Genomic DNA, 288,358 nt, shown 5'->3' with positions numbered 1-288,358 from the left:
CAAGCTTTGTGCTTACTTTCCTTTGTGGATTGATCATGTCCTTAGGGCATGACACTTCCCTATACACTAGGTGCTAGCTATTTTTCACCGCATCACTCCCATGGGGGATTTGTTATCGTACATATGTGCTAGTGATGTGTATGAACACACTTAGGATTACTGAGATATTTTTCCCCTCACTAGGAGGTTTTCCCCCCTGTGCGTTGTATATATGTCCATCATTCTAGGGCTAACTAATCTTTCCATTGTGCACTAAGAAATATACTCTCTATAGTGTGCCTTGAGCTTCTTCATCTTCTACAAGCTGTGTGTGTTTCCTTGCAATCCTATTTCCAACAATATTAGGACCCATCAAAGAATACCTCTTTGCTTGGATGCCTTTAAGGAAACAAGCCTTGTTTAACTTATTGTGATAGCTAATTAAGACTTTGCATAAAGTGTAAGCCTTGCTTAAAATAAGACTTTGCATTAACTTAAGCCTTGCTTTAGATAATGACATTTCACTGATGAAAACCTTGTCCAGCTTTTGTGTGTGCAATTTTTAGATATATCTTAGATGTGTAATCTACACCCCGAGCTCTTTCCATCGATATGTTACATGATATGGTTTTGCTCTTTATATTTTAAATTTCATTTTGGGAGGGAAATTTGAACTCAAATTAACTAGCCGTTTTGCCTGTTTGAATTCAAAATTTGTCCTTTGATTGCTTTCTTAATACTAGAGGTTTGACTCCCTTAAACTGTCAAATAAAGAGGCCCTCCTAGACCTCATTCTCTTCCTAATGCTAGTGTTGGTTTTTACATTGGTTCCATGGGGGTCTCCAAGCCCATGCATTTGGTGCTAACATGATTAGCTTTTGAGCTTTTCCTATCAAGGGTGCAATTGGAGAGACCTTTACATGCTAGCTAGATGAGTTATAAGTTTTGAAATTTGGAGTCAACTGTCAAATAACCAAATCACAAGGGGAATTTAGTACACACACCCCCAGTACCAACCCAGATGGCAAAGCATAAGACATTGTATTGATGTCCATAAACTAAAATATGCACATATATAATGCATCTGTTCGCCAACAAAAGGGATACTGCACACACAACACTATCTTCCAATGTATGCTAGGTCCTACAATTCATTTGCTACAATGATGGTGGATGGCAATAGAAGCATCATCTCCCCTATCGTCACTTCCTCCACCAAGCCCTCACAAAATTTCAATTTCCCAGTACTTATACTTTCTTCCACTTCCTTTTCAACTAAATATTTCTATACGTTCAAAGCTCCATCAAGCTATACAATCGCCTTCACAACCATCCAAAAAGGAAACATTGACAAAAAGGAAATTTGAAGTGCATGCAGCTCCCCTATGCAAGGGAGCATCCAAGGTGTCTTTGAAAGGTAATCTTAAAGTCCCTGTAAATTTAGTTGCAGAGTGTACACAAAGGTACAACCATATGTATCAAACTATACATCTATATTCATATTTCATAAATAAAATTATTGCCAAGACATTTTGACGGACATGCGATTACCTATGCAAGGGAGCTTCTCCAAGGTGCCTCAAAAAACTACTTTGAGAGTACCTTTCATAAGTATTTTTTGAGTACCTATAGTAAGTAGTATTAGAGTACTTGTAAGAAGTACTTTGAGAGTACCTTTCATAGTTATTTTTAGAGTACCTATATCAAGTGTTCTTAGAGTACTTGTAATAAGTACTTTTAGAGTACCTTTCATATGTATTTTTAGATTACCTATGGCAAGTACCATTAGAGCACTTGTAACAAGTACTTTTAGAGTACCTATCATATATACTTTGGGAAGTACATGCCCAATATTCATTGAAAGCCACGTGGAGTTTTAGAGTACCTTAAAAGTATTTATATTTATAATAAGAACTTCGTTCATAATACTTGAGAAGGAGCTTTTAAAGTACTCCAGCTCTTTAAAAGTTCATGTCATAGGTAGTTTGGAAAGTACAAACCTAAGGTTCAATAAAAGCACCACATTAAGAAAGTACATGCAACTCCCCTTTGCAAGATGCTTCTACAATGTACCTTGAAAAGGTACTCTGATAGTACCTATAATGGCCAATGAACTTTGAGAATAGCGGAATTAAGAGAATTAGAGTGAGTATTTTTGTGAGATTACTTTGACAATATGGAGGGTGAACTTAATTGATGGTAGCAACATAAGCATAGTATGTAATTAACTTGGCATGAACAATACTTTTGCAAGAGAGAGAGTATTAGAGAACATGACCATAGATGAGGACCGGATTTACTTGGAGCCGGTCCCCCCTCCAAAAGGGATTTGTATTATAGATTCTTCCATCAAGAGAGACTTTGTTACAATACAGTCTTTGTGTTCCTTGTGACCTTGGTGATGCTATGAAGATGGAAAGCTTCATGCATCACGAGCTTAACATAAACTTTGCAAAAACCATTAACTATCCCAAGCCTCAGTCCCAAGGCCTCAAACACCTTCAAAGGTGGAGAGAGCTAGCGGGGAATGAGGGTAGGGAAGAGGAAGAAGAATCATTCCATAGGAGAAAGAAATAGTTCCTCCCTTCTCATCACTCTTCTTGCTTAGCATAGCATAATAGCATAGTAATGAATGTGAAGAAGATGACAAGCTTAAGCATTGGAGCATGGCTCATGGTTAGATTTGCATTCCATAGCCAAGAGTGTTGGTGTAGGCTCTCCACTTCTCAACAAACTTGGAGAAGGAGATGGAGCTCTTGCATTTTGCACTCCACACAATGAGAGAATGTGTGTGTGTGTGTGTGTGTGTGTGTGTGTGTGTGTGTGTGTGTGTGTGTGGGAGAGTATACCCTCCCTCTCATGCTTGGTCCACCTCTCTCTCTCTCTCTCTCTCTCTCTTATATTATTTTATTATTTCCTTTGGATATGTGTCCTCTTTTTCCTCTTTGAGAAAAAGAACTTAATTATTTATTTTTATGTATCTAAATTTTCATTGGACCCCTTTAAAACCTATCCAATAGTGTTCAAACACTTCATGAGGGCCACATGTGAAGGATCATTTGAACATGTGTCTTCTATGCTTATTAAGTCATTTGGTTGAATGGAAATACTCAAGGACTTATTCAATCAAGCATGGCACTTTCATGTCTCTTGAGAGTTATCTTTGAATTGAATACTTTAAGAATTTTAATCATTTAAGCATGTGTGAAACACCTCAAGCTTTTGGATAAAGTTCCCACTAAAACTTAGCAAGCCAACAAGCACCTCATGCTTGGGTAGGATTCCCACCTCAAGGTCAGTCCTAACTTGCCTAAACTTGCATAAGGTCAAAGGACTTTTGAACACTAACTTTTGGAGGTCCTTAATGAAGCTAACCCTACGGTCTTTAAGCTCCATTAGGTAGCATTGCTCTTTGACAGACCATCTCTCATTTAGATCGCTTTACCATTGACCCCGTGTTGAAATAGATCCGTAAGCACATGTCTATATTCTAACCCTTGTTCCTGTTTATTATCCCACATTAAATGATCAGTCTAATATGAAAAAATCATTTGGGTTGGCTAGATATTAGATTTTATGACATTACCTCTCTCTTGAAATCATAGTCATCCTTGACTATGAGGTAAAAGAGATAAAGCCATAGTCATTTGTCAATTTGTCGTAGCGGGTAGAGGATCCCTTTTTACCCTATGACATCATTCCAAGATGGATGACTAATCCATTTTGGTTCTTGGAAGAAATAGCTGCCGCAAGCATGTCTGATCTTTAGTCCATTTCAACCTCCCAAGTAGAGTGACAAATTCTGCATGGTATTTGAGAGACTTTGTCATCACAAAGATGATTCTTAGTATGCATACTACTTAAGTTTGTGCACAATAAAGAGAGAATTAGTCTTATAAGACAAAAACATTGATCATTTAAAAGAAACATGTAGATTTTCTTACTCTAATTTAGCATTGTAAGTATTGACAAGGTTCATAATATCCTTAAGCTCGATTCCTTGCATCCATCTAGCATCTTCAAAGGGATAATTTTTGAAATTAATAAGATACCGTTAGATAATCTTACCATGTCGTAGTACCTTGTCTTCATGCCGAAGGATAGCTTCGGGTTGTAGCACCTCTTCTTGGTCTTCAATTTCGGGAGGGTCTTCAATAATTGGTTCATTTAGAGGCTCTCCTTTGTAGGGCGAATAGGCTCACATGAAAAGCATTGTGTATGAGCCAATGGTTAGGCAACTTGAGTTGATAAGCCACCTCATTGATTGGCTTCAAAATTTGAAAAGGACCATAGTATCTTTTTGCTAGTTTAGCATCATACTTTTGATGACCCGTAGGATTTTTGTCCATCGTTTACCTCAATTGAGCCTTAAGAAACTTAAGTAAGACCCAATCATTTTCTTTGAACGTGAAGGACCTTCTGTGCTTATCAGCATTAGCTTTTTGCCTTAGTTGAGAGATGGATATAGCCTCCTTAATCTTTTGAAAAGATGCTTGCAAGTCATGGCTATACTCATTGGCAGCAAAGATCTTCCCATGTACTTTAAGTAGCAAGGGACTTTTAGGTCTTCCCTCTATGATGCTTTTCCCGTAGAAGTATGGATAGTATTATTATATGCATACTCTACAAGAGGTAAGTACTTTTTCCATTGTGAGCATTGATCTACTTTTGTAACATAGGTCATTAGTAGATCAAGAATCGTAAGATTGGCTATCTCACTTTGGCCATGTGTTTGTGGGTGATAGGCCGAAGAGAAATTCAATCTTATACCTAGATTTTTGAAGAGACCTTTCCAGAAATTACTGGTCATTCTAGGATCTCTATCTGACACGATGCATGATGGCAATCCATGGTGTTTGAAATCTGGGATATGAAGAGAGTTGCCATTTGGTGTGCCTTAATAGTCTTCTTGACAAGGATAAAGTGTGCTTGCTTGCTAAACCTGTTGACTATTGTCCATATTCCCGTATTCCCATGGATAGACTTGGGTGATCCAAAGATAAAATCCATGGATATACTCTCCCATGGTGAATTAGGGATTGGCAATGGCTGGAGTAATCCAAGTTGCTTCCCTCTATCATACTTGGTCTTTTGGCATACCACACATTTTGAAACATAATTTTGTATGTCCACTTTCATGGTAGGCCAATAAAAGTACGTCTCTACTCCTCGAAGAGTAGATTGAATGCCTCTATGCCCCGCATAGGGAGGAGCATGGGATTCATACACGACTTTCTCAAGAAAGGAACAGGTAACACATAGCCTATTTCCATGGAGAAGATAACCATCCTGCAAGGTGAATGGTTCCTCTTTCTTCCCCAAAGCAAGGGCTGAGATTATGTCTTTAAAGTCAAGGTCAGTAGCATACTCATCTATAATAGAAGATAGATCATTGTGAGTTGCTATAGACACAACATTAACTTTTGGTTGTCGTGAAAGTGCATCAGCCACTTGATTGTGCTTACCAGCAATGTGAGCAATGTGGAAATTAAATTGCGAAAGAAAATTTTCCCACCTCATTTGTTTGCCGAAAAGCTTGGTTTGCGTCATGAAGTACTTGAGACTTTGGTGGTCTATTTGTAAAATGAATAGAGTCCCCAATAAATAGTGCTTCCATGTGTCTAGGAGATGTAGAACAGCTAAAAGCTCTTTTTCATAAATGCCCAAGACCTATTCATCCGTATTGAACCTTTGGCTCCATGTGTCTAGGAGATGTAGAACAGCTAAAAGCTCTTTTTCATAAATGCCCAAGACCTGTTCATCCGTATTGACCCTTTGGCTCTCATATGCTATGGCATGCCCTTCTTGAAGTAAGACTGCTTCCATGTGTCTAGGAGATGTAGAATAGCTAAAAGCTCTTTTTCATAAATGCCCAAGACCTGTTCATCCGTATTGAACCTTTGGCTCTCATATGCTATGGCATGCCCTTCTTGAAGCAAGACTGCTCCAAGGTAATCACCACAAGCATCACATTGGACCTCAAATGGCTTTGAGAGATCCGGAAGCATGAGGACTGGTTGAGAGGTAAGCTTCTCTTTGAGCTTGTCAAAAGATTTTTGCTCCTTAGCAGTCCATGAATACTTAACGTTCTTCTTTGTTAAGTCATGTAATGGTCCTGCTATTTAAGAAAATTTTGCTATGAAGCGTCTTTAGTATGCACACATACCAATAAAGCTTCTTAGCTCATGTAGATTTCTTGGATCGGCGGGCCATGCTTTTATTTCCTCTAACTTCGATGGATCCATATGGATACCATCTTGAGAGATAATATGACCTAAGTATTGAATCTCTTGAAGGAAAAATTCACTTTTCTTTTGGTTGAAAAATAACTTGTTCACCCTCAATGCTTGAAAAATCACTTGGAGATGTTGCTTGTGTTCCTCTGAGGACTTGGAGTAGATGATGATATCATCAAAGAACACTCCAGTGAACTTGCGGTAGGGTCTAAATGTTTTCTCCATCAAACGATTGAATGTGTTAGATGCATTGGTCAAGCCAAAAGGCATGACTAGATATTCATAAAGACCAAACGTTGTACGAAACATGGTCTTCAGGACATATTCCTCCACTATCCTTATTTGATGATAGCCACTTTTAAGGTCAATCCTACTGAAATATGTAGAGCCTTGTAGCTGATCAAATAGATCTTCTACCCGAGGTACGAAAAATTTGTTTTTAATAGTGATATGGTTTAGTACGCAATGGTCCACACACATGCGGTATGTACCATCTTTCTTTTGCACTAAAAGGACTAAAGAACAAAAGGGAGAGGAGATATACCTCACCATCCCTTTGTCTACCAATTCTTGTACTTGCCTCATAATCTCCTCTTGTTGAGCTTGGGAAACTCGATAAGGAGGCTTGTTAGGCGGTGAGCTTCCTGATAAAACCTTAATTCGATGGTCATCATCCCCTCGTTTTGGTGGTAAGTCCATAGGGATATCATCGATGAACACATCTTGGAATACTTTTAGAAAGTTAGACAAGTCTAACTCTTCTTGATTCCTACCATTTTCACTTGATAAACCATTAGCGTCATTAGTGGATTCTTTGACAAAAATCATGTACGCAGAAATCAAGCTTTTCATTGACTTATCAAAAGCTGGTGGATTTACAAGTGGTATAGTACGACCAGACTCATTAGCATCTATATTTATGTTCTTTCACCTGTAGGTGAAGTAGATTCTCCTTTCAAGGAACTTCATGTTGGCAGCCATGCGATCAAACCATGACGCTCCAAGGATAGCATCCTCATGTTGGAGAGGAGAGATGAAAAAATCTTCTTTGTCGACATAGCTTTGGACATGAAGCCTCAAATTCCCAATCAAGGGAGTAACGGAGGCTTTTTGTCCCTTAAAAGTTGTGTCAGTTATAACAATATCTCCCATCTCAAAAGCTTGAATGCTTAACTTGGTGGCCAACTCCGTTGATATGAAGTTGTGAGTAGAGCCAGGGTCAAACAAGATGAAGGCATCATGCTCCCTTACCTTTCCCCAAGCATAGGAGAGATGTGATTCTTTGCAATGAGCATCCTCTTTTGGAGCTTCGATAGTGGAAGCTCTAGGAGTCTCATTGTGAGCATTTCTTTTGGGGCAAGAACGATGACCATGTCCTTGCTCACCACACTAAAACATTTGTGATCCTTGTGAAAAGTTTCCAGCTCTTCAGGAGAGAGTTTATTTTTACCTTTGTAAACTCCTTTCTCCTTGGACCGATTGTTGTTGGAATGGAGTTGGGAAGAATTTTGGGCATTAATTTTTTGCTTTGCATCACTTTTGTCTTTATTTTCCATGGGCTTGACATTCCGTCTAGCCCCTTGTTGGAAATTGATGTGCGACGCAACTATGGTATGGTGGATTACTTCGCTGATAGAACTAGGTCGTTGAGAGTTGACATATTCGGCCATCTCTTCAGGTAATCCCACACATAATTTTTGCTTTTGCTCGGCGAAGTCTATCTTTTGAAAGACAGTAGCCTTGAGATGTAAATCCCAAAACTTGTCCACAATTGTGAATAGACTCATGAGAGAGAAGCCTCAAACTCCGCCATTCGGTGAGCACTTTGTCCTTTGCATCACTTGCAAGGAATTGCTTCATGATGGAAACTCGTAGAGTTTTCCATGTCTTTGGGGCTTCGCCGTTTCCACGAAGGCTAGCCCACCATTGACGAGCCGATTTTTGGAAGAGCATAGCTACATGGCGTAGCTTGCAGGACTCTATGAATCCCTCGTCTCCAAAGGCCGCATCAAATTGTAGGATGAAGGCCAATACTTTGTCGGTAGCACCAAAGGTGCCATCATAGGTGAGAAAAGAGATACTCTTTCGTGCCTCTTTGAACTTCTTTAGCTTTTGTGACCTTTGCCATGCAGGGTAAGATTTGCGATGTCCTCCCCTCTTGTATTCTCTAGGAGAATAGCCATAGCTTTCATCGGTAGAGGAGGAAGGTGAAGAAGAAGGAGAAGAGGGTGACCTCTTTCTTTCCCTTTTCTTCCTTTGTTTCTTCTCTTCCCTTTTGGAGTGACGAGGAGAAGGACTATGGGTTAACTGTTTCCTCTTGGGAGGAGTTAGCAATCGTTTAGTCCGCCTTCTTCTTCGAGCCACATCTTTGGAGGAACTTAGGGATTTATTACTTTTTCGATCTTTGGATTCCTCCTCTTGTATGGGAGAGTGTCTTCTTTTGGGGGTCTCATCAAGAGGCCTCCTATCCTCTTGGAGAGGAAAGGAAATCCCATAAGCACAAAGTTGTTGAGTAACTTCGGCTTCCAAAGCGGGGTTGCACATAGCTTGTTGCAACCTAGTAACAAGATAATTAACAAACATGTGGACATCATCATTAGTACCTTCATGTGCAAAATCAAAGCTGTCAAATGTTCATTCTACTCTCTTGGTTATAGTAAGCCATGTTAATTAAACTTACGTGTTTACTCAGTGTATGCTTTGGAAATTCAAAACCTTAGTTGCTACTCCTCTTAGCCTTTCAAAATAGGCACTTAAGTATCTACACCCACGGCTCGAATTGGTTAATTATAGAGAGTAGTGGAGTGGGTCTAACATAGCAAAGTTATCGAGGGATAGCTCCTTTTGAACTTCTTATGGTTCAATAATGGTAAAGCCATAGGCAAGTCTAAGAAGACTCCATTATTAAGACCAAAGCTCCCGAGGTGTGCACCATATCCCACATAGTGGGCTCAACAAAACCGATAATAGGTCCCAATCCCACTTACCCTAATATAATTAACAAAATCAACCATTAATAGGCTACTTAAGGACCCCTCTTCTTAATCAAGAAAATAGAAACCAAATGCTCTGATACCAATGTACCTATGAACTTTGAGAATAGCGGAATTAAGAGAATTAGAGTGAACATTTTTGTGAGGTTACTTTGAGAATATGGAGGGTGAACTTAATTGATGGTAGAAACATAAACATAATACGTAATTAACTTGGCATGAACTATACTTTTGCAAGAGAGAGAGTATTAGAGAACATGACAATAGATGAGGACCGGGTTTACTTGGAGCTGGTCCCCCCTCAAAAAAGGCGTTTGTATTATAGATTCTCCCATCAAGAGAGACTTTGTTACAATACAATCTTTGTGTTCTCACCTTGGTGATGCTATGAAGATGGAAAGCTTCATTCATCACGAGCCTTAACATAAACTTTGCAAAAAGCATTAACTATCCCAAGCCTCAGTCCCGAGGCCTCAAACACCTTCGAAGGTAGAGAGAGCTAGCGGGGAATGAGGGTAGGGAAGAGGAAGAAGAAACATTCCATAGGAGAAAGAAATAGTTCCTTGCTTATCATCACTCTTCTTGCTTAGCATAGCATAATAGCATAGTAATGAAGATGAAGAAGATGGAAAGCTTAAGCATTGAAGCATGGCTCTTGGTTGGATTTGCATTCCATAGCCAAAAGTGTTGGTGTAGGCTCTCCACTTCTCAACAAACGTGCAGAAGGAGATGGAGCTCTTGCATTTTTCACTCCACACAATGAGAGAATGTGTGTGTGAGTCTGGGAGAGTATACCCTCCCTCTCATGCTTGGTCCACCTCTCTCTCTCTCTCTCTCTCTCTCTCTCCCCTTGTATTATTTTGTTATTTCCTTGGACATGTGTCCTCTTTTTTCTCTTTGAGAGAAAGAACTTAATTATTTATTTTTATGTATCTAATTTTCATTGGACCCCTTTAAAACCTATCCAATAGCATTCAAACACATTATGAGGGCCACATGTGGAGGATCATTTGAAAATGTGTCTTTTATGCTTATTAAGTCATTTGGTTGAATGGAATACTTTAAGGACCTATCACGCATGGCACGTTCATGTCTCTTGAGAGTTATCTTTGAATTGAATACTTTAAGAACTTTAATCATATAAGCATGTGAGAAACACCTCAAGCTTTTGGATAAAGTTCCCACTAAAACTTAGCAAGCCAACAAGCACCTCATGCTTGGGTAGGATTCCCACCTCAAGGTCGGTCCTAGCTTGCCTAAGGTCAAAGAACTTTTGAACACTAACTTTTGGAGGTCCTTAATGAAGCTAACCCTATGGTCTTTAAGCTCCATTATTTAGCATTGCTCTTTGACAGACCATCTCTCATTTGGACCCCTTTACCATTGGCCCGTGTTGAGATAAATCCGTAAGCACATGTCTATGTTCTAACCCTTGTTCCCGTTTATTATCCCACATTAAATGATCGTTTAATATGAGAAAATCATTTGGGTTGGTTAGATATTAGATTTTATGACAGTACCTATAATAGGTAATCTAAAGCTCCTACAAAGATACTTTTAAAAGTACCTAGGATCTATTAAAGTATGTCATAGGTACTTTGGAAAATAGATACCCATGGTACATCTAAACTACCTATGTCTGGGTGATTTTAAGGAACCTACATAGATACTTTCAAAGCACTTAGATTGAAACCACCTATATCTAGGTACTTTGAGTGTGCTTGTTGTAAACCTGCTGCAAAGCACTTGGATGGAAACTACCTATATCGAGGTACTTTGATGGTACCTACATTGAACTACATATATGTAGGTTCTTTGAAGGTACGTACATTGAACTACATATATGTAGGTTCTTTGAAAGTACCTACATTGAAATTACCTATATCTGGGTTCTTTGAAGGCACTTACATTACTACCTATATATAAGTACTTTGATGGTACCTATACTTAGCACTAGATTAGTAATAGGGACTTTTATGTCCTTCGACACTTTTGTGTCCTATTAACTCAGCAACTTCCTAGAATTATTGCTTGAGATGCCAAGGCGGTTGTAAAGTGCTCTATATGTGCAAAGCTAGCTTATGACCCAAAAAAACTTGTATTTTTTTAGGATACTGATTCCATCTTCCGAGTTGGGTTTGAATAACATTTTTAAACCTGACTCAAACCAACAAAATATGGGCTATTTTTGGCCAATTTTCATGAAATTGCTATTAGATCATCGTAAAAACATAGCTTAGTGACCTCTAAAGTGCTACATAGCTAGAATAGGTAGTTATAAATGTATTTTTATGCTTCTAAATAATGGAAATCCTATGTACAAAGTTATGGCCCATTTATGAAATATTATTTGTGTTGATTTGCTAGTGAAATTCACATTTTGATGAATATTTTGGAAGTACCTTTGTAGCAAAAGGCAATTTTGAGTGTGTTTATGGAGTTCTCACTATGTGTTGATGTAAAGGCACTCCGTCTTTTGCCCGCTCGGACGTCTAGTGTTCGGTCGCCCGTCCACATGTGTATATACCCTTATTCTTCATATACATGAGAATAAGGAGCTCCTCACTATCTTTTTTCAGAGGCTGCTCCACCTACATCCTGTGTTATCTCTCTCTCTCTCTCTCTCTCTCTCTCTCTCTCTCTCTCTCTCTCTCTCTCTCTCTCTCTCTCTCTCTCTCTCTCTCTCTCTCTCTTCCTCTCTTCTCGCACACGCACCGTATTCGCGCACTCACAATTGGTATCAGAGCGCATGGTGATCGTGGAGAGCACGACGGCTTCGAGAGCTTCGAGGCGATAGCTCGTTCGCTCTTGGTGGTGGAGAGATCAAGAAAGCTTGGAAGCTTTGTGCGAATGCAGTGGGAACTTGTGAGCTCAATTGAGAGTGATGTATGCTCTTGTGGAAGCTTATAAAGGAGTGTGAAAGATTGTGTATAAGTGAAGGTGCTGCCCTAAAAACTATGTGCGCAGCAGCACTATTTTCAAATTCGTTTTTCTCCTTGTAGAATCCCGGTCTGGGAATTCCATCGTTGTTGCCCATCCATTTCGATGTGGTCTACAACTTTGCAAAAGAAACTTTTTGCAATTCCTCACCGTTTTGCTGATATTCAGCTCAGACTATTTGTATACAAAAATTACAGGTTTTCTGTTTTCGCATAGTGTACGAGCTTGATGCACTTTTGGAAGCACGACAGATGCTCAAAGTGGGTGTATAAATCCTGAGCTGAAGATGCAGTTTAAGCTTGAGCAGAGCTTGTGGTTCGAGGATTTTTGGTAGATTTGGGCAAAGAGTCACGGAGGCATTTACACACCATCAAAGAAGTCTCTTGAGAGACACGATTTTTGGAGCACACAAGTGGAGCTTCTTTCACAGATTTTCACATGATACTTTGGTAGTGATTTGTGCTTGGATTCATGGTCTTTGCAGATGGTTTGCATATGGTGGTGGAACATGGTTGATGCCCATTGTACATGCATTTTATCGAGCACTTTCAAGTGCCGGTGAGCTCTCTTGAGAGCATTGTTTTCGCATTGATCAAGTTTCCGGGTTGCAACTCTTTTGGTTCTTGCTTATGCGCGGTCACTCCGTTGATGTACGTTGAGTGTGGATTGCCATTGTATGTGAAAATGTGGAGCCATTTTGGAATTTCTACTCATTGTTGGCATTGAGTAGTGGTATGGTTTATGGTAGAGACTGTACTTGAGTTTTTGCTCAGTTTTCAAGGGAAACAGTGACGGATTTTTCCCAGATTCTCACCATGGTTTATGCGTATTCGTAGTGTACTCTCTGATGGTTTAATGGCGGGTTGACTCCCACTCTAACAGTTATCTGCAATTTCTTGGCTAGTGGTTTGCGTTGAGTTTTGGCTCATTTTGCAAAAGAAACTCAGTCCGTTTTTTCCTGTCTTCTTGCCATAAAAGTTTGCAGTGCTATGCCATCTTGTATAGTGGTCGATATATTCCCACTTTGACATTGATCGAGTATTTACTCTCACTTTGATACTTGGACACAGGTTTAGTGTTCTTGTATCCACTCTTGCAAGAGTGCATTTATAATATGCTCATAGTGGTTACAGGTTTCGTTTGATTTTGCTTCATGTTCTCACATCGATGCATATTCCGAGCATGAGACTACAGCATGTATGTTATAGGTTTTTACTATTGAGCTACTGGTTGGTTTATGCTTGATTAGCGCAGTGGTCGAGTGATCTCCCACTTTTGACGCATATGCATTGACATGACGTGTGACACAATTAAATCTACAGTGACGGCTCATGAGAGAAGGAGGTCTTGATCTTGCTGATACTTGCGTTGTTGGCATTGTGGTCACACAGGGCACATTAGGGCGTCGTTGTTTCAGACGTATGAGACAACATCGAAGATGTATGGGAGATGCAGGTACGACTTTGACACACATTAGAGCGACAATTTTGATGGTAGTCTATGCCAGTGAGATGGTGATGTCACGCTGGCCTCAATGTACCTCTTGTGCCGATTTGTCTATGAATAGCACACTTTCTCCACATGGTTACTAGATAGTGATGTTTCTTTCCATGTCACACCGCATCGTGACTCCTTTAGCACTTTTTCTAGTGGGAGACTTGTTGTGTGCACTTGATCGATGGTTCGGTGTTTGATATAGAGGATTTGCAAGAGGCGTTTGTTTGTCTTTGCCCAATGATGCGTCATACACGCTACAGTATCTATGCTATGTTCCTCAGATGAGATAGAGCTTGATCTCATTGAGACAGTTGGAAGCTTTATGTTGTTAGATATTGCTTTGAGAGCAGTCTTTCCAGATGCATTGTGGTTCATTAGTAATTGCCAGAGGAGCCCGCAGCGGCCTGGTATATCCTATGCATGAGAGAGAGGTAGAGCCGTAGTGCTCTAGTGAGACACAACAGGTGTTGTCAGACTTTGTGCAGGCAGAGGTAGAGCAGGTCTTCTCTCTAGAGACATAGACAAAGCTGATAGATATGGAGTTTTTTGACATGCTCATATTAGAGGCTGATGAGTTAGTGCCAGGGCGCACAGTTTTGCCTATGGATGAGAGAGACGTAGCTTCCCTAGTGTCGGTGTTGACACAACCATACGTGATGGGTAGTCCTGATGATGCAGTGATTGCAAATAGCGCAGGGGAGGCAAGTACGGCCAGGTTTGTGTAGATTTTTTCAGTGTTTGGGCGTCTTATGTTTGACTTGTTAGTGTCGAGGCCCGATCTAGTAGCTATAGTGGGAGCATTTGCAGCAGGGGTAGTCAGTCGTATGGTGACTGACACTAGCATGATGCTTCGTGGAGCTTGTATCGACATAGTGAGCTAGTGGGCATAGGTTGAGAGAGTCTCTCACCTAGTTTCTTGTACATACTAGTAGTTTATCTAGGAGGCCTCACTTATCGACGCATCGCCTTTAAGTGGGAGATTATTGGGATAGGTGCTTTGCCTTTTGTCCGCTCAGACACCCAGTGTTCGATCGCCCACCCAAATGTGTACATACCCTTATTCTTCATATACATGAGAATAAGGAGCTCCTCACTTTTTGTTTTTCAGAGGATGCTCCATCCACATCCTGTGCTCTCTCTCTCTCTCTCTCTCTCTCTCTCTCTCTCTCTCTCTCTCTCTCTCTCTCTCTCTCTGCACACACATCGTATCCACGCACTCACACTATGTAACTCTTTTCCCTTTGAGTTTTGGGGCACCTAAATAGCAAACAACACAAAGACGGGAGTGATTTTCCATTTTATCAAAATTGAACTCCTTTGAGTTAATATTGTGTTGTCTTCAAATTGCTAAATTTCACTCAACAAACATGGTACATTTCAAGCTTCGGTCCAGATATAAGTGTACAATTCCATTTTGGCAACAACTTGATAGTTTCCTATGCAATACACATGCCACATTGTGGAAGCTAGTTTTTTCTTCCATGTAGTTTTTTGTACTTCATAGGCGTGTTCCAAATTGTCTTAGGGAGATGTGTTTGGATGCTTTCTAGGCTTGAAGATGAAATTAAAGAACTAAAATGTATAAAATGGAAGCATATTTAAAGGTAACGATAGGTGTAAGCATAGAAACATTGATGATAGGTGTATAGAATGCAAAAAAGCATTTTTCTAAACATAATTGTATGTTCAAAATAGTTTTTTGGGCCTACAAAAACCATAGACTTTGGCCAAGAACTCACTAGTGTTCATGGGAAAAATATGCTCGTTGTTTATAGATTCTTGTACCTTGTGTAAAATGGGTTGCACCTGGAAAATATAGAGTTTTTGGTCAAATTGAGCATTCCTTTGGCTTTGCGATCTCGTCATGAACATACAGTCAAGAGTTGTGAATGTTTCTTATTTTTTCAACGTAAAGCCTGGTGTTAGCTTGGAGCAAACACATACAAACACATACATATGATGGGCGTATTTGATTTTCTTCCACCAAAACCTTGAAAGGGCACTTTAATGTCTTGTTAGGTTAGTGAGAGTTACCAAACTAGTGAAAAATTACCTTAGCTTTCGAGGGAAAGGTTCTCTTGCCATGTGATATGTCCTATAGTAGGACACACATATAAGAGAGTTGGGGGTCAAGGCAACAAGAACCTCCTCTCTCTAAGTCAAGATGATTATTAAGTGAACCAAGTAGCATTAATCTAAGGAATTTCCTATGATAGCTGATGGCACTATGGCCATGAGAAGTGAGAGGTCGAAGGGTGTGAAGATCCATGCTCCACCGAGCCATTCTACTCTATCTTATAGGCAGTCCCCAGGCTGGTCCCCACCTAGCTCTTAGCCTCACATTAGTCCCCCCTTGGAGAATTTTTTTCGTCCTCAAAAACAAAAGTGGGATATTTTTTCATAAGAATACTAATGTTTTCCCAATTGGCACCTTCTTCAAGTTGATCTTTTCACTTAACTAATATTAACTAATGCTTAGTGGCACACATGATGATGAGTTTCTAAATCATGCTAGTTGAGAATATGATCAAGTTTATGCGGCTAGGTTGGAGGTTTAATAAAATTGACCAAAACTTGATGATTAATTAAATTGTCATCCCTATGCAATTGTTTTTGCAAAGGACTTACATGAAAAACCAAATGAATACGAGAGCGCTTTGGGAAAGAAAGTTTTTAGGCCATATCTCCAACTCGCTTGAGTATTTTTAATGGACAAAAAATACCTAGGAGATAAATTAGGTGTAGAACCAATTTTCAAAAATATTGAATGCTCTCAAATACGTAAGAATACCTCTTTACCTTCCACGGAGGTAATTTGCCAATGTTTCTCATCCACATACTTCTTTTATTTGTCTTGAACTTGTGAACATACCCATACGGTCTTGGATTAAGTCCCTAACTTGCTCAATTTTCTCAGTAGCCAACCCTACCATTAGTGGTGGTCTAGGTTGAAAACCACAAATAAGTATGAAGGGGCCAAACCTAGTCTTAACATGATTTTCACTATTATAAGCAAACTCCAAAATAGGGAGGTACTCCTCCCAATCGGATTTCTTCCTACTAGCGCATGGTTTAAGCATATCCTCTAGCACTTGATTGACCCATTCAATCTAACCATTCATCTCTTGGTGATCTGCAGTACTAATATTGAGTTGTGTTCCCAACCATTTAAATACATCCCTCTTGAAATGATTGTTAATCTTGGGGTCACAGTCACATGTTGTTGGGAAATCCATATATCTAGTACAGATTGTCAACAAATACCCTAGCTACCTCTGGACTTAGTCGAAACAAACTTACAAAGTTAAGTCAACCTATCTACGATCACCCATACCGAGTCATGACCTCGTATGGTGGTTGGTAGAAGACAATGAAATCCATAGAGATACCCTCCCATTTACCATTGGGAATATCCAAAGGATGCAAGAGATCTCCTGCCTTCAAGCACTCTGCTTTATTAAATTGACATCTTTGTCAATGCAAGACATAGTCTTTAGCATAACACATGTAAGTGTGGCCAATAAAATTGTCGGTGTACAAGTGTATAAGTTTCCTTTTGCATGGGTGCCTTGCATTTGGACTATCATGACATCCATTAAAAAATTGGAGCCCAATGTCTGCATCCATCGGTACACAAACTTTCCCCCTGTGGAGTATGTACCCCATCATCAGTGGAAAAATTCCTCCATCTAGTGAGCTTATCACTCGAAAGAGGAGAACTGAGTGTGGAGAAAGTAGACACACTGCTAGCATTGGAGTGAGAAGGGTCCCTCTTTTTGACATGGCTCCACACCTTGGAGTATGCATCAACATGCTCACATGTATCCTTCAAAAGATTCCAAAAACTCAATTTCAAGTTATGTGAACAAAAGAGAGTCAATCTCAAGCATTCTACTAAGAGCATCAACTACCACATTGGATTGTCCTTTATGATACTAGAGCTTTGCATCATACTCTTAAAGAATCTCAGCCCGCCTTGCCTTTCGGCCCTTCAAGTTAGATTTCTATGTAAACCACTTGATACTTTAATGGTCAAACAAATTGAGCACCATACAAATAATATCTCCATGATTTAGAGTAGGCACTATTGCATAGAGTTCTCTTTCATAAGCACTATGCAAAATCAAGTTTTTTGCTTTCAAACGCAAATGGCCTTTCTTCTTGGCCTTTTAGACAAATGGCTTTTCTTCTTGCAGAAATGCTTGAATAGCTTAATTACTGGCATCTGTCTTTAGCACAAATGTTTCACTGGATTCACAATAGCTAAGATTGGTGTAGTATCTAGAGCTACCTTAATTGCATGGCAAAACTATTTTGTTGAGATTCTCGCCAAGTGCTCATAGCTACGATGTAATGATGACCCTAACCCATCTATAACCACTCCCAACTTAACACCACATCTGCTATATCCATATTTATCACTTGAAAATCCAAGGCTATCTGATACCCTTGAAATCTCAACAGGTACCCCCTTAACTTGTGAATCCCACACTTCAACATTATGGCCATTTATCATAGCTACCTTGTAGTGGTGGGAATTAAGATTCTGGGGTATATTGAGACATGTAGTCCGGAAGCGACTAACCCACGTCTTCCACGGACGTAGCGTCCTCCTTATGTCCTTCATTGTAGCACCCATTCCACTTGTTCTTGGATTTCAATCTTAAAGCAGGCGCCTTTGTGGAACTGGCTCATAATTATGATACTGATTGGCACTTCCTTGCTGGTATAAACTTACACGTCCTTTGGCAATAAGTTGAATTCAAAACCATTCTTCGGGAAACTAGTGGCAATGCTTCGTGACATCCCTTTTGAAACACATTGTAAGGCCGAGTGGACACAAGCATAAGGATCTACTTTCCACAGCCTTGCTAAGGTAAAATTACATGGATGCATCTTCTATTTAAATATGTTAAACCTTATGGAATTTACTGACTTGTACCTAGGGTAATCCAGGTTTGGTGGGGTATTTGGCATAATTTATATCTTCAACAAAAGATTGTAGACCTGCTATATAGGATAAAGGGGCCAATATAAGGCCACTTAAAACATGGGGGCCAAAAGAGGGACATTTAGTTTGAATGATCTGAATCATTTGATAAAATTCATAGTTTTCAGTGAAATTGATACGAAAAGATATCTCAAGCTCTTGCCATTTTCAATGCCATCCCAATCATAATTCCCATATGTTTTTGGTAATATCTTCCATTTAATTTTAAGGTGTCCTTGTTTTAGACCCCGATCCGATATTGGCCTAGATAGAGACATCCTTGGCTGTGTATCTATCTTCTTGGTAGTTCCTAATAAGTATAGGGTATCTAAAGGAGATATTCTTAATTTTGTCCATGAAAATATTTTGCTCCATACTGGTTGTCAATATAGCGACTTTGGACATTACTATCTAAAGTGAGAAGATTCCATACTTTTGCTAGATTTTGATAAAATATTAATCTTTTTTGCATGAATATATAAGCATCCTCTCCAATGAAAACTTGTTATCAAGATACACCGGTCTCATCTGTTTCTCCGAAAACACTGGCGAGACAAGAAACACTTCAAACCTTGATGATTCATGTACACTGTAAAGTTTGTGCCAAGTAAGTAATGCTCCCACTGACTCAAAGCATGTATCATTGCTAAAAGTCTTTCTCATAAATCTATGCAACCTTGTAATTCTTCAAAAGTATCCGACTCTCTTAGGCAACTACATGACCCTCAAGGTCAGGGGTCAGGGGGCAGCAGATCCAGGCCCTCCATCCCGCCCTCATTACTGGACAGAATTAGCTTGCAGAGCTGTTCGATGCTTGACACCTTAGCATCCGTAATCTCAAAAGCACATTCGAAATTATTGGACCATTGTACTGCGTCCAGCCCAGCACCCGGAATAATCGTCTGCCTCGTCCAATCAATGGCAACCATCATTGCCAATGATTGCATGGCAGCTCAGCTCTTGGAATCATCGCTCGTCTGCTCCAATGATCACACAACGTGGTGATTGGCTAGCAGCTGAGCACGTGGTGGGGCCTGCAACAAACTCGCATAGAGGACAGTGCATGAGGTGGACCACGGAAGTGCAGGAAGAGCAGCCTATTGGCCCCCCTCCCCCCGACCCTTGACAGCCCCATAATCCTTCGACCCCTTGGCAACCGTCGGATGCCTGGAGCCATTCCCTACCCCATCATGCATCAGGCCCACTCTCAAACTACTCTCACAAGCACCACAGTAAACCTCAATTGGTTTCAGCGAATCTGGTAGTATCAACACAGGCCCCGTAATCAACTTCAATTGCTCAGATGTTGCAAATTGTGTACGTCCCCAAGTGAATGGTACACCTTTTTGAGTAATGGCGTGCAACGTTGAAGATATCTCGGCAAAGTTCTTGATGAGTTGCCAATAGTAAAAACATAAGACTAGAAAGCTCCTCACCTCATGCACATTTTGCAATGTAGGCCAATTTTGCAATGTAAGCCAATTGCACATAGTTGCAAGCTTGGCTGGATCCATGTTAACACCCTTGGATGATACAACGTGTCCCAAGAAGTGTAGCCCTTCCAAAAAGAACTCACTCTTTTACTCGTTGATGACCAACACGTGTTTCCTTAGCACTCTGAATACTCATCACAAATGCCCTTTATGCTTTGCTTCGAACTTGGAGAAAACAATGACATCGTCAAAGAATGTGTCCACAAACTGTTGATACTTTCTAAAAATCCCGTCCATTTTCATATTGAACATGGCAAGAGCATTAGTGAACCCAAATGGCATCACCAAACACTTGTACAATCTAAAGGATGTCCTGAATGCAGTCTTGTATACATTTCAAGAGCGATCATGATGTGATGATAGTGACTCTTAAGATCGATCCTATTGAAACACTCATAGAATCCAAAGGATGTCCTAAATGCGGTCTTGTATACATCTCAAGATGGATCCTGATGTGATAATAGCCACTCTTAAGATCGATCCTATTGAAAAAAGTAGAACCCTATAATTTGTCAAGAATATCATCGATCTTGGGTATTGGAAATGTGTTCTTGATGGTGATCTCATTAAGAGTCCTATAACCAATGTATATTCTCCAAGATCCGTCTTTCTTCTACGCAAGTAGCATTGGTGAACTAAATTGTAAAGAACATGGTTGGATCAAGCCCTTTTCTATTAGTTCCTTGACTTGACTCCTGGTCTCTTCTTGTTGAACTCTACTGACTCTATATGGTGGTCGATTTGGAGGGGTACTCCCTAGTATCAAATCGATGATGTGATCTTTTGCACTAGAGGTAACTCACCAAGTTGAACCTCTAAGAAACACCGCACGAGAGTGAACTAAACTGAGACGCTCTAACTATAACTCTCAAAAATTTGAATCCATATATTCACTCATAGAGATTTGACAAAGATCGAGTAAACAAAAAGACTTGATTTCATTAACGTTGGAATGGCCGAGGATAATAGGGACTGACTCGCCCCTTAAGTTTCACATCCAAAACAAGATCCTTGCCTTTGCTATTCATCAATTGAAATTTCCTAGCTTGGGAGTCCACTAATGAATTCTTCTTATGTGCCGAGGCATCCCCAAAAGGACATCACACCCCTCATAGCATGACATTGTAACAATGCAAGTGAAGCTTACCTATGAGAGGTGTCAATCATGTCAAATGCACCATAACATTGGGTGAATTGTTGAAGATCAGATAGCATATGTGAAAGGATCTGCAATGCACTTTAGAGAAAGTAGGGACCATACCTATTGAGCAAGCTTAATGTTAGCTCACTTAGTAGCAACAACTTGAAGAATTGCATGATTTTTCAAAGGTATTCCCACATGAAAATTCAAGCAAGAAAAATAGATTTATTGCATGAGTGATGGCTACAGGTGAGAGAAAGACCTCATATGAGGTTTATCTAAGCATCCCCCAACTCAAGCCTTTTTGAAGTGGCACACTATGCGCTCTAGACTCTAATATTTTGAGAGTATTACCTATGTTTTTTTGTATACTTCAAAGGTATGTTGTATGTATATGAAGACAAGTCATCTTTTGAAAAGGTTTAGAGTGCAAGATGTGGACCTTTTTTATGTGCCTTAAATATAGTATAGAGTAGAAGAAATGTATAGCCCTCGATTTTGGAAATAAATATGTACATTGTTCATGAAATACATTTGTCTCAGATTTTATCTTCTCATGTTCATTGGAGTCCCATGTTTTGTCTTCTAGTGTTTATTATACTCTCAAATTCATTGCATATTAGTAGGGTTAACAATCTTGTATTTTTTAATAGATTTGCAGTTTGGACATTTTTGTGGGGGATATTGTTCTTTCTTCCTTTTGGGGGGTGGCGTGGGGTTTTTTTGGGGGGGGGGGGGGGGGGGGGGAGAGAGAGAGAGAGATGTTACGTTATATATTAAAGCTAACATACACAAAAAAGTTTCATCAACGATGGAAAGCGAACCAAGAAATCAACTAGTTTGCAAGTTGCTAAAATTATAAAAAAATCAAAAGCATGCATTGCTACTCACGAGCTTGGCAACCTAGAGCTCTAATGGCATGCTATTGTACACATTTTTATGAACCTTAGCAATCAGCCTAAACTTGGATGTCTCTCCATTTACGGAATTTAGAGGGATCTTGACTGGTGTGATTCCAAGAGCACCATAGGCTAATCTATGAGAATGTAGTATATGTCCTCCTCACCATCCACCAACTCATAGAAATACCCTTACCTCCTAATAGTACCTTTCATCAAGTATGATTGTACAAAAATATAGGTGCCCCAAGTATCTTGGTAGAGCTTTAGTGGTTCTGTTCTTCTCCTTGGAGCACTTCAACATATGGAAGTCTGTTCCATCTTTATGATCCTTAGTGGCAAAGGTATTACCTATAGAGAGAGCATCATCGATTGCATTATCGTAGTGACCATCATACATCAGCATAATTGTTTCCTTGTGATTACTTGATTTTTCAAATTCTAAGCCATCACCCTCAAGTTTAAGGGTTTGATATTGCCAATTTTCCATGTGTGGTTGAGGCATCGTCTGCAACAACACCCTAGCATACAAAAGTCGCAAAAGCAAGCAAGTTCTCAATGATGGAGAGCTTGTCGGACTTGGAGTATTTATTGCCACAATACAACAACGAATGCAATCCCTCAACCCACTTGCAATTCCACAACCTTTGTCTAGAAACATCACCCACTTATACCTCTCAAAACAATCTGTCCACCCCATTTTGAGGTTGCCTATTCGGAAATTTATTCTTCAAAAAATCAACCACATCTTTGGAACACTTCATAGGCTAAGGATGAGGACTTAGCTACTCATGTGTCAAGGTCTTTTTAGCAGTTGCACCTACTTCATCATGATCCCCTTTCCAATGGCAAGATGCAAAGAAACTCCATAGCATTTCTATGCCAATCAATGAGTAGTACCTAGAGTTGTCATAAAATATAAAGGTTAGGCTCATCAAAAGAATTGTTAATCAGAATTAAGAAGAAGGTTTGAGATCTGGAGTTTACCTTGACAGAAAATACAAGGGTCTAACTCCTTTGCACTAAGCAACACAACCATCTGACTACACCCAGTGTCACATCAAGCCGCCAAATCTTTGCTCTTGTAGTCACATAATGTGCAATTTCCTACAATATTGGACAAAAAATGTGTCATGGTCTTTGTCATATGGAACTTTATTAGGTTATCTACCTTGGGTCTACTTCATCCCAAATATAGGTGATGTGCACAAGGATAGTAACCTGTGAAGAATACTTATGCATGGGTGGATTTTGTTATGTTCCTTGAAGGAGTGGTTTTTAGCAAAGTCAATTATTGAGACAACATCTCTAGGAAATCTCTAGATGCAGTCTTTGAAATGTGAGACTGGCAGTTGACAATGAAATGGAGTTTAATGTATGTGATTAGAAGGAAGGCAATGTGATACTTGCAACTCATCTTGTTCACTACAAGATTTTTGCACTCCTTTGAGCTACCTCTTTGCCATTTTGGATAAAATAATTATTTTTAGATACCTTCATTGGAATTTGAACTACATCCTTAAATGTTTCACGAGGTCAAAGCATTAACCTATTTGACCCACATTGTAACATGTCCCCACCAAGCAAGATAGCTTATGAAATGTAGACTAAGCTAATTCACACACAAGATTGATTCACATAAAGTGTTGATACTATCAAAAGAATATTTGGTATTTGCACACTATGTTGGACCCTATTTTGGCATGCACATGACACATGTACATCTACGTCCACTACTATGCACTCTTGATTTGCTTTGTCTCATAAGATTTAATGCTTACTTCTAGTATATCATCTACACATATGCAATGCAAAAACTAGTACACCTCTCCAACTTGCAAGCGAACCAAGGTTTCAAGCCCTCAAAGCATCAAAGAGATATTGTGAAGTCTTGATTTTTTGTACAGAATCTCAAGGAATTTTCATCTCTGCAATGTACCCATAGGTACACACGGTATTATGATTGTGCCTACGACACTACCTTACCACTCTCAAAGTACCTGTTGTAGTAGTTGTTCAATGTCAACGTACCTGTAAATTGTCAAAATACCTTTGAAATTACCCGTGATAGTGATGGCTCTCAATCAAAGTACCTATGAAAGTACCCATCATACTACCATGGACTTTTGTGATTTCAATGTTGAGTTCTCACTATCTACCTATGTCTAGAGCAGGTGGTTCCAATGTAACTAAAGACTTTACCGCACTATCATGGTATTTTGAAGTACCATGAAAGTACCTATAGAAATACATGTGAGAGTGCCTAAGATAGTATCATGGTACTTGAGAACTACCAATAAAAAAATGTAATGTTGAGTATTCTAACTCCCCAAAAGGTACCTATGTCTAGGTCAAGAGGTTCCAAAGCACTTATAGTAACTTACATATTATCATGGTGCCTGCGAGACTAGTATTCTAGCTTCCCCAATGTACCTATGTCTAGAGTGAGTGGTTCCAAGGCACCCAAAGTACCTTACATTCTATCATGGTGCTTTGAGATTGAAAAAGAAAAAAGTAATCTACCTATTCCAAACTTACCTATCTTTGGAGTGGTGGTTCCAAAGTACCTAGAGTACCTAACGTAGGGCTAACATACTACCCTAGTACTTCAATGACTTTAATGATGAACTTAGTTTTGTGTATTCTATCTGCCCCCAATGTAGCTATGGTATAGTGCGGTTCAAATGAACCTTTTGATGTAGAAAAGAGTACATTCATCGTACTTTTGTTAGTATGTATATGAACAGGGTACCTTTAAGTTTTTTGCCTACCTCTAGAACACCTATGGAAGCAAATTGGTGGTCTTGAAGTTCTTTTTGATGTTGATTGTAAGAACAACAAGAGAACAAACAATAAGTATCAATGCAGCTAACCAACGTACACGTGACTCATCAAGCAAGTGAAGTGGATGATTTATGTTAGCCTTTCTACCCAGCTAGCAAACATCTTTTTTTGTTTGACAACTCTCATGTCTCCTCCTACCAAAACCCAAGAGAGTTTCAAAAAAATTCCATCTATGAAGTAATGATAGCTCTCATTTGATCTTCTTTGTTGTACATCAACTGCATGCATGCCACCATTTTAGTCAGACATCCTCTTCACACAAGAATAATTGCTACAAGACACAACGCTCAGGTTTATTCAACCCATCTTAATTTCAAAGAACTAATCGTAGTGTTGCTTGAGAAGCAACTACAACTAAGGACTAGGTAAGGTAGGGGTGATGCTACATTCACAGCAAATGCAAAAGGTAAGGAGCTTGTATTCTTTGAAAGGTTCAAAGGAGACAATAAAGAAGATTTCTTTGGTGGTCGTTTCCATTGTGACAAGGAAGGTCCTACAATAAAAGACTACACAAAGAAGAAAGAAAATGAGAAGAACAACACCTTCAAAGCTTCTTTGCAAAAGAAAGCATCAGCCAATAATGTTGAAGTAGAACTCAAAGTATGGGTCTCAATATAAGAAATTTGTTCATAAATTTGAACTCCAATTGTTGATGGCTCTTGGATATTAAATAGTAGATCATTCAAAACATGACCATTAAGAAACAATGGTATAGTGCTTAGAAGCTTCTACACTTATCCTTCACATGTGTTGGGAATAATACAAAGTGTATAGCCAAAATCTCTCGAACCTTTTTTTTTTCACGTAGCTACACATGAAGAGAAATGCTATGTGATGTATTGTGCATGCATAATTCAAGAAGAACATGATCTTAGTTGCAGCAATCTTTGATCTTTCACATGAGAGTTTTGATCACTTTAGTTTTGCTATTTTTTTTAATGTAAAAATTTGGAAATTTTGCACATATTCATGAAGCTAGTGAGGCTTGTATGGTGGGCAAGTAGCAAAGAATGCCTGTATTTTTTAAAATGTAAAAGTTTGGAATAGTTGCACATATGCATGATGCTAGTGAGGCTTGTATGGTGGGCAAGCAACAAAGAAAGGCATGTGCACAAGAGAGTAACAATAGAGCTCATGCTCCTTTAGAGCTGGTACACGTAGATCTCTATGGTAAATTGTTTGCTTCCACTTTGGGTAGATCTATCTACTTTTTGTTGTGAGTCAACAGTTTCACTAGGAAGATGTGGATGTATTTCATTTGTGATAAGATGGAGATTTTTGGTAAATTCATAACATAAACTTGTAGAAACATAGATAAGATAGAATTTGAAGAAGCATTGTACATATCAAGGGGGAGAACTTATCAGAAATGAGTTCAGTCCCAAATATTACAAGAGGCATGGCGATGAGGATCAACTCACCAGTGCTCACACACTATAAAAAAATGGAGTTTTGGAATATCACAATTTCATTGTGATAGATATGGCACACTGAATGCGCTTGCATTCTATATTCTACAATGTTAACTGAGTCAACGTCAGTTAACAGAAGCTGCTAAAGACCGAAGACGTACGACTTCACATCGAGGATGAATACAAAGAAGCAGTAAAGATTGGAGTTACATATTTTTCACGTTGTCCCAAAATGGTCATGTTTTGTAAATTCCCAATTTATTTCAAGCCATTGTAATATTTTAATGTGTTACAGGCTCAATGGGAGTTCCAAGCTGTAAAGAACAGGTCATTTAGTATGCCTAGGTAGCAGATTTGATACGTGGTGGAGCCCTAAAGGCCTTGAGTGCCCGGACATTGTATATTTTTACCCTAGGTACATAAGGCAGTGTGTAAAAGAAATTAGGGTTCTCAAGCTCATTGGTTGAGAGCACTCTTTGGTGAGAGCTCTTAAGATGTTTGGCTATGGAGTCCTTGAGCTTCTCCTTGCTCATGTGACGTGGTTAACACTAATCAATGCTTAATTCTCTTTCACTATGCCTCTGTCATGCTTCTTATGATTGCCTATGATGTTTAGATTAGCTAGATTGTGACTACTTAGTGATTAATCCCTCTCTAATCTTGTGTGATTGCCCTCTCTTGCTTGTGTGTGCATGTAGGTTTGATTGGAGTGTGGTGCTCGATAGATCTATGTGTGTGTGCCGATTAGTGTGTTGCATGATAGGATTAGTGTTGTGTGTATCTTGCAATCGTAGTGTGTGTGATTGGGTTGATTGTAGGTGAAGAGAAGAGGATGTGGAGATTGCCCTTCATTGTGGCTTAGCTCCTCCATAGGCCAAGAATCTCACTCATAGAGTTTACCATTCGTGTTGCCATCATTAGCTCACTAATCGTGTGAGTGTTTCCATGCAATAGCCGGGTAGCTCATCCCTCTGGATTGATAATTTTTTTGGTCATTGGAGCTATGCAACGATGGGACCCCCAACATTTGGTGCCACTGTGGGGATGATGGCCTATGCTAGTGTAATTGTGGCATAATCGGATGTGTTTCCTCACTAATTTCACTTGTGTGTTTATGTTTTTCTGGATTTTGAATGTTTGTGCATGAAGCAATGTGTTCATTATTTCCTAATTTGTCACCGTATCTTGCCAATTGTGCATTTACACACTCTAATTTCACACTAACCTCTTGCTAATTTCACTAATTTTGCTAACTTACACACTAATTTGCTTCTACGAATTGGAGCTTTCAACCATTCAATCGATCTTCATTGGAAAGGTAATCAAAGTGGTATTCTCAACCTCTTTAGAATCTAAAGATGTGTAGAATTGTGTAGAGACTCCATCATGATGCAATGGAATGTTGATGCAATACAATGTTGATGCTATGATGCTATGAAATTGTTTCGATTGTTCATTTTCATGCCATAGTAATGCCGAAATTTTCAAGATTTGGTGGCGTATGAAATTGACGAGTTCAATTGTTTATTGGTGATTGTACATCGTTAATTGTGTGCCTAATTGAGTTAATTGCATGCTTGAATGGTCAATTTCAAGTGTGTGTGCACTAAAATCAAGTGTGTGTGCATTCTAATTGAGTGTGTGTTTGCTTAATTTTAGGTTTGTGTGTGCACTACTTTGCCCTTGTTTGTGCACCTAAAAATCAATGTGTGCTTAATGATTTCTCAATTGTGATGATTGATTTGTGTTGTGGTCATGCCCAACTAATGATTTGTGAAATCACATTGCAATTTCGACAAGATTAACCCTTTTGTGTGCGCACCTAAAGATTGGTAAAAACTACCAACTGTATTAGTGTATGTGCGTCTAAAAGTACTAAATATGCATGATTAATTCTCTGTTTTGATTGCATATTTGATGTGTGTAATGGTTAATTGTTAAATTTGTGAGCTCAAAACAGAGATTTACACACTTCAGTTGCGTCTAATTTTGACCTAATTTTTTCGCTAATTTTGCTGGTTGAATTACCTAGGTTGGAGTTTATTGATCAAATTAATTGGCAATTAAATTGATGTGCTTTTTGTGATTTTAATGGCTACACTAATATCCTATGTGTGTAGAGTTTTTTTTTTATTGATATTTTTTGGATAATTTTTGGATAATTTTTTGCTAATTTTTGTATTTATTTTTGCTTAATTCCATAAAATTTTATATCTTGCAATCTTTACGAGCTGTTTTGAATTTGTATTTATGGCTTGATTTCGAGCGCATTTGGACTTTCGTTTGTCAAAATATGAGCGTTTTACTATTTTTGAGGATCGGGTTGATGATTTTGTCAAATTTGATATTTTTGGTGAAAACTACTATTTTTGGTGTGCTTTTGTATGTCGAAAATACTTGGTTGTGAATGAAGATCATATTCTAAGGTTTCTAGAATTTTTGGAATTTTCGGGTGAATTTTAGCATTTTTGGCTAATCTTTGGTCGATTTTGGCATTTTTGGACGTTTGGAAATAAAAAATTAATGAAAAGCCGATTTCGAGTTCGATGTCCATGCCTTGCGGCGCATAAAAATTCCTCAGTGGATAGATCTTTACGGTCTGTTGGGATAATTTCCGCCGACATTAAAATTCTCTTCTTCTTCTTCCCTCTCCGTGTGAACCTACCCCACACCCACTCTCTCTCTCTCTCTCTCTCTCTCTCTCTCTCTCTCTCTCTCTCTCTCTCTCTCTCTCTCTCTCTTCTCTTCTCTTCTCTTACTCTCTCTCCTCCCCTGCCAAAACTCCGATTATCAACATTGTCTCACCTCCCCCTCTCTTTCCCTCTCTCTCTCCTCCCCTCTCAAAAATCACGATTATTTGCTCTATCTCACCTCCCCCTCACTCTCTCTCTAGCTCCCTCACACTACCTCTGTCTCTCTCTGCCTTTCGACGCAGGGCGTAAACCACCTCCCTCCCCCTCCTTGTCTTTTTCAACACACACACCCCCTCCCCTCCTCTGTCGTCTACCCCCAGAGCACGCTACCCCACCTCCCCGCCTGTCGCGTGCCTCTTAACTCTCTCTCTCCCGCTATCTCCCACACACGCTCGCACGCAAACACACACACGCCTGCGCCCTCCTGCTCCCCTCTGCTTCTCTGACAGCACCCAGCCCGGGCCGTGGAACCCATGTGCACTCTCTTCACTCTCTCTCCTCGTGTGTCACGCGCCAGCAGACAAAGACCCACGCGCGCTCTCTCTCTCTATACTCTCTCTCTCGCTGTCACTGCACGCGTCCTATTGGTCCACACCCTCCTTCGCGCTGCAGTCCCGAAATCCACGCAGCCCCGCCATGTCAGTGCTAGTCAACGCGGCTGCAGGTAAGTCCAGGCAATAAAAAAAGAAAGAAAGAAAAACTCAAAAAAACTCCAAAAAAAACTTTTAAAAATCACAGAAAAGAATAAAAACAATTAAAAAAATAAAAAATAACTCATAAAAAACCAAAAAAAGAGATTAAAAATTTACCTTAAAATAGAAAAACATTAAAAAATCGCAAAAAAAACTCATAGAAATTCATTAAAAAATCAAAATTGACACATGTAAGTCACAAAATTGACACAAGCAAGACATAATTGACACAAGTAAGTCACAAAAATGATAAAAAATTCATTAAGAATCCAAAATTGTCCCAAAAAATAAATAAATCAATAATAAAATTAGAAAATTACTAGAAAATTTCATTAAAAATCAAAACTTTCCTTTTAAAAATCATTAAAATACCAAAAAAATAGAAAATTCAAAATTTCACCCAAAAATCAATAAAAATAAAAAGGAAGTTATCAAAAGTGCCAAAAAAGCCAAAAAGGGCCAGAAAAGCAAAAAAAAGCAACGCAGGGGAAATCACACACGAACAAAAATCAAAAGCCAAAAAGCAAAGCCAGGAAGTGTACCGCACACCGAACAAACCGCGAAAAAGCTAGCAGAGCTGCAAACCGAGCAAACAACAAAACAATCAGAAATAGAAGAAGAACAATTAAAAAATTCCAACTCAAGGCCGTCTGCGAGAGACAAATTTCTAAATTTGTCAAAATCAAGCCGAAAATCGACAAATCAGAATTGTAAACTCATCGAAGCTCAGAATTTTGAGCTAGATTTTGGGATTTCCTTGGGAACTGGGATTGACTTGATTTGGCCAAGAATATTATTATTGTAGCTAAATTTTGGCACAGTTGCCGTGATTCGATCAAGGAGCTAGAAGTGAACGTGCACGCTATAAATTGGCAAGGGCAAGTAATTGCACTAACAAGTAGCTTCCAATTGAACGAACATGGGCCACTCACACGTGATTGCAGATTAGGCTAGTACGAGCAGCATAAATTTTGCTAATCAATACCAAAATCTGTTAGGAGACAGTTTTTACAGAACCAGTCAACATGGACTCAAATCTAGCCGAGAGTTCAAGTACAACAAAGCAAGCTAGTAGCAGTGGCAATGTATGCACAACTGCAACAGAGCAGATTTTACAGCTATATGGCTATAATGGAGATAAAGTCTTATATGCAGATTCAGAAAGCCATAGATACTTAATGAGCAGCAAAAGCAAAACAGGAGCCATGATCCTACTGATCAGAGTAAGGCCAGATTCAAAGAACTCCCAGATGTTCACAGATTTCAGTGGAGCCAAGTATTGCAAGCTCAAAGATGAAGTGCAGATAGAAGCGCAAAAAATTGACCCAAGTAGTTATCCAGAAATCTTCACAAGCTAGCAAAACTATAGTTGGTGCATATGCAATCAGGGTCATTGTATATGGATTACAATGGCCAGATCTATAATCAAGAGCTAGAATTGGAAGATCCAACAGATCATCCAATTGAAGCCAGTCTAATTGGAGAACCAAGCCAAAGACGGTACAAAGGTCAAGATGGAGCATCCTACAACTTGATGCTCAGTGTTCTAAAAGACGATGCCGACAACTTGGCAAGCATAGAAACAGAAGCTTCTCTTCAAGAGCTTGACATGACATAAACAAAAGACATATGACCAGTCATGTGGCGTATTGCTCAAATTGTGGACGAAAAGGTGGACATTTTTTCAAAGATTGTCCAAGGGATCCAGACAACACGGACATATCAACTGCCAAGCAAGGTACAGAAAAAATTGGAAATGTGAATCCCCATGTAAGTGCATTTAACTCGTCACTTTAAATGCAATCAAATGATTTTGCATTACCATTAGAAGCACCAGTAAAAGCACTCCAAGTTCAAAATCAGCATAAAGATGCACAGACACCTGAAAAGCTTAAAATTGATTCTTTGAACAACAAATTCCTGCATGAATTTGGGCAAGGTGTCCAGATATCACCGAAAGTTGAAAAGATTGTTAGGTTTGCAAATGATTTTGCACACTGCCACAAGTGTGCAGTCATTTACGAGTCCTAGGGACACATCAAACAGAATGTTGTTAGCATTGTTTGGTACGCATAATTCATATGCACACTATGTAGACCAAAAAGGAAAACTGTACAAAAAGGATCAACCAGTGTTTGAACGGCCCACATACCAGCTCATAGAAGTGCGTCCAATGATAGAACAAAAAGGATGGTTCATTTCAAAGGAAAGTATTTATTATAGCTCATCCGCTCTAGAGCTGAAGGACATTACCCGGGTGAACCCAGAAATCTGTTCAAAGCCAAACTCTCCTCCATAGGAAATCAAGCTTCAATGTTGTGACCAAATGAGCACATACTTTGACCAAAACAATCGTAGATATAGACGGGAGCCTAGCATCTATGATGCCTTGGATCCTGAAACCACAGAAGCTCATATCATAGGAGACCCATGGGATAGACAATATCAGGGCAAAGATAATGCTATTTATAGCTTGACTTGGGGAATAATTTGTCATATTTCAAGGAGATACATAGGAAACTATGCAGAAGGTTTACAAATGCCAAATGTCCACAATGCTACCCAAAGTTAGTGATCACCCTAGGAATGGGGGAGCCGTAAATCCATCAAGCTCAGCTTATGTACTAGGAAATGCTACACCAGTTAAAAGCCCTAGATCCTCTACTCAACAGACCCCTTCAAGGCAAAAACCATTGAAAGATCATATGGTTGGAAGTTTCTAGTTGACCCAGATTCCATCAGAGTCTACAAATAAATGCCTCTATGAAGATCATCCAGGACAGAAGTTTCAGTTGATCTCCACAAGTCAAAGTCAAAAGCCAACAAATCCAATAGTGTTCAAACAGTTACATGTGACCAAGCTCACATATGCATATCAAGATGCAGACGGCAATGAATATCAGCAAGATCACGACCTTGTACAAAATCCCTATGGATGGTAAGACTAAAGTCAAAGACTATCTGAAGATGATGCAAAGCCTCAAGCTACTAGAACAGGTAATAGAAAAGTCAAAATCAATGAAAGCTGAAGTTCAAAAAGCTACACAAAGGTCACCACCAAAATCTCCTCCGAAGAGACAGATTCTGCTAGAAAGTACAGTGGATATATTAAGATCAAGAGTTACCCAGATGCAAGACGACAATGCTCAATAATTGCAAAAAAATGTTGTTAACTGAGTCGATGTCAATTAACAGAAGCTGCTAAAGATCGGAGACATACGGATGCACATCGAAGATCAACAGAAAGAAGCAGTGAAGATTGGAGTTACACATTTTCCAAAAATGGTCACGCATTGTAAATTTCTGATTTATTTCAAGCCGTTGTAATATTTTAATGTGTTACGGCCCCAATAGGAGTTTCAAACCATAAAGGATAGGTCAGTTAGTGTACCTAGGTTGCAGATCAATAAGTGGTGGAGCCCTAAATGCCTTGGACGCCCAGACATTGCATATTTTTACCTTAGGTATATAAGACAGTGTGTAAAGGAAATTAGGGTTATCAAGCTCATTTATTGAGAACACTCTTTGGTGAGAGCTCTTGAGGTGTGTGGCTATGGAGTCCTTGAGCTTCTCCTTGCTCATGAGACTTGATTAACACTAATCAATTATTCATTCTCTTTTACTATGCCTCTCTCATGCTTCTTATGACTACCTATGATGCTTAGATTAGCTAGATCTTAATTAATTGGTGGTTAATCCCTCTCTAATCTTGTGTGATTGCCCTCTTTTTCTTGTGTGTGCATGTAGGTTTGATTGGAGTGTGGTGCTCGATAGATCTATGTGTGTGTGCTTGCGATTAGTGTGTTGCATGAGGATTAGTGTTGTGTGTGTCTTGCAATCGTAGTGTGTGTGATTGGGTTGATTAGAGGTGAAGAGAAGTGGATGTGGAGATTGCTCTTCATTGTGGCTTAGCTCCTCCATAGGCCGAGAAGCTCACCTCATAGAGTTAACCATTCGTGTTGCCATGATTAGCTCACTAACCGTGTGAGTGTTTCCATGCCTTAGCCGGGTAGCTCATCCCTCCGGATTGATAATTTTGTTGGTCATTGGAGCTATTGCAACGATGGGACCCCCAACATTTGGTGCCGTTGTCAAGGACGATGGCCTACGCTAGTGTAATTGTAGCATAATCAAATGCGTTCCCTCACTAATTTCAATTGTGTGTTTATTTTGTGGATTTTGGATATGTGTGCATAAAGCAATGTGCTCATAATTCCCTAATGTGTTAATTCCCTAATGTGTTATCGTATCTTGCCAATTGTGTGTTTACACACTCTAATTTCACACTAGCCCCTTGCAAATTTGAATAATTTTTGCTAACTTACTAATTTGCTATGAAGGATTGGAGCATTAGACCATTCAATTGATCTTCAATGGAAAGGTAATCAAGGTGGTACTCTCAACCTCCCTAGAATCTAAGGATGTGTAGAATTTTGTAGAGATCCCACCAAGATGCAATGTAATGTTGATGCAATGCTATGTTGATGCTATGTTGGATTGAAAAATTTTCGATTATTCGTTTTCAAGCCGTCGTAATGCCGAAATTTTTTAGATTTGGTGGCGCATGAATTTGACAAGTTTCAATTGTTAATTGGTGATTGTAGATTGCTAATTGGGTGCCTAATTGAGTTAATTGCATGCTTGGATGGTCAATTGCAAGTGTGTGCACTAAAATCAAGTGTGTGTGCATTCTAATTGAGTGTGTATATGCCTAATTTTAGGTGTGTGTGCACTATTTTGCCTATGTTTGTGCACTAAAAAATCAATGTGTGCGTTATGATGTTACAATTGTGATTATTGATTTGTGTTGTGCTCATGCCCAACTAATGATTTGTGAAGTCACCTTGCAATTTTGATAAAATTTGCCCTTTTGTGTGCGCACCTAAAGATTGGTAAAAACTGCCAATTATTAGTGTGCACACATAAAAAAGTTGTTTAATTTGCATGATTGCTGCATTTTTGTGCTGAAAAGAAGGATTGACACACTCGAATTGCATCAATTTTTTACCTAATTTTGTCGTTAATTTTGCCAGTTTAATTGACTAGTATTCATTTTATTGATAAAATTGTTGGGCCTTCCGTGGTCGAGTTTTGAGCGTTTCGCTATTTCGAGGGGTCGGGTTGACGATTTTGTCGAATTTGGCGTTTTCGATAAAAACTGCTATTGTTGGAGTGCTTTTGCGTATCAAAAATGCTTGGTTGTGAATGAGGATGATTTTTTAAGGTTTCTATAATTTTTCAAGATTTTTTTTTGGACAAATTTTGGGAATTTTTGGTGATTTTTTTGGAGTTTCGGCTAATTTTCGACATAATTTTGGCATTTTTGGAAATTTAAAAAAAAATAGTAATAAAAAAGCCGGTTTCGAACTCGATGCCCGTGCCTTGCGACGCATACAATTTGGTCGTTGGCTAGATCTTTACGGTCTTTTGCAATAGCTTTTTGTCGACAATAAGATTCTTTTCTTCTTCTTCTCTCCCCGGGGGAATCCACCCCAAAACTGTACTCACTCTCTCTCCAACTCTCTCTCTCTCTCTCTCTCTCTCTCTCTCTCTCTCTCTCTCTCTCTCTATCTATCTATCTATCTATCTATCTAACTTTCACTCTCTCACTAACCCCCTCACTCTCTCACTAACTCTCTCTCTCTCTCTCTCTCTCTCTCTCTCTCTCTCTCTCTCTCTCTCTCTCTCTCTCTCTCTTCGCACTCACCCGCTCACTCTCTCTTACCCTCTCTCTCCAGCGTGCATCCCCCCTTATTCTCTCCTTGTCTTTTTCCTACACACACACACACACACACACACAACCCCACTCAAACTTCCCCTCCTCTGTCGTTTAGCGGCTCTAAGCCCACGTGCTGACATTGGGCCTGTTGCTCCCGCCACACGCTGCCACCTTAGCACTTGCATGCGTTGCCCTCAAGCTTGCCTTTTAGCGCTATCAGACCTCCCATGCAGTTGCTGGTGACCGTCGCCACTCGACATTGTCTTCTCCGCGGCGCTTGAAGTCAACGTGGCTACCAACCCGTTAGGTAGGTACAGAAAGGAGTTTAAAAATTTACAGAAAGATAAATAAATAGAAAAAAACAACATAAAAATTTCAAAAAAAAAAAGAAAAACCTCATAAAAATTTCAAAAAATCATAAAAAGAGTAAAAAACTCAATAAAAATCCAAAAATGAATTTGAAAAATCACAATAAATTCCATTAAATTTTTGAAATTCATGAGAAAAATCAAAACTTGATCAAAAAAACCACAATAAATCAAAGAAATTCATAAAACCTTCAAAAAGTTTATAAAAATTAGTAAATTCACAAAAATGTTAGAAAATTACCAAAAATTTTATTAAAAAATCAAAACCTTCCCAAAAAAATAATTGAAAATCATAAAAAGTTTTAAAATTTTCAAAATTTTAAAATTTCGCAGAAAATTAAGAAAAATAAAAGGAAACTCATCGGAAGTACCAGAAAGAACCAGGTCAGCCGAAAAAAGCGAACAAAAAGGCCAACTCAAAGCCGATTGAGCGGCAGTCAAATTTCAAAAATTTTGCATGCTATAAATTGACTAGTGCAAGCAATTGCATTGCAAATTAGCTTCTAATTGGACGAACAGGGACAATTCACATGTGATTGCAGATTAGGCTAGTACAAGCAGCAGAAATTCTGCTAATTGATATCAAAATCTGCTACGAGATAGTTTTTACAGAACCCGCCAACATGGACTCAAAGCGAGCCGAGAGTTCAAGTATAACAAAGCAAGCTAATAGCAGTAGTGGTAACACAGGTACAACAATAAAAGAGTAGCTTTTACAGCTATATGGCTACAATGGAGATAAAGTCTTGTATACAGATTCAAAAGGCCATAGATACTTGATGAGCAACAAAAGCAACACAGGATCCAAGATCCTATTGATCAGAGTAAAGCTAGATTCAGAGAACTCCCAGATGTTCACAAACTTCAGTGGAGCCAGGTATTGCAAGCTCAAAGATGAAGTGCAGATAGAAGTTCAGAAAGTCAATCCAAGTGTTTATCCAAAAATATGTACAAGCCATCAAAGCATCCAATTAGTGCATATAAATCAGGATCATTGTACATGGATTACGGTGGTCATATCTATAATCGAGAGCCAGAGTTGCAAGATCCAACAGATCAACCAATAGAAGCAAGTCTAATTGGAGAACCAAGTCAAAGACGGTACAAAGGTCAATATGGAGCAGTGTACAACTTGATGCTCAGTGTTTTGAAAGAAAATGTTGACAACTTAACAAGCATAGAAGCAGAAGCTCCTCAGGCAGAGCTTGACATGACAGAGCCGGTTGAAATACCACCGTATTGCTCAGATTGTAGACACAAAGGTGGACATTTTTTTGAAGATTGTCTAAGAAATCCAAACAACGGGGATACATCAACTGCCAAAACAAGCAATGCACATAGCAAATTGGAAACGAGAATCTCAATGTAAGTGCATTTAACTCGCCACTTTTAATGCAATCAGATGATTTTGCATTACCATTAGAAGCACCAGTAAAAGCACTCCAAATTCAAAATCAGCATGTAGATGTGCCTTCACCTGAAAAGCTTAAATTTGATCTTTTGAACAACAAATTCTTGCATGAATTTAGTAAAGGTGTTGAGATATCACCAAAGGTTGAAAAGACTGTTAGGTTTGCAAATGATTTTGCATCCACTGCCACAAGTGTGTAATCATTCATGATTCTAAGAGACACATCAAACAGAATGGTGTTAGCATTGTATGGTACACATAATTCATATGCACACTATGTAGACCAAAAAGAAAAACGATACAAAAAAGGATCGACCAGTGTTTGGACGGCCCACATACCAGCTCATAGAAGTGCATCCAGTGATAGATCAGAAAGGATGGTTCATTTCAAAGGAAAGAAACTATTATAGCCCATCCTCTTTAGAGCTGAAGGATATTACCTGAGTAAACCCAGAACTCTGTTTAGAGCCAAACTCTCCTTCATTGGAAATCAGACTTCAACGTTATGACCAAACGAGCATATACTTTGACCAAAAAATTTATAGATATAGACGTGAGTCTAGCATCTATGATACTTTGGGTCTTGAAACCACAAAAGCTCATATCATGGGAGACCCATGGGATAGACAATATCAGGGCAAAGATAATGCTATCTATAGCTTGACTGGGAGAATAATTCGTCATGTTTCACGGGGATACATGGAAACTATGCAGAAAGTTCACAAATGCCAAACATCAATAGTGCTACCCAAAGTGTACCTTCACAGTCTCAAAAGGTGAGACTAAACTAGAGCCAAACAATTTTGAACTCTTACAAATAACAGGCTATAGTGATCACCCTAGGAAGGGGGAGTTATAAATCCATCAAGCTCAGCTTATGTGCCAAGAAATGCTACACCAGTTAGAAGCCCTAGAGCTTCTAGCCAACATACCCCTTCAAGGTAGAAACCATTGAAAGATCATATGGTTGTTGGAAGTTTCCAATTGACCCAGGTTCCCTCAAGCTCTGCAGACAAATGCTTATATGAAGATCATCAAGGACAAAAGCCGACAAGTCAAAATCAAAAGTCGACAAATCCAATAGTGTTCAAACAGTTACATGTGACCAAGTTCACATAAGCATATCAAGATGCACATGGTTACGAATATCAGCAAGATCATGATCTTGTACCAAACCCTATGGATGGCCCGACTGAAGTCAAAAACTATCTGAAGATGATGAAAAGCCTCAAGCTGCCAGAATAGGTAACAGAAAAGTCAAAATCAATGAAAGTTAAAGTTCAGAAGGCTACACAAAGGTCACCACCAAAATATCCTCCAAAGAGACAGATTCTGCCAGAAAGTACAATGGATCTTTTAAGATCAAAGGTTACTCAGATGTAGGTGGATAATGATCAACAATTGCAAAAAGGTGTAATATTACAACCAATGGAGTCAAAATCAACTGAAGCAAGTGGTCAAAGTAAAGTAACTGCAGATAAAGCTCAACAAAATGACACTGCCACAACAAAGGCAGTCAATACAGAAAGAAATCATAAGATAATCAAGTGCAATATCACCAGTGAAAACGAAGAAAAGCTATCAAGAGAAGGAAAGCTACATTTTCAGCTAGACAAGAACCTCATGTCTTTTCGCACTTGGAAAAGATGTGGCCAAGCACAACTAGAAGATGCTCCTGAATTTGTGAGCATATCTGGAGACAAACGAGCAGAATGCTGGGGAATCATCTCCACCACCACTGAAGTAAGTTCACAGATAATCATAGCTCAATTCCATGTGATCACAGCAAAAGATATGCCAGACAACATCAATGGTAATGCCAATGGCCCAGAAGATGTTAGAGATACAGAATTTTAATGAAGATGCAGTCTTCAAAGACAGCAAAGAATGAAGACCAAGACTGGTCACCCACGGATGAGAGCACAAAGTCCACGGAAGACCAAGACTGGTCACCCACGGATGAGAGCACAAAGTCCTCAGGCACAGTTAAAATGGAGACTGATATTAAAGTAGATCTTATTGAAGATGATTTATCTCCATCGAACAGAACTTCAGACGATGAGCTTAAAGCAAATCAGGCAATAGCAAGTGCATATCAAACAGAACAAAAAGCAACCATGATAGCTATTGAGCAAAGAATGCCACCAAAGCTAGAAGTAAAGAAGAACAAGGTTGCAGACAACCAGGAAGAAATAGAAAGTCCAAAGATCCAGACATTGCCAATTGAATCAGTTGATACAAATCAGAGTGGAACACAAAGTCTCAAGTCACCTCCATGGAGACAGAGTTAGATCAAGATGAGACCATGGCAAAAGCTAGACAAAGATCCTCAATAGAACCTCCAATGAGAATAGCTATAGTTCTCAGTAGTACAAAAGGAGCAAGTGTCAGATACAATGCTCTACTGGATAATGAAGCAAAGTGCAATATGATGGCACACAACATCTAGAGTGTTCTAGAGATTACTCAGAGCAAACCAATGCTAGGTATGCATACAAGTCAAGAATAAATGGTTGCTACCCTTAGCATCCAAAATCGTGAAGAGCATGAAGGTTTCAGGTGAAGTCTTAAAAAGACATGCATGCAGATGTCATCATTGGACATCAGTGGTTAGACCAACACAAGGACTACAAAGAAGATATAATGCTATTACTCTCTTTTCCAAGTGGTAGCAAGCAGCATTTACAGGTACCGTTAATGCTAGATTCAGAGTTGCAAAAGTCATAGGAATCAAAGACAAATATTGCAGACAAAGGTAAAGCCAAAGTGGACCCTCCATCGATTAGAAAAGAAGGTGTGACATCATATGCCTCTACATCAAAGAACCCTCATGGATCAGCTTTTTCAAACAAGTCAGTCTTTCAAAACTTCAAGCCAATTGCTAACCCAACTGAAACCTCTAAGGAGACACCTAGAAAAGCAAAGATATATAGCCAAAGTACTCAAGAAAGCAAAGGACAGTCAAGCAAGTGTTTGTTTTGAGTAATTTAGTCAAGGTCAATGATCCGGTTTGGATTAAAGACAGGAAATCAACACCAAAAGACAAACATCTGGGATGGATAGCATCACAATGGAGCTTAAACGAACAAGAGTACTATAGAGGTAACAAACAGATATGGGTACCAAAACCGCAGGTTAGAGCATATGAAGTAATGTCACGTCCCTCCCAAGAAAGAAGGCCCACAAGGTATCAACCTCGACAATATCCTAGGATACCTAAGAAGCAGGTATACAATAGAACAACATCAAAAGATGTTGAAGTCTACCACAACTCTCAAGAGGATACAAAACAGAGACGGATCTCAAAGAATCTTCCTCTTGTACAAAGATTTTATACAAGATATACAAAGATTTGGCTACCATTCAACCACAAGCCAACTGCAGCTACACCAGACATGCATAAAAATCTCAAGAACTCAACAAGATTTAAAGTGAAGCAAAGTCAACACAGGAGATACAAAGGTCATCAAGAGATTTGGATTCCTAAGTCTTCCAATGCTCCTAGTCAAAAGCCAAATGCCGACAGTGAACAGAGGCCTACAACAACATCAAAGACTTCTATCAACATGCCTACTTGGAGAATCAAATAGATAATGGAGTCTTCACAGTCAAAGAAGGAAAACCCAACCAATGTGAATTCATATAAAATAGGTATGGCAAAAGAAACCTTCAATGCCAACTTGGTCCTTCACTGATCCTCTTTTTGAGGATTCAAGATTACTTTTACCTAAAGGAATGTTTGTAGTAAGCACAAGAATGTAAAATGTCAAGTCGCCAGGGTGTAAAAAACACTCTTTGGCATAGTAGTCAGAGTCGGGCTGTTGAACCATAAAATGAGCAAAGCATTAGTCCCAAAGCTTCAAGTCATATTAAACTCTGTGCCAAGAGTCGTAGTTATTAGGCTTATCCTCAAGCTGGAAGAGTTGAGCATATCTAAGTTGTGTTGCTCATGCTGGATGAGATGAGCATAAGAGTCGAAGTTTATTAACTTACAATTGGTGGAGTGTCGTAGAGTTCAACACTCATGCACATTGCACAGTAAGATGAGAGCACATATCCTCATCAACGAAAACCATGCTTAAAGGGGTACCAGCTTGCAAAGCCATGTCTTATGCTTTTATAGCTACACCATCTTTCAGAAGAACCCCTCAAAATCTTTCTTGCACAGCATATTGTTCTCCATGCATTTTTGTGTATGCACAAATAGGATGTCTCATTATTGGACATATGCATTAGACACTCTTTTTTGCTTCCACCTATGCACCTTGAGTGGACTACAACAGGCAAACCAATGTTCCATCATGCTACCCTTTCATATTTGATGCCTTTTTAATTCCATATCTATCAGCAAGTTATCATTTGAGTACTTTATTAATATTTCCAATGCTCATAAGTAATCCAATAATGTGCGTATCCCAAAGGCACTTTTTTCCCACTGGGTTTTTTCCCTTTGGTCATCCAGGTATTAGACCCTAATTTAGAACCTCATCATTCTACTTCCCATATACATACTTTTCATAAATAAACAACAGCTTCATCATTATGCTATTACAACAGACAAATGCAGCATCATCTCTCACAATAGACATATTTGGACCAATCAAGATGCTGCAACAAATTGAACCTCATCAACAAATTCAACGACAAAATGAAGATGATCAGCCCATCAACAACCAATCAAAACCTTCCATAGCCTCCACGGACACTTTTCAACAGTGCCCAAGGACGAGCACTAAAATCGGAAGGGGAGAATGTTAACTAAGTCAACGTCAGTTAACAAAAGTTGCTAAAGACCGAAGATATATAAATTCACATCAAGGATGAATACAAAGAAGCAGTAAAGATTGAAGTTACATATTTTTCACGTTTTCCCAAAATGGTCATGTATTGTAAATTCCCAAGTTATTTCAAGCCATTGTAATATTTTAATGTGTTACAGGCTCAATGGGAGTTCCAAGCTGTAAAGAACACGTCAGTTAGTATGCCTAGGTAGCAGATTCAGTAAGTGGTGGAGCTCTAAAGGCCTTGGGCGCCCTGACATTGCATATTTTTACCCTAGGTATATAAGGCAGTGTGTAAAGGAAATTAGGGTTCTCAAGCTCATTTGTTGAGAGCGCTCTTTGGTGAGAGCTCTTGAGGTGTGTGGCTATGGAGTCCTTGAGCTTCTCCTTGCTCATAAGAATTGATTAATACTAATCAATAATTCATTCTCTTTCACTATGCCTCTCTCATGCTTCTTATGATTGCCTATGATGCTTAGATTAGCTAGATCTTAACTAATTAGTGGTTAATCCCTCTCTAATCTTGTGTGATTGCCCTATCTTGATTGGGTGTGCATGTAGGTTTGATTGGAGTGTTGTGCTCGATAGATCTATGTGTGTGTGCTTGCAATTAGTGTGTTGCATGATAAGATTAGTGTTGTGTGCATCTTGCAATCGTAGTGTGTGTGATTGGGTTGATTAGAGGTGAAGAGAAGTGGATGTGGAGATTGCTCTTCATTGTGGCTTAGCCGCTCCATAGGCCGAGAAGCTCACCTCATAGAGTTAACCATTCGTGTTGCCATGATTAGCTCACTAACTGTGTGAGTGTTTCCATGCCCTAGCCGGGTAGCTCATCCCTCCGGATTGATAATTTTTTTGGTCATAGGAGCTATTGCAACGATGGGACCCCCAACAAATGCAGTATCACAGTCCTACGAGTCAACATCAATTGAAGCAGGTGATCAAAGCAAAGAAAATGCAGATACCACGAATCTTGAGACGATCAAGTGCAACATTGTTAGTGAAAATGAAGAAAAACTCTCAAGAGAAGTAAAGCTAGATTTTCAACTACACAAGAACCTCATGTCCTTTCGCACTTGGAAAAGATGTGGCCAACCACAGCTGGAAGATGCTCCTAAATTTGTGAGCAATTCTGGAGACAAATGAGTAGAATGCTGGGGAATCATCTCCACCACCATTGAAGTAAGTTCACAGATCATCAAAGTTCAATTCCACATGATTACAACAAGGGATATGCCAAACAACATCATAATGGGAATGCCAATGGCCCAGAAGATGTTAGAGATACGAAATGTAAACAAGATGCAGTCATCAGAGACAATCAAGAATGAAGACCAACAATGGTCACCCGCGAACGACAACACAAAGTCCTCAAGCACAGTTAAAATGGAGACCGATGCCAAAGAAAATCTTATTGAATATGATTCATCTCCATTAGTCAGAACTTCAGAAGAACTTAAGGCAAATCAGGAATAGCAAGTGCAGATCAAACAGAACAAAAAGCAACCACAAAAGCTATTGAGCAAAGAATGCCACCAATGTCGAAAGTTAAGAAGAACGGGGTTGCAGACAACCAGGAAGCAATAGGAAGTCCAAAGATCAGAGAGACATTGCCAGTCAAATCAGCCGATGCAAGTCAGATTGGAAGACATAGTCTCAAACCACCCTTCATAGAGACACAGTTAGATCAAGATGAGACCATGGCAAATGCAGGACATAGATTTTTAATAGAACCAACAATGAGATTAGTTGTAGTTCCTGTGTAGTACAAAAGGAGCAAGTGTCAGATGCAATGCTCTACTAAAGAAGCAAATTTCAATGTGGTTGCAGACAACATTCAGAGCATTCTAGAGATTACTCCATGCAAACATGATAGCAAAACAATGCTAGGTTTGCATATATACGGGTCAAAAAGAAATGGTTGCTATGCTTAGCATTTAAAATCATGAAGAGCGGGTAAAATTTTAGGTGAAGCCTTCAAAGGAAATGCTTACAGATGTAATCCTTATACATTAGTGGCTAGATCAACACAAGGCCTACAAAGAAGATAAAATGCTATTTCCAAGTGGTAGCAAGCAGCATTTACAGGTACCGTTAATGCTAAATTCATAGTTGTAAAAGTCACAAGAATCGAAGAAAAATCTTGCAGACAAAGGTAAAGCCAAAGTGGACCTTCCACCAATTAACACAAAAGGTGTACAACATATACCTCTACATCAAAGAACCCTCATGGATCAGCTTCTTCAAGCAAGTCAGGATTTCAAAACTTCAAGTCAATTGCTGACCCAACTAAAACCTCTAAGGAGACACCCAAAAAAGCAAAGATATATCAGCCAAAGTACTTAAGAAAGCAAAGGAAATTCAAGCAACTGTTTGTTCTGAGCAGTTTAGTCAAAGTCAATGGTCTGGTTTGGATTAAAAACAAGAAATCAACACAAAAAGACAAACACATGGGATGGATATCATCACAATGGAGCTTAAAAGTACAGGAGTGATATAGAGGTAACAGACAGGTATGGATACCAAAACCTCAGGTTAAAGCATATGGATTGAAATCAAGTCCCTCCCAAGAAAGAAGGCCCACAGGGTATCAACCTCGACAATATCCTAGGATACCTAAGAAGCAGGTATACAACAGAACAACATCAAAAGAGGTTGAAGTCTACCACAACTCTCAAGAGGATACAAAACAGAGACGGATCTCAAAGAATCTTCCTCTTGTACAAGGATTTTATACAAGGTATACAAAGATTTGGTTACCATTCAACCACAAGCCAAATGCAACAACACCAAACCTGCATGAAGATCTCAAGAACTCAACAAGATTTAAAGTGAAGCAAAGTCAACACAGGAGATACAAAGGTCATCAAGAGATTTGGATTCCTAAGTCTTCCAACACTCTTAGTCAAAAGCCAAATGCCAAGAGTGAACAGAGGCCTACAACAACATCAAAGACTCCTATCAACATGCCTACTTGGAGAATTAAACAGATAATGGAGTCTTCACAGTCAAAGAAGGAAAACCCAACCAATGTGAATTCAGATTCAAAGATGATAAAACAAGTATGGAAAAAGAAACCTTCAATGCAACTTGGTCCTTCACTAATCCTCTTTTTGAGGATTCAAGATTAAATTTACCTGAAGGAATGTTTGTAGTAAGCACAAGAATGTAAAAAGTCAAGTTGCCAGGGTGCAAAAAACACTCTTTGGCATAGTAGTCAAAGTCGGGCTACTGAGCCATAAAATGAGCAAAGCATTAGTCCCAAAGCTTCAAGTCATATTAAACTATGTGCTAAGAGTCGTAGTTATTAGGATTATGCTCAAGTTGGAAGAGTTGAGCATATCTAAGTCGTGTTGTTCATGCTGGATGAGATGAGCATAAGAGTCGAAGTCTATTAACTTATATTTGGTGGAGTGTCACAGTCCAACACTCATGCACAATGCACAATAAGATGAGAGCACATATCCTTGACAAAACAAAAACCGTTCTTAAAGGGGTGCCAGCTTGCAAAGCCATGCCATATGCTTTTATAGCTACACCATTTTTCTGAATAACCCCTCAAAATCCTTCTTGCACAGCATATTGTTTTCCATGCATTTCTGTGTATGCATAAATAGGATGTCCCATCATTGGACATATGCATTAAACACTCTTTTTTGCTTCCACCTATGCACTTTCAATGGACTACAACAGACAAACCAATGTTCCATGAGGATACCCTCTCATATTTGCTGCCTTTTTAATTCCTTATCTATCAGAAAATAATCCCTTGAGTACTTTATTAATATTTTCCATGCTAATAAGTACTCCAGTAATGCGCGTATCCCAAAGGCACTTTTTTCCCACTGGGTTTTTTCCTTTGGTCATCTAGGTACCCTAATTTAGAACCCCATCATTCTACTTCCCTTGTACATACTTTTCATAAATAAACAGCAGCCTCATCATTATGCTATTACAACGGACAAATGCAACATCATATCTCACAACAAACATATTTGGACCAATGAAGATGTTGCAACAAATTGAACTTGATCAACAAATTCAACGATAAATATGGACGATCAATCCATCAACAACCAATCAAAACCTTCCACAACCTCCACGGACACTTTTCAATAGTGTCCGAGGACGGGCACTAAAGTCGGAAGGGGGGAATGTTAACTGAGTAAACATCAGTTAACAAAAGCTGCTAAAGACCGAAGACGTACGAATTCACATCGAGGATGAATACAAAGAAGCAGTAAATATTGGAGTTAAATATTATTCACGTTTTCCCAAAATGGTCATGTATTGTAAATTCTCAATTATTTCAAGCCATTGTAATATTTTAATGTGTTACGGGCTCAATGGGAGTTCCAAGCTATAAAAAACAGGTCAATTAGTGTGCCTAGGTAGCAGATTTGATAAGTGGTGGAGCCCTAAAGGCCTTGGGCACCCAGACATTGTATATTTTTACCCTAGGTAGATAAGGCAGTGTGTAAAAGAAATTAGGGTTCTCAAGCTCATTGGTTGAGAGCACTCTTTGGTGAGAGCTCTTGAGGTGTGTGGCGATGGAGTCCTTGAGCTTCTCCTTACTCATGTGACTTGGTTAACACTAATCAATGCTTAATTCTCTTTCACTATGCCTCTCTCATGCTTCTTATGATTGCCTATGATGCTTAGATTAGCTCATTGGTTGAGAGCACTCTTTGGTGAGAGCTCTTGAGGAGTGTGGCTATGGAGTCCTTGAGCTTCTCCTTACTCATGTGACTTGGTTAACACTAATCAATGCTTAATTCTCTTTCACTATGCCTCTCTCATGCTTCTTATGATTGCCTATGATGCTTAGATTAGTTAGATGGTAACTAATTAGTGGTTAATCCCTCTCTAATCTTGTGTGATTGCCCTCTCTTGCTTGTGTGTGCATGTAGGTTTGATTGGAGTGTGGTACTCAATAGATCTATGTGTGTGTGCTTGCGATTAGTGTGTTACATGATAGGATTAGTGTTGTGCGCATCTTGCAATCGTAGTGTGTGTGATTGGGTTGATTGGAGGTGAAGAAGAGTGGATGTGGAGATTGCCCTTCACTGTGGCTTAGCTCTTCCATAGGTCGAGAAGCTCACTTCATAGAGTTAACCATTCGTGTTGCCATGATTAGATCACTAATCGTGTGAGTGTTTCCATGCTCTAGCCGGGTAACTCATCCCTCCGGATTGATAATTTTGTTGGCCATTGGAGCTATGCAACGATGGGACCCCCAACATACAAGAAGCAAGCTAGAGGTCAAGAGCAAGATGTGTGTTGTAGGGTTTCTCTTTCCCTGGTTTAAGACTATAACTATATACACATGTTGGGTAAGCACAAGACATCAACGTATAAACATGTTTAATGAAGTCAATTTTTTGTCTCTTTAATTTAATTTTTTTCAAATTTGTACAATGCTATTGGTCTACATACAATGCTATGCTTGTGGTAAGTCTTTACTTCTCAGACACCAAATAGTGTTGCATGCTATTATGGAATGGTGTACGACTTTTAGTTTAAATAACACACTTACGGCAAATAGACTCTTTCAAGCACCAAGTAGTTTAGGGAACTATTTTGGAATGGTGTTTAGTGATCTAAGTGGACCAACGAAATATGTCAACTTTCTCCCTTTATATGTTCACGGTCAAGGAAGACTATGATTTAAGGCAGGGGTAACGTCACCAAATAGATTCTTTTAAGCACCAAGTAGTTTAGGGAAATGGTGTTTTGTGATCTAAGTGGACTAATGCAATATGTCACCATGACAATGATTTAAATGAGGGGAATGATTTTAAGAGGGGGGGGGGGGGGGGGGGGGGGGGGGGGGGGCATGTCACCAAATTAATTTTTTTGGCAAGTCAAACTTACTTTGAAAATAATTGATAACTTAAAGATATTTTAGGTTGCTCAAAATAAAAATCTAAAGCTAAATGAGTAATTTTCTCTTTCTAGAGAAAATATATATGTATTGACCTTCCTCCTTGCATGAAAACATAGTAGCCGGACTAGCTTCTGACTACTCTATTTTCACGCAAGGTGTACACTAATTGTTTTTTAAAATTTTAACTTATTAAAGCTTATATTTAAATGTAGTGTTGTGCTATATTTTCTCTTGTTTTGTAGGTGTGAGATCTATTTACGACAAGGACCAAACAAACTACAAGGAAAGTCCATAGAGAAGATGACAAACCAAGATATGTCAAAGGAACATCAGAAGATATCAAACCAAATTATATTAAACCAAGAGATGCCTCATATAAAGGTGAGAGCTCAAAGGAGGTGAAGGTGCTACATCCTCGAGCAACCAACCAAAAAGGGAGCCGATACGAAGCCCCCACATGCAAAGAAAAGGGGATCTTCTCATAAGGTGAGTTGTCCGAGGAAGATAAGGAGAGCATAGAAGGCCCTTACAATTGCAATTCCTAGGCTACCTTTTCAAAGGTTCTGCAAGCAAGTAGCAAAGTAAATTAAGATTGATATGAGGTGGACAAGAGGTGGCTTAGCATGTACGCAAAAGGCTGCTTATTAAGACTTTTTATTTGAGCTATTCCAAGATGCATATATATGTGCAACCCACTCTCACAAGGTCACCTTTATCGACAAAGATATGATTATCTTAAGGAGATTAAGGTATAGATTCAGCAAAATTCTTAAACCAATACCTCTTCATGATGAGAAAACCTTCAACATCCTCAACATGCCTCCATCAAAAAAGGCAAACGAGCCTGAAGTGGTGATTGAGGAGATCACAGAGGACGAGGATGTTGTGGAAGAAGGGGAGGAGATGAAAGTTGATAGGGAGGAGCTCAAAACAAAGAAGCTTAGGGAAATTAAAGATCAACTCCCTTTATTGTTGAGAAGTGTCAATCCCAATGTCTTCATGGTGGATGCCTTCTTAGAGGATGACCTTCTTCAAAGGAAAGATTGTATTCCCCTAGATGCTACATCTCTTAACATTCTTAAAGACTAGAAAAAAGAGCAATGATTTTATTGTCCCAACATCATTGAGGTTTGCCTTCCCATCAAGCCGTTCTTTGTACTTTTTTGTAGATTTTTGATAGTTAATAACTATTCTTTATATATTTTTGTAGATTATTGATGCATCATTATAAGTTAGATGTCCAACTTAAACTGGAGGGTTTCACTTTTTGAGAACTGATTCTTACATAAAGAATTGGCCAACCAAGATTAATTTGAGACTTGTTAGCTCCTTCTCTGACCCTATCATGAGAGCTACGTTTTTTTGCAACCCAATTTCAATATGAGGGTTTAATCTTCCAGGGTCTTGAAAATGTCCAATGCTCTTGCCATAGATCACACTAGAGTCTTTTAGAAATTGACATCACTGAGAAAAAATGTTTCATATTGAACTCCCTCGAGGGACACCGTGGAATGGCTAGGCTGTAAGTGTAATTGTCCAATACTTAAGCAAATGCTTCTACTTTGAATGATTTTGTCTTTGGTTAAGCAAATGCTTTGGATCTTTGTTAATAGGGCTACATCAAGGTTGATAGAGAAATGTCCTCCCATAACAAAGCTCATGGATGACATGCATATCTTAAATGTAAAGGTATGGTGTTGGTAGGTTGTAAGTAAATATTTTTTTTATCAAATAATTAATTAGACTACACCTATTGCAACCTAAAAAAGAATATTAGGGTAACCATGTGACAATATAAATATACGGTTACTTGAATCTTCTTGTTGAGAGCTAACACACTCATCATGCTTGGCTAGATCAATAGGAATTGCAACACGCACAACCATGTCTGGTGGGTAAGGGAAAAGTTGATTAGATATATGGTCAGTGTCTAGATGCCACTAACCGCAGTAGAGCCAAAGCCCCCAAAAGGCCAAAAAAGCCAAAGAAGAGGCCACGCACCATAGTTGATAGCAAGGAAAACCCAAAAGAGCAAAGGGGGAGGAAGAGAAGCCCAAGACAAAGGAGGTTCCAAAGGAAGATAAGAAGGCAAAGGAGCCTATTGCACCCAAAAAGTGTTGGGGTAAAGCCCCATGTGGCCGGTTAGGCCAGGTGCCCGCCCACTATACTTATTCATTATGTATATAATAGAATAAGGGGGCTCACATGTAGAGAGTGAGTTTTAGCCCCTGCAAACACAAGGTCTTCTCTTCTTCTCTCTTCTCCATTGTTGCACACACTCACACAGGCTCCTGCTCGCACACTTCAATTGGTATTAGAGCTCAGTGAGGAAGCAGGCGGAGGAGCAGCAAAAACTGCAACACGTTTTTTGCAGATCTATTTTGGACTACCAATACGTCTTCATTCAAGCCAATTCTAGGAATACATGACCAAATTTTCATCCTCTTCAACTTTGCAAAAGAAAGTTTTCTCAAAATCTTCACCAATTTTGAGATACGTCACTCAAACTGCCTGCACATCTAGGGTATACAACTGCAGATTTTTACAGATCTGTTTCGACCTATAAAAAAAACACATTTTAGGTCTATTCCCTCGGCTCCCAATTGTTTTCGCGTGGTCTACAACTCTGCAGAAGAAAATTTTTGCAAATTTTGAATGGTTTGGGAGATTTTGGGCTGATCGGTTGCAGGGTATTCAAAAAGTTGAAGATTATGTATGTCTATTGTGGTGATTTGCTACATTAGGAGAGCTCGGATTGAGCTTTGTCATTCTCTTGTTTTGCGCATTGATGTTTTGCTCTCAATGAAGTTGATATTTTCAACGCATACATTGAGAACGCTTTGTGGATGTATGCATTCTTGTGGACTCTCAGGATTCGAGAGTGGATTCATCACAAGTTATGTGCATTGGGCAGATTTTGGAAAGTATGGTGCAGGGATTTGCAGAGAGTTTTCCTAAGCATTTTTAACATGATTGTAAGCTGAATTTTCAGCTAATTTGGATGCTCATTTGCTACTCATTTGGTACATGCTTAATGCTCGTTTACATTGCCATGTGGATGCACATGATGTGCGCTTTTCGGTGGATGATATTCTTCGCCTTGCAATCGCATATAAGGGCTAATTTTCATATGTTTTGAGCATCAATTTGTGTCATATTTTGGTTGGTTTGTATCCAAGTTTATGCTAGTATATGCCTTGTTTATAGAGTGCGGTTGATGCACTTTGTGTTTCGGATTACAGGATTGTTTTCCAAGTTTAGGGAGTTGAGACTTTGGGGCAGCTCATGTATGCTTGATGTGCAAATTTTGTGCATGACTTGCTCATGGTTTTGAGCATGCTTATAGCATGTATGGTTATTATGGTTAGATAGCCAAATAGTGCCGAAACTCTGGCGGATTTTTCTTGCGAGTTTATTTGTTTTTGCGCATGGTTTGCAATCGTGTTTTGATTGCATTTGGCACTCAGTGGTTGCTTTGCCATAGTGTTTTGGCATCGCATTGTGAGAGTGTTTGCTCACCCGATTACGTCATTCGACATACATGTGGTAATCTCTTCAGGAGGGAGATTGTTGATGATAGTTTCATCGATTAGCACATAGTGCTCTTGGATTAGAGCGGGGTTTTTTTTTTAAATCATTTGAGCGATTTTGCTCACTTGTTCGTTACATTGATCGCCATATTTGCTGATACTTCTCTTAGACAACTTATGTTGTATTTTGATAGTACTCGGTGTATGAGTTAGCCAGACTTTGGCTATTGTCGGTTGATCGATTTGTGCTTGGTCTTGTCACAAGTTATCGCCATGAATTTGGCATGTACATCATTGTCAGGGTTTGTGCTTTTCCATACAAAGTTTGATGGTTCAAACTTTGCGCATTGGAAAGCAGGTATGCATGATGCATTGACTAAGTTGGGCCAAGTGTTGCCACTACAGGGCATGGATGCTAGGCCAGAGTCTATGACTGACAATGAGTGGGGGGACTTGGATGAACTTGCACGTTTGACAATCATATTACACCTTGGTGAGTCTATCTATCGCATTGGTTTAGATGCATGTACAGCTAGAGATTTATGGCAAAGATTGTGCAATGCTTTTGGCACAAATGAGTCTAGAGAGATGCCTACAATCAAAGGACGATCTTGCAGACATAGAGATGTTGTGTGTTGGCATTGTGGTCATACAGGGCATGTACATAGGTGTTGTTTTTTATGGATGAGATAGCACAGGAGACAACACAAGAGGGATGCTATGACTTTGGATGATGTGGGAGCAGATGTAGTGTATGTGGCTATGCATGACGGAGATGTCGCCTTTGCTTCCATGTTTACTCTTGACATTCTTATGTCGGTTTTTGATGACACATTACCTTCGCTTGGATACTAGATGTGAGTGCTAGGTTTCACTTTACGCCAAGTCATGAGTGGTTTAGCACATATGCTAGTGGTATGCTTGGACATATGTGTCTAGTTGATGGTTCAGTGCACGACATAGTTGGTGCAGGAGATGTCAGACTATTGTTGCCAAGTGGTGCATCATATATGTTGCGAGATATACGCCATGTCCTAGGTTTGACTCAAAGCTTGATCTCTGTGAATCAGTTACGAGACAGTGGATGCCAGGTAGTGCTGGATGAGCACAGTTTCAGATTGCATCATGGATAGCTAGTCATTGCGAGAGGTGCTAGTGTTGGCACGCTTAATGCGATGCGAGTATGTCACGTACGAGACATCACAGTCTTTGTGGGTACGCAACCATGCAGAGAGATGAGGCATGTCTCCTTTGCGGATAGCTTGCATGATGCTCCAGTTTGTGAGCATGTTGAGACAGTTTTGCAGACAGTTGTGCAGCAGAACATGTCATTCGTGGATACGATGACGGATATGGATGGCTTGAGTGTTGAGGATTCAGCCGTGATTCAGTCATTTAGGGATATGCTTAAGCCAGAGGCTGATGTGTGTGAGTTAGAGTTAGGCATTGCTCTTACCACACAGGGTTCAGGACAGACAGATGCTCTTGGTGCGCATGTGACATGCGATGGATGTGAGGATGGATTCCAGGGATTGGAGTTCGGGTGTCATGGTGATTGCCATGAGTTGAGTTCTGAGCCAGATTTAACTGAGATGGTCAAATTGGCAAAGATTGCTAGGGTTGCATCAGCATTCGGGAGTCTCATGTACGAGATGTTAGGAAATAAGACGTAGCTAAATAGATAATTGAGTAGATTACTTAATGGAGAGAGACAGATTTATATACACGAGATTATAGAGTAGAGAGAGAGAGAGAGAGAGAGAGAGAGTACACACGATATACGTGGTTCACTCAATGTGGGCTACGTCCACGGGAAAGCAGCCACTCAATGGCTTTAGTACTTCAAAACAAGAAGTAGTTTACAAAGGGATTATACCCTTAATGGAGCTCCCGCCTTGCTTCACTCTCACCACCTCACACTCACCTTGTTGCATCAACTTCACACTATGAAATGTGTGTAGAAATGGCCCCCTTTTATAGGCCAAAAGGGCTGCCCTCTCTTATGAGAGACAGCCATGTGTAGCCGCCCTTGTGCGAATAAGTTCAAATCGGACCCTCCAATCCGCCCATGTGTGGCCGCCCTTGAGAAGACAAGTCCGCTTTTGAATTCAGCCACCGGCCACCGGCCATTGACTTCCGACCACCAGCCATCGGCCATTGACTTCCGACCACCGGCCATCGGCCATTGACTACCGGCCACCAGCCAACCGACCGGTTGTTTTCCGACCACTTTCCGACCGCCGACCGGCCATAATATTCCGGCAAAAAAAATCTCGGGGGCCCCCGAGGCCTCTAAAGTTGCCCCTTATTCTTGTCCGTGAAAATTTTGGTTTACGGTGAGTGATTTTTCTTCACGCACGATGGCTTCTCCTCATAATGGGGGCCTTACAAATGTGCGCTTTTACCACAGAAAATTACAAGGGTAAATCAGGCTCCATACTTAACAATCTCCCACTTGGAGACTGATCTCCAAACCAAACCTGTGGCTGCTTTCCATTCTGGCTTCTTATCCTTGAATGCTGATTGAAGATGAGCAAAAGCTCAACTTCTCCTTGTTGATCACCTTTGTAAACATGTCTGCAGGATTTTCACTTGTATGCACCTTTCCTAGCTTTAGTTGTCCCTCTTCCAAAAGAGTGCGTATGAAGTGATATCTCACCTCAATGTGCTTTGTCCTTGAATGAAAGGCTGAGTTCTTCGCAAGATGGATAGCGCTTTGGCTATCGCTGTACAAGACACAATTGTCTTGTTTGAATCCAAGCTCTTCTAAGAATCTGTGAAGCCACAGAATTTCTTTGCTTGCCTCCGTCATTGCTACATACTCTGCTTCCGTGGTAGAAAGTGAAACCACTTTCTGCAGCTTTGAAGCCCAGCTTACTGCTGTGCCTCCAACCGTGAACACATAGCCAGTAGTGCTCCTTCGAGTATCTTTGTCACCTGCCATATCTGCATCAGCATACCCTTCTAGAAAAATATTAGTTCCTCCAAAATACAAAGCATTTGTTGTTGTCCCTTTTAGATACCTAAGTATCCACTTCACAGCTTGCCAATGCTCTTTACCTGGGTTGTCCATGAACCTACTCACAACTCCCACTGCATGTGCAATGTCTGGCCTTGTCCAGACCATAGCATACATTAGAGAACCTACCGCTGCAGCATATGGAACTTTAGACATATAGGCTATCTCCTCTTGTGTCTTTGGACACATATCCTTCGTTAGTTTAAAATGACCAGCCAATGGTGTAGAAACTGGTTTTGCATTTTGCATTGCAAACCTTTCTAGTACCTTCTTGATGTAATCTTCTTGATATAGCTTTATTATCTTCTTCGTCCTGTCCCTTGATATTTTCATACCAAGTATCCTCTTTGCAGCACCTAAATCTTTCATTGAAAAAGATTTGGACAGCTCCTCTTTTAGGTCTTTGATGTCCTGCATGTTAGCACTTGCAATCAACATGTCATCAACATACAACATTAGGATGATGAATTTCCCATCTCCCAAATTCTTCGTGTAGACGCAGTGATCCGAGTCGCATCTTGTGAATCCATGATCCAACATCCATCGATCAAACTTCAAGTACCATTGTCTTGATGCTTGCTTTAAACCATACAAGCTCTTCTTTAATCTGCAAACTATTTTCTCCTTACCTTTTACTTCATACCCCTTTGGTTGAAGCATGTAGATTTCCTCCTCTAAGTCACCGTGAGGGAATGGCGTATTTACATCCATTTGCTGGAGATTTAGATCATGAGCAGCCACAAGGCTTAAGACAAGCCTAATTGAGTTCATTTTTACAACAGGAGAAAATATTTCATTGAAGTCAATACCTTTCTTTTGAGAAAAACCTTTTACCACAAGCCTAGACTTGTACCTTTTCTTCCCACCTTCTTCTTCCTTTAGCTTGTACACCCATTTGTTTTGAAGTGCTCGCTTACCTTTAGGCAACTCAACCAACTCCCATGTTTGGTTGCGATGTAGTGAGTCCATCTCCACTTGCATGCACTTCGTCCATTCTTCTTTGGATTCATGTTGCATAGCTTCTTCATATGATTCCGGCTCTCCAGAATCTGAGATCAAGAGATGGTTGAAGGAAGGAACAAACCTTTCTGGAGGTCTACTTGCTCTTGTAGATCTTCGGGGAATAGGTTGAGGCTTCTCATTTGGTTGACGTTGTTGCACATTGTCACCGTTTGCAGTCCTTGAGTCTTCACCGTCCTCAAGCTCCATGTACTCATCACTTGTTTCTTTTGTTTGTTTTCTTTCCAAGTAATCTTTGTACATATTTTGTTCGTTAAAAATTACATCCCTACTCCTTAAGATTTTACCATCTTCAGGATTCCATAGGCGATACCCAAAGTCTCCTTCTCCATAGCCAATGAAGAAACACTTTTTGGACTTTGCATCTAACTTTGATCTTAGGCTTCTATCTATGTGCATGAAAGCCTCACACCCAAACACTTTGAGAAATGCATAATTCACCGGTTTACCTGTCCATGCCTCTTCTGGAAGTCCCCCATCCAATGCCGTTGAGGGTGACCGATTGATTAAGTACACAGACGTACTTACAGCTTCCGCCCAAAGCTCAAGCGGTAGGCCTGCATGTAGCCGCATGCTTCGTGCTCGTTCCATGATTGTCATGTTCATCCTTTCCGAAATCCCATTTTGTTGAGGTGTCCTTGGGGTTGTCCTTTGCCCCTGAATGCCATTGCTAACACAAAAGATTTCAAAAGCTTGGCTGCAATATTCGCCTCCATTGTCGGATCTGAGGCATTTAACCTTGGTACCTGTTTCATTCTCTACAAAGGCTTTCCACCTTTGAAATATGGAAAATACATCGGATTTATTCTTCATGACATAAACCCATGTTTTTCTAGTCGCATCGTCTATGAATGTTACATAGTACAATGAGCCACCAAGTGATGGTGTACTTGCAGGACCCCAAACATCAGAATGAACCAACTCAAGTTTTTTATTTTTTCTTTCATTTCCTGATTTTTGAAATTTTACCCTCTTTTGTTTACCATAAACACAATCTTCACAGAACTCTAAGTCCACTTCTTTCAAACCTGGTAGAAGCTTCTTTGTTTGAAGGATTTGCATTCCTTTGGCACTCATATGCCCAAGTCACTAGTGCCACACCGCACTGTCAACTTTTGTAGTTGCTGCACAAGCTGAAGGTTGCGTGCTAACAGTACACAAGTAAAGTGTATCGACTTTTTCTCCCTTGGCAACCACCAAAGATCCCTTTGAGATCTTCCACCGTTTGTTTCCAAATGCAATGTTGTGACCTTCATCGTCCAATTGTCCTGTAGAGATCAAATTTTTGCGAAGAGAAGGAACATGCCTAACATCTTTAAGCTTCCATTCATTTCCGTTAGCAGTTTTGACAAAAACTGTACCTTTGCCGACAATCTCACAAGCTTCATCATCTCCCAAGTATACATACCCAAAATTACCTTTGGTGTAGTCTTGGAAATGTTGCTTGTGTGGTGTCGCATGGAATGAGGCCCCGGAATCTACTATCCAGGAATTAGACACGTTGTCTAATGAGAGAATTAGAGCATCTTGCTCTACTTTACCTGGCACATTGGCCTCCGATGTTGGCTTGTTGTCTTGAGACTCTGTCTCCTTCTTCTTCTTGGACCAGCAATCCTTCTTGATGTGGCCCTTCTTGCCGCAGTTCCAACATTCAAGAACTGACTTTGTGCGTGACTTGCTCTGCCTTGAGCGATCACGACCCTTTTGGTTTTTGAACCTCTCCTTAGGCCTTCCTCTTGTTTCCACTGATAGTGCAGCACTTGATGATTCTCCTATGCTTCTCCTTCGCATTTCCTCGCTTAGGAGAACACCCACAACATCATCAAACTTAAGAGTATTTGTGCCAGAGATAGAATTACTTACAGCCATCACAAGGCTGTCCCAACTATCCGGTAGAGATGATAGTATAAGGAGAGCTCGCACTTCGTCATCGAAATTGATTTTCACTGATCGAAGTTGACTTATGTTTGTGTTAAAGTCATTTAGGTGTTCTGCAACTGAACCATTCTCTGCCATCTTTAGATTGAACAAGCGCTTCATAAGAAATACCGTATTGGATGCCGATGGTTTCTCGTAGAAGTCGTCAAGTGACTTCATCAAGTCCTCCGTGGTCTTCATCTCCGAAACATTGAAGGCCACCGTTGACGCCAAGCTTAACCGGATTGTTCCCAGTGCCTTTCGATCAAGGACAATCCATGCTTCATCTGCCATTGTTGCGGGCTTCTTCGCAAGACCGCCTAGTGGCAAATAGAGGTCCTTCTGGTAGAGATAGTCTTCAATCTGCATCTTCCAATGTTGGTAGTTTTTGCCGTTGAACTTCTCAATCTTGAGCTTCCCTTCCTCCGCCATAACTCCCACTCAATTCAAGGAATCCTTTCCTTGAGATAATTTAGCTACGAGCAAACCTTGCTCTGATACCAGTTGTTAGGAAATAAGACGTAGCTAAATAGATAATTGAGTAGATTACTTAATGGAGAGAGACAGATTTATATACACGAGATTATAGAGTAGAGAGAGAGAGAGAGAGAGAGAGAGTACACAAGATATACGTGGTTCACCCAATGTGGGCTACGTCCACGAGAAAGCAGCCACTCAATGGCTTTAGTACTTCAAAACAAGAAGTAGTTTACAAAGGGATTATACCCTTAATGGAGCTCCCGCGTTGCTTCACTCTCAGCACCTCACACTCACCTTGTTGCATCAACTTCACACTATGAAATGTGTGTAGAAATGGCCCCCTTTTATAGGCCAAAAGGGCTGCCCTCTCTTATGAGAGACAGCCATGTGTAGCCGCCCTTGTGCGAATAAGTCCAAATCGGACCCTCCAATCTGCCCATGTGTGGCCGCCCTTGAGAAGACAAGTCCGCTTTTGAATTCGGCCACCGGCCATTGAATTCGGCCACCGGCCACCAGCCATTGACTTCCGACCACCGGCCACCGGCCATTGACTTCCGACCACCGGCCATCGGCCATTGACTACCGGCCACCGGCCAACTGACCAGTTGTTTTTCGACCACTTTTCAGCCGCCGTCCGGCCATAATATTTCGGCGAAAAAAGAATATTCCGGCGGAAAAAAAGTCTCGGGGGTGGAGGCCCCCGAGGCCTCTAAAGTTGCCCCTGATTCTTGTCTGTGAAAATTTTGGTTTCCGGTGAGTGATTTTCCTTCACGCACGATGGCTTCTCCTCATAATGGGGGCCTTACAAATGTGCTCTTTTACCACAGAAAATTACAAGGGTAAATCAGGCTCCATACTTAACACGAGATACTCATCTCAAGACCCGAGATTGCATTTGCAGTAGGTGCATTTGTAGTGGGAGCAGTCAGTCGTGCAGACTGACTTTGGGCTTGAGCATAGGGACACTTTGCAGTGTATGGTGAGATACTTGCAGGATGTGTGCGGCTTTGGTGAGGAGTATGGTGTCGATCGCTCTATACTTCCTCTACAATTAGAGCTAGATGCACACAGATTTAGTGAGCCAATGGGCGTTGGATGAGGTCATACTTATGATGGCCTCGTACAGGTTTTGTACGGTTTTCTTTTCTCTCTCACGTCCACATTGGCCTTTACGTGGGAGGTTGTTGAGGTAAAGCCCCATGTGGCCGGTTAGGCTAGGTGCTTATCCACTATACTTATTCATTATATACATAATAGAATAAGGGGGCTCACATGTAGAGAGTGAGTTTTAGCCCCTGCAAACACAAGGTCTCCTCTTCTCCATTGTTGTACACACTCACACACGCTCTCGCTCGCGCACTTCAAAAAGAGCCCTAGAAAAACACAAACACATGCCAAAGATGATTAGAAGAAGGAGACAAAGAGAAGTAGAGAAAGACATCAAAAGAACCAAAGCCCAAGAGGAAGGATTTAGATAAGCACAAGAAAACACTAGAAGAGCTAGAGCCCAAGGAGGACAAAAAGAAGACACCAAAAGAGCCAGAGCCCATGGCAAAAGAGAAGCAGAAAAGACACCAAAAAAGCAAGAGCCCAAGGAGGACAAAAAGAAAGAAGAAGATCCAAACACACCAAGAAAGAGAGCCCAAGAATAGAAGAGGCCAGCACAAGAAACAATCCCAGAAGCCCAGAACTCCCAAAAGCATTTTTAGAATCAACATTTTGTAAATAGAAAGCATTTTTAAACAATACATATTCTCTCCTCGAAAGCTTTTTGTAAGCATTACATATTCTCTCCTTGAGAAAATTACAATTTTTTTTGTAAAGAGAAAATATTACGTCCCTTGTAAATTCTACAACTTTCTCCCAATATAGTCTTTCAGCTTCTGCTGTAATTGTGGCAACCCTTGCATTTGTCTCTGCAAGTCCAATTGTGTTGACAAAAGCATGTCAAGGATCAAAACGTAATCCATGCCATCTTTCAACCTTACACTTGAAGGGCCTAAATTATATGTCAACCATTGGGGGAATTTTTTTAAGTGGAGATAATGAAAACTGGCTCAAAGTCTATCTCTACCTTTTCTTCTATTTTCTCTTTTACCTCCACATGTTCATGGGATTTTCTCTCTTTTTTCTTCTCCTTTGTTCTTACAAGAAGTGAGGAAGAGGATCATGAATCCTTACCCATATCTCTTGGCTTCTCCTAAATCAAGCTGAGCTATTTATAGTCTTGTGAAGAAACTTACAAGACAAGATTGCACTTAGTGCTTTGAACATATATAAAGCATACGATATTGAGAGCATGACAATGGCATCAAATGAAAATGGAAACCGACAAGATGAGACGTTTGCACCAAACAAATGGAAAAGAAAACCAACAAGATGAGACAGTTGCAGCAAACAAGTTTTGTCATTGATATGAAAATATTTTGTGCAAAATGTGAGTCTGCTACAATTGATACAATGTGCCAACAGTACTGGTAGGTTATTAGGGAGCAGGCTTTAGCTTGGAAGAAGATGCACTATTTCTTCTGGCACTTCTTGGCATATATTTTTCTTCTCAATTTTCCTCGGGACCTGTAAGCCATAATAAAAGATAGGAAAAGTAAGATTATGTCACACAAAAGTAAAGAATGGTAGAAAGAAAGGAAGCAATATTTACACACCTTCTTTCTAGCTATCTAAAAATCGAAATCTATAGGAAAATCTATCTCCTCATTGTGTAAGTCCTACCTCACTTGGTGCAATGTGCACTTGGTTCTTATCTTCAAAGTTTCCAGGTGTTCACTGTTCATCCATACATCAATGTCCAAATGGGGTGCTCATTAAAATCATCCATGTTTTGATATAAAGGGGACATGCCACTCCCCACATGATGGCATTGACTATAAAAAAATGATATAATGAAGTTGTGGATATGGATCAGGTAATGGGGCTAGATTGCACTTTGCAAAGGACTCCATCTACTATTTTTTGAGCCTAATGTTCATCCACAAATCCTTATACATCTTCACTGTCTAAGTACTTAACCAACATCATTGTTCTAAACACTTTCACATCTACCTTTGCAAAAAAATCCACAAATATAATGAGGGGCATAAAAATTGAAACTCTGTTGTGCTTGCTTGCAATGTTAGCCTTTAAACATTTTTGGATCTCATAAAAGATCTTGCACCTATAGCTTTCCCTTGTTGTTGAGCTTGATAGTGGCCACTCTCCACTTCTAAAATCAAGCAAGGCAAGCTTGGAGACAGTGCCCAAATCCTTCGTGGATTTTGGTGGAACATAAAAATGATAATAAAAAAATATCCGTTTTTGTGCCAGAGACCCATGAGTTATCTCTTTGTAAAGCTCTTACCAATGGATCCATTCCAGACATCCAAAATATCTATGACACACTCCATCAACTGTCATTCCTCTATGCTTGTGGGATATAGTATTTGTAATGAGAATAGAACCAAAACATACACAAAAAATAAACAACCAACAAACCACAAACAATCCAAAGCAAAGTGGAAATAATCTAGTGTGTACATATGAACCACTTATAGTTAACTCTGTGCAGAGTAAGATTCGAGCTTCCAAGACGGAGGTGAATCTCCTTGTGCATGCAAACATACTGCACTAAAACCTCTTTCATTGTCTTCTTGGCTCCAACAATTCTTTCACTCTTCCTTTCCAAAACAAGAATGGATTTTTGGATGAGGCTTTTCTTCACCTGCTCTGTTGCATTATAATCCAACTACCTTTGGTTATGGATATTGGGATCCATTGGTTGTGCTCATCTAATGTGGCATAGGCGATGGTTTCAATGGATGTGCTAGGGAGTTAGTCCAAGTGGACTCCATTTCTTGAGGAGAATAGGATGCAAAGCAGATGAAGGTGAAGAGAGGGCAACAAAAAGAGGAGGGAGAAGGAGGTGGTGAGACAAAGAGAGAGGTGGGAATAGGAGGGAAAAGAAGGCCATGAGAAGATTTAAAAAATCTTTTGGGTTGGTGAAAGAGACCTTGAGGTAAAATATAATGGCTGCCCAAGTTGGGTTAATTTCCAACATTGTTCTTACTTTGGGTTGCATCAATAGCCTTCTTATGCGAAATCTCATGGGACATGCTTTTGCTTTTGTTGTAGCCCTTTCCAAGATTTCTTGGGGTGTCTCACAAAGTCCAAAGCCTCTTTAAACTCTTTGGCATGAATATAATGCCTCCTTTTCCTCTTCCTAAGCAGATGATATTGTTTTTTAGCCTCATGTCGTGATGTTCCACAAGATATTTGCTTAGTCTTTTTTTGTTATTGCTTGCACTCATCATCAAACCATTTTTTACATGGTAGACTTTTAGCATGTTTCCTCTTGGCCTCATCTTTTGTAAAGATTGTAGTGGCTGCTCCAAGAATGACATCCGATATACCACACTTGGGCGATACAAAGAAAAAGAGAGAGATAGAGAAAAGGATACAAAGAAAGAGACAACATTGACATGTCTTACTTATGAGGACATTTGAAGGGGTAATATTTGTTGAATTGCGATATGATGTTGCATCATCATTGGCCCCCTACCAAAGATCTCAAAGTCCAATCATTCTCTAATGGCTATCACACCCTCCTCGGTCCTCAAGTAGCCTTGCCTACATAGCCCTATTGTTGATATGGTCAATAGCCTTTAAAAATTGGCAAACGAGCACATAAAAACAAGGAAGAGCCATTGCACCCATCAAGCACTCTAAGCCTAATGCATGCAATAAAGGAATTTATTGATGGTAGATGGCGCAATTGATAAAGGTAGCCCTATGTTGTACATTGTACACACCATAAGTAGGTCTTTTGGATGTTGGTAGAGGAGTGGAGCTTGAGGCAGGTGCATTTGACAAGTGGGGTTTTGAGCTATGGCTCCTAGACCCAATAGGGGAAGAGACTATCCATGATAACTAACAAGGAGGGCAAGAAACAAAGGATGGTGGATATGAGGTCGATGCTAAATGAAGCTTGAGGCTGGGATGATAGATCTGGTCGCTATGGCCCTTGGCTCAAACCCTTGTTTTCACTTTTGGGCTATATAAGAAGCCTAGCTTCAAGCACGATGTAGATATTTATGTGGTTCACACAAGCTTGTGATTATTAATCTCTCAAATCCTCAAGAGAGAGAGAGAGAGAGAGAGAGAGAGAGAGAGAGAGAGAGAGAGAGAGAGAGAGAGAGAGAGAGAGAGAGAGAGAGATTTGCAAACTAGGATTTTCTTGTAGACTAGGCTTACAATCTTTGAAGATTAACTTTGCCGAGGCTCAAGCCCTATTTTACAACTCAATGATTGCTAGTTGTAAACTTGCTAGGCTAGGCCTTTCCCAACCCATTTATTTTTATCGAGGGTGCTCGAGGGTTTTGATCTTAGGACGTGTTACTGAAACAGTGTTGAAAATTAACTGAAAGGTCGATCAAAACCCTGAACCTCAGCTACGAGGGAGGAAGGAATGGGGGTCAAAATGGCGCAGCATCAGGACGCGGGAGCAGCAGCCATAGCTCAAGAGCTTGTGAAACCTCACATCGATTCTTTCGACTACTTCGTGGAGCATGGCCTTCAGCAATCGGCACTCCGCATCCGCCCTATCGAGCTCTTCCAGCCCGCCAACAACTGCAGGCTGCGCAATATCCCTCATTACCTGTGTAGAGAGAGAGAGAGAGAGAGAGAGAGAGAGAGAGAGAGAGAGAGAGAGAGAGAGAGAGAGTTCAATGGAGTTGCTTTGGGGTCTGGAGAGAAGATGGTGGTACTGTACGTTATCATCTGAGAGGCTTACAATCAAGAGAGTGTCATTATTGACCATTGTTTGCATTGGAATTCACCTCTGTTGTTATCAGCATTACTCTCAGTTTTTCAATTCGAAGGTCATGCCTTCAAAATGAGTTAATCAACAGGAGAGAGAGAGAGAGAGAGAGAGAGAGAGAGAGAGAGAGAGAGAGAGAGAGAGAGAGAGAGAGAGAGTATCATTGTCCACTAAGAGCGATGGACCAATTGTATAACACACAAGTGGAGCGGCAGAGAAGTAAAGAGAGATATGCATATGGGCAATGGAGACAGAGGAGCATGTAATCATGACATGCCCAGAATACCGAGCTCATTTTTGCATTCTTTTTAGAGACACTACACAATTGTCAGAAGTTTTTGTCCTCAACCACTCCATGAAATCTTGGGGCTTGTACCACTCATTTCTTCTAACATAGAGAGGAAGGACCTGCATACTGCCTTGCCCATTGCGGCAGTGTTCTATCCTGTTTTGTTCCAGCAATGCTGTTACAGAGGATGTTTGACAATATTCTGGAGCTGACTATGATGGGCCGTGGCATCTTTTTGGTTTGGCTTTTAGACGAGTGCTACTCCGAGTCTCTCTTGCCCCACATATCCTCTCTAGGACCCATCGGTTGGTGCTAGAACGTTGGACTCTTGGACTTTGATGTGGATGAGTTTGATTGCCAGCAGCGGATTTCCTGATTTCCGGTTACTTTGTCCTTCCCTCTCTCCTAGTGCAGATGTCACCTGTCATTCACAACGAGCCTCGTCATTCCGGGCTCTTCAGGTGATTGGTTGTCCGGATGAGTGCCTTTGATGCCATGTTTTTGGGCATATGGTTCGAGATTTCCCTATTCAGTTCCCCCCCCCCCCCCACCCCCCGGCCCTCCCACGGGGCCCTCAAGGCATTTCTGATGGTTGGCCAACGGGCTTTTCTTTGCCATACCTTTTGTTGAAAGTAGCGTGCTGCTACATCTCCACCATCCCTGCTTATGGTGTCTTGTTGTGTCACATGCATCGGCCACTCTAACGGCCCAGCCGGCCTTCCCCTTCTCATTGCCATTGCACCCTGGGCCCTTTGGCACACCTCTCTAGCTACTATACCCATAGTCACCAAGAAACGCTGTTTTGGGGCTTATTGGATTGGAAACTTCCAAAGTCCCCCATTTCTTGTTTTCGTTTTGTCATTTCTTCAAGGAGTTCTATACACATTATATCTTTAAAAAGACGTTACTAAAATGTTCAAGCTGTTCCCGTCTTTGACGGCCTTGCCGGTCTCAATTCTCGTTCCCTGCTCCATGTAAGTATGTGATGGAATTTGGTGACACTATGACTGTACCGTTTTTCGCTATGGACATAATTTTCCCCCTTGCAATCCCTTTTTGCATCTCCCTCACCCAACTTTGCCCCTTGTTGAGCGTGCACATCTACCTGTTGCTTCTCTCTACCAACTGTCACATCTCCATCTTCACCCCCTTTGCAAGAGTACAATGTCCGAGGGTCCTCTCTCTTTTTTTTCCCGACACACGAGAGGGCTCACAGGGGAAGGTGCTTATCCCTTCCAAATATTAGCCTTGTTACATGGTCGGGCAAGGGCCGCACACCATGGGGCAAGAGCCACGCGCAAACATCACCATGGCCACCTAATTGATGCACCACGTGTTGGGAACGACGGTGAGAACTCCTAGCAACCAGCTAGGAACCTCCTCCTTGGGTGACCCACCCAGGAGGAGGATGCACTCAAGTGTTCAAGGGCAAGAGCCCTAGCAACGTGGATACCAGGTGAGCACAAGGTGTCCCTCTAGAGTGTGACCCAACGGGAACCCACAACCCATAGGTTGAGAGGCCAAAGCCTTACCGTCAGACCAACTCTTTGGGGACCAGGGTCCTCTCTCTTGCATTGCTCCCAAGCTAATTTGTGAAGAGTAGACGCCTTGGCACTTATTTAAAGGCCCCTGGCCAAAAGCATACAAGTGAAAAGTCTGCTCTAAAAGCTCTTGTTCCCAAAAGCGTCAAACCCCAAAAACGTTGACGTTCATACCATGCCATGTCACCACCTCTGCGATTTTTGGGTTGTCCGTACGAAAGTGCCACGTCAGCCAGCTCTACGCAATTTGAGGTCCATGCTTTATTTTTAAAGGGTCTAGGCCCCTCCTTCGAGTTCTGTAAGTAGGTAGGGTTAGGTTTTAACCCTAACCCCATTTGGGCCCCTCGATTAGAATCCGCAAGTTAGGACATGCCACGTCACAATTTTGTGACAAGATTTGTAGTAGTTTCATTATTAATTGAATAGAGAAATACTGACAAAGGCACCTACTCAGGGGCCAATGTTGTGTAGAGAGGACCTCCACATCTCCATTTATCTGGATCCCTGTCTATCTCTCATTCTCTCTGATAATCTCTATTGCCTATTGTATGCTAAGTCTTTATGAACTCTTATCAATGATTTGTGAACTGAAAATTCATATTCTCTATTGTTTTTGAAGTCTGAAATTTCCCTTTTGTTGTCCATTACGACCTGGGCAGTAGTCTTCGGCCGGTTAAAGTGGTAGCAGAGCACAATTGAGTACTCTTCTGTGGGCTGTCCAATCCGGATTGGACAAGTCGAGTTTGAAGCTTTAGAAGAAGATGGCTATGATGAGAACCATGACACCAATGATGAGAGGCAGGCTGAGGTATCTCAAGATATGAAGAGGAGTGTTAAAGTGTGCAAGTCATGCGTATTGGAATCACTTCGGCGAGTGAACATTATGGGCACACAATCCTCCCTTGCGTCCACCATTTTGACAGCCATTTGGACAGAGCTACTGCATATTCTTCGTTGTAAGTGGGATTGTTTAGCCGGGTCCTCTAGGGCATCGGAGTAGCGTCGACGTGTCTTTCTTCACACATGGGCGAGGTCGTCAATTCTTTTCCATCGGGATCATGCCCACATCACATGGCCTTATGCACCCCCATAGTGGTTCATTTTACATTCATCGTACAGAAAACCTTGATGTTTACATAGCCTCTACACATTGTTACCCCACTTTTGTACTTCCTTTGGGTGATTGGCTATTGAGCATCTCAAAAGGTCTCCCCTTTTCTTGCCACACACAGAGAGAAATGAATGAAATGAAATATCAACGTCTTCGAAAAGGCCAAAATGACCTATGAGAGCAAACCTTTACAGACCGGTGAATTTGATCCATGTCTGGGTACAAAAAGAGAGGGATACTAAAGTGAAACTAGAGGTGCTAGTGATTGGAAATGTGTATGGTATGTGTGATCACTGATATTGTGTGTGTCCAATACTAGAGGGTGATATGATGGGTGATGAGTCCATGCTCATACGCATTCTGGATGTCGAGCTAGTATGACTCGAATCCTCTGCTGTAATCTTCGTCGATGCTGTGAAGCTCCTCTCGTCAGTCATGGGCGCCTCAATCTCCCTAGCTTCGATGCTCGATCAATGACGAACCGCGAGTGTGAGTATGAGCTGAGCTTTACACTGGTGGCTGCTCCTCTAATTGTCTAGTGTCTTGAGTGAAGAAATTAGTAATCCGTCTCAAGGATCGTCTCTCTCCAGATCTCCTCAGTGGACTCTCTGTATGTGTGTAACTCAAGTAGATATAGTCCAAGACATCTATGTACCCGACATCCCATGATTGTGGAGAAAGGTCCGATACCGTTCTGAATAGACAGTGGAAGCGACCCCGTATCTCGTAGTACATTGTACGCTGACATATATAATGCATCTCCGTCTCTGGCTTTGTATAGCGTAGGCGGCATATCTTGTTGGCTGCTACTAGTCTCAATCTCAAGCGGGTGTGAGGATGTTCGTACCTGACCAACGGCACATCGTAACCCATGAGATAGATGTGTATCCAAGGTCGAACCACAAACCCATCCTTTGTGAGTTGGAGAAGATGCTCTCTATAGAGAGCCATCTACGTGCCCAAATCTTGTGTCGGCTCTATATATGTCCTTCTGGTGTCCAAGACTCTCCAAGTGCGTCAAGTCCTGGCGAATGATCTAGCAATATCCACCAGTGTAAGAGACAGTGATGGTGCATCAAAGGAGTACTCGAAGGACGGCAAGCTGTCCATTCTGAAGCCATGTATCTGGAACCATGATGACATCTATGCATACCAACATGATGTGTCCCCTGTAAAGCTAACTGTCTGAAGGACTCAAGGGCCAATCTGGCATATCTGTCGCTGGTGATATCCCATAAGCTATGCATGAAGGAGACTGATCTGGTAAGCGCCTCTATCTCCATAGGGGGGGTTGCTAACTCCGCTCTAATGATCTTGTGTGACACGGAGACCTTGGCTCTAATCAGCCAAGAAATCATAGCTACCAAGGGCCTCTCCATACCTCTCCGCCCATCCTGACCCATAGAAGGTCCCCAAACTTGAACCCCTGAGAGAGAGAAATGAAATGAAATGAAATGTTATATTAACGTCTTCAAAAGGCCAAAGTGACCTATGAGACCAGAAAGTTACAATGTGGTGGATCTGATACAAAGTCAGAGTAACGAGATGACAAAATGACAAAATGATAAAATAAAATACTATGGAATCCTAGACTGCTGAGTGTGGACTAAGCCGGTAAAACAGCTAGCTGGGATATAACTAGATCACAGGAGATCGAGCATTGATTGTTGGCGGATCTCATCAATCTCCTCCATGGTCAGTAGTCTGACCGGGCGTCGTGCATGTCGAGCCAAAGTGACTCGGATCCTCTGCTGCAGCCTCTGTCGATGTTGTGTAGTCCTCCGTAGTCGTGGGTGTCTGGATCTCCCCAGCTCAATCGCTCGGTCGATCAGTATGCCTCTGGTGTAAAGTGACGAGCTCTGCTGTGGTAGTAACTCCTCCGGGTGTTCAGTGGCAGCTCTAAAGAAGTCTGTGATCTGTCTCTGAGACTGGCTAGTCTTTCCTCTCATCAAGCTCTCTCTGTGTCTGCGTAGCTCGAGCAAAAACAAACCCAGGCATCTCTGATCCTCATATCGCATGACTCTAGAGAATGGTCCAAAGCCCTCTCTGAACAAGAATGGAAGCGGCCTCGTATCTCGTAGTAGACGGGGCTGTGGCATGTGTAGTGCAACTCTGTCTCAGGCTCGATGTCACACAGGGGGCATGTCCTGGCCTCTGCTGGTATTCCGTTGTATCTCCCAGTCTCGATCCGCAGCTGGTGTGAAGATGTGCGTATCTGGCCAATAGCACATCGTATCCCATGAGACAGGTGAGTGTCCATGTATCTGGGCCTCGTCGCAAAACCATCCTCCGTAAGTTGGAGGAGATGCTCTCTGTAGAAAGCCATCTTCGTGCCTAGCTCCTGTACTGGCTGTATCCATGTCCTCTTGGTGTCTAGCTGAGTCAAGTCCTGGCGAATGAGCCTGGTGATCTCGGATTGTGTAAGAGTCACAGAGGGCGCATCCAGTGAGTACTGGAAAGGAGGCAATCTGTCTATGCTGAACCCATGCGCCAGAAACCATGACGTCATCTCCCCATACCAGCATGCTGTATCTCCTTGCACGGCTAACTGTCGAGAGGACTCAAGTGCAAGGCGTGCATATGTGTCTCTGGGAAGTTCCCACATGTGGTGTATGAAGGAGACAGATCTGGTGAGCGCCTCAACCACCAGTGGGGAGGCGGCTAGCTCTGCTCGTATAATAGCACGTGGTACTGAAGTCTTGGCCTTAATGAGCCGCGAGATCATAGAGACGAGAGGCTTCTCCATGTCCCCCCATCCATCACTGCGGCCACACCTCCCGTGATGGTCCAATGAAGGTCCCCAAATCTCAGCTCCATGGAGCAATACAGAGGCTACCAAAGTGTCAAAGAGCTAGAGCTTCGTTCGAGGCTCCAGAAACTGAACCTGTGAACACATCCTTTCCAATTTACCCAATGCTGCATGGGCTCTGGTCAATCTAGTCTCTGCTGCCCTCCTCAATGAAAATGCTGGTCCACTGAAAACCACTCCAAGGTAAGTGTAAGCATCTGTATACTCCACCTTCTCCTGTCCGTATGTGAAGGTATGTGAAGGCGGGCGCTGACCTCCTGATCCACTGTGGGGTGGTATTAAAAACCCTGACCTTGGTTTTACCAAGGTTGACGGACAAACCACTTTCTTGGGCAAACCTATGCAAAGCATCCAGTTGACGTTGCATCCCCTCCGGAGAGTCAGAAATCAAAACGAGAGAGAGAGAGAGAGAGAGAGAGAGAGAGAGAGAGAGAGAGAGAGAGAGAGAGAGAGAGAGAGAGAGAGAGAGAGAGAGAGAGAGAGAGAGAGAGAGAGAGAGAGAGAGAGAGAGAGAGAGAGAGAGAGAGAGAGATGAAATGAAATGAAATGTTATATTAACGTCTTCAAAAGGCCAAAGTGACCTATGAGACCAGAAAGTTACAAGGTGGTGGATTTGATACAAAGTCAGAGTAACAAAATAACAACAATACAAAACAAAGATATATACTATGGGATCCTAGATTGATTGATGTGAACTAAGAAAAAATGGGCGGCTTGCTGGGATAGCTGAATCACAGGAGATCTAGCATCGGTCGTTGGCGGATCGCATCAATGTCGTCCATGGTTTAGTAGTCTGACCGGGCGTCGTGCATGCCTGGCCAGAGTGCTCCGAATCTTCTGACGTAGCCTCCGTCGATGCTGTGTAGTCCTCCGCAGTCGTGGGCGCCTGAATTTCCCCAGTTCAGTCGCTCGGTCGATCAGTGTGCCTCTGGTGTGAGACGAGAGGGAGCTCTGCTGTGGGAGTGGCTCCTGCGGCTGTCCCGTGTCTGCTCTGAAGAAGTCTGTGATCCGTCTTTGAGACTGGCTAGCCGAGAGAGAGAGAGAGAGAGAGAGAGAGAGAGAGAGAGAGAGAGAGAGAGAGAGCGCTTTGCAATCGGTTCTTAAATTTGCAATGATTTTTCTATGCATGCTTGGCTTTGAAGGGTTTAATTGTGGATTTCCTTGACAAGTTGCCACTCTGGATTGAACGACCAGTCATTAGTCCTCCCTTGAAAGACGACAGAGACAAAACCCAATTTCTGGATCAACGCTTGCGGCCATTCGAGGTGAGAGACAGTCAAGCCCAAAGTCTACCACTCAACATTCGAAGCTGTTTTAATAAATCCAGCATTGAATTTCAGTGCCGCCAAGCTGGACTTACTTATAAGGGGCAATTTACTTCAGACATATGCTATCAATGGAATGATCAAGCGGTTATGCGCTTCAGTACATCATTTGGTCAAGTCCCCGTTCTGGTCAAGGTTCGTTGTTGCAACTGAAAAGCTCTATGTTTTGTGAATCTGCAATGCTTTTCATTATTTGTTGTTTGATTACAGTCTTCCATTTGCCACTTGCGAGGTGCAGACCAAAAGAAGCTTATTGCTTCAAAAGAAGAGGCTTCAGAAGCAGGAGGGTATGGTCTTCAAAGTAGTCTTATGATAACATCCTGTTTTGTTGATGTTTCAATGCATTTCAGTTTTGGTAGTTTACAAAGACTCTTTGAGTTTGTGAATTCAGTTGAGAAGGTTTTGCCTGTTAAATCTCTATTTATAGGATCATGCAAATGCAGAAACAGGCCTTACTACTATTGCCCCTTGCCCTAATGTTCACTGAAAATCTGCTAAATTTGCAGAAGATGTTTTGTGTAAAATGTGAGCTCTATTTTTACCGAGCATTATTGAGTCATGCTGTAACTTCTGCTAAATTGGCTCTTTTGTAGGTACTTTATTTGCAATGGGAATGAACGTATCATACGAATGCTTGTAGTTACAAAGCGCAATCATGTGAGTTGTGTTCATGAATTGGGAGAAAGAACTATGCTATTATTTAGACCACTGACATATATCTGAACCTCTCATGCATGCATATATGTAAAGATTTAAAATGGGTAACTGTGTTACATTTCTTTTTTATCCATCAATGTCACCTCATGGGTATATTATATGCAAGTGAATAGGTTGCGTGGAAATCAAATGTTTCTGTAAGGATGATATCTAGATGAGAGACAGCTATATCATGTTTGGACATAACATCGAATGTAATTTTTGTCAAAGTGGCTGTGGAAGATGCACTCAGATGGCAAAAAACAGCGACAACAGTTGCACCAGACTCTCTTCTTAGGATAGCCCAAGCAACTCTTACCGACAAGCTGCAGCCATCTGCAACTAGAGAAGTCCACTTCGTGGTCTTCCTTCTGAGCAGTAACCGTTGCTAGGTGTTGCTTTGATACAAGGAGAGAGGGGGATGAATCGCAATGCTGGAAAATATAATATTGGTGGACGATCGTTGATGATACTATTAGTTAAAATGCTGGATAAAAGAGAGAGAGAGAGAGAGAGAGAGAGAGAGAGAGAGAGAGAGAGAGAGAGAGAGAGAGAGAGAGAGAGAGAGAGAGGCCCTCTCCCCCCCCCCTCCCCCCCTCTCCGGTTTTCTTCCGTGGGGCCCTACTTCAAATTCCCACACACACCCTCACATGAAAGCTATAATTATGAGGGGTCAAAACTGGTCGATTCTGGTGTAAGCCCCTCATCACCAAGGTAGAATCGCCAGATAACACTTATCAAGCAGCTCTTGGAACTTCAGGGCACTTGCAATTATAATGCTAGCAAACATAGGCCTGGAAAACATGGCATAGACATAGCCATATATGGAAGACTACCTCATGTTTAGCCCCAGAAATAGTAAAACAATTCTCTCTCCCTAACCTCCGCTCCTTAGAATTAGCAGCACAATCCAAGAGGTGATAAAACTCCCTTCTTAGCTCTTGGATTGGAAAGAACATGTGGAGCTGCTAGGAGACGAATTAAGAAGATGCTTAGTGTATCTCCTATTGATCTCCTTCAACTCCACTACTCGTGTCTGTGAGTGGATCCATGGTCTTGCATGAGGAGTTTATTTAAGTGTCTTTACAAGTAATATCTTAACTGTACAGAAAATTGAAAGGTCTTGGATATTGAGCTGATACCGAAGTATATTCTAGAGGTTGTGTCGTGATGAAACTGGAAAGTCACTGGCAAGGCGGTGAATCAACAACAAACACACACTGAAACTTGGAAACTGATGACACTTGAACTTTAAAACAATTGTAGTCGAGACACAACAAAACGTAGTTCTCTACCTAGATGCACTAGCCCTGAGGTGATGCGTCCCATACAGGTACTTTTTATAATTAAAGAATCCATTGAGTTACAATTGCTGAGAGTTTCTCTGCAGATGTGCAACCATGCCCTGCCTGACAAGTTCTCAAAGTAAACTCTCAAAAATTGTTGCCAAAAAAGGTGCTCGGGCTGCGAGGGCGACTTGCAAAGCGAATCACGCTGTGATTTGTGGTGCCTTTTACAAGTTGCCACATCATCGGTTCGGCTGCTCCTTTCTGGCTGGTCAGGAACTGCCATGTGTCATCGCTTTGTGACAATCCCCCCCCCCCCCCCCCCCCCCAACAAGAGAAGAGTAATAGTCCTCGATTATGCTTGCAAAACGGATGGTAAATAGTAAGCAAGCTCAGTAGACATTGGTTCTATTCAAACATGCAATTTGACGACTAAAAGTTAGCCTCAAACCAAGGACTAATTGTGATTAAGTTTATTAAGTGGTTTTCAGTTTCTCTCATGTGTGTCGTGCCACATTCTCAACTTGGGGTGTCCAAGTCTCTTACAGTGGTATCGGAGCTCAATGGATTTTTCTTCTACAAAGAATCCGATTCCTTCTATCGTGACACACATGGATTCAATTGATGAATCTTGCAAGGAGCAAACTAATACACCTAACCACTCAAGTTTGGGTGAAAATACGGAAGACTCAATAAACGATGACCGCCTTCTGTCGATTTGGAAGGAGAGTACGTGCCACCTCGGCCCACGGGGTATGAACGAATGGAGATGCAACGTCAACAACAGGTTGATGCCCGTGCTCGACAAATGCTCCAGTATTCAAAAGATCCTCAATATGCGAAATTTTTGACCAAGCACCCGAACGACGGAATGCATTCTCGATGGTGTATGGCAATCAATTCACCTTTGAAGCCAGCTTTGAAGAAAACACCTATTTCGCGGGTGTATTGGGAGGATGAATTTGACGAAGCAATAGAAAGGCGAGTCAGCCGACTCCTAAAGAAGCAGTTGAGGAGACAAAGTCGAGCAACAGACTATCCTGGCTACTTGGGTCGGAAGTCTACTTTTGCAAATGCACGAAAGACAAAGAAGCTTGTACGCTTTGAGGGTGTTTCCAGTTCATCCTCACCCTCATCCTCTTCTGATAATTCTAACAGTTCTTCCTCAACTCCAGTGATGAGAACAAAAAGAGCAAGAAACGAATAAAGACTCAAAGACACGGTATGAGCAAGAAGAAGGCTAAGTAGTAAGAAGACTAGATCCCTCTGAAGATCTCAGAAGTATTTAGACAGTTCGGAGGACTCATCCTCTTCTGAGAGTTCGGACTCCGATGAGCAGACATTTTATTCTAAGAGGAAGTATTTCTACTGAGCCAACCAATATGACTTTCTTGAGGATAAGGGCATGAAGACCAAAGATTTCAAGGAGGGTGGACATGTCACAAAGCGATGAGACCACCTGGACACCTCCTAGCAGATGAAAATCACTTTTTTTTAATGAGTTGTTCCAACTTATGGGTCCCTTTCGACAGGGCCCATGGGACACTGGAATTATTGAGCAATTGGGTTGCTGATGTGGATAGCTGTACGAACGCCCAAAAAAAGCGTTGACATGCGGACGTGGTAGGCCGTATGGAATCCTCCAAAACGCGCTGATCGGTGCTGACATGGTAGTATACGTATTTCCGCGTTTTTTGCTGGTAGCTTTTGGGCCAGTAGCTTTTGAGTTTGAAGCTTTTCATGTACTACTTTTGTGAGAGGCCACGGGCCTTTAAATATGTATTGAGAGGAACTCATGAACCGAGATTGACTAACGAGGAGCTGAGCGGAGAGGACCCTCAGACTTTGTACTTTGCTCAAGCATTTATATAAAAATAAATGTCGAAAGGGGCGCTAGATTTTGGGGCCAATACCTCTAGGCACGGAACTACGCCAGACCGTGTCGACTCTATTTACCTGTAATAAAGTTTGTGTAAGGGATTTCACTAAAATTTATATTAAAGAATCTTTGTGTCCCGACCCTGGACTTATTAGCCATTCCCACCCTTACTCCATTGCGCATGGGGTGCACTTTTCGTATGCATTGCTCTGTCTTACAAGGCATAAGCCATCAGAGACTTTTAAAAATCTCTTCGACGGTTTAGAGTTTGGAAATGCGACAGAAGGCAAAGTCGATCCTCTTAACAATCTCTACGCATTGATGTGCACGGATTTTATATCCAACAACTATTGAAAATTAGGGTTTTTCTCGAAAATTTCAGATGTGTGAAATTAATGTTTTTGGAAGATCTTGTTTTTTGTGTACATATAACAGGTAATAGGAGTGAGGAACTCGCATTTGTAAGCATCGGGAAGCATGGAGCTGGACATCCACTCTTTTGCAACGAGGTTAGCCATCTCCTTGAGTTTTGGCCTATTTTGGAGACAAGATTACCAAACAAGTTCTCAAACAAATTTCGAACTTAAAAAGCAATCTTGACATCAGTCCAGCTCGAAAAGTCGATTGACTTTTCATCTTGAAACCTGCACCAAAAATTAGGGTTAGGTTCCTTCCATAAGGTCTTAGCTGACCGCAGCATGATTCACAAATTCTCGAGTAATCGAAACAAGCCTTGACAAGCAATGTTCCTGTGGTGATGATGGTAGTCCCAAGACCTGGCAATCACACTGGACCTCCAAGGTTTAGCTTGAAAAGACATCTACTTAGCAATTTGCGTATGAAAGCAATTGGGAGCAATGACGGCTCAAGAATGAACCCGATCACAATTCAAGATAAGAATCATGAATTTTGTTTGAAATTTGAATGAATGATGATGATGATGAATGATTCTAGTATATCAAGATTTCCATATGAATGAGATGACTGGATACTGTGGTGAGCGCATCAAGAGTTCCCAAGGGATGAGATGGCTACATAGTGATCTAGGTGCATCAATACTTCTGGACGGATGAGATGACTAGACTGAATGATTGAAACATTGTGTTCAGTATGAACTAAGTATGTGATTTGTGAATTTGCATGTTCAATGAATAAAGAACTTGGAACCGGAATTCATGGAAATGAATCTGATTTTTATGTACTCACTATCTGAGTGCAAATTTGAAAGACGAAATGACTGCATCATTTCGTCATTTTGGTCTTGAGATTCTATGGACATGATCGCAATAAGAATTAGTTAATCCGACATCGCTAAACATGTTGTCAGGAATCATGGTCCTAGATCTGGATGGATTTTATGTGATATGACAATGATTGTTGTCTTGGTGCAAGTGCTGGATTTGTGTTGTCTGGTGCGTCGGTACTTAAGAGTCAGTGTCTACTGAACTATTTTGTGGCTTGGACACAGCAGATTAGCTTAGCGTTTTGCATCTACAGAACAACCGGTGACAGCAGAAGACAATTTTAGCCCTAGCGTTTTTGGTTTGCATTAGAAACCTCAACGTTTTTTGCAGATCATCGTGACGGAACATCAAGAACCACCAGCGTTTTCAGTTTTCAGCCCTTAGACATTGCAGAACAAGTCCCGAACCTCGCAGATCTCACCTTCCCGCAGCAGTTCCTCGCCGCATGGTCAATTTCCGCAAGGTTTACAGTTTCAGTCAGAAAACGCAGATTTCAGCATCTGCGTTTTCAGCGCGTCGTCGTTGCATTGTTGTCATCGACATAGAGTTAGAATTCAGCAAGCGAAAGAAACCCTCAAGAACCTCAAGACCCGCAAGAACTTCAAGAACTCAAGACCCTCAAGAACCAAGACCCCCAAGAACCCAAGTTCCTTGTGAACTTAAGAACCCAAGACCACAAGAACCCACAAGAATCCACGACTTCAGTGGATGGTCATCACTTGAAGCGGAATGGATACTTTGCTTAGCGGTAATGAGCATGAGAGAGGCGAAGAAGAATTTTCCCCATCAGGAGGTTTTTTCGACCCTCCTCCTTCCCCATCTACGCCAAGGATTGCACTCACTCCTATGGAGGCTTTCGACAAGAGGATGATGGACAAACCTCTCTCACTCCCTTCTTCTCCCAAGCATGAGACACATGATTTGAATGATAATGATAAGCATGATGATTTGCATGATCAAGATGTGATTTCTCACAAGCATGATGATTTTCATGATGATCAAGATGTGATTTCTCACGAGCATGATGATTTGCATGAAGATGATGTGATTGTTTACAAGAAGGATGAGTTAGTGGACACTTTCTCTAGTGAAGCTAACCTCATTGCAGATGTGATCAATCACGAAGGATCGATCTTGGCTCTCGAGCCTAGGTCCAAAGAACCACCTCAGGAAGAACCGGCCTTGGCTCTCGAGCCTTGGTCCAAAGAACCCTCATAGGAAGTATTATGTGTTCGCATGATTCACACACACGCATTGTTCAAGTGTTTCATTCGTGATCGTTTCCTGTATTTTAGTCAGCGTCTTTATGTGATCCCTTTTCCTAGGCATGCCATATTGTACGTTGAGCATGTTTCACTCATGAATGAGCACGAATGTATGCAGATTGTTCATGAAAAGCTGAAAAGTATGCATTCAAGGAAGTCACATTTCATGTCCCTTCCTTCGCACGACACAGTTGTAGAAAGAGCACATGAAAGTATGAGCACCAAGCATGGGCATTTTCGTTGTGAATTGCCACAGTGATGCTTCAGATCATAAGAGAAAGATTCGATCTCATTGTTTGCGTGTGTGTGGTGAACGATTTTCCACTCCGTCTTTTTGTTCATCTACATTGCATGCACAGTCTTTTAGGAAGACAAAATTTTTTCCACTCACTTTACATGGAATAGGTATGTTCATGTTTTGGTGTTGGAAATGGTTTCAGGAATTTTCAGCCATGGAGATTCTTGAAGAAGAAAGAAGCACGACTCTCGACAAAGATGAAGCATTGAAGGAGCCACAGAAGACTGTCGCTTTCGGTGCGGCCCAAAGAAGCAAGAAGCAAGCGTTGCACATCTTTATGAAGTTCAAGTACCGCACGACCCACACATCAGAGTGGGCCGGCGAAGAGTCCCTTCCAGGATTCCGGATGCTATTGGCGATCTCCCTCGACGCCATACAGTTCGGTACCAGTATCTCACTTGAAAAGGAGGGGATGTCACGTGACACATCCAACCCTATGTGTCCATGGACAAGCTACAACACGACAAGGGTTCAGTTAGTCTAGTCAGTCTAGATTTAGAAGTGTTCTTGCACTTTTGTGAGTCTGTTCGCAGACCGTGCATGCCCAGACACTTAGTGTAGATGCATATCCTTTGGTTGCACACAGCATGATCATAAGCATTCCCATCAAAATCCATCAGAATCCGCCAGGCATTTCAGAGTTTTGCAGATCTACCGCGACGGAACCAACACAAGTACCAACGTTTTCAGTTTTCAGCACTTAGATACAACGGAACAAGTCCTGAACCTCGCAGACCTCACCTTTCCGCAGCAGATCCTCGCCGCACGGTCAGATCAACGAGCGTTTGCAGATTCAACCCGGAAAACGCAGATTTCAGCATTTGCGTTTTCAGCGCGTCGTCGTTACATCGTCGTCATCGACATAGAGTCAGAATTCAGCAAATAAAGATTTGCAGATTTCAGCCATTAGTGTTTTCATATTTCAGCCTGTCTCGTCGTTGTCCTCATCGTCGTCAACATCGTCGGCAAGTCCAAGCATTTAAGAGATTTGTGCAATCAATAGTAGACCGCTCTCGCCATACAGAGTGGGGCCTTCGGAGGAGGGTTTTACAACGTCTCTGGTGTCGTATTCTCTTCTCTCTCTATCTCTCAGTCTCATGCACCTTCACGCAGAATGTCCATTGACTTTGTTTGTGTCCACTGCACTCTCTCATTAAAGAACGGAAGGCTCTCCCTTCCATAAGAAAAAGGAACCTTGAGCACAGTTCGGAGCACTCATCTTGAGCAAAGATCAACATTCATTCCACTACACCTTACATTGGTATCAGAGCTTTGGCAGTGTTCTGTATCACTCAAGGAAAGAACCACAAGAACCACATAATTTTTTTTGCTTGTTGCGGTCGCACATAACCCAAGACCTCTTGGGCATGTCAATTCCTATTCGTGTTTTAAAGATTGACAGGAAACCCAAGAAAGAAGGGTTTGTCAAGCCTCCCCTTGTGCGTCTTTTCACTCATTGAGAGCGGACGGTGGGAAAGCGCGAAGCAGAAGGTACCGGTAGGTGCGCGTCGCGATGTAGTGCAGGATCGAGGCAAGAGCAGGAGGCGGAGTGCAGCAGAGAGGAAGCGCTAGGGATCGAAGCAAGGGGAGAGAGAGAGCTCACATTTTTGGGGAAAACTCAATAAGTGAGTTTTGGGTTTTCTCACTTTTATTATAAGTGACTGCAAAAAAAATGTGTCCAGGTTCACATTGAACCTGGACAAAGTATAAAAATGTACAAAACGGGGTTATTTAGGCTTTTAACCCAACAATCTCCCACTTAAAGGCATAAATGACGCCTTTAAGTTAACCAGTCCTACCAACTGTATGCAATGTTCATGTTGAGCCTTAGCAAGACTCTTGGTGAGAACATCTGCAGGGTTATTCTGTGTATGGATCTTAGTCAAGGTGACTAGACCATCCTCCAATACCTGACGTATGAAGTGGTACCGCACATCTATGTGTTTGGTACGCGCATGAAACATGGTATTTTTGGCTAAATAGACAGCACTCTGGCTATCACAACTCAACACGGGTGTATGAGCAGGCATGCCAAGTTCTCTTGCAAGTCTGCCCAACCAAATGGCCTCTTTTGAAGCTTCTGTGGCTGAAATATATTTAGCCTCAGTAGTACTCAATGCCACAATTTTCTGTAACCTAGAACACCAAGAGACTGCACCACCAGCAATGGCAAATACATATCCACTGGTAGATTTCCTGGTATCCATGTCACCTGCCATGTCTGCATCACAATATCCCTGCAACTTTAAGTCACTTTTGCCATAACAGATACACTTTGATTGTGTACCTTTCAAATATCTCAGAATGCATTTGACAGCTTCCCAATGCGCTTTGCCAGGATTCGACATGTATCGACTAACAACTCCCACTGCATAAGCAATGTCGGGACGAGTGGCAACCATAGCATACATAAGAGAACCACAAGCTGATGCATAAGGGATTCCCTTCATTGCTTTCAATGCCACCTCATCCGTTGGGCAATCTGCTTTGCTAAGCTTAGTGTATGGAGGTAAAGGTACCCCAAGAGACTTATCATCAGCAATATTAAATCTGTCAAGTACTTTTGCAATGTACCTTTCTTGAGATAAAAACAACAATTTCAGCTTTCTATCTCTTTTAATACGCATGCCCAAAATATGCTCTACATCACCCAAATCCTTCATAGCAAATGCTGAATTTAGCTTACGTTTCAGAGCATCAAGACTAGTCTTATGTTTCCAGGCAAGTAGCATGTCATCAACATAGAGAACAAGTATGATGGGACTACCATCTTTATCCCTTTTCGTATACGAACAATGATCTGCATGGCTGCGTTTAAAGCCTTGAGATAGCATAAAAGTGTCAAAGTTCTTATACCACTGTTGTGATGATTGTCTCAAACCATGCAAAGCCCTTTTCAGTATACAAGTTCCTCGCGTGTAGGAACTACGAAACCTTCAGGTTGTTTCATGTATATGTCCTCTTCAATGTCAACATGCAAAAACGCTGTCTTTACATCCATTTGATTCAATTCTAAATCAAACACCGCAACGAGAGCAAAAAGGACACGTAAAGTTGTAAGCTTTACAACGGGAGAAAAGATTTCTTGAAAATCAATTCCTTCTTTCTGTGCATATCCTTTTGCAACCAATCTTGCCTTGTATTGGGTTTTTCATCCACAATCTTAATCTTGTATACCCATTTGTTAGGAAGAGCCTTTCTCCCTTTAGGCAATGGCACAAGATCCCAAGTATCATTTGCATACAAGGATTTCATTTCCTCTTGCATCTCAAGCTCCCACTTACTGCTTGACTCACATGATTTGGCCTCTTTATATGTAAGAGGTTCACCCTCATCTGTCAACATTACATGATCCAAAGAGGGGTTAAATCTCTGCGGTTGCCTGCTCAAACGAGTTGATCTGCGTACCCAATGATCTACTTTCTCAGGCAACAGTTCTACATCATAAGGCAACTCATTTTCAGCTCCATCATGCTGCTGAAAATCATTTTCAGCCAATTCAGGTGGGTGTCCATCCTCATTAGGAGCATCGAAATCGTGTCCTACCTCTTCTGGCTCAAGGTTAACCGACTGATTATTAATTTCAGCTTGCGGTAATGCATCATGAGGCTCTTTTTCAACATCAATGGGTGGCACGGAAGGCTGAAATCTGATTTGTTTTCTTGTCAGCATCATATTTTGTAGCATTCTTAAGCAATTTTGCCTCATTGAACACTACATCTCGCCGGCTGCGTATTATCTTTCTAAATTGTGGTAATCACACTCTATAGCCCATTTGACCTTCTTCCCCATAACCTAAGAAGACTTCTTTAATGGACTTCATATCAAGCTTTGTGGTAATCACACTCTATAGCCCATTTGACCTTCTTCCCCATAACCTAAGAAGACTTCTTTAATGGACTTCATATCAAGCTTTGTTCTCAAGTCATTGCGCACATGAACAAAAGCTTCGCAGCCAAGTACTCTCAAATGATCATAAGAGGCAGGCTTGCTAGATCAAACCTCCTCTAGAATGTCATTTTTCAGCGTACTATTAGGAGAGCGATTGCAAATATGAATTGCAGTTTTCAATTCCTCCCCCCAAAACTCTTGGGAAAGATTAGCGGTGGACAACATGCAACGCACTCTCTCGCATAAAGTACGATTATACCTCTCAGCCACACCATTAGAAGACGGATTATAAGGGGCTGTCAACTCCCTTTTAATTTCATTTTCATCACAAAAACGCTGAAATTCAACAGATACATACTCTCCTCCATTATCAGATTTGAGACATTTAAGCTTAGTACTCTTTTGCATAGTGACAAAAGCATGAAACTTCTTAAAAGCATTAAAAGTCTCACTCTTACTTTTCAACAAATGCACCCATCCTTTCCTAGTACAGTCATCAATGAATGTAACAAATTACAATGCACCACCAAAAGACTTAACATGCATAGTGCATACATCGGAGTGAATAAGATAAAGAGGATTAGCTTTGCGAGAGACACCAGAGTAATAAGAAGATTTCTTTTGCTTTCCATAAAGACAATCATTACAAAAATCGAAGTTTTTGCCTTTTACATCAACCCTCTTCAGAGAGGAAAGCGCATCAATATCCTTTTGGCTCATATGGCCAAGTCTTTTATGCCACAATTCCGTGTGTGAAGCAACTCCAGCAACAACAAGAAACTTGCGAGGCAAAGCTTTGCATCGAAGATAGTACAAAGTACCTCTTTTAGACCCTTTTGCAACAAGTATAGAGCCCTTAAGCAACTTACATGAACCCCCGGCAAAGATGGTAGTATAACCATGTGCATCTAACTGGCCAACAGATAGCAAACTTTTCTTAATGCTTGGTATAAACCTGACATCATTCAACACAAGCTCTTGACCATTGTTCAAAGCCAAACGCATAGTACCTATTCCCTCAATATTGCAAGCAAAATTATTACCAAGGTACACCTTGCCACAATTGCCTGCAATATATGTAGCAAAACACTCCAAAGATGGAGTCACATGGAATGAAGCACCAGAATCCACTATCCATGACTGGGATAGGCCATCATTAGCACTGAGCAATGCATCAATGACATCTTTCTTCAAGATAAGCATGTCTTCTGCATTAGCTATCACCAAATCTGAGGGGCATGAAGCCGCAACCAAGATTTCCTCAACGTTTAACAACTCCTCAATGACCACACTAGAGGATACATTTGCATTCTCAGCATCCCTGGAGGAATCACCCGCTGATTTTTCCCCTTTCTTTTCATCTTTCTTTTTCTTATCTTGCGTTTCCTTCTTCCTTTCCTGCGCTTTCTTGAAATACCTGCAATCGGTTTCTTGTGACCCTTTCTGCCACATTGATAACAAGTGACATCCTTATCCTTTGTCTGGCTCTTACTTCTATTTTGAGTCCCGTTGCCCGCATCACGCTTTTGATTTCTATCTCTTGCATTGTAGGCAGAACGGCCATCTTCCCCACTAGACCTGCGTTTAATCTCTTCATTGAGAATAGACCCTCTCACAACGTCACACGTGAGGGTGGGATTGTTGCTCAAAGAGACAACGAAGGTTTCTCAAGTATCTGGCAATGTCATAAGCAAGAATTAGCTTTCAACTTATCATCGAATTGCTGAAGCCCACTGTCCTGCAACTGACTCAACACACCTGTAAAAGCACTCAAATGCTCAGAAGCTGACTTCGAGTTATCAAGCTGTATATTCCACCAACTTTCGCATCAAATGCACCTAGTTCACAGGCGTGGTGTTTTCATAATTGGACTTTAGCTTTTGCCATATTGCATAAGCAGAGTCCAAACGCTTGATGTCTGTCAAAATGTCATCATTGATAGCCATTTTGATGTAGGCCATAGCCTTCTTATTCAACCTGGCCCACTCTTCGTCAGACAAACCTGGCGGCTTATTCTCTTCCAATGCATCTTCATAATCCTTTAAGAAAAGGATACCTTGCATGCGTTCTTGCCAGAGGTCGAAACCTTGACCATCGAACCGTTTGATTTCCATAAAACTTTTAGTATCAGATATGGAAGAGGAAGAAGCCATTTTAATTCAACCACACGTGTGTATACAAGAGAGATGCAATAGGCTGAAATTTTCAACAAATAGGAGCAACCGCAAGACTTTGCATACGATAGACCACAATTTCTTTACATGAAACTGTCCAAATCTGAAATTTCAGATGAAATGTGCAATTTCAAGCACTTGTACTCAGCTTTTCACTTAATTTGTCGCGATAAACATCAATACATGTGATCCCACAACTTTGGTACACCTGCGTATTGCTGTTTTGACCGATTATAATCTGTAAATCACCTGTTTGACCTAAAAACAGCCTATTTTGGTAGTTTTGGTGACCTTTTCGACATCTGAAGCAAGGGGCTTCGCGATGGAAGCGAAATTGATCGCGGGAGAGCAATTTTAACTCGCTGTCCAGTAGACTGCGCAGGGCTGTTTTGAAACCCTAGGTCTCTGATACCAGTTGAAAGCGCGAAGCAGAAGGTACCAGTAGGTGCGCGTCGCGATGTAGTGTAGGATTGGGGCAAGAAGCTGGAGGTGGAGTGCAGCAGAGAGGAAGCGCTAGGGATCGAAGCAAGGAGAGAGAGAGAGAGAGCTCACGTTTTTGGGGAAAACTCAATAAGTGAGTTTTGGGTTTTCCCACTTTTATTATAAGCGACTTAAAAAAAAATGTGTCCAGGTTCAAGGTTCATGAACCTGAACTTGGACAAAGTATAAAAATGTACAAAACGGGTTATTTAGGCCTTTAACCCAACACCGTGCACTTAGCGGCCGGCCAATCGACGGGAGGTGGGAAAAAGCAACCTTGGTGTGAGCGCAAGGCCGCCAAGGGGTGCGCCCGCGGAAAAGAGCAGAACTCGGGTAAGAGAAGATCCTTCTCTTACATAGATTGCAAGCGAAAGAAGAACCTCAAGAACCTCAAGAACCTCAAGACTCCCAAGAACCCAAGACCCATAAGAACCGAAGTTCCTCGTGAACTTAAGAACCCAAGACTACAAGAACCCACAACTTCAGTGGATGGTCATCACTCGAAGCGGAATGGATACTTCGCTTGGAGGTGGTGAGCATGGGAGTGGCGAAGAAGAGTTTTCCTCACCGGGAGGTTTTTTCGACCCTTCTCCATCTACGCCAAAGATTGCACCAGATCCTATGGCAGCTTTCGACAAGATGATGATGGACAGTAAGCTAGAAAGCGACGCAGAAATGGCGGCCATAGAGGGTAAATACGAAGAACGAATGGCAGCCATAGCACGTGAACGTGAAGAAAGATTGGCAGCCATCGAGCGTAAGTATGAGCAAGCACGTTTGGCAGACAAAGCTATAGAAGCAGAATTTGATCCCCAGAACAAAGCAAGAAAAGAAAAGAGCGACCACCACATGAAAGAGTTCTTGCGACTCTTTTCTATTGTGCAGGCGCAGTTTGCACAGAATCAGGATTTGCATGATGAATTGAATGATAATGAAACGCATGATGATTTGAATGACAATGACAAGCATGATGATTTGCATGATGATCACGATGTGATTTCTCACAAGCGTGATGATTTGTATCATCAAGACGTGATTGTTCCCAAGGATGATGGTTTAGTTGATACTGTTTTTAGTGAAGCTAACCTCATTTCAGATTCGATCAATCACGAAGAACCGATCTTGGCTTTCGAGTCGAGGTCCACAGAACACCCGTAGGAAGATTCGATCAAACACGAAGAACCGATCTTGGCTCTCGAGCCTAGGTCCAAAGAACCTTCATAGGAAGTACTATGTGTTCGCATGATTCGTCAGCACGCATTGTACGAGTGTTCCATTCGTGATCGTTTCCTGTATTTTAGTCAACGTATTTATGTGATCCCTTTTTTCTAGGCATGACATCTTGTACGTTGAGCACGTTTCACTCATGAATGAGCACGGATGTATGCGGATTATTCATGAAAAGCTGAATCCATGTCTTTTCCTTGGCACGACACAGTTGTAGAAAGAGCACAAGAAAGTATGAGCACCAAGCATGGGCATTTCCGTTGTGAATTGCCACAGTTGATTGATTTAGATAAGCAAGACAAGATTCGATCTTATTGTTTGCGTGTGTTTGATGAACGAGTTTACACTCCGTCTATTTGTTCATCTACATTGCATGCAGAGTCTTTAGAGAAGACAAGAATTTTTCCAATCACTTTACACGGAATGGGTATGTTTATGTTTTTGTGTTGGAAGTGGTTTCAGGAATTTTCAGCCTCGGAGATTCTTGAAGAAGGTAGATGCATGACTATTGAAAGTTGAAGCATCCAAGGAGCCACAGAAGACTTTGTCGCTTTCGGTGCGGCCCAAAGAAGCAAGCGTTGTAGATCTTTATGAAGTTCAAGTACTGCACGACCCACACATCAGAGTGGGCCGGCGAAGAGTCCCTTCGAGGATTCCGGATGCTATTGGCGATCTCCCTCGACGCCATACAGTTCGGTACTAGTACCTCACTTTGAAAAGAAGGGGATGTCACGTCACACATTCAACGCTATGTGTCTGTGGACAAGCTACAGTGTAACAGACTTGGACACTCCAAGTCGAGAATCAATCGCGACAGCACCAAATAACCACTTCAAAACAATTCAGAGATCACAATTAGATTTGCACTGGCCCGGCGGAGTTCCGTGCCTAGAGATATTGGCCCCAAAGACTGGCGCCCCTTTCGGTATTTCTTTATATATTAATCAATCATCAAAGTACAAGAGAGCGGTTAGGGTTTCACTCTCAGACTCTGCGTCCAGATGCTCTGAGAAGTGAGCCCTAAACCAGTAATTTAAAGTTTACAAGGGACGCCCAAAAGCTTAAAAATTAAAAGCAAAGAGTTTCTCTCACAAACTCTCTCTCTCTCTCTCTCTCTCTGTGGCTTTAATAAAATAAAGCAAGTTTCATTCTCTCTCTCTCTCTCTCTCTCTCTCTCTCTCTCTCTCTCTCTCTCTCTCTCTCATCAAATCAGCGTGGAGCAAAAAGCAAGGACTTGCGTCGCTGGGTGCTTTTTTTCCACCTCCGCAATTTTTGGAAATTGTTGCCACGTGGCATGGCCGCATGATTTTAGGGTTTCCAGCCATTTTAGGGTTTCAGCCAGCAGTTAGGGTTAGGATTTCCAAAAATTAGGGTTGTGCGCTCCTTGCCGCACTGTCGAAGCAAGGGCCTTGGCTAACACTGTGTGCGAGCCATAGACGGCTCCAAGCACACAACTAGCTTAACTAGTAAGCTCAAAAGAGGGCAATGGTGTGTCACTCACTGCTCTATGCTCCTGCCGTGGAGGATTCCTCGCCGCGAAGAAGAATGAGACGCCGCTACGTCGCGCTCAACCGCTTCACCACCGTCGTGCTGCCGCAATGCTCGATCGCGCTCTCTTTCTCTCTCTCTCACACACACACACACACACACAAGGAGGTGAAGAAGAAGAAGATGGAGATGGAGCAAGAGCACTCTTCTATTGCACAAATGAGAGAATGAGTGAATTTTAGGTTTAGTTGGCTTTTATATGAGCTCACCCCATTCACACTTGGGCGCCCATGCTTAGCCAACTAATCCCTTGAATGTCCCAGTTAGAGTGCGCCTCTCATCGGGGATCACTCTTACCCTTTTCCTATTGGTCCGACAAGCCCGGTACCTGACTCTACCAAATACATAATACACGTCCGTCGTAGGTGATGAGGTGTCCGTGAGCCGTGAGGGTTAACATGTCCCCCTTCCTGATGTAGATTCCGTCCTCGGAAGCTATTGAGTTGAAGCTCGTTCGTCATGGTGGAAGAGCATTTGAGATGAATGTCCTTAGCCTTCTTCAGTCACTGCAAAATCAAACAACATTGGCTCAGTAATTGCATTCTCATAAGTGATTAAAAAGCATATGCAGTTTTAGGTAGAAAAATTGATTGGTAAAAGAATTTCAAACAATTTGTCAGCAATGAACATTAAATTGCAATGTAATCAAATGCATAAACAGATGTAAAGGTAAAAAATTAAACAAGTCTGGGGTCGCTAATTTGACGGTCGAAAGGCACTAGAGATCGAATATTAATACCATGGGTAAGCTTCTTAATTTTCTCTGGTCAATTAAGTTGTTTAATCGCGAGAGCCAAGTATTTCATGTTCGTGGGCTGACTAGAGGCTATACCTAGAGGACCTTGTAGTTAAGCTACGATAAAAGGAATTTCTCATGAAATCATCGCCTGACTGATTACCTTTTCTTTGACCCCCCAAAGTGTTTCAACAGTGATTCAATTTGATGTGTGTGCTTATTTTGTATGCCTTGGGTTTTTTGCTTTTCAAGGAAAAGCGCCTACACTGGGAACCTCTAGGGCTTTAGTACCATAGGCAATACATGTGAGTGAAGTACCAAATCAAGCTGAGATTTCTCTTCTAGCTTAAGATTTTACAGTGTGGCACTTTGATTTTTTGTTTGTTCATTTTCAGCATTTTAATTTTGTAACTTTGGGGGGTCATATAACACTGATACACCTCCCCAGGCTCATCACACTAGTAAACTCCTTTTATAATACTTAAGCGAAAGGTCAATAGGGTCAAGCCCACTAGAAAGCCCTAGTACATTTCACACAATGCTGCCTAAATCAGATTAAGAACCTAAGTAACCATTGATTATTAGGAAGGCATTCCCCATGGTATTAAGAGAAGATTTCTAACACCTAACTTGGTCAAACTAGCTTAGTCGGACTGCTTGATTTTTAAACCTAGATAAGTGATTATGACAAAAAATTACATTGAATTAAATGTTTGATACTAAGCAAATGCGGTGAATATTAGGCTACCAATCACAATTAAAGCAGACAATCATAGATGCAAAAAAGATAAGGGGCAATGCTAATGGACAAGAAACACCTGTTTGTGTCGATGGTCGCGCTTGATTTGAAGAGTGAGTCGAGAGAAAGATTCCATGAAGATCCAAATCCTATCAATAGCAACACGCTCCTGTACACACTAGGAAACAAAAGGAATACCTCCAGGAGGCACATTAGTGGGAAAAGGTACCAACACTTATTGAACACAACAAAAAACATAAGGAACCCTAACCTAATTATTTGCACTCCCCCTAGAGAGTCAAGGGAATAGGATATTGTAGAGGTTGGGGGGAAACCCTAAGGCTAAACCCCTATCCTCGTTGTCGAGATAAACAAAGTCATCATCCATGAGACCATATGTGCCATCCGTGTAGTCTTGTAAATTTTCTTCTTCATCATAGGTGCCCATGTTTACTAAGGTCACTAGACGCCTATAGTCATCTTGGTCAAAAGGGTAGGCTTGTGCAATGGGAGAAACGCTCTCTACTAAGTATGGATCAGACGTGGTCAAGAGACGTATCATCCATTCTAACTCCTCAAAATTTCTCTCACATGCTAGCGTACCTATCAAATCCCATTCACATGCAAGCACTGGAAAGTCCATGTGAAATATTTGTGAAAAGTAACGAGGGTACCTCTCACCCAAGGCAGGAGTGGATGACTCTAGCGTACTAGCCATAACTGTACACGCAAATAGATGATGGTTAGAGTGCAAATATTACAAGGGTCGTGTTCTTGTGCATAATTTGTTTTTATGATTTGTGTTATGGCTCTTGCTCTTTTACTTTTTTATCTTGTTTTTGTGAGTATAAGGCTTTATATATACATTCCCTAAGATTGGAGATTAAGAGGTCAGGGAGAAAGGTTGAGAGGGAAGCAAGTGAATAATAGATGTCCACAAACACTCGCCCCTTCCTTGGGTAGATCGTACCGTTTGAAATGATGTCGTCACCCTTTGAAACCAATTGTTCCAGTTGGTAATAGGTGAGGATTTTTGCCAGTAGTTTTCTATTACCCTAGGTGCCTCGTCAAGTTGCAAGGGTGGTAAGGTACTCTCCCAGGATCGAACTTGAAGTGGTTCATTAGGTGATTCTTGAACACTGGGAGGTGTGGATTCTTTTGTAGCTTCATGGAGATCCACTACTATAGATGGAGGCTGTGTAGAAGGTTTTACCTCTATGGATGTATTACATGAGTAGCTAGAAGCTTCATGGAACTCCCCCCTTCCTGAGCTAGGTGGAATAAATTGGTTTTGCGTTGGAGCCCAAACTAGCTCTGGACTAGGTGTGTAGCATTCTGTGATCTTTCCCTTCCCACGGTCTGCCATTGGCTTTAGCGTTACACTGTTTGACTCATATGGGTTTGTTGTCGATAGGGAAGGACACATTTTACGTTTAGGTACCCAAATTTGCTCATTCCCATCATAGTAGCCTTGGGCTTCTAATAGTTGTTTTGGAATCCATCGTGATTTGGTCTTGACTCTCCTAGGGCGCGCTCTTGCTTTTCCGGGGAAATTTTTTCTTGGAATGGATGGGAGGGTTGAGGTAGTTGGAAGTAAGGCTTTGGGGACCCATTGGTATGTACTCTTAGGTCGTGCAGGTTGAGTACTTGCAATATTACTGCTTGCTGCAACTACAAGTGTTGAAGTGCTAGGTTCATGGGTAGCCGGCAAAGACGAGTTAACCACCTTGGCTTGTGAATGTTGGCTATCCTTCAACTTTGCTAGAGTTTGCAACGTAGGTGACTTTGCTTGAATGATAGTGGTAAGAGTCGGTAGTCACGTCGTGACACTACCAGCATCCCAATCAATAGTGCATTTGGTTGCCAACATCCACGTGCGTCCCACGTTTACGTTGCCTTCCATAGCTCCCGCGGGCATGACTAGAAATCTCTGCACTATGCTTCCATTGTCATAGACAACAAGGGTCTGAAGGACTCCAAGAATAGCAGTTTTCTTTTTATTAATGCCCTTGACTTGCATCGTACTCGGGGATAGGGTCGGTTTCCCTAATTGACACCAAACTCCATAGGATAACAAATTGTGTTTAGCTCCCGTATCTAATAAGGCATTGTATAGTATTTTCCCATAGGGGCTATGTAGCTCAATTGGGTAGTAGGGGTGGCTCAGATTCTAATGAGTCGTCATCTGTGTCCTCGAAAAATGCTTGCGTGATTCCCAGATTAGCCTCTTGTTGGCGTCTAAGACGTTGTTGTCGTTCTCGAGCCTCAACTCTTGCTTGGATTTTTTAAAGCTCTGCTTGTTCCTTGGCAGTCTTCTTTTGATGGATTGCTTGCAACTCTTCCTGGCTTAGAGGATCATAATATCTTTTGAATTTACTCCCATTAAGGAATCCAATGGTTTCAACTCCATCTAGAGTCTCCACACGAATGGTTCCTTGCGGGGTAATTTCACACACTCGATATGGTCCCTTACCAGCGTATTTCAATTTCTTCTTTTCATTACGTACCCCGTACATAAGAACTTTATCACCAACCTTGATGTCTTTATCCTTTAAATGGCTATCAAACCACTTCTTTCTCCTATCCTTCTCCACTAGAGCATTTCGCACAGCTAATTGCTTCTCTTCATCTAGTCTTTCCAGGATATATAATCGCTCCACTAAGGGGTTACCATCTCAACCTTCTTGAGAAGCTACTCGAAGATTAGGAATGACAAACTCCCATGGCATAACTACTTCTTGGCCATACACCATTTTAAACGGTGTGCAATTAATAGCAACTTTATACGCAGTACGATAAGCCCATAAAGTTGATGTAAGCTTTAAGTCCCAATCAGTGCGATGAGCCTCGACTGTCTTTGTCAAAATGGAGATGAGAGTTTTGTTGGTACTCTCAGCTTGGCCATTTGCTTGGGGATAATAGGGTGTAGACTTGTGGTGAGATATCATGAAGTTTGATGTGAGTTCTTTTATTACTTCATTTATAAAATGAGTTCCATTGTGACTCACAAGTTCAAAGGGGCACCCAAAACGTGTGATAATGTTCTCAAAGAGGAACTTAGCTGTTGTTTTTGCATCCGTCTTTCGTGTTGCTTTTGCTTCAGCCCATTTGGTTACATAGTCGGAGCCACAATGATATATCGTGATTGCGTGTTACGTGCAGCCGGACTAATCGGTCCTACAAAGTCTAAGCCCCACTTTTCAAATGGTTGGGTTACCTTGATGGGATGTAGAGGCATCCTATCCCTTCTTTGTGGCTTGTTGAAGCGTTGGCATTCATCACATCCCTTTGCAAAAAGTGATGCATCCTTAAACAGAGTGGGCCACCAATAGCCTGATTGTAAGATCTTTCGGGCAGTCAACTTTCCTGAAAAGTGACCACCAGCTACGCCCATGTGTGCCTCTTGTAGAATATATAAATACTCATCCTCGCGGGCACAGCGTCTAAGAACATCATCTTTTCCTCTCTTATAGAGAGTTCCCGCCAGTAAGCAATAGGGTTCGCATTCCTTGATTAATTTTCGAGCTATATCTTTTCGCAACTCTTTGGGTGGAAAACCTTTAACTAAGAAGTTAACAATCTTTTCACTCCATTCAGGCATTGTCTCAACAATGAACAAAGGAGTATCAGGCAATTCATCATCAACTCCCGTAGGAGCTTCGCCATTAGGGATACGAGATAAATGATCGGCCATGACATGTTTCCTCCCAGGCCTCACAACAACGGTGAAGTCAAACTCAAGAAGAATTAACAACCATCGTGTAATTCGACCTGTGGAACACGGCTTGTTTACCAAATATAGCAATGCTTGATGATCAACATAAAACACAAACTTGGTAGCAAGAAGGTAATAGCGAAATTTCTTTACTGCGTAAATCATAGCTAGACCTTCGCGCTCTGTAGTAGTGTAGTTCATCTCGGCATTGTTTAATTGGCAACTTGCAAAGCTAATAGGGTAGTCCAATTTATGTTCTCCTGGTTGAGTTAGAACACACCCAATAGCAAAATTTGATGCATCAATATGCACATGAAAAGGTACATTCCAATCAGGTGTTCGCAGGAGTGGAGCACTTGTTAGGGCCTTCTTTAATAACTCATAAGATTGATGACATTCTTCCGTCCAGTGAAACTCGATAAGAAGCTTGTACAATGGACGCGCTATCTTGGCAAAGTTTAAAATAAACCTTCGATAATAACCAGTATGGCCCATAAATCTTTGAACTCCTTTATAGTTAGTAGGTGGTGGCAAATCGGCAATGGCTTTAATCTTACTCTCATCTGTGGATATCCCGTTCTTGGACACTAGATGCCCTAGAATGACTCCATGCTTAACCCAAAATTGGCATTTGAAAGGGTTCAATGAGATGCGATAAAATCTGCACCTTTCAAATATTTTTCGTAGATATAACAAATGCTTCTCCCAAGAAGAATAAACACAAAGGTCGTCTAGGAAAGCTTCACAAAACTCCCTTAGAAATTCTTTAAACGCAGTGTTTATTAATCGTTGGAATGTAGCAGGGGCATTCGTTAAGCCAAAAGCCATAACACGAAATGCAAACACTCCAAACTCTGTGATAAAAGCAGTTTTAGCTTGGTCCTATAATGCAATTGTGATTTGATTGTAACCAGAGTACCCATCTAAAAAGCTATAGGCTTCCTTGCCCGCAACTCTTTCAAGCACATGTTCTGAATATGGCAAGGGATAATGATCTCTCCTAGTAGCTACATTAACTTTCTTGAGGTCCACGCACACTCTTAGTTTCCCATTCTTTTTTGGCACAATGACTATTGGAGAAACCCATTCTGAGTGCTCAATAGGGATATGAATCCACATTGGATAAGTTTTTCAATCTCCTCTTGTACAATTTTGGCGTACTTAGGATTCATTGGATATGGTCGTTGCTGGACGGGTTTAGCAGTGTTGATCATGGAAATTGTATGTTGCACCACAGAAGGTGGAACACCCTTCATGTCATGATATGTCCAAGCAAAGATATCCTTGTATTCCTTGAGGAGCTCCTTAAGTACAGCCTCTTCAGTTTCAGTAAGGTCTTGAGCAATAAAGACTGGTTTAGACTCCTCACCTGGTTCTGCCAATTCTATCTCTTTAACTACCGCTGGACCATCATAGACTCCACTGCTTCCATTGGTAGGTATTCGTTGGGCTTTGACATACACAACCTTTCGCTCCCCCGTGGTATAAGATTTAAAATGTTCAGGAGCCGTATGTAAGTCAGCAGGCTCTTGTCCTGACGGAGACCTTTCTTTTAGTTCTGCCTCCTTTTGTTGTTGTGCTAACTCTCGGTTTTGACGTCTTCTTATAGTTCGACTCAATTTCGGCTCTGTAACCTCCAATTGAGCGAGGTCAATGGGTCGCGGGCTGCACCACATGACACTCTGGAGATGTTTACCCCAATTGTCTACTAGCTTTCGATGAGCATCACATGCCCCTAGATAGCTAAGCCATTCTGCAGTAGATCTTTCCTTGTTTATCCTAGCTCTCACATTTGCTCGATATCGTCGTCTCTTATATGACCTTTGTTTCTTGTTAAGGTTTTGATTTTGGTAAATGTTTGAACTCGACTCGCCTGATAGGTCTTCGCTTGTATCTTCTTCACTCTCATATAAATTACCATAGATGGTCGTACTAGGCCTTGAGTGTTCAGTTTCTATACTTGGCTCACTCGATGTTTCCTCAGGTTTTGAATCCATTTCTCCTTGAGATTCCGTTTCTGATGTGTATTGGCCTGAAGCCTTTGAGGAATCATCGGTTTCACTCTCAGGTAGGTGTGCCTTTTTCTTATCATCGGATGTTACATGCGCTACACCTAACATGTTTACTGGTGCAATGTGTGGTATCTCTTCCCCATCTGGTGTTACCCAGGTTGTTCCCCTAGCTCCCCATGTATCTATAGTTGCCGCTAGGTGCACCCAATCGACATTGTCTGACTCAACCATTCCGGGTAGGATATCCATATAAGGAGAGTTCTCCCCAATATCCGTGTCTTCGTTACACGTGTAACAATACTGTAATGGAGCTGAGTGAATTGTTGTGTCTGATCGATTATCAATGATGAATTTATTTCCTAGAGGATGCGTTCGACCACTTAAAAGATCAACTCGAATGACAGAGTCTTGGAACTGTAAGTAGACGTGGTTTTTGGACCAATCATGCACCATTTTTGCTTCCCTCATGAATGGACGCCCTAAGATCATCTCAAATGACATAGGATGCTTGGAAAAATCCATAACAATGAAAGTCTGCCTTACCTTGTGTCTCAAGACCTTGATTCTGAGATCCTTTAGCATTCCAATAGGCGTAACAATAGATCCATTAGCCATTTTTACCACTACGCTTGTGGCTTCAAGGTGAGGTCGCCCCATAGACTCCCAACAACTCTTTGTCACCATGCTGACTCCTGCACCACCGTCAAGGACTCCCTTTACAGTTAATCCTTTAGTAGTGATTGGTAGAGTAGCATTAGATTCATCACCTTCAAAGTATTGCCCCAACTTATTAACGGGTACTTCAATTACAGATTCATGTCCTGCTAGGTCAGATGGTGGTGCTAAATGTTCCTCATCATTCATTACCGAGTCAGGTTTGTTCATATGTGCAAACTGTGGTAATCCGGCTTGTAATTCTCCATTGAGGAAGGCTCGAAGAGTTGAGACTAGCTCGGGGTCTTTATATAGTTTGGACATGATGGTGGTTCTAACTTCTGAAGACATGAAATCCATCAATTTGGCAACATTTAATGGCATCTTGTGGGACGTAGGACCGTGACAAGAGAATGGTGAAGATGGAATCTCCACTTCCTCAAGGGGGTCGGGCATTCCCTCACCAAACATTCTCTCTAGTAGGAAAGATGTGTGTCCACTTTCAGATGTCCTACCCTCACTCTCTTCCCGAATGATACTGGGTATAGCTAACGGCCTGTAGTTCCTGTGAGGTTGAACTTGTGTGGGAAACACTGTGTCTGACATCTGTATATGTCTGGGTTCAGGTTCTAATGTTCGTTGAGTTTCTTCCACCAAACCCCTCAGTTGTTGGACTCGTTCAATTTCCACTGTTGGGTTTGGATAGGTTCCAATCTTTCTCTTGCAATCCTCATTTTTTGTCTCTCGTGGCTTATCTTGGGGGTTTGCAACTGGGTGGTTTAACTTTGAATACTCTTTTGGTGTTCGTCGTAATTCCCTCTCGTGATCCTCCTCATTGGCTTTTTCCTTTGTAGTAACAGTTTTGGTCTCCGTGGTCTCTATCGAATCTGAGTCATCCTCAGGGTCATTCATATACACGGGATCCTCTCCTGTCCCTATGTTAGTCTTTGAACTAGGTTTTGAGCTAGAAGCATTAAGGGATTTCTTTCTCCGTGTTTTCTTCTTTCTCGCTCGGCCAATGGATGCAGAATCTCTCTCTTCGAGGATGTAATTTTGCTTTTGGAGCATCGACCGTGTGAGTGCATTCACTGGTGCTATGTTTATAGTTGGTGGTGTCCTATCAACAATCTCTATTATGTTCAATGGTGTGATTTTCGGTGCGTTTGGATTGTTAGGACACTGTGCGATCAAATGATCTATGCCACAACGATTACAAGTGAGTATTGGCATTGCCAATGCACTCCCTTGACTTGTTTGCATTAGTGCGGCATTCTTTTGCATTCTAATGGGGCACTCAGCTACTCGATGTGGTCCACCACATTCGTAGCACTGAAGAGGTGGTCTCCTAGCAAAACTATTAATGTTTTGGCCTCTTGCTGCTAGCGCAGTAGCTTGATATACCGGTTTGATTTGTCCCCAATGGTCTTCCATATAGTACATGGGACACTCCTCAAGCATGTCGACTCCATAGGTGATACTAGGGTCTATGTCCTCTTCGCAATCTACATAAGTACTAGATGACTCGCAACCTATTTGGTTCATAGGTGTAACTCTTGGATGAGGGGGTTGCGGTCCTAGCACTGGAGGTGGCAACGACATGGTTTGGACCACATTTTGGGTTCTAGGGACCATGTGCTGTAATGGCAACTGTTGCTCCATGGGTGGGGTAGGCATCAATGCAGGAACTCGAGGTGAGTCTGCCCAAGCTATAGGCGGTCTATTTTCCATGATGCGTTTAAGCATTAGGCAATCCTTCGCTTGATGGCCATACCTACCACATGCGTTACAAGTCCCGTTAAACTTTACTCTGAAAGTAGGGCATTCACTCGTAGTATGTGGGCCCAAGCAAATTGAGCACCATTGTTGCTCCCTTCTTGGATACATATGAGTGTTTTGTGGAGCACGATTACCCCTAAGGCTTTCTTGGATGGCCTTGGTGAGATCTGCCAAAGTCATCTCAGATATCGTTTGCTCTTTCACGATTGGCTTTATCTTCATTGGCTCATGCCCTGATGCTTGCGAGCTACTAGACTTCGGCTCGGCAGACACTCTTTCTCCTGCAATCATTAAATTATCCTCCAATTGGATTGCATTCATGGTGACTGCTTTCCAAGTAGTGATACTTCTAATGACTAGGCCATTATAAATACTTTCATGTCGTAGTCCCCTAATGAATCTATCGAGCAATTGGTTGTTGTTGAATCGCTCGTTTGGATTGCATCGAGAATTCAAATTCTTTAGGCGACTAATGAAGTCTCTCACGGATTCACCTTCTTCTCGTTGGGCTTTCTCGAGCTGAGAGGCTACATCCCAAAGTACTCCCTCTCATATGTATTCTTTTAAGAACAGTCTCCTAAGAGTAGAGTAGATCGTTTTCTCTTCTTCTCTTAAGGTTCTATACCAATCTCCAGCCTTTCCGCTTAGGGTCAAACTCAAAGCCTTACACTTATGTAGCTCATTGTGCTCTTCCAAGGAATCGCACACATGTTCAAAGACTTCCATATGCTTTCTAGCATCTCCGTCTCCACTGAATTTCTGTGTGAGCTTAGCTACTTGAACTGAATTGCTCCCAGGCTTTCTATCAAGTGCACTACGCATGTTTTCCGCAATAGAGCGACCGATAGTTTGAGCAAATGCTGCCAAATCTCCTATTTGAGCAGGTATAATGGGTGTATGTGCTCTTGGAACCACATGTGAGATGGGAGTTGGCCTTGGCCTTGGCATACGCGCGGCTCTTGGGTCCCATATTTCGTATGGTGGTGTACCAGACGGTGGTCCAAGGTTTACAGGCGTGGCCCTAGGCATAGGGGGTGCCTGATATGGCATGTTATTATTAAATGGCATGTCTCCACTTGTATAAGAGCTTGGATAATTCCATTGTGGATTGTAAGCTCTTGGAATAATCGGAGGTGTAGGAGCTACATGAGGCTGAGGTATGACAGGTGCACATGATTGATACATACATGTAGGTATAGTTGGGTGCACTGTGCTACTAGGCATCGGCGCAGTGTTAACAAATGAACTCCATGGTGTACTTCTTGTCATGCTCACCACTGGGATATGCATGGTAGCCGTAGTGTCATTAAGAGAAAGATGAGCTAGATCTAGGAAGGTAAAGCTGCCACTTGTGGGCTCAGATTGTACTGAGGCTCCTGGCGAAACAACATATGGAGGATCAATGGGGCTCACTGAGGGAGTCTCCATTTGTGATAGGGATGGTTGGTTGGCCTTTCCCGTATCCAAGAATCTCATTAGGCCTGTTGAAGGCATGTTGATCCCTGTGTTCTGTCTTTCTAACTCGACAATCCTATGGAGGACATCACAGACTTTCTGTTGTTGCTCATCTATGCTAGTAGCACCCGATGTGGATTATAGAACCTCTAACCAACCCACATGATAGGTGTGTCCTGTGTATGGATCAGTTAAAGCTTCTGCTTGTAGGTCATACTTTCAATTTTCGTTTAGGAATATCCCATCTAGGCCTGGCGTGCTGGAGCTTTCCCTCGAAGTGGAAGCATTATTGCTCCCCATCGCTTGCCCCTCCGTGACTGCTACCTTGGGAGCACTCGGTTGCTCGGCTGGCATGATTGTTGTCATAGGAGCCTTTGCTTTCAGGGCTCGACTTTGTTCTAGCCTTCGTAGATTCTCAATTTCCCTCTCCCTTGTTGCTTGCATATAGCGTTCGATCTCTTGTACTTCGGCAAGACTCCTACCATCGGGTAGTAAAACCTCAGAGGGAGATAGTCCTAAAGGATCAGGAGGTGCAGTGGATGGAACATTCACATGCACACTCTCAAGAAGCATAGGGTCTATTTTAGGCATGAATGACGAATTTACTTCCCACTCCCTTCATTTATTTCATTAACCGCATGTTCGGAGCGAGTAGCTCTACTAAGGGTCTCTTTTAAGCGGCTAAACACGATGGACCCGGGCCGTGGGCCCATGGCATGCATGTCTTGACTTGAACTATCACGGTTTGGTGTAGGATACCCCTCCATGACTTCGTAGTCAGAGGAAGAATCACTAGACGCGATATGAGGATCTTGGGTCGCGTTACCTTGAGTCCCGGCCGAAGGTCCAGAATCTAGGGTGGAGGAATAATGGGTGCCCGCATAAATGGAGGCACTACCAATATGCTAGTGCTCTAACACTCGTCCAGAGCGTAGGTTCATATGACTTGGATCCCCTAGAAGTGTCAGTGAGTGCCCGTGAAGGCTGCTCACCTAGTATTTTTGGGTGTTTTGCAACCCAAGTCTTTTCTTATATTTTTTTTATTTTTTGATTTTTTGGTCCTTTTTTTCTGACCCAGCTATAGAATAGAACGTATGATAGCTCAAAACGAGCGTCTCGGTTAGAGGGACGTGTTGTGCTTTACAGCCCTCCGTTTGGTCACTTTATGTCCTCGGAATCCCTAAAACCGTCAATTTCTAGTAGGGAACTAGGTTCAAATTAGAAAGTCTAAGGGTGCAAGTGGGAAGAGAAGGGAAGAGAGTGGAGGACTTGCCCCACATGCTCTCATTCCCTCTTGAGGGGGTAGGGTATATATATAAGAGTGAGTCTAGTATATATCATAAGATTGAGGCCTGAGGCCTGGGCCTGGGCTTGGGCTTGGGCTTGGGGAAATGATCCCGATCCCGATCCAAATTTTACTGTAGCCCCCTAGTCACTCATGCTTAAATATTTTCGGTTTTTTTTTTTAATTTTTAATTTATTTTTTTTAAAGGCAACGACCGCGCGCGGTTTAGGTGACCCTTTCTTGGCCACACACACTGTCAACACCTACCTAACCTCTCTGTCAATAGCTCACAAACAACTCACTACCTTATCTACTTACTAACAGTGCTGCTAACAACTAACTAATCTACTAACTAATCTGTTAACCACTCTGCTAACTGCTTACTGACAGTGGGCTAACTATCCACCTACTTCCTCTCTCACTATCTTACTGTGCAAAGACTGTGTGCAGGCAAACCTTGACAGAAAACTGTGTACAGACTGTGTGCAAACAGAAATTGCTAACTCCCTTCCTACTTATTCATTCACTGCGAACAAGCTAACGACTACTAACTGTGCAAAGACTGTGTGCAAACAGAAAACACAACATTATGCAGAAATCACAGAACTTGCAGACAATACAGAAATTAACAACTTGCTGAAAAATAACTCATTCTTCCTCCTCTTCCTCTTCTTTCCTACTACAAACAACTCATAGGAGAAGCACAAAGTGCCTCTTGGGCTTAGTGCAGGGCGATTCCCCGGCAGCGGCGCCAAAAATGTGCGCTCCTTGTCGCACTGTCGAAGCAAGGGCCTTGCCTAACACTGTGTGCGAGCCATAGACGGCTCCAAGCACACAACTAGCTTAACTAGTAAGCTCAAAAGAGGGCAATGGTGTGTCACTCACCGCTCTATGCTCCTGCCGTGGAGGATTCCTCGCCGCGAAGAAGAAGGAGACGCCGCTATGTCGCGCTCAACCGCTTCACCGCCGTCGTGCCGCCGCAATGCTCGATCGTGCGCTCTCTCTCTCTCTCTCACACACACACACACACACACACACACACACACACACACACACACACACACACATACACACACACACAACGAGGTGAAGAAGAAGAAGATGGAGATGGAGATGGAGCACACTCTTCTATTGCACAAATGAGAGAATGAGTGAATTTTAGGTTTAGTTGGCTTTTATATGAGCTCACCCCATTCACACTTGGGCGCCCATGCTTAGCCAACTAATCCCTTGAATGTCCCAGTTAGAGTGCGCCTCTCATCAGGGATCACTCTTACCCTTTTCCTATTGGTCCGACAAGCCCGGTACCTGACTCTACCAAATACATAATACATGTCCGTTGTAGGTGATGGGGTGTCCGTGAGCCGTGAGGGTTAACAAGGGTTTTTGGTAGAAATTAGGGTTTGCAAGAAATTAGGGTTTCTGGCAGAAATTAGGGTTTTTGCTATCGATAACCACGTGATCACTTTGTGACATACCCCCCTCTTGAAAGCATTGTAATCGACCGCGATTACGCTTGCAAAACCGTTAGAAGCCATAAACAGTCTTAGCAGACACTGACTGTTAGTACCTACGTACTAGGAACACACGTCTAGCACATGTACCAAACCAACAGTCATATCACAGGACATTACATGACATTCAACATTCATTCGGATCTTAGATCATGATTTATCAGCAATGTAGCTAGCAATCACATCTAGATCCAATCAGGACCTCATCGATGTCCGATTGACTAACCCCTATTGCAACCATGTCTATTCGAGATCAATCAGACCAAAATGCTGCAGTCATTTCGTCTATCAGTTCCTGCACTTAAAAGAAGTCAAGAACAAATCAGTATTATAATTAGGAATTCCATTTCATTAAAGTCATCCAGCAGAATATTGTCAGCTCTCAGTATCCCTGAAGCTCAAAGAGACATCAGTGACTTTAGTATCAATATCGAGGCATCTGTTGACAAAGGAACGGAGTGACTCCCCTCTTGTGCATCCCACTGCACTAGATCTCCGTCCAAGCTGAATTCTGGGTTCCGTTTGGAGTAGACTATGCTAAACCAAAAGCATCGAGGTAAAGTTTCACAATCTGAGGAGTATCTGCTAGTTCTTGCTCCTCCATCCACTTCGCATCCAATGCAGGATAGTTCTTGAACTTAACCAAGAACGGCCTTCGGACTTTACCTTTAGTATTTATATCCTTATGTGCCAAATCTGTTCAGGAACAAGGATCTCCTTGTTTTCTTCCACTTCTGGTTGCTAATTAGGCTACCCATCATCAGGCACATCACCATTAAAAGGTTTCAAGAGACTCACATGCAATGCATTGTGAATTCTCCAAGTATCTGGCAGTTTCAATCGGAAGGAGACATCATTTATCTTTTTAGTGATCTGGAAAGGTCCGTAGTATCGCATACTAAGCTTTGGAAAAAGCCTCTCCTTTCTCTTTTTCTTTCTGAGGCGTGCCTTCTCAAAACGTAAGAGCACCCAATCATCCTCCTTCAATTCAAGTCGCGAGGATGGCGATCCGTTGCCTTTTTCTGTCGTTCTTGAGACTTCTGCAAAGTCTCGTGAACCTTGGCAGAAGCCGTATCCAAATCTCGCGTATATTCATCGGCTTCAAAAATCTAATCTTTCGTGCTCAGGAAGGATGGAAATTTCGCAGCACTTTCAACAATCTCAAATGGCGTCTTCCCTGTCGATGAGTGTATCGTGTTATTGTAGGCAAATTCCACCAAAGGTAACTTCTTTTCCCATTAAGTCTTCTGATCCGAGATACAAGACTTCAATAAATCTAAAACCACTGAATTGGCAATCTCAAATTGCCCGTCAGTCTGCAAGTGGAACAATGACGAGAACTGCAACTGCGTGCCAATGTGCTCTGAAATTGCCTTCCAAAACAAACTCATAAATTTGGGGTCTCTGTCGGAGACAATCGTCTCAGACATGCCATGTAATCAGGAAATCATCGTGATCATTCTGTGTTCTCGGGAGATCAAAAATGAAATCCATTGCAATACTTTCCCAGGGGTGGGTGGGTATGGGTAAAGGCTGTAACAATCCCTGTGCCTTATGCCTGTCAAACTTGACCTTCTTGCATACTGCGCACAAACTCTTCAATATCCTTTTTGAGTCTCGGCCCAAAAGAAGTATCTTCTACCCCTTTCATGGTGGTAGCAATGCCGCGGTGACCCGTAAAAGGTGGACAGTGGCATTCACTCATAACCTTTTCCCTCAACGGCTATGTAATGCACAACATGGTTTTTCTCATCAAGTAGCCTTTCCGAAGGGAGTATCAAGCTACTGTCTCCTCATCCCGTATCCGTGTGAAAATATCTGCAAAATTTGCATCTGTGGTATACTGGTCGACCATATCCTTGAAGCTGCTATGATGTATCGGTGAAAAAGCCAGAACCAACGGCTTCCGAGACAAAGCATTTGCCACCACATTCTTCTGTCCCTGCACATGGACAATCTGGAAGTGAAACTGTGACAAGATGTTGGCCCACCACATTTGCTTTCCCGAAAGCTGCTTCTGTGACAAGAAGTAGCGCAAACTTTGAAGGTCTGTAAAGACAGTAAAATCCGCTCCGAGTAGGTAATGTCGCCACTGAGTAAGAGCATGGATAATCGCCAAAAGCTCTTTCTCATAAATCTCTGCTGTCATCTCCGGCCTAGAGAACAATCGGCTCTCGTAAGCAATGACATGGCCTTCTTGCATCAAGACCGCACCCAGACTACGACCACAAGCATCACAATATACTTCAAATGACTTCTGCAAGTCCGGCAAAGTCAAATCTGGTCCTGTAATCAATTTCTTGTTCAATGTCTGAAAGGCTGTCACCTCTGTGGATCCCCACGAGAAAGGGACTCCTTTCTGTATCAAGATATGCAAAGGGGAAGCAACCTCTGCAAACTTTTGTATGAACCGCCTGTAGTACGAACACAGTCCCAAGAAGCTTCCAACTTCATGGACATTCTTCAAATCGGGCCAATCACGTATAGTCTCTATCTTGGTTGAATCCATTTGCACTCCTGCTGCTGAGACAAAGTGTCCCAAAAAGTGTATCTCTGAAGCAGATGATCTCTGTGTTCTGCCTCATTCTTGGAGAAAACAATGATATCATGAAAGAAAGTGCCAACAAATAGCCTGTACTCTCAAAAAATCCCGTCCATCATCCGGTTAAATGTCGCAGGAGCATTGGTTAAGCCAAAAGTCATCACCACAAACTCAAATAACCCAAAACTAGTCCGAAAGACTGTCTTGTAGACGTCTCCCGGCGTGATTCGGATCTGATGATATCCATTCTTCAGATCAATCTTGCTAAAGCACGAGGATCCCTATAACTTGTCGAGTATATCATCGATCCTAGGAATCGGAAATTTGTTCTTGATGGTGATTTTGTTGAGAGTTCTATAATCGACGCACATTCTCCAAGATCCGTCTTTCTTCAAATCCAACAACAGTGGAGAGCAATACGGTGAAGTACTATGCTGGATAAGACCCTTTTCCGAGAGGTCTTTCACTGGTTTCATAATCTTTTCATTTTGTACTCGGCTCACACGGTAAGGTGGCCGGTTCGGTGGCGTGCTTCTAGGTATCAGGTCAATGATCTGATCTTCAGGCCCTCTAAAAAGCAATCGGCATGAGTGTGGAGAAAAAAAAATCTTGGCGTTCTTTTGTTCAGGTCAAAACATATTCAACCTTTATCCATCGTTCAGTTCTCTCCCAAAAGAGTAAAGAAACTGAAGTTCATCGAGTACAATCTCTGAGCCCTCCATTTGTCAAAGTCGCTTTCTCGGCCCGGGAGTCAACCACGGCGTAATTCTTGTGGTACCAAGGGATTCCGAGTAGAACGTTACGCGCGTGCCCTGAACACCCCTGTCATTGCAAACGAAGTTTGCCAATGCTCGGAACATGCTGTCCAGGTGCCAGTCAAACTACCTCCGCCTGTGGCATCAGTCTGTCGGGCATAATTCCAAATCAAGCCGCCAATTCCGAGTGAAAAGAAGTTGGCCTTGGCTCCTTCAAAAGAGCTTCCTGAAAAAGCGGCAAAGTTTGTACTGCCACGTTCCTCAGTTGCTCTCGAACTCTGAGGCCTGTCGTCGTCCTTATCATTCTGTTCTTTCGGTGCCTTTTTAGGCCACTTCGCGGAGATATGTCCATGTTCCCTGCATCCAAAGCACTTCCCCTCTCTGATGAAGCGAGCTCTCTCCTCAGGAGTAAGCTTGGGTCGTGCATCCTTTTTCTCTGGGTTGCTCTTTTTCTTTCTACTTTCATTCCCAGAAGTCTGCTCAACTTGTTTAGTCATGGCCTCATCTATGGGGTAGGTCAGACTGCCAGAGTGAATGGCAAAGCCCCGCTTCGCATGACTCATCAACTCTTGAATAGAAGCTGACTTCTGTTCCAAGCAGTGATCTCGGATCTCTGTAGGTAGACCCAAGGTGAACCGGTCAATTTGTGAACGAGATCTTCTTGAATGAAGAGGCAGGTAGAAAAGAGCTCCAAAATCTTTCACAGTAAGCATTGATTGTATCTTTCTTGGTCATCCGAAGATGGTTCCAAGTAGCTCGCATATCTCAATCATATTCTTGCGTCAACCAAGAAAAAATAAAAATGTTCTTAAATTTCATTCATTTAACTGGCGCAGTCTTGTTTAAAAGAAGCGTGGACCACCAAGTACGAGCATTCCCCTTAAAGTAAGAGGCGGCTCTCCTAATCTTGGAGTGCTCTGAATAGCATCCTCTTGCAAAAGCGATGTCAAACTGCTGTATAAATTAATGGCAAAATTGAGCATCATCTTTGTTGCATCGCCGATCAATTGACAACGCTTCATCACTCTTTGCTCCACTTGAGTAGGCCGAGGTGGGCCATACTCTTTGCCGGAGTCTTCGTTGTGATCCCTGCCCGCATCTCCAGATGCAGAAGGAGTCGACTGATCCTTGCGTGAAGCCATATGTGCTGCGGAAAAAAAATTGGGGATCGGATTTCCCATAGAAAAGAAATCGGCCGTGCTCTGATACCACTGTAACAGACTTGGACACTCCAAGTCGAGAATCAATCGCGACAGCACCAATTAACCACTTCAAAACAATTCACAGATCACAATAGATTTGCACTGGCCTGGTGGAGTTCTGTGCCTAGAGATATTGGCCCCAAAGACTGGCGCCCCTTTCGGTATTTCTTTATGTATTAATCAATCATCAAAGTACAAGAGAGCGGTTAGGGTTTCACTCTCAGACTCTGCGTTCAGATGCTTTGAGAAGTGAGCCCTAAACCACTAATTTAAAGGTTACAAGGGATGCCCAAAAGGAGAGCCCCAAAAGCTTAAAAATAAAAGCAAAGAGTTTCTCTCACAAACTCTCTCTCTGTGTGGCTTTAATAAAATAAAGCAAGTTTCATTCTCTCTCTCTCTCTCTCTCTCTCTCTCATCAAATCAGCGTGGAGCAAAAAGCAAGGACTTGCGTCGCTGGGTGCTTTTTTCCCACCTCTGCAATTTCTTGAAGCTGCTGCCACGTGGCATTACCGCCTGATTTTAGGGTTTCCAGCCATTTTAGGGTTTCAGCCAGCAGTTAGGGTTAGGATTTCCAGAAATTAGGGTTTTTGTAAATTAGGGTTTCTGGCAGAAACTAGGGTTTTTGCTATCGATAGCCAGGTCATCACTTTGTGACATACAACATGACCAGGGTTCAGTTCAGTCAAGTCAATCTAGGATAGGAAGTGATCTGGCACTTTTGTGAGTCTGTTCGCAGACCATGCATGTCCAGACACTTAGATTAGATGCATATCCTCTGGTTGCACACAACATGATCATCAGATTTCCATCAGAACCCATCAGGAGCATTTTTACAGTGCATAGAATTAATTTCCCTATTTTTGACATTTTTCACTTATTATTTTTAAGTGACTTTTGTTGGGAACTAGGTAGGACAATTTTGCTAATGAAATATATAAGGAACCAGAGCTAGCACTTTCTGGCAGAAGAGGCAGCAGGAGCACATGCTCAATAGGCAACTTCTCAGCAGAACCCCCAAGAGGCCTAGCGTTTTTGCATCACAGCAAGAGGCTGGCGTTTTTGGACCAGATCAGGATTTCCACCGTAAGTCAGATTTTCAGCCGTAGCGATTTTGCATCTGCCAGGCAATTCAGAGTTTTGCAGATCTACCGCGACGGAACCAACACAAGCACCAACGTTTCAAGTTTTCAGCACTTAGATACAGCAGAACAAGTCCCGAACCTCACAGATCTCACCTTCCTGCAGTAGATCCTCGCCGCACGGTCAGATCAACGAGCGTTGGAAAACGCAGATTTTAACATCTGCGTTTTTAGTGCGTCGTTGTTGCATCGCCATCATCGACATAGAGTCAGAAATTCAGTAAATAAAGATTTGCAGATTTCAGCCATTAGTGTTTTCATATTTCAGCCCGTCTCGTCGTCGTCCTCATCGTTGGCAAGTCCAAGCATTGTAGAGATTTGTGCAATCAATAGTAGACCGCTCTCGCCATAGAGAGTGGGGCCTTTGGAGGAGGGTTTTAGGTCGTCTCTGGTGTCGTATTCTCTTCTCTCTCTCTCTCAGTCTCATGCACCTTCACGCATAGTGTCCATTCACTTTGTTTGTGTCCACTGCACTCTCTCATTAAAGAAGGGAAGGCTCTCCCTTTCATAAGAGAAAGGAACCTTGAGCACAGTTTGGAGCACTCATCTTGAGCAAAGTTCAACATTCATTCCACGGCACCTTACAAATATTGATGGGGCTGATAGTATTTTGCTGTATGACTTTATGAAAGAAGTACTTTGAAGTGGGAATCCCCGAAAAATGAATCTATTACATGTGCTTTCTCATGTGAGTAGTGTTTGAGTGTATGTTTGAAAGACGAAATGATTGCAGCATTGAGGTCTTGTTTTCCAGAGAGATGAGATGGACAATTGCTAAATACGTCGGCGTAGATTATGATTCTCATTCAAGATCTCGACGGAAGTAGTGATGTGAATGTGATTTGAATGTTCAGTGACTGTCGTCTTTGTGCAAGTGCTCGATATGTGTTGTCTAGTGCGTCAGTGCTTAGAGTTAGTGTCTACAGAACTGGTTTTTGGCTTTTGTCGGTTTTGCAGGTGTAATCGAGGGCGATTACAATTTTCAAGAGGGGGGTATGTCACAAAGTGATAACGTGGCATGTCCGTCGGAGAAACTGTAAAGAAGCGGACGAGACGCAAATTTATAAGTTGTTCCAACTTACAAGATTCCGTTCGATGGGGCCTAGGGAACACTAGAAAATTAAAAAATGGGCGGACCTGCTGATGTGGTAGCGCTATACGGATACCTAGAAAATCGCACGTAGGCTATTGACGTGGCACAACGTACGAAGTTTCATGTTTGGCGGAATTTTTTGGCAACAGCGTTGGCTGCTTTTGAGGCTAGTGCTTTTGGAACTCGAAGCTTTTCTTGTAGTGCTTTTGGGCCAGAGGCCTTTAAAAGGATTGCCACGGCATCTCTCCCTCAAATGGCTTGGGAGCACTAAGTATAGAGGGGACCCTTTGACATTGTACTTTGCTAAGAATTAATAGAAAAAGAAATATGGAAAGGGGCAACAAACTTTAGGGCCAATATCTCTGGGCATGGAAGTACGTCGGACCGTGTCATCTCTCTCAGTTGTGATTAAGTTTATTAAGTGGTTTTCAGTTTCTCTCATGTGTCGTGCTAGATTCTTGACTTGGGGTGTCCAAATAAGTTACAACTTCCCCTTTTGTTCTCGAGTTCTTGTTCAGAAAAAGATAGCACCTTCAGAATGTGCATTGACTATCGGGCACTCAACAAAATAACTGTGAAGAACAGGTTTCCCATTCCACGAATGGATGACATTTTGGATCGCCTTGATGGCGCGAAGATTTTCAACACGATTGATCCAAAGAGCGGCTATCATCAAATCAAGGTGATTCCACAAGACACCCACAAGACTGCTTTCCGTACTTCTTTTCGCTTACACGAATTCTTGGTGAATCCTTTCGGATTAACTAATGCACCGACATCTTTCAATCGGATGAATGGAGCGCATCTTTGGGGGTCACCACCAATATGTCGACACTTTCTTTGAGGATATTCTTGTGTTTAGCAAGAATGAAGAGGAGCATCGTCAACATCTGGAAACTGTTTTATAACTTCTTCATGAGAACCAGCTTCTCATTAATGGTAAGAATAGCAAGTTTTTCATGAAAATCTTGGGCGTGTAACCTCTTTAGAAGGTATTCAAATGGATCCAGAAAAGATCAAAATAATTCAAAAATGGCCAGATCTTTGTGATGTGCATCAGTTACGATCTTTTCTTGGGTTATGCTCTTACTATTGCCGCTTCATCAAGCATTTTGCCCATATTGCTTCTCCTCTACACGACCTAACCAAGAAGAATAACATTTTTAAAAAGCCTTGGACACGGGTAATAAGGATATCCATACGGGTTTCAACCTTTGTAGCTTGGTGGCGGTGGTTTGGAGGAAGGTGATGGCAATGCCGATGGCAGAGAGGTGGTTGCACTGGATCAGGGTTGGACGGCTGCACCATGTTCCTAAAGACTCCCCCAATCGGAATAGACGGTTGAGAAGGGTGGCACTTAAGAGGCTCTTGCACTTTTTGGTGCGAGAGCAGGGGGTACTACCTGGGGCATAAGAGGAGGTAACATGTAGCTCAAAAACTTTGTAGCATCGGAAGATTCTGCTGAGGATGCCGTGAAGCTCGTCGAGAACAAATCGCAGGTACTTTGTCGAATCCATAAATGCCATGATGCTCTGTTTGTTCTTGGTAGAACCGCTATGCTTTGAGAAAAGCACACGATTGGAGCTCTGATACCACTGCAATGGGAGGGCACCGTCTGCCAATTTAAAAGAACCAATTGGATTTTAGGCGCACTTCAATACAACTGAACTAAAGAGAGAGCGATTACATGGGATGCGGTGTGGCGGAGTTCCACCTCAAGACGCAGTGGCCCCAAACGATGGCGCCCCTTTCGGTATTTCTTTATATTGCTTCAACATGTACAACTCTGCGAGAACTCTTGGACTCTGCTTTGCTTCACCTCTTGGTTGAATGCCAAAGGAAGAGTCCAACCCACGTATATAAAAGCCCTAGGCAGAGTTAGCGGGAAACGGATTTTAGAGGCCTTGGAACGCCGGAACGGTGCTCCGGCCGGTTGGGAGTGAAAGGAACGTTCCGGAACGGACGGACGTTTCGGCAGGCGGTCTGTGACCGGAACGGCAACGCAGGTGAAACCGGCTTGTTTAATCCAAAAAGGGCGGTAGACCTTAGACTTAAACCTTATTTGCTTTCACCCATTTAATTTGTCGCCCACTTTACCTGTACTTTCAAGACACAGCAAAAGGGGAAAGGGATACAGGCTGCTAGAATGCACTTGTATGAGAAGACCGACACCAGATTGACCCCTAACTTAGGCGCCCCTTTCGGTATTTCTTTATTGTTTAAGAGAGGGAATAAACGCTGTGGTTCCCTACAAGCTGCCCCGCACAAGCTTGGCTGAATTTCAACTGTTCCGGCCCGATTTCGGTAGCATAACTGTACTAGGACCCTTCACAGTCAGTATTCCCACGCATTGAATGACTTTCCCGATGCATATGGGCACTTTGCAAAACCTGGCGAGAATCTGCAGCACGCTGAATTCTCTGTTTTCAGCCCCGAAAATGCGCCAGATCACCTGTACAACGGTCCCCTCGCGTCCGCGAACCTCCTGGGGGTATTAGGGTCCGTTTAGGGCCAAAACCCTAAACCTGCAAAAATACACAGCAGGCTGTAATTTACTGTTTCGGGCTCCGTTTCGCGTGCCGGTCGCATTCGTAGTAAGTCCTCGAGCTCCCGCACTTGTAGGGCTACTTGCCCTTTGAATCGGACGAGATTTTTGGCATGAAACCTCTCCGAATTCACATGTACCTGCGGGGGATTAGCTGCTAGCTAATCCAGTACCTGTGCAAGAGGCTCTTGCCTCGGCAATCGCGCATGAACCCACACAACTGTACATTGGTCAATTGAAAAGCCCACTAGAGGGGCATAACATACTGCCATAGGGGAGAGAGAGGGCAGTGCGTAGCGTGCAGGGCATCACTCCTGGCACCGCATTGTACATAAGAGGGAAAGGAAGCACTCCATAGCTCTTAACCTGTGTGAGAGGACTTGCAAAATGAGCCTCCCAACTATAAATTCAGCACCACTTCTTGTTGCATGAGGAAAGTGCACATAAATGTGCCACTTGGCGCATTTACAAGCTATTTCCCGTTTCGGGGTTACCGCCTAAAAATCTCCCGACCGGTTACCCGGTTGACTTCACTGCAGAGTAATAAATTGTTCCCCTTGTCATTCCGGACGTAATGACGCGGACACATTTTCAGGTCCCAAAAATTAAAATAGTAGTTCCCTAAATTTTAGGAGATGCTCCCATTGTATCTTTCTAGGTCATCTGACCCCCTTTGTACACTGCAGCCACACCCAGAATTGAAATGTAGCCTCTGTAGCAAAGGATTCCACTTTGGCTAGTCAATGACCCCACTTTGGCTAACCATAGTCCTTGTCCAACCTTAGTGCTCTCTTGCCCTCAGGCCTGGACTCCCTCTGGACAGTTCCACACTAGCTATGCAATGCAGGGCAATTAGATTTCCCGAGGGGTGTTTCCAAAAAGTGAAAGTAAATAAATAATCAGAAAGAAATCAACAAAAAGGATAGATAGTAGTCACACGCTGGTGACAGCAGGAACGGCCGGGAACGCATCGGAACCGTTGCCAACGGCTATAAACGGTTGTTTTTTTGAGTTTTAAAAAATTTGACTGTTTGGGGCAGCAACGTCCATTTACCGTGCCCACCTCCATAGCTTATATGATAGCCCCTTCTACCCCCATTCTTCACAAATGCATCAAGGTTGAAGGCCAAGCTCTCCGCCTCTCTCTCTCTCTCTCTTGGGCTAACCCTCAAGGCTCAAGGCTCTACTTTCAAGCTCTCCTTCTCTCGGTCTCAACTTTCAAGAGGTGAAGCCTCTCTCTCAAGCTCTCTATCTCAAGTTTCAACTTCTCATTGCTCAAGCCTCTCTCTCTCTCTCTCTCTCTCTCTCTCTCTCTCTCTCTCTCTCTCTCTCTCTCTCTCTCTCGGATAATCCATGGCCTCTTCTTCTCGTACAACCCCCTTCGTTCATGCGGGCAACACTCAAAAGGCGAAGGAATGGTCGTGGTGGGATGAAGTGACCTCGGAGGGCACCTTGTCGGCGGTGGGAGGTTCTCGTGCATGGGCATGCAAGTTATGCTCTTACACGCGGAAAGGGGGGCATGACAAAGTGAGGGCACACTTTCTTCGAGTGCCGGGACATGAGGTGAGATTTTGCACCAACGTAACCATCGAGAAGAGGAAGGAGCTCGACGAAAAGGATCGGCAATTCAACCATAAAGCAAAGCTCGCACGCAAAGGTATTGATCCAAAGACCCTCATTTTCCCTTCTTCCTCTCTACCCGGTGTAGGTGTTGGTGCATCTTCACAAGGTCCAATTCGTCGCCAAAGGACCCTTGCCACCTCTTGGGACCCAAAGAAGAAAAGAGGTGGAGGCGGCCGTGGCCCGATTCTTCTATCATGACCATATCCCATTGTCGCGGCGAGGTATGTTCATTGTTTTATGATTTATCAATCTTCTCTCTCATTTCTTCCGTTATCGTCGTTTCCACCTTTTTGATACTAACCTCTTCTATGTTTGATCGAAATAGGTCGGAGTATTGGAAAGTCATGGTGCAACGGATAGGAGAGTATGGCACCGGCTATGTGCCTCCATCTTTAGAGGCTCTCCGAACCACTTTGCTCGATCGAGAGAAGGCTAATGTGGAGCAAGCAACCCTCAATATTCAGCGTCCTTGGGCAAAACATAGCGTTTCCCTCATTGCCGATGGGTGGAGCGATACAAGGAAGAGATCTATCCACGGTCTTGTCGCATACTCGAGTGGAGAGATGTACTTTGTGCACTCTCATGATGCCATCGAGTAGCAAGTCCGTTGATGTGCTCTCTGTAGAGTGGACAGCGGCCATAGAAACAATCGGTGAGCAACACGTGGTGGCCTTTGTCACAGATGGGGAGGCATCAAACAAGGCAACAACAGCTATTAGAGGGCAACTATCCGCATGTGACAATGTGCTTTTGCATGGCACACTGCTTGAACAACCTTCTAAAAGACATCGGCAAGCTAGACTGGATCGCTCTAGTCATTGCTGATGCAGTGAAGATTGTTACTTTCATCAACAATCACAACTTGGTTCGGAGTGAGTATCTCAAGAAGTCGGGCGGCAAAGTGCTTCTAAAGTATTCAGACACCCGCTTCGCATTCAACTTTCTTCTTGTGCGCAGGCTGTCTGAATGTCAAAATGCGATCCGATAGGTCTTCATTAGTGATGAGTTCACCACCTCCCCTCTATGCAAAGACAGTTTTGCAGGGATTTTGTGCAAGGATAAGGCAGAGGATCTTGAGTTCTGAAAGGAGCTCAAGAGTCTAGACGCACAGGTAAAACCGGTGGTTCATTTGCTTCGAGTTCTGGATGGCATGGATTCTTACATTGGCAAGATTTATGAGGCAATGGACCGCATGATTGAGCAGCTTGCACAGCTTGAGCCGAACGCAGAGCGATATGAGGAGATCCATGCGCTTTGCAGCTCAAGGTGGAATTCATATGCCTCTCCTTTACACGGTGCAGCGTACATGGTGGATCCAGAGTTCCAAGGTGCAGGGCAAGAGACAGATAGGGAAGTCATGAACCAATTTACAGAGATCTGAAACAAGATGGTTCTAGACAGAGATGGGCGACACATTGTCAGAGATCAGTTGAGACAGTACAGAGAGATGCGGGGGTCATTTGGCAGTCCAGATGCTCAGATTGATCGTAGGAAGATAGGTTCAGTGCTATGGTGGGAGGACTATGGCTATGATGGCCCTAAGCTTCAGAGATTGGCGATTCGTATTCTCAGCCAGTCAGTTAGTACCTCATGCTTGGAGCAACTGTTGAGTACCTTTAGCCACATTGCTTCCAAGAAGAGGAATCGGCTTGGAGTGGAGAAGGCCAATGATCTTGTCTTCGTCAGCGCAAATTTGAAAATGCTTTGCAAGAGTACAGACAAACAGACAGATCCTTTTACAAGTGGGAAATGGAGCAAGAGGCTCCTCAGGCAGGTGGAGATGCACATCCACCAACACCAGGTACTTCATCCGTGGCTGAGATCAAGCTGGGCCTAGAGCTCGATGATGAGGAATGGGAGGATGTGCATGATTTACAGCCGGCTACTACAGATTGGGAGGCCTCCTAGGCTAGTGGCTCTTGAGTGTCGAGTCTTTGCCATTTATCCTTACCTTTTTGTATGGTTGCTTGAGCCTTGCCCTCTTTGCCATTTGTAGCTACTAGCATCTTTATGGTATTTGTCACCTTCAGTCTTTTGGTATTGTGGTCATTGGTTTGCCCCCCTTTGGTTTTTTAAATTTTTGTAGCACGTTGGTGGCCCTTGAGGTTTGTTTGCCATAATTAATTCCAAAGTGTTATCTCTGACTACTACTCTTGCAATTATTTGAGAGCATTGTGTATGGGCATTGTGTTTGCTCAATGTTGTATGTGTGCTATGTACTCTGGGCGCTGCACATCCCAATCAAGTCATAATAAGGTTGAATGGTCTTCGAATCGTGTTTTCTGTGGGTGTTAGAGTCAAAGGACTCTAGTACTACTTGTATTCAAACACATAACGCTAGAAAAAAGTGTGTTTTTAGCCTCCCGTTCCGCGCCGTTCCCGTTCCGGGCCCATTCCCGTTCCCCCGTTCCGCAGGGAGGCCCGTCGCCGTTCCCCTTCCGCGTTCGGGGTAACTCTGGCCCTAGGCCCTTATGCACTCTACATGAAAAGCATATAGTCTAAAAGCATGAAACTCCCAAAAGCTAGCTAATAGGGCTTCACATATCATCTGCCACATCATCACGTGCTAAGGCTAATCGCAGAAGTCCGTACAGTGCTAGGTGGCAGCCAATGCAAAACATGGGCGCTCGTACAGCTGCCACATCATTAGGTTTTACGCAAGAGATTTGTATGTGAGAGTGTAGGTCGCTCTTTATTTTCATTCTAGGCCCCATCGGCCCACTCGGAGAGGATGTGTAAGTTAGTGAGAACTTTTGCTTCTTCTACTTCTTCTAGGTGCAAGTCGGCCCGGGTCTTTAGTGGCTTGACATGTCAGCAGTTTGTGACACCCCCCCTTCTTTCCATATCGGACTCTTGATATTCTGGCGTAGCAAAATTAGCCATCACACCCAGACCGCGTTGATCTATAATGGGTGTCTCGATGCACTAAAATTGCATACCTAGGCAATCTCACCCATTTAGGAATATTCAATGGTTGACACATCACAATGCAACATAAATGCCCACATATGCATGTTACAAAACACCACGAACGTCGCGAGATAGTCCTCTGCGACAGACGGTCTGCAATATGAAGCTATGATTACTTCGTCACTTCCCCCGCAAATAACCTAAAGACGTATGGGTCATGAGCTCATTAGATTGATACAATCAAACACTCCCCAAACTGCACTTAAGTCGCTTGGAGGTTTCAAGCATACAACTAAACGCTCCCTAGATAGCATTTCTCACTACTCCATTTGGGAGTAAATCACCAAGCATTGAAACCAACTTTAAAACCAAAGTCAAACAATTCTCAAATTGGCATCCAGACAGGTTTAAAATAGATACCATCCATTTTAAACAAATTTCAAACAATATTTTCTCAAACAAAGTTCAAAAGTGTCTGAATACAAAGCAACTAGAAAACTCATTCGGGAGTTTGTTCAGACAACCAAACTTTGAGGACGACTGGCTTGTCCATCTGCATCGTATTGTCCCAGATATGGAGTGTCGCATCACTCTTGTCCTGCCAAGGCATGTCGAAGAGAACCTCGCAATTGCCGAACTTCATGATGTGGAAATTGGCTTTTCCAAGATATCCTGGGATAGTTAGGGGGTACCAAGAGTGGGTAGATTTCATCCTCATCATTATCATCATCAACTCCTCATGACATAATTCATTAGCGCAAAACATATGGGGAGGGGTATAATCACATGAGGGCTAATGAGGTGCCCAATGGAGAAAGTAGACATGGTGATCATCCCATGAATTCTTTCATGGGTCTCTACAGGATGGCCTCAATGTCCTCCATAGGTCAGCTCTTGAGGCATGGGGGGCGGGGTGCTTGATTTTGCTCAATGATACTGTGTAACCTCTGATGTAGACCTTGTCTACGGTGTGAAGATCTTCGCATTCTCGGGCATTGTGATGTCACGTGCACATGAATCTGTGTGCCACGTGGACATGCTTTATCAACTTCCGGAGTCAGTTTTCCACCTATCCCTAGATAGGAGTGTCTAGAATCCTAGAGGGATTAGTATCGGCAATTTTTTGAGCTTGTTCGCAAGACCTACATGTCTGGATGAATCCATGAGATTAGGTTTTCCAATTTTGGAACCCTCTTGTATAAATGGTCTGGACACACGTTTTGACAGATGTTGTTACACTATGGTGGGCATTTGGCATGACATGCATATCGTTTTAGGCTAGAGGAATTAAACGACCCATTCCCCACATCAATCGGATGCTCGGGTAGGCAAATGTGCGGACCAGGGTGTGATTGGATAACCTGTGGTGGACCAACACGAGTAGTCCCTCTGTCAAATGTAGTGATTTGCCTCTGTATGGATTCTCTAGGTGTAGGTCCTCTGCTCCGAAGGGTAGTCTCTTTGAGTCTTCGGATCTCCAGCAAGAAGAGACCTAGGAACCTCTGATCATATTAATCCATGATGCGGGATAAGGGGCTAAAGCCCTCTCTGAATAAGGAATGAAAACGCCCGTGGATCTCATAGTATGTTGTGCATTGGCAGATTTAGTGCTCCTCTGTCTCTGGCTCTCTCTTGGAAACCTGGCATAATGTTTCCTTTGGGGGTATACCTCTGCATCAGTTAGTCTCTATCTCCAACTGGTGAGATGAGGTGCGTAGCTGATCAACAACACATCTAATGCCATGAGATAGGTGGGTGTCCATATACTTGGGGTGTGAGACAAACCCATCATCTGTCTTGTGGAGAAAATGGTTTCGATAAATTTATAGAAAGCCATCTTCGTCCCCAACTCAAGTGATGGAGACAACCAAGTCCTCCTAGTACCCAGCTGAATGAGATCAGGTCTGATAGTCTTGCTAATCTCTGAATGATTGAGGGTGAGGGATAGTGCATCCAAGGAATACTGAAAAGGGGGCAGCCTGTTCATATTAAATCCATGTAGCTCAAACCAAGTTGATATTTGTAATTTTGTCGAAACCAACATGAAGATCACCCTCTCCGGCGAGCTGTCACGATGACTCAAACGCTTATTTTGCATATCTGTTGCATGGTAGCTCCCATGTGCTACTAATGAAAGACAGTGATCTAGCAAGAGCCTCCACGACAATCGGTGGTGCACTCATTACAGCTCTGAGAATCTCGTGTGGCATTCATTGACGCTTTCGCCCGGGTCAGCTTGGAGATCATCAATACGAGTGGTCTCTCCATGGATCTCCATTGATCATATGCGTGCCTGATCTACTATGATGATCCAGGCTAGGCCCCCATATCTACACTCCATAAAGCATGGTAGAAGTGACCAAAGTGTCAAACAGACACAGCTTAGTGCGTGGCTCCTGAAACTGCTCGTGTGAACATATCCTCTCTAGTCCTCCTAATGCTGCATATCAATCTCGCCTATGCGGCACCTCTCATAGAGAAAGTAGGTCCACTAAATACAACATCAAGATATGCATAAGAGAACATACTCCACTATCTGCTGTCCATATGTAAAAATAGGTGCTGATCTCCTGACCCACTGCACTGTAGTATTGAATCCATCACCTTGGTTTTGCCAAGGTTGATGGAGAGTCCACTGTCATGGGCATGAGCATTTAGCGCATCTAGATGTCTGTGCATAACCTTTCGCGAGTCTGAAATAAGCACAATATCATCCTCATAAAGCAATAGAGGTATCTGTGTAACTGAAATTGTGCCTTTCTATCCCCTGCAATCTCAATATAGTCAGAAATCTCATCATATACAATCCAAAGAAAATCGGAGAAAGTGGGCATCCCTGCTTCATCCCAATAGTAGAGTGAAACTGGGCGCCCTGTTTTTGGCTGCCTATTTTAATAAAGGGCGCTTGTAAGTTGGGCAGCCGGACAGTTCTTAAAATGATATGAACTTGCGAAAACTCAATAACAACTGGTTAGCTGAAAATTACATGCACAACCCAGGTGTCCCTAGTCTCATGCACTCAGTGATGCCAACGTAGACTCTGCTTTCCAGGAAAGCACATAAGAAGCAGATTGCTTTTCCAAAAAGGTTTCTAAGAATCCATCTTCATTCATGTGCCTGGTCCTTAGCACACGTTACTTAGTCCAGAATCCCCTTAGACCATGAAACCATGAAACATTCCTGTACTGTGCTTATTCCACCCACCTTGTGATGCACTAGAAATGCTCATACTTGGTCAAAAACTGTTGCCAAAAAAGCTGCATGGACTGCCAGTGTGATTCGCAGCACCTTTCACAGCTGCCACATCATCAGTTTGGCTGCTGCTCTGTTTGGGCCGGTCAGGTACTGCCACATGTCATCAGTTGTGACACGTGATTTGGGTTGAATTGTGAACAAAACTAGCAATTATCTTTTTGCTGTATCAGTTACTTCGGCTGAATAATTGCTCTTAATTCTGGCTGCAATGCTTGTTGATGTAGATAACAAACATAGGACACTCATATATGTTTGTGATAGTGGGCTGTTCATAGACATTATAAAGAGTCTGTTGTTTTCTTTATTCCTGTATGGAATCTGTTATTTTTCCCAGTGCTTTACATTTGAGGATTTCTTGTAGTTTTGTCCTTTTTGCAATGTAAAAGGTCACTGCTGTTTTCAAAATTTACACTCAGATTGTCAAAGCTTTCTTTAGTGTTAATGATATTGAGCTCCATCTTTATGTCCTCTATGGATAAGTTCCAAACAGGTAGTTGCTATTTGCAGAAGTTCGTATAGAAACAGGGGTCCTGGTTACACAGACATGGGTGTTCTGATCAGGTAAGCTTTATGTTATCCGAATGTAGGTGCTGAAAATTAAGTGGCCAATGCCTTTTATCGGTACGTTTGGCAGATGTGTGAGGTCAGATCAATCATCAGTCACTGTTCGCCTATATTATATGCAATATGGTAGCGCAACATTAGCATTTTCGTATGTATACACACTGCTACCTACTATTTGTTTGTTGCTGTCCGAATGACATGCATAATTTAGCTTGAGGCTAATGATTAACCAACCAGGTATCGGCGCCAGGAATTTCTCATACCGGTGGGCATTATCTTAAAGGTCTGCTAGTCATTCAGCCTTTGTCATATGCTAAGGTTTCTGTGGCATTCTGAAGCATAGATGATCCTGATTTTACAGGCTTTGGTTCAAACACAAGACAAGGAGATATTTGAGCTTTTGACATCCTCCTATGATGAGAGAAATACAGGAAAAAGGGGTGCTGTTGGAACGCAGTTGGTTATCCAAAGAGCACAGATTATCCTTGAAGAAGTCAGACAAGTGGGGCTGTTTACAATGCTTCAGTGCCTGGAATATCTTGGTAAAAAGATGCTGTTAAGACTTTACTTTCCTGAATAATTCTTCTGCACTAGGGTATCACTTCTGAAATTTGTGTTTTGGTAGGTGAGCGATTTCGTCCTATATTAGAGGGAGTGGAAGATCAACCAGCTGCAGCGGTATACGTTTGGAAAACAAAGTTAATCATTTGCTAGTATAAATCTTTTGTCCAAGCTGGCAATAATTTTGGCAGGTAGGGGAAAGGGTAATTGAAGATCACATATTCGTGCATTTGGACACAAGCCTGGACAAGTTTCACCTCTTAATGTTAGTATTTTTTTTGAAAATTGTATGTATCTTGTATTTCCATTAAAGGAGGTTTGTGCTACGTATATGCTGGAGTTATTCTCCATTCTCACAGTGGTGCCTGTTCCCCCCTGGTAGCTTTATGCTGCAAAAGCTTTTTGCACTAGCAGATCACACCGCTGCTCCAGACAATGTGGATGCCCTTCAGCACCAGGAAATACTATTGCCAGGACATGTTCTGACTATGTATGCCAAGGCATGTATATGTAAGCTCACTTCGTAAACAACTGCATAGATCTGTGCAAAGCTCTGGGTGTTTGTGGGAATGTGATTAGAATCTTGTTTAGAATTTTAAATGCACGTTTACACATGAGTGGCCATTTGTTTTGGTAATCGAGAAATGCTGTATTTTATCTCGATAAAATCTTGTAGTTTGTATTGTAGGATAGGATGCAGGATTGGCTAGGTAAAGTCAAGAGAATTATCGCAAAAGAGCTAGCAGAAAAACCCAATGAGTTTGATCTTCAGGATGGTAAGGCTCAATGACCAAAAAGAATGCTTCTGACCTACGTTTGTTTTTACAGGGGCATGGCCATGTTGTTAAAGGTTTAAATGTCTTTGCTTGCAAACGATATTATCGCCACACGTACACAATAACCTAGTAAAATCTTTACAAATTTATTATATTTCAAAACTTTGGGCGTTAGGGGCATTCTAGGCCAATGATAGACCTCTGAGTGTCAAGGACCATTTTTTATGCCAGTCCTTTAGACCCCAAAATGAAACCCCAAGCCAAGATACATCCAGGCAGGTGTAATTCTCACGTAGGCACTACCGTGTAAGAAAGGATGTGGAAGAGCATTGGTGAGTGTGGGTTTACTCGAGGAGCCTAAACAAGTTAATACTATCCTCATGACTGTGAAGTTTTGAGAGAGCCTCTTGCTCTCATTGACGTATGTCATCAACTTACATTGCAATCATACTTCTTCCTTTCTTCGTGATTCAGTTTGGGGCTGCCTAACTTGTTTTTGCTGCTGTCAGCTTAACTGGGAGACACCTTTAAAAGCGCGCCTATGAGCTTGTGTGCAACACTTGTAATGGTGATCTTTAGGTTTCCTGTAGTGTATGGGCCTTCTCATAATCTCGTGCCAGCAATGTTGTTACTTTTCTTGTCAGTTTCACGTAACTATTTGAACTCCCCTTGTTCTGCCACGACTTCATTCGCATTACAAGTTCAAGCTCGTTTCTATCTATGCTTAGTTGCTTAATTTTTTCAGTAGCAATCACATCAGCATAACTCTCTATCAAGAAATCTCGTGGAGTTTTCCATTTATTTAAAGCTAATCGCTCTCATAATGTTGATGATAACTATGTTTGTTGGTTTTGTTGCAGTCAAGAAAGTGCAGAAGCTGATAGACAAGGTTCCTGCCACATCCATTGGCAAACGGTTTGAGCTCTTTCTCAATACGGGAAACTTGGCCGCAAAGCACAATTTGGAACTTATGCAGGTGAGCTTTTACTGGGCTCAAAGAACTAGTGACTCTTTAATTCATTCCAGCAGTTGCATCATATGATCACAATCAAGGATTGTCTTGCATGTTCAGTCTGTGTGCCTTCGTTCTTGTTGAACGAGGAAAGCATTTAGTAGTGTGTTGGTAGTTCCAGTTTCATAGCTGCATCGCGTTTGAAACCCCTCTGCAGCCTGTTCATCTGACCCACATAATGTGATTGCGCTCAAAACATGTCACACACGCTGTTGGGAAACAAGCAAACCGAAACACCTCTATAGAGATGTCACCCAAGAGCGTTGAAAGAGCACTACAAGAACCACAACTTCAACATCAATTCCACAATTCATAGATACATGCCCTCCCAATCTGCCTGCATACAATTTGCCACAAGGCTGCCATAGCCATAACCTTGCAGAGAACTAGTCATAACCTGAAGAGCACAACTCCAATTGGGGCACTTTAAAGCTTGAGAGAAAGCTTGAAAAGTGACTGGCGAGAAAGCTGAAGATGACCAAATTTGATCTACACGCCGCTACATGCAAAATTGATGCGAACAGAGAGTTGTCCCAACACGTTTACACGTAGAGTAGGCAAGGCGGGGGCAAAAACTGCAAGAGAAACCATCAAGGAGGCACGACGAACTCAAACCTGCAATTTTTTGGAGTTTTGCTGAACTTTTTAAAGTTTGTACATGAGTTTAAGTTATATACAAGTCTCCCTTCAAAAAACTCACTCACGGGCACTTACAGCAGCCCGACAGCTGTCTCTAGACTAGCGACTTGCAGTGCATGTACATATGCTTGCTAAAGCAAGCTAAAAACCCCACAAAAAGAAAGTGCACACACCATTTTGACATCGGGCGTCATGTCCGTATGTATAAATTTACAAAAACGGGGTTCTCAAAATGCGCGCAACAACGCTTTGCATTTTGCCTGGTCCTCGAAGACTTGGATGCAACAGATATTTACATATAATGTATATGAGTAAGATGCCACTTGACTCTTCTTTCTAGAGACACTGTTACCTATGTTGTTGAAGGAAAAACTTTTTTGTGCTTGTGCTCTCTAGAGTGGGTTCTCTCTGTGCACTGCACATAGGAAACCTCTCTCAGAAAACAACTTTAGTGATCATAGCATTGTAAACTCAATGCTCAACTGAACTCCTGTGCTCACTATGTACCATGAACAATGAATGACTGGCAGCGCACTCAGCTCCAGAACAAGGATTATCAGGATACGAAGGGGGTGTACACTGTAAAGGCTCAACTGCAAATGACTCGAGAGCACGACTCAATGATAGACCAGATACTGAGAGCCCCAACCGATATCTCTAGGCCCATATATACATTGATAAAAGATCTCCCACCGGTGGTGAGTAGATGAGGTAGACCCCTGTAGGTTGTGGCTGATGGTGGATGAGGTAGGCGCTAGGCCAGGCCAATGGCCTTGCTATCACTCGTCCACTCCCCCAAAGTGCTTATTCAAAAGTTACAAGGGTCAGCATCTCAAGTAGGCCTCTACTTCGACGGGTCTCAACTAGGGACTCCAGCACACAACAATGCCCATATGCGGACAGTAGAGACTACCAGCACTGTAGCTGGGCTATAGGTTGCCCACCACAGGACCACTTATAGTCCCCGTGAGTCTGCAACATTAGCCATACTGAAAAGCCACTGAAAATCAAGGTGAAGATAAGCAAGGAAAACATAGTTTTCTAGAGCACGAACAACTGTTAGAACTGCTAAGGTACAATGAAGTATAAACAAGTGGTGCCCCATGCTGAGGGGCATGATTGCTGTTGTTCATCCTGATGGACGTGTGTCGGCTGGATTGTGGCTGTAGTGGTAGATGCACCCTAGAATTAAACTGGCCAATGCCACATGTAAACACAATTGGGAACCAGAACTGAAAAGAGTTTATACTTCAATGCTAAGTTGAGATGGAAGAAGCAGAGCTCCCCTTCAGAGAGTACTGGCCCCCAAGTAGGTGCCTTGGGGGTATTTTTTATTAAGGTACGACTGTCCCATGTGAGCCCACTCACTTGCTCTGACATTACAACTGTGCGACTTAGGAAACTTGAAGTGTCGCATATATTGTGTAGAGGAGGACCTGGGACATGTAAAACTACTGAGTGACAAACGTCATAACTGTTCATGGATGTATGTTCAACCATAAATGCGGGTCTTGTATAACTGGTGTATCAAGTCTGCAACCGTTACACCACCTCTAGTGCGTGGGTCTTGGGACTCTGTCCAACCGTACCAGTAACGGTTCAAGGTTGACATGTACATAATGTACATGGTGGAACCGTATGTACTGTATGTCGTTTCATAGAAGAAAGATTTTTAGGTAGGTAAAAGTACGTACCATCGGCGAAAACACGTGAAGTAATGAGATTTTTAGGAGGAAGCTTGTGGCTTGTGGCAAGCAGGCCCCAGGGTCCTTCATAAGCAGGGCCCTTGCTTAGTAAGGAGTAAGCAGGACAGTTGCTTTGTAAATGATTGAGCACAAGCACATGGGAAAGGAAAAAATACCTAATGTAACACACAAGTTGAATCTCCATAAGGAACAACACATTTGTAGAATGTGCCCCAGGACAGCTCCTACAACCACTACCACATGATGAGGATGCGCTTATGTGTGGGATGGTAGTGAGACCAAGTTCACTAATGTAGAGCAGGCATAGAATCAAGAAATGCAGTCCAAGTGCTTAATAGCATTGAAGGTTATAGCACACACTGAACCTCAAAAAGGCGCATATCCAATTACAAAATTGCATCATCTCTGACCTTTTGAAGAGTGAACAGCTATGAGACAAGTTGTGACCGAGCAGATATCTCCTTCTTAAGCACTTAACTGAGAGGCCCTAAAGCTCCCAATTTCACAAGTGAGATGGCTAGATGTGTGGCGCAGCCCGTTTTTAAAAGAAAAGATCCATACGTATGGAAGCAACCTTGTAACAGTTACAATGGGTCGAGGGACTCTTTCCAAATATTGTACTAGGTCTCAACCGCTTGAAGCAAGTCTCAATGATTCCAACAATTCAAAACAAGTTCCAACAAAGTCAAACAAGTTGGGACAGATTTCGACAAGTCCAAACAAGTTCAATTAGCATCAAAGAAGTTCAAACATTAAATCTGTTTTCTCAAGTAGGTATCGGATCAAATAGCAAACAGATACTCCTCCTCGTATCCGTAGAAGTAGGCGTCTATCTCCTCACGTTTCCAAATGCTAGTAACTCCATCTTTCTTGTTCAAGGCATGGTCACCATCAAACTTATTTCAGCGGGTTCAGATAGGTGAAAAATGCGAGCCTTGATGTAATCACTTATGGTGAGAAATCGGACGGAAGATAGCCGCAATCTTCACAGTTGGAAACATTTTAGCACTTCAAAACAACTCGAAAAATTGAGAGAGAGAGAGAGAAATGAAATGAAATGAAATGTTATATTAACGTCTTCAAAAGGCCATAATGACCTATGAGACCCGAAAGTTACAAAGTGGTGGATCTGATACAAAGTCAGAGTAACAAAATAACCCAACAACAGTACAAAACAAAGATATCTACTATGGGGTCCTAAGTTGGTCGATGTGAGCCAAGTAGAAAAACTAAGTGAAAAAATTGGGCGGCTTGTTGGGATGGCTGAATCACAAGAGATCTAGCATCGGTCGTTGGCGAATCTCATCAATTTCTTCCATGGTTAGTAGTCTGACCGGGCGTCGTGCATGCCTGTCTAGCGTGCTCCGAATTTTCTGTCGTAGAACCCATCGATGCTGTGTAGTTCTTCGCAGTCGCGGGCGCTTGGATTTCCCTAGTTCAATCGCTCGGTCAATCAGTGTGCCTCTGGTGTGAGACGAGGGGGAGCTCTGCCGTGGGAGTGGCTCTTGCGGCTGTCCCGTGTCTGCTCTGAAGAAGTCTGTGATCCGTCTTTGAGACTGGCTAGCCTCGCCATTCATCAGGCTATCTCTGTGTCTGTGCAGCTCGAGCAAGAACAAACCCAGACATTTCTGATCTTCGTATCCCATGACTCTTGAGAGTGGTCCAAAACCCTCTCTGAACAGGCAGTGGAAGCGACCTCGTATCTCGTAGTAGGCGGGGCAGCGGCATGTATAGTGTAGCTCTGTCTCAGGTTCCGTGTTACACAAGGGGCATGTCCTGTCCTCTGCTGGTACTCCGCTGTATCTCCCAGTCTCAATCCGCAACTTGTGAGAAGATGTGCGTAACTGGCCAATAGCACATCGTATCCCATGAGACAAGTTGGTATCCATGTAATTGGGTCTCGCCACAAAACCATCTTCCGTAAGCTGGAGAAGGTGGTCTCTGTAGAAAGCCATCTTCGTGCCCAACTCCTGTGCTGGTTGTATCCATGTCCTCCTGGTCTCTAGCTGGGTCAGGTCTTGGCGGATGAGCTGGGTGATCTCTGACTGTGTGAGAGTGAGAGATGGTGCATCCAATGAGTAATGGAATGGTGGCAGCCTGTCTATGCTGAACCCATGTGCCTGAAACCATGATGTCATCTCCCCATACCAGCATGTTGTATCTCCTTGTATGGCTAACTGTCGAGAGGATTCAAGTGCTATGCGAGCATATCTGTCTCTAGGAAGCTCCCATGTGCGGTTTATGAAGGAGACTGATCTGGTGAGCTCCTCCACCACAAGTGGGGGGGCCGCTAGCTCCGCTCGAATAATGGCCCGTGGTACTGATGCCTTGGCTCTAATGAGCCGCGAGATCATAGAGACGAGAGGTTTGTCCATGTTCCCCCAGCTTTCTGAGCGACCCGGCCTCCCGTGGTGATCTAGTGAAGGTCCCCATATCTCGGTTCCATAGAGCAGTGCTGAAGCCACCAAGGTGTCAAAGAGCCAGAGCTTCGTCCGGGGCTCCTGAAACTGAACCTGCGAACACATCCTCTCCAATCTACCCAATGCTGCGTGGGCTCTAGTAAGTCTGGTCTCTGCTGCTCTTCTGAGTGAGAATGTAGGTCCGCTAAACATCACTCCAAGGTAATTGTAAGCGTCTGTGTACTCCAGAGTCTCCTGGCCGTATGTAAATGTAGGTGCTGACCTACTGATCCACTGTGGGGTGGTGTTAAACACCATAACCTTGGTTTTACTGAGGTTGACAGACAAACCACTTTCGTGGGCAAACGTATGCAAAGCATCCAATTGACGTTGCATTCCCTCTGGGGATTTGGAGATCAACACTATGTCATCAGCATATAACAAAAGTGGAATCCATGTCCCTGCCAACTGAGCACCTTTATCCCTATCGCTGTCAATGTAGTTAGAAACCTCATCCACATACATACCGAAAAGAGTAGGAGAAAGCGGGCAGCCCTGCTTCACCCCAATAGTGGAGTGAACCGGTGTAGAAAGTCCCTCCGGGGTGCGTACATGCCCTACTACTAATCTGTACAATGCCATGATCCCCCAAATGAGTTCTGTGGGTATTCCCATTTCCTGTAATCTGCGCATCAGTCTAGCTCTGGGTACCGTGTCGAAAGTTTTGGGGAAGTCCAGAAAGCTACAATAGATCCGTCTCCTATGAGATCTACCTTCCTCGAAAATGGCCCCGAGTGTTAGGATATGGTCAAGAGTAGAGAAGCCTCTCGTGAATCCTGCTTGCCCAATTGCACGTATTCCTTCCCTCTCTGCCCATCTACTCAACTGTTGCTCAAGAATGGATGCATACAACCGTGCCTGTGTGTGCCCAATCATAATAGTGCGATAATTCCCAGACTCCATGGGGTCTCCTAATTTGAAGATAGGTACAATCGTAGATAGGCTCCAAGTGTCCGGTAGGCCCTCACACATGGTCCGGTTAAACATAACTGCTAGAAGCTCTGCTAGTAGGTCTTTGGCATGAATGAATTGCTCAGCGACTAGGCCATCATGATCATATGCTCTCCCAGTCTTCATCCTGTCAATAGCTTTCTTCACCATCTCAGCGGTGAAAAAGGCACATGCATGTGGCCATGGATCGAGGGGGTTGGGGAGGGGCGGCTGTGCAGAGAGAGAGAGAGAGAGAGAGAGAGAGAGAGAGAGAGAGAGTGTCACAAACGGGAGCGCATAACAATATAAAATACATTCGGATAAATAGGATTTATCACTTATTACTGAAGCCAGAGGATATAGATAAAAATAAATAGAGAGAGAGATAGAGAGGAGAAGATCGACACAGTACTGGGGACCAGAGGATGGGCTGGTCCCGCCCCGTAATAGTATCTTTATAAATGAGGAGAAGTCTATACAAGCACTTGAACCGAACGTATTACCACGTTCGTTCTAGAATAAGACTTGATGGTTCCCGGAAGCCTCAGCTTCCGATTCCTAGGGCAAAACCCTATTCCAAGGAACTTCCGTTCCTTATTCCAATTCCTCGAGAATCAAGGTTCTCACCTCTGGATCTCACCTTCCAGACTCAGGGCATGGCATCCCTGCAACTCTTTTCCAACTCTCTATCCAGAGTCCTCTTCCCGCAGAACAACTCTGCTTTCCCGGACACGAAGTCCTTACTTGGGAATCCCAACTTCCGGATCACAACTTGAGAGACTACCTCTCTCCGATCTGTGGATCTACTTCCCAAACTCGGATACGAAACCCCTGGGCTGATCTGGCTCTAGTTCCTCAGAGCGCTTTTCTCCTGCAGAGGCTCATACCTTCCTCTGCTCCTACTCCCTCACTAAGAGGAAGTACACCTGCAAACAAATACTCAGAGTTCATGACATGAAAATCCTTACCTTCAAAGTCTCGACGCTCGAAACGCAACTCCGTTCTCGAAAAGCAATTCCCTGGAAGAGATCTCTCCATAGAAAATCCTCTCTTCCAATCCTACACACAAAAGAGGTGTGTTCTCGGGTTCCTTCTCGTAAATCAGCCCCGTCTACGACGTTTATGGGCTGAAAACAGAGAAAAACAGCAACTTGTCGCGATGGAAACACGCTTCGTAGGCACTTCTTCGTGAGAGAACTCGCGCACTGGGTCTTGGCGACATCTGGTACACTTGGGGCAGCCATGGGCATCACCGGCAACGTCTTCTTTACGGCTGAAATCTGCAGCAGCATCTCCTCCTTGCAAAGATTGGTCCTCCCTTCTGAGTGAGGGCATGTGATGCTTTTATAGCTCCTAGTCACGGGCACGAAAAGCTGCTCGCGTAGAGATCGCGGCCATTTTTTTAATTTTTTTTTTTCCGTTGTTCTGCTAGAAAAAGAGAGAGAAAACGTTGGCTGATCTGTTGCGTGATTTATCAGATGGCTGCCCACTTATTAAGTGGGCGGCTGGCGTATTTTAAAAATAGTATGAACCTGCCCAAAAACTCAATAAAACCTTATAAGTTAAAAACAATGCTTTCACAGCACTTCCCAGGCGTCCCTGGATGCAATCACATGCACAATTGCAATGCAGACATAGACTTCCTCCCGGGAAAGCATCTGCTTTCCCGAAAAGCAATCCCGCTTTCTCAGAAAGCATCTGTTTTTCGTCAAAGTGTCCTCTGAACCCATCTTCATTCAAGTGCTTGCTTTTCCTTGTGCACAATTCCAACACAGTTCGGAATTTCCTCCCGACTATGGATATTCCCTTTCCGATGCACACGTCACCCACCGTGTGACGCATTAGGAATACCCATCACGTAGTCCTTTCCTACCCAACTTACGGTACAATCTCCTTCACGATGCTCTCTGTCACCCATCCTATGACGCATCAGAGATGTCCGTTCCCGGATGGTCGGATACTTCTATCCGATGCTCCCTATCACCCATCCGATGTGACGCATCAGAAGTACCCGTTCCTGGTGGCCTTACAGATATTCCCGTTCTCAGTGTTCCCGTCATTACTTTAAATGACGCACTAGGTAGTAGGAATACTCTGTACTCGGATGTCTCCAGTGAGAAAAGCCCTCTCACTTAAAATTCCAATAATTCATTTAGAATTATTTTTCTGTAAGATAAAGCCAATTTAGCAACATCTCTCACTTATAAATGGTTGTCCTCAACTCTTGAGGTCCAACTGAACTGTCGGGGAGAAACTGGAAAGATTCCAAATCTTGCTTAATGCTGAGTTGAGGTAGTCCTTTCTCAAAAGAGAACTCAAAAATTAAACTAAACAAAAATTCAAAAATTCAATAATTCAATACTTACCTTACCGGTTCATGTCCTTCCTCTAGTACCTCGAGGATATCCTTCACCATTCATTAAACTTACGAGCCATGTAAGAACTCGTCATTCGCGTCTTTTCGAGAATCTGTTAACTCAATTCCACCTTCTCAATCTCGAGAAGAATCATCCTCCTAAAAATCAATTTAGGTCTATGTCCTTGCGCATAACCTTGCGCTATTAGTGCTGAGGATATTAAACCTCTTCTATCCTCCCGCATAGGGCATGTCGAGAGCATTAAGCTCATGTGAATCTTCCTGTGGCAGACAAAGTGTGCCATCTTACCAAAGTAAGTTCTTATTCCGGAGCCTTTGCTTTGGGTAGGCCAACTGTTCTGTTCGAAAGTTTCCTTATCCGAGACTCTGTTAACTTGATTCCGTCTTCTCAAATTCGAGAAGAATAATCTTCCTAGAAGTCAATCTAGGTATCTGTCCTTGCGCATAATCTTGCGTTGTTAGTCCAGAGGATATGAAACCTCTTCTGTCCTCCGACATAGGGAATGCCCAAGTCATAGAGCATTAAGTTCGATGTCTTTCTTCCACAATTTGCGATCACCTTAAAGAAGGTTCTTGTTTCGGGCCGTCGCTCAACGTAGGCGGACAGTTCCAATCCGAAGATCCCTTGTACACGGCGCACTTCCTTCTAATCTTTTCCTCCTTGCAAGCATCAATGACGCCTTGCAAAATCTCAGGCAAATAGGATTCTAGCCATAGCATTTTCTGAACGTACGTTCAAACCTAGTTCACAATAGAGCGAACCCTCTTTGATTCTCAGGGATGTTCTCCCATATGTAATTCTTACCATTTTGAAACGGTTGGCGAATTATATTTTTACGAACAGAATAGTTCGAATTTATTCCAGCAACGTGTAAATGCTACTTGACCTGCTCATGGACAAACATATACCGCAACCAAAAGTTGCTAATGTAATGGTAAAAGCACATAGCGTACTCAATGATCACTCTCACAAACGGGAGCGCATAACAATATAAAATACATTCGGATAAATAGAATTTATCACTTATTACTGAAGCCAGAGGATATAGAGAGAAATAAATAGAGAGAGAGATAGAGAGTGAGAAGATCGACACAGTACTGTGGACCAGAAGATAGGCTGCCCCCCCCCCCGTAATAGTATTTTTATTACTGAGGAGAAGTCTATACAAGCACTTGAACCGAACGTATTACCACGTTCGTTCTAGAATAAGACTTGATGGTTCCCGGAAGCCTCAGCTTCCGATTCCTAGGGCAAAACCCTATTCCAAGGAACTTCCGTTCCCTTATTCTAATTCCTCGAGAATCAAGGTTCTCGCCTCTGGATCTCACCTTCCAAACTCAGGGCATGGCATCCTTGCAACTCTTTTCCAACTCTCTTGCCAGAGTCCTCTTCCCGCAGAACAACTCTGCTTTCCCGGACACGAAGTCCTTACTTGGGAATCCCAACTTCCGGATCACAACTTGAGAGACTACCTCTCTCCGATCTGTGGATCTACTTCCCAAACTCGGGTACGAAACCCCTGGGCTGATCTGGCTCTAGTTCCTCAGAGCGCTTTTCTCTTGCAGAGGCTCATACCTTCCTCTGCTCCTACTCCCTCACTAAGAGGAAGTACACCTGCAAACAAATACTCAGAGTTCATAACATGAAAATCCTTACCTTCAAAGTCTCGACGCTCGAAACGCAACTCTGTTCTCGAAAAGCAATTCCCCGGAAGAGATCTCTCCATAGAAAATCCTCTCTTCCAATCCTACACACAAAAGAGGTGTGTTCTCGGGTTCCTTCTCGTAAATCAGCCCCGTCTACGACGTTTATGGGCTGAAAACAGAGAAAAACAGCAACTTGTCGCGATGGAAACACGCTTCGTAGGCACTTCTTGGTGAGGGAACTCGCGCACTGGGTCTTGGCGACATCTGGTACACTTGGGGCAGCCATGGGCATCACTGGCAACGTCTTCTTTACGGCTGAAATCTGCAGCAGCATCTCCTCCTTGCAAAGATTGGTCCTCCCCTCTGAGTGAGGGCATGTGATGCTTCTATAGCTCCTAGTCACGGGCACGAAAAGCTGCTCGCGTAGAGATCGCGGCCATTTAAAATTTTTTTTTTTTTCCGTTGTTTTGCCACAAAAAGAGAGAGAGAAACGCTGGCCGTTCAGGTACCTTATTTATCAGATGGCTGCCCACTTGTTAAGTGGGCGGCTGGCGTAGTTTAAAAATAGTATGAACCTGCCCAAAAACTCAATAAAACCTTATAAGTTTAAAACAATGCTTTCACAGCACTTCCCAGGCGTCCCTGGATGCAATCACATGCACAGTTGCAATGCAGACATAGACTTCCTCGCAGGAAAGCATCTGCTTTTCCGAAAAGCAATCCTGCTTTCTCAGAAAGCATCCGTTTTTCCTCAAAGTTTCCTCTGAACCCATCTTCATTCAAGTGCTTGCTTTTCCTTGTGCACAATTCCAACACAGTTAGGAATTTCCTCCCGACTATGGATGTTCCCTTTCCGATGCAGCCGTCACCCACCTTGTGATGCATCAGGAATACCCATCACCTAGTCCTTTCCTACCGAGCTTATGGTACAATCTCCTTCACGATGCTCTTTGTCACCCATCCTATGACGCATCAGAGATGTCCGTTTCCGGATGGTCGGATACTTCTTTCCGATGCTCCCTGTCACCCATCCGATGTGACGCATCAGAAGTACCCGTTCCTGGTGGCCTTACAGATATTCCCGTTCTCAGTGTTCCCGTCATTACTTTAAATGACGCACTAGGTAGTAGGAATACTCTGTACTCGGATGTCTCCAGTGAGAAAAGCCCTCTCACTTAAAATTCCAATAATTCATTTAGAATTATTTTTCTGTAAGATAAAGCCAATTTAGCAACACACAGAGAGAGAGAGAGAGAGAGAGAGAGAGAGAGAGAGAGAGAGAGAGAGAGAGAGAGAGAGAGAGAGAGAGAGAGAGAGAGAGAGAGAGAGAGAGAGAGAGAGAGAGAGAGAGAGAGAGAGAGAGAGATGAGAGATGAGAGATGAGAGATGAAATGAAATGTTATATTAACGTCTTCAAAAGGCCAAAGTGATTTATGAGACCAGAAAGTTACAATGTGGTGGATCTGATATTAAGTGAGAGTGACAAAATGACAAAATAAAATATTATGGAATCCTAGACTGCTGGGTGTGGACTAAGCAGCTAAAACAGGTAGTTGGGATAGCTAGATCATAGGAGATCTAGCATCGGTCGCTGGCGGATCTCATCAATCTCCTCCATTGTCAGTAGTCGGACCGGGCGTTGTGCTTGTCGAGCCAAAGTGACTTGAATCCTCTGATGCAGCCTCTGTCTATGTTGTGTAGTCCTCCGCAGTCGTGGGCGTGTGGATCTCCCCAGCTCAGTCGCTCGTTCGATCAGTATGCCTCTGGTGTAAGCGACGAGCTCTGCTGTGGTAGTAACTCCTCCGCGTGTCCAGTGGCAACTCTAAAGAATTCTGTGATCTGTCTTTTAGGCTGGCTAATCTTTCCTCTCATCAAGCTCTCTCTGTGTCTGCGCAGCTCGAGCAAAAACAAACCTAGGCATCTGTGATCCTCGTACCGCATGACTCTAGAGAATGGTCCAAAGCCCTCTCTAAACAAGCAATGGAAGCAGCCTCGTATCTCGTAGGAGACGGGGCAGTGGCATGTGTAGTGCAACTCTTTCTCAGGCTCGATGTCACATAGGGGGCATGTCCTGGTCTTTGCTGGTACTCCGCTGTATCTCCTAGTCTCGATTCGCAGCTGGTGTGAAGATGTGCGTATCTGGCCAATAGCACATCGTACCCCATGAGACAGGTGAGTGTCCATGTATCTGGGCCTCGTCACAAAACCATCCTCCGTAAGCTGGAGGAGATGCTCTGTAGAAAGCCATCTTTGTGCCTAGCTCCTGTACTGGCTGTATCCATGTCTTCTTTGTGTCTAGCTGGGTCAAGTCCTGGCGAATGAGCTTGGTGATCTCTGACTGTGTAAGAGTTAGAGAGGACGCATCCAGTGAGTACTCGCATCTAGTGAGTACTGGAAAGGAGGCAATCTGTCTATGCTGAACCCATGTGCTTGAAACCATGATGTCATCTCCCCATACCAGCATGTTGCATCTCCCTTCACGGCTATCTATCGAGAGGACTCAAGTGCAAGGCGTGCATATCTGTCTCTGGGGAGTTCTCAAATGCGGTTTATGAAAGAGACCGATCTTGTGAGCGCCTCAACCACCAGTGGGAAGGCAGCTAGCTCTGCTTGTGTAATAGCACGTGGTACTGAAGTCTTGGCCCTAATGAGCCGCGAGATCATAGAGACAGAGGCTTCTCCATGTCCCCCCATCCATCACTGCGGCCTGTCCTCCCGTGATGGTCTAGTGAAGGTCCCCAAAGCTGAGCTCCATAGAGCAATACAGAAGCCACCAAAGTGTCAAAGAGCCAGAGCTTTGTCCAAGGCTCCTGAAACTGGACCTGTGAAGATATCCTTTCCAGTTTACCCAATGCTGCATGGGCTCTGGTCAATCGAGTCTCTGCTGCCCTCCTCAATGAAAATCCTGGCCCACTAAAAACCACTCCAAGGTAAGTGTAAGCGGGCGCTGACCTCTTGATCCATTGTGGGGTGGTATTAAATACCATGACCTTGGTTTTACCAATGTTGACGGACAAACCACTTTCTTGGGCAAACCTATGCAAAGCATCCAGGTGACATTGCATCCCCTCCGGAGAGTCAAAGATCAAAACAATATCGTCAGCATATAACAATAGTGGAATCCATGTCCCCGCCAGCTGTGCACGTGTATCACCATCTCTCTCAATGTAGTCAGAAACCTCATCTACATACATACCAAATAGAGTAGGAGAGGGCGGGCAGCCCTGCTTCACCCCAACAGTGGAGTAAACCGGTGTGGATAGACCCTCTAGGGTGCGTACATGCCCCACTACTGACCTGTATAATGCCATGACCCCCCAAATCAGCTCTGTGGGTACTCCCATCTGCTGTAATTGTCACAAAGTGATGACGTGGCGGATAGCAGAAACCCTAATTTCTGCCAGAAACCCTAAAATTCCTGCAAACCCTAATTTTTGCTAGAAACCCTAAATTCCGGAAATCGCGGAGGCGGATTATAAAAAAAAAGACGGATTATAATTTTTTTTTATAATCCGCCTCCGCGATTTCCGGAATTTAGGGTTTCTAGCAAAAATTAGGGTTTGCATGAATTTTAGGGTTTCTGGCATAAATTAGGGTTTCATCTGTCCGCCACGTCATCACTTTGTGACAGTAATCTGCGCATCAATCTCGCCTTGGGCACTGTGTCAAATGCTTTACGGAAATCCACAAAGCTGCAATAGATCCGTCTCTCACGCGATCTACCCTCCTCAATGATGGCTCTGAGTGTCAAGATATGGTCAAGAGTAGAAAAACCCCTCCTGAAACCTGCCTGCCGGGCTTCGCACATCCCCTCCCTCTCTGCCCATCTACTCAGCTGTTGCTCAAGAATAGATGCGTACAACCGTGCCAGTGTGTGTCCAATCATGATGGTCTGATAGTTCCCAGGCTCCATAGGGTCTCTCGACTTGAAGATAGGTACTATAGTAGATAGGCTCCAGGTATCAGGCAAGCCCTCACACATGGCACGGTTAAACATAATTGCTAGAAGCTCTGCTAGTAAATCTGTAGCATGCATGAAATGCTCAGCCACTAAGCCATCATGATCATATGCTCTCCCAGTCTTCATCGTGTCAATGGCCTTCCTCACCATCTCAGTGGGTGAAAAAAACACATGTGTGCGGGCATGGATCGAGGGGGTCGGAAAGGGGGGGGCTGCTCAGGAACTGTGTACAAAGATGATGCATACTGGCCCCAGGCCTCTATAGAAGTGATGGCAAGGAGGGGGGAGTGTTCATGGAAGAGCCTCCACGCCTCACGTGAGTCTTGACTCAAGAATAACTGGTATAGATCTTGCTCTAGGCGAGCTAGAAATGCCCTCTTCTTCCCCTGCACTAGGCGTCGGAAGTCAATATGTGTCTGCCTTTGACTGATGTTCCCCAAAAGCACCTCCCTCTGAAGTCTAGCTCTAGTGTCCCGGCATTCCTCATCATACCAAGTGTTCTGGGGCATGCTCCCTGAACGGCGTCTCTGCTCAGGCTGGGTATGTGGGTATGCCTCTGCTGTTGCATCATGTAGTGTGTGTGTCAGTATAGTAGTAAGCTCCTCGAGAGGTCGCCCTGGCTCCTCTGTGCACAGGCGTCTGAAGATCCCATCTATGTATGCAGAGTCCGTCTCCTGCGTGAAGGTGTAGCGAGTAGGGGGTGCTGCCCGTAGCCTGTGTGCTACACTAAACTGAAAAGAAATGGTCAGCGATACAAGAGCATGATCCACTGCCACACCAACAGGTCTGGGTCCAACCGTGAGGTCCTGAATACTAGAGATGAGGCTTGGTTTTGCCATGACATAGTCCACTGTGCTGGCTCCATGTCTGTGTGGGAAGCATGTGAAGCCTCCCGAAGCAGGAAACCTCAGTAGGCCATTCAAGATGGCCAGTCCATGTGCTGTGCCCATGTCTATCAGGTGTCGTCCATACTTAGTATATTCTGCATCGTGTGATAGTCTGAACAGGCCCGTCTCTACAACATCTAGCTCTCTCCGCATCTCCTCTGAAGTATCATAAAACACTGTCTGGTGATGGGCAGTCCTAGCATTGAAGTCCCCTAGAATGATAATGTCACCATCTCTAGAGAACTCCCATATGTCATCATCCAAAATAGAAAAGGGGGACTGTCCTCTGGAGACTGGGTGATGCATAGCCCAACGTACTCGAGGGAAAGTAGCAAATAGCAATGTAGAGATATCTGCCTGTCTCTGCTTTCAATCTCACCCACATGTACCTAGCCTGCTCATCCCAGGGGGCTATATGTATCAATGGCTGCAAATCCTCTCTAAATAACACTGCCACTCCCCCTGAGCCCCGTACTCTATGTTCTGAGCGTGTCTTCTGTCTGTAAGCTGTCTCCCATCCGTATCCACTGATGTGAGGCATGGATTGCCTAGGGGCCTGGTGTGTCTCAGAGTAGAAGATGATGTCTCTTCCAGTAAAGCTATCCTCAAAAGCACCCACATCAAGACGCATGGATCCATTACAGTTCCAGGCAGCCACTTTGAGTGTGGTCCCATAAGTATGCAGCGTCATGTGGAGCGTCGCTCCAGTATTACTACTCTTCCATCTCGGTAAAAGGCAATCTTGCCTTTTTCCCTTCCCGCTCTAATCTCCGGCATTACTTCCTGCATATGAGCGATCTGCGAGAGGGTAAGATCATCCCCGAGAAAAATGCCCGTCTCTTTAAGAGTTGGCCTTTTCTTCAAGGAGGACTTCTTCGCTTCCATGGAGGGAAAACAGAGGATGAGTGCCCTTTCTTTCGAGGTTTCCCCACTGCTTCCATTTTTCTTTATGTTGCCCACTCTCCAAGCTCTTGTGTGCGTCGGCTCATGAACCCCCATCAAGGCCATGAGTTCTTTTACCTCTTCGTCCACATTGCCTTTGTCTTTAAGACCGTAAATTCTCACATGTAAAGCGCGCACACGTCTTCTTTGCTCCTCCTCTAGTGTCTGATTAATGATAGTGGGTGTGGACATGGACGTTATCTCCTTGCCTTTTCCTTTCTTGGCCACCTCGATCCATTTCTCCGCTTCATCCGCCTTCGGCTGAGTTTTGGTAAGAACATCCACCCAAGAAGTTGTCATCTCTTTTTGTTGCTCTTCTCCCTCTTTAATGGCCCGTACGTGCTCCTTGATAGTGTTGATTTCTTCGATTACTGAGGGCTGCAATTCGCCCTCTTCCAGTGTGCTGCTTGATTGTGCTTCGGCGAGATCTTTCTTGAGTGACGCAATCTCTTCGTCCTGAGTCGTCACTCAGTCTTCGAGTGCGTTTATCTTGCTTTCTTGGATCAGGACGCGTCCTTTCAGCATTTTTATTGTGCCCAATAGATTGCGGTTCATCTTGGTAATAGTCTCCGTCATTTCCTCTTTGCACTTTTGAATGGCATCCTCTAGGGGGTCGGCTTTATCACCCAGCTTCCTCATGCTTAATCACTGTCTAGAAAAGAGCCACTAAGCGCACATATGCATCCACACTATGCATACATTGTCTCCCGCATCAAGCATACATCCGCATCAAGCATTCCATTGCGGGTAAAGGTAACCACAACCACAGCCCACTGCGGGCGTCAGCCTTAAAACCAAAATAATGGGAGGCCTTGCGCCCAATGTCCTGGTCTGCTCCTGTTCTAGCACCTGTAGCTTTTCGGTGGGCAGTGCTTTCCGCAGGGAAAATTAAAGCAAATTAAAGCAAAGCAGAGCAAAGCAATGCCATGCAATTTCAATTGATTTGTGCTTTAATGCCATGGGCGAGGGTGACCCTAAACCGAGCAAGGGCGAGAGGCGAGGGCGAGGGTAGGTTCAAGGGTGAGGGACGAGGAAAAAGGGCGAGGAGATAGCACGAGGGGCGAGGGGCGAGGGCTAGGGGGCGGGGGGTGAGAAGCGAGAGGGCTAGGGGCGAGGGATAGGGGGTGAGGAGCGAGAGGCGAGGGGGCTAGGGCGAGGGGGGAGAGAGAGAGATGAAATGAACTGAAATGTTATATTAACGTCTTCAAAAGGCCAAAATGACCTGTGAGACCAAAAAGTGACCATTGGTGAATCTGATACCATGTATGAGTACGGAAATTAGAAAGTTACAGAGAACTAACACTAAAACACTAAGGAGAAAGGAAATGGGGTGGGGGGGGGGGGGGGGGGGGGGGGGGGGGGGGGGGAGGGGGGGGGATGAGAAGGCTTTGAGATGTGCTGTAATGATTGCTGCGTTGGCTCTCCTCTGGCTAGTGTAAAGAAATCTGTGATTTCTCTCTGAGACTGTCTTTCCCCTGATGTCCTCAGCAAGCTCTCCCTAAGTCTGCGCAACTCTAGCATGAACAATCCGAGACACCTCTGATCCTTGTATCTCATGACTCTAGAAAAAGGTCCGAACTCTTCTATGAACAGGCAAGGAAGCGGCCGCGTATCTCATAGTATGCCGGGCAGTGACATGTGTAGTGCAACTCTTGTCTCTGGCTCTAGGTTACATAGGACATAACCTGGCTCCTGCCGGCACCCCTCGAAATCGGCCAATCTCGACCTCAAGCTGATGTGAGGATGTGCGCATCTGTCCAATAGTGAATCCTATTATCCTATGAGATAAGTGTGTATCCATGTATGCAAGCCTAGTCAGAAGGCCGTCCTCCGTGAGTTGGAGATGATGCTCTGTAGAAGGCCATCTTCGTTCCCAACTCCTGTGCCGGCTATATCCATGTGCTCCTGGGATTTAGCTGAATCAGATCGTGACGTACCAGTCTGGTGATCTCTGTCCGTGTGAGAGACAAGGAGGGTGCATCCAAGGAGTATTGAAGCAGAGGTAATCTATCCATGTTGAGACCATGCGACGGAAACCACGATGTCATCTGTCCATACCAACATGCTGTATCGCCTTGTAGAGCTAGTTGTCGAGATGACTCCAGGGCCAGCCGAGCGCATCTGTCCCTGGGGAGATCCCATAGACCGTGCATAAAGGAAACTGATCTGGTTAATGCCTCCACCACGAGGGGGAGGGCGGCTAGCTCGGCTTGGATAATCTCATGTGGTACTGAGGCCTTAGACCGAATCATCCGAGCGATCATAGAGACCAGAGGCCTCTCCATACATCTCCATCCATCTATGTTGCGAGATCTCCCATGGTGGTCTACTGAGGGTCCCCATACCTGAACTCCATAGAGCATACCTGAAAAAGCAGGGAAGAATTGCGGCAGTTTTGATTTTTGCTACGCAACCTGAGAGAGAGAGAGAGAGAGAGAGAGAGAGAGAGAGAGAGAGAGAGAGAGAGAGAGAGAGAGAGAGAGAGAGAGAGAGAGAGAGAGAGAGAGAGAGAGAGAGAGAAATGAAATGAATGAAATGTTATATTAACGTCTTCAAAAGGCCAAAATGACCTATGAGACCAATCAGTTACAAAATAGTGAATCTAATACCATGTCTGGGTACAAAAGAACTAGAAAAGAACTAGAAGTGGAACAAAATACTACTACTACTACTACTACAATCTAAAACTACGTGGGTGTAGCAGCTGATACAATAGGTACCCGGTAAACTGGATGTAACAGTGTGTGAAACAAAGATGGAAGAAATGGTGAGGATCCATCCTCATCTGCACTCTGAATGTCGAGAGAGTATGGCTCGAATCTTCTGTTGTAGTCTCCGTCGATGCTGTGTAGCTCCTCTCCTCAGTCGCGGTCGTCTGTATCTCTGTAGCTCCAATGCTCGGTCGATGAGAGTGCCAGTAGTGGTCGAATGAGTGTGGGACGAGCTCTGCAGTGGTGGCTGCTCCTCTGGCTGTCCCATATCTAGTGAAAAGAAATCTGTAATGTGTCTCTGGGACTGCCTCTCTCTAGCTCTCCCCAGTAAAGTGTCTCTATACCTGTGTAACTCAAGTAGATATAGTCCAAGACATCTCTGATCCTCATAACTCATGACCCTAGATAGAGTACCAAAACCCTCTCTGAATAAGCAGTGGAAACGCCCCCGTATCTCATAGAACACTGTGCAATGACATATGTAGTGCAACTCTGTCTCTGGCTCTCTCTGGCATAATCGGCATATCCTGTTGTCTGCTGGTATCCCTCTGAATCTACCAGTCTCAATCTCGAGCTGATGTGAGGATGTGCGTATCTGACCAATGGCACAACGCAAACCATGAGACATATGTGTGTCCATGTAGCTGGGTCGAATCACAAACCCATCTCCTGTGAGGTGGAGAAGATGCTCTCTATAGAAAGCCATCTTCGTGCTCAACTCCTGAGGCGGCTCTATCCATGTCCTCCTGGTGTCGAGCTGGATCAGGTCCTGACGAATGAGTCTAGTGATCTCCACCCGTGTAAGAGACAGCGAGGGTGCCTGAAGAGAATACTGGAAAGGGGGCAACCTGTCCATGGTGAAGCCATGCGTCTGAAACCATGAAGTCATCTGTGCATACCAGCATGAAGTGTCCCCCTGTAGAGCTAACTGTCTGGAAGACTCAAGGGCCAGTCTAGCATATCTGTCTCTAGTAGTATCCCATAGGCTGTGCACAAAGGACACTGATCTGGTAAGCGCCTCAATCTCCATGCGGGGGGCAGCTAGCTCTGCTCGAATGATAGCGTGAGGTACGGAGGCCTTGGCTCTAATCAATCGGGAGATCATAGATACCAAGGGCCTCTCCATACGTCTCCAACCATCCTGGCCTACAGGAGGTCCCCATACCTGTACCCCATACATCATAGCTGAGGCTACTAAAGTATCAAAGAGCCATAACTTTGTCCGAGGTTCCTGGAACTGAACCTGCGAACACATCCTCTCCAAGCCTCCCAAGGCCGCATAAGCTCTTGTCAGTCTAGTCTCTGCTGCTCTCCCCAAAGAAAACCTCGGCCCAGTGAAGACTATCCCAAGGTAAGTGTATGCATCTGTATACTCCACAATCTCTTGACCATACGTGAAGGTCGGTGCCGATCTCCTGATCCACTGCGGTGTGGTGTTAAACACCATGACCTTGGTTTTACCAAGGTTTACAGACAATCCACTATCCTCTGCAAAACTGTGTAATGCATCCAGCTGTCGCTGCATACCCTCTGGTGAGTCAGAGATCAAGACAATATCATCAGCATATAACAACAATGGGATCCACGTCCCTGCCAGCTGGGCACCTCTATCACCCTCTCTGTCAATGTAATCAGACACCTCATCAACATACATACCAAATAGAGTAGGAGACAATGGGCAACCCTGTTTCACCCCGATAGTGGAGTGAACTAAGTCAGATATCCCCTCTGGGGTGCGTACATGTCCCATCATTGATCTGTATAAAGCCATAATCCCCCAAATCAACACTGTGGGCACCCCCATCTCCTGCAGTCTGCGCATCAGTCGAGCTCTCGGTACCATGTCAAATGCTTTGCGGAAATCCACAAAGCTACAATAAATCCGTCTCCCATGTGACCTGCCCTCCTCAATGATAGCTCTGAGTGTCAGAATATGGTCAAGAGTGGAGAAACCCCTCCTGAAACCTGCCTGTCCCTTTGCCCGTACACCCTCACCCTCTGCCCAGTTACTCAACTGCTGCTCAATAATGGATGCATACAATCGTGCCAGTGTGTGTCCAACCATAATAGTGCGGTAATTTCCAGGCTCTGTAGGATCACCTGCCTTGAATATAGGCACAATAGTAGACAACCTCCAAGTCTCAGGTAATCCCTCACACATGGCACGATTGAACAACACTGCAAGAACTTCCATCAGCATATCCCTAGCATGTATAAAGTGCTCCGCTACTAGACCGTCATGATCGTAAGCCCTCCTGGTCCTCATCCTGTCAATGGCTCTCTTTACCATCTCAGTGGTAAAGAAGGTGCTCGTAGGTGGACATGGCTCTGTAGGATCTGGAAGGGGATCCTGCCCAGGAACCGTATATAACGATGTCGCATACTGGCCCCACACATCAGGAGAAGTAATCACTGGGGGAGGGGAGTGCTCATGGAAGAGTCGCCATGCCTCGCCTGAGTCTCTACTCAAGAACAACTGATACAAGTCTCGCTCCATCTGGGCCAGGTAAGCTCGTTTCTTCTTTCGCACAAGACGCCGGAAAGCAATCCGCGACTGTCTGTAGGTGATGACTCCTAAATGAAGATCCCTCTGAAGCTGGGCTCTCATCTCTCTGCACTCCTCATCATACCAACTATTCTGGGGCATGCTCCCAGAATGTCGCCTCCGATCCGGTTGAGTGTGTGGGTATGCCTCTGATGCTGCATCATGTAGTGTCTCAGTCAGTAAAGTAGTGCACTCCTCTACTGAGAGGCCTAGAGCAACTGTGCATAGACGATCCCAGATCGCCTCTGTATAAACCGAGTCAGTCTCTGGTGTAAATGTATAACGGGTGTGTGACCTGCCTCCTGATTTCTGGGCTGTACTAAACTGAAAAGATACGGACAGTGTCAAGAGAGCATGATCCACTGCTACGCCCACTGGTCTGGCTCCCACTGTGAAATCTTGAATACAAGGAATAAAGCTCGGCTGTGTCATAACATAGTCCACTGTACTGGCCCCATGTCTGTGTGGAAAGCATGTGAAGCCTGCTGCTCCAGGAAACCGCTGTAAGCCATTAAGTATGGCTAGCCCATGTTTAGTCGTCATCTCCGTGAGGTATCTCCCATACTCAGTCTGCTCTCTGTCATGTGAGCATCTGTCAAACCCCAGCTCACCCACATCCAACTCTCTAAGCTTCTCATCTGAAGTGTCGTAGAAGACTGTCTGACAGTTGCCCGTTCGAGCATTGAAGTCTCCTAGGAGGATGATATCACCATCCCTAGAAAACTCCCATATATCATCATCTAGAATTGAGAAAGGCGACTGCCCTCTGGATACAGCATATACTGACGTACTGGGGGGGAAGTAACATATAGCAATATATAGAAATCGACCTGTGTCAGCTCTCAGCCTCACCCACATGTATCTAGCCTGATCATCTCTCCGTACAATATGTAGTAGTGGCTGTAGCTCCTCCCTAAACAACACCGCTACTCCTCCTGAACCTCTACTCCCATGCTCAGATCTCGTGACTGTTCTGTGGGCTGTCTCCCATTTGTATCCCACCACATGTGGCAACAGTTGGCCAGGGGCCTGGTGAGTCTCTGAAAAGAAAACAATGTCCTTGTCTCTGAAACTGTCCTCAAAGGCACCAACATCCAACCTCATAGACCCATTACAATTCCAAGTCGCCATCCTCAATGTGGTCCCATAAGTCTCGCACCGTCATGTAGAGCGCCGCTCTACAATCACCACCCGACCATCTCTGTAAAAGGCCATCTTCCCCTTCTCCCTTGCCGCTTGAATCTCGGGCATTACTTCTCTCATATGCGCAAGTTGTGAGAGAGTGAGGTCATCGCCTAAGAAAATACCTGTCTTCTTGAGAGTAGGTCTCTTCCTCAAGAATTCCTTCTTCTCTTCCAATGAAGGGAAGCGTAGTATGAGAGCTCTTTCCTTTGAAGATTCTCCGGGGCCCTCACTCTTCTTGCCCACTCTCCATGCCTTTGTGTGTGAAGGCTTCTCCACCCCCATCATTGATGTGAGGCTTGTGACCTCTTTTTCCACATTGTTTATGTCCTTGAGGCCGGTTACCCTCACATGTAGAGCCCGCACCCTCCTTCTTTGTTCCTCTTCGAGGGTCATGTTGATAAGAGTGGGTGTACAAGGAGCTTCCTTACCTTTCCCTTTCTTGGCAACCTCAATCCATTTTTCGGCCTCCTCTACTTTCTTTTGCGTTTCGGATATGACCGCGGCCCATGACTTCTTCTCCTCATTGATGTTGTCAATTTCTTCCCTCAAAGAGGGCTGAAATTCCCCCTCTTCAAGCCCATTTTTTGACCGTGTTTCCAACACTTCTTTGTGGAGGTCCAAAATGCTATTCTCCAACGTGGCGATCTTGTTGAGAAGATGATCCTTCTCGTCCTTCCACCTCTTCTCCTTTTCTTCATTTTCTCGGAGGAAAACGGTCTTCGCGTTCCTCCAATCTTCCATCTGTTTTCTCCATGCTTTCATTTCCAATTCAATGATGGAAATTCGTTTGGAGTGAAGCATATATTTGAGTTTGCTTGTTGCCATAGGTGAGGTTGGGGATGACATGAGAGAGAGAGAGAGAGAGAGAGAGAGAGAGAGAGAGAGAGAGAGAGAGAGAGAAGAGAGGATTGATGTTTCTAAAGTGCAAAAAATGCAGCAAACCCTAAAACGCAGATCTGTCCAACAACCCCAAAAAAAAAAAAAAAAAAAAAGTTCGCGAACCCTAAAATACAGGTCGCGAGCCCTAAAAACAGGTCGCGAACCCTAAAATACAGCAGCGAACCCTAAAAGAAAGCATGGTAAAGAGAGAGAGAGAGAGATGGCGTGATGTGAGAGAATGAGAGAGAGAGAGAGAGAGAGAGAGAGAGAGAGAGAGAATCTCTTTTGCTTTATTTAGGCTCAAGAGAGAGAGCTTGAGAGAGACAAAAAAGAACCTGCTTTTGATTTTGAAGCTTTTGGGCTCTGCTTTTAGCATCCTTTGTAAACTCTTTAAATTGGTAGTTTGGGCTCTCACTTCTTAGAGCATGTGGACGCAGAGTCTGAGAATGAGTCCCGGCTACTCGCTTGTACTTTAATTTTGCAGATTAATACAAAAAGAATACCGAAAGGGGCGCCAATCTTTGGGGCCATTATCTCTAGGCACGGAACTCCGCAGGGCTAGTGTCGAATCAATTGTGAACTGTGAACTGTTTTGAAGTGATTATTTGTGGTGTCGCGGTAGATTCTCAACTTGGAGTGTCCAAGTCTGTTACAGTGGTATCAGAGCACGGCCGATTTCTCCTCTAAGGAAAATCCGATCCTTTTTACGTGGCACTTAAAGCTTCAGACAGAGATTAGTCGATTTCCTCTGCATCCGGAGATGCGGAAAGAGAAGATTCACGCAAGGAGTATGGCCCGCCTCGGCCTACTCAGGTGGAGCTTGAAGAGATGGAGTGTTGACGATTGATTGGCGATGCAACAAAGATGATGCTTAATTTTGCGAAGAACCCAAAATTTGCAAAATATATGAGCCAGACCTCTTTCGATGAGGTGCACTCACAGTGGCGCCAGACCACAGAACCACCCCTCAAACCGGCTCTCAAGAAACCTCCCTACTCCTAGGATGTACACAGAGCAAGAATTAGGAGAGGTGGTTGATGCATGAATTGCTCAGCTTTTTGACGCGCAAAACAAAGCTAAAAAGCACGACAAAAAGCAAAAGAATGGCGCTGACTTGAAACCAAAAGCTTCAAGACTGCTGCTGTTGCGTCCCCCCCCCCCTCGCGCGCCCTGCCACCCGCACCTGCTGCGCGCAGTCCTTTAGCGCGCTCCAAGCCCGCCCGCTACCCGTTGCCCAACTCTGCCCGTCATCGTTGCCCGCCCGCCCTTCCTGCTGCCCTACCCGCTTGCCGCCCCGTCGTTTGCCTTAGCCCGCCAACCCTGCATCCCAATCCCTCCAATCCCGCCAGCCACGCCTCGCATCCCCGGCCTCCTCTCGTCAACGACTCCTCTTTTTCTTCACAACAGCTGACATAGATGGAGGCTCAAGCTCCACCACAAAGGGACTCCTTCAAAGTCCCCTCGCGGGACCCCGCTGAGCCCACCATTCGACTTGCTCTATCACCGACAGAGCAAGCGAGCCTAGCCATAGAGGTAGAGCGCTTGCAGGCGACTTCTATCATCTGCAAGATTCTCTGCACCAGACCTAGCAAAAGAGAGCTGCGTGACCTTCTCTACGCCCGCCTTCTCGCAGAGGTGGGCAAGATCTTGGACGTTCATATCCTCGGACGAGGCTACTATCAGAGCAAGTTTGAGACCTCGGAGATGGCATCCAAGGTCATCGCCATGAGCTCCTTGACTATCCGAGAAACTCGAGCCCACTTTCGACACTGGAGACATGGTTTTGACTCTGCTTCAGATGTTTTGGTAGAGGAGGCAGATATTCCCATCTCCGTCTGCTTTCTTGGTTTGCGGAGGGAGTACCTACCACTTTTGTCCAGGATAGGCTCACCAATTGGGACTGTCCAGGAGACACCTCGCACGGTAGCCTCAGTAGCTGCCAAGGCGGGCGACGTTCTCTCAGTTCGCGTTCTGGTTAGGGACACTCACACTCGCACGAAGGTCATCCTCCTTCCTCGGGTGAGTGGGGGTTGGTTTAGACAGAGCGTGGAGTACTCGGGCCTCCTGAACCAGTGCTTCATTTGTCGACAGATGGGCAGGCCCCGACCTACACCACAGACTCAGCCCCAGCCTGCAAGGGCTGGCCAGCAACCATAGGCAGAGACACAGAGCACACAGGCAGAGCCACCCTCCGAGCCTGGGGCTCCAATGGAGGAGGGATGGCAGCAGGTTCATGGTCGACGACGGCAAGGGCCACAACGACAGCCTGGCACTCAGGGTGGTCCTCAGGCGCCTGCCCAACAGCAGTGGGTTCCCACGGGCAACCGATTCGGTCCTCTTGAGCAGGATGAGGTCCCTGCTCCAGCCCTCACCTCAGCTTCACCCTCGAGAGCCCCCCCCCCTCATCAGCGCTCCCCCCCCCCCCCCCCCCCCCCCCCCCCCCCCCCCCCCCCCCTTCTGTTCCCGCCGCCTCTCCTCCTTGCCCCTCTACCTTTGCCGATCCCCCTCGCCCCTCTTCTCCCCCACTCCCCCCTCCCCCACCTCCCCCTGCTCCTACTCCCTCCCCTCCCGCTCCACTTCCATAGTTGGCCCAGGGGGCAGGGCCATCCCTGACTGCTAGGAGATCTCTTGACAGCGCCTTTGCCACGAGTCGCTTGGCGAGAGAGGCACAACCTTTCTTGCGACCTCCGTTACAGGTACAGACGTCTCCCTTTGCAACAGTCCCTTGTGGTCTGACGAGCTTTGACATTCGGCGTCGATGGGACTTCTTTGACTACGACTTTACACGCTTCTCGGCGACTCCTCAGCAGACCATGAGGTAGCCTGCTTTAGGGTTCATGTTGTGTTCCTTGCAGCTAGGGGGATAGAGGCCTTGGACTTAGCAGTTGGCTTCTCTTTTCCCCTTTGCGGCATGGACCAGACTGAGTGGACTCTCGACTCAGTGTTGGAGTGGTTGCATACACAGGCCCTAGAGTTCTCTCACCACATGGGAGACCTAGGAGTTACAGACATGCTTCAGACTCTGTGGCGATTGGCGGAGTTTGTGGTGACCCCTCCGGATGCAGCAGGATGTAGACACATTGTGGTTCACTTCTTTGCTGATACGCAGTGCTTGTTATGCTATGTACACATTCATGAGGACTCCTGGACAGAGGAGGTTGCTTTACGTACGGCTCGGTCTACTTTTGCCTGTGGGCCAGGCACTCTTTGCAGTCACGCCTATCTAGAGGACGCTCGTATGCGGATTACTCCCCATCCAAGCCAGCCTCGAATATAGCACGTTTAGCTGCTGCGGCAGCATCTGTTCTCTCTCGCTCCCCATGACTTGGCTAATAATATCCACGTTTTTGCACGACTTGGGCTCAAGTCTTTGAACTTTGTAATCTGATAGGACAACGGTGTGAATGGATTATTAGATCCTCTTGGTAGGTTGAGCCATTCACAAGTGCAAGTAGAGATTTTCTCTGAAATTTACTGCCTTGATCATGCAAGGGAACACTCCTGCTGTCGGCTAAAGTACTGGTGCAATTAAAGGGGGACTAGTGGTGTTTGTCAAATGCCATCTTCATATTAGGATGGCTCAAGGGTGGTTATATAAAACTCTGCAAGATGTTTCAAGAAACCTATTGAAGCTGGAAGCTGTGGACTGCCACATTCACTGCCTTCCAGGTGCCCTGTAGATGGGGCCATCATCTGATAACTTGAAGAAAATCTGCACCTATTATTTTTGCATTGCAGTCTCCTAGTGCTTTGTAAGGACATCCTTCTACATGAATCCTCCCTTTTAGGAAAAATTCGGCACTGCAGTTCTCGCTTGAGATGGGACAACCTTGCCATCAGATGAATCCTCCTCACTCTATCCAAGCACACTGTTTGTGTGCCTTTAGAAAATTTTTCTTTTCTGCAGGTAGTACCATGGATATGGTCACTCAAAAATTTTCATATACTCCTGAAGATTTGAACCCTTTTTTATCCACATCTTTAGCTTTACATGTGCTAAACACCAAGTAAGCAAAAAGATTCTTTTTGAGTGTTATGGAAACAGCAAGAGCGGATGCAATGGGAATTGGTTGACCTTTAACTTTGATATCCTGGGTAACTGGCTTGTTCCTACGGGGTAGATTGATTATCCTTCTATTGAACTGAGGTGGGTATTATGCTTATAGAACCATGACATGCCTAGTAGAACATCATAATCGTTAAGGTCCCATCATGTGAAAATGACCTGGTCCCATCATATGGCTGAGCATGAGGATAAAGTGATCAAATAAGTGGTGTGACTGATTGTGTATGCCCTCGACAGTCATGTGCTTCTAGCCAGCTTGCCATTGCAGATCTGCTCTTCCTACCTTCTGTGTCAGTAGAGGAGATATGATGTCCTGCTGATCTTTTGGATCAACATTCAGTCATTGCTATGGTGTAAGGCTGTGGATTGGGTCGATTATGCTGCTTCTTAGAATGCCAGAATTCCTGTTTGAACGTCGTCGGAAAATTTTGATGCTTGATATGTGTGTATCTATCTTAAGCACGGAACTTGTAGAGAGTGTACGTTTAGACATCAATGGGAAAGGATAGAAATGGGTCACTATGTTGACTATTCCTCTTTGAGCAAAGATAAAACGAGTCAAATGAGTCCAGGTTCCTGAACTCTGTCCTCAAGGTGGCAATGATGATTTTCTTCAAGTTACTGTGGTGAATTTTGAACTCCTGTAGAACTGTGTATAACTTAGCACGCTAATGGGTGCAAAATGTATCTCCTTTTGTCAAGCAAAGCTCGGAAATGCGTGTGTTGATGGGAACGTTTGTAGTATCATCTGCATATGAAAGATCTGCCAGGCGTTGTTAAAAATCGTTGTCAGGTTATGCAACCTATTTGTAACATCACTTTTGATGGGAATGTTTGTAGTATCATCTGCATATGAAAGATCTGCCAGTGTTGTTAAAAATCAGTCAGGTTATGCAACCTATTTGGAACATCACTTCTCTTCTGGTCAATTTAGTTTTCCTGTAAATGAGTGTTAGTATGAAAGAACACTTTGTCAAGAGAAGGGTTTTCCTTGGAATTTTTGGTCTTAATGTCGGCTAAACATTCTCTCCTTTGTTTATTGAATAGTCAACAGGTTACACAGTTGTTGCAGAGAGGCTAAACTATCTCAGGTTTATATCTCATTTCCGCTCTGTGCATAGAGGAGCTTATTTTCAAGCGCTCCGAACCACCACTGTGAGGAAGCTGTTACCAGAGTGAGTGATGCTGCTCAGGAATAAAGCCTGGTTGGTTATCGTTCTTATTAATGCTGATTCGTGTGCCCATTTTTAGGTCATGGGGTTTCCTGTGTCCAGTGCATACCCCTGATGGAACTCCTTGTGGCCTGCTTAACCATTTGACAGTTTCATGCGGTAAGTTTGTTAATAGCTTTCAAGGGCAATAATTTGTGGAGTAGGCCCATCTGCATTGTAACAAGCATAGCTCTATTCATCTGGTCTCAAGACATTTTTCATTTGAGTTGTATGTCATTTTTTGATACTAGGAAGGCATATCTTTTGACAGCCCCTGAAAATTATCATAAAGCAATTTTGCAGAATTTTGAAACGCATAATAATGTTAGAAGAGCCACTGTACTGATTAATTTACTGCCTATCGTTTGCTGAGATGACCAGACTGATTACTTTACTGCCTATCTGTTGCAGAGATTACCCCTGACATGGAGGCAAATGGTAGTTTAAAGGACTATCTTCGGATTCGTAAGGAAATTGTTTCTCTTTTGTGTAGCCATGGTATGGTGGTTATTGCTCCTGGACTAGCACGTTGTGGTCCCCCTAGCCACCTTTCTGTCCTGCTAGATGGTCGCATGGTTGGCCATCTAGAAGCATCAAGGATTCCGGCAGTTGTTATACGTTTTCGTCAGTTGAAAGTGCTACAGAGCTCTGAAGTAAGTTTCTGACAGAAGTATTGAAAATCTATCATGCAGTTAGTAATTGTCCTCATAACTCTCTGATTTCTTTGTATAATGATCGTTTTCTGAACAGATACCTGCAGATCTGGAGGTGGCCTATGTACCATCCACATTTGCAGGTGCATATCCTGGTCTTTTTCTCTCTACAGGTCCTGCCCGAATGATCCGTCCAGTTAGACAGTTGTTTGATCAGCACTCAATTGAGAGGATTGGACCTTTGGAGCAGGTTTGTTTGCAGAATCTGTTTGTCTCTTGCGTTATAGAAGTCGTGCTTGTGTCATTATGGATACTCCACTTTGAACCTTATTGCTGTGTTCTGGTTTTTATCAAATTTCAATGCAACATGCAATGGGCTGTAGTGAATCACTGGACGCACTGCAATTGTGTGAATTTTGGCTCTGTGGAATCAGTGCCCCATTGCAAATATAGGGTAAAACAGTAAACTGAGAGGTGAAAAGTGATAGAGCAAGCCTCGATGTAGACAGATTGGGGTACAACTAAGCTAGAGACCTGTTTATCACTTGAGAGACTCTTTGGAAACCTCCAAAAACCCCTCAAAAAGTGCCATTCTTAAAAAAAAGAATCCAAAGCTTTAACATGTGTCTGGTTACTATGATACAGATTGGAAGCCAATGCTTACTGAGCCAGGTTACCTGTCTTGGTAGACTGTTGTAAAATGACGACGATTTTCTGCAGGTGATGAAGGATGGTAATTTGGTTTGCTAGGCCTGAAAAAACTGGTCATGGAGGTATCTCCGGCCTCTTTAAGAGGTTGAATTTACTGAGATGGAGAGCTTTATGTCTGTCACAAAAATATGCCGTGCCAATAGACAAAAATTGTTGCATTGTTGGCATTGGTGCCCACAATCTGCTTGAGGGTGGAAGGGTTGTTGCTAACACTCTGCTAGAGAGGGTGGCCATGCATTAAGAGTATCGAAACTGCAGAAATGATTAGATTGACAATTGATTCTCCAATATGTGATGTGGGTTGCTCCATGAGTCTACTGACTTCTTGGTTGGCTGAATTTCTTGTCGTTTGAAGGTTTTAGAAAAGCTTTTAAGGCTGAATTAAAATTTTATGGGGCTTTAAATGCTCTAGCTGGCTCCCCTGTACCCCAATTTGAGGCTTTAAACTTTGCTATGAATGCTCATCTAACATAGCTTCATGCGCCATATGACAACAGGAAAATTATTTAATATTCAATAAAAAGCGTCTTAACGTGCATGTCATTGATGATTATGTGCTGAGAGGCGTTCTGCATGATATTAATGTCGATTCATGGCATACAGTTGTAAGAAACAGAAAGATCTATGCAGCTTGCAATTTTTCACGAAAGATGGAAAATGTGAATTTTCCTGTCTGCCACTATGGGAGAAGTAGACTACTTGACATTGATCCATGTATTTATGACTGGAGGTTAATCAAGAATGGCATGTGCAATATTCTTTTGCCGTGATTAGAACTTAGTAGACTACATGGACACATACTTAAGGTTGCAGTTTATGTGAGAAAAGTTCTAGTGGCAATCTTTGTTTTCAGTTGTAAAAACAAGGATTAACTGCTAGCTAGAATTGTGCAGTCTGAAGTCACGTTCATGCCAATGTCTTGAAATATGTGATGACACAATTTACTGTACACCGCTACTGAATTCAAATTCTCTCTCTATTTTAGTGGCCACATCGATTGTGCACTTTCTACATCTGCTCAATCTGTGTGCAGCATATCAATACGTGTGACAGAACCATATAGACATCTTATGCCTGTGTACAAAGCGAGTCAGAGTAACAAGGAAGTTTTTGGGGCATCAAAGTATTGTATGCTGCTGATGTCTGAACCTGCATTTGATGTACTTCATATTTCTTACTTGGGATGCTGCTTTTACTTTTGGCAACCCGTGGATTGTTCAGGTTTAAAAGTTTAAGTTGTTGGAGGGACAACCCTTTGACTAGCTGCATGGACTTGTTCTTGGCTAAACTTCTGCGATTCCTTACAGATGGCACTCATTTTTCTGCCAGGTCTATATGGAGATTAGTTGTCCAGATGGCATCGATGGTGGACGATCAGAGGCCACTGCGACCCACATGGAGATTTCACCAATGGCAATGCTTAGTGTGGTTGCTGGCCTTACTCCATGGTCTGATCACAATCAAAGTCCACGTAATATGTATCAGTGCCAGGTGCTGACCAGTTGTCTTTCTCCGGTATTTTGACAAAAGATGCGCCAATTTTTGCGAAAAGGGCTTTACTTACTCATTTACAATGTGCTCAGATGGCAAAGCAAACGATGGGGTTTCCTTCTCAGACAATTCAGTTTCGTGCAGATAACAAACTGTATCGTCTTCAAGTATGGACAAATGCAGTCACTTTTTAGCACGGAATGGTAGTAGACTTAATTGAGTGCTAATTATTGCAAATACTTATTCAGACCCCGCAAGCGCCTTTAGCACGGACAATGCGCCATACAAAGTATCATATGGACGAGTTCCCAACTGGGACGAATGCAATAGTTGCCGTTTTATCGTACACAGGGTATGACATGGAGGATGCGATGATTATCAATAAGTCTTCAATGGAAAGAGGCTTGTGCCACGGACAAATCTACAAGGTATTTTATGGTCACTTTTTGTGTTTTCAGTGTAGGTATTGCTGGTTTAGCAACATTATTGGGTAGTCTATGGATATATGTCATTGTCCTCCATAACTTTATTCTTTGATATAAGTGATTTCTCTTTGAAATGATGGGTACTTGTTCTGCTCCTTTTTTGTAATCAGTCTTTCAGAAAAGGTCTGTGATGTTCTCTTTTCTGGGGCGATGTGTACTTGTTCTGCTCTTTTCTTTAATCAGTTTTTCAGAAAAAGTGTGTGGGTAGATCTTTAGAGGGAGGTGTCAGTTGAAATGGTTAGAAGGATTTATTCTTGTAGAGGCGAGCAGACCAGAATAGAGTCAACCTAATAGGAAAGAGAGTATTCTATGTTGAATCATTTTCTACTCTTTTGCCAGACTGAAACTGTTGAGCTTATGAAATTAAACAAAAAAGGAGATGGATTAATCAACAAGTTTGCAAGAGGAACGCAATCAATGCATCATTCTGATGCCAAGTTCTTGGACATTGATGGGCTTCCTTACATTGGACAGGTTTTTCTGAAGAACGCAAGCTTAATTAATTTGTAGAGAACCATACTGTGTCAAAGTTACTGTTGACATTTTACGATTGTTTGTAGAGGTTGAAAGGCGATGAGCCATACTGTAGTGTGTTGAATACTATAACTGGACGTGCTAAGGTTTTAAAAGTTAAACCTTCGGAAACAGCGGTTGTGGATTATGTTGCTGCAATTGGATCTGGTCCAAAGGAACCATTGCAGAAGGTAATTAACTTACTGTTTAGTATATGTACTTACGTTACTGATAGTGAATTATATAGAGTTGTCATACAGGAGAAAAATTGGGAATGCTTGAATGCAGTGAAAGCCGATGAGTAAGGGGACCATAAAGAAAGATTGTGTTGACCTTTGGGGGCATTTCTATGCCTTTTGTTGAGTGCCACACACAATACCACATACGCCCATGCTTTTTCCATGTTTGCATACAAAATCTGGCATTTATGTTTCATGGCAGCAGGTATTGGCCTTGGCCAAGTAAGGATTTTAAGCACTACTCCTCAAGAGCATAGTGTCACAACATTGTTTGTAATGTTAGAACGTCCAAAGTTCTCCGGCATTTTGTATCTGTGTTGTCCTTTTAGCCTTATATGGACGTTAATATAACATTTCATTTCATTTCATTTCTCTCCATTGGAGGGCCATTAAGAGGAGAGAGAAAATAATGCGCATTCATTGAGGACACTTCAAAGAGGACGTTCAAAAATTTAAAAAATGAGGTTTAAAATGGCTATTTTGCTGAAATTTGGGGCCGGAAGCCTTTTCACCATAGTCAAAATCCACCTTCCACCATTAATGTTCCTGGCGTTTTCGGAAACTGAAAAAGTTTGGGGATTCGGATGACAGTAGGGGTCTCTCCTTAGCGGGAAAAAGTGTCCCTACTTTTGAAGAAGCCGCTTCCTTCCCTACTAAATTTTCATCTTTATCTCTATCACCATCTCCAATCCGACTATCAGCAGAGTTACTCCTTCATCCTTCTCTATTATGGATGAACCTCGTAGGTGTAGTACTAGTCGATGGTTCACGACTCTCTTCTCCACCAATAGTACACGTCCAACTCCGAGGAGGTTAAAGTCTTCTGTTTTCTCAATCCTCATCTGCAACTCAATCAATGCTGCTAATAAATGGACAGAGATACAGATAAGCAAGGAATCTTGGGTGCTTATGTAGCCTCGTAGAAGGAAGAGACCTCGGCAGTCCAATATGTACAGGCCTTCCAAGTTCCTGGATTTTTCGAGTAATGGATTTCAAAATCGAGGTTGGGAGAAAGACTATCAAAGAGGTCCTTGTGCAACATGTCCTGGACTCATGGTGATATTATGCAGCATGGTGGTGATTGTTCCTTGATTAAAACTCCTAGAAGCAATTGTAAGCTACGCAGGTTCTTCCTCATTCAAAAGCCTCTTTATGCTACCAATTGTTTCTAAGTTTCGTTATAACATTTTTGCAGTCTTGTACCCCTCTTTCTATCAAGAGTGGGAGCCTGTGGAGTGCATCATTGGCCTCATTTATGTTGTACATGCTCACATTGGACAGATTCAATATGAGGGTAGAAGCCATAGGAGTCTAGCTGATGCTGGTATTTTCTTCTATGACCATTTCTATCAACTAGAAAGAAACCACAGAGCAGGTTCCTCTTGATTTAATTACCTTTGGAGGAGGACTGCAATTATATAGATTGGCCAATTCTTGACTATTTTGCTTTTGAATTAGTTAAAAGTAAGCTTTTCAAGGATGTTCAACGTTCACTAAGGCCTAGTGTACTGACAAAGCTCGTCAAGATAGTTCTATTCATCCCTATAACGGTGTTCATTGAGTTGTTGGGTTCACAGTCCATTAGAATTGCTAGCACAATGTTGTTGTGCAATAGTTTTGATGCTGTGTTTTACAATGGCCTTCTTGACAATGGTTGGCATACAGAGGAGTCAATCGGTATTGTCAGCGAGATTGCAGTGACAACTTAATAGTCAAGTGCATGATTGCCACACAATCCTTAGTACTATCATTCTGGCATAAAAGACTCGACTTATAGATGGCGCGCTTGTGTTGATGGATAAAGAGGTAGCTAGCCTTGAAGGCAATAGTGTGATGCACATAGAGGTCATTGACAGTGAGCTTGACCTTCACCGTCGGAGCTTTCTCGAAAACCGCCGTCGTTTGGTCCTCTTCATCTGCAACATCCACAACAGTAGACACAGATGGAGACTCATGCTTCGCCCCTGAGGGACTCTCCAGAACCCACTTCGCCTGACCCTGCAGAGCCATTCATCCGACTTGCTCCCTCACCAACTGAGCAAGTGCGTGATCTCCTCCAGGCTCGGCTTTTAGTAGAGGTGGGCAAGATCCTTGACGTTTAGCTTCTCAGGCGTGGCTATTACTATATAGAGTTTGAGACCCTCGAGATGGCGTCCAAGGTCATTGCGATGAGCCCCCTGGCCATCCGAGTAGTTCGAGCTCATTTTCGACAGTGGCGCTATGGTTTACACCCAGCTACCGACGTTCTTGGACTGAAGGAGAGTAGTGTCCAGGATAGGCTCAGAGATTGGGACCATCTTGGAGACACCTCGCACAAGAGCCTCTGTAGCTGCCAAGGCAGTTGGCATTCCCACAGTACGTGTTCTGGTTCGGACCCTCCCGAAGGTCATTCTACTACCTTGGGTGAGTGGTGGTTGGCTTCGCCAGAGCGTGGAGTATTTGGGGCTTTGGAATTAGTGCTTCATTGTCGACAGATGGGTCATCTTACGAAGGTGTGTCCTCGTAGGAGGCCCCGACCTTCACCTCAGGCTCAGCCCCAGCCTCCTAGGGCTTGCCAGTAGCATCAGTCAGAGTCACAGGGTACTCAGGGAGACTCACCCTCTGAGTCTGAGGCTTAGGCAGAGGAGAGCTGGCAGCATGTTCGTGGTGTGTGTCGACAGAGCCACCGCGTCAGTCTGGCCCTCCGGGTGGTTGCCAGGCTCCAAGCCAGCAACAATGGGTTTTCACAGGGAACCATTTCGACCCTCTTCAACAAGACGAGGTCCCAGCTCCACCCTCCACCTCAGCCTCACCTTCGATAGTCCCTCCTCTCCCCCCCCTCCCCCCCCCCCCCCCCCCCCCCCCCCCCCCCCCCCCCCCCCCCCCCCCCCCCCCTCCTGCATCCCCCACTAGCCCCCTAGCTTCCACATCTCCTCCCATTCTTACCCCGTAGCCGACCCGTGGGGCAAGACCTTTCTCGGCTGCTAGGAGATCTCTTGGCAGCTTTTGCCATGTGTCTCTTGACGAGAGAGGAACAACCTTTCTTGTGAACCCCCTTCTGGTGTAGACGTCTCCCTTTGCAACAGCTCCTTGTGCACTGACGAGCTTCCACATTCGTCGCAGGTGGGACTTCTTCGCCTACGACTTCACAAACAATCCCTGTGCTTTATGCTTGTCAAACTTGACCTTCTGGCATACCAAGCAACTGCGTACAAAATCGTCCTCGTCCTTCTTGAGTCCCAACTACGGTTTCTCGACGACCCTTCACTAGTCTTTAGGCAATTTGTTTCAAGGTTCATGTATTGTTCCTTGCAGCTAGAGGGATAGAGGCCCTGGACATAGCGGTTGGACTTTGGACTCAGTAATAGATTGGCTGCAGGCACATGCCCTCGAGTGACACCTCCATACTTGGCAGGATGTAGACACATTGTGGTACACTTCTTTGCTGACACGTAGTGACAGTTCTACAGAGGACTCGTCTACAGATAGTTCGGACTCTGATGACGACAACTTTTACGGAAAGAAGAAGAATTTTTACAAAGCCAACCAGTATAACTTTCTGGAAGACAAAAGCAAGAAAGTCCTAGAGTTTAAGGAAGGTGGACATTCAATAAAATTTGACACGTTTTCTGGACGCAGAGTCTGAGTGTGAGCGCCTACCTGCAATCTTGTACTTTGAACTCGGATTAATACAAAAAGAAATACCGAAAGGTGCGCCAGTCTCTGGGGCCAATAACTCTAGGCACGGAACTCCGTCGCGGGCCAGTGTCGATTCAATTCTAAACTGTGAACTATTTTGAAGTAGTTATTTGTGTTGTGGCGGTAGATTCTCGACTTGGAGTGTCCAAGTCGTTTTCAGGATACACAAATCCATTAGGAGAAATTTCTGTCTTTCCTCTAATTCCTCGAGCAGATCTTGCACTCGTGCGATATTAAAGGCTCAAGAAAGTTATTAGTTCTAGAATCACGTAGGCAACTCGTCATTCAAGTGTTTCCAGCAGATCAGAAGTTTCTTTATTCGAGAATCTATTAACTCAATTCCATCTTCTCAACCTCGAGAAGAATAATCTTCCTAGAAATCAATCTAGGTATCTATGTTTTAGGCAACTCGTCATTCAAGTGTTTCCAGCAGATCGGAAGATCGGAAGTTTCTTTATCTGAAAATTTATTAACTTGACTCCATCTTCTCAACCTCGAGAAGAATAATCTTCCTAGAAATCAATCTAGGTATCTATGTTTGTGCATAATCAGGCGTGGGTGGTCTTGAGGATATCAAACCTCTTGTGTCCTCTCGTATAGGGCATATCAGATTATGAATCTTTTATCTTGTTTGAGCATGTTTGCCTTGGGTAAACAGAGTCTATCTCTACCTGGCTGATGCAGGAGCTCGAAAAGATCCAACAAGATGTAATGTACCACATAGTAGCCAACAACACCTGGTTGGCCACTACAACTCTGCTTGCCAAAGGGAGTCGTGCCGAACTCAAATGTAGCAACTTCCTCCTAATGGACAGGAGAAGGGGAGCAATGTGTTTCTCAGGAGACAAGTCCAGGACAACCTGACAACCAAAGTAGCGAACTACAGTCCCTTGGGGAATCCATCTAAAGCCCTCACTTGGCAACCAATTAGGCATAGGAGCACTGGCAACCCAGAAAGCCACTGTCTTCCTCCCATTGATCAATGCGCCTGATTCAAAGCAAAATGTCTCTGGAGCCTACTCACACCTATGCAAGTTGGCCTTCTGACCCTCCAAGTACAAAGGTGAGTCGTTTGCAAACTCAACATCCAATAGCTCATCGCCCTGAATAGGGAGCGCTAAGCCACTGCTAGGGAATAAAGGCCTAAGTGCCTTGTACTTATTAACTTATAAGTTAAAAGACTTATAAGTGAGGGGGCCCAAGTGTGAATGGCCCCCTAGTCACTTACTCATATACTCAAAGGTCAAGCCCAAATAAACACAATCGTGACTTTCCCAGATTTCTACGAGCGTTCTCTCTCTCTCTCTCTCACGTTTTCTCTCTACGTGAGCTTCTTCTGCGCCACTCTCCTCTTCTCCTTCACTCTCATCACATAGAGTAGCAAGTGGGCTCTCTCTCCTGCTCCCCCACACATGGTATCAGAGCTTTAGGGTTTCCAAGAGAGCCATTCTTGCAACACAGATCAGAATTCTGTTCTTGCTCGCTGCGGGAAGGATATTCAACCGTTTTCGATCAACTCTGTCGCGAAGGGATCCTCTCACCGTGTAGAATCGACCTCCGGTGACAGTTTCCCCAAAATTAGGGTTTCAAAAACTGGCGAACAGCAGCCTATTTCTGCTGAAATTGACCAATTTCGGGGTCAATTTGATGCAATTTCATTAGGGCAAGTCCCACAGGTCAATCTTACAGGTGTTTCCACCAACAAGGTTCTGAAAATTCAGCAAAACAGGTGTTTATAGGTCTGATTTTTGCCCTAAAACAGGGAATTTCAGCAAGCAAATGATGTATACACCTTGTGGAAACCTTTGGTAAGGGTTTGGCAGTGAATGTACGCTGTTTTGGGGTGATTTCGCGTGAAATTTGCTCGCTGTTTTTCTGTAACAGCAAGCTGTTTTTTGCCCGATTGCGCACATTTGGGCGTGTTTAGGTCGGCAAAACAGGGTTTCAGTGTTTGCAATCACTCAGAATGGCTTCTAGCAGTGAAAGTGGCAATTTGTTGCACATTCGCAAGCTTGAAGGTGCCCATAACTTTGCTATATGGAAGAAGCAATGTTATAATGTGATGTTGCAGAAGAAACAGGCGAAACCTATTAAGTTACAGGGTGTGAAACCGGTTGATATAGAGGTTGAAGAATGGGAAGAAGTGGACGAGTTGGCTCGCTCCACGATCATGCTTTCGGTGTCTGACAATTTACTCTTCAATGTAGAGAATGAGCAGACAGCATGGGGCATGTGGAAGCGCTTAGACGAGTTGTATGCACAGCAGAGTGCTGCCAGTAAAGGGTATTGGCTTAAGAAGCTTATGGATCTCCGTATGAAGGAGGGCACGCACATGTCAGTGCACCTCAATGAATTCAATTCTATTTTCAGCCAACTGACAGAGCTGAAATTCACGATTGATGAGGAGTTCAAAGCTACTTTTCTGCTATGCACATTGCCCGAGAGTTGGGATGTATTCCGGACAGCTCTTAGTAACTCAAGTGCTTCACTTAAGTATGCAGATGTAGAGAGTTCTCTCTTGATGGAAGAGATGAACAGGAAGAACACCACAGGTGGGTCTTCTAATGCATTGCACTTGAGAGGCAGGTCTCAACAGAGGGAGAAATCTGACAGTAAGGACAGGGCACGCAGTAAATCTCGTAGGAAAGATGTTGTGTGTCATCATTGTGGAAAGAAAGGGCATTATAAACGGGAATGCTATGAGTGGAAGAAAGAGAAGAACAAGGGTACTGAAACTGATGCAAAGGACAAGGGAAATGCCAAGAAGAGCACTGTGTTGATTGAGGAAATCAATGTTGCTAGTAGTTGTGACAGTGACAGCAGCACTGATGTACTCAATGCCTCTTCTGTGGATGCACATACCCTTGCTATGGGTTCTGATGTGGACATGCATACTTGGATTCTTGATTCAGGTGCCTCCTTTCATGTAACACCTCATAGGGATTGGTTTACACAGTACTCAGGTGAGGTGCAGGGCACTGTTTATTTGGGAGACAACTATGCATGTGACATTGCAGGTATTGGCAGTGTCCAGTTTTCCTTTGCTGATGGTATGACTTTTGTTTTGCACAAAGTGCGCCATGTGCCACAACTCAAGAAGAGTTTGATTAGTACAGGGCAGCTAGATGATGCAGGCTATCACACCACTTTTGGTGATAGCAAGTGGAAAATTTGTAAAGGGGCCCGGATTGTAGCCAAGGGTTGTAAATCGGACACTTTGTATCCTTTGCATGTATCTAGTGTGCGTGACCATGTTGTCGCCGTAACCGAGCAGCCAAGTGTTTCTTTGTGGCATGGCCGGTTGGGACACATGAGTAAAAGAGGAATGGAAACTCTGTCTCGTTGTGGTTATTTGCCGTGTTTGAGGTATGCTGATTTTCCTCATTGTGAGCACTGTATTTATGGTAAGCACAGTCAAACACCGCACAAAAGGTCTCTTTCTTTGAAGTCTGACAGGTTAGACTTAGTGCATTCCGATGTATGTGAAATGCCACAGTTGTCCTTAGGGGGAAAGAAATATTTTGTCTCGTTTATCGATGATGCTACACGTAAGGTGTGGGTGTATCCAATACGTGCTAAAAGCGATGTTTTGGATACTTTCAAGAAGTTTCTTGCGTTTGTTGAGAATCAAACTGACAAGAAGCTTAGGTCTTTGCGCTCAGACAATGGGGGGGAGTATGTATCAAAAGCATTTATTGACTTTTGTGCTACTAAAGGTATTAAAAGAGAGCTCACGGCTCCTTTTAATCCCTCTCAGAATGGAGTTGCAGAGAGGTTGAACCGGACTATCCAAGAGAAAGTTCGGAGTATGCTGTCACATGCTGCATTACCTCATGGTTTTTGGGCAGAAGCTGTGCAAACAGCTATTCACTTGATTAATCGCTCACCTAGCAAGGCTTTGGGTGGAAAGGTGCCTGAGGAGGTGTGGTCTGGCAAGCCACCCTCATATGCACATTTAAGAGTGTTTGGTTGTGAGACCTATGTTCACATCCGGAGTGAACTGCGCACCAAACTAGAACCAAAGTCTCATAAATGCATTTTCCTAGGATATGGTGAGGATGGTGAAATGGGGTATAGATTATGGGATCCCGCATTACGGAAAATCATACGTAGCAATGATGTCATCTTCAATGAGAATTGCATGCAGAAACAGCCCACAAAGGTCGAGGAAGTGCGCCGGGTTGTTTTTCGTGAAGATGTTACATATGGACAGCCAAGAAGGCCCAATGTTCAGCAGCCTTTACATGCTGAAAATGGTGCTGAAAATCAGCCATTAGCTGCTGAAAATCAGCCCCAACAAGTTGCCATTGATGCACCATAGGTAGGGGAACAGGTTGATGCTCCTAGACCGCCCGTTGTTGCGATGCAACCGGCTGAACAGCCTGCTGTTTTTGATGGTTTACAGGCTGAAAATCCACCTGTTATGGATCATTGGGTGCGTAGGTCTACTCGGGTGACAAGGCCCCCCGATAGATATGAACCGTCTTTGGACTATGTCATGCTTACTGATTGTGGTGAGCCGTCTTGCTATAAAGAGGCTATGCAACGGGAAGATAGTAAGAAATGGTTCAAAGCAATGGTTTCGGAAATGCAGTCTTTGGAGAAAAACCATACATGGGACTTGGTTGATTTGCCTAAAGGGCATAAGGCTCTGCCATGTAAATGGGTTTACAAGACCAAGGTCACGTCTGATGCTTCTTCTAAGTACAAGGCACGTTTGGTTGCTAAAGGGTACAAGCAAAAGCATGGTGTGGATTTTGATGAGATTTTTTCTCCTGTCGTAAAGCTTGCCACATTACGTCTTGTTTTAGGCCTGGTTGCTTCTGAAGATATGGAGTTAAAGCAAATGGATGTCAAAACAACGTTTTTGCATGGCGATTTACTTGAGATGATCTATATGATGCAGCCAGAAGGTTTTGTGTCAAAGGGGCAAGAGAAGAAAGTATGTAGACTCTTGAAGAGCTTGTATGGTTTGAAACAGTCTCCCCGTGCATGGTATCACAAGTTTGATACATTCATGAGGTCTCAAGGATACAAAAGAAGTAATTCTGATCACTGTTTGTATATCAAAACGGCAAGTGATGGATCTCTTCTATTGCTGATTTTGTATGTTGATGACATGCTTATTGCGGGTAAAAATGTCACGGAGTTGGATGCATTACAGCAAAGCTTAAAGAATCGCTTTGACATGAAGGATCTTGGTGATGCTAATCATATTTTGGGCATGCGTATCTCTCGAGATAGACCCAACAGGCGTCTGTATCTATCTCAATGAGATTATGTTAATAAGGTGCTACATCGTTTTCATATGGATGGGGGAAAGGCACTTGGTACTCCGCTGCCTCCATATGTAAAACTGACTGCACATGACTGCCCAAACACAGATGATATGCGGGCTGAAATGGCCAAGATTCCTTATGCATCAGCCGTTGGCAGTTTGATGTATGCTATGGTTGCTACTCGTCCGGACATTGCATTTGCGGTGGGAGTGGTAAGCAGGTACATGAGCAATCCTGGCAAAAAGCATTGGGAAGCAGTGAAGTGTATCTTGAGATACTTGAAAGGCACTAAAGACTTGTGCATTTGTCTTGGGAAGAGTGAGACATCTGTGCATGGCTTTACAGATGCAGATTTTGCTGGACATCCAGATTGCAGGAAGTCTACCTCTGGATATGTGTTTACATTCACAGGAGGTGCAGTTTCTTGGATTTCTAGACTGCAAAAATGTGTTGCTTTGTCTACCACTGAGGCTGAGTATGTGGCTGCCACTGAGGCATGCAAAGAAGCTTTGTGGCTCATGCGTTTGGTAGAAGAGCTTGGCATTAAGTCACCGGTTCCTGTGCTACACTGTGATAGTCAGAGTGCTATTATGCTTGCAAGGAATCCTGTTTTTCATGCCAAGACAAAGCACATAGAGGTGAAGTATCATTTTATCAGAAGTGTGCTTGATGACAAGAGCATTACACTTGTCAAGGTGCACACAGATGACAATCCTGCAGATCTTTTGACCAAGAGTCTTCCAGCAGAGCGGTTTGCATATTGCCAACAGATGATGGGTGTTGGAGGAGTAAGTGCATGATCAGCTGATGTATTATAGTTAGTTGATTCTTTGATCTCCCAAGGTACATTGCCTTTAGGTGGGAGGTTGTTAGGGAATAAAGGCCTAAGTGCCTTGTACTTATTAACTTATAAGTTAAAAGACTTATAAGTGAGGGGGCCCAAGTGTGAATGGCCCCCTAGTCACTTACTCATATACTTAAAGGTCAAGCCCAAATAAACACAATCGTGACTTTCCCAGATTTCTACGAGCGTTCTCTCTCTCTCACGTTTTCTCTCTGCGTGAGCTTCTTCTGCGCCACTCTCCTCTTCTCCTTCACTCTAATCACATAGAGTAGCAAGTGGGCTCTCTCTCCTGCTCCCCCACAGCCACGCAGACCAACTTGCTGTGAAACCAAGAATCTGCTCATCGCCCCAACATAGAACAGAAAGAGGAAGGGGGCTAGAGCATAGCCCTATCTGACTGAGCATGTGAGCATGAAAGGATCTCCTCTACCTCCTGCCAAAAGCACTTGACTGTGTGCACGTCTATAGAGAGCTGACACACCCTTGATCCAAGCATCTGAGAAACCCAACTTGTGTTGAGTGCCCTCCAAGAAGTCCCAGTCAACTCTGTCGTAGGCCTTTTCAAAATCGAGAAGAAGTATCACCCGATCCACACCTAGAAAGCGCGCGAGGGTAGACGCCTCCCAAAAAGTGAAGATGTTGTCAAGGATACTACGCTCCTTGACAAAACCTGTCTGGATCCCATGTATAATGCTCTCTAGAAGTGGTTGAATCCTCAAACTCGGAGCATTGGCTAGAATTTTGTAGGTTGAATTAGAAGAACTTTCAAAAGAAGAAGAAGAAGAAGAAAGAGAATTGGGTACTCCTTCAAATAGAACACGCTTCTTCTGTTTTCTGGCCTTTTCAAATGTAGACTGACGACCCAAATAACCCGGGAAGTCAGTGTCTTTCTTTTGCTTTTTGTCGTGCTTTTTAGCTTTGTTCTGTGCGTCAAAAAGCTGAGCAATTCGTGCATCGACCACCTCTTCTAATTCCTTCTTTGTATGCTTCTTGGGAGTAGGAGGTTTCTTTAGAGCGGGTTTTGGGGGTGGTTTTGTGGTTTTCTACCACTGCGTGTGCACCTCTTCGAAAGAAGTCTTGCTCATATATTTAGCCAATTTCGGGTCCTTGGCAAAATTAAGCATCATCTTTGTTGCATCGCGGATCAATTGTCGGCGCTCCATCTCTTGACGCTTTGCCTGAGTAGGCCGAGGCGGGCCATACTCCTTGCTGGAATCGTGGTTGTGATCTCTTCCCGCATCTCTAGATGTAGAGGGAGTCGATTGATCTTTGCTTGAGGCCATAGGTGCCGCGGAAAAAAAAATTAGGGATCGGAATTTCTCGTAGAAGAGAAATCGGCCGTGGCTCTGATACCACTGAAACCGACTTGGACACTCCAAGTCGAAAATCTACCACGACACACAAATAACCACTTCAAAACAGTTCACAGTTCACAATTGGTTCGACACTGGCCCGGCGAAGTTCCGTGCCTAGAGTTATTGGGCCCGAAGACTGGCGCCCCTTTCGAAAGGGGTGCCAGCCTTTGGGGACAATATCTCTAGGCACGAAACTCCCCGGGGCTAGTGTCGAATAAATTGAGAACTGTGAACTGTTTTGAAGTGGTTATTTGGTGCTGTCGCGGTAGATTCTTGACGGCCGATTTCTCTTCTACGAGAAATCCGATCAGAGCACGGCCGATTTCTCTTCTACGGGAAATCCGATCCCTATTTTTTTTCCACGGCACCTATGGTTTCAGGCAAAGATCAGTCGACTCTCTCTGCATCTGGAGATGCGGGAAGGGATCACAACGAAGATTTGGGCAAGGAGTATGGCCCGCCTCGGCCTACTCAGGCGGTGCGTCGAGAGATGGAGCATCAACGATTGATCAGCGACGCAACAAATATGATGCTCAATTTTGCCAAGACCTGAAATGGCAAAATATATGAGCAAGACCACTCTGGAGGAGGTGCACACGCAGTGGCAGAAGACCTTAGAACCACCCCGAAAACCCGCTCTCAAGAAACCTCCTACTCCCAAGAAGTATACAGAGAAAGAATTAGAAGAGGTGGTTGATACACGAATTGCTCAGCTTTTTTTGACATGTAGAACAAAGCTGAAAAGCACGGCAAGAAGCAGAAGAAAGGTGTTGACTTCCCGGGTTATTTGGGTCGTCAGTCTACCTTTGAAAAAGCAAGAAAGCAAAAGAAGCATGTATGATTTGAAGGAGTACCCGATTCTTCTTCTTCTTCTTCTTCTTCTGACAGTTCTTCTAGCTCATCTGACTCTAGGGAAGAAGATTGAAAAGGCAGAAAGCGAAGGCAAAAGTAATGCTTCGGAAAGGGAAAGAAAAAAGGCAAAGAAGCCTAAATCTCGCCCCGTGAGTGACAGTTCTACAGAGGACTCGTCTACAGATAGTTCATACTCGGACGACAACAACTTTTATGCAAAGAAGAAGAATTTTTATAAAGCCAACCAGTATGACTTTCTGGAAGACTTAAGTAAGAAAGTCCAAGAGTTTAAGGAAGGTGGACAGTCAATGAAATTTGACATGTTTTCTGGTTATAGAGATGCTTCGAATGCTTTGTCTTTTGTACAGTAGTTTGACATCGCTTTCGCGGGAGGGCGTTACTCAAAGCACTCTAAGATTCGGAGAGCTGCCCCTCACTTTAGTTGCCTCTTACTTTAAGGGGAATGCTTGAACTTGGTGGTCCACGCTTCCATTAAGCAAGACTGCGCCAGTTAAATGGTTGAAATTCAAGAGGCTTTTTATTTCTTCTTGACTGACTCGAGAGTATGAACGTGATATACGAACTGCTTGGAACCATCTTCGGATGACTAAGAAGGATACAGTGGACGCTTATTGGGAGAGATTCTGGAGCTCTTTTCTATCCGTCTCTTCATTTAAGAAGATCTCGTTCAGGGAACAGATTGAGCGGCTTACCTTGGGTCTACCTACAGAGATCCGAGATCAGTGCTTGGAACAAAAGTCAGCTTGTATTCAAGAGTTGATGAGTCATGCGAAACGGGGTTTTGCCATTCACTTTGGCAGTTTGACCTACCCCACTGATGAGATCATGACACTAAGAGACGAACAGACTTTGACAAATGTAAGTAGAAAGAGGAAGAGCAACCCAGAAAAGAAAGAAAAGGATGCACGACCCAAACTCACTCCTCGAGAGAGAGCTCTCTACATCAAGGAGGGGAAGTGCTTTGGATGCGGGGAAACTGGACATACCTCTGTGAAGTGCCCTAGAAAGGCACAGAAAGAACAAAATGACAAGGACGACGAAAGGCTTAAGAGTTTGAGAGCAGCTGAGGAACGTGGAAGAAAAGGCAAGATGAAAACATGACTGGTTCCAGATTCAGTGGGTACCGATCCGAGCACGTCGGACGAGAGTACAAAACTTTGCCAAGCTTGGGGCAAAGTGAAAGATCAAGAAGCCCTGATCTACTTTGATGGAGGAGCCAAGGCCAACTTCATTTCACCGGAATTGGCGGTGCGGCTCGAGATCACTCCCGATTGGATGGGACCACTTGCGGAGGGAGTTCTAGCGGCACCCGGCAGGGACGTAGCCATTACACCTCTCATTCGCAAACTTCGGTTGCATTCTCAGGGGTATTTGGGGCATGAGGACTTCTACATAATGCCTTTGGAAGGTTGTGATGAAAGAGTTGAGTGATGAGGATAGGAGAAATATGTCTGAACTTGATAAAGAACGCCAAGATTTTCTCCATGCTCATGCCGATTGCTTCTTAGAGGGTTTGCCAAGCGAGTTACCTCGTGCTCGTCCTGAAAATCATACCATTTGTTTGATTTCTGGAAGCACACCATCGAACCGGCCACCTTACCGTGTGAGCCGAGCACAAAACGAAGAGATTATGAACCAAGTGAAAGACCTCTGGGAAAAGGGTCTTGTCCAGCCTAGTACTTCACCGTATTGCTCTCCAATGTTGTTGGTTTTGAAGAAAGACGGATCTTGGAGAATGTGCATCTATTATAGAGCTCTCAACAAAATCACCATCAAGAACAGATTTCCGATTCCTAGGATCGATGATATACTCGACAGGTTACAGGGATCCTTGTGCTTTAGCAGGATTGACTTCAAGAGTGGATATCATTAGATCGGAATCGCGCCGGGAGACATCTACAAGACAGCCTTTCGCCTTTCGGACTACTTTTGGGTTATTTTAGGTTTTGGTGATGCCTTTTGGCTTAACCAATGCTCTTTCGACATTTAATCCGATGGTGGACATGATTTTTCGAGATTACAGGCTATTTGTTGGCACTTTCTATGATGATATCATTGTTTTCTCCAAGAATGAGGCAGAACATAGGGATCATCTGCTTCAAGTCTTTCAGGCATTACGAGATCACAAGTTAGTGATTAATGCCAAGAAAAGTGAAATTTTCCTACCGGAGATACGCTTTTTGGATACATTGTGTCAACAACAGGAGTGCAAATGAATTCGGCCAAGATAGAGACTATTCGTGATTGGCCCGATTTGAAGAATGTCCATGAAGTTAGAAGCTTCGTGGGATTGTGTTCGTACTACAGGCGGTCCATTTGAAAGTTTGCAGAGGTTGCTTCCCCTTTGCATATCTTGACACTAAAAGGAGTCCCTTTCTCGTGGGGACCCATAGAGGTGACTGCCTTTTAGAGTTTGAAAGAGAAATTGACTACGGGACCAGTTTTGACTGTGTCGGACTTGCAGAAGTCATTTGAAGTATATTGTGATGCTTGTGGTCGTAGTCTAGGTGCGGTCTTAATGCAAGAAGGCCATGTCATTGCTTACGAGAGTCGATTGTTCTCAAGGCCGGAATTGATAGCACAGATTTATGAGAAAGAGCTTTTCGCGGTTATCCATGCACTACCTACTCGGAGCGGATTTTATTGTCTTGGCACAGAGGCAGCTTTTGGAAAAGCAGATTTGTTGGGCGAACATCTTGTCAGAGTTTCACTTCCAGATTATCCATGTTCAGGAACAAAAGAATTTGGTGGCAGATGCTCTGTCTCGGAAGCCATTGGTTCTGGCTATTTCCGCGATACATTATAGGAGCTTCGAGGATATGGTCGACTGGTATACCACATATCCAGATTTTGCAGACGTTTTCACACGGATACGGGATGGGGAGATAGTAGCGGGATATTCCATTCGGAATGGCTACTTGGTGAGGAAAACCATGTTGTGCATTACATAGCCGTTGAGTGAAAAGGTTATGACCGAATGCCACTGTCCGGCTTTTACAGGTCATCGCGGCATTGCTACCACCATGAAAGGGGTAGAGAGATACTTCTTTTGGCGGAGACTCAAGAAGGATGTGGACGAGAGTTTGTACGCAATTGCTTGGTATGCCAGCAGGTCAAGTTTGACAGGCATAAAGCACAGGGATTGTTACAGCCTTTGTCCATACCCACCCGCCCCTGGGAAAGTATTGCAATGGATTTCATTTTTAATCTCCCGAGAACACAGAGTGGTCACGATGGTATCTGGATTTCCAGTGAAGAAAACAATCAAGCCAAATCACTTAGCGAGGTTGTTTGTGGCCTAGATTTTTAGATTACATGGCATGCCTGAGACGATTGTCTCCGACAGGGATCCTAGATTTACGAGTTTGTTTTGGAAGGCAATTTGGGAGAACATTGGCACGCGGTTGCAATTCTCGTCATCTTTCCACCCGCAGACTGACAGGCAATCTGAGATTGCCAATTCAGTGGTTTTAGATTTATTGAAGTCTTATATCTCGGATCAGAAGACTGAATGGGAAAAGTATCTACCTTTGGTGGAATTTGCCTACAACAACACGATACACTCTTCGACGGGTAAGGTATCATTTGAGATTGTTGAAGGTGCTATGAAGGTCCACCCTTCCTAAGCACGAAAGACAAGATTTTTGAAGCCGATGAATATACGCGCGACTTAGACACGGCTTTCGCCAAGGTCCGCGAGGCTTTGCACAAATCTCAAGAATGACAGAAAAAAGAAGCAGATCGCCATCGTCGCAATTTGAAAGCGAAGGAGGATGATTTGGTGCTCTTACGTTTTGAGAAGGCACGCCTGAGAAAGAAGAACGGAAAGGAGAGGCTTTTTCCAAAGCTTAGTATGAGATACTACAGACCTTTCCAGATCTCTGAAAAGATGAATGATGTCTCCTTCCGACTGAAACTGCCCGAAACTTGGAAGATTTACAATGCATTTCATGTGAGTCTCTTGAAACCTTTCAAGGTGATGTGCCTGACGATGGGGAGCTTGATGAGCAACCCGAAGTGGAAGAAAACGAGGAGATCCTTGAACAGATTTTGGCACATAAGGACACTAAGAATAAGGATAAAGTAAGAAGGCGATTCTTGGTTAAATTCAAGAACTATCTTGCATTGGATGCCAAGGGGATGGAGGGGCAGGACCTAGCAGATACTCCTCAGATTGTGAATCTTTACCTTGAACCTTTTGGTTTAGCATAGTCTATTCCAAATGGAACCCAGAATTCAGCTTGGCCGCAGATCTGGTGCAGTGGGATGCACAAGAGGGGAGTTAACCCACTCCTTTGTCAACAGATGACTTGATTTTTGAATACTAGAGTCACTGATGTCTCTTTGAGCTTCAGGGATACTGAGAGCTGACAGCATTCTGCTTTAAGACTTTATGAAATGGAATTCCGGAAAATGAAGCTGATTTGTTCTTGACTTGTTTTTATGTGCAGGAACTGATAGACGAATTGGTCTAATTCATCTCGAATAGGCATGGTTGCAATAGGGGTTCGTCAATTGGGCGTCTATGAGATTCCTGAGTGGATCTAGATGCAATTGCTAACTGCATTGCCGATAAATCATGGTCTAAGATCCGAATGAATGTTGAATGTCATGTGATGTCCTGTGATGTCGTGTGATGTGATTGTCGATTGGTACATGTGCTAGATGTGTGTTTCTAGTGCGTAGGTACTAACAGTCAGTGTCTGCTAAGGCATTTTATGGCTTCTGTTTGTTTGCAGGCGTAATCGAGGGTGATTACAATGCTTTCAAGAGGGGGCTATGTCACAAACTGGTGACGTGGCTGCCCAGTACACACACATGCACCCGCCTATTGGTCCCGATTGAATGATGACATGGCTGTACTGTACAGACATGCCCGTGTTTTGCGGCTCGAATCACAAAAACAGTACTGACGTGGCAACCCGCGTTTTACGGCGCTGATTGCAGAATTTCTGGCAGCTCTTGGGCGATGCTATTCCTACGCTGCTAGACTTGCTTTTTCTACGCAAGATGAGAAAAAAGATGAGAGAGAGAGAATTCTTTTGCTTTATTTTACTAAAGCACCAAAGAAAGAGAGAAAAAGAGCCTTTGCTTTATTTTGAAAGCTTTTAAACTTAGAAGCTTTTGGGGTTTTTGATTTTCAGCTTTTGGGCTGTGCTTTTGGCATGCCATGTAATCTTTGAATAAGTGGGCTGGCCTCTCACAGCTAAGAGCATCTGGACGCAGAGTCTTAGTGTGACTGCCTGCACGCACTCTTATACTTTGAACTCAGATTAATTTAAAAAGGAATACCGAAAGTGGCGCTAGTCTTTGGGTCCAATAGCCCTAGGCACGGAACTCCACGGGGCCAGTGCGAAAAAATTGTGGACTGTTTTGAAGTGGTTATTTGGTGCTGTCGCGGTAGACTCTTGACTTGGAGTGTCCAAGTCTGTTACAACAAGGATGGTGTAAGGAAGGCAAGGAGCGAGTGTTATGCCCATGCTGCTGGAGATTTCAGCCGCCAAGATGATGCCACCGGTAACTTCCATGGCTTACCCAAGTGCACTAAATGTCGCTAGGACCAAGTAGGTTAGTTCCATCGCGAAGAAGCGCCTGCGAAGATTGTGTCCATCACAAATTGCTGTTTTCCTCTGTTTTCAGCCAACGAAGGTCCTAGACGGGGTTGATTTACCAGAAGGAACCCGAGCACCGAGAACAAACCGCTTCTGTATGTAGAGTGGAAGAGAAGTTTCTCTGCATCGAGATCTCTTCCGAGGAGTTTCTTTCCAAGGCTTCCTTTTCACGAGGAAGTAGAAGCAGAGAAAGGCATGAGCCTCTACAGGAGAAAAGCGCTCTGAGGAAATAGAGCCATATTAGGTCAAGGGTTTCGGAATTATGAATGCTACACTTGAGGAAGAAGCAAAGAGGAAATGCATACGTCGTGGATAGAGGTTATGTGTTGGGTAGCAAAGAGTACTTCATAGAAGGATGCAAAATCATTGAGTAGAAAAAGTGGGGTAGCTAACCATAACGAATGCATGGCGCATTAGCAAGAGTAGAGAGCACTGAGGGTAGCATTGATTGTAGGCATGGATAAAAAGAGGGCGTTCTAATACACAAGAGACACTGAGGGTAGCATTGATTCTATAGATTGTAGGCATGGATAAAAAGAGGGCGTTCTAATACACAAGAGACAACTTAAATGGAAAGGATATTTATGGGTGGGGATGCTACTATTCCACATGTGGTACGTAGAGCACAGCATATGACATGCATATTTGAGACAAAGAAAGGTCGGAAGTATGTTGACTATGCTAATGGTAGACTTAACTATTGATAGGAAATCTCCATGATTATATATAGGCTATGAGATCTTATGGGTAACACTTTGAACTCTAATGGATCTATGAGACTAGATGTAGAATGTAACAAACTGCTGACATGTCAAAGCCTAAAGAATGGAGCCAACTTACAGATGCCGACCGAGGGGCCTAAACCCTAAGAAGAACAAGTAACAGAAGAAGTCTTACCAACTAATGGGGACCCCGTTCGATGGGGCCCCAAGTGACATAAAGGAAGAAAATAAACCAGGATCCAGACACACGCAAAAACTGATGACGTGGTAGATTTCCGAAAATTGCGTTGGCATGATGATGTGGCAGGTTGTACAGTTTTCGTGTTTTGTGTTGACTGATGACGTGGCACGTTGTAGGGATTTTTGTAGATTACTCTGGCAGCTTTTGGCATTGCTTTTTGGACTTGAAGCTTTTGAGTTTTAAAGGATTTTTATTGTAACTCCTTTTCAAGCACCCCCCTTCCCTGTCCTCTCGCGTGCCCCCCCCCCCCCCCTTCTTGCGCAACCCTGTCCACCCTACCCGCTGCCCTCTCAGGCCGCCACCCCCCCGCCCGCTGCCCTCTCGAGTTGTAGCTCCCCTGCCCGCCTTATTCGCTGTCGCCCGCTGCCCTCTTGCGCTGCCACTCACCGCCCGCTGCCCTCACCCGCTGCTTTTTCCACCCCCACCCCTTCCCTTCCCTTCCCGCCCCCCATTCTCTTCGCTCTCCGCCTCTTTCCCGAAGATTCTCTGCATTTGGCTCTCGCAGCGCTGTTCTTTGGACAGTGCTCGGTGCGATCTGTTGCAGAGTTTTTTTTCCTTCCGCTTCTCCGCCACAGCATAGACACAGACGGAGGCGCCAACTTCGCCACAGAGAGACTCGTCCAAAGCCCCCTCGTCTGGACCCGCTGAGCCCACCATTCGACTTGCTCTTTCACCGACAGAGCAAGCGAGCCTAGCCACAGAGGTAGAGCGCTTGCAGGCAACTTCTGTTATCTGCAAGATTCTCGGCACCCAACCCAACAGAGGAGAGCTGCATGACCTTCTCCAGGCCCGCCTGCTCGCAGACGCGGGCAAGATCTTGGACGTATAGATATTCGAACGAGGTTACTATTAGATCGAGTTTGAGACCTCCGAGATGGCGTCCAAGGTCATGGCCATGAGTCCATTGACCATCCGAGCAGCACGAGCCCACTTTCGACAATGGAGACATGGTTTCGATCCTACTTCGGATGTTCTGGTAGAGGAGGCAGACATCCCCATCTGCGTTTGCTTTCCGGGTTTACAGAGGGAGTACTTACCACTTTTGTCGAGGATAGGCTCAGCCATTGGGACTGTCCTGGAGACACCTCGCACGGCAGTCTCAGTAGCTACTAAGGCGGCTGGCATTCCATCAGTTCGCGTTCTGGTTAGGGACACCCACACGCTCCCGAAGGTCATTCTTCTGCCTCGGGTGAGTGGGGGTTGGTTTAAACAGTGTGTGGAGTATTCGGGCCTCCCGAACCAGTGCTTCATTTGTCCGCAGATGGGCCATCTTGCAAAGGTTGTCCACGGAGGAGGCCTCGACCTACACCACGGACTCAGCCCCAGCCTACAAGGGTTGGCCAGCAGCCACAGACAGAGACACAACGCACACACGCAGAGCCACCCTCTGAACCTGGGGCTCCAACGGAGGAGGGATGGCAGCAGGTCCATGGTCGACGATGGCAGAGGCCACAACGACAGCCTGGCACTCAGAGTGATCCTCAGGCGCCTACCCAACAGCAGTGGGTTCCCACGGGGAACCGGTTCGGTCCTCTTGAGCAGGATGAGGTCTCTGCTCCAGCGCCCACCGCAGCTTCACCCTCGAAACCCTCCCCCCCCAGAGTTCCCCCCCTCCTCATCATCCTCCCCTCCCGCCTCCTTCTCCCCCCCCCCCTCTCCCGCTCCAGTTCCATAGTCGACCCAAGGGGCAGGGCCTTCTCCGGCTGCTAGGAGATCTCTTGGCAGCGCCTTTGGCACGAGTCGCTTGGCGAGAGAGGGACAACCTTTCTTGCGACCCCCTCTACAGATACAGACGTCTTCCCTTGGAGCTATCCCTCATGGTCTGACGAGCATCGACATCCGACGCCGATGGGACTTCTTCGACTACGACTTTACTCGTTTTCTCGGCGACCCCTCAACAGACCATGAGGTAGCCTGCTTGAGGGTCCATGTTCTGTTCCTTGCAGCTAGGGGGACAGAGGCCTTGGACTCAGCAGTTGGCTTCTCCTTTCCCCTTTGCGGCAGGGACCAAACTGAGTGGACTCTCGACTCAATGTTCAAGGTCCATGTTCTGTTCCTTGCAGCTAGGGGGACAGAGGCCTTGGACTCAACAATTGGCTTCTCCTTTCCCCTTTGCGGCAGGGACCAGACTGAGTGGACTCTCGACTCAATGTTGGGATGGTTGCACACATAGGTCCTAGAGTTCTCTCACCACATGGGAGAACTAGGAGTTATAGACATGCTTCAGACTTTGTGGCCATTGTCCAAGTTTGTGGTGACACCTCCGGAAACAGCTGGATGTAGACACATTGTGGTTTACTTCTTTGCCGATACACAGTGCTTGCCATGCTATGTACACATTCATGAGGACTCGTGGACAGAGGAGGTTGCTTTACGTATGGCTCGCTCTGCTTGGGCTTGGGCCAGACACTCGTTGCAGTCACGCCTTTCTAGAGGACGCTCGGATGCGGATTACTCCCCATCCAAGCCTGCCTCGAAGATAGCCCGTTTAGCTACTGTGGCAGCATCTGTTCTCTCTCGCTCATGAGGATCATCTCATGGAACGTGCAGGGACTTGGTGGGCCCTAGTTTGAGCGTCAGGAGCTTCAGCGCTACCTTGTGGGAGGAGAGATTGATCTCCTTATGCTTCAGGAGCACCATCTATGTGAGAGCCGCATTAGACGTTGTGGTCAGCTCTTGCGTGGATGATATGATACTTTTTGGTCAGCTGCTTTTGGACCTGGAGGCATCCAAGGTGGGGTATGTATGACTATTGCGGACTCTTTGCAGCAGGCCATTGTGGGCAGAGGGATTATTGTGCCAGGCAGGGCTCAGTTGATTACTATGCAAGTTCAGGGTTGCCTTGTGGTCTTCTTGAACATCTATGTGCCCAATGTGGCGAGTGCTCGAGCAGAGTTTTGGTCATAGATAGTTGAGTCTCTGTCGGAGGCAGAACACTGGTGCATAGGGGGGGACTTTAACATGTTGGAGGACCCTTCTGTTAGGATTGGTTGTAGCGATGCTACTGTGCATGGAGTTGAGCTGGCAGCTTGGGAGAGGTTTTGTATGACTGTGAGGGTCTCCGATGTTTGGCAGCACTCTAGTTTTGTGAGGTCCCCAGATAGCCTTGCCTTCTCTCTTTCGGACCGCAGAGTGGGAGGAGTGAATCTATCGCAGATAGATCGTTCCTACACTAGTCACCACTTCAGTGACTTGGAAGGGACAATTGGCATTCTGACAGGGACTTCCTTCTCGGACCATGCACCGGTGATCCTCACAGTGGCAGACAGGTAGAGGAGAGGGAGCAGGATGCTTCGCATTCCAGAGAGGGTCTTGTTGGACTCTGCACTCATAGAGCGAGTAGAGGCTCTTTGGACAGAGAGCTTGGATAGGTAGGATTTTCTTGCTAACAGAGTGGCCCAGGACTAGCTCTGATTAGGCGTTTCTTTCTCCAGGAGTCTTTGGCTCGCCGGGCTACAGCGAGAGAGGAGGAGAAGCGTCTCAGACGGGGCATTGCTTTGCTGCAGAGGCTGCAGGAGCAGCATCCAGACATTCCTTGGTTGGAGGAGCAGCTACAGAAAACTCGCCAGGAGCTTGTTAACAAAGAGGAGCGGCGGCATGAGTTTACTTTCCATCGACAGGCATCTCAGTGGACACAGGTGGGCGATAGAGTGACTGGTGCTTTCTTTGAGGTAGTAGGACCTCGACATTCGCATGCCAAGGTCAGTCAATTGAGGAGGTCTGACAGGTCAGTTGCTTCTAAGCCCAAGGATATGCGTGCAGTTGCTACTGACTTTTACCGTGAGTTATTGTCAGCAGAGCCTCAATCAGAGCGCCAAGATGCATGCAGGGAGTAGGTGTGGTCACAGATGCCTTGCCTTGTGACTGAGGAGATGCGTCAGAGGCTTGAGCTGCCACTTCAGCTTGAGAAGCTGCACACGGTTCTTAGGGCCCTCCCCCGTGGTAGTTGTCCAGGTGAGGATGGGTTGACACCCAGTTTTTTCTTGGAGTACTGGGACTTGCTTGGCCCAGATCTCTGTAGTGCTTTTCAGTACATTTTGCACACAGGAGTAATGCCTGACAGCATGAGTGAGGGCTTGATGTACCTCATTCCCAAGGAGGGTGGCTCCTTGGATGAGATTCGACAGTGGCGCCCTATCACCATTCTCAACTCAGCCTAGAAAATTCTTGCCAAGGCTCTGAGTTTGAGGATTCAGCCACCTCTAGAGAGCCTTATACATAGCGCGGCTCCGTGGTGAGGACCTGGTGATTCTTCTTCTCGATTTGAGAAGGCATACGACAGAGTTGACTAGGACTTTCTAGAGGGCACTCTACGCAAGATGGGCTTCTCAGGTGCTTGTATCAGATGGGTGTCAGCAGGCTCACAGTCAGGTACTTTTGGCAGGAGGTAGAGGTGATCGCTTCATGCTCACACGTTTGGTCAGACAGGGCTGTCCTCTTGCCCCCTTCCTCTTTCTGTTCTATGTGGAGGCGATGAGCAGGTTTTTCGTGTCGCAGCAGGTTGGTCTACGGGGCTTAGCACTTCCTATTCCGGGAGATGAGCTACTGGACGCTGAGTTTGCCGACGACTTAGCCTTGTACTTAGATGGCCAGGAGGCCAACCTTCACAGGTGTGAGCAGGCTCTGGAGACCTTCTGTTGTGCATCGGGCGCACTGATCAACCGGAGAAAGACAGTGGCTTTGTCGGTTGGTAGTGCTCCTGTGCCCGATTGGGGATGCCAAGAGAGGTTTTAGGTGGATTCCCTCAGGGACTACAGTTTGGTACTTGGGCTGTCAAGTTGGTTTGGACTTGTCTCTCGAGCAACAAATTGCTCCCCTCCTCCTGTCTATCAGGAGGAAGTTGTTACACCGGAGCTCAGCACGACTTTCTTTGGCTAGCAGAGTAGTAGTGGCCAACCAGGGGTTGTTGCCGACTATGTGGTACATCACTTCTTGCTGGATCCAGGAACTTCCTTTGGTCAGGACGTGACACTCAGATAGCACGAGCCAAAGTGGCTTGGCAGGTCATTACTTTTCCTTGTTCACAGGGAGAGCTTGGGATCATTGACCCAGCACAGCAGAGCAGAGCCCTTCTTGGGAAGTTCATAGTCAGAGGACTTCTTCTAGGTGAGGAGCCCTGGAAGGAGTTCTTGCTACAACGGCTTCGTGCTAGGGTGCCTCAGGTTGGAGGCCCCTGGGGACCTTCGACCAGATGGATCTTCACAGAGATGCACGGAGTTGGTTTGAGCAGGAGACTGGAAGACTGCTTCGCTGTGAGTTTGCTTCGATCTTGGGAGCTCTTGCGGCGAGGCCTAGAGTAGCGACAGCCTACTTGCACGGAGGAGCGCCTCCGGCAGCCCCTTGTTTGGAACCCCATGGTCAGCACTCAGAGAGGCCACTTGGTTGCTTGTCTCCCTCATGTTTCCTAGGGTCCCATGGCAGCAGGTCCAGCGCGCTCTTTAGGTGATTGGTTAGAGTTTTCAGGCTTGTCAGAGGAGGTGCAGGGTTTCTAGCTACAGGGCATGAGAGGGGTGCAGAGCATGTGCCAGGACATCTCAGAGGTAGTTCCATCTCAGCGTTTACAGGTTTGGGAGCAAACCCTAATACCAATTGATGAGCGCGCGGTGGTGTGTGCAAGTGAAAGAGCACGCGAGGAAGTGCAGTGTGTGTGTAGAGAGAGGTGGCGAAAGCCAGCAAGAGAGGAAGCGCTAGCAGAACGATAGGGAGAGAGAGAGGGCTCATGTTTTTGGGGAAAACTCAATAAGTGAGTTTGGGTTTTCCCACTTTTATTATAAGTGACCTTTAAAAAATGTGTCACCTGGACAAAGTATAAAAATGTACAAAAAGGGGTTATTTGGGCCTTTAACCCAACGACCTCCCACTTAAAGGCATAAATGACGCCTTTAAGTTAACCAACTCCCACCAGCTGTATGCAATGCTCATGGTGAGCCTTAGCAAGACTTTTGGTGAGAACATCTGCAGGGTTATCCTGTGTATGGATCTTAGTCCAGCTGACTAGACCATCCTCCAATACCTGTCGTATGAAGTGGTACCGCACATCTATGTGTTTGGTACGCGCATGAAACATGGCATTTTTGGCTAAATAGACAGCACTCTGGCTATCACAACCCAACACGGGGTGTATGAGCAGGCATGCCAAGTTCTTTTGCAAGTCTGCTCAACCAAATGCCCTCTTTTGAAGCCTCTGTGGCTGAAATATATTCAGCCTCAGTAGTACTTAATGCCACAATTTTCTGTAACCTAGAACACCAAGAGACTGCACCACCAACAATGGCAGCAATGGCAAATACATATCCACTGGTAGATTTCCTTGTATCTATGTCACCTGCCATGTCTGCATCACAATATCCTTGCACTTTAAGTCACTTTTGCCATAACAGATACACTTTGATTGTGTACCTTTCAAATATCTGAGAATGCATTTGAAAGCTTCCCAATGCGCTTTGCCAGGATTCGACATGTATCGACTAACAACTCCCACTGCATAAGCAATGTCGGGACGAGTGGCAACCATAGCATACATAAGAGAACCACAAGTTGATGCATAAGGGATTCCCTTCATTGCTTTCAATGCCACCTCATCCGTTGGGCAATCTGCTTTGCTAAGCTTAGTATATGGAGGTAAAGGTACTCCAAGAGGCTTAGCATCAGCCATATTAAACCTGTCAAGTACTTTTGCAATGTACCTTTCTTGAGATAAAAACAGCAATTTCAGCTTTCTATCTCTTTTAATACGCATGCCCAAAATATGCTCTGCATCACCCAAATCCTTCATAGCAAATGTTGAATTTAGCTTACGTTTCAGAGTATCAAGACTAGTCTTATGTTTCCCGGCAAGCAGCATGTCATCAACAGAGAGAACAAGTATGATGGGACTACCATCGTCATCCCTTTTCGTATACAAACAATGATCTGCATGGCTGCGTTTAAAGACTTGAGACAGCATAAAAGTGTCAAACTTCTTATACGGCTGCCGTGATGATTGTCTCAAACCATACAGAGCCCTTTTCAGTTTGCATACAAGTTCCTCACGTGCAGGAACTACAAAACCTTCAGGTTGTTTCATGTATATGTCCTCTTCAATGTCAACACGAAAAACGCTGTCTTTACATCCAATTGATGTAGTTCTAAATCAAGCACCGCAACGAGAGCAAAAAGGACACGTAAAGTTGTAAGCTTTACAACGGGAGAAAAGATTTCTTGAAAATCAATTCCTTTTTTCTGTGCATATCCTTTTGCAACCAATCTTGCCTTGTACTTGGGTTTTTCATCCACAATCTTAATCATGTACACCCATTTGTTAGGAAGAGCCTTTCTCCCTTTAGGCAATGGCACAAAATCCCAAGTATCATTTGCATACAAGGATTTCATTTCCTCTTGCATTGCAAGCTCCCACTTACTGCTTGACTCACATGTCTTTGCCTCTTTATACGTAAGAGGCTCTCGCTCATCTGTCAACATAATGTAATGCAAAGAGGGATCATATCTACGTACAGTCCGTCTTGGATGAGTGGACCGCCTCACCCAATGATCCACATTATCCGGCAATGGGTTTTCATCAGGTGGCATGATAAAATCATCAACAATGGGCTGCTGTACATCATTTTCAGCACCATTTTCAGCATTGTTTCTTGGCTGCAAATGCCCTTCAGGAGCCTGAATTTGCTATCCAACATCATATGGCTCAAACACCACTGGATCATCTATATTTTCAGCCATTTGTGGTGCATCCTGAGGGTCAAAAATAGGCCTAACAGGTGGCTGGTCATGCTGAAATTTCACCCTTTTATGGTCATGCTTTGAGGCACAATTGTTTTGAAGCAGCCTTGCCTCATTAAAAACAACATCCCGGCTGCGTACAACCCTTTTGAGCTGAGGTAACCAAATCCTGTAGCCCATTTCGTCTTCTTCACCATATCCCATGAATAGGCCTTTAATGGACTTCGCATCTAGTTTTCTCCTCAACTCAGGTCTAACATGCACAAAAGCTTCGTAACCAAAAATGCGTTAGTGATCATATGAAGCAGGTTTGCCGGACCAAACCTTTTCAGGGATGTCACCTTTCAAAGACATGTGAGGGGATCGATTGCATACATGCACTGCAGTTTTCAAAGCTTCTCCCCAAAATCCATGAGAGAGATTAGTTGTGGACAGCATGTATGTCATATGCACTGCAGTTTTCAAAGCTTCTCCCCCAAATGCAAGAGAGAGATTAGCTGTGGACAGCATGCATGTCATCCTCTCACAAAGTGTCCTATTAAATCTTTCAGCCACAACATTAGAAGAGGGACTATATGGCACAATAAGCTCCCTCTTAATGTCCAAATTTCACAAAACTTGTTAAATTCAGCAGTCGTGAACCCCCCCCCCCCCCCCCCAAATTGTCCGTATGCAAGCATTTTAGCTTTCTACCTGTTTGGGTGGTCACAAATGCATGAAATCTCTTAAACACAGCAAAGGTTTCATCCTTAGACTTAAGCAAATAAACCCAAATTTTCCTAGAATGATCATCAACAAAGGAGACAAAATAACATGCACTAAAGGACACAAGATTTACGAGAGACACCAGAGTAATAAGAACGCTTTACTTGCTTGCCATATTGGCATTCATTACAAAAGTCAAGCTTTGTGCCTTTAGCATCAAGCTTGTTCAAAGTACAAAGTTTAGAAAGACCCTTTTGGCTCATATGGCCAAGCCTCTTGTGCCACAACTCCATGTGAGAGTTAATTTCAGCCAATGCAATAAACTTGCCCAACACGGCCTTTCCATGCATGCAATAAAGTGTCCCTTTTTCTGTGCCCTTTACAATCAGCCTTGAGCCTTTAGTCATTTTCCATGATCCTCTCTCAAACAAGATGCTGTAACCATGCATATCCATCTGACCAACAGAAAGCAGACTCTTCTTGATTCCCGACACATATCTAACATCATGCAAGACAAGCTCATTTGTGCCATCTATGGAAAGATGCATAGTGTCAATACCCTCAATGGAACATGCATGATTGTTTCCAAGGTATACATGGCCACGCTTGCCTGCATCAAAAGTAGAGAAATACTCCTTGATAGGAGTCACATGAAATGAAGCACTAGAATCAACAATCCAAGTCTGGGATAATGCATCATTGTCAGTCAACAAAGCATCAATAAGATCACTCTTGGTGATTTGCATGTCTTGTGAATGAACATTTAGAGAGGCATCAATCTCATAAGCATCATCATCTGACAAAGTAGCACATAAGATGTTCAGTATATCTGACAGCTCCTCAATCACAACACTAGAAGCCACATTGGCCTTCTCTTTGTCCTTTGAGCTATCCTGTGCATTTGCCTTTACTTCCTTCTTCTCTTTCTTTTTGTCTCCGCCATTCTTTTTCCGTTCTAACTTAGCTTTATAGTGACCTTTCGTGCCACACTGAAAGCAAGTCACCTTTGCCTTTGTTGGCATTTCCCCTTCCTTTACTCTTACTCTTACTCCTTTGTGCATAAGCATTCTTCTTTTCTGTCCTGCCTCTAACCATGTCGGCAGAGCTGCCTCCCTCTCCACTTTGCTTTCCTCTTGATTTCCTCATTTAAGATAGAACCCCCAACACCATCAAAGGTCAAATTGGGGTTATTGGACAATGAAACCACCAAAGTTTGCCATGACTCAGGTAAGGTCATAAGCAAGAAGATAGCTTTCAGTTTATCATCAAAAGGGGGCAAGCCTGAATCTTGTAACTGCGACAAAGTACCTGCGAACAACGACAAGTGCTCTGCAACGCTTTTGGACTCATCTCGTTGCATGCCAACAAGTTTTCGTATCAAATGCACTTGGTTGACAGGGGTTGTATTTTCATACATTCTCTTTAACTTCTCTCACACATCGAAAGCAGTTGTGAGACCTTTCACATCAATGACTGTTTCATTGGTCATGGCCAAATTAATGTATGTAACAGCCTTCCTGTTCAGGCTAACCCATACTTCATACGTTGAATTTTTGGGCTAATACGTTGAATTTTTGGGCAAAAATGCACAAAAACCGGAGTATAGCCTCATAGAGATGTGCACTACAGCTCCAAATGGTCACAGAAGCAATTTGGGGCAAAATAGGTCGATTTGGGCACAAAAATCAATTTCTGAAATTTATGCGCAGGAAATTTCAGCGAGCAAATTTGTGCTCGAAAACAACTAATTTAGTTGTTTTTAGCCTCACAAAACATACATAAGGCTAATACACAACCTTTAGAAGCATGCAAGAGCAAAAGCCCCAATTTGTAGCATCAAAATTGCATGAAATTGAGCCACAAATGGTCATACATAGCCAAATTTTTCAAACGTGCGTAGATTGCATCAATTTGCACTTTCCCCAATGTAGTCGCATCATAAAAACACTTGCAAAAACCTGTGTAAATCTGAAATTTGTTGAAAACACCTGTTTTAGGACCTGTTTTTCGGCAATTTTAGTGTTTTCGGGTAGCGTGGACTTAGCAAAAGTGTTCCCACACCTTAATACATCATTTGCAAAACGTGGATTTCGCTGTCATAACCTGTAATTTGCAGATTTTGACCTAATTTCAGCCTGTTTTAGGTCAATTTCACTTGTCGGGAGCTCTCTAGTGTCCAGGGGCGAGTCCTTTGGCGACGAAATTGCAAAATCTCGCGTGAAAGTTGATCTCCTTGGCTGAAATTCAGCGTTTGTAGGTTTGGGAGCAAACCCTAATTGGGCTCTGATACCAGTTGATGAGCGCGCGGCGGTGTGTGCAAGTGAAAAAGCATGCGAGGAAGTGCAGTGTGTGTGCAGAGAGAGGTGGCGAAAGCCAGGAGGAGAGGAAGCGCTAGTAGAACGATAGGGAGAGAGAGAGGGCTCACGTTTTTGGGGAAAACTCAATAAGTGAGTTTTGGGTTTTCCCATTTTTATTATAAGTGACCTTTAAAAAATGTGTCTAGGTTCAATATAAACCTGGACAAAGTATAAAAATGTACAAAAGAGGGTTAAGAAGGCCTTTAACCGAACATGGGATTGTCCTTTGGCACAACAGGTGTGGCTTCGAGTTCTTCGACTGATGCCTGCTCTTTTCACGGCTCGACAGTACACTTGGGGAGCAACGGCTTGGTCCACCCTCACGGGCCCGACACTTCAGTTTGAGCTATCTTCCACCAGCAGGATGATAGTGATGCAGGAGGGGCGACCTACACTCCAGCCTGCCACAGAGCTTACTCCACAGGAGTGGTGCAGTGAGAGAGAGGAGTGTTGGGAGCTCATCAGTGGCCTGACACTCTGGTTCATCTGGCGGGCCCGTTGCTTCTACATCTTTGAGGCTCGCCCTGTGCCACCGACAGATACTGTTCGCTATCTTTGGCTAGAGCTGATCCACAAGCTCGAGACACTACAGGGCACCTCCGACCGCACGCAAGAGTGCAGAGAGGCTTTCCTTCAACTATGGCGTCCTAGGCCTTTCTAAACCATGGTCCTTGGTGTACTCCGATGACACTACTGACCACTTGTGCGTCTTTTCCCTCCCCCCATTTCTTGATTTAGCCCCATTGTACATATGCTAGTTTTTTCATTGGGAGAGACTCCCCATCATGGTTGTTGTAGCTCTCTTTTGAAGAGGTGATTGTAGCCCTTTGGGCAGTTTCATTAAAAATAGAAGGATCTTTTTCTCGGAAAAAAAAATGAGGCTAGGGCTCATTCTCTGGCATGCTTCCTGGACAAGGTGTAGAGTCTAGAGTACCGGCTTGTACTGTGTTCATGCAATATAAAGAAATACCGAAAGGGGCGCCAAGGTTTGGGGCCAATACTCTCTGGGGTGGAATTCCGCCACTCCATGTCACGTGTCGTCTCTCTCTTTCAGTTCAGTTGTTATTGAAGTGTTAAAAGTCTGTTCGGTCCGTTCTTTTCTATTGGCACGTCGTGCCCGTTTTTTGACAATGGTATCAGAGCATCAGGCATTGTCGTGCCGTGGCACGTGCATAATGTGAAACTAAATTATCTACCTCACTCTCAATGCTTTTGGTATGTGAGACCAAATGCTATTATGTACGTAGTGTGATATATGCGAAAATAGATGCCACGGTTGCAGCTCTGTATATACCTTCGGGGGACAACGAGGCCCTCGACGTGGCACTATGGCATGCTTTTTCACATAAATATATGCCTATTTTTCTTTAGAAATGTGAAGTGTATCGAAGTGGCACGCTCGTTTTGCCTAGAAAGTTCAATGCGGGTGATCTCGGCAAAAAATAGCAGGTTTCATTCGCGGACGGAAGAGATGCATCCAAAGTGCTTGGCAAGTGGTAAAATGAGGTTCAAGATGAAATTTAAGACGAATGGGATTTTTCCACAATTTTAGGGATTTTTTCCAGCTCGTTTGGGCTTTTTACACGCAAAAAAGGGCATTTTTGGGCTAAAAATGACCAAAAATGGTCAAAAACGACCCTAAATTGGTCAAAAATGGCTCAAAATGCATTTTAGAACATCAAGATCAGCACTACAAGCTCCTCTGTGAAGGGTTACAAAGCCTGCACCTAAGGTATCCTAGTGCAGTCCCGTGCTGTTCCAACCCTGTATTCGAGGCTGTGAGGCCACCAATTAGGGTTTCCCCTCTTCAAATAACCACTTGGGAATAAATAATGAGGTTCTGAAGCTTCCATGTAATGGCTACGACGGAGAATTGAAGCGTTTGTGTAGGGTTTTTATGAGGGCGAAAGAGCATTGCAACTGTGTAATTGGTAGTGAGGCTACACCAAATCATCACACACACAAGAGTTTTGAGTTGATCTTGGTTCTCTTTGTCACGAAGCGATGACGTGGCTACGGACTGCCTCTGCATCTATAGATGCGGGCTGGGATCACAACGAAGATTCAGATAGAGAGTATGGCCAGCCTCGGCCTATTCAGGGGGAGCAAAGAGAGATGGAGCGTCGTCAATTGATTGGCGATGCAACAAAGATGATGCTCAATTTTGCCAAGGACCCGAAGATGGCAAAATATATGAACTAGACCTCTTTGGAAGAGGTACAGACGGAGTGGTAGAGAACCAGAACACCACTCCGGAAACCCGGTCTCAAGAAACCTTCTGCCTCCAAGAAATATACGGAGAAGGAACTGGAGAACGTGGTTGATGCACGGATTTCTCAGCTTTTCGACGTGCAAAAGAAAGGCAAAAAGCAGAAGAAAGGCACTGACTTCGCGGGATATTTGGGTGGTCGGTCGACATTTGTCAAGGCAAAGAAATTGAAGAAGCGCGTCAATTTTGAGGACCTACCCAATTCTTCTTCTTCTTCTTGTGACAGTTCTTCTAGGTCTTCAGACTCGAGCGAAGAAGACTGAAAAAGCAAAAAGCGAAGCTAGACACAAAGCTTTGGAAAGGGCAAGAAAAGGGCAAAGAAGGCCACATCTCGCCCAGAGACTGACAGTTCTACTGAGGACTCGTCTACAGACAGCTCAGATTCCGATGACGGAAAGTTTTATGCGAACAAGAAGAATTTTTACAAAGCTAACCAGTATGACTTTCTCGAAGATAAAAGCAAGAAAGTCCGAGAGTTTAAGGAAGCTAGCCACTAGATCAAGTTTGATACTTTTTCAGGACACTCAGATGCTTCGAAGGCTTTGTCTTTTATACAAGAGTTTGACATCGCTTTCGCGGGAGGACGCTATTCAGATCACTTCAAGATTCGGAGAGTTGCCTCTTACTCGAAGAGGAATGCTCGTACTTGGTGGTCCACGCTTCTTTTAAGCAAGACTGCGCCAGTTAAATGGCTGAAATTTAAGAAGCTTTTTATTTCTTCTTGGTTAACGCAAGAATATGAATGAGATATACGAGCTGCTTGGAACCATCTTCGGATGACCGACAAAGACACACTCAATGCTTATTGTGAAAGATTCTGGAGCTCTTTTCTACCCGCCTCTTCATTCAAGAAGATCTCGTTCAAAGAACAGATTGCGCGGTTTACCTTGGGTCTACCTACAGAGATCCGAGATCACTGCTTGGAATAGAAGTCAGCTTCTATTTAGGAGTTGATGAGTCATGCGAAGCGGGGCTTTGCCATTCACTCTGGCAGTTTGACCTATCCCACAGATAAGGCCATGACACAACGAGCCGAACAGACTTTTGGGAATGAAAGTAGAAAGAAAAAGAGCAACCTAGAGAAAAAGGATGCACGACCCAAGCTTACTCCTGAGGAGAGAGCTCGCTCATCAGAGAGGGGAAGTGCTTTGGATGCGGGGAACATGGACATATCTCCGCGAAGTGCCCTAAAAAGGCACAGAAAGAACAGAATCATAAAGACGACGACAGACCTGAGAATTCGAGAGTAGCTGAGAAATGTGGTAGAAAAGGCTGATAGAAAAGCAGAACTGGTACCACATGGCGTGGGACCTGCACCGAATCTAATGAATGAAAGTAGAAACTTTGCCGCTTTTGGGGCAAAGTGAAGGATCAGGAAGCTCTTTTGAAGGAGCCAAGGCCAACTTCTGTTCATTTGGAATTGGCGGCTCGATTTGAAATTACGCCCGACAAACTGACGCCATAGGTGGAGGTAGTTCGACTGGCACTCGGATGGCATGTTGCCATTACACCGAGCATTGGCAAACTTCGTTTGCAATGACAGGGGTGTTCAGGGCACGCAACTGACGTTCTACCCAGGATCCCTTGGTACCACAAGAACTACGCCGTGGTTGACTACCGGGCCGTGAAAGCGACTTTGATAAATGAAGGACTTAGAGATTGTACTTGATTAACTTCAGTTTCTTACTCATTCTTTTGGGAGAGAAGTTAATGATGAATAAAGGTTGAATATGTCTTGACCTGATCAGAAGAACGCTAAGATTTTTCTCCATACTCATGCCGATTGCTTTTGAGAGGGGTTGAACATCAAACGATTGATCTGATACCTGGAAGCACGCCACCGAATCGGCCACCTTACCGTGTGAGCCGAGTACAGAATGAAAAGTTTATGAACCGAGTGAAAGACCTCTTGGAAAAGGGTCTTGTCCAGCGTAGTACTTCACCGTATTGCTCTCCAGTGTTGTTGGTTTTGAAGAAAGACGGATCTTGGAGAATGTGTATCGATTATAGCACTCTCAACGAAATCACCATCAAGAACAGATTTCCGATTCCTAGGATCGATGATATACTCGACAAGTTACAGGGATCCTGGTGCTTTAGCAGGATTGACTTGAAGAATGAATATCATCAGATCAGGATAGCGCTAGGAGATGTCTACAAGACAACTTTTCGGACGACTTTTGGGTTATTTGAGTTTTTGGTGATGCCTTTTGGCTTAACCAATGCTCCTGCGACATTTAACCGGATGATGGACAGGATTTGTTGGCACTTTCTTTGACGACATCATTGTTTTTTCCAAGAATATGGCAGAACACAGAGATCATCTGCTTCAAGTCTTTCAGGCATTACGAGATCACACATTAGTGATTAATGCAAAGAAAATTGAATTTTTCCTACAAGAGATACACTTTTTGGGACACATTGTGTGAGTAGGTAGCAAGAGTGCAAATGGACCCGGCCAAGATAGCGACTATCCGTGATTGACCCGATTTGAGGAATGTCCATGAAGTTAGAAGCTTCTTGGGACTGTGTTCGTACTATAGGCGGTTCATACGAAAGTTTGCAGAGGTTGCTTCCTCTTTGCATACCTTGACATAGAAAGTAGTACCTTTTTAGTGGGGACCCACAAAGGTGACTGCGTTTCGGACATTGAAAGAGAAATTGACTACGGGACCTATTTTGACTTTGTCGGACTTGCAGAAGTCATTTGAAGTATATTGTGATGCTTGTGGTCGTAGTCTGGGTGCGGTCTTGATGCAAGAAGGCCATGTCATAGCTCACGAGAGCCGTTTGTTCTCTAGGCCAGAGATGACAGCACAGATCTATGAGAAAGAGGTTTTGGCGGTTATCCATGCTCTTACTCAGTGGCGGCATTACCTACTCGGAGCGGATTTTACTGTCTTTACAGACCATCAGAGTTTGCTCTACTTCTTGTCACAAGAGCAGCTTTCAGAAAAGCAGATGCGGTGGGCGAACATCTCGTCACAGTTCCACTTCCAGATTGTCCATGTGCAGGGACAGAAGAATGTGGTGGCAGATGCTTTGTCTCGGAAATCGTTGGTTCTATTTCCGCGATACATCATAGGAGCTTCGAGGATATGGTCGATAGCATGCCACAGATACAGATTTTGCAGATATTTTCACACGGATACGGGATGGGGAGACAGTAGCTGGATACTCCCTTCGGGAAGGCTACTTGATGAAAAAGACTATGTTGTGCGTTACACAGCCGTTGAGGGAAAAGGTTATCATTGAATGCCACTGTCCACCTTTTACGGGTCACCGCGGCATTGCTACCACCATGACAGGGGTAGAGAGATACTTCTTTTGGCCGTGACTCAAAAAGGACGTGGAAGAGTTGTGCGCAGTATGCCAGAAGGTCAAATTTGACAGGCATAATGCACAGGGATTGTTACACCCTTTTACCAATACCCACCCGCCCCTGGGAAAGTATTGAAATGGATTTCATTTTTGATCTCCCGATTACATAGAATGATCACAATGATTTTCCGATTACATGGCACGTCTGAGACGATTGTCTCCGACAGAGACGCCAGATTTATGAGTTTGTTTTGGAGGGCAATTTGGGAGAACATTGGCACGCGGTTGCAGTGCTTGCCATCGTTCCACTTGCAGATTGACGGGCAATCAGAGATTGCCAATTTAGTGGTTTTAGATTTATTGAAGTCTTGTATCTCGGATTAGAAGACTCAATGGGAAAAGAACTTACCTTTGGTGGAATTTGCCTACAATAACACGATACACTCTTCGACGGGGAAGACGCCATGTGAGATTGTTGAAAGTGCTGCGAAGGTTCGATCCTTCCTGAGCACGAAAGATTAGATATTTGAAGTGGATGAATATTCGCGAGATTTGGATACGGCTTTTGCCAAGGTTCGCGAGACTTTGAAGGAGTCTCAAGAACGACAGAAAAAGGCAGCGGATCGCCATCGTCGCGATTTGAAATTGAAGGAGGATGATTGGGTGCTCTTACGTTTTGAGAAGGCACGCCTACGAAAGAAGAAGGAAAAGGAGAGCAAAGCTTAGTATGCGATACTACGGACCTTTCCAGATCACTGACAAGATAAATGATGTCTTCTTCCGATTGAAACTGCCAGATACTTGGAGGATTCACAATGGATTGCATGTGAATCTCTTGAAACCTGTTAAGGGTGATGTGCCTGATGATGGGGAGCATGATGAGCAACCGGAAGTGGAAGAAAACGAGGAGATTCTCGTTCCTGTACAGATTTTGGCACATAACGATATGAAGAAAGGTAAAGTCCGAAGGCGGTTCTTGGTTAAGTTCAAGAACCTTAACCTCAATGTTTTGGTTTAGCATAGTCTACTCCAAACGGAACCCAGAACTTCAGCTTTGCCGAAGATCTGGTGCAGTGGGATCCACAAGAGGGGAGTTACTCGCTCCTTTGTCAACAGATGCCTTGATTTTGATACTAAAGTCACTGATGTCTCTTTAAGCTTCAGGGATACTGAGAGCTGACAGTATTCTGCTAGATGACTTTATGAAATGGAATTCCTGATTATGATACTGATTTGTTCATGACTTCTTGTGAGTGCAGGAACTGATATACTAAATGACTGCAGCATTTTGGTCTGATTGATCTCGAATAGACATGGTTCCAGTAGGGGCTAATCAATCGGACATCGTTGAGGTCCCGATTGGACCTAGATGTGATTGCTAGCTACATTGCCGATAAATCATGGTCTAAGATCCGAATGAATGTTGAATGTCATGTGATGTCCTGTGATGTCGTGTGATGGGACTGTCGATTTTGTACAGGTGCTAGATGTGTGTTCCTAGTACGTAGGTACTAACAGCCAGTGTCTGCTAATACGGTTTATGGCTTTTGTCGGTTTTGCAGGCGTAATCGCGGTCGATTACAATGCTTTCAAGAGGGGGGTATGTCACAAAGTGATGACGTGGCTACGTACAACAGAAACCCTAATTTTTGCCAGAAACCCTTAAATTCTTGCAAACCCTAATTTTGGCCAAAAACCCTAATTTCCGAAATTCGCAGAGGCTATTAAAAAAATAAAATAAAATAAATAAATAAATAAATAAAGCAATTGCTCTCTCTCTCTCTCTCTCTCTCTCTCTCTCACACACACACACACAGAGAGTCAAAACTTGAAAGCAAAAGCATTCTCTCTCTCTTTCTCATATTGTAGAGAAAAAGCAAAATTTGCGTCGCTCATCATTTTCCGATATATATATAAATGATGAGCGACGCAAATTTTGCTTTTTCTCTACAATATGAGAAAGAGAGAGAGAATGCTTTTGCTTTCAAGTTTTGACTCTCTGTATTGGAAAATGATGAGCGACGCAAATTTTGCTTTTTCTCTACAATATAAGAAAGAGAGAAAAGGCTTTTGCTTTCGAGTTTTGACTCTGAGAGAGAGAGAGAGAGAGAGAGAGAGAGAGAGAGAGAGAGAGAGAGAGAGAGAGCAATTGCTTTTGATTTGAAGCTTTTGGGGCTCTGCTTTTGGGCATCCCTTGTAACCTTTAAATTAGTGGTGAGGGCCTCACTTCTTAGAGCATCTGGACGCAGAGTCTGAGAGTGAAACCCTAGCCACTCTCTTGTACTTTGATGTGATTAATATAAAAAGAAATACTGAAAGGGGCGCCAGTCTTTGGGGCCAATATCTGTAGGCACGGAACTTCGCCGGGCCAAATGCAAATCTATTGTGATCTGTGAATTGTTTTGAAGTGGTTATTTGGTGCTGTCGCGATTGATTCTTGACTTGGAGTGTCCAAGTCTGTTACACTCTTTCAAAGAGAAGCTTTCATGGCTAGAGTTTTGTTGTTTTTTAGTGCTTTTTTTTGGCTTCAAATCATCTACGCCTTGCTTGATTTTGCTACGAACTCGCACAGTCAAAGGCACGGCGCTTTCCTAGCCGCACTCCGCACTTCTTGACACAAGTTTGGTGAACCCGACGTGAAGAAGGCTAGGGTGAGGGTTCAAAAGCTTCATTGAAGGTCTCAAACCAGAGTTTTAAAGCTATGGAGCAACAACAGCAACAGGGGGTTCGGTTTGATCCCGTCAATGCAAATGTTTCAAGCTTTTGCGGTGTTTATGATGCAGCAGCAAGCTGCGGAAAGGAGGGAGCTTTCCTCAACTAAAGCGCTTGAATCTGTGGTGAAGAAAATGGACCAATTTAAAGGTAAAGATGTAACAAAGTATCTTTGTGGATATGTAAGGGAGATGGAGCTTCATGGAGTGCTCGAAGCCGAGATGGTGCAAAGTTTTGAACTAGCTGTGGTTCCCGAGATCAGAGAGCATGTAAGGGGAATTAGAAATGAGCATGGGCAACTTGGGAAGCATTCAAATTAGCCTTTAAAGAAGAGTATTTCATGGAAGACTCCGAAAGGGTGACAAAGAGGACTTTTCTAGAGTGGGTAGTTCGGCCAAAAGAGGGACTTTCGCCTACCGAGCTGCTAAGGGAATTTGAACGCCGCTATGATCAACTTTCAAGGACTGAAAAGGCTACCCTAAACTAAGAAAAGACAGAGCTCTTTTTGCAAGCTGCAGGCAAAGAGATTCAAGAGAAGTTAGAGTTAATGCATGAGGATAAGGATGCGGAACAGGGCTTAAAGACTGATTGGAATGAGGTCGAAGATGCAATTTCACTGACAGCCAAGCGACAACGAAGAAGAGACAAGATGATCGTCAACCCTACTCAAGCCTCAAGTCTTCCCGAGAGTCCCATGAAGCTGGTGATTGGGGTTCCAAAGAGTGACAAATCCATCCTTGATGATATTGTTAAGGGAATGCAAGAATTGAAGTTAAAGCTTACAAGGCTAGAAGAGAAGGGGCAACCATCACGTCAATCTACGATGCAACGACCTCAAAGCAGAGAAGGTTTTGTAAACAGATGCATATGGTGTGATAGTACTGACCATGCAAGGAGGGATTGTGACAGTTTCAAAGATGCTTTGACAAAGGAGCTTGTTTTCTTTAAAGATGGCAAAATTCACTTAAGTGAAACAGGTAAGCTCTTGGGTACAAACTTTGGCAAATGTCGAATGAAGAAGCTAGTCGAGGACATGGCTAGTAGCCATGCCATCTCAATGGTTGAGGCAGCCGCCTATGGGTTGAAGGTGGAACCTATTAAGCAGAAAGGTTGGAGAAGAAGGATCTAATGGGATTGGAGAATTGCGGCCATGGGCAATAGAGTCTACTGTGAAAGGTAAAATGACTAAAGAAGTTCTACATGAAGCTGGAGACTGCATTCGGCTAGAAACAGGTTGGAACGACCCTGTTGACTCTTTTGTCAGTGCATGCATACATTGCCAAATATCAAGCCAATGAGGCCGTTGTCGAAGAGAAACGTAGGCGTGAGAATGGGGATGAAGGGCCTTCGAAACGGGCGACGAGGAGTGGGGGCAAAAATGACACAGTGCCTCCTAGGTCACCTTCCCCGCAATAGATGCCTATCCCCGAAGTGCCTATGCAAGAAGCGTCTAAAGAAAAGAAGAAGGATGCAATGATAGCCAAAGCAAAGGGTCCGGCCTACAAGCTCCAATCTGACATAGAGGCGGCAACAGAAAGGTTTTGGAAGAGAGGATTTTGAATAGTAAGGTGGAATTTACGTTGGGTGAGGTCCTTGGAATAGCAAAGAGGGATTTCCATGAAGAGATAATTGATATCATCAAGAGGAAGCGACAATCTCTTACTGAATCTATCCATGTACAGGGTGAAGAAGAGACTTTAAATACACAAGGAGTACAGGTCTATGGTGAGCAAGGTGATCAAACTATTGTTGGATGCTACAAGTCTAGGGGAGGAGTAAAACAGGTTCACTTCTTTGGTGACGAAGATGAAGTCAAGACCACTCACAAGAGTTACTACTTGAAGAGTCACTGGGCAAGAGCAACTACTAAGACCCTAGTGAAAGTGGGAGACTAAGAAGAGCCATACATTGCGCTGATAGATCATGGGTCAATAATCTTATGTCAAAGTTTATATCAAAAGCGAAAATGGCCAATTGATAAAAATCATGGATGGATGATCCGTGCAACAAACAACTCATTAGGAGAGTTGAATGGAGCTTGTCCAAATGTAAAGGTGACTATAGGGGATGTGAAAGATTACCATAATTTCTTTGTACAGGAGATGTCTACATACCCTCTTATCCTTGGGCAGCTATACATCACTGCTACTCGCATGGAAACCAAGGTAATGGACGATGGGTCAGCTTATGCTAGGATAAGGAGCAGGGATGGGAAGCGTGCAATACAATTCCTTACTGTTTGTGTGGACCATGAAAGGAACCGTGAAAGTTTAGAGAGCAACCCTTGCCAAAGACAAACAAAGAATTCAAGGACTACAGGGATATGAGGGTTTTGGCCATGTACCATTGTAGAGCGGATTTGCAGTGGTACAAGAAGAGAAAAGTTCTCGCATGATGTATATGCAAAGGAAACATTTTCTACAGGAATTGTAGGATTAATAGACTATGGATCTATTGCTTTTACAAAGTGTGAGGACTTAAAGCGGGGTGAACGACTACATGTAAATAGTGTACAAAGAGGTTTGAAGATGAATGGTTTGCTAGAAAATGATGAATGCATTACAGGAGTATTTGATGAGTGTTCGTTTGTGGATACTATGCAAGACTTGGAGTCTTTAGCGGATTGCAATTTGCGTATGAAAGTGAGGTTGTGAAAGTTTGCTCAATAGAAATGTATAAAGTTATTGAGGATTTCAAAAATGCTCAAGGTGTTGATGTACGAGTGGAGACCAAGTACAAGTCTGTGGCAAAGAAAGTGAAACCAGTGGCATTACCTCTACCAAAAGACTGTATGGATAAGATGGATCAAGCTGCTTTGCAACCTAGTCTTTGTGAGCCGAGCAAGATTGGACATACGTTTACACATGATACTTTGAAGGAGTTAAAGATTGGTTGCAAGGACAGTTTGACAGATGTTGAAAGAGTATGCTTTGAAGAAATGCTTGCCAAACATAGAAAGGCTTTTGCATTCGAGGCGCATGAGATTGGATGTGTTGATCCATCCATTGTTTCCCCAATGGTGATCTTTACTATCCCTCATGTACCTTGGAACTTGAGGCCTATTCCAATTCCAAAGGCTCATTTGCCAAAACTCATTGAGCTGCTTAATGAAAAGATCAAGATGGGTATTTTGGAGCCGTCTTGTGCTCCATATTCAAACAGGTGGTTCACAGTTCCGAAGAAAAATGGTTCTTTAGGCTTTATTCAGGATATGCAATCTGTAAACAAGGTAGACAATCACAAATGTGGGTACAGGGCGAGTTGTAGATGAATTTGCAGAGGCATTTGCAAGAAGGGCAATATATTCTATGGGAGATTTGTACGCAGGGTATGATCAGTTTCAACTAGCAATGGAAAGCAGGGACGTGACTACCATGAGGACACCTTTGGGCCTGGTAAGGATGTGCACCTTACCTCAGGGAGCAACTAATTCAGTTGCACATATGATGAATGGTATGAACAAAGTCCTACGTGACTTCATACCTCAAACTACAATGCCTTTCCTTGATGATGTGCCAATCAAAGGATGTGATGTAGGTGATATAGATGTGGCTCTGGACTCGAGGGGGTGTCGCAAGTAGATGACAAACCATATCAATGATTGTGATAAGAATAGTTGGAAGAAGTGAACCATATCAATGGTTGGAAGAAGTGAACCTTACCTTGTCTGGCCAAAAGTCAGTGTTTGGTGTGAATGAAGTCCTTATTGTAGGACATATGTGTGGGCCATATGGTAGAAGGCTTTGTCCTGCAAAGATTGATGTAATTCAAAGAATGAAAGAGAAATGCATAAATGTCACTGAGGTTCGAAGGTTCTTGGGTGCATGCGTGTTTTATGTTATCTGGATTCCGCATTATGCACATGTAGCAGAGCCTTTGTGTCACCAGGAGGTGTATTTTTCCTGTTGCCTTCCGTAAATAAGTATTAGATATATTTATTTTATTTTTACTTGTTTGTCTCAAAACCCTTGAAAAGGTGCAAGTGGGCATTGCATGGCCAGTGTGAAACGGCTGCATCCAAATGGGTTTCTCACATCGGGGATCTAAGTTGGTCGGACAGGGACTGCACGGGCCAGTTAGCACTGAATTCTGATGAGTATGGAAGCTCGTGTGCGCCAAACTAGAATTTGGGCCACTCGTCAAGTCACTGCAACTTTATAAGTTGAAAGGGGCCAGTAAATTAACCCACATTGTAGATGTTGGTCAAATGGTAGTCTTCAATGATGATCAGGAGACCGATAGGGACGCCATGGAAGCATCTCCTAAAATTTAGGGAACTGCTATTTTTGACCGGAAAATGTGTTCGCGTCATTAGCTCTGGAATGACAAGGGAAACATTTTATTGCTCTGTTGCCCAGTCAACTGACGCACCAGTCGAGATATTTTTAGCGGGGAAAGCCTCAACTCGGAAACTGGGCGACCTGTCAGCCTGTGAGCGATTCTGCCACTCTGGGAGGCAAAAACGAGCTGCATATCAACAAAGGGGGCGCCATTATCAGCCTCAGGTGGATTGTAGCAGGTACAGAATCTATGGAATGCTTACCTTGCCCTCTATGCACAGTATGGTGACGGGAGTGATGCCCCACACGCTACATACTGCTCTCTTTCTCCCCTACGTACAATATGTTATGCCCCACTAGTGGGCTTCTCATTTGACCTATGTATTTTGTTCTTAAACTTAACTAAATGCTTCCGTGTTATCTTTCCGGATTTGAGAGACCGCTCCTGATGACTTACTATCTGCTCCGGATGGAGTATTTCTTCTGTTTCCTCAACCCTAGGAGGTTCCTCAACACTAGGCTGGCTTGGAGGCGGGTTGTCCCACATACGGCCAGAGTAAACTGACATGGAAAGCATTATGGATCTTCCAATTAGGCGGTAGCTCTAATCGGAAAGTGACAGCATTCACTCGCTCAGTGATCTTAAACGGCCCATAGTAGCGGGTAGAAAGTTTTACCACCTTCCCCTTATGAGACGCTTGTTTCTTAAGTCTTGCCTTCTCAAACTTGAGTAAGACTAACTGTCCGACTGTTAAGTCGAGATTCCTCCTGTGCTTGTCTGCAGCTTTCTTATGCTTTTCCTGAGAGCGTAGAATAGCTCTCCTTACTTGCCCGTAGGCGGTGTCCAAATCCCGGACAAACTCATCTGCTGCAAAGATCTTATCCTTAGTTAAAAGGATGGGTGGAAGCAAAGGCTTACCATAGAGAATCTCAAAAGGTGCTTTCCCCGTCGATGAGTGTATAGTATTGTTATACGCATACTCGACAAGAGGCAAATATTTATCCCAGCCACATTGCCGGTCTGACACATAAGATTTTAACATGTCCAATACTGTGGAATTGGCTATCTCACTTTGCCCGTCTGTTTGAGGATGGTAGGCAGATGAAAAATTCAGCTTTGTACCAAGATTATCCATCAAGGCACGCCAAAAATTTCCTGTCATGCGAGGATCTCGATCACTCACAATAGACTTAGGCATTCCATGATGCTTAAAGATCTGTGCGAGGAAGACCCTAGCCATATGATCTGCTTTGATCATTTTCTTGACTGGTATAAAGTGTGCTTGCTTCCTAAACCTGTCCACAATGGTCCAGATCGCGTCATTTCCAGTTTGAGTTCTAGGGAGGTCCATGATGAAGTCCATGGCAATACTTTCCCAGGGTTCATTAGGCACAGCAATGGTTGTAGCAACCCAGGCGTCTTATGCCGATCATACTTCACTTTTTGGCAAACCAAGCATTCCCTGACATACTTATCAATGTCTGCTCTAAGGCTAGGCCAAAAGAAATATCTTTCCATTGCTAAGGTCGTAGAGAGAATACCCCGATGACCCCCATAAGGCGAAGCGTGTGCTTCATCCATGATTTTCTTTCTTAATGGTTCCGCCACACATATGGCCTAATGGTGGTAGAGATAACCGTCCCGAATGGAATAGGGAAACTCATTCTCTCCACGATGTAGCTTTTCCCAAATGGTGGAGAAGTCTGGATCATTCGGATAGAAATCCGAATGGTGGAGAAGTCTGGATCATTCGGATACAAATCCGGTAGTGCTTCTAATTCTTGGTGATACACCGAAGTGATAGCGTTCACCCTTGGCCGCCTAGACAATGCGTCTGCGACCACATTCTTACTCCCAGCCGTGTGAAGGATCTGGAAGTGAAACATAGACAAAAAGTTTGCCCATCTCATCTGCTTCTCAGATAGTTTCCTTTGCGTAAGAAAATACCGCAAACTCTGGTGATCAGTCTTGATCACAAAATCCGCTCCTAGCAGATAGTGCTTCCAGTTGGATAAGGCGTGAATCACAGCCGTGAGTTCCTTTACGTAGATTGATGCATGCAACTCTGCATCCTTAAGCCGTCTGCTTTCATAAGCCACTGCATGGCCTTCTTGGTTTAACACTGCTCCGATGCAATCGCCTGAAGCATCGCAGTGAACCTCAAATGGTTTCCTTAAGTCAGGCACTATCAAAATAGGTCCATAGCTTAGCAAGTACTTGAGCCGATCAAAAGCTCCTTGTTGTTTCGATCCCCATCTGAAAGGAATCATCTTCTTTGTCAAGTCATGAAGCGGTCCTGCTACATGAGCAAATCCTCGGATAAACCTTCGATAATATGAACATAATCCCAGAAAGCTACGTAGATCATGTACCGTAGTGGGAATAGGCCAATCTTCTACCACTCGGATCTTGGCAGGATCCATACTTACTTGATTGCGAGAGAATATATGGCCTAGATAGTGTATCTATGAGAGAAAGAAGTCGCTCTTCTTCGTATTCACATGCAACTCATGCTTTCGCAATTCTTGAAACACTAAGTCTAAGTGCTTCCGATGTTCCTCTTCTGACTTAGAGAAGATGAGTATGTCGTCAAAGAATACTCCCGTAAAAGCTCGATACAGGCTGAAAATGCGGTCTATCATGCGGTTGAATGTCGCAGGAGCATTGGTCAAGCCAAAAGGCATTACCAAAAATTCATATAGTCCAAAGGTTGTGCGGAAAGTAGTCTTATGGACATCCTCAGGGGCGATCCGTATCTGATGATACCCACTCTTTAAGTCTATGCGACTAAAGACACTTGCACCCTGCAACTTATCAAGTATATCATCAATCCTAGGGATCGGAATGCGATTCTTGATTGTGATCTTGTTTAAAGACCGATAGTCTATGCACATTCGAAACGTGCCATCTTTCTTCTGCACCAGTAGAACTGGAGTGGAGAGCAGTAGGGTGAAGCACTTGGCCGTACTAACCCTTTCTCTAGAAGCTTGTTGACTTGCTTCAAAATTTCCTCTTGCTGAGCAAGACTTACCCGATAAGGGGGTTGATTGGGAGGCGAGCTACCAGGTATGAGATCTATGCGGTGATCTTCCGGGCGTACCGGAGGGAGTTCATTAGGAAGTGTTTCTGTGAAACAATCTTTGTACTTTTCAATAAATTGAAGACGCTTCCCTTTCTCCATTTCTGTGTTTCCTTGAACATCTGGAATTTAGTTCGAGCTTGGTAGTGCGGGTTTCTTCCTTTCTTTCTGTTGCCTCGTAGAGGCTTGCTCTTGCCGTTGCTGCTTTAGCGGGCAATCAGGTTTCATATGTCCTTTCTCGCCACAGTAGAAGCATCTTCCTTCTTCTCTGAAAGTTTGAAGTTGAGTAGGAGAAAGATACTTAGTTAGCTTGCCAGTGCCCTTTGGCTTCTAAGAATGATCATCGTCTCTAGATGGACGACGTTTTCTTCCTTGGCCCCCTTGGTCATCGTAGACCCCTCTTTGAAATTCTCCCAAGTTCTGGCCTGAGAACCTTCCAGAATCTTGGCTAGCCACCAATTACTTGCCGTTTCCTTGAGGTGCATCCCCAGATGGCGTAATTTGGATCTTTCTATGAAGTGCCCATTGGTAAAGGCGACTTCAAACTGTCTGATGAAGGACAGTGCTTTGGAGATGTCTCTCCGTCCATTGTAGGTTTCGAACTTGATGTCCTTGTCGCTCGATTTGAAGACTCTCATGCGATGTTGAGACTTGCGACCATGCTTCTTGAATCGAGGCTTATCTTTAGGTTGATGAAGAGTAGTAGTAATAGCGGCTTCCTCCTTCTGACGAGATGATCGAGAAGTAGAAGTATAATTAGGAGAGTAAGATGGAGATGAGATAGAGATGTCCTTGCTCTCGTCTAGCAAAGAAAGCGCTTTTTCCTGGCCTTTCCTTGAAGTAGGCCATTCATTCCGATCCGTAGATCCTTTGTGCACCTCGGCACGTTCTTCTTCTCTTGCCTCCTGTGGTCTCATGCCAACAGTGTTGTCTGGATGCTTGGCTGCATTAGTTCCATTCGTTTTCTTCATTCCGCCCAAAAGCTTTTGGACGTCTGGCAACAGTAAAATTTGTTGCAACTCCGCAAGCTGAGCTTGCACTTGTTGAAGCTCCTCTTCAACGCTTCTCCCTTGGCTCGACATGGTTCTTCCCGTTCTTCCCGGAATCGTCCTTCTTTGCAAAGAAAGAGAGGAGTCCGAGCTTTGATGCGTACACGAGCACTTAGAAAATCTGAAAATTATAATTCTTTGAAAACATGAGAGAAGGGAGAAGATCGACACAGTATTGGGGACCAGAAGATGGGCTAATCCCCCCCGTTAAGAGTATTCTTTTATTCAGGGAGAATTCTTATACAAGCACGAGAACTCGAGGAAACCCCTCCGTTCTGTAGTCTTAGACCCGAAGGTCGTGCTTTCCCATAAAGGGCTTGGGCACAAGGCCGTTCCTTCCCGTGAGGGACTTAGGCGTGAAGCCGTACTTTCCCGTAAGGGACTTAGGCGTGAAGCCGTACTTTCGCGTAAGGGACTTAGGCGTGAAGCCGTACCTTCCCGTAAGGGACTTAGGCGTGAAGCCGTACTTCCCGTGAAGGGCCTTCCCGTAAGACGGGAGATTCCTGCAAAACAAACCACACAAACATTCGACAACAATTCGTATGGCGAATCCACAATAGATACCTGTCGCTCTTGCGCGGGAAAAGCGACATCCGTGCTTCGAAGTCTTGCGATCTCTTGCGCCAGAGTCTTCTCTTGCTAATGTTGGTACCTCCCGTGAGTGAGGGCATGTGGTGCTTTTATAGCTCCCTGGCCACGGCACGAATAACTGCTCGCGTAGAGATCGAGGCCGTTTTTTTTTTCTTTTTTTGCACTGTTCTACCCGAAATAAGGAGAGAGAATTCGCTGGCTGGTTTTGTTGCTTAATCTTCTAAGTGGCTGCCCACTTATTAAGTGGGCGGCCGGCATATTTTAAAATTGGTCTGAACTTGCCCAAAAACTCAATAAAACCTTATAAGTTAAAACCAATGCATTTAACAACACTTCCCAGGCGTCCCTGGATGCAACCACATGCACGAATGCAATGCAAACATAGATTCCTCGCGAGAAAGCGTCTGCCTTCCCGCGATTGTTCCTGCTTTTAGTAAAAAGCTTCATTGAACCCATCTTTATTCTTGTGCTTGCGTTCTTACGCGTATTTTCTTACGCTGTTCGGATTTCCTCCTTAGCCTACGGGATTCCCCCTTACTGATGCACCCGTCACCCATCATGTGACGCATCAGGGGCACTCGTAACCCGGCACTTTCCACCGAACTTACGGAAACTCCTTCGCGATGTTTACCGTCACCCATCAAATGACACATCCGAGTTGTCCGTTCCTGATGGCAATTCCTATAGCTACAATCTTTTAACAGTTCTTAGTGCACATAATAAAATATCCTAAAAAAGAAATTAATCATTAAAAATAAGAAAATAGTCCAATTAGCAACAAGCACTGTTTGCTTGCTGTTTTTACTCTGTTTTGAGACTGTTTTGTGCCCGGGATGCTTCCAGAATCAAGGGGCACCAAGCCCAAGGTGCAGGGAACAGTGTAGGGACAGTCGTGTGCCCAAATCAGGTCAAAAACAGGGCTGAACCAGAAATTACAGCGCCTTGCTGAGGGAATATGTCCGTGGAACAGAGGGCCTACCTTAGAAACTGATTCAAATTGATTTCGGTATCGTTATGTTGTCGAAATTTTGCCGAATCCGGAGCGTACTAGCTGGATGCAGGTGTTGTCTTCCAGGGGCTCTTTTTGTAATCCTCTCTCTCTAAATTAAAGAAATACGGAAAGGGGCGCCAGTCTTTGGGGCCTACAGGGTGTCGGTCTCGTGTGCATAGTCACATTCTAGTCGCTGGACACAATTGTGTTCTCTTCCCTTCTCAGTGCTGTGTGTAAAGTTAACAGGTAATTGAAATAGTACCGCCCTCTACGTTGTATAGGCCGGTTATATGGTTCCATTGCCGGGATAGTCACTTTTTCATCAAAAAGTGCAGCGTGGATTGTTGTGGGTGAAAGCAACACAGAGCTTGTCGATATGGCAGAGAAGAGAGACCAAGTACCTGAAGAGGGATCTTCCTCACATGGCACAGAGAAAATTCCTTCAACTCTTCAAGAAGAGGAAAGGTTGTTTAGAACTCAACTGCGTTGCTGCATGGACATGTTTCAGCAGTTGGCTAACAACCCAAGGATGCCGGAGTTCTTACAGGCTCTGACACAAGGTTTTCAGCCTCCTACACAGGGCGTGAGTGAGCCGTTGCAGGAAAAGGAGATTTCCAACGCGCAGAGGACTCATGATGCTCGAGGGAAAGCCCATGTGGTTGAGCAACTAGCGGTGTCCAATGATCCAAAGCAGCTTGCTTTAGTTGGATAGGAAGCGTTTGTGAATGGTCAAGGGAGCAATGAATAGGCTATGCGTCAGACCCTTCCATTACCTAATACTTATTCTGGTTATTTTGGAGGTGGTTCAATGTTTCAAGCTATGGCTGGACCTTCCACATGTTATATGCCAGGGAATGTGTTCGGGACAATGCAAACGGGCATGGGTAACCCTATGTATGCGAACATGGGTGTCCAGCCAGGTTTTCAGGATGCTTATGGCCAGTTTCGAGTGCCTGGAACACAATTTGGTATGGCTGGTTTTTTGTAGCCATACGTACAAAATGCAGATATGACAGGGAAAACAGTTGATGCGAGTGCTAGAATGAACACTCATGGAGCACCATTGTTACAGGCACCTGTTTATGATAATGTGGCTCCTTTGAGTCAGCCTAAGGATTACAAGGAAGGTGGGCAGGGAGTGAAGTTTGAAACTTTCAAAGGAACTGAGGACCAATTAAAGGCTTTGACCTTCATACAGCAGTTCGATGCAGCTTATGCTGGAGGCAACTTTACGGAATCTTCAAAGATACGCAAGGCTGCCACTTTCTTGAAAGGGAATGCGCTTGAATGGTGGACCGCATTGTTGAACCAAGGTCAAGCCTCGGCAATGTGGATCCAATTCAAACAACTTTTTGCGCCTGCATGGTTGACAAACACTTTTGAAGTGGATGTGATGACGAAATGGCACGAGTTGAATGCTAAACAGTGTGCGAATCTGGAAGAGTACAATAAACGGTTTTGGGCCGCACCGTTGCCAATCACCTCTTACAGGTTTGTGCCTTTGTCAGAACAAATTGAGAAGTACTGTTGCGGATTGCCCAAGAAAATCAGGGACTACTGCACAAAGACTACTTTCATGAATATGTTTCAATTGATAGAGAATGCAAGAGTGGCCAACGTCGAAGGGAGATTCCGATGGATTTAATAGCCACAAGAAAGGGGCCCAAGGCAAACAGTTTTCAGCCAAGGGCAATGTTGCAGCAAAGCCTTCTGAGTCTCTTGCAGAGAAGCCCTCCACTGAAGAAGCTGATACGTCCAAGAAGCAATCTAAATCTTCTTCGGAACGAGGACAAGGACAAAAAAGGCATTTTTCTTGCAAAACTTTTCAAGAAAGGAAAGCTCTTAGGGAGGCCAAGATATGCTACATTTGTGAACAGGAAGGACACTTTGCAAATGAGTGTCCACAGAAGAAGTCACAGGATAAGGATGACAAGTCAGACCATAAAGGGAAGAAGCCAAAGCCAAGTGCAGGACTTGTTCCAGATTTGGTTGGAGACCAGCCAAACACAGATGCCATGGAGCTGTGCAGAGCTTGGGGCAAAGTTAGAGACGAGACAGTGTTGGTTTTCTTTGATCCAGGAGCCCGTGCAAATTTCATATCACCAGAATTGGCATCAAAGTTGGGCATTCGTGCAGAGGAGATGGGTATGACAGGCGAAGCAGGTTTGGCATGCCAAGACATTCAGAGCCTGTTACTCCCATTCTGGGAAAGCTTCGTCTGCACATTCAGAGCTATGTGGATGCGGAAGAATTTCATATTATGCCGCTTGAGGGCTGTGATGTGTTATTGGGTATCCCATGGTGTTACAGGTTGCATGCTATGGTGGATACTTACAACAAAAAGATTACCCTTGTACATAGAGGAAAGACTCATGTCCTTGATGTAAAGCTTATAGGCGAGTCTGTTCTAGTTGTGTCTGCTTCTACTATTTCATCTGTAATAAAGAATCATCTTTCTGCGTACTTGATCTTTGCAAAAGAAGAACCTCAAGTTGTATCTAATTTATCTACCTTAGATAAAGACAGGTCAACTTTTTTGAGTGGTTTCAGTGATTGTTTTTCAGGCTCTTTGCCAGGGGAGTTACCTCCTGAGAGACCTGAGGATCATACTATAGATCTTGTGCCAGGTTCTAGTCCACCGAATAGACCACCATACAGGGTTAGTGTAGCCCAGCAGAAAGAGATTATGGGTCAGGTCAACGAGCTTTGAGAGAAGGGGCTGATTTAGCCCAGTTCACCCCCTTTTTGTTCGCCTGTACTCTTAGTGCAGAAGAAGGATGGTTCATGGCGCATGTGCATTGACTATCGCGCCTTGAATAAGAATACCATCAAGAACAGGTTTCCCATACCGAGGATAGATGACATTCTTGATCGGCTTGAGGGAGCGTCATTGTTTACAAGAATAGACCTAAAGAGCGAGTATCATCAAATACGCATTAGACCAGAAGATGTCCATAAGACTGCGTTCAGGACAACATTTGGTCTCTATGAGTTTCTTGTCATGCCATTTGGTCTCACAAATGCTCCTGCCACGTTGAATAGAATGATGGACAGAATTTTTAGACCACATAGAAACTTCGTGGGTACCTTCTTTGATGACATGATTGTCTACTCGAAGTCTGAAGAGGAGCATAGGGATCACTTGATTGTAGTTTTCAATGAGTTACATAAGAAGAGGCTACTCATTAATGCGAAGAAGAGTGAATTCTGCTTGGAAGAGATTCACTTCTTTGGGCACATTGTTTCAAAAGATGGGGTACGCATGGATCCCGCTAAAGTCGAAGCTTTCTAGGCTTATCTTCCTACTACAGGAGGTTCATCCGAAATTTTGCTGAGATTGCTTCTCCACTCCATGCACTGCAAGGAAAAGGAGTTACTTTCAAGTGGACAGCCAAGGAAATTTTAGCGTTCAAACACTTGAAAGAGAAGCTGACTTCAAATCCGGTAATTATTTTGCCAGATCTTTCTAAACCTTTTGTGGTTCAACGTGATGCGTGTGGCCATAGTCTTGGTGCAGTTCTAATGCAGAATGGCCGAGTAGTCGCATATGAGAGCAGAATTCTTTTGAAGACTGAAAGAAACTTGCAAGTCTATGAGAAAGAATTGCGGGCAGTAATTCATGCTCTCACTAGTTGGAAACACTATCTGCTAGGGGTTGATTTTGTTGTCCAAACGGATCATCAAACCTTGCGATATTTTCTCACACAGACGAAGTTGTCTGAGAAGCACATGCGATGGGCAAACATCTTGTCAATGTTCCATTTTCAGATTGTGCATGTGCAAGGGAAAAAGAACGTGGTGGCTGATGCGTTGTCACGAAAGCCCCAAATTTCAGCAGCGTCAATTCCGTACCATTGTGAACTAGACGAAATGAAGACACAATATGCTGAAGATTCAGATTTTGCAAGAATCTATGGCTAGATTGTTGATGGGCAACATCATGAGCACTATATGCTTAAGAACGACTTTCTCATGATGCATGGAAAGTTATGCGTTACTAAACAGTTACGGCCAAAGATTTTGATGGAAAGTCATGGTCCACCTTATGCTGGGCATCGTGGAATTGATTCGACAGTGAAAGGGGTTGAGGCATTCTTCTATTGGCCAGCTTTGCGTCAAGATGTTGACACATTTGTAAGATCATGCTTAGTATGCCAAAAAGTCAAATTTGACAGACAAAAGAAACCGGGATTGTTGCAGCCATTGCCGATCCCTGATAGGCCATGGGAAAGTATAGCAATGGACTTTATCTTTGATCTTCCAAGGACGCAAACAAGAAATGATGGGATTTGGACTATCATTTGTACGTTCAATAAGCAGGCCCATTTCATTCCTGTTAGGAAGAAGATAAAGCCAGAACACGTGGTCAAGATATTCATGAGCAATATCTTTAAATATCATGGGATGCCTCAGTCAATTGTCAGTGACAGGGATCCACGTATGACGAGTCTTTTCTGGAAGGCATTGTTTGAGAACATGGGCACTATGCTCAAGTTCTCTTCTTCGTTTCATCCGCAAACTGATGGACAGTCAAAAGAGGCAAATTCTACTGTCTTGGACCTGCTCAAAAGTTATGTCTCAGAGCACAAGGCAACTTGGGAACACCATCTCCCATTGGTTGAATATGCTTACAATAACACTGTGCATACGTCAACAGGTAAGGCACCATTTGAGATAGTGGAAGGAGGAAAGAAAGTCCCGCCCATTTTGCAGACTAAGGACAAGATATTTGAGGCAGACAAGTATGTGCAAGATATGGATGAAACATACAGGAGAAAGCTCAGGCTAAGCAAAAGAAAGCTGTTGATCGTCACCGTCGTGAACTTGTATTTTCACTTGGCGATTGGGTACTTTTGCGCTTTGAAAAGGCCAGGTTAAGGAAAAGGAAAGGCAAGGAACGCTTGTTTCCTAAGCTTAGTATGCGATATTATGGTCCTTTTCAGATTTCAGAAAAGATCAGCGATGTAGCTTACAGGTTAAAGCTACCAGAAGGCTGGAAAATACATAATGTTTTTCATGTCAGCCTTCTAAGGCCCTTTGTTGGTGATGTGCCAGAGAATATGCTTGATGAGGAACAACCCGAAGTGGAAGAATTGGATGAAATCCTTGTTCCTGAACAGATATTGGCACATAAAGAAAGAAAGGTTTGAGGAAAAGTTGCAAGACGCTATTTGGTGAAGTTCAAAAACTATCCATCGTTAGATGCCAAATGGATGGAAGACTCTGAATTGGTTGATTCACCTCAGCTATTGCAATTGTATCTTGAAGCCTTTCAGATGGAACCCACAGTGACTTGATGCAGCCTTTTTGGAGCAAGGCAAGAGCATGGTTCATGATGCTCAAGAGAGTAGTTAAGCATACAAAATTTAGCTAGAGAAGTTTGTGCTCAAGAGTTCACTAGAAGACTTCTATGCTTGATATATGTGTCGTAGCTAGGTTGGTGGGATTGTCTACTCTTTCCATACAGAATTTAGCTAGAGAAGTTTGTGCTCAAGAGTACACTAGAAGACTTCTATGCTTGATATATGTGTCGTAGCCAGGTTGGTGGGATTGTTTAATCGTCCAACGCTACATTTCCGGAAGCATGTATATCTTGGATTCCCATCATAGAATATATGTGATATCAGGAGATATCCGCATGTATTATTGGCATGCAAGCGAGGTCGCTTGCAGTATTTCAAGGGTGGGGTGTGTCACCAGGAGGTGTATTTTTCCTGTTGCCTTCCGTAAATAAGTATTAGATATATTTATTTTATTTTTACTTGTTTGTCTCAAAACCCTTGAAAAGGTGCAAGTGGACATTGCATGGCCAGTGTGAAACGGCTGCAGCCAAATGGGTTTCTCACATCGGGGATCTAGGTCGGTCAGACAGGGACTGCCTGGGCCAGTTAGCACTGAATTCTGATGAGTATGGAAGCTCGTGTGCGCCAAACTGGAATTTGGGCCACTCGTCAAGTCACTGCAACTTTATAAGTTGAAAGGGGCCAGTAAATTAACCCACATTGTAGATGTTGGTCAAATGGTAGTCTTCAATGATGATCAAGAGACCGATAGGGACGCCATGGAAGCATCTCCTAAAATTTAGGGAAGTGTTATTTTTGACCGAAAAATGTGTTCGCGTCATTAGCTCTGGAATGACAAGGGAAACATTTTATTGCTCTGTTGCCCAGTCAACTGACGCAGCAGTTGAGATATTTTTAGCACGGAAAGCCCAAACTCGGAAACTGGGCGATGTGTCAGCTTGTGAGCGATTCTGCCACTCTGGGAGGCAAAAACGAGCTGCATATCAACAAAGGGGACGCCATTATCAGCCTCAGGTGGATTGTAGCAGGTACAGAAGCTATGGAATGCTTACCTTGCCTCCTATGCACAGTATGGTGACGGGAGTGATGTCCCGCACGCTACATACTGCTCTCTTTCTCCCTTACGTACAGTATGTTATGCCCCACTAGTGGGCTTCTCATTTCACCTATGTACAGCTTTGGGGAAATATGCTTTCATGCCGAGGCAAGAGCCTCTTTGCACAGGAACCGGTGTAGCTAGTTGCTGCACCAAAGCAGGTCCACGAGAGGGTGATAACCTCTCGATTGCGCAGTAAATTCAGCACTGTTTGCTTGCTGTTTTTACTCTGTTAGACTGTTTTGTGCCCGGGATGCTTCCAGAATCAAGGGGCACCAAGCCCAAGGTGCAGGGAACAGTGTGGGGACAGTCGTGTGCCCAAATCAGGTCAAAAACAGGGCTGAATCAGAAATTACAGTGACCTGCAATTTACTGTTTTGTGCTCTCGACTGAGGGAATATGTCCGTGGAACAGAGGGCCTACCTTAGAAACTGATTCGGATTGATTTCGGTATCGTTATGTTGCCGAAATTTTGCCGAATCTGGAGCGTACTAGCTGGATGCATGTGTCGTCTTCCAGGGGCTCTTTTTGTAATTCTCTCTCTCTAAATTAAAGAAATACCGAAAGGAGCGCCAGTCTTTGGGGCCTACAGGGTGTCGGTCTCGTGTGCACAGTGACATTCTAGTCGCTGGACGCAGCTGTGTTCTCTTACCTTCTCAGTGCTCTGTGTAAAGGTAACAGGTAATTGAAATAGTACCGTCCTCTACGTTGTATAGGCTGGTTATACTTTGTATCAACTTTTGAGAAAACCAAAAGTTTCAATGGGAAGAATTACATACACATGCCATGAGGAAATTAAAGAAGTTGTTGCTTATGTCACCAACTCTGAGGAAAGTAAACTATGATTGTGGAAGACATGTGATTGTGAAAGTAGATACTAGCCCCACAGGAATTGGATGGGTGATTGGCCAAGATGATGAAGATGGTAAGCGATATGTAGTGAGATTTGGAGCAAAAGTCCTAAGTGCTCGTCAACGCAATTATCCGCAGGTGAAAAGGGAATTATGGGGAGCAGTTACAGCCCTGAAATCTGATAAGAATATTTGATAGGTGCAAATGTAATAGTGGAGACTGATTGTCTACCTCTTCTTGGAATGATCACAAGCTGCTCAACTCTTGACATTGCTATGTTGAAATGGATTGCCTACATAAAGTTCTTAAATCCAGAATTTATGCATATTGCAGGAAAAGATAATCCGGTCGCGGATATGCTTTTAAGAGCAAGGTATGAAAATGAAGAAGACATGGTTGTCGAGGGCAATGATGTAGGCACAAGGTTCTATAATATCTCTCATGCCAAGGGTGATCATGTTTGCCTGTCAAATGCACTCGAGTCATTTACAGAGGACCTATATCAAGGTGGCTAGTTGCTCATTGGACGTTATCTGAGCACTCTGACAAGGCAAGAAGGGTGGACGGATCAAGAGTTCAAAAGAATATGCAGAAAAGCCTATGGATACTTTTTGAAAGATGGATACTTGTAGAAGCATCCAAAACAAAGAAATGGAATGCCGTTGAGAGTCGTGAATGATAAGGACGCTCAAAATGAGCTTATGAAAAAGTTTCATGAGTCTTTATGCTGGACATAGAGGGGTGTGGGCCACCTTTACTAAAATGAAAGAGAGGTATTGGTGGAAAGGCATGTATAAAGATGTATCTCACTTTGTGGAGTCTTGTGAAACCTGTCAAATGTATTCAAATGTACGTCATCGTGATGGGTTGCACCCTACTTACCCATTGGCCATGCATTATAAGTGGGTAGTAGATTTGGTTACAATGTCATTGGGTTTATGGCAAATGAGATACATAGTGCTTGCACGAGAAGACTTAACTAATCAGGTTAAAGGTCGTGCTCTAAGAACAAAAAGCACAGAAGGGATATGTAAGTTCCTCTTGGATGACGTAATTAGCCGTTTTGGCTGTGTTGGAAAAATAACAGCGGATAGGCTAGGTTGGGCATTGAACTTGCTCTCACTACTGCATACAATCCTGAAGGGAATGGTAAATCTGAATATGGACATCCTCCTATCATTAAAGTTTTGGCTAAGGCTTGCAAAGGTAAAATGGGAGAGTGGTCTAGGTTATTGCCTTATGCTTTATGGGTTGATCGTACAACTCATAGCTCAGTTATTGGTTATATGCCTTTTGAGTTTATGTATGGTCAGAAACCTATAATGCCAATTGACGATGTAATTCCCACATGGAATGTATTGCCTTGGGAAGATGGAATGAGTTGGGAAGGCCTTCTTGCTTTGCGCATACAGCAATTAGAAAGAAGGCCTTAAGATATTGAGATTGCAATAGCACGATTAAAAGATGCAAGGTTGAAGAATAAGGACAGATTTGATAAAAGGCACAGGCTTAGACCTAGAGCTATTGAGGAAGGTGATTGGGTGTTGGTGTATGACAGTAGTCTTGATAACCAATATTCAACGATAAGAAAGCTTTCAAAGAGATAGTTTGGCCCTTACGTGGTTAAGCATGTACATGGAAATGCAACTTATACCTTGCATGAGTTGGATGGTACAGAAATGAAGATTCCCATTGCAGGGAAAAGAATCAAATTGTTCAAAAGAAGAGGCGATACAGATCCTTTTGTTTCACAAGAAAGTCAAAATGAAGGCTCTAATAAACATGTTATGGATGAGGATGAAGAAAGAGATGATGATGCATTGGACTTCGTTGCAAGTGATGATGAAATCGATATGTATGTTGACTTAAATGAGGACTGAACTTGCAAAAGCTATGTGTGGCACATGCCGGAGGATGTGCAGGTTTAGAGGGAGTGGATGTCGTGCCGTGGCACGTGCATAATGTGAAACTAAATTATCTACCTCACTCTCAATGCTTTTGCTATGTGGGACCAAATGCTATTATGTACATAGTGTGATATATGCGAAAATAGATGTCACGGTTGTAGCTCTGTATATACCTTGCGGAGACAACTAGGCCCTCGACCTAGCACTATGGCATGCTTTTTCACATAAATATATGCCTATTTTTTTAGAAATGTACAAATGTCAAGTATATCGAAGTGACACGCTCGAAAGTTCAATGCAAGCGATCTCGGCCAAAAATAGCAGGTTTCATGCGCGGACGGAAGAGATGCATCCAAAGTGCTTGGCAAGTGGCAGAATGAGGTTCAAGATGAAATTTAAGACCAATGGGATTTTTCCACAATTTTAGGGATTTTTTCCAACTCGTTTGGGCTTCTTACGGGCAAAAAATGGTATTTTTGGGCTAAAAATGACCAGAAATGGTCAATAAAGACCCAAAATTGGTAAAAATGGCTCAAAATGTTGCATCACTCACGGTGCCGTGACTATGAGAAGTGAGGGAGCATTTTAGAACATCAAGATCAGCACTACAAGCTCCTCTGTGAATGGTTACAAAGCCTGCACCTAAGGTATGCTAGTGCAGTCCCGTGGTGTTCCAACCCTGTATTCGAGGCTGTGAGGCCACCAATTAGGGTTTCCCCTCTTCAAATAACCACTTGGGAATGAATAATGAAGTTTTGAATCTTCCTTGAAATGGCTATGACGGAGAATTGAAGCGTTTGGGTAGGGTTTTTATGAGGGCGAAAGAGCACTGCAACTGTGTAATTGGCAGTGAGGCTACACCAAATCATTACACGCAAGAGTTTTGAGTTGATCTTGGTTCTCTTTCAAAGACAAGCTTTCATGGTTGGAGTTTTGTTATTTTTTAGTGTGTTTTTGGCTCAAATCAGATATCTACGCCTTGCTTGATTTTGCTACGAACTCTCACAGTTAGAGGCCCGGCGCGTTCCTAGCCGCACTACGCACTTCTTGACAGCGTGTGCTTTCTTGAAAGCATACCGGTCCTACAAAAGAGCATACAGATTTTATTCGAGGTATCTTCGCCCTCCAACCCGGACTTATTAGCCACTCCCACCCTTACTTCATCGCGCATCGGGCGCGCTCCCGTCTTCACCGTAGTGTCTTACAGGGCATAAGCCAATTAAGAACGCAATACTTGGAATTCATGGATTCAACAGAATATTTGGAGTTCCTGCTCAACGAACTCCACGACATTCCTTCGCGGCATCCTCAGCAGAATCTTCCGATGCTGCAAAGTTTACAACAATTTTTGAACTACACGTTACCCCCTCTGATGCCCCAGGTGGTACCTCTTCCTCCGGCACCAGAAAGTACGAGAGCTTCCAACCGGCAACCTTCTCAGCCGTTTGTTCCAATCGGGGGAGTCTTCAGGAATATGGTGCAGCCATCTGACCTTGATCCAGTGCAACCAACCGCCTTTGCCACCGCCATTGCCCCCACCTCCACCACCACCAGGCTACAATGGTTGGAGCTAATATGGATACCCTTATTATCCATACCCGGAATATGCGCCTAACCAACCCAAAGATTTTAAAGATGGTTTCACGACAGTCAAATTTTTCACTTTCTCCGGAGTGAAAGATCGCAAGAAAGCATTGCAGTTCCTACAGCAATTCGACAACATCTATGCTTTGGGGAAGTATATAGAAGAATCCAAGATTTGTTGAGCAGCGGGATTTCTTAAAGACAATGCTATGCAATGGTGGAGTTCAATCGCGACACAACAACATGCTTCAAGGACCTGGCAAGCTATCAAGACAGTTTTTGCATGTAGCTACATGACTTCAATGTTTGAAGTCCGTATTTTGGCAGAGTGGGGCAACTTGAAAATGCTTGCCATCGAAACCATGGACGAATATAACCAAAGGTTTCTCGACGTGTATCTGCCGGTGTCTTTCTTTAGATCTGTTCTCTTGGAGGCATAGTGCGAGTGATACACCATTGGAGTTCCATCACCATTGCAGGAATATTGTCTGTCCATGCAAGTCTCTACTATGCAAGAATTTTTGGACCATGCCGCGGGCTACAAACTTATGAAGGGAAAGCTAGAGTTTACTAGAGAAGAATCTTCGGCCACTAACCACAACTCTCAGCAACAACGAACAAATTCTCCAGAGTCTCGTGAAAGTTAACCACAAAGCGCTCGTTTGACACCTCAACAACGAGGCACCTTACTACAAGAAGGCCGATGTTTTGGATGCTTCCAAACAGGACATAACTATTTTGGTTGTCCCCAACGCACTGACAGACCTGCGGAGCCGACTCCTGCGTCGACGGTCGATAGAAACCTAGGACCATCTCCAACCTAACGAGCTAAACCGGCCATTGGATTAGTACCTGACATCTATGGCATACGCCTTGAAAGTACAAATGAATTGTGTCAAGCATATGGCAAAGTCAACGGTTTGAAAGCCCTAATTTTCTTTGACCCACGAGCTAGAAAGAACTTCATCCATCCACAATTCTTGAAGCAGATGGACTTTGATTATGATGCAGAGGGTGAAGCTGAGCTAGCCACAGGGCAAACTCAGGAAGTGGTACCACTCATTGGTGCTCTTCCAGTGACTATCCAAGATTATCATGGAAAAGCCGATTTCCACATTATGAAGTTGGGCTATTGTGACGTTCTATTAGGCATGCCTTGGCATGACAAGAATGATGCGACTCTCCAAGTTCGGAACCGAACCATCACCGTGATGCAGAAGGGCAAGCCAGTCGTCCTCAAAGTTCGGTTGTCCGAACAAAACCCTGAATGAACTCTCTAGTTGTTCTATAGCTAGATACTTTTGAACTTTGTTTGAGAAAGTATTGTTTGAAGCTTTGTTTCAAATGGATGGTATCTGTTGGAACCTGTCTTGGTGCCGATTTGAATTATTTGACTCTGGTTTTAATACTGGTTTCAATGATTGGTGATTTTACTCTCGGGTGGAGTAGTGAGAAAAGATGTTTGAGAATGCTTGTTCATACTCATAGCCCGGACCCTTGTGGTTACTTGCAGGGGGAGTATTGAATGATTGAAAAGTGTTGTTTTTACTCATGGCCCGGACCCTTGTGGTTATTTACGGGGGGTGTATTGTTGTTGTTACTCATGGCCCCCGGACCTGCATGGTTATGTGGGAGGAGTATTAAGAAGTCTGAGCAGTGGTTACTCTCAGCACCTCCAAACGACGCAGGCTGCAGTCTGCGGGGGCGTTTGGTTGTAAATGGCCTCTATATCTTATGGCTCGGACCTTTTTAGGTTATTTGCGGGAGGAGTGATGAGGGAGTTGTTGAATAGCTCATGGCCCTGACCTGGATGGTTATTTGCGGGGGGAGTGTTCATCGACGGCTTTATGTTTCTATGTCTTGTAACATGCATATGTGAGCATTTGTGTTGCATTGTGATGTGCCAACTACTGAATATTCCTGATTGGATGAGATTGCCTGGGTATGTAATTTTAGTGCATCAAGATACTCGTCGAAGGTCAGTACGGTATGGGTGTGATGGCTAATTTTTACTACGCCGGAATATCAAAGGAGCAGAAAGAAGAAGCTAACTCCTTAATAAAAAGAGCAAACTGATTGTCCCTCAGAACGTCCCTCAGAAATTTTTTAGCTAACTTGAGTTGCTTTGTAGATATGCTGTAATCGCGGACGATTACTCTCTTTCAAGAAGGGGAGATGTAACAAACTACTGACTTGTCAAAGCCTAAAGAATGGAGCCAACTTACAGATGCCGGGCGAGGGGCCTAAACCCTAGAAAAACAAGTAACAAAAGAAGTCTTACCAACTTATGGGGACCCCGTTCGATGGGGCCCCAAGTGACATAAAGAAAGAAAATAAAGCAGGATCCCGACACACGCAAAAATTGATGATGTGGCAGATTTTCAAAAATTGCGCTGGCATGATGACGTGGCAAGTTGTACGGATTTTTGCATTTTGCGTTGGCTGATGACGTGGTAGGCAGTACGGATTTCCGTGATTTACGTTGGCAGCTTTTGGCATTGCTTTTTAGACCAGAAGCTTTTGAGTTTAAAGGCTTTTTATTGTAACTGGTTTTCAGGCCAAGGGCCTTTAAATATGAGGCTAGGGCTCATTCTCTGGCATGCTTCTTGGAGAGGTGCAGAGTCTGGAGTACCGGCTTGTACAGTGTTGATGCAATATAAAGACATACCGAAAGGGGCGCCTAGGTTTGGGGCCAATCCTCTCTGGGGTGGAATTCTGCCACTCGGTGTCGCGTGTCGTCTCTCTCTTTCAGTTCAGTTGTTATTGAACTGTTAAAAGTCTGTTCGGTCTGTTCTTTTCTATTGGCACGTGGTGCCCGTCTTGTGACAAGAATAGTAGTTAGACATCTGTATTGGGTGTAAGTTGCATGATGTCCTTGGATGGGTGAGTATGTTAACCATGGAGACCCAAAGGATTTAGGGTAGCTGGTGGTGTGGCTATCCTTATCAGAGAGGGTATCCGGTATCTTCTACAAGTTGCATAGAGAGATGTTGAAACCTATAGGAGAGGACTCGCAGTTACTTGGATTGCCTTTGGATGCTCTTTAGCTGAACCACCCAACCATATGCATGATCATGGCCTTTTGCTAGAAGCCTCTCCTAGTTGGAAGAATTTGAGACCATAGGCATGTACTTCTAAGATCGTGTGTTCCTTCCACTTCGCGTCACCCCCTCCGATGACCTCGGTCAGGCCTAGACACAAATGAGACCTTGAGACCTTCTAGTTAGTGACCAACCACATTGCCTTGTTTAACCTAATGGTTGCCTAGACATTGGATGCTGAAAAATGTCCTAGATTGTATACATTGTGTTACAATGTGGACAAACAAACTTTGGAACTCTAGGATAATAATATCCTTATCAATGAAATGAGAAAGTATAGCTTTTGAAGAACTAGTATAGGTTGATACTTGTGCTTGATCAAGTGCTCGTCATAGGCACCATGCGCAGTGTGACGAGTATGTTAAAATTGTTGCCACAAAGTTGTTGACGTGGCTGCAAATACCAGATGGGTTAGGGCTTTTGACCCTAAACCCTGACCAACTAAAAGAACATGGCCGAGAGGCCTAAAAGCCAAAGAACATGACCAACTTGCAAAACTTGGTTGAGGGGCGTGTGCCTTAAGAGAAGGACCAAACCCTGTTGTGACTTGAGCTAGGGCGGGTGATGTCGGAGGCAATCCATGGCTTGGAGGGAGCACAGCAGAACAAGTTGAACGAGAGAGAGAGAGAGAGAGAGAGAGAGAGAGAGAGAGAGAGAGAGAGAGAGAGAGAGAGAGAGAGAGAGAGAGAGAGAGAGAGAGAGAGAGAGAGAGATCTCGACACCAGTAAAAAATAACACTATGTTTTTGATTGATTGTAAAGCCTTATAAAGTAAAAATATGCCATGCAAACTGTAAGTGGCCTGCATGCCTTGAGACTTGTTCTCACTGGCGTAGACATTATGGAATCTGGGCTTTCATACCCAACAATCCCCCCCTCAAGCCCGAACTGGACAAGCAACTCATGATACCTCGAGTTTTTGGTGTACTCGTCAACCGTGAGTTTTAGGTTCTCTCACAACCAAGGATTTCCGGTGTATCCATAACCTGGTGCTATGATAGGAACCCCCCCTTGAACGGATAGGGTGTAGGCCAAATATGTAGCTACCAAAAAAGTGGAGTTTTTGGTTCACTGCCAAACCTTGGGTTTATGGTGTACCCAGTAACCTCATGAGAGTGCAACAAAAATGGGCTAAGAACTGATATAAAATTGGGAGGTCTTACCACTTATCTGTGTGGCAGTGTCTATAACCCATACAATTTTTGACATGGCATGACCATAGTTGACAATTTATAGGCAAAAATAAGGCTTTGACTGAAAGTTTATGATGGTTTTGACAATAAAAGAGGACAAATTTATGACACCAAAAGTGACAAAAAATAGTTTTGAAAACTTGTACTGTATTCTCAAAGGAGATTCTCCTTTGTTCTGGCAATTGTCGATGTGTTCGAACATGTCGTAAAGCTTGCTTGGCACTTGGAACATGCCTATGCACTGCATGTATTGCAATTGCAGGTCTATCACCTTCTTGATCTTCAATACCAAATAAATCTTCATCGATCATAGTCCCAAGAACCTGCCTTGATTTGACACTCACTGGCACATGATGCATGTCATATACATTTGCTTGGGATGACCGAATGGTTATACCATTGGACATGTTGGTGTTTATTGCTCACGCCACCAAAAACAGGGGAGTTGTAGTCCTGCGTGTCGATGTGGAATGATTTGTCGGACACCGTATGCAACTTGCTTATCTACTAGGAGCATAGGATGTGAATAAGTTGCTCGAGGGACTGAGGGTGTGAATACACCTTTGCTCAAAGCCAATTGAGTGGCCACTTTAAACAAGTGTGTGAACTCGCAAAGAAAAAAAACGAGCTTCTGTTGCAGACGATGAGCAGTGAATAACAAACAGCAGCGCGATGTCGTCTTGATTCTGAGGAGCCTGTAGAGGCCGATTTGGGGTCGCTCAAGAGTCGCGATCGCTTCAGCAAGCCAAGGTGATGCTGTTCATGCAACCTTTGTGCGATTTGATGCAGGTCGTAAGTCTGCTCTTGCCTGTGTAAGTGGCCGTACCCACGTGTTGACTCGAACCGAGGCCAACAAGGCTCTGATACCAGTTGTTGTGACTTGAGCTAGGGCTGGTGATGCTGGAGGCAATCCATGGCTTGAAGGGAGCGCAGCAGAACAAGTTGAACGAGAGAGAGAGAGAGAGAGAGAGAGAGAGAGAGAGAGAGAGAGAGAGAGAGAGAGAGAGAGAGAGAGAGAGAGAGAGATCTCGACACCAGTAAAAAATAACGCTATATGTTTTTGATTGATTGTAAAGCCTTATAAAGTAAAAATATGCCATGCAAACTGTAAGTGGCTTGCATGCCTTGAGACTTGTTCTCACTGGCGTAGACATTATGGAATCTGGGCGTGCATACCCAACAAACCCAACTTGTCTAATAATTGTTAATGTGGAAATTCCATGCGGAAAACCCTAATAACACAGACAATAGCTAACATGGCATGATGTACGGATTTCCGCGCGTTGTGCTGGGAGATTTTGGTGCCAGCTTTTGTGATTTCAATGCTTTTCTAAGAGGCAGAGCCGAAGTGTCACAAACTGCTGACATGTCAAAGCCCTGAAGAATGGAGCCAACTTGCAGATCCTGGCTGAGGGGCCTAAAACCAGCTTATGGGGACCTCGTCCGATGGGCCCCCAATGACATAAAGAAATTAAAATAAAGCAAAACCCACCCACCCAACCACGCACAATTGATTACGTGGCAGCAATACGGATGCTTCGGAAATTACGCTGATAGTGCTGACATGGCAGGCCGTACGGATTTCCGCGTTTGGCGTTAACATGTTGACGTGGTAGGTTGTACGGATTTTCATAACGTTGGCAGCTCTTGGGCATTGCTTTTGGACCATATGCTTTTGAGTTTGAAGGCTTTTCACGTAAACTGCTTTTGGGGCCTAGGGTCTTTAAATATGAGGCTAGGGCTCATTCTCTGGCATGCTTCTTGGATAAGGTGCAGAGTCTGGAGTACTGGCTTGTACTGTGTTGATGCAATATAAAGAAATACCGAAAGGGCTCCAAGGTTTGGGGCCAATACTCTTTGGGGTGGAATTCGGCCACTCCGTGTCGCGTGTCGTCTCTCTCTTTCAGTTCAATTCTTATTGAAGTGCTAAAAGTCTATTCAGTCTCTTCTTTTCTATTGGCACGTGGTGCCCGTCTCCTGACAGTGGTATTAGAGCATCAGGCATGTGCTTTTTTGAAAGCATACCGGTCCTACAAAAGAGCAGACATAGCTATTGGAATTTTACTTGAAGTATCTTCGAGTCTCGACCCCAGACTTATTAGCCACTTCCACCCTTAATTCATCGCCCATCGGGCGCGCTCTCGTCTTCATCACTTTGTCCTACAGGGCATAAGCCATAAAGAACCCAAGATATGGAATTCATCGATTCAGCAGAATATTTGGAGTTTCTACTCAACGAGCTTCACGACATTCTCAGCAAAATCTTCCGATGTTGCAAAATTTTTTGAACTACATGTTACCTCCTCTGATGCCCCAGATGGTATCTCCTCCTGCATCAGAAAGTACGAGAGCTTCCAACCGGCAACCTTCTCAGTCGTCTGTTCCGAGCGGGGGGAGTTTTCAAGAATGTGGTGCAGCCATCTGACCCTGATCCAGTGCAACCGCCTTTGCCACCGCCATTGCCCCCACCTCCACCACCACTAGGCTACAATGGTTGGAGCCCATCTGGATACCTTTATTATCCATACCCGAGATATGCGCCTAACCAACCCAAAGATTTCAAAGATGGCGGTACGACAATCAAATTTTTCACTTTTTTCGGGGTGAAAGATCGCAAGAAAGCATTACAGTTCCTACAGCAATTTGACAACATCTATGCTTTGGGAAACTATACAGAAGAATCCAAGATTACTCGAGCAGCAGGATTTCTTAAAGATAATGCTATGCAATGGTGGGGTTCAATTGCAACACAACCGCATGCTCCAAGGACCTGAGAAGCTTTCAAGACAGTTTTTGCACGCAGCTACATGACTTCTATGTTTGAAGCCCGGATTTTGGCAAAGTGGGGCAACTTGAAAATGCTTGCCACCGAAACCATGGACGACTATAACCAAAGGTTTCTCGACGTGTACCTTTCGGTGTCCTTCTTTAGGATCGTTCCCTTGGAGGCCCAATGCGAGCGATACACCATTCGACTACCATCACCATTGCAGGAATATTGTCTCTCCAAGCAAGTTTCCACCATGCAAGACCTTATGCACCATGCCACGGTCAGCTACAAACTAATCAAGGGAAAGCTAGAGTTCACCACAGAAGAACCTCCGGCCACTAACCCCAACTCTCGGCAACAACGAACAAATTCTCGAGAGTCTCCTAAAACCCAACCGCAAAGGCCTTGTTTAACACCTCAACAACCAGACACCTTACTACAAGAAGGCCGATGCTTTGGATGTTTTCAAACAGGGCATAACCATTCTAGTTGTCCCCATCGGACTGATAGACCAGCGGAGCTGATGCCCGCACCAATGGTCGACAGAATCCCAACGCCACCTCCTGCTAAGAGAGCTAGACCCGCTATTGGACTAATTCTTGATATTTATGGCAACGTCTTGAGAGTACAAATGAATTGTGTCGAGCATATGGCAAAGTCAATGGCTTCAAAGCCCTTATTTTCTCTGACCCCGGAGCTACTGAGAACTTCATCCATCCAGAATTCTTAAAGCAGATGCACTTTGATTATGATGCAGAGGGTGGAGAAATTGAAGCTGAGCTAGCCACTGGGCAAACTGAGAAAGTGGTACCGCTCATTGGTGCCCTTTCAATGACTATCCAAGATTATCATGGAAAAGTTGATTTCCACATCATGAAGTTGGGCAATTGCGACGTTCTCTTGGGCATGCCTTGGCACGACAAGAATGATGCGACTCTCAAGGTTCGGAACCGAACCATCACCGTGATGGAGAAGGACAAGCCAGTCGTCCTCAAGAACAAAACCTCGAATGAACTCTCTACTTATTTTTCTTCATTGCTAGAATGTAGTGTTTGAAATTTTGTTTGAAATGGATGGTACGTGTTTTGAACTTGTCTTGGTGCCGATTTGAAATGTTTGACTCTGGTTTTAATACTAGTTTCAATGATTGTTGATTTAACTCCCGGGCGGAGTAGTGATAAATGTTGCTTTGGTATTTTTTGAACCTCTGGAGGACGCAGATGGGATGTCTGGGGAGCGTCTGGTTGTATGTTTGAAAAATATTATTGTTGTTACTCTTGGCCCGGACGTGGATGGTTATGCAGGAGGAGTATTAAGAAGTCTGAGTAGTGGTTACTGTCAGCACCTCCAAACGACGCACGTTGCTACTTGGGGGGCGTTTGGTTGTATAAGGCCTCTATATCTCCGGGCCCGGACCTTTTTAGGTTATGCGGGAGGAGTGATGAGGGAGTCGTTGAATATCTCCCTGGCCCGGACCTTGTTAGGTTATGTGGGAGGAGTGTTCATCGGCGGCTTTATGTTTCTATGTAGGCGTTTGCTTTTCTGAAAGCATACTAGTCCTTTCAAGAACACAAATTTGTGCCTAAGCCCACTCGATGGAGCTCTCCCCTTACTCTACCTTGTCTAGCTTCAGTGTATTGGCTACTAGACTCGCCTACTTGATTTAGTTGATGCTTGCATTGACTCCACATGCTACACACACCCATGGAGATGTATTCACGACCAAGAGCTGATTTGGGCTGATCTTGATGCTTACCATCACTTGTGATGTCATCCAAAGCTTTCCCTGGAAGCCTATATAATGGCTCACTATGTACTAGCACTGTAGTTCAATAATCAATCCAGTCTGTGCCTATTCTCTTTGTGCATTAAGTCTCCTAATTGTGCTTGGTGTGGCTGCACATGATGCTCTCACATCATCATGGATGCTAGCCTAATCTATCCACCCTAATCTATGTAGTTATCATGTGGTATCAGAGCTAAAAAGCTAGATTAAGTTTTCAATCTAGCACTAGGTCCCATGAATTTTGCAATTGCATTAATCTCTCTAAGCTAGCTCTCTCTCTTGCTTGGATGATCGCCATTCATAATTGCTTTGCATTGCATTTAGGTCTTTGTATAGTAAAAGATTGGATTTTTAATTTGTGTGTGTATGTGAGTATTGTGCTTAACTTAAACCTTGGTTTTTGGAGCTCATCACAATCCCAAAACTCTGCTAAATATATGTGTGAGCATGGAGATTTTCAAGAGCTCTCTAATGAGCCCCAACATGTTTCATTTCGAGCTCACACAAGGTTATCTGCTGCAAATCTCGGCATCCCCGACAAGGAGGCGCACTTGGTGGGTTGGTTAGGTGAGCTCACGCCTATTCTTGGAAGCGTGGAGTCCCGCTGTCAAAACCCCATCCCATTTTTGGGTAAAGCTTGCTAGCGGACGCGTGCGCTCTTCTTCAATACCGCCTAAAAGGACGTCGGTCCGGCAGTGGGAATTCACACGCCCTTGCTTCGCACTTGGACAACGCGCGCGCCCCCCCCCCCCCAAAGCTTCAGTTTACCTTTTGGTTGGGCCCATAGTAGTTCACGCGCAAACCATGTGACAAGGAATCTCTACATATAGGCATTCCGAAGGGCCAAGCATTTTTCGGCCCAGCAAAGGGGCTTTTCTCGCGCAACAAAATCGTGCCCAAGACTCTTATATTGCAGGCATTCCCACAGCTCAACAAACCTGCAACTTGATCTTCTAGCAGTAGTATTCTCATAACTTGCAACTCCGGAGCCTCAAGGGATTTTTTGGTGGACACCTCACATACCCTTTGCTCACTTAAAGCTTAAAGTTGCTTTCTTTGCATTGTAACACCCTTTTTTGTAAACCACGAGCTTCGAAGTATTTGTATTTTGTGAACGGGTGCTCCATAAAGTGGAGAGTGAATTTACAAACACTTTTGTGAATTCACAAAGGGAATTAGGCATTGCCCTATATCAAGGGTAAGACTCTTTTCCTCACTACACTTGGGGTGCACTATGGGTAAGGATAACCTTACTATTTTCGACGACCAAGGATTCCATACCAAGCAGATAAAAATAAAGGGGTACTTAATGAAGAAACAATTGTGGTCCACGGTCAAGCCATTGGGGGAGGAAGAGAGAATTGAGACTAGAGGGTCTCACGCATAGTTCACAGCACAGGATGAGTAAGCATTGGGGATCCTTCTCACCGCTGTAGGGGATAATTACATCCACTATCTAAACGAATGCACTACTTCATAAGATGCATGGGTCACGTTTTAGAGACACTTTGGAGCTATAGCCAAATACTTCAAAATCCTTCTCAAAAGGCAGCTCTATGTTCTTACTATGGAACAAGGAGAAAATCTCGGTTCTCTTTTCAACCGAATGAAGAGCATATGCACCCAATTGGCATACATTAGATGCTCGGTGGAGAACGAACACCAACTAGCCATTCTATTCAAAGCGGTACCAGATGCAAATTATGGTTAGATTGTCACAGTGCTGAAAGAAAAGGAGCTCGTACCAAAGTGGCTCCAAGAGCATGGGAAGAATATCAGAGACACAAAGACTGTTTAGGAGCTTTTGTCACTACATCATAAAGGAACCAAACAAAGCAAAGATGCAAACACTGCAATTGCGCCAACCACACATCCAACAAATGCTACCCTTGTGTGCATTGTGGGAAAAACAATCATGGGTATCATTGGTGTTTGTATAAAGATAAAAACAAAGATGAAGGCAAAGTCAAAATCCTTGAAGAATCTAATGAAGAAGACAATAGAGCAGTTTGCTACGTAGATGTACTCTGATGCACTCAATTTATTCTTTCCTACACCCTAGTTGCTTACAACTCTCTAGGGGAGGAACTTGTGTCCTATATGCCACAAATTGATCACGTGGCAGTGCCACCCGGACACACACGACAATTTGATGATGTGGCAGACAGTACGGACGTTTGCAAATGGTGTTGACAGGCTTTACAACGCGCTGGCGTGGCATGTCACAAGACGGGCACCACATGCCAATAGAAAAGAACAAACTGACAGACTTTTAGCACTTCAATAACAACTGAACTGAAAGAGAGAGAGCACACGCGACACAGAGTGGGGGAATTCCACCCCAGAGAGTATGGGCCCCAATCCTTGGCGCCCCTTTCGGTATTTCTATGTATTGCATCAACACAGTACAAGCCGGTACTCCAGACTTTGTACCTTCTCCAAGAAGCATGCCAGAGAATGAGCCCTTTGCACATATTTAAAGGCCCTTGGCCTATGAAAAGTAGTTTACATGAAAAGCATTCAAACTCAAAAGCTTCTGGTTCAAAAGCAATGCGAAAAAGTTGCCAGCGTAAATCACGGAATTCCGTATAATTGCCACGTCAGCAGTCAGTGCAAAACGTGGAAATCTGTATAGTCTGCCACATCATCAGTTGCTACGCAAGTCTTTCTGTGTGTGTGTGGGTCTTGCTTTATTTTAATCCTTCATGTCACTTGGGCCACATCAAATTGGGTTCCATAAGTTGGTAGGACTTCTTCTTCTGTTGTTGCTTGTTCTTCTTAGGGTTTAGGCCCCTCGGCCGGCATTTGTAAGTTGGCTCCATTCTTCAGGGCTTTGACACGTTAGCAGTTTGTGACATGGCAGCTGTACGGACGCCTGTGAAATGTGCTGACTCCTGATGTAGCAGACTATACAGAATCTCGCTTTTTGCGTTGACTGTTGACATGGCAAAACTGTATGGATTTTCTTAAATTGCGTTGATTGCTTTTACTGTAATTTTTGCACCAATTTGCTTTTGGAATATTGTGCTTTTCAGTTTATGGCTTTTTGGGGCTGTGCTTTTAGCATCCCTTTGTTAGAATAAAAAGGGCCCAAAGGCCTCACTTCTCAAGGCATCTGGACGTAGAGTCTGAGAGTTGAGGACCTGCGGGAGTTGTACTTTGCTCAAAGGTTAATATAAAAAGAAATACTGAAAAGGGCGCTAGTCTTTGGGGCCAATCTCTCTTGGCACGGAACTACGCGGGGCTGTGTCGACTTATTAAGTGTTGTAAGCGAATCTCTATTGTGTCGCGACAGATTCTAGACTTGGGCTATCCAAGTTTGTTACACTACACCCTTTTTGACTACCATTCTCAAGGGGAGGGACTTTTGGCCTACACGCTACTGCCACTACTCTCTAGATGGGAGGCTTAGAAGTTAGACCCCAATAGAAGGTACCTTTGACATTTGATGTGCTCGGACACAATTAGGGGAGGATTGTTATGAATTTGTGCCTAAACCCACACCATGGAGCTCTCCCCTTACTCTACCTTGTCTAGATTCACTGTATTTGCCTACTAGACTTTCCTACTTGATTTAGTTGATGCTTGCATTGACTCCACATGCTACACACACCCCCACACACACCCATGGAGAGGTATGCACGACCAAGAGCTTATTTTGGCTGATCTTGATGCCTACCATCACTTGTGATGTCATCCAAAGCTTTACAAGAAGCCTATATAAAGGCTCACTATGTACTAGCACTTTAGTTCAATAATCAATCCAATTTGTGGTTATTCTCTTAGTGCATTGAGTCTCCTAATTGTACTTGGTGTGGCTGCAGATGATGCTCTCACCATCATCATGGATGCTAGCCTATCCACCCTAATCTATGTACTCACCCGTTTTATCCCCTTCGTTTGGACAAACATAAGAAGTGTCCAATTTGAAAACATTCAAAATGTTGAAGAGTTTCTTGTTGACAAGTAATAAGGCAAGGAGGTACAGGTGGAGTCCAAGTGTTGCGAGAATCCTTGGAATTAGAGTGTTGTGGTCAAGGATTTTCTTTCAGAGCTTGTTCGATTTCAGGTGTAAATCTAAGTCTCTCTTTCATCAATTTGTATTTATGGCTGTTCATAAGCTCTTGAATGGTAGAAACCTGCTTGGACAGACAATATTCTTGAAGTGGAGAAGGTAGTCCAATAGTATAGCGCTCACACTGATCCTCCAAGGCTAAAGTCTTAGAGAAGGAGACAAGAACATAAATATTCAAAAATATCTTCCATGGTCTCAGTGGCTTCCATTTTCAAGTCGCCCCATTATGCAAGTAGTTGTACTTCAAATAAGGAGGTCAGGTAGCTTCAAGCAAAAATTTTCTTGAAAGCTTGCTGACTCCTTAGAGTGTGAGGCTTTGTGGATAAAGAACTTCACCACTGCATAGCATTATCTCTAAGGAAAGTGTTTGCTTTATATATCTTGGATTCTTCTGTGTAATTCCCTAGTACTTAGATATTGATGAATTCTTGAGGAAACTGTAACGCTCTCTTCTTATCTTTCATCCCAGGAAAAGTGAAAAATTTCACTGTAGATCCACCATCTTTGAAGTCCTTAGGTTGATAAACTGCAGGTACCGGTGGTGAATAATAGGGATATGCACATGTAACAGCAACCAAAAAATGAGGAAACAATAGCTGCCAAACAGCCTGCCGGTGATGGTCAGTAGTGCAGGAGCAAGGGTGGGAGGCCAACTTGATACCAAGTGTGACGCCCTCGTTCGGGACGTCGGGGAAACGGGACCGCGCCGGCTCACCTGCGTTGCAAACGGGACCTGCAGGCAAGCAAACGCATACACAAGAACGTAACTTGAAAACGGGACGCAAGAGGGACACGAGATTGAGGGACGCAAACGAATGATCACTATTGAAAGAAAAGTGCCGAATACAAGGGACGCGAAGATCGCATGAAAACGAGGCTCGCAAGTTGGGGGAAGTGGCACGGGCTTCCCTTATATAGCCAACAGCATAGGGTGGCCACCAATCTATTAAAAGACTATGATGACACTGTTAGGGATACCACATTTGCATGATTGCCTGAGGTCAATATTGGGGTTACAGTGAGAGAGAGAGACACCGAGCTGGGGGAAGGGAGGCTCCAAACCATAGCTGCTATCCAGGACCTTCATGGGCTCACTCTGTCTCCATTCTCTCCTCTAGGCCTGTAGATATGCATTGAGCATGATAGTAGTCAAAGCTCCATCAAGTCCTACATGACTATCCCCTACACTTTTTACACTCATGCACATCAACAGACACTTTATGGGGGGCACCCTTTGTTGTATTTTATGTTATCCAGATGACACAGACAGTTGTATATTTTTTTGCTCATAGGTGACTTCTCTGTTTTTTTTCTACAAAAAACAAGTGAAAAGGAAGTCTTATGAGGCACTTAAATGAAAGGACCCATTACAAACTACAAATCAAAGAAGAATTCATTGCTCCGCATGCAAAAGTCAAATGAATACCGGTCACTCTTCTTCACGAAGGCTTGTCTTGGAAAGCCCATACAAAAAGAACCCATCCAGCACACCCCCAATCCCTTTTCGATGTTGTTTGTTTTCTGGAAATTTGCCCAACCTTTTCCATTGATGAGGGGTTCTTTTTGCTGGAAGAGAGCTTCTCAGATTTGCTAATTAGTGCATCTTATCGAAAGGTGGTAGATTCACTGTCTTGCTAACTTTATTAAGATGAAATGATACTTAAATAATGCATACCAAGAACCTGATGAAAAACCTGTAAGAATGCCATTGACAACTATTCTTATTTTGTTCAATTCTCACTACATGGTTATTTTATCTTACGCTCTCTTTCAGGTAACGATACGCCTAAGGCAAGAACGTAATCCAGTTATTGGTGACAAGTTCAGTAGCAGACATGGCCAAAAAGGTATCTGCTCGCAACTGTGGCCGGATGTAGACATGCCTTTCTCACATGTGACTGGCATGCGTCCTGATATAATTATCAACCCTCATGCATTCCCTTCAAGAATGACCATTGGAATGCTCTTGGAATCAATGGCAGCAAAGGTATGGATTTGTGTATCAATAATTACCGTCTAACCATTCCTCCATTTACCTGGCTATTAGACATGCTCATTCTGTTGTCAGGGTGGTGCATTGGAAGGGAAATTTGTCGATGCTACTCCCTTCAAGGATGCCATGAACTTCTCATCAGAAAGAACTGATGTGTCTGCCGTGGGCAATAACAAAGGAACTGCTGTTGATGAATACGGCAAGGTATTACGAGCACATGGGTTTAATTACCATGGTACAGAGGTTATGTACAGTGGAGTGTTTGGGACAGAGCTGGTTTGTGAAATTTACATGGGAGTCGTATATTATCAACGTCTACGGCATATGGTGTCGGACAAATTCCAAGTAAGTTTTTTCTGTGTTTAATGGTGTGTATACCGCTGTTAGTGAGTCAAAATTAGGGAGTTCGTAATATCAACAAGTGGTCCTTTGGATGACTGTCGTGAGTTTGTATGTTTGAAAGGTGAATGCGGGCTCTTTGTAGATTAATCTATGGCTCTTGTATTTTTGGAATATGTCCCTTTGTTTGTCATTTTTGGTAACTAGCAGGCATCTCTCTCTTCCTTTTTGATTGGAATGGTCTCGCTGCTGCAAAACACTAATAGGTGGTTGTTTTCTGCTAATTCTCTCTTGTAGGTACGATCAAGAGGTGCGGTAAATCCAGTAACTCAGCAACCAGTAAAGGGCAGATCGGCTGGGGGGGGTATCCGATTTGGAGAGATGGAGCGTGACTCACTTCTAGCCCATGGTGCTGCCTATTTACTGCATGACAGGATGCATACCTGCTCTGATTATCACATTGCATCTGTTTGCTCGCTTTGCGGTAGCCTAATAGCGCCGATGAGTGATAGTCAGTCCAAGCAGGGGCAAAGCCACTTGCCGACAGTAGGCGGCAGGATAAAGAAGGCAACATGTAGATACTGTAAAACTGGGAAAGGGATCGAGAAAGTTGCGATGCCTTTTGCTTTTAGATACCTAACTGCGGAACTCGCTGCCATGAATGTTAAGCTGACCCTGAAAGTGTCTGATGATGCAAGGCATGCTGGCTCTTAATGCCAATTGCAACTTTGATTGTCTTGATAATGAGCATGTTCTCTCTCTCTCTCTCTCTCTCTCTCTCTCTCTCTCTCTCTCTCTCTCTCTCTCCAGTTTTTCAATGTAATATTTCTACATGACCTTATGTAAGAGTTCAAGATTGTACAAAGCATTGCAGTATTGCAAGCTTTGGTGATTAGAAGAAAATGTTAAGAAGGTGCTCTTTAGCTCCTGGGACACTGACTACAATTAGAAGCCTTAGGTATAAAAGATACTTTGTGAAGTGCTTCACTAACTTCTTAACACTTGAATGACTTGTGTGTACGTTGCTTGCGCATACTTGTTTTCTTTGCTATGCATTCTATGTCCAATTTTTCTAAGCATGTGTATATGTGTAGAGCTTGTATAAGTGTGGGCATTGTGGGACCATGGGTACAAGCTTTTTGCTTTATTGCCTATGTGTGCCTGCTTTTAGAGAGGAGTGTATTGTAGTGAGCTCACCTTTGGGTGGGTGTGTGTGTGTGTGTGTGTGAGAGAGAGAGAGAGAGAGATGAAATGAACTGAAATGAAATGTTATATTAACGTCTTCAAAAGGCCAAAGTGACCTATGAGACCCGAAAGTTACAAGGTGGTGGATCTGATACAAAGTCAAGAGTAACAAAATAACAACACTACAAGCCAAAGATATAAACTATGGGATCCTAGATTGGTCGATGCGAACTAAGCAAAAATGGGCGGCTTGTTGGGATAGCTGAATCACACGATATCTAGCATCGGTCGTTGGTGGATCTCATCAATCTCCTCCATGGTTAGTAGTCTCTTCGGGCGTCGTGCATGCTTGGCGTGAGTGCTCCGAATCTTTTGATGTAGCCTTTGTCGATGCTGTGTAGTCCTCCGCAATCGTGAGTGCCTGGATTTCCCTTGTTCAGTCGCTCGGTCGATCAGTCAATCAGTGTGCCTCTTGTGTGAGACGAGGGGGAGCTCTGCTGTGGGAGTGGCTCTTGCGGCTGTCCCGTGTCTGCTCTGAAGAAGTCTGTGATCCGTCTTTGAGACTGGCTAGCCTCAGCACTCATCAGGCTATCTCTTTGTCTACGCAGCTCGAGCAAGAACAAACCCAGGCATCTCTGATCCTCGTATCCCATGACTCTTGAGAGTGGTCCAAAACCCTCTCTGAACAAGCAATGGAAGCGGCCTCGTATCTCGTAGTAGACGGGGCAGCGGCATGTGTAAAGCAACTCTGTCTCAGGCTCCATGTCACACAAGGGGCATGTCCTGGCCTCTGTTGGTACTCCGTTGTATCTACCAGTCTCAATCCGCAGTTGGTGAGAAGATGTGCGTAACTGGTCAATAGCACATCGTATCCCATGAGACAAGTGGGTGTCCATGTATCCGGGTCTCGTCACAAAACCATCCTTCGTAAGCTGGAGAAGATGGTCTTCGTAGAAAGCTATCTTCGTGCCCAATTCCTGTGTTGGCTGTATCCATGTCCTCCTGGTGTCTAGCTGGGTTAAGTCTTGGCGGGTGAGCTTGGTGATCTCTGACTCTGTAAGAGTGAGATGGTGCATCGAATGAGTACTAGAATGGTGGGCGCCATGTCTATGCTGAACCCATGCGCCTGAAACCATGATGCCATCTCCCCATACCAGCATGTTGTATCTCCTTGCATGGCAAACTATCGAGAGGACTCAAGTGCAATGCGAGCATATCTGTCTCTAGAGAGTTCCAATGTGCAGTTTATGAAGGAGACTCATTTGGTGAGCGCCTCAACCACTAGTGGGGGGGCCGCTAGCTCTACTCGGATAATGGCCCGTGGTATTGATGCCTTGGCTCTAATGAGCCGAGAGATCATAGAGACGAGAGGTCTCTCCATGTTCTCCCATCCATCTGTGCGACCCGGCCTCCCGTGGTGATCCAATGAAGGTCCCCATATCTCAGCTCCATAGAGCAATGTTGAAGCCACCAAAGTGTCAAAGCCAGAGCTATGTCCGGGGCTCCTGAAACTGAACCTGCGAACACCATCTTCTCCAATCTACCCAATGTTGCGTGGGCTCTAGTCAGTCTGGTCTCTGCTGCTCTTTCGAGTGAGAATGCAGGTCCGCTGAAAACCACTCCAAGGTAAGTGTAAGCATCTGTGTATTTTTACCAAGGTTGACAGACAAACCACTTTCGTGGGCAAACCTATGCAAAGCATCCAATTGACGTTGCATTCCCTCTGGAGATTCAGAGATCAACACAATATCATCAGCATGTAACAAAAGTGGAATCCATGTCCCTGCCAACATCTATCACCATTGCTCTCAATGTAGTCAGAAACCTCATCCACATACATACCACAAAGAGTAGGAGAGAGCGGGCAGCCTTGCTTACCCCAATAGTGGAGTTAACCGGTGTAGAAAGTCCCTCATGGGTGCGTACATGCCCTACTACTGATCCGTACAATGCCATGATCCCCCAAATGAGCTCTGTGGGTACTCCTATTTCCTGTAATCTGCGTATCACTCTAGCTCTGGGTGCTGTGTCAAAAGCTTTGCGGAAGTCCACAAAGCTGCAAAGATCCGTCTCCCATGAGATCTGCCCTCCTCGATGATGGCCTTGAGTGTCAAGATATGGTCAAGAGTAGAAAAGCCTCTCCTGAACCCTGCTTGCCCAGTTGCACGTATCCCTTCGCTCTCTGCCCATCTACTCAGTTGTTGCTCAAGAATGAATGCATACAACCAACCAGTGTGTGTCCAATCATGATAATGCGATAATTCCCAGGCTCCGTGGGGTCTCCTAACTTGAAGATAGGTACAATCGTAGATAGGCTCCAAGTGTCCGGTAGGCCCTCATAGATGGCACGGTTAAACATAACTGCTTGAAGCTCTGCTAGTAGGTCTTTGGCATGCATGAAATGCTCAGCGACTAAGCCATCATGATCATATGCTCTCCTAGTCCTCATCCTATCAATGGCTTTCTTCACCATCTCAGCAGTGAAAGACATGGATCGGGGGGGTTGGGAAGGGGCGGCTGTCCAGGTACTGTGTACAAAGATGAGGCGTACTGACCCCAGGTTTGTGAAGGTAACAGCAGGGGGGGGACTGCTCATGAAAGAGCTGCCATGCCTCACCCGAGTCCTAACTCAAGAATAGCTGGTATAGATGTTGCTCGAGTCGAGCCCAAAAGCCCTCTTCTTTCGCCGCACCAAGCGTCGGAAGTCAATCTGTGATTGTGTGTGAGTGACGTCCCCCAACCGCACCTCCCTCTGAAGTCTAGCTCTAGTTTGGCGGCACTCCTCATCGTACCAGCTGTTCTGAGACATGCTCCCTGATCGGCGTCTCTGCTCAGGCTGGGTGTGTGGGTATGTCTCTGCTGCTACATCATGTAATGTCTATGTCAGTATAGTAGTTAGCTCCTCCAGAGGTCGCCTCGGGTCCTCAGTGCATAGGCGTCTGTAGATCCCGTCTTATGTATACAGAATCCGTCTCCCGTGTGAAGGTGTAGCGAGTAGGGACTGCTACCCGTGGCTTGTGTGCTACACTGAACTGGAAGGAGGTGTTCATCGACACAAGAGCATGATCCACTGCCACCCTGATTGGTCTTGGCCCAACTGTGTGATCCTGGATATTAGAGATGAGATTCAGCTGTGCCATGACATAGTCCATTGTGTTGGCTCCATGTGTGTGGGAAGCATGTAAAACCTCTCGCAGCAGGAAATCTCTATAGGCCATTCAAGATGGCCAGTCCATGTACGGTGCCCATGTCTATCAGGTGTCGCCCATACTCAGTATATTCCACATCGTGTGATAGTCTGGACAGGCCCGTCTCTACAACATCTAGCTCTCTCAGCATCTCCTTTGAAGTATCATAAAACACTGTCTGGTGATGGGCAGTCCTAGCATTGAAGTCCCCTAGAATGATAATGTCACCATCTGTAGAGAACTCCCATATGTCATCATCCAAAATAGAAAACGGAGACTGTCCTCTGGGTGATGCATAGACTGATGTACTCGGGGGGAAGTAGCAAATAGCAATGTAGAGATATCTGCGTGTCTCTGCTTTCAATCTCACCCACATGTACCTAGAGAGAATGTTTGTGCTGTCGTAATATATATTGAATAGAGTTGCTAACTGAAGTACTTGTACTTCTAGATTAAGCAAGCTTGATATACGGTCGGGAATTGTTTATAAGAAGTCTTTGGCATGTTAGAAGAACTAGCTGCATGAAAAATCCTATTTTCCTATTTTCATGAATTCTGCACTTGCATTCATTATTATAACATTAATTATGCACTCGCATTGCAGCAACTTCGCTACTTCATAGGCTTATACATTCACCTTCTGCGTTTCGATAAAATGTTATTACGTTGGTTTTGTGCAGTTTTTCTGTAATGGTGTTCTTTGCATGTTCTATTGATTGAGAATGAATTGAAAGGGGACAACTATACATTGCGGAGTATATGATGCAAACTATCCTTGTTGCGAATTACATGTGCTTTCATTTAGTTTTTTGTTGCATGATCGTACATTGTACATGGTGATGACGTACGACTAGCTTTTGTTTTTGGGCACAATCCGATGAGGATGGTGCAGATTCTTATAGTTGTTTTGTCTACTATTCAACAAGCACATTGGGATGATAGAGTTGTGCAAACTCATACATTGATTGTGCTCTTTGTTAAAGTTTCCAATATTTTGCAATTTTTCTCAATGTAAGTAGAAAAGAAGCAGTAAATATTCTAGATTCTTTGTATGAAGGTACAATAAGTATGCTTACTTGCGGACAGTCAGAAGTCAAAATTTATGCAAATGGGGTAATTTGAATCTTTATCTTGTGGACATTACAGGTTTCACAAGCATTTGGTTGCTATTGGTTAAATCGCTCTGAACGACTATGTTGCGCAAACATTTCTTGATGCATTACTAGATTCTTAACAAACTTTACATCTCTCCACCTAGAGACTTGTGACAAAGCAAATCCAATGCCACAAGGTTTTTAATGCTTACTTTCTATGGTGGGAGATTACTTCGTTCTCAAATGACACTCAGTGTAAGAAGTTGGGTGATAAAAGGCAAAAAGGTTTAAATGCTATTATTGCAAGACAAATGATCATGTCATTTTAGCAATGCTCTAAGCTATAGAGGCTTGTAAGAAATAGACAATGTGGCATTGCATATGCTTCTTATAATGAATATTTTGCAATTGTATTGTACGAATGAGGATTTCGTGCACATTGTCTACATAGCCACTTTGTTCCTATTGTATGTATGGCATTGACTAGAGATCCACCTAGATGGTACATTAGTGGTTAATGCTTCCAAGTAGATTGCATATAGTCAACGTATGTTCACAATATCTCTTATCTAGCTGAGAGTTGGAAAAATTGTGCTTACTATGACTGGTGATAGCTCTCTCACTTGTTAATGCACTATATGTACTTGGATATAGAAGACTTCTTTGTGTCTACCTTCATCAAAGTTCACCTTGTGGATAACATTTTTATTGTTTATGATCTTGATTTAAAAGAGAGAATTTTAGCATTTGATTATTTTCTTATGGCATGTATGTCGTGTTGGTGCCTCATGGCGGACATTGACATATAGAGCATCATGTCGCAAGAAATCATCTTATCCAGGTTTCACATGATGTTGTAGATCAACCTTGTTGGATGTAGATGTGTGTGAAGTACTTAATGAGCTAGTTAGAAGCATGTCAAAATGGCTAATAAAACTTTATTTGACAACAAATTTGATGCATCTAGTTCTAGTTGTGCTTGTCAGATTTTTAATATAGTCCTATACATTAAATTGCTTTGCATAGTTGTTTCAAGTATGTGTGATAAGGATGAACTTGTTTTGTTTCATTACATACAATTTTTTAAAAATTGGATGGTTATGCAAACAAAGTATGATGCTATTCTGAAGAATGACATTAGTCTTAATGTGTTGTATATTTGGTAAAAAGTGCATGATACTTACAAGCTAAAACGTAAACCAGATGGTAGCATTGGTTGCTATAATGCTAAAGTTATGCCAAAAGGTATGCTCAATGGAACAACATTGATTTTGATGAGATTTTTGCTCCCAGTTGTTGTATGACCACCACTCATAGCATTTTGTGCATTGGGAACTCATAATGCTTGGAATGTACATCAATAGATATAAGAACATTTTGAATGGTGATTGGTATATATACTAGCCTTATGGTTCTGTTCATAAAGAGAGAAAAACAAAGTGTGTTAAAATATTTTGTATGGTATAAAGAAATCTCCTCATGCTTGGTATGATACTTATTTGGTCGCACAAAATTTTCAAAAAGTCAACTTAGAGCACTTTGTAAAGTGTGTGAAGGATATACTTTGTCATTGTCTTCTATGATATGCTTGCATGTAGAAGATGTACTTTTGGTCATCGTTTATTTATGTAGATGACATACTACTCACTCGATGGAGTAAAAAGCATAGTTATGATTGTGTATACTTGTTGGACTAAGTAAAAAGCATAATGATGCCATTAAGACTTCTTTAAATGCTTATTCTGAGATGTCAGACTTTGGGCACTTGGATCATGATTTAGGCATATAATTCAAGCACGGTGTCCGTATAAAGTATTATGAGACATATTGGAGAGATTCAACCTTAAAATTTGCAAGTCTATTGCTACTTCTTATGGGATGACAAGCTTGAATCTTAGTGTTCATGATGTTGGAGACTACTTTGACATCACTCTCTATCGAAAGTCTATTGCTTGCCTTATTTATGAATGTTGGACATTCCATATCTAGTATTATAGGTGAGCAAATTTATTCATAGGGTAGGAACTCAATATTGGTAATCCGTTGCTCTTTGAGTACTTTAGTTATTTTACTTTTGGGGGGGGGGGGGGGGGGGACGGGGCATCACCGTAATTAGATTTGTATGCCTTTTCAAATTCAAAATGAGGTAGGACAATCATGTGTCCACAAGTGTTTTTCCATCATGCTTCGCAACTCACGCATCGCGGGTGAGCAAAAAGTAGTCTATTGTGGCCAGTTCTAGGTGTGAAGCTGAAATAGGGTAGCTTTCATAGCTACAGTTATGTGTGTTTCATTCATACATCAGGTATTGGACAGTAGTGTAACACCGTTATCTTCATTGGCACCAGAGTGCCTTGCCAGTTTCTCCAAGCATATTGATGTTCATTACCCTTATGTCAAGAAATGAATCTCTATAGTAGAGATCAATTTGGATTATGTGCTTGCGTAGGACAAACCTCACATATCTTTTCACAAAGTCCTTGCCTCGTAAGTTCAAAGATTTTAGCAAAGCTTTGGCTCACACATCTTTGTGGATTGATCACATTTCATATAGGGCATGCCCTATACATGAGTGCCACCTTGGGAGTATTTGTAACCATGATATGGGAGAGTTGTGGATTAACTCAAGATTTTTGAACCACTTTTTCCCTCACTTAAGTGTATATTTTGGATTATACCCCAACACAAGGATATTAAAGGAGTTTTAATTGCTTTTTTAGTAAAAACATGTCAAAGAGTCGATGTGTGGGTATAAGTTTTGGTGTTTATATCACCAAGACCACAATCAACTCCATGGTTTTGAACATCATAAATAAAAAATTACCAATGTAGCAGTTAAAAGAACATACATGAACTCTTTACTATCCTAAACAGATGACCACAAACTCTCAAGGGGCAAGAGGACTACAAAAAACAATCCCAAAACAAAATTGAGCATTGTTCATATAAATATGTTGTAACTATTTTCGTACTTGAGCACTATGTTGAGGAGTATGCCTTGTATATTTCTATAAGTATATCTTTTTTTTGAACCCTAGAGGCACACATATCCTTTATGGATATAATCGATCTTTGCAAATCAATTCTCTATCTATACCATTTAAGTTGGGTATTAGCTCCCCAAAATATATATAATTTTTCAATGTTTTTACAAGTCAAATAGATGAAATCCATGGGTAGTAAGATAAAACGTCTCTCGACCCATACATACATACATAGGAGGCTAGCAATATTTGTTTGTTTCCTTGAGTATTGGTGCACCCATTGTTGACAACAATTGTAAGGTTCATGGGCTTTGTCCTAGAGTCACCATGCAGTATATCCATAGTCTGCTAGGCATCTTAGGTGGCCTATGGCATGTGGAGCATGGCCAAAAGTGGCCTATGTCATGGTCCTACCCATGGCATGCCTTCTAGGCATAGTAAACCCATTTTGGGGTAGTTTGAGTCACCCAAAACCTACAAAGGTGGATCCAAAAATATAAGGTTGCTCTTTAGTTCATGCATGTGGCAAGTGGAACATTCCTCCCTTGTGCTTTTAAACACCCCATGTAATCACTCTTTTTATTTAATAAAGTTATCATTTGAGTCTAAACAATCTCTCTCTTGCGTTGAGTAAATAGTGTGCTGGTTAACTATGCTAATATGAATGCTACTCTTAGTATTCTCCCTTAACCTTTCAATGGTATTAGAGATATTAGCATGATTAGTATATCCTAGTCATCATTAGATCCTTAGTTAGTAGTTCCTACTCTTTCTACTTAATCTTCTATATCTAATTAGTGACTAATTACTTTGTGTGAGCATGTTTTTTGGCTTAATCTCTTGAGCCACTACTCCAACTTGGTTGGGATGCTAATTAGCATAGAAAGTCTCTAATAAATCAGTTAGGCACTTGCATTTGCATTTAATAGCACCAACAAGGCCTTCTTTGGCCAACTTTTAGCACAAAGTTACTTCCCATTAGCATTTATTTAAAGCATCATTTGTGTGGGGATGGGAATGGAGGGAGCTTTTTCTAGATTTTGCTCAACTAACCAATTAAAAAAAACAAGCTCACTTCATTCCAAAATCAGTTTGTGGAGCGAGCTTTCTTTTTTTAATCCCTCAATCTCTCTCTCTCTCTCTCTCTCTCTCTCTCTCCCTCTCTCTCTCTCTCTCTCTCTATATATATATAATATATATATATATATATATATCATCATATTCTAAATTTTTGTACCCCTTACATTGTTTCATATGAACTCGGGGCATATTAGGGTTAAAAAAACCCTAAATGAAACTCCTTCAACATCACTCCATAGTGAAACTTTTTCTTTTTTGAGGGTGGACTTTGATGCAATGGAGATTGAAAGGGTTCAAGGGGACTGTTAATTCACATTACAGGATTTGCCTCATGTTGAGACAAGAAACAAGCTCAAGCCAAGCATTGAATATTGAATCCATACTTGAACAAATGGAAGGTATCACCAAACCACCTCTCATGTTCACTTGTCAAGGTTTGGGGATTTAATGTCCTGATCGCTGAAGGTTTTTCCTTTCCAGGGGGCATGCTAGGGATCATGACATGATGCACATGTGAGACTTGGTTAAATATTCTTATGCATAGTTGAGTCTCATGCATGCTCAAGGGCAACAAGGATAGGCAGAAGAAGTCTTTTGTCACCCCATCCTGTAAATCATCTATTTGCTGCTCCTTTGCGAGCTTTGAGTTGAGTGAGGCAATGCCGAGAGTTGGGAGATGAAGAGTGCTTGCTGATCTTGAGGATGGAGCGCACTCAGCTAATTAGCTTGAGAAGCTCTAACTATGGAGCTTGCAGATAATGCCTAAGCTGTCAATGAACTTAGTGACTAATGATTGGGTCTGTATGGATCCTGACTTTAGACTTGAGAGGAGGATTGAGTTCCTCATCAGCTTTCTTGGACACACCTTGGGACTAAGTAACACCCATATTAAATGCGGGGTGGAGTAATGGGATCGACGGTCCGGGTTGAGGGGCAGGATCTCGAGGCACACTAAACACGGCCGCACAAAAAACGAGGCACAGTAAACTCGGTCAACGGGAAAAATGAGGTGCGATGTTGGGTTTTGAACCGGTGGCCTTGCAGTCGAGGTTGAGGGTCGCATAGGCTAACCACCTTACCCAAGTACGCATCATGTATGCCAATGCGCTTTTATGGCCTTATATTGTGAGGTGATATGCATTTTTCAAGCTGTCCAGGTGTAGTGCCCGTCCAGGTTTAGTTTTTTATTTGACTGTTGCGGCTGCGATTTCCTCTGCTTGCTTGCGTGAGCTTCTTCTCCTTTGATCCCATTGCCCCCCCCCCCCCCCCCCCAAATATGGATGTTACTAGTCCAGGCTCAACACACAGGCAGTGCACCCACCTTTGGCAAGTGATGACTATAAGTTAAGTTCCTCACCCAAGGCCGCGCCATTGCAAGCAAGCCACAAGAAGCAAAGAATAGGAGATGGCTATAGAGAACACGAGGTGCGCAATGGCTGCTATATTGGTGGTACTGGTGGTAATGGCGATAGCAGAGGTGGCGACGGACTGTCAAGGGGCACTGGCCAGGGTGGGCTCATCCTAGATATCGGACTCTCTGCCAACGTGGCAGGGAGTCCCGCCCACCGACAACCGGTTACTTTTAAGAAGGGTTTAAACAACAACAAACCCCCCCCCCCCAGTTTAAACATTATAGCCGTTTGAACACGAGTTGGGGATTGAGCAACGAAGTTATGCTAATGGTTGTGCAATGGCTTCTCTTCACAGGTGCCCGTGTTCAAACCCTGTGAATGGTCCAATGTATTTAATCATTTTTTTGATTGAGCAAGTCGTCGTTTATGCAAACCAAGAGGCTTGCGAAAAAGCTAAGGGTCGAAATATGACCGGTTGCACCGGCCTAGCAGGTCAAATAATCGCCACTTGGACGACTCTCAAGGGTGCCACATCCTTGAGAGTCCGATATTTAGAGATAGCCGTTGTGAAAGGGAGTGGCGCATGCGCCTCCAATGCTCACTTGTACATGAGTGAGAGAGAGAGAGAGAGAGAGAGAGAGAGAGAGAGAGATTTCTCTCGACTTTTTTAGCTCTACATCTAGACAATACCAAGCATAGCCTACAAAATGATGATGCTGCTGACAATAAGCCATGCTCCCTACAGTCGTGAAAGGGAGTGGCGTATGCAAGTCCAGGCTTGTGATGACTTCATGGAGCAGCGTGTTGGGTAGCAATGTGAATGCACCAGGCAACCCAGCTAGCAATGCTACCAAAATCACAGTGCATCTCCCCTCAGGATTGATGCTGCGCTCTGCAACAAGTTTATGGTGGGGGCCGCTACATGTATATAGACTCCAACTGTGAGTCACCCTACAAAAGCCAGCAAGAGAGCATGACCAGAATAGTATCTTGTCTTCTTCAACAATGCAATATGCATCCTCGAGGCTGCAAAACTCGAGATGCAGAGACCTAGCTTTGGTGGTGAGTTGATGAAAACTGCCAAGTACATGACTAGCGGGCACAAGAGTGATGACTAAGTTTTACTCAATTTTTAATTAGACTTTAAATATACATAAAACATATACATACCAATTGGTATTTGACAATTGCCAATGCGAATAATTTTACCTGCCAGTCATGCAACTTGAAAGGCAAATCAACTTTGAGCGAGAGAGAGAGAGAGAGAGAGAGAGAGAGAGAGAAAAGAGGGGGAGAGAGGAAGATACATACGCGCGCGCGCGCGCACACACACATATTATATATATTTATATATATATATATATATATATATATATATATATAATTTATATATATATAGAGAGAGAGAGAGAGAGAGAGAGGGGGAGATATATATATCTTATCTTATATTCTTATTAAGAAGGCAGACCTGAGGGTACACGTGGTTGGAAATGCCACAATGTTTGGCCAACGTGGTGTTGCCCTGCCTTTGCGGCCCTGCACATATGTCCTACCGATGTGGCTGCCAGTGGTGCGCTACCTCGAACTGAGGGTGTAGCTTGACGTTGCTCTCCCTTGCGGCCCCGAACATATGTTCTACCTACGTATCATTGAACGTGGTTGCCAGTGTCATGCTACCTTGAACTGAGGGTGTAGCGTGAAAATCATCATGCAACCCATTAACTACCTGCAACCGAAATGCTATAGTCGACCCGAATCCCCCCATGATCCCATCAAAAATTGTTGGTCCGTGTGAAAAGACTTAAAGGGTCCTGTGTAGCTCGTAGCTCCCACTCTGTTGGAGCTTTGTGTTGCCCTTGCTTCCATCCCATGACTTCTTCATGTGCTCTTTGCCCCAGTCAAGATCTCACCACCCTCCTCCTCCATTGGCCCATGCATAAGATCTCACCACCCTCCTCCTCCATTGGCCCATGCATGTGGCTTTGCTCCCACCCCTTGACTTTCTCACATGCCTGCACCACCAAGAGCTTGAAGCTTCGAGTTATGTGAGATGTGCCTACAACAACTGAGACAGTCGGCACCCCTCCAACTTGGATAAAGCTGAAGCTGGTCAAGCTTTCCACAATGGGAGCCATCCGAGCTTTGTGCCGAAGTCCATCCAAGGACAAGATTGCAGGGATGAGAAGACTTAGAAGATAATTATGGTGAAGTCGATGATCGTGGAGGCCATCATTGAGACAAGGACAACAATAGTGTTGTGTCAAAGTCCATTCAAGACCAAGGAAGTAGAGAGGAGGACATGGGGAGTATCATGTTTTTTAGCCTCTTAGTTTCTAAAAGCTCAAATTTCATCATATTTTTAGTATGTTTTCACTTTCTTGGTCTTGCTTCTATGTTGTGCTTCCCAGGCGAAGGTCTCTAATTTTACATGCGCTAATGGTTTTCCCATGGATGTTGTAAAGACTAGAATGAACTCTTAAGCATAAAAGACATACTTCATACATAAGGTTTTTGTATATTTCCATTTATTGTTACTAGGGATTTCATTAACATATTCACAAATGCGTGAGCACGTTAATAACATGTGTTAATAACATAATTTATGTTGTGATAGCATCTATATTCACACAACCTTTGCAATGACCGACTTAAACATGATCTGTATGTAAACGAGTCGGGCTTTAGGGTTTACCCAACAGGGCCCACCGAGTATTAAGTTTATCCGGCGGGCTATGTCATTACTATATAGAGCGGTTGATTAGGCGCATTTTTTGCTTCTTGGGAAAGATTTGGAGTGTTTAGAACTCCGGGTTGGCTAGGAGGGTTCTTTTGGAAAGAAGGTCCTTATTTTAGGGATGATTTTCTTTGAATTGTGGCCTGAGTGTCGTTCGTAGCTGATAGCTGCAAAGATTGTTGGAGTCACTTGAGCTTGTTTGTATTTGAGCAACACAGGTAATTTACACGTCGCTTGCTCCCTCATGTTGCTTTATAAACTATTTCATGGAGCCAAGAGTCCTGCTTAGGGGCTAGTATTGGTTCTTGATATTTGATATGTTCCACATTAAGGAAGGGCCTATTGTCTTATACCAAAGTATTGGGCAGACATAGATCCTTGGTTTGATTGGTGCAAAGTATCCTTAATTGGGTACAAAAGACATCCTTCATTGGGTGTGCAATGTGCATTGTATGTATGCTATCAATTTCATGTATCTTAATTTGTAAACATAGATTTATATTGTTTGAAGATTACTTGCATTTATCATGCTATGATGCTTGAGGTTTAATAAAAATTGATAATGTACATCTACAAAGATTAATATATGTGGATATTTTAGAGAACATCAAAACTATAGATTAAGTAGGTCTATATATTTGATTATGAATGCAAAGTAAGTTTTTAAAATAGTTGAATAATAAACACTATAGTTGAATTTTTAAACTAGTTTTGAATTGTTGTGTGGCTATATTTTATCATCATAATCAGTGTATGTTTGTGTAAAGATGTACATGGTTGTAATACGTGAATATCTTTGTTGTTACTTTAGTTATGTATTCATTGTTCCAAGCTTTCTTGAATAGGTTATCTGAAATGGAAGGAAACGTTGAACTTAGTGATAGAACTCAAATTCAAACTAGTAAGAAAAAAAAGGCACCTGGGATAGAGTGGTATATGAAATTAATATCAGTGATCGATTCATAGATCGGGAGTGTAAGCTATGCCATACAACAAAATCAGGTAAGGCACCTCGACTAAGGGAACATTTTCAAGGTGGACCCAAGAAACAGGGTCGCACATGTACCCACCCTAGTGCAACTACAATGGTCAAATGCTTGAGGGAAGAAATCCAAAAGAAAGAATCAAAGAAATATTACACGTCTATACTACCAATGTCTCAAGGATGCGAGAACATATTGATTCCAATCAACAAACTCCGGAAGCATCGACGACTTGCACATGTACAACCAAAAAGCAATCTACCCATTGCATCTTCATTGAAGCATCATTTTGATATGGGAAAGGTGTCTATGCTTCAAACTTCATTGCAACAAATTGTATGTAACTGTCTACTCGATGATGCACAACTCGTTCTTACTAAAGCGATTCACTTTTCAGGAAGGGCTATGATGGCACTGGACAATGAGCATTGGAAGAGAGCATGGAAGAAAATTGGTGAGTTTGGATCAAGTTTTTCATCGCCCACGTACCATGCTATGATCTATTGGAGAAATGCTATGTTCAAGTAAAAGAACATGTGCAAAGGGTAGTTCTTAGCAATATAGAATGGGTGTAGGCCAGTGTGAATAATGCCCGTTGTATGTACAACTGCCATGCCATCCACCAGAGAATGCGCAAAAGGTGAAGAGCAAGCGCATGAAGGCATTAGATGCAGAGTCACTTCCAAAAAGAGTGCACATCGCCCAAGATTCGTATGCAACTCGCATACTTCCCAAAATAGTACGAGTTCTATGTTGATAATCAAAGTTGGCTAGCTTCTGCCTTTCACACAATTTTGCGTTGCCTTCTCTTTGGAGTCAATGCAATGTATTTTCCCAAATCTGCTCAACAAGATCCACATGAGGATATGTTAAGGCGGTTACGCCGCTAGAGGAAGCTAAATAGCGAGAACTCAACCAACAACAGAATTTGTCAGACGAGGACGGAGCTTGACCCGCAGGCGCATGGAAACAACTAGGTGGGTGTCAAATCACTTACTCAACCTTCTAATGACAATCACTACTAAGGAAATCAAATCTAAGTTCTAAAATACGCAAGTGACTGAAATCCGTACTACGAACGAATGCTATACGAAACAAGATCTAGAATCATTGAATCGATCTCAAACTCAAGGGGAAGTCTATACACTAGGTAAGAACAACACCCTAAAGACTTGAACTGCAAAATCAACCTATAACCACTCCGTGCGGCAAACGCGTATGAAGACAAGCCGAAAAATACAGGTGACCGAAACTTGACCCCGATGGTACTAATGCGTAGCTCTACTCGTTGTGGTTCTATAGATATGCTGCATGCTCTATTCCGACACACGAGTTGGAAGAAAACTCACACCGAAGCTCGTAGGAACTTACCACACATAGAAGCCGATAACGCACACTCTTGGTATCTGTGCGTAGCTCTCACCGTTGCTAACACAATGGCGGTGTCGCTTCTCCAATGGCGGCCCCGTAGCTCGCGTAGCAAGAAGATAAGACTCTCTCTCTCTCTCTCTCTCTCTCTCTCTCTCTCAGACACAGTCACGGCGCTCAAAAACTCACTTTGATTAATAATTGAATCTCTTTTAGGTTACAAAACTTTGGCTTATATCCCTCAGCCTTGGAGGTGAGAACATCTCTAATTATTTACATCAACAAGTGAAATTACTTCGGGATTACAAGCTGGAAACTCAATCGAGTCCCGTTACTTAATAAATGGCTCAAATCAAAATTAATGTCGGAAAGACATTTATTACAATCAATGGTTACAAAATGATGGGTGTGAGCAAAAAATGTGGGTGTGATCCTCTGCTGGCTCAACACTCCCCCCCTCCGCGTTCATGTCGTCCCTGACATGACTTTTAGGCTTGGTCAATAGAGTCCTGTCGTCTTGAGCATCTGCAAATGTGATTCGTAGCGTAGGTTGCCGATGGTCAAGGTTGGGCCGAATATTTTGCTTTCGTGAGTGAAAAAGCCGGTGTAGAAAGCTTCTTCGAATGTTTGCATGTGGACGCTAGGCAAAAACATAATTCTTTGGTATAAGAGATGTAACACCTTTGGTGATGGCTGCAATGAAAGATCATACATCATATCCGTCACTGTGTCGGCCGTCGATAGTAGACTCGAGGTCGTGGCTTTATCTGGCGCGAACACTTCAATGCATGCTAAGAGAGTCCTGCAGATTTTCTTTAGCATCTGACACGAAAGGTCAGGAGAGCCAGTAAAGAGTTTGATGGTGCCCGTTAGGGTTTTCACCATGTAGGCTTTACCTATTCTCTCTCTTGCCTTTGGTCCTGGCATCCTTGGGTAATTAAGCCAATTTGGCTTCTTTTCTGCAATCCTGCCATGCTCTTTCCAGCTTCTGACTCTTGGCACCGGGCAGAAGGTTGCATCCTCCCGAATCTCCTTTGGAGCCTCTACCAAGTAGATGAGGTAGGCTGGGTATTTGTTCAGCCAACCTTTCCTCCATCTAGGTTGAGAATCTACAATCTTCTTTGATTGTTCATCCTTTGTGATGTCGCCTTCGTAAAGAGCGACATACTGCTCCTCCTCTATTCTCTTTTTCGTCTTTATCACTTCAAATTTCATCAGAGAGAAAGGCAGGCTGGGTTGCATCCACTCTTCATGGAGCACTTTTGTGTCTAAACCTTGAAGTCTAATGGAGATGAGGAGTCTCCTTTCCCATTCCATTTCCGCCTTGGCACTTTCCTCTGTTGACTTTTCTATTTGGTCCTAGAGCCTTTGTTCTTCTTCTTCAGAGATTCCTGAAGTCGAGGCCACTTCTTGAACTGGGGCTGGATCTTCAATTGTGGTTGCCTCTCCAGTTTCTGGTAGCTCTATGGCTGCTCCTCCTGCTTCTTCTTGTGGTGACTCTGTTTCTCTTCTTTGTTGCTCTTGGAGGTCTTGGAGCTGTTTGCGGAGGGCCTCATTTTCTGTCCTTAGTGTTTGGTTTTCTAATGTGAGCCTCTCCTCTGCAGCCAATGATCCCTCCGCCATGTGCAATCTTTGCACGTGCTCTAACCTTAGCTCTCTTTGCAAACTTCTGACCTGATCTTCCAGAGCTGGTACGAGGGCTCCCTCTTGTTCTATTCCTGCTCTGCTAGCTCTAGGGGTGGTCCTGAGTCTCGTGATTGTCCTTTCTTGAAGTTCGACTCTTTCCCTTAGCTCAATGAGCTCATCCTTGGCTGCCTCCAGCTCATCTTCTATTCGCTCCTTTGCTTCCTGTGAACTTGTTACCTCTCTTGAAGCTTCGGCTAGTTGGAGTATCAAGCCGTCTCTCTCGTTTTCTGCGTCGTAGAGTGATGCTTTATGACTTTGAGATTCAGTCATAGCATTCTCTAACTTCTTCTGCAACTCTGCTTCCTTTTGTTTTGCTGTCTCAATTGCTACTTCCTTTGCTCTGGATCTTTCTTTAATCTTGCTGAGCAGTTCATGCACCATGTGCATGTCTTTTTCATCTTCATCTGTCAACTTGACAGCTCTTTCTGCCACCACCTCCAATGGCTTCGGCTCTTCTAGTATGTTCTGTTCGTCCATTTTCTTTCACTCTCCATTGTACCCTTTGTCTTTTCCTTCGTCCCTTTCCGATCATCTTGTTTTCGTAGGGATATCCCATAAACTGCCTCCAGGGCCTCTTCTTCACTGTATCCGATCGCTACCAGATCCTCATAATCATCTTTCTTTTGCTGAACTGGATCTATCTCCTTTTCCTTGGTCCCGGCCTCCGGCTTTTCCATAACTTCTGTTTCTATTTCTATTGTGGTCTCCTCCACAATAATTTCCGTCTTCTTCGGGCTTGGTACATCAGTAAAGGAGGGCTGATTGTCCTCAGTCATCTTGGCTTTCCCTTTGTTTGCTTGCCCGTCTTTCTCTCGAAGTTCAGTAGACTCATCTACTTCCTTCTTCTCCTTGTCGTCCTTTTTCAGCTCAGCTTTTAAAAGCTGTACTTCCTCTTCAGTATAAGGCTCGACAGGTTGCTGCTCCAGTATGGCCTCCGACTCCTCATAAGCTCTAATATATTGATCATATTGATCAACATGTGGCTTGGCAGAGCTGGTTCCGACTCTAGTGGGGTCTGGCACCCACATTTCTTCAAAGTCCCCCTTTAGAGCTCTTTCCGCTCTAAACTGCTCCACCAGCCTTTCCATTCTTGCGGCTTTTTGACTTTTGGTTTGCTTGGGATCAACCTTCTTCTTCGCTTTCTTCTTGAGCGGCTCGTCCACAGCCTCTTCAGGTTTTGAAACTATTTCTACTTTTCGGCGTGCTCTTGTGGACGCCCTCTTGGATACTTCTTGCTGTTCTTTCTCTTCATCGGCTTCTCTAAGCCACTCATTCTGGGAGGGAACCCGTGGCCCTTGATCCCTAGCTCCAATAGCTTCATAAGCTATTCTTGTTAGGATTTCTCCTCCTCCTATGTACTTTGGCTTCTGGTTGTGCATGGCGATTACTTGCTCGTGGATGTATTGAGCATAATTCACCTCTTTTGGTACGTTGCTCTTCAGTGCCCATGTGATGGTTGTCGCAATGGCATGGGGTGGTGTAGTATACTTCTGCGGTCTTTTACAGCACACATGGAAAAACTGGTTGTATAATCGGCAAAGGGTTGCCGCTCGTTGATCTGCCATATCTCCGTAGGTTGTATTTTGTTTCTTTGATCCATAGACCTCTATGGCCTCCCTTCTTTCTCTGACATAACTCCCTTTGTTGTGCAGCTTCAATGCATCTGCAATGAGCTGTGGAGTGATCTGTACTTCAACTGTTTCTCCATCCATGGCTGTCAACGTGGCTTTCCCATCCTTCTGAATGGATGTTGCCAACTCATACACTCTTCTTGTGTCTACACCTGATGGTCTCGAGGTGAAGAACCTGTGTAAGTCAGCCTTTTCCAGGTATCTGCTGATGTTCTCTGATCTGCTATAATCCACTAATTCTCGTGGGATCATAGGTACATCGACCGATTGCCCTTGAGGATCTCTGAAAGTCCCCTGGTAGATCTTTATTCCCTCTTTTTCTAGTACTGCTTCCTCCACCCAAGTCTTGGTTGGCTTGAGGGTTTCTGTTGGAATATCAAAAGGTTCTGCTTCTGCAAGAGCATCCTTGATGGTTGGTCTTTTTCTCTTAGTTGCCGATGACTTAGCGGAATCCATGGATCCTGTAACTCCAATTTCAGAAGTTAGCGTCTTTTTAGTACTGAAAGCCGAAATGAAGCTTTTAACTATTCAAATGACTTGAAAATTGAAACATGAGCTATTCAGGGCCTAAGGATGCAATGTAGGTGAAAAAATATGCAAACTGGGCTCAAAATCATGCTGGAGACATCATACGCGTATGATGTCTTTTGTGTCAAAATGACTTCATATTGGTTGTGCTTGTAGCTGATAGTGTATACATGAGTATCATATGCTTGGATTTGAGTTTGGATCCCATTTGGTCAAGTTTTGGCCAGTTTAGTCCAGTTCAGGCTCTTGGCAAAATTTTGAAAGGGAAATGGATTTTATGATCCAAATTGGGTAAAACTTGGTGGATTACTTTCAAATGGCATGTAGAACACTTCTGTTTGGTGGTTGAAGCCCTGAGGTGCCAAAATCACATAGTGAGACATCATACGCGTATGATGTCTTTTAGTGCATTTTTGGACCAATTTTCTCTATAAGCTTGGTTTTGGCTTTAGATAGGCTTATTCAGTGGATTTATCAAGTTTGGATAGAATTTGGACTAAAAATGGCTCTGGAGACATCATACGCGTATGATGTCTTTTTCATCAATTTTTCATGGGATTGGTTCTGTGGACTCTCCATGTGCTAGTGAAGGACTGTTTATACTCAAATCTTGGTTTGGACTTGAATATGTTGGATTTGGGACAAAAATAGGCTTTGTATGAAGGATTTTCTCTTAATTGGGCTAATGGGGTGATCCACTTGACCAAATGGTTCCAAACTTCATATGTAGCATGTATTAGATATATATAATGGATGTATGATGACAAATGATCATTTTTGGCTCTGTAAGTGCAAATAGACATCATACGCGTATGATGTCTTTTGTGTCAAAATGGTGCTTTTTGGTTCCAGATAGCTTGTAGATGTGTTAATCAACAATCCTACAAAGTTTCAATGAGTTTGGAGTTATTTTGACAAAATTAGGACCAAAAATCATTTTATGGCCTACTTTGCGTCTTTTTGGTTTTCCTTGGGTTTTCTAACTCCAATTCTCATGATACTTGGTTCATAGGATGTGATTAACATGTGGAATGAGGCTATGCACTCAAATGTTGAAATGGATGTGAAAATCATGCTGTGAGACATCATACGCGTATGATGTCTTTTCTTGAAATGTTGGTCTTTTTTGTGCAAAGAATGCTTTGTGCTAGTGCCCTAAGCCCTGCTAACTAGTTTTCAACTTAAAAAGTCATCAGTTTAGCTAAAAAACCCCCTTATAGGCATTTCAGTCTCCGAAGTCGTCTTTTTGCCTTGGAGTTGAATTTCTTCAACTTTTCTTCTCGAGAGTTGCATTTCCAGCTCATTGGATATGTTGTGAAGCCACCTATTTGGTTGAACTTGACTTTGGCTCCCCGTTCTCCATCTTTCTCCATTTGGTTGCCCGAAAGCGTCTTTTTCACCATCGATAAGTGAATCAGCTTTCTTTTGGGTTTTGCTTGCAAACATAAGTCATCCATGTATATTTGAAGCTGCTTGTGAAGTTTCATGTCATTTGGTCGTCAATTTTAGCCGTTATGCCAAAATGACGCTTTCTGTGTCCGCCGCCGAATCGGTTGTTCTGACCTACTTTTGGTGATCCAAACCCGGAGATACTCCATGGTTGCATTGCCCTCGATGTTGTTAAGCTTCCTGAGAAGTTTTGTGTCGTTCCGACAACTTTTTTCTATTTGCCTCTTGCAGGCTCTGTTGACCTAGGGTTTTTCCAGTCGTTCTTTCTCGAGCTTTGAGTGCTAGAAACTCATCTCCTATACTAGGGTAACCCACCTCTAAGTTCTTGCAAGGTTTGGTTAGGCGGTTGTGCCCCTACCTAGCGTTCCTCCCCATTCCCCGTCTGCTCTTGTTTCTTGGTTTTGGTGAGTTTTCGCGACAAAAGTTAACGATAAGCATCAAAAGCTTATGGCAACGAGTCTACCTCTCATGTCTGGTGTCCTCTGAGCTCTCGTAGCAGTCGTAGAAGGCGGTAGAAGGTCGGATGCTCCTGTGTGCTCTTTGCTCTCTCCAAGAAGGTAATAGTGGAAATGAGCTTGATAGTGAAGTGAAAAATACTTAACTTCGGGCTTCCCGGATCACTTGTTACCAAATTTGACATGTGCTCCTATCTCGTCGTGAAATGCACTTTAGGATTTGAAATTTCTCAATTTGGACTCCGTTTGACCTGTTTCTGAGAAATCTGTCCACTTTGCCAAAATTCTGTCATTTCGGGCTTTCCGCAACTTTTTCAGAATTGTACCCATTTTTACCATGGGTTGCCCTTGTCATTAGGATCATCACCGTCTATTCTTTTCTTTTTTCCGATCTCATTTCACCTGCTTTTTTATTTTTCTTTTATTTTTATTAAGAAAATCATAAAAAATAAAGGAAAATAGCAAATTGAAGCCAAAAAATTCCAAACATACACGATAAATAGCTGGTAACCCTGTGTATATGAATATACACTTCTTTGTGATTTCTGGACTTGGATTACCACTTTTTTCCACTTTTTAGCTCCAAAAACACTCTTATTTAGTGATATTTACACATCTAGAGACCCAAATTCATCATTTGATCTCTTCTTGTTGCAAAACAAGGTATATAAGGGCATAAATATTATCAATATCCGCAATCAAACATAAAAAATTGCAAAATCATGTAAGACACTGCCCTTGTAATATAATTTTTGTTTTTCTTTGTTTTTCCCGCTTGTAGCTGCTTTGTAGCTCCTGTATCCCTCCCTCCTAGTCTGAGTCCTCCCGACGACTATGAAGTGTCTGTGGGTGAAGCATTGTAGTTGTTTTGGTCATAAGTTCCTGCTTGTATCTGTATCCTCCGTCTCCTTCTTCTAGATCCTTTCCGTATAAGTGCTTTGTGATTGTGTGTTTATGTTTGGTTTCAATGTTGAGTACAAGCAGTCTTTCCAATAAAGCTGCTCTTTGTTTGATTGAAGGATTGGTGGTCGGGTTTTGGGTTGGTTTTGACACTTCGGTAGTAGAATCAGTAGATGGATTCTTCGTTACCTTGTTGTCTTTTTTCACAATCCAAATCTGCTTCCGCTTTGCTTGTGCTTGCCACAAACTCTTTGCGACCCAAACCTGCTTTGTTCTGTGTGTTGATTTCCTCGCCTTGAAATACCTAGGAGTTTCCGTTGATTGTATTGAAGGGAGTTCCTGTTTACAAATCTTTGGGATCCAAATTTGCTTGCTATAGCTTTGTGCCGTCATGAACTTCTTTGGAATCCAGATCTGTTTCACTGTCCTTGATTGTCTGGAATCACTCTGTTGTCTGGTATTGAAGACTCTGTTTTCCACCTTTGTGTTCTCTGGCACAGCCTTTTTTGGTCTCCATACCAACTTTGACTCCGTTTTTTTCCAAGGTTGAGCTGTTATATTATTGCTTGTCTTCCTTATCCACTGTTGAGAATTCCTCGTCGAAGAGTAATCCGGTTGTATAGAAACTTTTGGTTGCCATTGCTTCTTCTTTTTCTCTGGTTGTTGTTTATCTTTGTCTTTGGATTCGTCCTTTGGAGTTGGCTCTTCTCCTTTGGTGAACTTAACTGATTGACTTTCACCTTCGTATTTGATAAGCACTGATTTAGAACTCCAGTCAATCATTGCATTGTATTGCTTCTGCCATGGTTGTCCTAGCAATAATGGATGTTGTGTAGCTTGGTCTTCAACCACGTAAAACATATGAGGATACACATATTGGTTAATCTGTATATGTAAAACTGTGCATCCGACAGTTTTGATTGAATTCTCAGAGTAACTCTTTAACTCTTGCTTGGCAGTTTGTAGTTTAGTGTCATTTGTCAATTGTCTATACAAACTGAGTGAAAGTAGGTTAGCTTGAGCTCCTGAATCCAATAGTGCTCTGGCTTTGATTTGGTTGGTTCCTACTTTGCATTCAATGATGGGTTCTTCTTTGTCATTATCCCATTTCTGTTATACTGACTGCGTTTATTCGTATTGCTCCTTCATTGCGCTGTTTCTGACGCAGTAGTCTTCTTTTCTCCATTCTTTCCTTCGCCTCGGCTTGCGCTTCCTCTACAATCTTTTTCTTTTTTTGGACACGCAGCTTTTCTTGATGTATTTTGAGAAGCATGTCTTGTGTTAGCGGCAACAGATACTTTTTCACTCTGCATCCACTAATCCAATTGGGCATTTCTTCTCCGTCTAATGTAGCAAGCTTGACGGCTCCACTTGGTGATAGATCTTTAATCACCAGAGGTCCCATCCCTCGCTTTTTAAGCTTCTTAGCATGCTGTTTCAGAGTGTAAACTAGGACATAGTCCCCAACTTTAAACTCTTTAGTCCGCACATGCTTATCAAAAAATTCCTTTTGTCGCCTTTTTTGAGCGTAGATGGAAGCTACTGCTTTTAGGCGAAGCTCATCTAGCTTTTCCAGGTCATCTATTCTATCAGAGAGCTCGTGCCCTGTCCACTCTAGATCCTTAGCCACCCTTAAGGTTGAAATCAAGAATTCTATTGGTAAGATAGCATTTAGCCCAAAAACCATGTTATATGGGGTCGTTCCTATTGATGTTTTATATGCTACCCTATATGCCCATAATGTTGAATGCAACTTCTGGTCCCAGTCAGTTCTCGACTCAGATACAATCTTCGTAAGGACCGTGCATATGGTTTTGTTTGTTGCTTCAGCTTGTCCGTTTGCTTGTGGATGATACGGGGCTGATTTCCTATGGATTACCATGAATTCATCTAGAAGGATCTCTATCACTTCATTTATAAAATGTGTGCCTCGATCACTCACAATTTCTATTGGCAATCCATATCGTACAAAGACGTATTCATATAGAAATTGTGCCGTGGTCCTGGCATCTGCTTTTTGAGTTGCCTTTGCTTCGACCCACTTTGTTAGATAGTCTGTAGCCACAATGATGTATTGTGCATGAGTCTTATATGCAGGAGGTGAAATGGGTCCGACATAATCAATCCCCCATTTTGCAAAAGCTCTTGCCCCCATCATTGGTCTAAGCGGCATATCATCTCTTTTAAGTGGTACTTTGGTCCGCTGACAGTCATCACACCGTTTAACGTATTCCTCAGCGTCCATATGTAATGTTGGCCACCATATTCCTGCGGCTAAGACAAGTTTTGCTGTCTTATCACCTGAGAAATGGCCTCCACCTACTCCTCCATGAGCTTGCTCCAGGATTATCACATACTCAGACTCTGATGCGCAAATCCTAAGCTGGTTGTCTTTACCTCTCTTATAGAGTTGATCTCCTATTAAAGCGTAATCTCTAGCTTCTGTCTCTACAGATTTCTGACGAGCTTTTGACGTTCCTTCTGGGAAAGTTCTATTTGTGAGATATTCAACAATATACTGACTCCATTCTGGAGCGATCATTATCTGATATAATGTCGAATACTCGGCTGGCGGTTTTGATGAACATACAATACATACAGTGACATATTCATGTACGCTTTCTTTCATTCCTGGCCAATAGACTCCCAATTGTAACAAATTCCTATATGTGTTCCTTCTTGAACAATGAAATGCACATTCCTGAACATGTGCTTCGCGCAGATATATATTATATTCCTCAGGATTGATGCATAGTCGTAAAACATGATCATTTCCCAATTGATACAACCTTCCTGCAATCAATTGAAGATTCTTGGATTGCTGAATAGCAATATGTTTCAGGTTGTATTCTCTTCTATCGAACTCTCCTCCATAGGTTAATAGGTTAACGACATTTTGAGACCACTTAGGTATCATTTCTATGTTGAACAAGTACGCGTCTGGCATGTCGTCATCTACTCCTATAGGGTCTTCTCCATTCGTCAATCGCGAAAGATGATCAGCTCTAAGATGTGTTTTTCCTTTCTTTACTACTACCGTGAAGTCGAATTCCAGTAAGATAATGAACCATCTCACTATTCTCCCGGTATTGCATGGTTTATTCACTAGGTAGAGCAAGGCTTGGTGATCCGTAAAAAACACAAACTTGTTGGCTAGAAGATAATGCCGAAATTTCTTCACAGCATAGATCATTCCTAATCCTTCTCGCTCTGTTGTGGTGTAATTCTTCTCTGCATTGTTGAGCTGTCGACTGGCGTAACAGATAGGAAAATCCATGTTTCCTTCTTCTGGCTGAGCCAGAATGCATCCTATTGCATATGCCGAAGCATCTATATGCACATGGAATATCTTCTCCCAATCTGGTGATTTCAAGACTGGAGCAGTAATGAGTGCCTCTTTCAATTTCTTGAACGATTCCTCACACTCCTCTGTCCATTCAAAGTTCACTATTAGCCTGTAAAGTGGTTGGCCTATTATAGCGTACATGTAAATGAATCGTCTATAATATCCGCAATGTCCCATAAAGCTCTGTACTTGTTTCGCATTGGTTGGTCTAGGCATATCCACTATAACTTTTATCTTCTCTAAATCCGTGGATATTCCGTTTTGTGAGACAATATGTCCCAGAATTCTGCCCTGTCGGACCATAAACACACATTTCTCAGGATTGAGACAAATGCGATATGTCCTACATTTCTCAAATACTTTTCTTAGGTGTTCTAGATGCTCATCTCTCAGAAGAGAATGTACACATAAGTCATCCATGTATATTTCTAGAAACAACCTTAAGTATTCTTTGAAAGCATGCGTCATCAGCCTCTGGAAGGTTGCGGGAGCATTGGTTAGACCAAAAGGCATAACCCGATAAGCATAAATTCCCCACTCCGTTGCAAAAGCTGTTTTATGTTGATCTTCCAGTGCTATGGCTAGCTGGTTATATCCTGAAAAACCATCAAGAAAGGAGTATGCTGTTTTCCCTGATACACGCTCTAGAACATGATCAGTTATCGGCAGGGGATAATTGTCCCTGATTGTTGCAGCATTCACTTTCTTTAAGTTGACACACACTCGGAGTTTTCCGTTCTTCTTGGGTACTACCACAATCGGAGATACCCAATCGGTGTGTTCAATCTCGTATATGAATTCAGCTTCCATTAGCTTATCTATCTCTTCTTTGATTCGCTTAGCAAAAGTATCATTATATGTGTATGGTCTCTGTCTGCTAGGCTTTGCGTCTTGTTTCAGTGGGATTGTGTGTTGGCATATCGATGGGTCAACTCCCTTTAAGTCCTTATAAGACCATGCAAACACATCCCTATACTCTCTGAGAAGACTCAAAAGTCTCTCTTCCTCGCCTGGAGACAAATCTGTGGCTATGTACACCGGTCTAGGCGTCTCACCTGGAGCTGCTAAATCAACTTTTTTTGCATCCTCCGGTCCGTCATAAGATTCGTTCTCCCTTCTCTCTCGAATAGGTTGGGTTAATACCACCTTCCTATCCTCTATTGTGAATTTCCTATAGTGAGAGGGAACATCCATGTTTTCCTTGATTTTGGCGTTTTCGTCCTCTCCACTCTCAATTTCTGTCGTCCAAACTTCTTTCAGAGTTTTCTTGAGCTCTCTGTACTTGTTTCTACGTTCTAGCTTGGACTCCGTGTGTTCTCTGTTGCGCTTGTTCTTTTCTGATTTTTCTGTTTCAGTTTTCGTTCCATTCCTTTGAACTTGATTTCTTGAGCCTCTTTTGTCTTTTCGTAAGCTCTTTTGATCATTGCCTCTCATTCTTCCAGAAATCTTGTCCTTAACACAATCTTCCGCCTTTACTAGCATTAGGAATTGATTTTTTCCTCTTATTCTAGGCATCGGATTGGTTCTAACCCCCTTTGTTTTTTTCTTTGCTCTATAGCGTTTCTGGCGTTGTTTAGTTTGGTTCGGAAAATCATAAAATCGGACATCCGTTATAGTTTCTTCGTTTCCGCTTGAATTGTCCGTTGACTCGTTGTCTGCTTCATTTCCCCACTCAGGATGATCGGGAATGTCGTGAAACACCTCTCTTCATCTTCCTTTTCCAGTGTATCGTTCTTTTCAATTTCTTTTTCGAGTACAGTTCTCAACATGAAGTACGGAACCACGCCGTACCCGTCCTTGTCGCAAAATTTTGTTGTGGGACCATCCGGAATTGCACAAACATCTAGGGTTGCTAGAATGTGTGTCCATTCTAATGGTTCAAACGTGTCCTCTGGAAAGGGTTCTCCTACATAAGTTTCGTCTTCGATAGCCCTTTCTAAAACACATTCTTCTCGTTTCAGACTTCCACATTTCGAAGCTCCACACATCCATAACTCCTTGGGTTTACCTAACCAAGCTGGAAATTCGGATCCCGCCAAAGTAGCTGAATCAAACTCCTCACCGGTGTTCGGTTCACATCTTTGTAGCTATGGTCTTTCAGGTTCACACGTGTAGTGGTTTCCATATTTCTCAAGTATATGTGATCGTAGCCCCAATCTTGGACCATTTTCAACTGTCTCATGAATGGTCTTCCCAATATGATATCATAGTTATTCTCCTTGGCAAAATCGACAATAGCAAAAGTATGTTCGTATTCAATGCCGCAAGAAGTCACTACAACTTTCTCTAATAACCCCATAGGTTTCTCCATGTGTCCATCTGCTAATTGGAGTTTCAACCTAGTCTTCCTTATTGCTGGTTTCCCCCATTTTTTCCAGATTTCTTTTGTAGCAATGGCTACCCCAGCTCCGCTGTCTAGTATTGCCATTGTGTTCACTCCTTGGAATTCAACTGGTAAGGTTGTATTCCCCTCTTCACCTTCGCAATACTCTCCGACCTTGTTTAAGGGTACAGGCTTAGCGTTCTTTTGTGGCTTGCTCAGCTCCTCTATGCTCTCTTGCAATCTCGATGTTGGATCTTTTATCCCGAATTTCTCCAAGCATTTTCCTACAGTGGTCCACATATGTGGTCTTAGCCTCAAAAGCTCAGCTAGAGTGATAGTGCATGTCACTGGTGTTGACAAAATCTCTATCAATCCTTGCGAGTCCATGACTTTTTCTGATGAGATTTTTGTGAGGGAAGTGCTCTAATCTCGGATTTTGCTTCATACTCTCCTAAGTATGAAGGTAAGGTTTTCAGTGAATGAGGTTTGCTCTCCATTGTTCTAACAGAGCCCCCATCTCCCCAGTAAGATTGCAGATCCAAGTCCACTTGAGATCCTGCCTCAAATTCCACTATGGGAGGATTCCTGATGTCCTTTTCCCAATTTGTCTGATTAGCTTGGCAACTTAGCTCGTTTGCAAAGTTTGCCTCTCTCACTTGTTTCCAAAATTCATTGTAATCCTCATCTTTTCCGTAGATCCTCTGTATGACTGGATGAAAACTCTCTATCTCCTGATCGGTTGTGTTCAATACTATGCGGTCATCCTTTTGTGTATTTTCAGGCTTTTGTGCACTGGGAGTCTTTTCAGCTACCCGTGAAACGATAGTCTCTTGCTGAATTGGGTTTTCCTTTCCACAATTCATTGTTTCTTTTGGTGGTTCTAATAAGGCTTGTGCAGTCTCGATCATTCTCTGGCACATTTCAAGTCTCTGCTTTTCCAATTCCGCGTTTGGGTATGTCATCCACCTTTGTTCTTGTGTTTGGTTGTTCTTTAACCTAGCTTCGTAAGCTCTCATCAGTGCGTCCAATGGTTCGTGTACTTTGTCGACTAGCACTGATCCCCCTGAGCTTAAGCTCGTTGTTTCTTTGATACTCTTTTGTTTCATTCTTTCCGGGCTCATCTCTCGTTTCCCGTTTTGACTCTCAAGTTTTTCTAATCTAGCTTTAGTTTGCTTTAGTTCCTCAGCTAGAATAGCGTCTTCACGTTCTTTTCTCAACTTCATGCGTGCTTTTCTAGCTTTCCATGTGTTTTTCTGACTCCGCGGTCCTTGACTAACCACTTCAGTCGCTAACTTTCCATTCTCAGGTTCTCTAGTGGTTTTCTTAGCTTGAGCTCTAGTAACAACTTGCGTTGGTATCAGAGTTTCATTTTCAGACCCACTGCTGGTAGGAATAGTTTCTAGCATATTCAATGTCGTCTTTTGCACTTTGTTTGGATTCTTTGAACAATCCTCAATGAAGTGAGTAACCCCACACTCAGTGCAATAAGCGTTAATTCTAATGATTTCCGTATGTTGGCAAACATTCATCAGATGGTCACCTCCACACTTGTAACAGGGTCCTAGTGCTGGTCTTGGTCCCATTTGATTCGTCCTTTGTGGATAGGATGGTCTTTGTCCTGTTAACCCTCCATGAGCTATGAACATCAATGTTCTTGCGTCCAAATTGTATCTCTCTTCATCAGAAGCACTTGTAATTGTTGGTATTCCAACATTCCCAATCATGCCCCATGGTTCTGGTTGTTTGGGTTCTTCTGGTGGGTAATACATAGTTGGAGACATGTGTGCACCAGATTCTTCATAATAGGCTTGAACAGGCACTAAGGCTTGTTCTTCCTGATTCTCTAAGGTTGGTGCATATCTAATGCCCACTGGTCTTGCTCCTGGTAAAGGTGGTTGTTGTCCCAATACCGGTTGCGGTCTTTCTATCCCCATAGGTCCTGGTACATTTCCCGTTGGGTATCGAGGTACTGGATGTATCTGAGGTGGTGCTAATTGAGCAGGAGGTGCATACTGGCGCTCCCTTACATACCCTTTGTTGTAATAGCACTCCTCTGTTGGATGATTTGTCCATTTTTGTTCAATAGCACACCATTTCAGTGTTTTTGGCAATGGTTTTTGGTATGGTGCCATCCTTTTTAGAGCATCTTCTATCATTTGCTCTACATTTGGCATGGTTGTTGTTTGAACATTCTTTTTAGTGGTAGTCTCGCTCGCTACGGAGGAGGAGCTACTGGATGCAAAATCTGTATCCGCTGACACCTCTCCATAAACCGTACAGTTATCCACTAAGTACAATGCCTCTCTCGTTACTTGCTCGAAACTTGTACAAGCTTTCAAGTGCAAGTCCTTCTTGAGAGTGTCGTTCCTCAGTCCCTCAATAAAGAGAACAGATAGTCTGTCATCTTGTGGTCGTTCACGTACTGGACATCTCTCAATGTATTGTTTGAAGCGAAGTGAAGCTTCCTTCACTTTTTCGTGTTCTCTCTGTTTAAAAGCATATATTTGTGAGACCGTATTGTGCTTAATCCCTCGTTTTGAGAATTCCTCAGCAAACTCTCTTAGCAAATGGTCAATGTCATGGAATCCCCCTATGTTCATTGGTTGAAACCATGTCAATGCAGTACCTTCTAGAGTAAGACCAAATCCCTCGTATTGTGTATGGAAATCTGTTATCTGCTCAGCTCTTAAGACTTGCTTAAAGAGTGACACATGTGCATACGGATCTCCTGAACCACCATACTTCTTTGGCATACACTTGGCTACTTGAGATGGTCTCATACGTCTATGATCTGCTACCAATCTCATTGCTCCTGTGTCTCGGCTAAAGCTTTCTCTAGCATCATGGACTTCATGGGTTACCCTTGTCGGTTCCTCTGCCCTGAATCTACTACTGGGAGGTAAATGTGATGGTTCCGCTTCAAACCTTGGACCTGGAGTGGTATAGGTGGGGATTGGAACTGCACTACCTCGATTCGTCTCCATTGACTCTCTGGAATGTAATGATCCCATTGGTCCGAGCTTCGAGTCCCAAGGTTGGCTGAAAGAGTCAGCAACCTGAGTTCTTTGTCCTCCTGTTGTCATTGAGTTTTGCACTCCAGTTGTTGGTGCTGGTCTATGTGAGCTAGAAGTAACATAATATTGATGTAGTGGTCCCCCAAAGTATGTATATCCTTCTAATTCTTTCTTGCCCATTGTTGAGTATTGCCTGCCATACTTATCGTAAGCGGCAATTTTCACTTCCGATCCCTCTGTGTAGGTAAGGACATAGAGTCTTTTTTTGTCTGTCAACTCTCCGGTGTAGGGTTCTTCACATCTATAATAGAGATCTTGCTCCCCATTATTATATTTGTATAGCCCCACATAGATGTTATCAGTGTTGATCCTTGTAGTTTCATTCTCTCTTCTTAACCTCGCATTATGGAAGTTCATTATTGGTGCTTTCTCCTCGAGTTCTTCATCTATTTTGGCTTTGGTGCCCATCAATCCCCACTTGTCCACAATGTTAGGGTTTAGGACTACCAAGTACATGGTACCCTCGTCATCTAGATATCTATCTCCACTATAGATCACGGGCACTAAGTCCTTGAACTCACTAGGTCTATCTTCTATCTTTACACAATAGCGGTCCATTCCATCTTTGTAGATCTTGGCACCTTGCTCATTGTCGTGCTGGTATTTTATGAACAATAGCTTCATAGTGGCGGAAGGGTTTGATGATCCTGCTGCCATATTTTCTCTGTTGTTCCTGTTCGAGTGTTCGGTGAAAATCTCGTAAGACCTCTCCGAAGAAGTATCAGAAACACTTCCTTCAAAGATCGGCTCTAATGGTTGCACCCAACTTTGGTTTACACTTCCCTCGGTTGATATGACACTTGCTGGTTCCCCTTGTTTTGGTTGATTATTCCGGAGATTCCTGCCCGATCTCAAATTCATCAATTCCCCTAAAGGACTGTAACTTTTCCGTCTCGGCAATTTGTTTTCCCCAAGTTTTTGTGGTCAGAATTGATCCAAACTGACTGATACTTGGTCAATTGTTTAATCTTGTCAGTTGGACAACTTCTGTTTCATCAAGTGAGAATTTTGTCGCAGTTATGCTGAAAAAGACATTATACGCGTATGATGTCTTTTTTCACAGATTTTGACTATTTTGGTCATGCTCACTCTCAGTGGCCCCTTTATGCTCTGTTCACTCACAAAATTCAGTTTGAACTCTGTTTGAGCAAGTTATGGCTAATTTAGGCTTTTCTTGGCAATTTTCCGCTTTTGACTTGTTTTTTGGGTCAATTGTGATCCAAATGGGATGAAACTTGAAATATAACCTCTAGACAGCTATTACAATGGATCTGTGTTAGCAAAGTATCAAAATATGTCCAAAATTAGGTCAAAGACATCATATGCGTATGATGTCTTTTTCATCAATTTGGGTCCAAACTTGATATTTATGCTTCCTACAGTGCCTGTAACAATCTTGTCAGGTCAGATATCAAAATAAGCAGTGGATGTGCCAAAAGACATTATACGCGTATGATGTCTTTTGTCCCAGATTTTGACTATTTTTGGTTTTAAGCCTTCTCCAATGTTTATAATTGAGTTTCAAGTGTTTTTGTCAGGTTTGAATGTAAAAACAAGATTTGAATCCAAAATTTCCTATTCTTTGCGTTTCTTGGACTACGACTTGTCTTTTTGGGTTTCTTTGAGTGTTAATGCTCTTGTTTTAAGTTGATCTTAGGGTAAAACCCCCCTTCTAAACACTCTGGCAATGTTAAATTTTCAATTTTAGTCTCTATTTAGGTCCTAAGACATCATACGCGTATGATGTCTAAAGTTGCAAATTTCCAGTTTTTTAGCACAGAACTCTTCCAATAGCTCTTTTAAGTGCTCAGCAACAATCAGTTACACAGAAAATTTTTCTGAACTTTGTTTATTGCATATTTCACTACCAAAGCGACTTTTTCAGTGATCTAACATGCAATCAAACACATCAAGCAAATAGAACACCAATTGATAGCTCTAGATCAGGATCAAATCAGGCCCTACCTAAGCTACTTCTAATCATAAAATGGATTTTTTGCAATTGAAAATATAAAGAGATTTACTACCACACAAGGAGTAGCAAATGCTTTTTATGTCAACAACCACTTAACCACCATCAAAAACAATCTAATCTAAACTAAACTAAAAATACTGTCAACACGGAAGACCCAGGAATACCCCACTTCCTAGTATCTCTCGAGACCTTCGGAGTCCACCACTCCTAGATCTTTTCTAACTAAAGTATACAAAGTAGTTTATACGACTCACCTCGTAGGATTAGTTTAAGGTCACCTACTTAGGGCTCTCGTCCCCGGCAGCGGCGCCAAATGTTAAGGCGGTTACGCCGCTAGCAGAAGCTAAATAGCGAGAACTCAACCAACAACAGAATTTGTCAGACGAGGACGGAGCTTGACCCGCAGGCGCATGGAAACAACTAGGTGGGTGTCAAATCACCTACTCGACCTTCTAATGACAATCACTACTAAGGAAATCAAATCTAAGTTCTAAAATACGCAAGTGACTGAAATCCGTACTACGAACGAATGCTATACGAAACAGGATCTAGAATCATTGAATCGATCTCAAACTCAAGGGGAAGTCTATACACTAGGTAAGAACAACACCCTAAAGACTTGAACTGCAAAATCAACCTATAACCACTCCGTGCGACAAACGCGTATGAAGACAGGCCGAAAAATACAGGTGACCGAAACTTGACCCCCATGGTACTAATGCGTAGCTCTACTCGTTGTGGTTCTATAGATATGCTGCATGCTCTATTCCGACACACGAGTTGGAAGAAAACTCACACCAAAGCTCGTAGGAACTTACCACACATAGAAGCCGATAGCGCACACTCTTGGTATCTGTGCGTAGCTCTCACCGTTGCTAACACAATGGCGGTGTTGCTTCTCCAATGGCGGCCCCGTAGCTCGCGTAGCAAGAAGATAAGACTCTCTCTCTCTCTCTCTCTCTCTCTCTCTCTCTCTCTCTCTCTCTCTCTCTCTCTCTCTCTCTCTCTCTCTCTCTCTCAGACACAGTCACGGCGCTCAAAAACTCACTTTGATTAATAATTGAATCTTTTTTAGGTTACAAAACTTTGCCTTATATACCTCAGCCTTGGAGGTGAGAACATCTCTAATTATTTACATCAACATGTGAAATTACTTCGGGATTACAAGCTGGAAACTCAATCGAGTCCCGTTACTTAATGAATGGCTCAAATCAAAATTAATGTCGGAAAGACATTTATTACAATCAATGGTTACAAAATGATGGGTGTGAGCAAAAAATGTGGGTGTGATCCTCTGCTGGCTTAACAGGATATCATACTCATTGACTTTCCTTTGCGATACTATAATGACTGCTTCTATGCATAGAGCTACAATTATTACAAGACAAAACACTTAACATGCATCCATATCTTTCGAAATAAAAACAAAAACAAAGTGTCGAACAATACCAACCATAAATATTAATTGTGCATCAAGTAAAACATCACATTGTTATCCATTTACCCTAAAATAAGAGTCAAACATTACTTCAAAAAATATTACAACAACAAATACTTAATACATATCCATATCTTTTGAAATAAAAATAAAAACAAAGTGTCAGATAGTAGTAACGAGATAATTAATTATGCATCAAGCAAAACACCACATTGCTATCCATTTACATTGAAATGAGAGAGAGGGATAGAGAGAGAAAGAGGGAGAGAGCGGATACCAAAAAGCATTTAGAGTAGTTTTTTAAATTTTTAAAGATAGACAAAAGTAATGTTTAGAATTGTTTTATATTGTCATGGAGGAAAATATAGAGAGTTGCAGTACATATGGTTTTGAAATCTTGAATATGGAGTAACAAAGAGTAGATTTTTAGGGATTTTTAACTTGATGTATATTTTGAGAGAGAGAGAGAGAGATCCAGACTACATTTTAAATCAATCTTCATAATTACTTCATGTTGCAGACATAGAGAACAGTTTTTTAAGGTTTATTTTATATTTTTAAAGTGTCATAAAGAGAAATAGAGTGAATTATATGTAGCATTTTCAATTGTTTTACAAGTTCATAATAATACACACACACACACACACACACACACACACACATAGAGCGAGAGAGAGAAAATAGAGATATTGCATGGTGTGAATCTTTATTTTTGTTAATATAGACATAGAGAGAGATTAGATGATAGGTCATAAATTTTAGAGGTTTATCAAATTGAAGAGGAAGATAATATGAAGTAAACTACAATCAAAGAAATCCTTAGGCCGCGTTACTCGACCAAGTATCGCATGAATCACGCACATAAAAAAACAATACAAGTCGCGTAACCAGCAAACCAAACAAATTTACAACATTTTTTGGCCGCATTACCGACTAAATGCTGCAATATGCAAAAAATACAACATACACTAGCGAGCGGCGCCATTTTGTTGCATTATTAACAAGGTGCCGCCGAATCTAAGGGAATCGAAATTGTATACAGACATAACTTAGCCGTGTTACCGACCATATGCATGTATATTGATAAAGGGAAGGGAAGGTGACATCGTCATAAAGATATTTGCCGTGTTATCGACTAGTACCACTACGATGTGCCATACTTATCATAGGACACTACTCTGTTGCGTTACCAACCAAGTGCCCCATGATAAGCACCATATCGAAGAATGGCCTTACACATGCTAGAAGATGGTCAGAAAATATATCCCATGTGCCCATTGGGACCGGTTATATATAGAAATATGTAGCTTGCCGAGCTTACTGACGATCCCTGCAGACACCGACGGGTATTGGTGATACCCTATGGGCCCATCAAACTAATCCAAAAACTCGAAAGAATTTTGGCCGGTTCCCAAGTCACCCCAAACCAAAGTTTTTGTGAACATGAGAATTTTTTCACATGTTAATAACATGTTCACAGGTATTATTACCAAAAAAAAGTTGTGATCACATGATTATGAAATCCTGGTTGTTACCCAACCACCACTGATAAGCTAAAAAGAAATTGTTACATGTTTCTTTAGTTTTTGATTTCTTCTATAACCTTCTTTCATTTGTTTTCCCATCTTTCATATTTTCATATGTGTTGTTGCTTTTGAGTGCTTTGTTTTTTTCTTACTTTCTACGTTAAAGTAGTTGTTACCTATGGGATGCCTCTCCTATATTCCACTAACTTCATACATATCTATGCATGATGTTTGCACCCAAAAAAAAAAAATTGCCTATGCAATCTTTTAGGTAGTGCTTTGTACTTCAAAAAGCTCGCTCCAAAAACTGATTTTGGAGGGAAGCGCTCCCACAAAACCTCAACTCCATTTGTGTGTGTGGAAGAAAGCCTCATTAAGAGCTTTCTATCAAGCCCTCAACCTTTGCATTTGGCCTTCATTAAGTCTACTAAGCTCTTTTCTAAATTTTGGCATGATCTTTGGGTGTGATAGCCTATAAAACATACAACTAACTATTGTTAGAGGCTAATCCACGTAAAGGTGTGCGAGCCCAAGTGGTTAGTGCTATTGTCTATTTTTCCTTAGTGTGTTTAAAGTAGAACAATCTCTCTAGACCAAAGAGTGTTGTGCTGTTCCGCGAAAGGGTAGTCACTTTTGTGACTTTTACCCTTCCGCCTACTACCGTTGTGTGCACGATTGCCTACGTGTGTCACCCATTCAGAGGTATCCATTGAATTGAACCCAACACCTTTCCTTAGTGTGTTTAAATTAGAACAATCGCTCTAGACCAAAGAGTGTTGTGCATTTTGGCGAAAGGGCAATCACTTTAATGACTTTTACCCTTCCGCCTACTGGCTATTTTTGGTGAGCCGTAGGTCATGGGTTCAAAGGTACCCCTATTTTGGGTAAAGGAAGGTGGGAGGATGCCACTTGAGATGCTCAAGTGAATTGCATAAATAGTCTTGATTTTGCAAGGGAACCATCACACCCATACACAAGCGGTCAAATTCCTAGCCATGTGGTAAGTTGCATTAAATGCATCATTTGGGTCTGCCAAGCGCGACTGCTCCTTGCCAAAGCCTTCAAGGCCCAAGCTGCTGCAAGAAATGTTGGCTTAAGGGCCATATCCATGGGCAAAACCGATCTACATCGAAGAAAATTGGCCTTCTGTAAGAGTGCACTCCCATGACAGTGCTAAGGCTAGGCTAGGCTAGGCATAAAAAGCTTAAGGATAAAGGAAAGTACTAACATAAAATTCACCACCAAGATTGTTATGTATGTCATCGTCTACCTTTACAAAGATGATATGATTTTTGTGATCATGATTTGTAAGGAGTTTAAACACTGGCTTGAGAAGAGTCTCCTAAGTTAAGACTGCTCCATAGCACATAGTTGGGGAAAAGGGAATGATGTGTACGCCAAATTTCCTTTTGATGGAAGACACATGCTTGGGCTCTCAGAGTATGACTAATCACTCAAAAGATGGAAGAGGAAACCCGACATTAGCTTCTTGTATATGTTTTGCATAGAATTTCCTTTCATGTTTTTGCAAGTCCTTATGATGGATAAAATAAATCTTGATTTTGCCTCAAGAGAGGAAAGAAACATTTTTTCAAGGGGAGGATACAAAGATATAGATTGTGAAGCACTTGAAAGCAAAAAGGACCATGTTCGTGGTGAAAAAGACTATGGCTGTTATCAGGCATACATTTTATGAAGATTTATATAAATCTTCTCTAGTTCAAGGGGAGGATTGTCATCTTGTGTGGATATTGAGTTATATCTTTAGTGTAGCAATCTAATCCAAACCCCAAGAGGAGGGTTGTAAGGTTAGTGGGCTTTGTCTTAAAGTCACCATGGAGCATGTCCCTCTACTAGGCATCCTAGGTGTCCTATTGTATGTGGAAAATGGCCAAAAGTGACCTAAGTCATAGTACTAACCATGGGGGGGCTTTCCAGGCATAGTAACCCATTTTGGAGTAGTTTTGAGTTACTTAAAATTCACTAGAAAGGTGGATACAAAAGTATAAGCTCTCTCATTAGTTCATGCATGTGGCAAGTGGAAGATGCTTCTCTTGTGCTATTTAAGCAACCCATGTAATCACTATTTTTATTGAATCAATTTATCCTTTGAGTCTACACAATCTCTCTTTCTCTTGCATTGAGTAACTAGTGTGTCAATTAACTATGCTAATATGAATGCTACTCTTGCTAATCCCCCTTAATATTTCAACCATTACATTTTCTCGGTTATACAATGTTCATTCTTAGTAGACAATTAAGGAAGTTCCTCTTCCACATCCCGCAATGTGGATTCACGTGCATGGATTCTAGCCAAACATGTTGTGAAGTGCCATGGCACAACCATGCTTGAAACATATACCTCAAGATCTACACGCTAGCTTGGTCAAGAAACCATGGCTCCACAATGACCCTCTCCACACTTGCCCCCATGGAGCATGTAATGTCAAATAGAAAAATCAAGTGTCTTGATCCTCAAGCTCTAGAAAGAGTGTTCACTCGTTGTTCTGTAAGTAGCACCCCTCTTTGTAGTGTAATTAGGTGGACTCAAATTTGAAGTGGAAGAAGGGATTAATGTTATGTTGATTAAGCATTCCATTTGAGTGTTTATTTAGGTAAGGTTTTCTAGATCTTTCCTCTCAAATTACTTTTTCAAATCCCCAATCAAATTGGGGTTTCATGTGTGCATAGTTCTCAACAAGACATTTTGATTAATCCCTTCAGCCCCAAATTTGGTGATCATTAGCTCCTTCATCCTTAATCCCCTAATTCCATGTTGTATGTGTATGTCAATGCTTAATAGAGAGTAGAAGGCTTTATTTTGGCCCTCCCACCGATGTGGGGTGTAGTGGATAGTCCATTGACTTTATTTGGGAGGCAAGATCGGGGGTTCAAAGGGGTTTATATCTTATTTTTGGCAAGGAAACCCGGGGGAATCTCAATTCGATGGTCAACTATAGTTGAATTACTAATTGGGTCCACTAGCTCAGTTTCACACGAGCAACACTTTTGATGGATAAACCAGACACCTTTGCCCTTCAATCACGTTTGTTTCTTGTCGGATTGGACATGGCATATTCTCAAGATCTTGAGGCTTGTTCAGTCTAGAAAAGCCTCCACTCAAGAGCATTTCACGACAAGGGAGCTGAAGCTCAAAGCCTTGCATCACCTATTGTTAAGAGGTTTTTTGCACAACAAAAAATAGAGACCCTTATTGTTAAGAGGAGGTTCACATTGTTCAAATAGCTCAAAATCACCTCAAGATATTCAAGAAAGAATTTTCATTATTCTTAGATTAACTCAAAGACTATAAGGGTAAAATTCTCCAATCAAAGGCTTTCTCATACATTTTCTCTCTCTCTCTCTCTCTCTCTCTCTCTCTCTCTCTCTCTCTCTCTCTCTCTCTCATCGAACGCTAACAGAGGAGGATAGTATGTTCTTGATGATCCAATTCATAAAGAGGTGATATGTTTATGTATGTTTTCCACTTCTCACCTCTTTTGTGAATTGGGTCATCAAGAACATATGATCCTCCTCATCTATTAGCGTTTGATGAGAGAGAGAGAGAGAGAGAGAGAGAGAGAGAGAGAGAGAGAGAGAGAGAGAGAGAGAGAGAGGTCCAGGGAGAGGCCCTATAATACCTATGAGACCAAAAGATTACATCATCATCATCATATGAAGTAAATTTCCATGACAAAAATAAAAGAAGAAGACTAGGTAACAACTAGTAAAATGTAGCTAAATATGTGAACCGATAGAGCTAGATATAAGCATATCTCCCAAGGATCGATCTCCTCCTTGGACTACGTGATGGATACTGTCACATAGACTTTCTTATGGGCTGCTACACCATGGATTCAAACTCCTCCTCCATAAAGAGCCTTATGACTTGGATGCGCGGATGGTAATATAATGGTGACATGAACTCTAAGAGGGATGAGGACATCGAGGGCTAATAATCTATGTCTATCAAGGAAAGCCCCATGAGTTGAAAAGTGGTATATCTTGGGGTCCTTTTGTGAGTTGCTCCTTTGAAAGGATTTATCGCCTTGCTTCAAATAGGTCCTTTGCTATAGTTTGACTAAAGTGTGTGTGTGTGTGTGTGTGTGTGTGTGTGTGTGTGTGTGTGTGTGTGTGTGTGTGTGTGTGTGTGTGTGTGTGTGTGTGTGTGTGTGTGTGTGTGTGTATATATATATATGCTCGTGTAAATCTGATACGAATAGCCCATGGCATGCCTACCCAGCTTAATCCATCACCCTCAATAGAGGCTTAAAGAACATTATGAATAGAGAATGACTCAATCATTCCCAAATCTCATAATATACTAGGCACTGATGTATGTAATGCTCCTCTGTCTTTGGCTCTAAATTTCGATATAGTTGTCATATCTACCGCACTAGAGGCATCAAGATGTGATTAGAGGAGGTGTAAAGCTATCTTATGATGCAGGAGCAACAACCCTGCAAAAATGCATACCTAAGGAAAATATCACATATATACCAATAACAGTAATCATTTGTACAACAAGCTCGAATCCATGACACATGAATAGATTGAGTAAGATAGGAAGGGAGCACATTCATGCACACCTCCAATATTAGGAGTGCTACACATAGCGTGAGAGAGAAGAGAGGAGAGAAGTGCAGAAGAGAGACACGGAGCACTGAGTTAAATCAATTGTGCTTGTTGCCACCTATTAGGCATACAAAAAATATTTGTTTATACATCAATACCATTACATACGTCTCCATTAAGGAAGCAACTATCCTCACTTGATATATTATTGTCAAACATCAATTATACAAAACAATGATTAAAACAAGTGATTAAACAATAATCACTTCCTCTCCATTAAGGAAGCAGCTATCCTCAATTGATATATTATTATCAAACACCACTTGTTTAAAAAAATGGTTAAGTTATATATCAAACTATCCTCAGTTGATATATTATTATCAAACATCACTTGTAAAAGACAATGATTAAAGCTATATATTAGAAGCATCATATGGAAAAATGAAATCTTACAAAAACAATTTAATTTGCTTATGCCTTCAATCATCCACATACTACATATTTTAGTGTCCCATACCACTAGAATAAGTAGTATGTGCCATATCTTGATGTGTCCCATACCAATAGAATAAGTGATATGTGTCATATCTTGATGTATCAAGATATCATTGGACACAATCATGAGTCAATATCCAAGATCCATCAATACCGTCCAAATCTATAAAAGCGTCATCATCATTATCATAAATCGAGCTCAATTTCATATTAATAGTGGATCTGCACTTATGCTACTTATTTGCATCTATGGTCATGATGCTTAAATTGGTGAATCTACACTAATGCTGCTTAAAGTAGTGGATTTGCATTTAGTGCTGCCTAAACGGACGAATATGCACTAAATTAGTTGGTATTGCCTAAACCGGTTAGTTGAAATGAGATGAAAGTTGTGCATTGCTTAAACCAGCAAATCTGAGATGTGACCAATGGACTTTATAAGGAATAAACTACAGTATATTTGCTAGTAATCTTACTTTGAGACTATTTAAGTAGATTTGACTAAGAAAAAGCTTACAACAAGGGTGTCCCTTGTTTTAAATTGCCCTTATGGATCCGTGTGGTTGTATTTGTAGAGCGTACTATAACTTGAAACAAAAAAAGAAGAAGAAGAAACTAGCTATTAAAATCCATAATTTGCCAAAAAAAAAAAAGAATATAAGTGGGTGTTTTAAAAAATGGTGCAAGGATCTACTCTTAAGATGAAATGATACAATAGTTTTACACTTTGGACAAATTATAAGAATCACATATCATACCTGACTTCTTATATCTAGAACAGAATCAATTAAAAAAAGAAAAGAAAGAAGGTACAATGCTAACAAATGGCTTCATTATTAAAACTTAGTGGTATTACAAATATCAAAATAGACATATCAAAACTTATATGAGTGCAAAGGTGCAACCTCATGCTATGAGAGGGAAATAGCACATGCATAACAATAATAATCTACACAACACGCTTGAATCCATGCACGCAGTAATTGTCATGATAAGAGAGCAAGGCAACACGTGCATGCGCACCTCCGGTGCTATGCATAATGGAAGAGAGAAGAGGGGAGAGAAGAGAACAACAGAGACACAGAGCACTAGGTCCAATCTCCCCCCATGCAAGCGTGAGCATTTTCTTCTTGCATGTAGATGTCAGTCAATTCTCAAAATGATAACAATTGTCCACTTGGGCATAAGAATAACCATTGCTTTAAGGAGTCCTCAGCTAATAATATGTCCATGTACTATCTATCGATTGCTTAACCCATAAATCAATTGTGCTTCAATAATACAACAAATATATGTTAATACATCATAGTTATATACCATACATCCATATCCTCTCTATATGAAGCCATGTGAGTTCTAGTGTGATAACCATGCTGATCTTTAACGTGTGAATGTGAGTGATGTGCATCAAAAGAGAACTAAAAGTGTGGAAATATCTCAATTCTAAAGCCATGTAAGTGTAAACATGCTGACATTTATGCATACTAACATCCCTAAGGGTGGATGACATAACTCTATGACCTTTTGAAAAATGAGTGCCTCATATGGCTCTCAAGAATGTGACTCCTTATGACTAGTGACATAAAGTGACTTGTCATAATAATCAATATCTAATTCTCCTAAATGATTTTCTCATATTAAACTGATCATTTAATGTGGGGAAGTGCCAGGGGAGAAAAGGCTAGAATATTGGTTAAGCGAGCAGACAGGCCACAGTAGGGATCCAAAGGAGGGAAAATAGGGATCCAAAGGGGGGGCCATCTGCAAAAGAGCCATGTGCAACAATGGGCTAAAAAGACCCTAAGGTTCAGCCCATTAAGACTTCCAAAATGCTAAGGTTCCAAAATTCAAAGGTTGTGTCCAAATGGTTAAAGCTTAGGGGGAATTGGATGCTTTGTGTGCTCTCCAAAGTCAACACATATCCCTACATGGGAGGGGGCGAGCCCTTCTTCTAGGGGATGAGAAAGAAAGCACACACACACACACACACACACACACACACACACACACACACACACACACACACAGGCTCCCTTTACACAAAGGGAATGAGGGACACATGTCAGCTCCCTAGGCCAGATGCCCACAAGGTGTGCCCAGTTTCTATTGGATGACCCTTGAAGTGGACCAATGAGAATTAAGCTAGAGTAAATCTAGTTTAATTAATTTAAAAACATTAAATAAAATAAACCAATGAGAATTAAGTCTCCTAGAAGACTATTGGGCAGTCTCACAAGGGGTCCAATGAGCATTCAGGAGCCCAATGGCTTGCCTGATTCCTATTGGCCAGGAGGCAAAGGGGTCCAATGAGAGTTTAGTTTAATTATTTAATTACCTAAAGCTCTCACAAAAGGGGAAAGGGGGACACACGTCAGAAGGCTATCACTTATGTTGCTTAATAGTCATTGGCTTCACTTGGGGAGAGCCAATGAGGACTCAGCAAGAGAAAATAGTAAGAAGGCTCGCCCAAGAGAGAGAGGGGGCTGATTTTTTCAAGGCATTATCACACACACACTCACACAATCTCATGTGTGAAGAAAGAGAAGACTATCTCTTCCCAAGCTTTAATGGAGAGCTCATCACCTACTCCAAGCTTGTGAGATAGAAGCCTACATCAACACACTCTTGGCATGTGGATGCAAATCCAACCAAGAGCCAAGCTTCAATGCATGCTCATCTCCTCTACCAAGCTAATTACTAAGCTAAGCTATGCTAATATGAGTGATTATGTGAGGAGATATACATCTTTCTCGTAAGATACTCCTTCTTCCTCTCAATCTACTCTCATACCTTGCTAGCTCTCACCATCTTCGAAGGTGTGTGAGGTCTTGGGTCTGAGAACGGGGATAATTCAAGTTGTGTTTACTAAGTGTTTTGCTTAGTGCATGAAGCTTTCATCTTCATTGCACTAGCTAGTCTTGAAGGAACACAAAGAATTGTATTGTACAATGTCTCTCTTGATGGGAGAAACCATAATACAAATCCTTTTGGAGGGGGGGACCGGCTCCATGCAAATCCGGTCCTCAAATGTTGTCATTAGCTTAATTTCTCTCTCTTTTGAAAGTATTGTCGATGCTATCTAACTAGGTGTTATGCTTTTTGTTGCTCTCTCCACCCAAGCACTCTTGTAATTCTCATTAGGAATCTATTCTAATGAAATGCCCACTATGTTCATGCTCATTTCCGCTACACACAAGTTATTAGGCCATTAAAAGTTACATTGGTATAAGAGCACCAGGTTTCTCTTTTCTTGCTCAAGAAGGGAGGTCCTCAAGCTAGCTACAAATGGTTGGTATTATTAATTGCCTGTGAGTAAGTAGAATAGGGATTTTTCAGCCTTGCAGTGCGCCTGCCTTTGTGCAGTTAACGGGGCATCACCGTCGAGAGCTATGGTCTTAATAGTGGAGTCCTACGGGGCTTGCCTACGGTGTTGTTTCTCTATTGAGCTATTAGAAGCTTGACAGGAGCCGGTGCTGTTTTGGTGTCGAAAGACCCTCTCTTCTATTCCTTGCAATTAGTGGTATTCGAGCCGCGGGTACAGTAGCTTGAGTGCTTTTTCTAAAGGGGTAAAGAGGAGTAGCAACTAGGGCTTGAAGTGCCAAAGTACACCTAAAAAAGTTTACACCTAAAAGTTGTTAGAATGGCTGACAATAGTAAAGAGAGTGAAATTAATGTTGATAACTTTGATTTTGCTCATGAGCAAGCTACTAATGATGCTTCAATGCTTGTTAACTATCTTGTTTCTAAGCTTCAACAAGCCATGGGCAATCCATCTCTCCAAAGTGAAGTGCAACGGCAGCTCCGTGCTCATGAGATTCTCCAAGCTCATCACCATGACGAGAGAACACCTAGGAAGCCTCCTTGTGAGACTACCAAAAGAGGTCTCTCTCCGATTCGGGAAGAAGAAGAGAATCCATATGAAGGGCTCAAGAATTTACTTCTTGATGATGCATCTCCTTCCCAAAGGAGAACTCAAGAGCCTCCACCGAAGGAACGAGAAAGAAGCGAGTCTCCCGCCACCTTGGTGGAGATGGCTCCACGAAGATGGCGGGCTAAACGCTCTCCATCACCACCAAAGCGGAGAAGACCATCGTATTCTTCTCCTCACCACAATTCAAAGAGGGATGATAAAAAGCAAGAGAAGAAAAAGGCGAGAAAGAGGACACCCTCTTCTCCATCTTCATCCTCTTCCTCTTATGAAAGTGATAGTGAAGACGACAAAGATCAAGACAAGAAAAAGGCGAGAAAGAGGTCACCCTCTTCTCCACCTTCTTCAAATTCTTCACCTTCTGAAGAAAGTGATGGTGCAACCTTTGAACCATCAAAAAGAAGAGGCCATAGGAAATCCTATGCCGCATGGAAGAGGTCGTCCAAGCTGAAGAAATTCAAAGAGGGAGGGAAGAGCATCTCTTTCCTTACTTATGAAGGCACCTTTGGTGCTACGGACAAAGTCTTGGCCTTTATCCAACAATTCGATGCGGCGTTTGGAGATGAGGGCTTCACGGAGTCCTCTAAGCTACGCCATGTAGCTATGCACTTTCAAAAGTCCGCCAGACAATGGTGGTCTAGCCTACGAGCCAACAGTAAAGCTCCACAAACATGGAAAGCTTTAAGAGCTTCCATTATGAAGCAGTTTTTGGCCACCGATGCAAAAGACAAAGTACTCACCGAATGGCGAAGCTTAAAGCTCTCCCCCAATGAATCCATCCACAAATATGTAGACAAGTTTTGGGACCTACAACTCAAAGCCATTGTCTTCAAAAAGTTGGATTTTGGAGAGCAAAAGCAACAATTTTGTGCGGGCTTAACCGAAGAAATGGCGGAGTATGTCAACTCCCAAAGGCCACGTACCATATCGGCGGTAATACACCACACTATGGTGGCCTCTCGAATCAATTTCCAAACGGGGGCTAAAAGAAATAATAAGCCCTCGGAAAACAAGGGTTCCAATGAGCCTAAGGGGAAGGACAATGTCCAAAAGTCTCCTAAGGGCAACTCCAACAAAGCTAAAGACAACGGAGTTTACAAAGGTAAGAATAAACTCTCTCCTGAAGAGCTTGAGCGTTATCGTAAGGATAACCGGTGTTTCAAGTGCAGCGAACAAGGGTATGCGTACCGCGCTTGTCCCCAAAAGAACAACCGCCAAGATCCTCCTAGAGCTTCCTTGGTTGAAATCCAAGAGGAGGAGACTCACCAAACTCACCACAAAGGATCTCCTCTATGCCATGCTTGGGGAAAGGTAAGAGAACATGATGCTTTTATTTTCTTTGACCCTGGTTCTACTCACAATTTTATATCTATGGAGTTAGCCACCAAGCTAGGCATACAATCCTACGAGATGGGATATGTCCTACCCGCAGACAGTGCCTTCAAGGGGCAAGAAGCTTCAGTCACTCACTTAATTGGGAAATTGAGGCTTCATGTCCAAGGCTATGTGGACAAAGAGGACTTCTTTATCTCTCCTCTCAAGCATGAGGATGTAATCCTAGGGGCACCATGGTTTGACCGCCTGGCTGCTGATGTTAAATTTTCTGAAAGGAGAATCTCCTTTAAGTTCAGGGAAAAAGACATGTATATAGATGCTAAGGAAATGGGTAACACTATTCCCATTGTACATACACCAACTTTCAACAAGTCAATAAAGAGCTCTATTTCCATGTACATGATTTTTGTTAAAGACTCTCAAAATGAACCTAATGCTTTAGCAAAAGAAAATAAAAGCAACCAAAAGGAATTAGAGTTATCCAATTTTCTCAAGGGGTTTCAAGATGTTTTTATTGACGACATCCCTTGTGAGCTACCTCCTAAACAAGGTAATGATGACCATGCAATCGAACTTCTTCCAGGAAGTTCACCGCCTAACAAACCTCCTTATAGAGTTTCTCAAGCTCAACAAGAGGTGATTATGCGGCAAGTGCATGAGTTAGTTGAGAAGGGTATGGTTAGGCCAAGCTCATCTCCATTTTTCTCACCTGTTCTATTAGTGCAAAAGAAAGACGGCACATATCGTATGTGTGTCGACTATAGAGCACTAAATAGGATCACTATCAAGAATAGGTTTCCCGTTCCACGGGTAGAAGACCTATTTGATAAGCTACAAGGATTGACCTACTTCAGCAGGATTGACCTAAAAAGTGGCTATCATCAAATAAGGATAGTTGATCAAGACATTGTAAAGACCGCATTTCGCACCACATTTGGTCTTTACAAATACATTGTCATGCCTTTTGGCTTGACCAATGCACCAGCCACATTCAATCGCTTGATGGAGAAGCTGTTCAGGCCTCATCGAACCTTCACTGGAGTGTTCTTTAATGATATTATCATCTACTCTAATTCATTGGAGGAACACAAGCAACACCTCCAGGTAATATTTCAAGTTTTAAGAGAGAATAAACTTTATGTTAATCGAAAGAAAAGTGAATTTTTCTTGCAAGAGATTCAGTATTTAGGTCATATTATCTCTCAAGATGGCATCCAAATGGATCCATTTAAGTTAGAGGTAATAAAAGGATGGCCTAAACCAAGGAATCTTCATGAACTAAGAAGCTTTATAGGTATGTGTGCATACTATAGACGCTTCATAGAAAAGTTCTCACAAATTGCGGGACCATTACATGACCTAACAAAGAAAATCGTTAGGTATACATGGTCTGCTAAGGAGAACAATGCTTTCGAAAAGCTTAAAGAAAAGCTTATCTCTCAACCTGTGCTTACACTACCGGATCTCTCAAAACCATTTGAGGTCCAATGTGATGCTTGTGGTGATTGCCTTGGAGCTGTTTTACTCCAAGAAGGGCATGCCATAGGCTATGAGAGTCGAAGGCTCGACCCTGTTGAGCAAGCTCTAGGCATATATGAAAAGGAACTCCTTGCAGTTCTACATGCCTTAGACTCATTGAAGCACTATTTATTGGGGACTCCTTTCATGCTACGAATGGATCACCAAAGTCTTAAGTACTTCATGACGCAGACCAAGCTCTCCGACAAACAAATGAGGTGGGTAAATTTCCTTTCGCAATTTCATTTTCATATTGCTCACATTGCTGGCAAGCATAATCAAGTAGCTGATGCACTCTCAAGACAGCCGAGAGTGAATGTGGTTTCCATAGCAACTCACAATGATCTATCTTCAATGATAGATGAGTACGCTATTGATCCCAATTTTAGAGATGTGATTTTAGCCCTTGCATTAGGGAAGAAAGAAGAACCATTTACCTTACAAGATGGTTATCTTCTCTATGGCAATAGACTATGCGTTACTAACTCACTACGTGAGAAAGTAATGTATGAATCTCATGCTCCACCTTATGCGGGGCATAGAGGGATTCAATCTAGCTTAAAGGGAATTGAAACATATTTCTATTGGCCTACCATGAAAGTGAACATACAAGAGCATGTTTCTAAATGTGTGGTATGCCAAAAGACAAAATTTGATAGAGGGAAGCAACTTGGATTGCTTCAACCCTTGCCAATCCCTAATTCACCATGGGAGAGCATATCCATGGATTTTATCTTTGGATTGCTTAAGTCTATCCATGGGAATACGGAAATATGGACGATAGTAGACAGGTTCAGTAAACAAGCTCATTTTATACCTGTCAAAAAGACTATCAAAGCCCATCAAATGGCAACCCCCTTCATTTCACAAATTTTAAAGTACCATGGCTTGCCAATGTCCATAGTGTCGGATAGAGATCCTAGAATGACTAGTAATTTCTGGAAGGGTCTCTTTGAGAATTTAGGGACAAGGCTAAACTTCTCTTCGGCCTATCATCCACAAACAGATGGCCAAAGTGAAATAGCTAACCTAACCATTCTCGATCTACTAAAAGCCTATGTAACGGAAGAAGATCAAGGATCCCAATGGGAGAAGTACTTACCCTTAGTGGAGTATGCTTACAATAACATTGTACATACTTCGACGGGAAAAGCACCTTTCAAGGTAATTGAGGGAAGATCAAAAAGTCCCTTGCTACTTAAGGTACATGGGAAGATCTTCGTTGCAGATGAGTATAGCCGAGACCTACAAGAATCTTTCCAAAAGATTAAGAATGCTATCTCTATCTCACAGCAAAGGCAAAAGGCTGCTGCTGACAAGCACAGAAGAGCCCAAGCCTTTAAAGAAAACGATTGGGTCTTGTTAAAGTTTCCCAAGTCTCGATTAAGGCACACGATGGGCAAGAATCCTACGGACCACCAAAAGTACTATGCTAAACTAGCAAAAAGGTACTATGGTCCCTTTCAGATTCTTAGGCCAATCAATGAGATGGCCTATCAACTCAAGTTGCCCAATCATTGGCTCATACACAATGCTTTCCATGTGAGCCTATTAAAGCCTTACAAAGGAGAGCCACCTCAAGAACCAACTATTGAAGACCCACCGGAGATCGAGGACCAAGAGGAGGTGTTGCAGCCCGAGTCCATTCTCCGACATGAAGACAAGGTGCTAAGAGGCGGTAAGACTATCCGACGATATCTTATTAAGTTTAAGAATTATCCTTTTGAAGATGCTAGATGGATGCAAGGCATACAATTAAAGGATAACCTAAACCTTGTCAATGCTTACAATGCTTCCCAATGAGTAAGCAAATGTACAAAATGTTAAAAATGAACAAAGTTTTTGTCTTATAAGACTTTCTTTTTCTTTATTGTGCACAAAAATGAAGTAGTATGCATGCTTAGATCAAGTTTGCGGAGACGACGTCTCCCGAACACCAAGTAGAGCTTGTCACTCTATTATGGAAGAATGATAGGACTAATGTGCAGACATGCTTGTGGCAGCCTAAGGCTCTCAAGCGCCAAATGGACTAGTCATCCATTGTGGAATGATGTCGTAGGGTAACATAGGGATCCTCTACCCGCTAAGAAAAGGACTCATGAATATGCTTTATCTTCTCTACACCATAGTCGAGGACGACTATGATTTCAAGAGAGAGGTAATGTCATAATAATCAATATATAATTCTCCTAAATGATTTTCTCATATTAAACTGATCATTTAATATGGGGAAGTGCCAAGGGAGAAAAGGCTAGAATATTGGTTAAGCGAGCAGACCGGCCACAGTAGGGATCCAAAGGAGGGAAAATAGGGATCCAAAGGGGGGGCCATCTGCAAAAGAGCCATGTGCAACAATGGGCTAAAAAGACCCTAAGGTTCAGCCCATTAAGACTTCCAAAATGCTAAGGTTCCAAAATTCAAAGGTTGTGTCCAAAGGGTTAAAGCTTAGGGGGAATTGGATGCTTTGTGTGCTCTCCAAAGTCAACACATATCCCTACATGGGAGGGGGCGAGCCCTTCTTCTAGGGGATGAGAGAGAAAGCCACACACACACACACACACACACAGGCTCCCTTTACACAAAGGGAATGAGGGACACATGTCAGCTCCCTAGGCCAGATGCCCACAAGGTGTGCCCAGTTTCTATTAGATGACCCTTGAAGTGGACCAATGAGAATTAAGCTAGAGTACATCTAGTTTAATTAATTTAAAAACATTAAATAAAAGAAACCAATGAGAATTAAGTCTCCTAGAAGACTATTGGACAGTCTCACAAGGGGTCCAATGAGCATTCAGGAGCCCAATGGCTTGCCTGATTCCTATTGGCCAGGAGGCAAAGGGGTCCAATGAGAGTTTAGTTTAATTATTTAATTACCTAAAGCTCTCACAAAAGGGGGAAGGGGGACACATGTCAGAAGGCTATCACTTATGTTGCTTAATAGTCATTGGCTTCACTTGGGGAGAGCCAATGAGGGCTCAGCAAGAGAAAATAGTAAGAAGGCTCGCCCAAGAGAGAGAGGGGACTGATTTTTTCAAGGCATTATCACACACACACTCACACAATCTCATGTGTGAAGAAAGAGAAGACTATCTCTTCCCAAGCTTTAATGGAGAGCTCATCACCTACTCCAAGCTTGTGAGATAGAAGCCTACATCAACACACTCTTGGCATGTGGATGCAAATCCAACCAAGAGCCAAGCTTCAATGCATGCTCATCTCCTCTACCAAGCTAATTACTAAGCTAAGCTATGCTAATATGAGTGATTATGTGAGGAGATGTACATCTTTCTCGTAAGATAGTCCTTCTTCCTCTCAATCTACTCTCATACCCTGCTAGCTCTCACCATCTTCGAAGGTGTGTGAGGTCTTGGGTCTGAGAACGGGGATAATTCAAGTTGTGTTTGCTGAGTGTTTTGCTTAGTGCATGAAGCTTTCATCTTCATTGCACTAGCTAGTCTTGAAGGAACACAAAGAATTGTATTGTACAATGTCTCTCTTGATGGGAGAAACCATAATAAAAAGCCTTTTGGAGGGGGGGACCGGCTCCATGCAAATCCGGTTCTCAACTGTTGTCATTAGCTTAATTTCTCTCTCTTTTGAAAGCATTGTCGATGCTATCTAACTAGGTGTTATGCTTTTTGTTGCTCTCTCCACCCAAGCACTCTTGTAATTCTCATTAGGAATCTATTCTAATGAAATGCCCACTATGTTCATGCTCATTTTCACTACACACAAGTTATTAGGCCATTAAAAGTTACATGACTTGTCAAAATCAATGGTCCCAATAAATAGGCTAGGTTTAAATTATGTATTCATTGTTTAATCTTAGATTAAGAAATGCAAGTTAGTTGGTTGTGAAGTGGTAGGTGGAGGCTCTAATAATGCCAATGCGCAAATCGTTCATTAGACTTGGGGTATAGGAGTGAAGGACTAACTCAACCATCATTGGGTGGTTCCCTCTGAAACTTCCCTTAAGATAGCTAGAACTCTTCATTGTTCTATTAGTTAAAGCGAATGAGTAGAGGCATTGGGAGTGAAACACCTCGACCTATTCTCAAACTTTAAATGGGAAGTGATTGGGGGTTGCGTTTGTTGAGTCTCAGTGCGAAATGCCAGCGCTAAGTGGCCCATTTTTTGTAAAGCAAAACTGGCAATATGAGTTGAAAGTCAAGTAATGGTGCCAAAATGCATGTTAAATTAGATCCCACAAAGGGGGTTGGTTGACTAAGCTAGCATGACTATGAACTAGTTGTAAACTTTGCATGCATTATTGTGTCACATAGCTATGTGCAATGTATATATAGCAAGAGTGATGTGCTTGTGAACTTGATGTGAAATTTGTGAGAATATTAGGTTAAATATTGTGTGTGATTAGATGTTGTAGTAGGCAGGTTGAAGGTTAAGCTCCTTAACCTCGAGATGGTTGCACATCATTCATAAATTTCTTAAAAATGTCAACATAATGCAACGAAGACCCACATCATCCCATCATTGTACTTGGTACCACCACACTCACCTAGTGTTACATCCTCTTATGGGTATTTACGTGGCAATTATGGTTGATTTTTGACACGCACCCTTGTTCGTAAAATTTCTAAATTTTTTTGTGTGTAATTGAAATTTAGTGTTAAATTACCTGAAAATGGGGTAAAATGTAAGCACTGATGGTATTAACAAGGCTTACACACGGTGAGTTTGTAAACTCACAAAAACTTTTGGATATTGCATTCTCACGTACGCTATAAGTAGACAAAGATTGTTAGTTTCCTATTGTGGGCTTCTTTACTTTACAAAATTAATGCATCCTTCACTCCCTTTAAATAGCGAGGGTTTTGAGTGGGCGCAATCTTGTAAAACAAGAAAAGCCGTGTGTAGATGCTCTAACCTAGGGCTAGAAAAATACATTTTTCCTAACCGAAGAAAATAAGGGCAAACTTGAAATTCTACCGTTTTTAGGTCAAAATTCGAAGCTTTTGCCGGTATTTGCACTAAAACTTGTGTAAAGTTTTCTTCAAGGCAAGCTCAAAATCTAACCGGGATTTAGCCGGTTAAAATACATAACACTGCTCTAACCGGTCAAAATAAACTTCAAGAGCACGGCTTGTATTAGACATAGAGACAAAAGCGGGACAATCGCAATAGCATACTATCTGCGATGGGGAAGAACAAAGAAGCAGCGCCTCCGCAGGCTTCCAAGGATGGCAAACAACAGCAGGGAGCCAAGAAGGAGCGCCTCTCTGTGACCGCATTCCTTGCAAACCTCGACACCAAGAAAGATGCGCCCCCCAAGCCCAAACCCAAAAGCAGCAAACCCAAGCAGGAGGTTAACGCTTATACTTCTGGCATCGATCTCCCCCCTTCTGATGATGAAGAGGAAGAGGAGGGCGCCCCTGATAGCGATCATGAAAAACGCAGAGGTTCTGATAAGGCCGGATTAGGGCTTGGAATATCTGATAAGGATGCCAAGAAGAAAGAGAAGAAGGAGATGATTGCTGCACATGTCGCTGAGCTTGCCAAGCAGGAGGCTATGAAAGATGATCGCAGTGCATTCTCTGTTGTAATAGGTACAAGAGCTGCCGTGATTGATGGTGATGCAGAAGTGGATGCCAATCTCAAGGACATCTCTATTGAGAGCTTCTCTGTGTCTGCTCGAGGTAAGGAACTTTTGAAAAATGCTTCGTTAAAAATCTCACATGGTAAGCGATATGGCCTTGTTGGCCCAAATGGTAAAGGGAAGTCTACTTTGCTCAAGCTTTTGGCATGGAGGCAGATACCTGTGCCGAAGAATATAGATATTCTTCTTGTAGAACAAGAGGTTGTAGGTGATGATCGGTCTGCGTTGGAAGCTGTTGTGTCTGCTAATGAAGAGCTTATTCAGCTCAGAGAAGAAGCAAATCGCTTGCAAAACTTAACTCTGGAAGATGATGAAGCTGACCCCGATGCCCCGGAGAAACTCACAGAGATCTATGAAAAGCTTCAAGTTTTGGGCTCTGATGCAGCAGAAGCTCAAGCCTCAAAAATATTAGCAGGTTTAGGCTTCACTAAAGCTATGCAAACCAGGTCCACAAAGTCGTTTAGTGGTGGTTGGAGGATGAGGATTTCTTTGGCACGTGCGCTCTTTGTACAGCCCACTCTGCTCTTACTGGATGAACCTACAAATCATTTGGATTTGCGAGCTGTCTTGTGGTTAGATGAGTACCTTTTCAGGTGGAAGAAGACCTTAGTTGTGGTGTCACATGACCGCGATTTCCTCAACTCCGTTTGCACTGATATCATTCATCTTCATGATGAGAAGCTGCAATTCTACAGGGGCAACTTTGATGCTTTTGAAACAGGTTTTGAACAAAAGCGTAAGGAAAACAATAAGAAGTATGATAATTATGAGAAACAGATGAAGGCTGCTAAACGTAGCGGTAGCAAGGCGCAACAAGACAAAGTGAAGGATAGGGCAAAGTTTCAAGCTGGGAAGGAAGCCCGTGCCAAAGGGAAAGGCAAGGGCAGTGCAGTAGATGATGAAGAGCCTATGATTGAAGCTCCCAGAAAATGGAGGGATTATACTGTAGAATTTCATTTTCCTGAGCCCACAGAACTTACCCCTCCTCTTTTGCAGCTTATTGAGGTTCACTTCGCCTATCCTGGGCGGGATGATTTCGCTCTCAAAGGCGTCGATGTGGGTATTGACATGGGTACGCGCGTAGCGATTGTTGGTCCCAATGGTGCAGGTAAGTCTACTTTGTTGAACTTACTGGCAGGTGATCTCCAGCCAGTACAAGGAGAATCTAGGAGAAGTCAAAAGCTTAGAATTGGCAGGTATTCGCAGCACTTTGTCGATTTGCTCACAATGGATGAAACTGCCGTTCAGTATCTGCTCAGGCTTCACCCAGACCAAGAGGGACCAAGCAAGCAGGAAACGGTGCGTGCAAAATTGGGAAAGTTTGGCCTACCAAGCCACAATCATCTTACCCCCATTGTGAAGCTTTCTGGAGGGCAAAAGGCACGGGTTGTCTTTACTGCAATTTCCATGGCTAAACCTCATATATTACTGCTGGATGAGCCCACAAATCATCTGGATATGCAAAGCATTGATGCTTTGGCAGATGCGCTGGATGAGTTCTCTGGCGGAGTGGTGTTGGTCAGTCATGATTCGCGCCTGATTTCCCGTGTCTGTGAAGATGAGGAAAGAAGTGAGATTTGGGTGGTGGAAGATGGTGCTGTAAGAAGGTATCCGGGTTCGTTTGAGGAGTACAAGGCTGACTTGCAGAGAGAGATACGAGCTGAGGTTGATGAATGAGGTAGGCAGCTGGATTTTTGTTTGGTTTTGGGGGGATACTATCCGGAAGCGTGCTACTGTGGAAGAGTGTTTTTTATTATGTGTTACCGCTACATAAATTTTGGACACGATGTACTCCACTGTCAGATGTTTTCGTATGTCTGACAGCTATCTGAATGTGGTTATTATTCTCTGGCTTCATGAAAGGTTCAAAATGTTTGATGGCATTTTGTCTGCAATATCTGCCCTATCCGAAAAGGCAAGGAAGGATGTCTTGATGTATGTTAGCATTGATTACTTTGTTGTAGGGCTTCCATGTCTGATGTGGATTCCATGCTATCGGAATATGGCTACTATTTTCTGATTTCATCAAAGGTTTATAACGCTTAATGGCATGTATCTTCGTCTTCAATGATTAACCTAATCCAAAGAGGCATGGTTTGATGTATGTTGTCCTACTGAAAGGATCTAACAGTATTCTGACTAAAGGGAAGCACTGTAAAGTTATAGTTACTACAAGTATGCGTGTTGGGATCACTCTCATCCTGGGGTGGGTTAATCTTATGGTACGTCCCCTTGCTTAATCTTGTTACAGTTTTTCTGCCAATTTTTGTCACATTGTGAAGAAATTTCTAGTGGAACAACTTAGCTTTGTGAATTTTGTGTCAAATTGCATAAACAAGGCAATTGAATAGGATTCGAAGTTCTTTTTATGGACTTATTTTGTTGGTGATGTGATTGTCAGTGTGCATCCTTTATTAGGCATCCCGAAGTATACCCTTGCCAGTTCTAGTATTATGTCCAATTAGTTTTGTTTTTTATTAGTCGTGCATTTAGCTTGTCTGGTAAGAACCATTGGTGTTGCAGTGCAGGCACTGGGTTGAATATAAAAATCATAGCTCCTGCAAGATTCACATGTGGAACTCCAAGAAGATCAAAGGCTTATAATTACAACTTAAGGATTTCTCAGCATTAATGAATTTTGAGTTTTTGTATTGCAAGTCTTGGTCTTCATCATATGGCCTTTGAAGACTCTTCTTGGCTACTAGGGGATAGGCTAGCAAGATATTTATCTTTTCGATTGAAGAACTCGATTCATTGTTTATGAACTGATACAAAAGTGCTCTCAGTTGGACTATATGAACCTTGTGCAATGGAATAAGCAAGTGTTTTTTCATACAAGCAAGAAGAGGAGCTTGCTTTAAACCAAACAAATCCTTCTTCAACTTCCACACTTTGTTTCTCTGTTTTTTTTTAAACAAAACCATGAGATTGTATCAGATGTAGTCTTTATCTTCAATTGAAGTATTGGGCTGGCAATGTACAAATGTTACTGAAGGTAGTCATCCATACATGGGAGTAAAAGTCTAATAAAATCTAAGTCTTTTGCAACAATTATAGCCTTATAATGTTCTACATAATAAGGCAGTAAGTTAGTACATTACTCTTGAGTACAACCTTTGGCCACAAGTATATAGCCTTACATCGATGAACACTCTCATCTACCTTACCTTGTAGCTTAAAAGCCCACATTTTAAATTGTAAACCGCGATATTAACAAGGTCCTTTTGTTAGGAGGCAAATCATAAACAATCATGTGTCATTCTTCCTAATAACATCATATTCACTTTGTCTCATAGCCAACCAATTTTCAAAATTTTGTGCACCGTCAATTTAAACAAGCTTCTTCTCACCACACATGGTTGAACTATAGCCAAAGCAAAGCAATCTAATGCATAACAGGAATGTTGAGAATCCAAACGAGTACGATAAAAATTAGATGTATGTAATTTGCTATCATGTAAAGGATGTCCTAAACACTTTGTCATACTTTTAGCTTGCTCATTTGCAATCCTTACTTTATCTAGTATACCACATACAGTGAGAAAAATTTGGACTCAAATTTTGTCTTTTGGTGTTAGAGAGAGAATGCCATCCAACTAATCGAGGTTGAGGTATCATAATGGTCACTCCGATTTATCTCCACATTTTACGCTTATATAAACTAGGGTTTGATTGCTTAAAAATGTGAAATTGGAAATACATCGCAATTTACGTGAATCTTCCTTCTATCAGGATTGAAGTAGGACCATTTTCCTCACAGTCGGTTATATTCTCACGCTGCTCTCTCAACTACACTATAGTTTTACCCTCTCTGGTATGCTTGTGCCATTAAGTACGCAAAGAAAACAGAATTCGGGAGCAGATGACTTTGTCATCCGTCCCCATCTATCAAGTCAGTAGAATTGCTCAATAGCTTCAATCAGGACCATGGTAGATAGCTATCCACCACTCTCACCATTGGTAGCTGGGTTCTTTTACAGATAAAGAGGAGAAAACGAATGGGTAATGAATTCGTCAATGGCTACAAAGGACATTATAAAAGGCTTTCGCATGTTCTAAAGGAAAAAGACATTGAAGGAGGTGTTCATTGAGCATGCATGTGTGTACTCTAAGCTACGATTGTGAGCGACATCGTTTGGGTTACTTGCTAATCAACCCAAATCTGTGTTTTTTAAACTTGATAGAAGTTCTTTTTGTTAAATTGTTTACAGTGGTCATTCTCTCTTACACCTTTCCTTTTGCAAATATTTACCTTTCCGACAAGAAAGATGATAGCCAATGGAATGCATAATGGGTGACTTCGATGTCCTTCGTACATCGATGAACTAACTTCTTTATGCAACTACTGCTAGAAGAGAGCTCGCATAAAGGCTCCATAAAGAGAGGTCTTCTTGCATAATCACTTCTACAATGCCCCACGCTCTATCTATGGCTTTGACACACTACGACATTTTTCACTCCCTCTCCTAAAGATAGTTTAGAGTGGTCAGTCTCGACTTATGAAATCTCTGAGTGTTTCAGACTGAAGCTTCATTGAAAAAGTTGGAAGTGAATCAAACATTGCAAGCAAACAATTGTGTGTCTTTAGCTACATGCCAATGCATGTTTTTTTATAGATTACTTTCACGACAAAGAGGTCAGGAAGACAGAGACCATGTTCATTGCAAGTTGAATAAATGCTTGGATTTTCTCAATGTTGTTTGAAATATCCATGATTTTGATGGAATATTGTGCAAGTGGAATAAAAAGTCTATGTGTGCAAGTAAATGATAGCCTCTAAAAACTTCATAGCTTCCTTCCACTACATGGGGTGGCATCGAATGAATGCTTGCTTGATAATTGTGGACCAAGATTTATCTGACGGTCAATATTTCCATGAGGATGCTTGAAGTAATGTGTGAAAATCAACTAGTGACAATTGTTAGCATTCAAGGTAATGTCACACTAAGACCAAGTGCAAGAGGACTTGGAGAATGAGATCGACGTCAACATGCTTGTGCAATTTCTCTTTAAATGCAACATGCAAAAAGATGTATGCTTTACACATATCCATGATTTATTGTGTTTATGCATTTCCTTTTTTCATTGTGAGCATGTTGTTGAGTAATCTTGGTTTTTCATCTCCACAAGGTAGACTATGTTCTGGACCATTGTGGCCTTGAACAAATCAACCTACATTGCTTCTCTCCATAAATTCATTCCAACAAGAGCTCTACGTTGCTTACAGACACCTTGCAACTCAAAAATGCCATCTCCTCCTCATCCTCTTGTCTGATATGTTCACTGACACTACTATTTTATTGTGTCGAATGAGTCGTAGGAAGCACCTTTATGGCCATCTAATAGGATTTGAGGGGAGATTGAGAGCAACTAGGCTAGGAGCCTAACATGTGTACAATATTCCCTTTGTGTAAAGGGGGAGCTTTGGAGTGTGTGTGTGTGTGTGTGTGTGTGTGTGTGTGTGTGTGTGTGTGTGTGTTTCTCTCTCATCCCCTACAATAAGGGCTAGCCCCCTACTTCCTAGGGACGTGGAAAGACTTTTTAGTCTTCCCATGACCATCCAATATTTCCCCTACTTAGGCCTTTGGACAAAGTAGTGGAAAGACTTTTTAGTCTTCCCATGACCATCCAATATTTCCCCTACTTTGGCCTTTGGACAATACAATAAAAATTAGGAACTTTAGCCTATGGAAGTCTTAATGGGGTTGAACCTTAGGTATTTTAAGCCCCATTGAAGCACATTGCTCTTTTGCAGACTGTCCCCCTTTGGATCCCTATTTTCCCTCCTTTGGATCCCAAACAGAGACAGGTCTGGCAACCTTACCAATATTCTAGCTTTTACTCCCCTGGTACTTCCCTATATTAAATGATCAGTTTAACATGAGGAAATCATTTGGGAGTATTAGATATTAGTTTTTATGAGACAACCAGCATGGCCATGGGGGTGGGGATCTATCCTGAGTGGGGGCACCGTTATCCCTCCCCCCTCTTCCAGTTGCGACAGTACCTGGCCCTCCTTTTTCTAGAGAAGGGAGAGGTTCACCCCTCCCCTCTCTCCTTGCAGAGGAAACTGGGTGGAGAGATAGCGAAGGATTGTGGCGATGCCTCAAATGGCACGTTTCTCTTTGTGGCTCTATGGATGGTTCTACACTCGTGCTCGAGATCACAACGTGGGCCCACATGTGGTAGATGTGACCCTCATCATGGCACGTTTTGGGTGATGCTGGGGTTTGTTTCTCTTGCAGGTTTCAATGCCTTGGAAAGTGTGGATTATGCTATCTTTAGTTGGAAATTTGTATGGTTTGTAGGATGATCTTTCAATTGGTGTTGGTTTTGGACGTTGATGTTTGTCTTTTGACTATTGAGTGGGCATGTGAGGGTGGAATGGCAATTCCCCTGACATAATGGCTCCCCCTTGTAGGTCAGTTTCTTTGTTTCTCTGAGCTTTATCTATTTTATGGTTATCATTGTAAGGGTGGCTCCCTACACTATTTCACTGTAGTCAGGGTGGCTTTCTTTTTAGTTGAACATTATCATTGTAATGAATCCATGGCTCTGTTTGAGCGTGGTTATGTTGTAATTCTTTTTGGGTTTAATGTACTCACTCTATGTGAGTATTGCAAAAGAACAAGAATAAGTTTTTTGGCCTATCCCAAAGGGGTGAGGCCTTAGTGATGCCTTCCCCTTTTACTAATGAAAAAGGAATGGATTTTTTTTGTAAAATTGAAGAAATTGAAGAAAATAAAATCGTTTGATGTTTATGTTCATGACTGGTGGCAAAATAAGAGCCATCTCATGAGGGCATCATGTGTTGCATTTTTATTGGGTGTGGGATTTCTCTTTGAGGGTGAGCTAGGGCTACGAGGCACTTATGATTTAGAGCTCATTTCCTCTCTAGAATCTAGGGTGCGGCCACACAGGGCTCTTTCTTCTTGCCCATTGCAGCTCAAGCAGAGCTCATGTCGCTGCAAGGTCTCCTTCTCCAAGGGGATGAGAGCCCCCCTCCCCCCCCCGGGCCCCGACATTAACATAGGTGGTGTGTGCACTTCCCTCAAACAACTATCAAAGTGAGACAACAAGAACTCAACCAAACAGAAATGGGAGGTCTTACCACTTATGTGTGGCAGTGTCTATAATCCGTACAAAATTTTGGCATGACAATAACTTAAGCTAAAACAAGGCTTTTGACAATGATATTGACAACATACCAAATTAAAAATAAACCTATGACATTTAACAGGGGAAAATACTATTTGTATGTTGTGTCATTGGTGTACTGAGTGCTTGAAGCATAACAGTTGAAAGAGTCTCCACCACTAGCTTTCTTTTCAAATCAGCATATAGCATTTGATCAATTTCCATCAAGCTGGTTCTCCAGTACCAGATAGCTCTTTATCTGCTACGTTCGTCCATATATTCACAGGAACCTTTATTATCATGTTTAGCTCGTCAAGATCCTTGAAGGATACAACCATCGTTGTTGACAAGGCCATTTTGAAAAGCATCCTAGGTGGCTCACTGATTTGCAACTAAGGAGAGAGTGTTTTGAAATGCTTGTTGTTTAGCCTTGGCCTGCTTACACTATATGTCGGCTGCAATTGCTACCGATAATAAGACGTGTGAAGGCATTCTTGATTGAAGAAAAAGACCAAAAACCTAAAATGTTTAATTGAGAGGAAAAAAAAATGAACGATGTCAAATTCTGTATCTGTAAACAGCGTTGTTGTCGATATGCTTCAGCGTAGCCAGTAGAGGCCAAACTGGAAGGTCGTCCAGTGTCAAAAGTTGTGCTTCAAACCATGGCGAACCTGCTGATGGTAGTTAACACCAAATCCACCCAGGTCGATGACCTTCTTTTTCCCTTTGCAGGTGGCGGTTATCGCAAAGCTCTTTGAGCACAGGCCCTTGAGGAGGCTCTGATACCAGATGCTTGGGAAAAAGCGTAGGGAGGATGGAACCGGTGGGTCACCATGGCGTGAATAGATGGCGTGCAGAGAAGGAAACG

The 288,358-nt window shown here is 43.2% G+C and overlaps 3 protein-coding genes across 6 annotated transcripts; 2 read left to right on the top strand and 1 right to left on the bottom strand.

Annotated features, from left to right (window-relative positions):
- Positions 1-19,732: 19,732 nt before the first annotated feature.
- On the bottom strand, positions 19,733-20,149 carry LOC147431387 (uncharacterized). Its single transcript, XM_086493668.1, has one exon. It carries the CDS (start codon positions 20,147-20,149, stop codon positions 19,733-19,735), a length of 417 nt encoding a protein of 138 aa, XP_086349794.1.
- Positions 20,150-63,344: 43,195 nt separating this feature from the next.
- Positions 63,345-227,571, top strand: NRPA2 (nuclear RNA polymerase A2). 4 transcript variants are annotated; one of them, XM_086494002.1, is made up of 26 exons: positions 63,345-63,574; positions 70,677-70,765; positions 70,841-70,960; positions 71,036-71,112; positions 71,419-71,482; positions 118,254-118,324; positions 118,398-118,475; positions 118,565-118,610; positions 118,689-118,869; positions 118,953-119,005; positions 119,080-119,153; positions 119,271-119,388; positions 119,577-119,664; positions 120,525-120,640; positions 148,658-148,785; positions 148,862-148,941; positions 149,233-149,474; positions 149,572-149,724; positions 151,515-151,676; positions 151,769-151,843; positions 151,925-152,104; positions 152,501-152,635; positions 152,722-152,865; positions 226,032-226,244; positions 226,326-226,595; positions 226,887-227,571. In XM_086494002.1, the coding sequence occupies exons 1-26, from the start codon at positions 63,400-63,402 to the stop codon at positions 227,301-227,303; spliced, it is 3,549 nt and encodes a 1,182-aa protein (XP_086350128.1). In that variant the 5' UTR covers positions 63,345-63,399; the 3' UTR covers positions 227,304-227,571. The 4 variants fall into 4 exon arrangements, with proteins under 4 accessions (XP_086350128.1, XP_086350129.1, XP_086350131.1 ...); XM_086494003.1 differs by lacking the exon at positions 119,577-119,664 and having other exon boundaries at positions 119,271-119,398; XM_086494005.1 differs by lacking the exons at positions 63,345-63,574; positions 70,677-70,765; positions 70,841-70,960 and having other exon boundaries at positions 71,046-71,112; positions 118,271-118,324; positions 226,887-227,568.
- Positions 227,572-279,855: 52,284 nt separating this feature from the next.
- ABCF4 (general control non-repressible 4) lies at positions 279,856-282,236 on the top strand. Its single transcript, XM_086494001.1, has one exon. It carries the CDS (start codon positions 279,895-279,897, stop codon positions 282,028-282,030), a length of 2,136 nt encoding a protein of 711 aa, XP_086350127.1. The 5' UTR covers positions 279,856-279,894; the 3' UTR covers positions 282,031-282,236.
- The last annotated feature ends 6,122 nt before the right edge of the window (positions 282,237-288,358 follow it).

This window comes from Adiantum capillus-veneris, chromosome 21 (assembly GCF_014529385.1).
Source record: "Adiantum capillus-veneris isolate H3 chromosome 21, ASM1452938v2, whole genome shotgun sequence".
Taxonomy (NCBI): domain Eukaryota; kingdom Viridiplantae; phylum Streptophyta; class Polypodiopsida; order Polypodiales; family Pteridaceae; genus Adiantum; species Adiantum capillus-veneris.
Note: the sequence above shows the minus strand (reverse complement) of the source record. Positions and strands in the feature narration are given on the sequence as shown.

Bases quoted from the DNA above. Each gene is read 5' to 3' on its own strand.
- LOC147431387 (XM_086493668.1), bottom strand. From the start codon at position 20,149: ATGGATCCAGCCAAGCTTGCAACTATGTGCAATTGGCTTACATTGCAA.
- NRPA2 (XM_086494002.1), top strand. From the start codon at position 63,400: ATGGGGGTCAAAATGGCGCAGCATCAGGACGCGGGAGCAGCAGCCATA. The intron at 63,575-70,676 runs ATATCCCTCATT...ACAAGTTGCCAC, and splicing joins CAACAACTGCAGGCTGCGCA to TCTGGATTGAACGACCAGTC. The intron at 118,611-118,688 runs GTCTGCTAGTCA...CTGATTTTACAG, and splicing joins CGGTGGGCATTATCTTAAAG to GCTTTGGTTCAAACACAAGA.
- ABCF4 (XM_086494001.1), top strand. From the start codon at position 279,895: ATGGGGAAGAACAAAGAAGCAGCGCCTCCGCAGGCTTCCAAGGATGGC.